General features: G+C 41.6%; 5 protein-coding genes, 1 long non-coding RNA gene, 2 other non-coding genes and 1 pseudogene across 23 annotated transcripts; 6 read left to right on the forward strand and 3 right to left on the reverse strand.

Annotated features, from left to right (window-relative positions):
* Positions 1 to 34,329: 34,329 nt before the first annotated feature.
* INO80D (INO80 complex subunit D) lies at positions 34,330 to 92,334 on the reverse strand. 5 transcript variants are annotated; one of them, XM_036318848.1, is made up of 11 exons: positions 92,074 to 92,334; positions 76,121 to 76,213; positions 75,769 to 76,015; positions 70,759 to 71,504; positions 62,074 to 62,182; positions 54,808 to 55,032; positions 52,679 to 52,788; positions 50,623 to 50,756; positions 48,464 to 48,681; positions 47,602 to 47,759; positions 34,330 to 45,963 (listed from the first exon to the last, which is right to left on the reverse strand). In XM_036318848.1, the coding sequence occupies exons 3-11, from the start codon at positions 75,984 to 75,986 to the stop codon at positions 44,798 to 44,800; spliced, it is 3,084 nt and encodes a 1,027-aa protein (XP_036174741.1). In that variant the 5' UTR covers positions 75,987 to 76,015; positions 76,121 to 76,213; positions 92,074 to 92,334; the 3' UTR covers positions 34,330 to 44,797. The 5 variants fall into 5 exon arrangements, with proteins under 5 accessions (XP_036174741.1, XP_036174742.1, XP_036174744.1 ...); XM_036318849.1 differs by lacking the exon at positions 92,074 to 92,334 and adding an exon at positions 91,256 to 91,433; XM_036318851.1 differs by lacking the exon at positions 92,074 to 92,334 and adding an exon at positions 77,554 to 79,475 and having other exon boundaries at positions 75,769 to 75,924.
* On the forward strand, positions 64,302 to 64,656 carry LOC118661174 (60S ribosomal protein L22-like). Its single transcript, XM_036318864.1, has one exon. It carries the CDS (start codon positions 64,302 to 64,304, stop codon positions 64,641 to 64,643), a length of 342 nt encoding a protein of 113 aa, XP_036174757.1. The 3' UTR covers positions 64,644 to 64,656.
* Positions 92,335 to 93,028: 694 nt separating the features above from the next.
* LOC118661175 lies at positions 93,029 to 144,334 on the forward strand. 2 transcript variants are annotated; one of them, XR_004969180.1, is made up of 3 exons: positions 93,029 to 93,132; positions 93,833 to 93,904; positions 143,886 to 144,334. It is a non-coding gene; the product is annotated as an uncharacterized LOC118661175 (long non-coding RNA). The 2 variants fall into 2 exon arrangements; XR_004969179.1 differs by lacking the exon at positions 143,886 to 144,334 and adding an exon at positions 141,047 to 141,162.
* On the reverse strand, positions 120,519 to 147,085 carry NDUFS1 (NADH:ubiquinone oxidoreductase core subunit S1). The gene is made up of 19 exons (XM_036318852.1): positions 146,882 to 147,085; positions 144,115 to 144,179; positions 143,509 to 143,600; positions 141,076 to 141,183; positions 140,309 to 140,385; positions 139,607 to 139,688; positions 139,385 to 139,515; positions 138,549 to 138,734; positions 136,741 to 136,875; positions 135,772 to 135,886; positions 134,863 to 135,008; positions 134,360 to 134,488; positions 132,781 to 132,910; positions 128,768 to 128,928; positions 126,713 to 126,867; positions 124,749 to 124,924; positions 123,753 to 123,887; positions 123,580 to 123,652; positions 120,519 to 121,955 (listed from the first exon to the last, which is right to left on the reverse strand). Exons 2-19 carry the CDS (start codon positions 144,173 to 144,175, stop codon positions 121,864 to 121,866), a joined length of 2,184 nt encoding a protein of 727 aa, XP_036174745.1. The 5' UTR covers positions 144,176 to 144,179; positions 146,882 to 147,085; the 3' UTR covers positions 120,519 to 121,863.
* A 357-nt stretch (positions 147,086 to 147,442) lies between these two features.
* EEF1B2 (eukaryotic translation elongation factor 1 beta 2) lies at positions 147,443 to 150,641 on the forward strand. The gene is made up of 6 exons (XM_036318863.1): positions 147,443 to 147,621; positions 148,068 to 148,190; positions 149,138 to 149,267; positions 149,549 to 149,615; positions 150,210 to 150,335; positions 150,442 to 150,641. The coding sequence occupies exons 1-6, from the start codon at positions 147,542 to 147,544 to the stop codon at positions 150,594 to 150,596; spliced, it is 681 nt and encodes a 226-aa protein (XP_036174756.1). The 5' UTR covers positions 147,443 to 147,541; the 3' UTR covers positions 150,597 to 150,641.
* LOC118662327 lies at positions 149,383 to 149,468 on the forward strand. Its single transcript, XR_004969710.1, has one exon. It is a non-coding gene; the product is annotated as a small nucleolar RNA SNORD51 (small nucleolar RNA).
* Positions 149,596 to 204,471, reverse strand: GPR1 (G protein-coupled receptor 1). 11 transcript variants are annotated; one of them, XM_036318860.1, is made up of 8 exons: positions 204,252 to 204,471; positions 198,993 to 199,115; positions 196,840 to 196,992; positions 195,229 to 195,275; positions 184,038 to 184,129; positions 169,488 to 169,698; positions 168,801 to 168,884; positions 155,321 to 160,611 (listed from the first exon to the last, which is right to left on the reverse strand). In XM_036318860.1, exon 8 carries the CDS (start codon positions 160,606 to 160,608, stop codon positions 159,544 to 159,546), a length of 1,065 nt encoding a protein of 354 aa, XP_036174753.1. In that variant the 5' UTR covers positions 160,609 to 160,611; positions 168,801 to 168,884; positions 169,488 to 169,698; positions 184,038 to 184,129; positions 195,229 to 195,275; positions 196,840 to 196,992; positions 198,993 to 199,115; positions 204,252 to 204,471; the 3' UTR covers positions 155,321 to 159,543. The 11 variants fall into 11 exon arrangements, 10 of the variants coding, with proteins under 10 accessions (XP_036174753.1, XP_036174750.1, XP_036174749.1 ...); XM_036318857.1 differs by lacking the exon at positions 195,229 to 195,275 and having other exon boundaries at positions 169,574 to 169,698; XM_036318856.1 differs by lacking the exon at positions 169,488 to 169,698.
* On the forward strand, positions 149,742 to 149,874 carry LOC118662333. The gene has a single exon (XR_004969715.1). It is a non-coding gene; the product is annotated as a small nucleolar RNA SNORA41 (small nucleolar RNA).
* Positions 204,472 to 231,486: 27,015 nt separating the features above from the next.
* Positions 231,487 to 234,466, forward strand: LOC118661475 (annotated as a pseudogene).
* The last annotated feature ends 16,155 nt before the right edge of the window (positions 234,467 to 250,621 follow it).

Raw genomic sequence — 250,621 nt, forward strand, 5'->3', positions numbered from 1 at the left:
AGAATTCAACAAAGAATAATAATAAACTGCTAGCCATCCCTTTTTCTTTTCTGGTTTTCACACTTTGATCATCTGAAACCTTGGGAGCAAAATCTGAACTAGCCCTCAAGGCTGTGGTCACAATGCATAGTTCTTTATCCTCAATTCCACTTACCACACTTTATATGGTTTAAATTACATGTATATAAAATTTACATTAGGTATAATTATATCTATTCAAAATTATCCTATATAATAAAAGGGTAATATGCAAATTGACCCTAACAACAGAACAACTGGGAATGACTGGTCACTATGACACACACTGACCACCAGGGGGCAGACACTCAATGCAGGAGCTGCCCCCTGGTGGTCAGTGCACTCCCACAGGGGGAGCTCTGCTCAGCCACAAGCCAGGCTGACAGCTGCCAATACAGCAGGGGTGGCGGGAGACTTTCCCTCCTCCTCAGCAGTGCTAAGGATGTCCGACTGCAGTTTAGGCCTGCTCCCGCTGGCAAGTGGACATCTCTTGACGGCTCCCGGGCTGCCAGAGAGATGTCTGACTGCCATCTTAGGCCCAATCCCCCAGGGAGCGGGCCTGAGCCAGCAGGTGGACATCCCCCGAGGGGTCCCAGACTGCGAGAGGGCACAGGCCGGGCTGAGGGACCCCCCAAGTGCACAAATTTTTGTGCACCAGGCCTCTAGTATATTATAATTTAATATGTAATATATTAAAACATATAGTTTATATATTAAATGTATATTTCTAAACAAGAATGTATACATCTTCTTGTTTAGAATTTATCATTTAAAATCTATACTAATAAAAGGGTAATATACTAATTAGACCAGACATCTTCCGGACGTCCTTCTGAATGTCCTTCCAGACAAAGCCACGGTGGCGGAGCTGAGGCAGAGGTGGTTAGGGGCAATCAGGCTGACAGGGGAGAGCAGTTAGGGGTGATCAGGATGGCAGGGGAGAGCAATTAGGGGCATCAGGCAGGCAGGCATGCAGAGGGGTTAGGGTTGATCAGGCAGGTAGGCAGGTGAGTGGTTAGGAGCCAGTGGTCCCGAATTGGGAGAGGGATGTCCAACTGCCAGTTTAGGCACAGGGATCCGGCCTAAACCAGCAGTCGGACATCCCCCGAGGGGTCCTGAATTGGAGAGGGTGCAGGCCGGGACCCACTGCCCCACCCCACTCCTGTGCACGAATTTCATGCACCAGGCCTCTAGTATAATGAATAATGAAACAAATATAATTATTGTATAGTTCCATAATAGTACACATTCATATACCTAATCTGAATAGTACAATGTGGAATTTTATTTTTTAATCTGGGTTATAAATACGATTCATATATTTTTTAGTTCTATAGTGGACCTCTTTACCTGAACTCAGACTGGGGCCTTATCTTCTCTTTCCTTTTTATGAATCCTACACCTAGTGAACACTGAAAATAATATGAAGCCTGGAGTTTAAAGTTAGCTTTCCAGGAAGTCCTTCACTCCAATATTAATTTTAGTTATGTTTACATAGAAGCTTTACTGCCCCCCGACCCCGCCCTCCAAAAAAAAAAAAAAGTATATCTATTTATTGGAGAAAGAAACCAGAAAACACTGTGACTATGTCTCCCTCTCCCTTTTCCTATCAGGTTGTCATTTGACATGGGCAAAGGAAAGGACAAGATAGTTCTGAATTGCAGCAGCTTAGGAGGCTAATTCCACCGGCAGTGAGCAGGATCGTGGGAAGGCAGGAGCCCATCCTCTGAGCAGGGGCCCTGGCCTGTGTGCACCCTCAGCCCAGCGCCCACGCACAAGAAGAGGGCACCAGTGAAGAAGCTGGAAGGAGAAGGGAAGCAAGAACTCCAAACCTTCCTACACGCACCCATAAAAAGGAGTGGAGGGGGCAGCAGGAAATGCGGAAAGAGCTCCGGACTCAGTGAAGTTGCCTCGGACCCCAGCTCCACTCTCCCACGGCACAGGTGTCCTACTACTGCCTGTCCTAGTTGGCCCGGACTGCCGTAACAAAATGCCACCAGGTGACATAGACAGCAGACATGTGTTTTCTCCCATTCTGGAGGCCGGGAGTCCAGGGTCAGGGTGCTGGTGTGGTTGGTTGCTGAGGAGAGCTTTCTTCCTGGGTTGTAGGTGGCCGCCTTCTCTGTGTCCTCATATGGCCTCTCCGTGGTGTGTGAAAGGGGAGGGAGAACAGGTAAGAGGGAGAGGGGAAGAGAGAGAGAAGGGCTTTAGTGTTTTTCTTAAAAGGGCAGGAATTCCATTAGACCAGGGCCCCACCCTGATGACCTCATCTAACCTTAATTATCTCCCAAATGCTCTGTCTCCAAAGTTCATCACATTAGGGACTAGGGCTTCAACAAATGAGCTTGAGGAGGGGACACCAACGTTCAGTTTCTTACAGGACTACGCACCATAAGACAGCTAACCACAGAGCCTCAGCACCACGCAACAAGTGTTTCTTTCTCAGGCATCTGTGAGATGCGCTGACTTCATCTGGACTCCCTTACGTATCTGGGGTCCCGCTGGGATTGGCTGATCTAGACTGGATCTCTGGGCACACTCTGTGGCCACATCTCTCCTCCACAGCCTGGCCTGGCCATGTGCTCATGGTGGCAGCTGAGGAGCAAGAGAGAGAACAAGCCTTTTCCATCACCTTGTTATGTCACAGTTGTTAACACACATTGGCCAAAGCCAGATGACATGGCTGAGCCCGGAGGCAGCTTGGAGGGCACTGTTAAGTTACGCTCCTTGTGGGGTGCAGAGACGGGGGAAGACCTGGGGCCACCTTTCAATCTCCCACAGCCCCTCGATAGTTGTTCAGATTCCCTTCCTTCTACTTTTTAACTGAATTTATCAGGGTAACATATATAATTATATAGGTGCCAGGTGTACAATTCTAGGATCCATCATCTGTATAGTATATTGTATTGTGTGTCCACCAAGTACCTTACTTCTCTGCATGCGTTTCCATTTCCCTTCTGAGGGGACCAGAACATGTAGGACCCTTTCCGTTCTGTTATTCCATGATGTTCATCTCAATGTAATATTTCAGGTGTAATTTCATCCTACTGAAGATGAGAGAGTGAAACAGTAGTTTAAGCAATATTTTGACACATTGTGGGGGCGGAGGGATGATGAGTTTAGGTTGATAGTGCTCAAATCAAAACTCGTTGAAAGAGTTGGCCAGAAAGCTCTACTTCGTGGGCTGTGTCTGTCTCCTTGGCCACCCCTTGCAAAGCTTTGTTTCCCCAGGAGAACTGGGGCGGGGGGGGGGGGGGGGAGGCTGGCTTAGGCAAAGGGCAGTATCCAGTGGGGCCTATTCATAGCAAACTCCAAGTTGTGTGAGAAAGATAGCACCACGTCCTGAAAAGTTACAAGGTGCAGGGAAAGAAAAAGACAAAAGAGGTATTGTACAGACATCCCAACGAATTAAAATTTAAAAAAAAAAAAAACTAGATGGAGATTGAAACAGAAAATCTAAGCCTGTGAGCTAGCGATTGTCAGGATAATTGAGAACAGTCAATTTCCTAAGTGATAATGAACTAATGTCGAAGAAATGTCTTTTTTCAGCACTGGAAACAGGTTGTACCAAAATACCCAATTTAGGGAGATCCCAGAGAGAGGGTTCGCCGTGTGAGTTCTGGGAGTGAGAACCAGGCAGACTGCAGAGCAAGCACACGAAGGCCTCTGGTGTCTGCGGTCCCCTCCCCAAGGGAGGTGGGAGCCCACAGCCTGTCCAGTTGTCACTACCAGCCACCCTTTCTGCAGGGGAGGCTGGAGTCAGCCCAGAAGGGACCCAGTGGCATAGGGAAGGCCAGCCCTCGTCCAGAGCAGCTGAAGGTGTGCAGCTCTGTACCTGCCTACTCCTTGCCAGGTCTCATGAGGTGTGGCTCCCCTGAGGCAGCCAGCAGAGGACCTATGACCTCCTCTCTCCATCTGCAAACAGAGCCGTTCAGGTCAGCCCCGCTGTTTGGAGCAGACACCCTGTCTACCCTGCATCCTCCCAGGTCAGGCGCTGTGAGTCACCAGCTCTCCCAACTCAGAACAACAGCTGGGGGCGCTCACAGGGCAGACGCCTGGCCAAAGAGAAGGGGGTGAGGGAGTAATAAAGATGGGATGTGACCAGCAGGCAGTTTGGGGCTGTCTCGGAGGGATTGGGTGCCCTGCCGAGTCCTGGTCCCCGAGGCAAGGCGGGTGATCCTCGCCCATTCCCGCCAGCTCTGTCAGGAGAGGCGCAGGGACCTGCGTGGACGAGGACCTCCACCCTCAGCCCATGGAGTGGGCAGAGCTGTCGCCGTCACTAACACTGAGTGACTGGGGAGTTCCTCCGGCCTCATAACCGTGGCTGTGACCGCCGTGCACAGGGCTTGGGAGGAGGACGGCGAGAGACTCGAGGAGGCCCAGGGCTAGGAGGAAAGCAGCCGCTGTGAAATCCTTTCCCCTCCAACTAGGACACGAAGGGAAACTTCGAGTAAGTCATCAGCTGACACGCAGTTGGTCCACACCTGGGTTTCTGAGCACAACAATGAGGAAATGAGGGTTCGGTCCAGAAAGAAGGAAATAAAGCTGCTTGGTGTTTTGTCCAATCTGTGCCATTTTCATCATCTATTTGTAAACACAGGAAATTTTTTGTCATCTATTAGTAAACACAGATTTCTTTTTTTTTTTTTAAGATGGAATTTAAGGGGAAAAAGGAAAAAAAAGGAATTTCAAGAACAACCTTCAACCGAATCAGAAAATCACCCAAGCCTATGGAAAGATACAAACACAGAAAGGAAATAAAATAGGACATGAAACCCTGGCCGGGGAGTTCAGTTGGTTAGAGCATCATCCAAGGTTGTGGGTTCCATCTTCAGTCAGGGCACATACAAGAAGCAACCAATGAATGCATAAATACGTGGAACAACAAATCAATGTCTCTCTCTCTCTCTCTCTCTCTCTCTCTCTCTCTCTCTCTCACACACACACACACACACACACACACACACACACAAATCAATAAATATTTTTTAAAATAGGACATGAGAGATGCAGGGGCAGCCCTCGCTCAGAATGTCATGTCTGCCCTTCCTCCCACTCTGCGTCTTCCCCCTTCTGCCTCTGCCTCTCAGCTCTCACTCAGTACTTTCTATCTGTAGATGGACATTGAACAGAATGCTACAAAATAGGCTACTTTTATACTAAAAGGAATTCAATAAAAGTGAGATACATAAAGCCAGCTCTTATAGATTTTTATTATGATTCTTTTCAGCCAGGCTAAAAAATGCTCTGAAATTGAGAGAAGTCTAACCAATGTTTCTTGCAGGAGGAGACAAGATGTCAAAAGAAAGCCAGCATGTTTATCACGCACGTCCTAGCCAAATACAAAGCCCCGCCTGTCACAGGCACCAAGTTCAAGCTCCTCCCTCCTCATTCCCACGCGCTTTGGGACAACTTTTTTGCATTGCTCTTCTTGACGATCTCAGGTACCAAGGGGTGGTCCCCACAAATTGCATTTTTCTATGAATCTTTCATGAAAGCACTTTCTCCCCCCATACACAGTGGTGAGCTGATGTTCATAGAGATTGATGAGGGGCCCTGGGTATCAGACAGATGGCAATTGCGACAATAAATAATTGTAATGCTTTTCACTCCCTTGACCTCAACAAACCCAGGGTCTCAAAACACAGCAGACACTTAGAATTATTGAGAAGGAAGAGCCCTCGGAGAAGGGTATCTCATTCATTCTTCTGTTCTCAGCCCAGATCTCAGACTAACCAGCCTGTGTCCTCGGCAGGGGGCCCCTGACCACAATGGAAACTGGTGTTCCTGGGGAAGCAAGTGCAGCCCTGAATTCGGGGAATCGAAGCCTCCAGACCCACGGGCAGCAATCACAACAAGCTCCAGGGCCCTCCTACAAGACGGAGATGCTAAAGAGCGGCTGGTGGCCAAGGGCTGGTCGGGGGGCACCGCAGGCAGCCATGGGCCCTCAGAGGAGCGATGGACTCAGCCACGACACAAACCGCACTGCCACAGACCCGTCGTGCCATGGAGAGCTTGGCCACCCTGTCCGTTCCTAACACACACATGCACAATGACATGCTTCTTGGAACCCAAGCCAGGGCTTCCCCCGTGTGGACCCCCCTCCATGGGCTGTTGATCAGATGCTAAGAAGATCCAGGGCATGAGATGGCAGATGCCACCCACCTCGCCTTCCCCTCCCCTGCCAGGACAGAACACACAAGGACGGGCAGTGGCTGCTATTTGCAGCTGCACATGGAGACACATTCTAGTTCCCAATCTTGCTGCTGGGCCCAGGACTGAGCAAGTGAAGAGAGTGACGTTTGCTTTCAGTTGCCCTCGTCCTTTCATTCCCACCCCCAAGAACAAGTCTGGGGTGAAAGCCTGGCAAACCAGTTGTAAACATGCCAATATCTCATGTTTCCACATTGCACAGGGTTCAAGGCCGCCTTCCTCGTCATGGGTTCCGTGATCCTAAGTCGCCAGCCCCACTGCTCAGGGGTCCGCCCTGTTTCTGTCCTGGGATCTCTCCCTTCCCTCTGGGGCCCCATCCCTCCTGAATCTTAGGTGTATCTTAATTCTCATCCCCTTTGAAAAAGACAATGTTGTCTTTGACTAGAAAAGGAGAAATATTCTGCGCCCATAAAATCCTATTATAATAAAAGGCTAATATGCAAATCGACCAAACAGCAAAATGACTGGTCGCTATGACGCACACTGACTACCAGGGGGCAGATGCTCAATGCAGGAGCTGCCCCCTGGTGGTCAGTGCAATCCCACAGGGGGAGCCCCACTCAGCCAGAAGCTGGGCTCACCGCTGGTGAGCGCAGTGGCAGTGGCGGCAGCCTCTCCCACCCACCTCGGCGGCAGCGCTAAGGATGTCTGGCTGCCAGCTTAGGGGAGCAGGCCTCAGCTATCAGTCAGACATCCCTTGAGGGCTCCCAGACTGCGAGAGGGCACAGGCCGGGCTGAAGGGACTCCCCCCCCCCCCCCCCCCCCCCCCCCCCCCCCAGTGCACAAATCTGGTGAACTGGGCCTCTAGTCTATAATAATGTCCTTGTTCCTAAGATCCAGATTAAAAAGAGAGAACTGTTTGGCTCGTTGTTGTTCACAATGTCCAAAGTGAGCAGCCTGAAGGGAAGGCGTTTGAAAATTGGACACATCTACTAATTTACTTTTCCCCAACTTTACAAAATGTGGTGGTTGTGCTATCAGAAAATTGTCCTTGAGACAGCAAATGCCAGCAAGTAAACAGTGACAGCTGACATCATTAAGAAAACATGAAGCACTTTTTATGAGGGTCCTGTTTATGGCTCAGTTATCTTGTCCTAAGTATCAACATCGTCAGCAATAAATCCAAGCGTCGTTAAGACAGGATGGAGTCTGATGCCCAGAGGAATCCGAAAAGACAGTCCTCACAGGCACACATCCACAGCCTGGCAGCGGCATAAACCTTCCTCAGAGAACATCAAGGCTCATAGCACGAGAGCGCTCTGCCATCTGGTGGCCAAAAGGGAAATGACGCCGAGTGCTGCTCTGCCAAGCCAGAAAATAGATGTCGCCTGCATTACAGTCATCGTGAGCAGAACGGTTTTCTCAAGGCCACCACCAGTAAGCAGTGAAAGTTAGATCCTAAAAGAATAATAGTACTATTATTCAAAGACTCTCTTTCTGTAGGCCTCACAAGTATGAACGAAAGCCTCTTAAATTGCTTGCTTAGATGTGCCTCGTTACCAAACCAATGTCTAGAAAAGCAGCCATTATTAAGTCAGCAAACCCCTTTGGTCGAATGCATCCACTGACCATCCATCCGGCCAGGAACGTCCCTGTTGGTGGTCCGGTGAAAATACGCAGCTCATTTTGGTGATACAACGACAGAAGGGCAAGGGGGCCTGGGACAGGCTGCGAGCCTCTGTGAATGTATTTAGATGGTTTGGGTCGTCATGATCACTTCCCACAGGCTGGTCTGTGAAACACCAGTCCCAGAGACAACTAAAAAAAAAACAGTCACAGCCCTAATCGGTTTGGCTCAGCGGCTAGAGCCTCGGCCTGTGGACTGAAGGGTCCCAGGTTCGATTCCAGTTAAGGGCACATGCCCGGTTGTGGGCTTGATCCCCAGTAGGCAGCCAATTCATAATTCTCTCTCATCATGGTTGTTTCTATCTCTCCCTCTCCCTCTCCCTTCCTCTCTGAAAAGAATGTGAGCCTAAGCTCTTCCGATCGAGAGTGAGGGACAGATCACATGCATCAGGAAGCATCAGGCATAAATTCAAGCGAACTGCCTGCTCAGCATGCGTGCAAAAAAAAAAAGCACTCACAGAACTGGGAGGACTGACACCACCCTCCCCTCCTTTTCTCTAGCACCCCTTCATCACTCCTCCTTGGAAATCCACAAAGTCTTGCAACGTATACAAGCTCAGAGCTGACCTGCAGCGAAGTCCTTTAACACTGCTTAACTCAGAACCTACTAAGCTTTTTTGGCTTCTGAATAGGGGTTTGTTTGTTAGTTAGGATTGGTCCTTGGGTCTTTTTTATAAATTGACTAGAGGCCCGGTGCATGAATTTGTGCACGGGTGGGATCCCTCAGCCTGGTCAGTAATCTGGGCCAATCAGGCTGCGGGGGGTTGGCTGTGGGAGCGCACTGACCACCAGGGGGCAGCTCCTGCATTGAGAGTCTGCCCCCTGGTGGTCAGTGCTCATCATAGCGACAGGTCATAGCAGTCACTTAGCCTTTTATATATACAGATGTTATTTTCACTATAACCCAGAGAATTTGAGGAACAATAGTCTAAGTGCAGGCTCCGCTCTGCTGCTAACAGCCATAATATGGAAAGTCACCTAAGCTCTGTGTACCTTCTTTTCCTCAGACGTAAACCAAGAGCAAAAAAGAGGGAGAGAAAAATACATTATTTCAGCCATCACTTAGCTCTGCCATAGTTTCCCCACACGCAATCAACTTTCAACGGTCTACAGTATGGATTATGTAAGGCCAGGCATCCGTGACACCCTCAAAATAGCCAGCTGACAACACGCTTTCATATCCTTCCCCTCCCCACACCCAGTAGGTTGGGAAGGAATAGTAAAGGTGTATTAATGTATAAGAAAACAAGAATAGAAGAGGGAATAGCCAGAGATTTGCAATTTCAAAAAAAAAATGAGAAATTGATTGGGAAATAGCAACTGGCTTAACAAAATGGACAAAGTCATTTTGCAGTAGATTGTACTTCCCAAAGATGGCCACTACCTCCCATCCTATATGTTCTTTTTCTTTAATTTCATTAAATTTATTGGAGCAACATTGGTTAATAAAATTATATAGGTTTCAGGCGAACATTTCTATAATGCATCATCTATATATTGCATTGTGTGTTCACCACCCAAAGTCAAGTCTCCTTCTGTCACCATATATCTGATCCCCTTTACCCTTTACCTCCCTTCCACCCCCCTTCCCCTCTGGTAAGCACCATACTGTTCTCTGTATCTATGAGTTTTTGTTTGTCTGTTTCTCATTTGTTGCTTTCAGTTTATATCCCACATGTGAGTGAAATCTTATGGTTCTTATTCTTCTTACCACCCTTCCATCAAGAAGTGTGGTCTGGCCTTGATGACTTCCCTGTAACGAAAGTCTTGAAGCTCTGCCTTGGTCTCTTGGAAAGCTCACTCTCAGAACATGCCTTCTTGGCCCTCAGCCGCCATGCTGTGAGGGAGCCGAAGCCACACGAGGTGTTTGTGTGCAGGGACTCTGCTCCACCAGCCCAGATGAGCCCCGCCTTTGAGGACAGGGGAGCAGACAGGGGAGTAAAGGAGCCTTAAACGGAGAAGGTTTCCATGGCAAGTCTATCTAAACCGACACTTTCATCCTGCTTTGTTTTATTCATAGCCATAACGTAATTCATTTGTCTAGTCTAATCTTCATAAGGTCAGGGGACTTTATCTTATTAATGACTATATCCCCAAGATCTAGAACAGGGGTCCTCAAACTTTTTAAACAGGGGGCCAGTTCACTGTCCCTCAGACCATTGGAGGGCCGGACTATAGTTTAAAAAAAAAAAAACTATGAACAAATTCCTATGCACACTGCACATATCTTATTTTGAAGTAAAAAAACGGGAACAAATACAATATTTGTATTTGCATGTGGCCCGCGGGCCGTAGTTTGAGGGCCCCTGATCTAGAACAATACCTGGCATATAAAAGACACTCAATAAATATTTCATGAATAAGTAAATTAATAGAACAGTCAGAAAAAAAGAAAAGAGGAAAAATGCAATCAATGCAATAAACAGAATAAAACTTCAAGGAGGTACTAATTAATATCTTCAGAGAGGTGTATAGCATCCACATTAAAAGAATTGGAAGCAGCTTCTGCACAGCAAAAGAAACCATCAACAAAACGACAAGAAAGCCCACTGCATGGGAGAACATATTCGCCAATGTTATCACCAATAAAGGTTTAATCTCCAACATTTACAGGGAACGCATACAACTTAACAAAAGGAAGATAAACAACCCAATCAAAAAATGGGCAACAGACCTAAATAGATACTTTTCGAAAGAGGACATACGGAAGGCCAAGAGACATATGAAAACATGCTCAAAGTCATTAATCATCCGAGAGATGCAAATCAAAACGACAATGAGGTACCATCTCACACCTGTCAGAATGGCTATCATCAACAAATCAACCAATGCCAAGTGCTGGAGAGGATGCGAAGAAAAAGGAACCCTCGTGCATTGCTGGTGGGAATGCAGACTGATGCAGCCACTGGGGAGAACACTATGGAGTTTCCTCAAAAAACTACAAATGGAACTCCCATTTGACCCAGTTACCCCACTTCTAGAAATATATCCCAATAAACTAGAAACACCAATCAGGAAGGCTATATGCACCCCTATGTTCATAGCAGCACAATTTACCATAGCTAAGATTTAGAAACAGCCTAAGTGCCCATCAGCAGATGAATGGATTAAAAAACTTTGGCACATCTATGCAATGGAATACTATGCTGCTGTAAAAAGGAAGGAACTCCGACCATTTGCAATAGCATGAATGGACCTGAAGAGCATTACACTAAGTGAAATAAGCCAGTCAGAGAAAGATAAATACCACATGATCTCACTCATTTATGGAATATAATTAACAACATAAACTGATGAACAAAAACAGATCCAGAGACAGAGAAGCATCGATCAGATATATCAAACCTCAGAGGGAAGGTAGGGGAGGGTGGGGGTAAAGGAGGGAGATCAACCAAAGGACTTATATGCATGCATATAAGCCTAACCAATGGACACAGACACCAGGGGCAGTGAGGGCATGAGTGGCATCGATCAGATATATCAAACCTCAGAGGGAAGGTAGGGGAGGGTGGGGGTAAAGGAGGGAGATCAACCAAAGGACTTATATGCATGCATATAAGCCTAACCAATGGACACAGACACCAGGGGCAGTGAGGGCATGAGTGGCGGGGGAGTGGGCAAGGGAGGCATGAGGACACATATGTAATTCCTTAATCCATAAAGAAAAAAAAGTAAAAGAAATTTAAAAAGAACTGGAAGCTATTGTGGTAGTGGGACAGAAAACAATAAATAGAGAATAAGAGAGAGCTTTCACAAAGTAAAAATATGGTAGTCGAAATGAAAAATTCAATAGAAGGCTTATCTGATAAAGCTAACAAGATCTTCCAGGAAGCTGAACCAAAAATAAAGTGAGATGAAAAATGGAGATGGGGGGATGAGGGGCACAACTGAGGAGGAATCACATCTAATACACGTTCCAGAAAATAAGAACAGAGAAAATGGAACGTGGCTGAACAGCAAAGGGAAACCACAGCAAGTCGTGCATGCGCGAAGCGAAACAAAGACCAGCCCCCCACCTGCAGCAGGTCACAGAGTGTGGGGGCTCCCAGGTCACATGCGACTGATGGATTGTGGGATTTGCTTGAGCATTGGGAAAAACCTTCATAAAGATTGTTGGAAAAACTTGGTTGGGAAGGTCTGCTGTGTTTAGGGGGGGAAAAACATATTTTGTATAGTATTTTATATTTTGTATAGATTCATAGAAACCTACAAAAATAGAAAATTAAGATAATTATTAGCTCCAGAAAAAGCAACATCAAGTAGGATTTAACCTGGCAGTAAAGAGACATGACCATTATTTAAGGCCCATTGGTGACATCACCGTGGTGGGACGATGGGGAAGAGAAAGGCAGACAGGAGCTGAGTAAGGGAGCGAAATGTGCAACTACCAGGATGCCAAGCGGTCCTGTCCAAATTGGTCATGAATAGCTAACGACATAAGCGTACGTCTCAGAACTGAGGAGCAGATGCAGAAGACAGCAGCCGTAGAATTCTAAATGGGGCCTCCAGGAAGCAGAGTGGAAAGGAGAGCGAAGTGGAGTAGGAAGGTAATGTTTGCCTTTAAGAGCCCTTTGATATTCATTGATTTTTCCACGAGGTGCACATATGTCTTTGGTTTTAGAAAATAATAATAAATGTAAAAAGAAAAGGAAATAGGCCGGAATGAGAAGGTGTGGTGGCAGTCTTCGACGGTGAGATCCTGGGCATTGTTTTGCCTTCTTTCTCCTTTTTCATATTTTCCAAATTTTCTGGAATAAGAATGTAATAAGTTTGTCATGGAAAAGCTTCAGTAAGCATTTAAAAAAAAATACTTACAACTATTTGTGTCAAAGTGATGGTTTCAAGCTGTTGAAATGAATAAAAATGACTTGAGGGGGCCTTGGCCAGTGTTTCCCAATGGTTAGAGTGTTGACCTGGGCGCCGAAAGGTCACAGATTCTATTCCTGGTCAAGGGCGCGTACTTGGGTTGTGGGTTTCTCTCTTTCTCTCTCCCTCCCCGGGGGAAGGCCACAGAGGGCTTCCCACAGCCAGGAGTGGCTGGACCTTCAGATTCTTCATAACCCTACAGGGGTGGTTGCCTGGAGCAATTTTGTCCTCCTCCACACCCACCTTCACCCCTGCACCCCACTGCCACTCCCACCTCACCCCACCCCCAGGGACATTTAACAATGTTTAGAGACATTTCTGTTTGTTAGAGCTGGGCACTAGGGAGTGTTATGCCCCTGGCACCTAGTGGGTAGAAACCAGGGAGGCTGCTAAAAATCCTACAACACACAGGACAGCTTCCCCCCATACACACACTCCAATAAAGTATTACCTGACCCAAAATGTTGATGGTGCCCGTACCTACAAACTACCCTCCAGAGCCTGTGATCCAACCATTCGACTGAGATCAAAAGATTAGCTGTCCTCTTCTTTTCCCACAATAAAGTGCTATCATCTCTAAATACTCAGCTTGATAGAATGTGTTGCAAGCCTCTTGCAGAATTTGGGACCGACCATTTATAGACAGGTGCATCGGCAAGAACACCAGTCACCCCTTCCCCAATAAGATCAAAACACACGCTGTTGCCCCCTCTCCGTAGCAGGCACAGATGTCATGTCATAAAAGATGCTTTGCACGATATGCTTTTTTTTTTTCAAGTCTTTCCCACGGGGAAGCTGGAGGTGGTAAAAAATAAAACCTGAATACAAAGCTAGTGGGGAAAACAATTTAATGAGTGATGCCCGATGCTAAAAATAAAGCCAGAGGTGTTAGTTTCCTGGTGTGGGAGAGCGTGTAAGAGGCTGTGAGGCAAGTTCACAATATCAGCCTGGCATTGGTGGGATGAATAACGGATGTTGTGTACAATGGTGACATCACAGCAGAAAGAAAAGATCCGGCGATGCGCTGGGGGAAGGTGTTCTGTTCGGTTTTATTCCTGGGCAGGTCTGGGCGAGGCCAACAGAGGAGGAGACGACAGCCATTGGGAAGAGAGCGTGCTACTCAGTGTTCTCAGGAGGAAGCGGTGCGCCACGCCACACCGGCCACGTGGGGAAGCGCCGGGGCCACCTAGGGCGCAGAGGGGCGTGGGCAAGGGCCATTATTTCCATTTCCATGGGAAGGAAGGCGAGGCAGGGTGAGCAGGCTAAGCAGGGTTGGGATTGGCTAGCTGGCAGAGTCTGGGCAGACTCGGGACATAGGTGTCCCTAGGTGTCCGTGCCTGGCCCCAGGGTGATTAGGGCATGTGGATAGTCGTCCAGAGTGTGAGAGCCCAGTATAGGAGGTGGTGTGGTTGGGGCTCTGGATTGGCTGGTTTGCATTTGAAAAACATGCTAGACCAGCGGTTCTCAACCCGTGGGTCACGACCCCTTTGGGGGTCGAACGACCCTTTCACAGGGGTCGCCTAAGACCATCGGAAAACACATATATAATTACATACTGTTTTTGTGATTAATCACTATGCTTTCATTATGTTCAATTTGTAACAATGAAAATACCTCCTGCATATTAGATATTTACATTATGATTCATAACAGTAGCAACATTACAGTTATGAAGTAGCAATGAAAATAATTTATGGTTGGGGGTCACCACAGCATGAGGAACTGTATTAAAGGGTCGCGGCATGAGGAAGTTTGAGAACCACTGCCCTAAACAATGAGCTGTTTACTGTCTCTAGGAACTGGCTAACCCTGAGAGGGTTAGCAAGGCCCCAGATGACAAAGCATCAGAATCCAGAAAATAGAACTCATGATTAATACACAACAAAGTGCCAGATGAGTAACGAAATAGGTGAACTAGTAAACGAGTAAACTCGTTCTTGCTGAGTGTGCGGGAATCCATGAGAAGGAGCTACGCATCCAAGAAGAGCGAATTGAGCCTGACAGAGCAGTGTCTTATTCAAACAGCTGGGTCATATGATGGGTGAACAAAACCAAACATACACTCAAAGCCCCTCAGTAGACGAATGGATAAACAACATGTGCCATACCCACAGAATGGAATACTATCTCTATATCTAAAAGGTTAATATGCAAAGTGCCCCCTCAGGAGTTCAACCAGGAGTTTGATCGCTCGCTATGACATGTGGCGACCACCAGGGGGAAGCACAGAACATGGCAGGCAACCAGCAGTGACGGCAGAGTGCTGAGGAGTGAGGGAAGAAGGAGGCAAGGAGGCGGGGAGGCGGGGAGGTGGGGAATCTGATCACTGGGCAGGCCTAGGGACCCTACCTGTGCACAAACGCCATGCACTGGGCCTCTAGTTAATTAATAAAAAGGAATAAAGGACTGATCCAGGCTACACCACAGAGGCACCTTGAAAACAGCATGTTATATGAAAGAAGCCAGACACAAAGGGTCACAGCTGTACGAGTCCAGTTACAGAAAATGTCTAGAATCAGCAAATCTATAGAGACGGAAAGTAAATTGGTGGTTGCCAGGGGCTGCAGGGAAGGGGAGAGGGGGAGTGGTGGCTGATGGGTACAAAGTTTCTTTGGGGCAATGAAATGTTCAACTAGGTAATGGTGGTGGTTGGACAAGTCTATAGACTTGTACTAAAAGAAATAATTGAGCTATATATTTATTGATTTCAGAGAGGAAGGGGGAGGGAGAGAGAGATAGAAACATCAATGAGAAAGAGTCATTGATCAGCTGCCTCCTGCACGCCCCCTACTGGGGATTGTGCCCACAGTCCGGGCATGTGCCCTTGACTGGAATTGAACCTCCTCCGCTCAGCCCTGCGTGCACACGTGTGTGGTGTGTGTGTGTGTGCATGGGAGGGAGGATGTGGGATGTGCCCGACTCTAAACAGGCCGAGCGCAGGTGAGAGCAGGTGAAGGATGAAGGAAGTCCCACCCGGACAGAGGGAGAGGACGTGGAGGAGGAGCACAGTGAACAAGGGCTTTTCAGTGAGACCCTGGAGGTGAAGGTAGAGGGTGCAGAGACGCTTGCACACCCCGCGCTGACATCCCAGCCTCTCGGCACCACAGGGCACTCTCTGAGCAGGCACCCGCATGAGGATGGAAGTGGGGTAGAGATTGGAAAGCATCTCAAGTAGGTACACAATAGGGCAGGACAGGGTGTGAGATAAATCAGCAGGCACAGCATCGCAAGCCAGAGGTATGGCAGGGCCCAGGCAGCCTCCCACGGGTAGAGGAGGGCACTGAGGACAGGCCTGGGCCATGAGCAGCTCGAGTCCCCCTGCCCCCCCACCCCCACTCCACCCGCTCAGGTAACTGATTGTGGTTCGATTCTGCACAAAATGGACACAAATGACGGGAATACTTGGCCAGCCCTCACCTGTGAGTGATCAATGGATTGCCATTCCTGCCCAGTGTCAATAAACATTACTGAGGGTTGTAGGGGAGGAAAAATAATTTTCCCTCTACCTGTCTAGGTTCTTGGCTGAGACCACCCCCAACTCCTTAGTAAAAGGCAGATTGACAAGAGAAAAACAAACAGAAGTTTAATAACATGTCGACCTCTTGTATGCATGGGAGAGACCCAGAAAACTGAGTAACTCCCCAGAGGGCCCAAACCATCGCCTTAATTACCAGCTCCAGCTAAAGACAAAAGCAGATGCTGGGACAAGGGGGAGGCCAGTTATGGGAGGGGACCAGGAAAAGCACAGCAGACAAGGGTAGGGTCTGTGATGTGGATTGAAGGCTGTGCCTTCTCCATGGAAGGGTCCTGGACTGTTGGGCATCCTCCTCTTGCAGGTAGAGAGTGTGAGATGCCCTTCCCCACAAAGGGAGCTTTCCCTTGTGCATGGAAACTTCTCTTACAAAAGGGTAACTTCCACTCCGTTTTCAGAGCTTTTCCTGTGTCTGCTGTTTCTTTTTTTTTCTTTTTTTTTTTTAACATTACTTTTTTAAAAAAAATATATTTTATTGATTTTTTACAGAGGAAGGGAGAGAGATAGAGTTAGAAACATCGATGAGAGAGAAACATCAATCAGCTGCCTTCTGCACATCTCCTACTGGGGACGTGCCCGCAACCCAGGTACATGCCCTTGACCGGAATCGAACCTGGGACCTTTCAGTCCACAAGCCGACGCTCTATCCACTGAGCCAAACCGGTTTTGGTTCTGCTGTTTCTTTAAAATAACCCTATGTATGCCAAAGAGACACATTTTAGGGTGGCAGAGTCTGCTCCCCGCCAGGGTCTGCCTGCCACAGGCTCTGAGCGCCTGGAGAGATTGGGACGTGGGCCCTGAACAGAGCGGGGAGATAGTTACATCCACGGTGGAAAGAAAGCAGAGGAACCTCCTCCTCTGGTCCCTGCCAGAGAAAGATATTCTCCTTTTACACTCAGTGGGGCAGCCTGAATTCAGAGCACCAGGCTGGGGACTGGGGCATACGCAGTGTCACCGCCTCCTCCTTTGGGAGCAGCTCCTGTTTTCCAACAGGCCTGGAGAAACGGCCTGCAAGAGGGGGAGAAGGAAGGCCTGTCCAGAAGCTGCTGTTTGGAGAAAGAGGAAAGCCATCCTGCACCTGTGGCTCTCCACCTTGAGTCAGCCCAGAATCACCTGTAGCAGATCGCTGGGTCCCATCCCCCCCAACCCTCCCACCCCCCCTCCACTTCTGCTGCAATGAGTCTGGGGTGGAGCCTCAGCTTCCGCATTTCTAACCAGGCCCCAGGGGTACTGACGCAGGTGCTGCCAAGCCCACAGCCAGATTTTTTAAGAGCCACCGTCCTAGATCAACTATCTCACCTGTTTCCCCAGCTCACCTGAGCAGAGGGGTGACATGAAGATAAACATGGGCAGAGATTCCATTGAAAAACACAAATAGTAGGATGATAGTAGCAGCTAACATTGGTTTATTGTGCTTTTCCTATACTCTAAGTGCTTTATGATTTATCTCACCTACACCGCACAACAACGCTTTTGAGGTGTTGCTATTAGTCTCCCCTATCTGAATGGAAGATAAGTTAACTAGCTAGTGCCAAGGTTCAAATCCAGCTCAAGTGCCCACACCCTGAACCGCTGTGCCCGCTGCTGGCAAAGGAAGCCAAAGCAACGGCAGACACAGAGAAGCGAGAACCTTCTTTCCCTCGTGGATCTGCCTGCCGGGGCTTCAGGAGAACATCTCAACTTTGCAAGCGAGTCTTCTGAGGAGAGAAGGAGATAAAAAGGAAATTACATTCCTTTGCTGGAGCTACCAAAACAAAGCACCACAAACTGGGCGGCTTAAGCAAGAGCAATGAATTGTTTCCCAGTTCTGGAGGCGACAAGTCCAAGGTCGGGGTGTGGGCAGGGCTTGTTTCTTCCGTTGGCCTTTAGAAAGACTGTTCCACGGGTCTTGCCTGGCTTCTGCGGGTGGATGGCATGTCACCTGGTCTCTGCCTTCTTGTTCACATGATGGTCTCATGGTGTGTGTCTGTCTCCACATTTCCCCTTTTTATAAGGAAATGGTCATATTGGATTAGAGAGTCTCATCTCAACTAATGCCATTTTCTATGACCCTAATTCCAAACAAGGCCACACTGTTGAAACCTTTGAATTTGATGGGAGACCCAATTCAACCCAGAAGAGACGCAAAAATCTTCTGGGAACGAAATCCAAATTCCTAGACCCTAAAGACATCAAAATACTTCCCTCGGCTGGCCAACCTGCCATACTGTATACACAAAATAAAAAGCTCCACTTTCCCTTTTAAGAAAGATATGTTCTATTGGTTTTTGAGAGAGAGAGGAAAGGAGAGGGAAAGAGAGAGAAATATGGATGTGAGAGAGAAGCACTGATCAGTTACCTCCTATAGGTGCCCCTACTGGGGATCAAACCCACAACCTGGGAATGTACCCTGACTGGTGACCAAACCGGTGACCTTTCGTTGCTTGGGACAATGCTCACCCAACTGAGCCACACCGGCCAGACCAGGAAGCTCCACTTTTATCCGGGACTTTAAAAGCTGTCACCTACGATGCAGAACGAGGAAAAAGTAGGAGTATGTTAAAAGAATGTTATAATGAGAATTCACTTTTTCCTTACACTTCAACTTTAATGCTTCTCTTTCAGACACATCTACCATCCAAGTATAAGGCAGAAACGCAGCCAGTCAGGTGAAAATGATCTTTTGGCACCTGCCACTTGCCACTGTGTGAACTGCTCTTCTTTGAAGAGCATTTGAACGAAAGCTGCACTCATTTTTGGACAGCAAGGTGGAATTAGAGAAGATGGATGTGCAGATTTCTCTGAACAAAGGTCTAAGAAGTGAAGCAAAGAGAGAGCTGCTGTTCTGTATCAAACTGCCTGGGAAAGACATAGTCATCTACTGATTTCATTATTAGAGATTTTCCCACTTCCTTCCACCACTCAGTGTGCGATGGCTCAAACGTAGAAAAACGCAGTATCTGGATCCTATGAGCAGGTCCTATGACCAGAGGTGGGAAGGACACCCTTCCTTTGGATATGGGATGCAACGTCTTAGTGACTTGCAGAGAACAGCAGGGACGCTCTTGAGAATGCCACTTCACACCCAGCACAGAATGCAGTTTGGTTGACTGTACCTCGTCCTTGTTTAGAGAGGGGAAGACAAAAGGACTTGGGTTCCAGCCTTTGCTATGAATACCCCATCCATTCTTTCCCCTAGTCTCTGTTTATTGGGCTCCTATGATGTGCCCGGCATTGTGAAAGCAATGTGTTAGAAAGTCACATTGAACCAGCGCCTCCTCTCATGGAGCTCAGCAATCGCCAACAAGTACTTTTCTTCATGCACTAGTTTCTCGAGTAGTAAGATACAAATAGAAAATTGAATTTCCTAAGGAATTCAGCTCCATTTAACAAACATCTACCCAGACCTTCGTTTGGCGCCAGACAGTGTGGTCAGGGACAGAAGCCTAGAGCCCAAGAAGGGGATGGTGTCTGTGCGGAGCTAGCTGGGACCCCTGCCTTGGAGAAATGGAAATAAGCCAGGAAAGGCTCCCATGTAAATGCCTGAGATCAGTGCTCCACAGAGGCGTGGACTGCAAGCGAAGAAGGGACTTGGTCTGAGTGCTGAGGGAGAGCAGGAAAAGTCCCCAAGAAAATGACAGGGACCCTTTATGCTGGGCCTTGCAGGAAGGATGACTTCTCTGGTAAAGAACTGAGGAAGGCCCTGGTCAGTGTTGCTAAGTGGTTAGAGCACCGGCCCAGGCACGAAAGGGTCAAGGGCATGTACTTGGGTTGTAGGTTCAATCCCAGGCAGGAGGCAACCAATCGCTGTGTCTCTCTCACATTGATGTTTTCCTCTCTCTCCTCCCCCGCTTCCTTCCACTCTCCCTAAAGAATCAATGGAAAAAAATATCCTTGCGTGAGGATTAACAAAATAAATAAAAAAATTTTTTAAAAAAAATAAAAATAAGGAAGGACAGTCCTACCCCCAGCTGGTGAGAAAGGCCCACACAAAGGCTGTGCTCCCCAATAACACGGCTTCTATCTCCTGGCCTTCCCATCCTACACCCAGGAACACAGAAACGCAGTTCAGAAGGGAGTCAGAAACAGCTGGGCTCCAAGAGAAATTCAGATAAGTCAATACTTGGAAATTAATAGTGGCATGGGTCAGGGGAGGTGACAAAGAGCATGCCATCTACAGGGGACAGCCACTATCCAGCTCAGCCCAACTGTTGCTACTCAGGAAAGTTGGAGCAGCCGGGTTTGGGGATCTTTCAGAGAAGCTAAATATACACATGTTACAGGGGAGCTGAACAGGCCGCACCAAAATGTGCCTCTTCGGCATGTGAGTTATTTTGAGCTGAAGGCAATCAAGACCCAGCAGACTCAAGAAAAACTTTTACCTCTCCCTTCTTTGCCTAAAAGAATTTAGAAGGCGATATCTTCTTATCCGAAAAACTTGCCTGTATGGCAGGGCAAACATCTAATTACCCCACATCTGCTCTTCAATGTTCGTCTTGTCCTTGAATGACTCTGCCCACCTTGAAGGCCCAGGCCCCTATCCCATTCCTTAGCCCAGGATCGCCTCTAAGCCTCAATTGCCTGACTGCCCTTGAGTATCATATCTTTAGGGCTCCCATACATAAGACATCAAATTTGTTTTTCTTCTGTTAATCTAGCCTACATCAAATTTAATTATTAGATCGGCCAAGGAAACCTAGAAGGGAAGAAGAGAACATTTTCCACCTCTATAAATACACACAAACACACACACACTATCCTATATAATAAAAGGGTAATATGCAAATTGACCCTAACAGCAGAACAACTGGGAATGACAGGTCTCTATGACACACACTGACCACCAGGGGCAGACGCTCAATGCAGGAGCTGCCCCTGGTGGTCAGTGTGCTCTCACAGGGGGAGCTCTGCTCAACCACAAGCCAGGCTGATGGCTGCCAGTACAGCGGTGGTGGTGGGAGCCTCTCCCACCTCCTCAGCAGCATTAAAGATGTCCGACTGCAGCTTAGGCCTGCTCCCTGCTGGCAAGTGGACATCCCCCCAAGGGCTCCCGAGCTGCCAGAGGGATGTCTGACTGCCAGCTTAGGCCTGATCCTCCGGGAAGCGGGCCTAAGCCAGCAGGTGGTCATCCCCTGAGGGGTCCCAGACTGCAAGAGGGCACAGGCCGGGCTGAAGGACCCCCCGAATGCACAAATTTTTGTGCACCGGGCCTGATATATATATATCTCCTCACCCAAGGATATTTTTCCATTGATTTTTAGTGAGAGTGGAAGGGAGGGGGAGAGACAGAGAGAAACATCAATGTGAGAGAGACACCTTGATTATAAATTTTTTTCTTAATGTTAAACATCCTTAACACATTATCACATTATGCAGGGCGAATAAAAGGCATCTGTGTCTGTGGGCCAAATTCAGACCCACAGGCCACCTTGGGATATGTCAAGGGGAAGCTGAGGTTCTGAGAGGACAAATAACTTGCAGAGGCCACAACTAGTAAGTGCATAGACTGGGGTTCAAATCTTGGGCTATTGGACCCCAGAGTCAAGCTTGTGGAAGGGCTAGGTGAAGAAGGGGAAATCATGCCAGGTGTGGAGCTGGGAGTTGTGGAGGGAAGAGGAAAGACGCTGTGAAGGCACCAACAAGGAAAGGAGTTGGTCATCTTGGGGCCTGGCAGTCTAGCAGAAGAATATTTCAGATGCACTCACATGGGAAGGGCGCCCAGAGGAAGTGGCAAGATTGAAACTACTACATCTTTGCTATTGGAAGAGACCAGTAAGTGACCAGGAAAAGGAATACTTGGAAATCATCAGCTGTGGGTACTAAATTCCAGGGGGCCAGGACTCGAGTGGCTTCAAATATTAAAATGAAACTGTTTTACCAGTGAAAGAAAAACACCAATCTGACCAAAATAAACCTAAACAAACAAACAAACAAAAAAACAACCCCTGAATCCTGGACCTCCACTCCCAGCCCTTCCTTCAAGCCACAATTTATTTCCATTAATAATTAAAACAACATCCCCCAGGCATATTCATGACCCACAATCTAGCTCTGTCCTGTGGGGTTCCACAGTGAACATTTGCATGTGTCAGAGTAAGAGCATGTCCCTCGACCTCTCCATTCTCCAGAGAGAACCCAGGGCCTTGCAAAGGTGAGACCACAAACACCTGCACACCTCCACTGTGTGTGTGTGTGCATGTGTGTGCACGCGCATGTGTGCGCATGCGAACTGATGGGTTTATGATGCTGGCAGTGAAGCAAGGTTGGGGAGGAGAGAAAAGTATTGAGAAAAAAGTAGAACAGATATTTAGATCTAATGTTCTCTTCCAGTTACTTCCCTTTTGCTAAAGCCATTCCCATTCAACTACAGAATGACGCAGTGATTCTGGGATTACACACGAAGAGGACATTTTGATGGAAAATGTGTATCCTTTTCGGGAATGAGGGGAAAGCCACCTACTTAGATGCCTGGCACAGAGCCATGAGGGCTGAAGACCCGGCAGGGTGTGCCTTGCGGGTGAGAATGAAAGCCGGTCCTTACCAAGCCTTCGCCTCGGTGCTGCACTGGGCACCCTTAGTGACTTCGGTGGAAATGAGGCTCTGAGGGGCTCTTGGGGGAAGAGTCACAAAAGCCACAAAGCAACTCTCTTTGCCACAGACGGATAAAGCTCAGGTGTCAGGGGCAGCCTCGGCTGACTCATGGGAAATAGGAGAATCGATCTTCAGCATTTGTGAAAGGTGAGGCCTAAAGGTCTTCAAAGGCTCCACAGGCAATGCCCAACCTCTCTTCCAGGTCTCTCTGGTCTACAGATGGTCGGCTCCAAGGACTCCGCAGGCTGCCGTGTGAAGTAAAGAAGCAGCAACCCTCCCTCAGAGCAGCTCTGGGGGAGGGGGAGCAGGAATGGTGCTCTGGACCACAGGGCAAAATAAAGCCAGGATGGTGGGTGGCCCGCTCCCCCGGGCTTTCCCACCCAGCCCAGGCCACCATATCGAGTTCTCCCTTACGATTTCAGAGGGGTGTCCTTTCCTCCCACTTTTGTGATTTTTTTTCTACTTGATACCTACTTTTAAAGCTCCCCCCTGCCCCCGACAATACATGCCCAGGTCCAAAAGTTCATTCAGTTCTCTTTCAAAATGCCTCCATGGCACACCTGGTTGAGTTCCTGACACAGGTGCCGGGCAGGCTCCAGGCGTGGGAAGGGAAAGCACCGACTTCCCACCAGAGAAGGACAGGATGTCCGAGGGCCGGGAACTGGTCCCTCATGCACCGCTAGTCCCAACAGCCCATGCGGGAGCCTAGCCCAGTGCAGACTTGATCCACCCGGAGTCACTGGAGGCTGGGCATCACTAACCTTGCATTTTCTCTTCTCTTTCTGCCTTTTGGCTTGAAAGAGAGAAACACTCATGAAAAGTTCTATCAAAAAACAACGGGAAGGCAGCTCGGCCGGTGTGGCTCAGTGGTTGAGTGTCACACAAGCACCAAAAGGTCTCCGGTTTGATTCCCGGCCAGGGCACATGCCCAGGTTTCAGGCTTGATCCCCAGCAGGGGCGTGGACTGGTGTTTCTCTCTCTCTCTCCCTCTCCCTTCCTCCCTTTCTAACATCAATTGAAACATTTTTTTTTTAAATGAAGAGCAGAACAAGACACTTTTTTCTAACCAAGAAAAGAGCTCACACAGACATATAGGCATGAAGTGGGTGCTTATATCCTTCAAACATGCATTTCTACATGGAGGAAGGAGAGGGCTGGCCCCCCTCCCTGCTCTCTGCTCTCTGCCCTGTGAGTTTACAAGGAGAAGGTGGTCGCCTACAGGAGGGCCTTCCCCTGAACTGAGACTCGACCATGCTGGCACCCTGAAGAGAAATTTATCTTCTAAAGAAGGTGAGGGTGGGAGATATGGCGCTAATATTCGCATTTCATTTTCAGCCTGAGACCTCACTGGGCGTGAACAAGGCTGGGTCTGCTACTCACGCCTCCATCACATCTCTGCTTTCCATTACATGTGTATTTATTTTCTTTATGAAAACCATAATTTCTTTCACAGCAAACTACCCATGTTTAGTTCTCCCTCAGGTCTCTTCATTCTTTTTTATAAATATTGAAAAATATCTTTATCAGAAAAGTTGATTAGATTTGTGTATTGAAGGAAACAAATCTGTTTTCCAAGTGTAAAATGAAGCATCCTATGAAATGAGTTATTTGGAAAAAACAGGATTATCAAATCTAGATCTGAGGGACATATCTTCTCCTGCAGCTTACTTCCAAGAAAGATGTGAAATATGCAATGACATCATGCTAGCTGAACATTTCTCTGGAAAATATTTTCATGTTCTGAAAGAATTTTGACAAACAGCCTTTCAAAGGTAAACTTGAACCACATTATATATATGTCAGAAACAATTAAACATCCACAATTTCATGACTAAATCTAATACAAGAGAATGAGGAAAGTGCCATTACTTTTCTACTTAGTTATTTAAAAATCCTTCTCAAATTGCACACTTAAATGGGTGAATTTTAGGGCATGTAAATTATATCCCAGTCTTATGAACTAAATATCTAACTCCAAAGTTCACATGTTGAAATCCTACCCCTCAATCCAGTAATAGGATTAGATGAGGCCAGGAGGGTGGAGTCCTTACCAATGGGATTAGTGCCCTAATGGAGGAAAGAGAGGGCTGGCCCCCCTCCCTGCTCTCTGCTCTCTGCCCTGTGAGTGTACAAGGGGAAGGTGGTCGCCTACAGGAGGGCCTTCCCCAGAACTGAGACTCGACCATGCTGGCACCCTGATCTCGAACCTCTAGCCTCCAGAACTGTGAGAAAATCTTTTGATTAGAAACCATCCAACCTATGGCGCTCTGCTGAATGGGCTAAAACGCTCAATAAAGCTGTTATAGATTCTACTTGTGTCATTTACTCATGACTATTTTCAAAACACTAATCCATAATTTATAGGTGGGAGATCTTACTGAGGTTTCCTGAAGCTGAATGACTTTTCTGACTTATCCAGAGAAGGGCAGAAACCAGGCCACAATGAAAAGCTGAACATGCTCTTCTTGGCTCAATCCCCTAGCTCACAAGACGTGGGTATAAAAGGGCCCAATCCATGCCCAGGGTTTTCAGCTCTCCAAGATGGGAAGATAACTGAACCAAGGCCACAGAAGTTTGTAGAAAAGGAGCCAGAAACTAAAGTCCATGGTCCCCACGGCTTCTTTCCCCATGGTAAGTTAACCATTAACCTGAGGCCAAACAAGGACTTTGTCTTTTTCTCTGATGCTTCCCTCTTCTACTGTGACACAGCAGCTCCTCCCACCCCACCTCCTAGCCCACCCTGTTAACAATCAGACAACAGTCCCCCCCACCCCCCCCACCCCCCCCACCCCCCCCCCCCGCCAATCCAGCTCAATCCAAACAGTGCCTATGGGGAGAAAAACAATAAACCAGCACTGAGAGCAACGTGATGAAAGCCTTCTACTCCTGGTCCACCACAGCAGCAGGCAGAGGCCTGCTGAATGCATTCCTGGAAGCAGGTGATTCACCAAACCCACTGGGAACCCTCTAAGAGGCTTCTCAAACTTGAACTCTCACCCAGAACTCTTTAGGTCTGGGTGGGCTAGTGCAGGAACCACACTTGAAGTAGCAAGGTTTTAGAACAGCACTCGCTGTTCAATAGATATGTAAGGCAAGGCAGAAATGAGAGATACACATACTTTTAAGTTTGCTGGTGGCTATATTAAAAAAGTCAAAAGGAGCCGAAACCAGTTTGGCTCAGTGGATAGAGCGTCGGCCTGCGGACTGAGGGGTCCCAGGTTCGATTCCGGTCAAGGGCATGTACCTGGGTTGCGGGCATATCCCCAGTGGGGGATGTGCAGGAGGCAGCTGATCGATATTTCTCTCTCATCGATGTTTCTGGCTCTCTATCTCTCTCCCTTCCTCTCTGTAAAAAAATCAATAAAATATATTTAAAAAAAAAAAAAAGTCAAAAGGAACTTTTGTAAAGGAATGTGAATAATACATTCTTATTTAACCCAATAGTTCAAACGATCATTTGAGCCTTGGCCAGTGTGGCCCAGTTAGTCGGAGCATCATCCTGTACACCGAAAGGTCGCCGGTTCAATTCCAGGTCAGCACACACCCAGGTTGCAGGTTTGATCCCTGGTCATGGCATGTATGGGAGGCAACTGATCAATGTTTCTCTCTCTCTCTCTCTCTCTCTCTCTCTCTCTCTCTCTCTCTCTCTCTCTTCTCTCCCTAAAATCAATAAAAACATATCCTAGGGTAAGGATTTTTAAAAAAGGACTGACTGCTTCAATCATATGTTCTACAGCTTCCAGGTGCCCTGCTCCAATTACTACATGCAGGTCACCTTTTGACCAAGGAACTCCAAGCAGCTCACAAACAGTCGTTCTCATAACACTTTTCCAGGGGGAATAAAATCATATCAATATGTAACTCATGTAAGATTTTATTTACAAGGTGTTTTACATTATTTTTTTCATACTAGGTATTTGAATCTGGTATGTATTTTACACTTATGCACATCTCAGTTCCAACCAGCCATGTTTCAAGGGCTTGGCGGCCCCATGTGACCAGTAGTTGCTGTTCAAGACAGCCCAGCTCTAGCGGCCTCCCCAGGTGGCTGAAATGCCTAGCCAGGCACAGCACAAGCAACAACACTAAGAGGAGTTATTCTCCTTCTAATTTGTTCTTTCTTTTAAAAATATTTTTATTGATTTCAGAAAGGAAGGGAGATATAGAAACATCAATGATGAGAGAGAATCATTGATCGATTGGCTGCCTCCAGCACGCCTCACACTGGGGATTGAGCCTGCAACCCGGGCATGTGCCCTGACAGGAAATGGAATCGGGACCTCCTGGATCATACATAGGTCAATGCTCAATCACTGAGCCACACCGGCCAGGCATACTCTGTTCTTTCCTAGTGAGAGGTCTGCTAAGAGGTCATGGGTACTCAGAAAAGGAGAAATAAATGTCTTGTACTTTAAGGTCTACTTATCAACAGGGAGGGGCATGAATCCAATAGAGGAAGAAGGGCATTTGCAATTGGGAGCCTGACAGGGAGTCTAGCAAGCACACTGGGAAGTTAGGGCGTCATGCCGAGTCCATGGGTAGCAGGCAGAGCATGGAAGAGGCCCCAGAGCTCTGCCGCTGCTGCCATGCCTCACCCCTGACCCCTAGCCCCTCACCCCTCAATACCACCCCCCAGCCAGCGCTGCGTGGGTCCCTGCCCCACACCCTTATATCACAGCCAAACCCATCACTCCGGTGGCTTGAATTTAGAATAAAAAATGAAGTTAAAGATGGAAAGAAATAAATTAAATTTTAAAAAAAAGAAGAAAGTGAGACAAGTGGGACATGAGAGTACCTCAAAAAGAAAAAAAACCTCTTTTAAATACTTAACCTCTATTTTCTTCCTCACTTCCTCACTCTGAGTTCCCAGACTACACAAGAGAAGATACATTTTGGAGACAGTTTTCCTGCCTCAGCTGAAGACAGGAGGAGACTGGGAGCCACAACATGAAGCCGGCGTGATTGGGTCACTCCTGGCTCTTCGACACGGACGTCATAGAACTGTAGGGCTGAGACTTCAAACACCCTTCAAGGCAGGAATCCTTTCAGAAACAAAGACAGCAATCAAGCCACACCAGCCAGGCATTTCAAGATTTCCTTGAACTCTTCCAGAGAGTTCACTACTTCAGTAAGACATCTTTTTCCATGTTTAAGAAACATCACAGAGTTGAACTTATTTCTGTGAAGTTGAACTTTACCTTCGTTCAAAGTCCATCCACTCATCCAAGTCCTCTTTTCCAGAACTACATGAAATACAGGCCATCCCTGTTCTTTAAATAACTGAAGAGAGCTGTCCGGCATGGCTGTCCCAGAACTCTTCCCGTTTAAATCTGCCAACACCTGTACATCAATTAGAGACTAATATAGAGGGTATTATAATTGTCCAGAAAGAGGAGTACTTCTATAAATTATAGCACATCCATGCCATAGGTTATTATGCACCCATTGAAAAAATGATGGACATGTAGATTTATTGACATTGAAAGATTTTTACCATATGTTAAATAAATAAAAGCAGGCTAGAAAAAAAAACACCTATGTATATAATAGGATCCCCTTTTTCAAAAATATGTAAGTATAGATATCTAGTGAAAAAAGTCTAAATGTACACTAAAATGTCACAGAGGTTATTTATGGATGAAAGCATTAATAATATTTTAGCATTTTTGCTTAATTGCATTTTCTAATGCTTTTATAAGGACATGTTGTGCTAGTATAATACAGTTAAATAATGGTTTACCTAAATAAATCATAACCAGTCTTCATAGTAGATAAAGTCCAATGAATCATTCATTCAATGAGTAAGTGCCTGTTATATGCCAGGCACTGTTCTAGGTGTTGGGGTACAGTTGTGAGTAGGCAATGGTCCTACAGCATCTCCTCACAAGCCTCTCATGTTCAGAGACAATCCCAGGGCCTAAGTGGAGACATGCCCAGATTACCAGGGTGCCAGGAGAGAGCCATTCCCTTACACACGGGGGGCTTAAAGAGTCTCTTGGGAAAGATTATGAAAGAGAGAGGGGAATGACATACAGAAATCAGTAAAAACAGCCAAAAAGGCTCTAATCAGTAAGCGGAATCACTGATTAGGAAACTGAATCACTGATTTTAGCAAAGGAAAGGAGTCACACAAGCAATACTGGTTCATCAAGGTGGGATCTACCATGGACGAGTAGCTAATGGAAAACCGATGGGCACAACTTAATGGGAGAGTCCACAGCATCCCCAAAGCATGGATCTCCAAATGCTGCATTAGGTCAGCAAAACCAAAACCAGAAGGATTTCAGCTTTTCAGAACAAAGAATATTTCAAATCTAACAAACAAAACAACCAAATACTCTGAGAAAACTGTTATGTTACTTGAATATGCATTTGAGGAGTTTCTGTACGATGGTGGCACAGGTAAGTGTAATACGCTAATTCTCCCACAACCATGTCAAAACTACCACTAAATACAGAACACCCATCATTCAGAACCGCCTGATTTCTAGCCAAACAGAGATCCTACAACTAAGGATACAAAAAAGAAACCACACCAAGACTGGTAAGAGGGGTGAGATGCAAAATGGGCTGGTCCCACACCCATGTTTGGTAGATAAAAATTGAGAGGGATATCTAGGCTGTAGAGGTTCCCCTTGAGGAGTGAGGGGTCCCAGCCCCTCACCAGGCCACCCAGCCCAGGGTTCCAGTGTCAGGAAGAAACGACCCCATAACATCTGGCTGTAAAAACCAGCAAGGATTGAGGCTGAGGGAGACAGAGGGCAGTTGGAGTCCTAGGCGTTCCTCTTCAATATATATATATTAGAGGCCTGGTGCATGGATTGGGGTCCCTCGGCCTGGCCTGCGCCCTCTCGCAATCCAGGACCCCTCAGGGGATGTTGGACTGCTGGTTTCAGCCCAATCTCCGTAGGCCAGGCTGAGGGACCTCACCAGTGCACAAATCCATGCACCGGGCCTCTAGTATGCATATAAGATCTTCGGTTAATCTCTTCCCACCCTCTCCCCACCCCCTTCCCTCTGAGATTTATCAGTCTGTTTCATGTTTCCATGCCTGTGCATTGAGCGTCTGCCCCCTGATGGTCATCATAGCTACCGGTCGAACAAATGGTCAAATGGTCACTTAGGCTTTTATATATATAGGTTATTGCTTTCAGGGAGGAAAGAAGAGAGATAAAAAAAAAAAGCAATGATGAGAATCATTGATCACCTGCCTCCTGCACACCCCCCACTGGGGATTGAGCCCACAACCAGGGCATGTGCCCTGACAGGAAATTCAAACTGTGACCTATTAGTTCATAGGTCCATGCTCAACCACTGAGCCATGCCAGCAAGGCCTAGCTATTCCTCTTGAAGGGCCTGCACATGAACTTACTCGGACTCACTCCCTCTGAGCTAACCGGGAATCAAACCGGCAACCTTTTGGTGCATGACAGGACACTCAACCAACTGACCCACACCAGCCAGGGTTCCTAAGCACTTCTTCAAATCACAGTACTGCTTCTAGTAAACTACTAATTTTTAAACCGCTACACATGTTTTGGTTTACCAAAACAAACAAAAAATTGCACCAGTAAGAAATTGTTCAAAGCAAAACTGAGACTTTTAGAATTCTACTGTTCTGAGAATTAGCTAATTAATTTAATTAGCATAATTAATAATTAAGCTTTTAAAAATCACATATTTTTTCTCTCTACTGGATTAGTTCCATGGCATCAAAGAAAAGTTTACATTCTCAGTAATTTAAGCATTATTTTATCAGAACTTTAAGAATATGTGATTTTTTACCACATGATCTCACTCATTCATGGATAATAGAGACCATTATAAACTTTTGAACAATAATAGATACAGAGGCAGAGCTGCCTCAAACAGATTGTCAAACTGCAGCGGGAAGGCCGGGGAGGGTTGGGGGGCAGGAGGTAGGGGGGTAAGAGATCAACTAAAGGACTTGTATGCATGCATATAAGCATAACCAGTGGACATAAGACATTGGGGGATAGGGGAGGCTAGGGGACTGTCTAGGGCGGGGGGATAAAATGGACACATATGTAATACCCTTTGTAATACTTTAAGCAATAAATTTAAAAAAATAAAATAAAATAAAATAAATAAATAAAAAGAAGTAAAAAAAAAAAAAAGAATATGTGATTTTAATGTTCACTGCATTTTCTAGTAAGGTTTTTATTTAGTCTTAGACCCAAACTACTTCCCAAAGGAGAGCATCTCCAACTTAGTAATTTATGTCAACAAGAAAATATGACTAATTAATATAAATCAGATTTACTGCCAACTTTTCAGGAATACATTTATTTTGTCAAATAGCCTGTTAAACAGGACTATGATAAGAGAAACAAATGATAATAATACAAATAAATTAGATTCCTCAAGTTTCTCATTATTTTCAGAGAGTAATGTTGTAACCATGAACAGAAAAACACGTTATGCTTTCAATACCAAAATTCAAATACAATTTTGGCACTGCTACTCCATCAGTACTTAGAATGTAAGTAAAACAAAAAAGGCACTGGATACACATTCTTAATAATTACTATTCTGCACATATGTTGAGTGAGACAAGACATGGATAAATGAAATGCTGACAAGTCAGCATATGCTGTGACAAATGAGTGTTGTCGCAAGATCACCAATTTTGGATATCAAGATATATTTGAAGGTTCCTTGTCTTCCCCCTACCCAAAAAATCAGATATATTATTTGGCTTCTCCTAGCATTTTAAGGGGCAATAACTTATTAAGGTTCTGCTATATGCATTGGGCCATCCTCTCAAGCAAGGATTTTAAAGACAGGTCCTTATCCCATTGTGGCTTGGTTTTCTTGAGGAGGTACAGGACATAGAAAGATAAATCAAAGTCAGGGAAGAATATTCTTCATCCAAGTAGTGTTACAGGCAATGAGTGCTGCCAAGGACAAGTGACTAAGGATTTCTCTGGAGAGGGAGTCTTCTTGAGGATAGGCTGGCTGGACAGCAGGCTTGAAAGAAGATATGGTGACAGGAGATTTGACCTTGAATGGTGGGCACGCAATGCAATATACTGATCTTGTAACATAGAAACCCACACCTGAAATGTGTATGTTCATGTTGACCAACGTCACACGAGTAAATTTAATAAGTAAATAAATGTAGAAAGGAAGGAAAGGAGGGAGGGGGGGGGGAAGGAAAGAAGGAAGGAAGAAAGGTAGTTCTTAGATAAGCAAAGGTCTTCACAGTACACGGAAGGAAGGAAGGAAGGAAGGAAGGAAGGAAGGAAGGAAGGAAGGAAGGAAGGAAGGAAGGAAGGAAGGAAGGAAGGAAGGAAAGTAGGTAGTTCTTAGTTAAGCAAAAGGTCTTCACAGTACACACCATCACAGGTCCAGACAGGATTATGCGTGTCTGCACAGAAGTATGTAGAGGGCAGGTAAATTTGTCTGGAAGAGAGGGACTATGAAGGAAAGAACTTGTGCTGTTTGTTGATCATGATCAGACAATGATATTTAGTTCAAACAGGTTGTAAGAGCCTTGAAAACCAAACTGTGTTGGGACCTTCCAATGGGGAATGGAAGGAAATTGGAGATTCAGATTCAAAATTGTAAATGACTCTTATTTAGTTTGAGAGTGTTTTGGGAAGATTTGTGGGGCAGAAGAGAATGTACAGCATTGATCTGAGGGAGGAGAGATTATAAGCAGGGACACTAGTCATGAAATGCTGGGAGACCGGGAGAAGTCAAGGTGACTAAGATTCCAGTGGCTGAGTGAATGTGTGAACAAATAAACAAGGACAAAAGCTCCAAGAACTGGTTTAAAATGAAAGATGAGAAGTGTGGACTTTGATAAACTGAATGTACAGTCACCGTCAAAGATGATAGTAGAGGAAGCAGCAGCAGATGGAGACCCAAGTCTGAGAGCTATCAGAGCAGCAGACACAGGCATGGAGTTCTCCTCCTGGGAGGTCCATGGTTGAACCATGGCAGTGTAAGGGTCCTCCATGGGAGCTCAAGTACAGTCAGAACAACAGAGAAGGCTGAAGAATTAGTTTGAGACAGGTTCAAATTGAGAGAGAAGAAAGTTGAATTGGAACAAAGAATGGAGAAAAGACATAACCAAAGAATTAAGTGGAGAAAGAGGACAATGCAATGTCTTCGATGCTGACTGACTGAGGTTAAAGAGAATGACAGCACAGTCACCACTGGCCTTGGGAAGAATAGCTTCAGGAAAATAACAAGGTGAAAGCTGAATTGCAATGGCTTAAGGAGTAATAGTGGAAAGAGCAAGTACAATGTTTAACAATATGAAAACAACAAAAACCAAACAGCAATTGAAAGGAAAAGAGAGGGGAAATTTTAGTCTTAAAGAATCACCCCTGGTACAGAAGGTAAGTACTGTGGGGCCCCATATTTGGCCTCGATGGACTGTGGAGGTAGTTCATGGTCTGGCTCTTTAAATTTGACTTCTACTTTTCTGTTTAGGTGACATGCACATCTTTTAATAAAGAACACTCACACCCTGGCTGCTGTGGCTGTTGGTTGGAGCATCGTCCCACTCACCCAAGGGTCCTGGGTTCAATTACCTGTGTGGTGTGTGCAGGAGCAGAAACCAATCAATGTTTCTCTTCTCTCCCTCTCCCTCTAAAACAATAAACAGATAAAGTACAATAAAAATTAAAAGTAAACATGCCTGGATTAAAGACCAAGGAAAACAAGTCCAAATGCCCACAAAAATAAAAGTAGTGAATCTTTACAAATGTATTGTGTGATTAGATTACTGATTTTTCTTTGAAAATTGTGTCCTAGCCTTACCACTACATCCTTCAGCAACAAAAATTGCACAGGAAATGAAAAGTTCTATCTACATATTTTTTTAAAGTAACAATTCAATTCTAAGGAGACACAGGCGGGCACTTGGCAATGCCTTTAAGTAGGGGTGGGGAACCTTTTCTCTGCCAAGGGCTATTTGGATATTTATAACATTATTTGGGGGACATCCAAAATTATCAACTTAAAATTAGCCTGCTATATTTGGTCAAACATTTAATTAATTCACCCCTAATGCCTTGGCAGGGCCAGACCAAATGATTACGTGGGGCGGATGTTTCCTGCCCCTGCCTTAAAGGAAAAGTTTGGTTATACAGCATGAGATTGTTCTTATACTTGTGACGCTATGAAAATGGAGAGAAGGGTTTCTGATTAAATGAAATAGACATTGCTTTGTAAAACCTCCACCGTAGCATTTAACAATTTCAAATGCAACTTCTGGTTGGATTTCAAGGTTGGATAGACAGCAAAGTCACCTTAGATAGCGTTTAATTGATCCACAGCTGTTACAAATATTAATCATTGTCAGTCTAACCATAGAGAACCATAAATATATTTCCCTAGAGTTCTTGATAAAATATAAGATATAAGGAAAAATTTACCCTATTTAAATAACAAAGTGGGGAGAAACACTGACCCTGGGTTAGAACCTTCCATCAATATTCAGGCAAAGGAAAGTATACCAAATACAAGGATACTTCACAGCAAGATTTATTAATACATCCAAAAGAAAGAAAGAAAAATCATTTTGTCACACTATATACAGATAATACATACAATGTTTTATACACATATTACATCAGTTTTTACACAAGAAAAATATACATAAAAATGTAAACTTTTGTATACAAAAACCCTTAAACAAATTAAACAAGGACCAGATAACAAAAGGAGACCAATCCATTATTATTTCATCAAATTTTTAAAACAGTAATACAGTACATTCATTGAGAGATATATGGAAAATGTGAACCATCTCTTCTTGTTTAAAGGGAAATTACAAACCAAAAGCCCATTCCCTCCCAAAGTGTGGTCTCCCCCAGTAACATCACACCCAATGCCTTTCCTTCAGAACTGGGGGGCTCGCACCAAACCTGCCAATCTCCTCATCTCGCTCTACAGTCTGTGCAGAACCCGGTGGCTCCTAGCTTTTGTGCATATAACTAAGCTTCCAGCCACTATTATCACAAATGCAGAGAAGATTCTCAGTTTGTAAGTTCCCTTTAAGCAACTTTCCTTTTTGTAAATATTTTTAATGTATGGACTATTAAACATACTTGTGTGCCAAGGTGACTGAGAACACTGAAAAACATAGGCTTCGAGGATCGCTAGTCCTTGCTACCGTGCAGTTACATTAAGAGATTTTAAAACTGTGCAACTTGTCATTTATTGGTTTCAAACAAGCCACCTCACCTTTGATTTCCCACTGCAACTTGGTTTCAGCTTACACTTTCAGTACTCTAGTTAGTACCATGCAATCGCCAAGAGGCTTTTTGTTAAAGGCTGTTTCTGATATCAAGTTCCAGCTAAGCTGCTCTGAAGTCACTCGCCCCCAACCTCTCTATTTTAGTTCTCAGGGGTACTCTTACTCCACTGTTTTTCGTAACATCTTACATTTAGATTGTCCGCCTACATTCCTCTCTGTAACACCTTAAAACCTAATCAGCTGCCAACTCATCACAAAATAAAATATTTAACAGTTCTTCTTAATACCATTTCATTAGGTGTGTCAAACTGATATGCTAATGAAAAATACTTGAAGCTGTGGGGAATAAGAATTAAACCTATGTCAAGTGCATGCAGACTTGGGAGTTCTTTTTTTTGGGGGGGGGGGGAGGGGGTAAAGGGAAGACCTTTAACTAAATAAATGCAAAACATGCTTAAGACAGCTTCATGAGAGTGCCGCCTTCCCTCAGAGTTGACTTTTGAACAAGGCAGAATAACAATTAGGTGATATAGTTCCCTGCAGCAAGAGTAGTTAACTTCCCCCAGGCAAAATGATCTGGACGATCATTATTTATTAATGAAAGGAAGAGGCAAATTGGTGAATTAAGTTGATCTAGGAGATGGTGGATGACATACACTAATGGAAATATTAGGACTGCTTTATAACTGAAATAAACAGGCTGGTTTGTGGTACATCAGAGAGCGGAAAAACACACACGGTCCCTCAAGTGAATTTCCAGCTCTCCTCCTGTGAGACAGATGGCATTTTAAAAATGACAGCCTCCCTTTTGATTAAAAAAATAAAATAAAAAAAGGAAAAGGAAGATAAATAAATAATGTGTGGATATCTTTAGATGAGAATTTTAAATGTTCTTTAAATAATTTTTGATAATGTATTTTAAATCATTACATACAACTGCCATTGCAGTGACAATATTCCAGTAGGGGCAGCATTTTGCTAAATGTAAAAGATTGCCATTTAAAACTCATACATATACATGTGTATATACAGTATATCAACACTATTTATATACATATATATCTAGAGAGCAACATTTCATTGCCTTGGAATATCTATATATCCACTCCCACAATATACACTAAAGACATACTGTGTGAGTATATAGGAAAGTATATGTACACATGCTCCAACATGTATAAATATACTTTTGTCTGTGTGTGCATAAGAGCTTGAAAGGCACAATATATAGGGATGCAAGTTTTCTAGAGAGCTGCAGCAAAGTTAAAACAATGCCACCGATGTGAGACAAGTCAAAAGGAAATATAGCAGAATGCATTCCACAAGAATTCATTAAAACAGTTTCATCATGAGTAAAATGAGTTGGTTATAGAATTCAAGAGGCTAACATGTGAGTCTGTGCGCTTTCCATTAAAATTAAAATGGTAAATTTTTTATCAAAGTCAAATTAAATGTTAAATGACAATAAAGGAGGAAATGAACCTAGCACTAATATCAATCATAAAATCAAATTCTTTTTTCAATTTAAGTAAAATGTTCCAAAATTATCTAGGTAAAATTTTTCAGTTTTGTTTGAATGCTGATTTTTGTCTGTGTGTTTCTGAAACAAAGATGAACACCTGGTTCTCAAAATTACTATAGAAAATATTCCCAAAACTTGTACCCTCTGGGAAATTTCAGAGATAAAAATCTTTAAAAGAAACAACCAAGATGTTAATGTAATACACTTAAGACAATGCTTCTGAAAGGACACAATAAAGGAGGAAAAGCACAATGAAGTGTTGTAAATGTTGAAAGATGGACTTAGAAGATGAAGAACAGCGGAACTGGTAAGAACGGCTCTAAAAGAAGTTCAGTTATAATCACCATAAACGAGACTATAATCCAAAGGACTTCCTCCGTCTTAGTCTGCTCTGATGATGGACTCGACTGTCACCTCCTCCCGCTTATAGCAGAATCCAGAATTTTCCATAGATGTATAATCTTGCTTAACAAAGGCTGTTTCTCTATTATACACACACATTTTTAGGGAAACATATGTATATAGCTTTATCTATACACACACATATACATACGTGTATATATAGATTTATACAAATGTATAAATAAACATAATACTTCTCAATCTTTCCATTGACAAGGCAAGTTCACATTCAGCAAAGTGCCGCCACATTCCATATACACATCTCTATACAGATATACACAAAGGGTCGATTTTCACCCTTCAATTAGGGGGACTTTACTCTAGGGAATCCCATTAATCAGTAACTGAAGGGAGAAATGGCACCAATACAAACTCCCTTCTTTCAGTTGCATGCATATGTACAAGAAATATGCAGGTTTCTTTAAATCTATAAAGCAAGAGTGAATGGAACTGGGAGATGCTGCAAAAATACCACTGTAAAAAGAACATATAAAGCTTTCGGTCTTGACTATATATAAGAAGAACAAGGCTTCAAACAGAACTACAAATTCAGGTGTACTTTCAGAAGCTGTTTTGACATATTTCAAAGTACATGATTTTTTAATATTAAAAATAAATGTGGCTGGAGCATTTAATAACAACTCTAGTTTTGACTACTTTAGACCACCAGATAATCCAGTAATGAATGTATAACAGCAAAATGGCAAACCTCAAAATATAGGAATGTTTAATTCCATATGGATCAAGTCAAGGGTAGCATATTTCCCCTATAGCCAAAATATAGGTGGAGGAGGGCAGGCTAACTTCATAAATAATAGCACAAGTAAGTAATTTTTTTCTTCATTTTTGAAAATAACTGAAATCATCTGTTTTGAAATATACACGGTGAAATGATCCCACCAATTCATTAAACAAAGCAGCCCCTTGAAAAATTGGCATTTTTTTTTTTATCAAAGGCCTATAATTTTCTTAACTTCACCAAGAAAAGATGATCAACAATATTTTCTAACTCAGTATATAAAGAAATCGTAAAAAAAAATAATAATAATAAATAAAATAAAATAAAAAAGAAGAAGAAGGCGGCTCAATTGATCTCTGGTCCCAGCACCCCAACAGATAAACACAGCCCTGTCGTCTCTCTCCTATCTTTATGCTCAGAAGCCAGAGGCTGGTCTTAGAACCTGCTGTTTCTCATGTCACTTTAAAAACATAGCATAATATAAGTTAAAACATTAGAATAAAATGCACATGATATCAGAGTTAGCCTTTTAACATAACATGATGAACAATTTGGTGTATTTATACAACAGAGACACTGAGAAAGCAATTCCAATACCCTCAACTAAATGAATCATATTTCTATAATACATTGCTACCTTTCTCTATTTTTACTGAAGCTCACACTCATCTCTCTCACACGTGCCCCCAATGGATATTTTTGCATGTGTGTAAAAACAGACATATACATGCACACAAGTAATTTAATTCTATTTTAAAGTCACAGTGGGAATTCCTTAGTGAGGAGGGATAAAAAGGTTCCTGAATAAGACACTGAGAACATCTAGATTTATTTTCTCTATTTTATTTCCCAACTTACAAAATCAACTGTAAATTAAAGAATAAATCCATAGGAAATAAAGGAGGTCTTAAAAACTTTGTTTACAAATTCCAGCTACAGTAGTTGGGAATTTTACTTGATCTATGTATTTCTATTTACCCTGTTACTAAGCTTCTAGCCATCTTAAGTGTAAACCACAGATCACTGACTGAAGAAACATGATTCTCAACAGTTCTATGAGCGTAATTAATGGTCTAAAGGTGTTCTACATTTTGAGGCCCCAGGATATCCTTTTATTTTATATATCTGCAAGGTAGCAAAGGACAGCTATACACCTTGACACAGCGGAGATCCAGTGTAAAAAGGTGCTTCACTAGTTTGTTTTATATAAAAAAAAAAAAAAAAAAAAAAAAGCTCTTATATAATTTTTTAGCTATTAAACACATAGGCAACATAACTCATTACACTCAATACAGCTTTAGTATAAAACTTATAATTTATGAGGTGATGTTAATAGCATAAATTAATATACCTTTTCTCTTAAAATCTACAATAAGTATTCTGAAAGCTCATCGGGGAAGGAGATTTTTAAATAAAAGTTTTAAAGCTGTGCATGATGGGAAAAGATTCTGTATGCTGAAGCTGAGATGAGAGGCTGAAGGAGAAAGGAAAAGTCCTATGCAAGACACTGTGGGCTATGAAACCAAATGTTTTCTCTTTCTTGCACTCTCTTCAATGATGAGTCACCTTTAGTTTTTTGAAAACTATTTTCTTATTTTAAAATCTGCCCTAATTTCCACAAGGAATCCCTGAGACATACTCAACACTGTACAGTGAAAAAGAACTATCACTGTTGAGAGGAACTGATTCAACCCTTGCAAGCAGATGAAGACAACGCCTATCACTTCCACACTCATCTGCTGGAGCCTATGGGATCTTAAGAGGTGAAGTCACTTCAGGGCCAATCAGTCTATCCCCAACTAAAAGCAATGGTGTGGCATTTCGCTGCACTGGAGCCTTCTGCACTGCATGTTGAAAAATTTTCCAAGGGGAACTTTGGGTGCATACAGAGCTTACGTCAGTGGTCCCCAGCTTAAAAAAATAAACAAACAAAAACAAAACAAGTGAAAGATGAGGGTCCTGTTACTCTTAGGCCAGGATCAGCATCAGTACAGACCGTGTGTGTATGCGTGCGTGTGTGCGTGTGTGTGCATGTGTGTGCGCGCATGTGTGTGTGTACACTGCAGGACTGGGGTGGGCTGAGCAAGCAGGCAGAAAGGGAAAGGAAGGAAGGCTGTGCTGTGCTGCCCTACAGAGGTCACTAAGGGTTAGACAGGTTTTCTCTTACAAAACTAAACTTCAGGTCACCAAAAACTCTGCCATTGAAAGGAGCCGAACATTCCCAGGACTCAGGGATGTAGGTAAAGAAAGTCATGCCAAAGTGGCTCGCCTGCCCTGACTCCACATTCCCTTTGATTAGCTCTGTGCCCCAGTGCAGAGAGGAAAGCTAACAAACAGTAAGAGCTGGAGTGGAAGGAGAATTTTTGCCATTTGGAAATAAGGCTCTAAATCTGACCACAATCTTAGCATTAATGATACTGGTTATTAGGAGAAATGTAGTCATTCATTTATATTTTATGTTTTCTTTCCCAACTCGCTGGTCAGGGGAAAATGAATATGTTCTTCACTGGTATTTTATTATGAATCTTTTGAATGATAGTGTTTAAAATGTCAATCTCCTAAACGTGGATTCAGGATCCCTCCCCAATATACGGGGAAACTTGTAAAGTTCATTAAATTGTTTTACCTTTCTGTAGAATGCCAGTGAAGATTCAATTATTTTCAATGTATTGAGAGAGTGAAAAAAATCTATGTTCTATCATATATATATTCCCACCCCCCACCCCAAGAAACATACATTTTTGTCAGGAAAAAATCCTTGGCACAACATAGGCGTTGGTGATGAAAGAGATAGAAATGAAGACGGTTTGGGAGGGCTTACATTTTCTTTCTGAAATTCTCAACAGGGAGTTCTGCTGACCATTTAGACCATTAAACATTAAACTACTCTATATGTGCCAGGCTAAAAACAGAATTTAATTGAATGTTAAAAGAAGTTTAAAAAGAAAGAGGATGAAGAAAATGCAAACTAGACACCTGAAAGTTTTTGAATGAATTTCAAACCTATTAAATAGTTTAGTGTTATTAATAGCATTATCTTTTTACAATTCTAATCCACAACCTTTTGAACTAGCCTGGAGTAAGGGTGATGCCTCACAAGGACGTTGCTGATGAAGCTATCAACAATCACCACCCACAATGCACTGCACAGGAGGGACTGCAGGCAAGTGGGCGAACTGACCGCATGGGACCCCCTGCGCATGCTCAAGCTCTAGTGCCAATTGGTGAAAACTGAAAGGAACAGGTCAACAGAAATATAAATTCTTTCACATAAGAAGAGAACTGTACCGATAGGGTATTTGTGTGTATCATAGATAACCTTTCTTTCCAAATCGAAGAACTATCTTTGCTTCTCTGGGCTGTGATCACGGATTGAGAACACTAAGAAATTACTTTAGTGTTAGTCACAGAAAAATGGGATTTCTAACTTGCAGTTGAGAGATTGGGCTTATTTAAGAAATGATTCTTGAATACTTATGTGGCAAAGATAAAGTATTAGCTTTCTTTAGCCTAAAGCCACTCAAGATGCAACTACAATTTGAAGGGCGGAATTCCAACTTTACTTCCATACTTACTATTTGCTTCTCATTAAATTACAGTCTTCTCGTGGAGGGACACCGGACTCACCACACTGCCCACCAGCATGACACTGCTCAGGAAGTCATTTGCAAAGAGTCATCTCTCACATGGCAGGTTATCAGAGAAAATAACCCTCCACAGTATAAGCTATGTGACGAGAATTAGAAAATTTTTTCATTGCATAGTCCGTCACTTGGTGGGTCAAGTGTAATTGCTATTAACTATTATGAATTGTTTACTAGATATATAACCTACCCAGCTGTGCAAATTGCTAAGTATTTTTAATAGAGAGAAAAATCAATGTCTTAAGCACTTTAATTAAAATAATATTAACAATTATGTAGAGAGAGTAAAGGAGAGAAAACACATCTTTTCTTCGGACACTAGATCACAGCCAATGAGTATCATACATTAGAATGGAATCCTGGTTTTCAGAACACAGAATGTATCTATTAACTGCAGCAACTTTGTAAATAAAATCACATTAACACAATCTAACTGGCCTTTATAAATGGTCCCGAAGAACTGCAGAAACAGAGTGAACTGAACCTTCTTTGCCACTCCTTCTCGAGTTTAACACCAGAATAAAAGCTAGCTTCCACCTAATTAGGACCTTAAATAAAATTTGTTTTTGATTCCAGTATTGCCTTATTATATATAGCATAAGTGCTACTTCAAAAGACACTAATTTTCATATTTCTGGAGTAAAAGACACTTCATTCCTTTCTTTACATATTAATAGCAAGCCTACTACTAATAGACTAGAATTGCTCCATTAGCTACCAGAAAAACATAACGGATATCTCTGGGTTCACAGATGTTCTTCTCTCTTCCAAAAGGGGACTCAAGAAACAGCAAGAGAAAAGCAAACCACAAGCTCCGGTATTTGTTTTGAAGTAGATGAAATGAGAGGAAAAATCTGTTTGTTTTTGACTAAGTCCTCACGCCTGCACTGGGTACTTTCTACATGTCCTTTCTTCAGCTATCACCGTGGGCATCTAAACAAAAATGAATTTTCTCCAAGTTTTTGGTGTGAAGCTGTAACTGGCAACATTCCTGATCATTTCCTGCCTCCTTCCAGGAAGCAGAAAAGGGCTTTTAAATGCACATAAAACAGAAAATTGCAAACAATAAAATGTGCAACTTACTGCAAACTCAGTTTTGATAACTGAAGAATTTTAAGCAGCTACCACGAGGGACAAATAGCCAGAAAAGTTCCAATGGACTCCCCGTGACTTTCCCTTTGCTGTCAGAGAAGGGCTGATAAGAACACAAGCTGCTCCCTGCAACCTTTCATTAGCACACAATGCAGACTAAGCCCAGTCGCTGGGAAGGGACAGTTATTGTAATGGGGTGTGAGAACAGTTCAGCAAACTAAATGACACTTTTGAGTAGAGGTAACTACTCATAATCATTTCATTACAGTACATTAACATAAAAAAGTTTACTCACATAGGTCCACAGGTGAGACATAGTCAAATGATCTGTTCTCACCATTCAGAATAGAAATTTATGGTGATACCGAATATAACTTTGCTTTGTGACATAATTTATAATTTAGAAATTTCTCAATCTGCAAAAAAGGCAAAGCTATTAAAAATAAATCTTCTAATCAATTATCATGATTTTAAAAAGAAACTAAATATATTACAAATGTATTTTTGGCCCATAAAAAGAAACTTCAATAAATATAAAATAGGGCATATAATGATTTCTTACAGTCATGTGACTTCCCCTCCGTAATCTCAGTCACATGGCACCTGCATAATGCCTGCTGATCACCATCATTCCTTTAAAAGGCAGAGAAAGAAAAGCTTTCAAAAGAAGGGACTGGTTACAAGTAGCATGGCATAAAGAGAATACATATTGGAAGTAGGAAAATACATCCCAATCTTTACCTATTGAAAAGAAATTAAGATCAAATATTCCCTGACAAATGAAGCATTATATCACATCATTAATAGATATGCTCTCTCTACTCATCTTTTAAAATATATATATGTTAAATTAGACTAGACTCAGGTATAAATAGCCAATGGTACCTCAGGGGACAGTAAAACGTCTCAGCAAAAGCAGAGGACAGATGCCTTTAAAACCTAGTTCCGCCCTTGGGGGGAGGGGCGAGGGCAGGGGAGAAGGCAGGTAAAAAGAAAACTCACATAGTCGTTTCATAGTCACCAATTTACTAACCTACCCAATATGATTTTTAAGTGTAAAATCCTGGTACTTGCAGACAACTTCCCAAAACTTAAACCTAAGCACTTAAATTATTTTAAAAGTACCAAAGAGTGGGTAAAATTTATGTCTCATTTCCATAATCTGCTTTGAAACTTTAAAATGTGTATCCTTCAGATATTACATATCACTTCACCACTGGTACACTGATTCTACAAGTGTCTTCAACATTTTACAAACCTTACCAAAGAATCACTACTGTAAACATGAAAAATTCAAAAGCAAAAGACGGACCAAGAAGTTTACAGATGCCATCTTCCCACATCTACCTGACCTACCCCGCTTTCCACATCGAAATATCTCCTTTAATTACATCTCGCGAATGCGTTGGGGCAGAGGGACCTAGGAACAAATGCATGTCCAACACGGCGACATGACCAGCAGACAGGCTCTCAGCAACCCGGCAGCATCAGGCGAGCGTCTCACCACTTCCCACGGCACCGATGGGAATTCAGCTTTGGGTTTCAGGCTAACTTAGCAGAAAGGGTTGTGCCATTCACGTGACCAGACCACCACCCTCTCTATTGAGGGAACTTTGTTAACTCAGTGGGAGAGAATGACCAACATGAGTAGGGGTGTGAGGTGTGGGGAAGAAGTCAGAGTCTTATATGCTCATTAGGAACAAAAGAGAACAACAATAGGACAGCTGCTCCGGCCCTGCACAGAAACACACGTGTGGGCGCACACATACACACAGGCAGTCCAAAGACTACTCTTTTTCTTTTTAATTAAATGTGATCACGATTAGGAATGGAATCCTGGCCTCACTGGTTTTTAGCAGTTGCTGTTACGTCAGAGTCTTGATCGGCCTCCACACACCATTTGCTATGTCTTACACACGGGGACTTGACGAATGGGACCATTCTATCTAGAACCACCTATGTAAAGACCTGGTAATAAAATGGAAAGCATTGATCTGAATACTAGGAAATAGTAAAGGGCACTGGTAATCTGAGGTATCTTCCACTTCTAGGACTTGCTGCTGAGTCAATTCTATCCAGTCACTGTGCTGAGCCACTAAGGGAACCACGGGGGGAGTGAACCTGCCAGGAGGGAATGAGCACCAGTGCGAAGGAGCACGCGTGAACACTGCAGCACGGTCCACCGCAGGGGAACTTGTCTAACCGGAAAAGGGAGTTCCCCCTGCCCCCATCTGTTATTTTTTAAATCTTCTTTAGGAAAAGGGGAAGGGGTGATAAAAGAGGAAACACAGATAGAAAACACCAGGCTCCCCACCTGCCTGCAGACACACAGACACGCTCAGTTAGGGGAGGTAAAAGGAGAAGATGCATTATTGGTACTTGTAGCTGTGGCACCTGTTACTGTGAAGCCTGTAGGAGGCGCTATAGAGCTGTGGCTGGGCTGCAGGTCCTTGGGAATGCCACTGTGAGAACTCAGCTGGTGGCCGAAGGCTGCGCTGAACTGAGGGAGCTGCTGCTTGGGAGAGGTGGAGGCCATTAGCTCAGCGGAGGGCCCCATGCCACTGAAGCTGGTCTGCGGCAGCCCCGGAAGCACGCTGGAGCTGCTGGGGGTCGCGGTGGCGAAGGCAGGCTGTGTGGTCTCTGAGTTCGAAGTGGTGGGTGGCGTGGACAGGGAAGTGGAAAGAAGATGTCCATCTGCGTCGAGAAGGTTGCTAAATGGAGAGTGATCCCCAAGGTTGACAGGGAGATTGCCCCAGTGAGTTCTGGGGTTCACGACTCCTCCAAGTGGCACCTCAAGTTGGGTTGGGAGCAAGTGCTGTGCCATGATGGGCATCTCTGCTGAAAAGGTAGCTGCCATATTATCACCAGAGAAAGATGTTGTGTGGGGAGAGGTGATATGGTCACTGTAGGGAGACGGCACGTGCTCACTGTCATAATGGCTTCCGTGGGGCGAGGAGTGTGAATGATCACTGCTGTATTGCTGTCGTGAGGTGATTAGGTCATCTGCCTTGCTCAGCAGCTGGGCAGGGTGTGGCCTCTGGGAGGCATGGCTGCCATCGTGAAGTCCATGAAACTGTCCTGGGAAGGCTCTCTCCCCAAGTGCACTCTGGCTGATCAGAGTGGCAGAAGTAAGGCCAACGCTGGCTGGGGCAGAGAACTGCCCCTGGATCTGCCCTGCCAGGGGTGTAGGTGGGTTAGACAAGGTAGCAGAGCGGAGCAGGTTCTCATCCAGCTCTAGACTAGAAAAATTATCATGGACTATGCGCCCATTCAACAGCTCCCCCAGGTCCGTGTTCACTTCTCGGCTCAAGGACTGAATTCCTGGCGCTCCAGTACCTGCGGCGAACACCCCTATTCCTCTATCCGACAACTCCTGGCCTGGCACACCGTCTGACTGGGTGAGCACCCCAATGGTACTCAGGCACTCGAGAGAAGTTACAGCCTGCAAGGCCCGTTCAAGCTCCTCGGCCTCTTCGGTCGTTGGGAGGAGGTCTCCATTCTTTCCTAAGCAAACAAAAGTCATGGTGCATCAGCAGAGCTTTCACAGGTCCCACATTTCAAACACCATCCATCTGAAGTATCCCTGACAGTGGCTCTCCAAGAGAGGCCCTGCTGAGAAGAGAAATTTGCAAGGACTAGGCTAGAAGGAAAAATGAAATTTCAAGCTCTCCTGGGGCTGGTAGCGCGCCTTCAGTTTATTTATAAATAAACCCTCTTATCAGAGTGTTAGGAAGGAGCTCTACTGTGGACTCTTCCTGCTGGAGGGGCAGCTGTGCAAGACCAGGACGTAGAAATTCCCTGCGAGGTCTAGCACAGCACTGGGCACTCGACTCATTTCACAAGCTATCTTTTATAAGGCTTCTGCACTGCTTTCTACTACTTCCCTCTCATTCTTCATTCTTTTTCCATTTGTAACTAATGTTTGTAATATGGAAGCTGATGGGCCTACCCTGATTTTATTATCAATATTTTTAAAAAATCTATGGTTAGAAGCTTGATTAATTCACCACAAAAATATCCAGCTTTTAATAGTGAAAGAAACAGTCGAAGTGTAAAAGATTCCCCATGAAAACACCAGATAATTGGTGGGATTAAGCCAGTGGTTTTCAAGCTTCTGGCCCTTTAAATACAGTTCCTCATGTTGTGACCCAACCATAAAATTATTTTTGTTGCTATTTCATAACTGTAATGTTGCTACTGTTATGAATTGTAATGTAAATATCTGATATGCAGGGTGGTCTTAGGCGACCCCTGTGAAAGGGTCGTTCAACCGCTAAAGGGGTCGCAACCCACAGGTTGAGAACCACTGGATTAAGCAAACTGCTTTGGAAAAGTATATTTCAACTAAAGTACAGGGTAGAGTATTAAAATCAGAACAAGAACTAAATGCCTTCAATAAACTCAAGTTTGAAATGTCTTTGCTCAAAAGTAAACTCAAGTCTGGCCAGTGCGGCTCAGTGGTTGAGTGTATGAACCAGGTTACAGTTCAATTCCTGGTCAGGGCACATGCCTGTGTTGCAGGGTCAATCCCCAGCGGGGGGGCAGGCAAGTGGCATCTGATCAATGATTCTCTTTCATCATTGATGTTTCTATCTCTCTCTCCCCCTCCCTTCCACTCTCTGAAATCAATAAAAACATATTTAAAATAAATTAACTCGAGTAAAATTACTTCATTTTAAAGGAGTGAAGTTTTAACATGGCTATTGAACTATCCACCTACTAAGTCTATATGGGGTTGAACAAATTGCATAATCCTTACTTTCTGAAAAGGAGAAACTGGCTTATGCAGCTTCATATTCTCTATCTACAGTGGAAGGCATTCTATGTTGAGAATGAATATTTCAAACACATCTCAAAAAACTATTTCCCTTTTTACAAACTCATTTTTTAAAATATATTTTTTATTGATTTTAGAGAAGAAGGGAGAGGGGGAGAGAGATAGAAACATCAATGATGAGAGAGAATCATTGATCGGCTGCCTCCTGCACGCCCCCTACTGGGAATCAAGCCTGCAACCCAGGCATGGGCCCTTGACCGGAATCGAACCTGGGACCCTTCAGTGCACAGGCTGACGCTCTATCCCCTGAGCCAAACCAGCTAGGGCTAAAACTCACTTTTCTTGACTAACAATATTGACAATACCTTCAAAAAAATCAAAATCCTGTAAGTCATCAGGCAGCCGTGGCAGGACGTCCGAGAAGTCCTCCTGGTTCAATTCCAAGTCGTGTGGAATGTCAGTGATCTCATTGGCAATGTCATCCGGCAACTCATCAGCACTCAGCTCTGGCGTGGACGGGCTCCTGGGGAAGAGGACATGGTTGCCCCACCACTCCCCTTGGCCTTCACACCATGCCCCCCAGACAGGGTCCTCAAGCAAGAAATCGGGAAAACCTAACTCAAAATGCCTCCTTTCTACTTTAAAAGAAGGAAATTTGAAAGCAAACAGACCTCACCACATATAGTCACATATTTCTACAACCTTTACTCATGTATTGAGACAACCATTTCAAAATAATATTTTTTACTTCAAATTAGAATAAATTACAGTTTGGTATATCAAGTGTGTCAATACTTTTTATAGGATTTCAAGTCTGGTCAATATAATAATATTTAAAAGTGAAATAAACAGATAAAACTAAAATGCTTAGCTGAAACAGAAGCCTCATTCATATGGTCAAATGCTTACCCCTGCCAAAACTAATAATGCATCAAATTTCTGATGGAATACTTCTGCTGGGACAGATATGGAATTTCTGTAGAACAGAAAAGTCTAAGAGTAGACAATTAAATCCTCAATTTCAACATCTGCTCTCTTTGTTTTAAACAAAAGCTTTATTTCAGATATATCCCAATCAGATATTTGGTAAAAATTGTGCTGAAAACTAAAAAGTTTAGGCTGATGCACCAAATGGTGTATTGTAGCCTAGCTCCAGCACTAGAGAAGTGAATGAACCGAGGTGTCCTGAGAACAATTGGAACCCGTGAACTCGGGCACGACACTGACCGGATCTGAGAGGCCTCCACTGGCAGTGAGACGCTGGTGGGCATGCTGAGGTTCCCTTGGGGTACTGCAGGGGGAATGGGCTTTTGGGGTCGACGAGGTCCACGCCTTCGCTTCTTCTTGTGTTTTTTGGTAAGTGCAGGAGGCTTGGTTTTTTTCCTGGGTTTCCTCTGCTGCTGGTGCTGAACTTTCCGGGAGCTATCTCCTCTCAAGAAATTATCCTTTGAAATGAATAAAGGGGTATTTTTAAACTGAGATTATTTGGGGAAAATCTAACAGCTACCTAAAAAAAAATACTTATATCTTTTAATATTTTACATAATGCCTAAATACACTAAATACCTAAAATTACGTATAATAAACAAATGAATTAAAAACCCCATTTTTTATATAATGCAAATCAATTCAATATATACATATCATTCTCCCACATTTAAAGACATTGTGATGGGTGCTGTGGCATAAAATATTTTAAAATTTAATTTGCAGTTTCAAAGGACTTACTCTGTCATGGCAAAAACATGAATACATACATAAATACAGTAGAGAAAATTGGGTAATAGTGACATAAACACCTCTGGGAAAACGAAAGAAAAATCAATTACTTTTAGTTTTGTGGGATTAAAAGACAAGTAAAATTTTTAAGTCCTTGGGGTTGAGGGGAAGACCTTTCTAGGCTAAAGAAAATAGCAGAAACCAGTCAAAAAGAACAGTAAATAATTGTGTTTGACTGGTACTTGGGGCAGAATGGAGGATGAAGTACAGAAGTAAGCTATAAAGAAGTTTGATACCAGATCATGTATGACTTTGAATACCCTACTAAAGATTTTAAACTTATTTTATAGGCAAAGGGGAATGATTTTTGATGAGAGGAGTAGCACACATGTGCAAAGTTGGTCACAGCTTTTTGTATCGTCACTGTTTGAATTAACGTAAATGCACTGCTGGTTTTACATGTAGAGGAAAAACTATTGTGTATGCAGAAAAACACAAAGAGCAGCAGGGTATAAATTATTATTAGTGAAGCAAAAACATTCAGTATTGAAGAACTGACCACAATGCCTTTTTTTTTGCAAAGCAAAATCCCAATGAGAAGGGAAAACAACCACCAAGGAGAGGAAGCTGGATTACAGCTAATGTCAGTAGAAAATACTACCTTCCACAGGTCAAATAATCCAGCTGAAAGCAAGAACGATACAGAATCCATGTCTAACAAACCGTAAGTGTAAGAAACGCACTGTGTAGAACCTTTTCTTCCTTGGTGGTACATACAAAAAGTGGTTTTTACAACCACTGTCACCTTCGATTGGATGAGTTCAGCAATAACACAACTAAATAAATAAACAAAGAATAGACAATAGTATTGAAAGAATAGTAACTGCGTTGGCCGGTGTGGCTCAGTTGGTTCAGCAGCGTCCCAAGCACCAAAAGATCACTGGCTCTGTTCTCAATCAGGGAGCCCTGAAACTGTAGCGTGCTTACAGTGGGCAAGAACTGTTCCCTCAGCATTGTAGTACATATGTTTTAACAATACCTTGCACATAGCAGAAGAACTCATTAAGTGTCTGATGGGTGAAAACAATAAAAGTGCATGTATTTGAAATGATTGCATAATCAGATAGGTCACTAATTCAGACTCATCTTTCCTCTAAACTATTCTTAATTACTTAAGACTTATAACACTACCATTAACAAAAATAATGACTGTTCAATACAAACACAGCAAGGTTTGGCTTTTGGCCAAAATTTTAACAAAGAGCCAAAACATTCAGAGAACTGTATCTAAAACAACAAAAACCTAGAGAAATAGGACAAAAAGGAGCATGGGAAATCTGCTAGGTAGAAGAAAATATAACTTAAGGAGAAGAGAGGTATAGAATAGGAATAGATAGTAAATAAAATACCCATATTTAAGAAACTGCTAAAACATTGTTGCTGTTTATAAAGGAGAGTATGAAATTAATTCAATGAGTCAAGACCAATAATTGTTTTTAGTAAAATAGAACAGCCTAGCAAATATCAGGTACTAAAAGTATTGTTTCATAAAACTTATTTCAGTGATTCATATACATAGTTTGTACTAAGTCACAAAATACTTCCTTTTATGGAAAGCTATCAAAAGTTTGAAAGCCTCTGCTGCAGAAAATAAAATCTGGACTTACCATTTTTTTGGCATGTTCTTCACACAGGGGTGTCTGGTGTGTGATGTCAAAGACAGGCACAGAGCACTGCTGTCCATCTGCAAACTTGGCCGTGCAGCTTGAGAAGAGCTGCTGAGAGCGGTTCAAGAGGATGTCTGGGGTTTTTAAGTTAGGAATCCAACACATTGCAACTCTACTTAACTTTTCAATTTTTATGTAAAACTTTCTTCTTTCCTCACTTGTGCTTAGTAAGTATAAATTTTAGTATTTATAAAAGCTAAAGAACCAACCCAACTCCTGAGAGGGAAAACAATGATAGTTTTATCATTATTTATCAGGAGATACGCCTGAAGGAGTCTATTTTGCAACGGGCATCTAAATACTCGTCTCCTTTATGGTCATTCTGATTTCTGTTATTGGGGAAGCAAGGTCATTTCCTTCTTAGCATGCAACCTCCCAGAAGTTCCACTATAATGGTTAAAAATAACAATACTTTCTTATAAGGAAAACTTCCTCAAATATGATACTTACCAAGAAGAATAAAAACATCTGAAACTAATACAAAATATTTAATATATACTGATATTGAAAAAATAAAGAATACAACATAATTAGTTAGCTATAGATATAATTCTAAAAAAAATCTCATCTACCCAAATTTGGATTTTTCACCTCATATTTCCAACACTAAACTCAAACTTACAACTTAAAAAAAACTCCTTTTAAATCAAAACTATACTACTAAAATTGGAACATCAGCTCTATAGCACCAACATTTTTTTAAAATTTTTTAAAAAGCATATTTTATTGATTTTTTACAGAGAGGAGGGGAGAGGGATATAGAGTTAGAAACATCGATGAAAGAGAAGCATCGATCAGTTGCCTCCTGCACACCCCACACAGGGGATGTGCCCGCAACCAAGGTACATGCCCTTGACTGGAATCAAACCTGGGACCCTTCAGTCCGCAGGCTGATTGTCTATCCACTGAGCCAAACCAGTCAGGGCCAACATTTTTAAGAATCCATACTTTTAGCCACTAACTACATTTCCCCGAAATTTAGTTTATATCTATTAAGAAAGTATCTTATTTCCCTTATGCTTTTATAGTTAAGACCCTTCATAAGCCTTTACTGCACAGAAACTGCTGCTAAAAAGTTGTGAAAATACAACCCCAAGAATAGAACGGAGGGCAAAAGTCAGGTAGTACATTAAGTAACTGTTACCATATAAATTTTTTAAGTGCTACTCTTTTTAAATGTTTAACAAAAGTGAGAGCAATAAGATTTCATAACCAGCCTGAAGCCCTTACTGTAAGTTTTCTTCAAGTATTTTCTGTCTGAAGGTATTTTCTTTCTTAGTGATGTTTACATTTTATTCATTTCAAATCAGCGCTGTACTCAGTACAATTAGCAAACTAAAACCACAGCAAAAGGCACACTGTAAAACTGTATGTTTCTTAGAAGATTAAAAACAGTTTCTTAATAATATGATTTGATTTTTCCATCAATCAATGTTACAGCTACTTGTTACAAATTATCTAGAACCATTGGAAGGATTGAAATTCTGTTAACAAAATTTAATCAAGTGACAGCCACTGGAAGAACCCGCTAGTTGCTGTCAATTTTGCTTATTGCAATGTGATTCTAGAATGAACAACTGCAATGATATAAGCAGAAAAAATTACCCAGAGGACATCATGGAAATTAGAAGTTATATAAAAATTATTTTAAATATTAAATAGAGATGTTTACAAAAGTCATTCACTTGGCTTAAGAAACACTCAGCCCTAGCCAGTTTGGCTCAGTGGATAGAGCATCGGCCTTCAGACTGAAGGGTCCCAGGTTCCGTTCTGGTCAAGGGCACATGCCCGGGTTGCAGGCTCGATCCCCAGGAGGGGATGTGTAGGAGGAGCTGATCAATGATTCCCTCTCATCAATGATGTTTCTATCTCTCTCTCCCTCTCCCTTCCTCTCTGAAATCAATAATATATTTTTTTTAAGAAAGAAAAAGAATGAAACACTCAGCCCTGAAGGAGTCAAGACTTAAATGCACACTCAATTTAGTTTGTAGGATACGTTGGAAACAATGTCTGGTGAATGGAAGGGCCTTGTTAGTGCACTGTTCACCCTTCACCATGCCACTGCATGCTGCTGGTTCCACCTCCCTCAACTTGGTCCGGCTTATGCTAAGGAAGGGAAAAAAAATTAATTTTTAAAAAATGCTTTAAGAATGCAGGACAATTTTTCAACACTATGTTACTATAAAGTAATACCAACATTTTACCTCTTTACATTCACGAAATAAATGTAAATATGGGTTACAATGACCAGTTCCACAGTTTCCCTAATCTACTAACAAAAGAAAAAATCAGTTTTAACTATGCCTATCTGTTTTCTTCTTATTAAAGTGATATTTTGATTCCTTTTACTTCAGAAAGAAGATTGTAGAGAAAAGTGATGAAGAACATGAGACTAGATGAATCAGACCTGGTTCTGAAAATCAGCTCTCCCTCTTACTAGCTGTGTGACTGTGTCAAGTTACTTAGCCTTACATAAGTCTCAACTGCCTCACCTGTAAAGTAGAGATAAGAAAAGATAACACATCTAAAATACCATCAAATACAGTATGATACCTAATAAGCAGTCAAGCCTACTATCTGGAGACAACCACTACTAAAATTTAGATATAAATTCCTAAAATGTTACATACTATATATATTCAAGGTTATCTGAAAATGTAATAACTAAAAAGTGTGAAATAATACTCAATACAGAACGAAGCCTTCTAAATGTGAAAATTATTTCGCTAGTTAAATAAGATGTTTTTATCAATAAAATATTATATAAACATTATAAATCATATTTTCAAAACAATCTAAGGACATTGGGGAATGGCTATATTTTTAAGGGGAAAAATGGACACATAACTCTTAAGACAATATAGATCTAATTTTGCTTAATTACATACATAAAAATGAAAAAATGTAAAGACTGACATTCATATTATGAAACCATTAAAAGTCATGTTTTAAAGTAAAAAGGAGGTCATAATTCAGTGGAAAAAAAGCAAAGAATAAAATACATATAGCATGATCTCAATTTTGCTTTTTAATACAAATAATACATGGCTCACTGGAGATTCACACACACGCGTGCACACACACACACACACAGAGAAAGAGAGAGGGGGGGGGGGGAGAGACTAGAAGGAAATAGAATAAAAATGTTCATAGTGCTCGTTCTGTTTTGTGAATGATGATATTATTATTTATGGAGATTCCCCGCTTAAAAATATTTACTTTATTTTTAAATATATTTTTACTGATTTCAGAGAGGAAGGGAGAGGGAGAGAGATAGAAACATCAATGATGAGAGAGAATCATTGACTGGTTGCCTCCTTTATGGCCACTACTGGGGATTGAGCCCACAAACCAGATATGTGCCCTGACCTGGAATCTAACTGGTGACCCCTTGGTTCATGGATTGACACTCAACCAACTGAGTCACACTGGCCAGGCACTGCCCTTTTTATATATTTTTCACAGTAACACAAGTATCTGCACTATAAACAGTGACTCCCCCCGCCAAAACATCCAGTGTTAATAAAATATTTAAACATACAATGTAGATATTAACAGAAACACATTTCAAATAAAAAATTTTTTAAAATAAAAAATGTAAAATGCCACTTTCATAGTAAAAACTATGAATATTACTTTTAAATAACATACAAAATTTCTAGGCACTGTATTTTTTTTAAAGATAGGTAACATTCTCTTATCCTTTACTGAATAAATTCTAATCAAACTCTAGAAAAATACAGCAATGCTTTAATTTTTTTTAATTCTCACAGGAGAGCATGCTTAGAGAGAGGAAGGGGGAGAGAGAGGAGAGAGACAGAAAGAGACAGACAGGCACCAAAGTGAGAGAGACAGCGATCGGCTGCCTTCTGGTCTGGGCCCTGACAGGGTTCGATTGAACCTACAGCCCCCAGCTGGGCAGTAATGCTTTAATTTTAATGTCGGCTCATGCAGTATTATTTTGCCATCCATGTAGAACCTTATTTGAGCAACAAAACCAAAATACAATGCATAAATATTTCAGACTTAAGTGCCCACAGCCCATCGTGTCTCAGCTATCTTCTCACAAAGTACAAAAAAGAGAGGACAGGTTCCTTAGAAGTGGGCGCCGCGCACGGCTCTGACCTGGTTCGGTGGCACGCAGCTCTCTGCAGTTCTTGGATTAACTGGCCAGCGCACTCTGGTTCTCGACTGGCCGCCTGCAGCAAGGCTTTCCTAAACGTGTGCCGGCATTTCTTTTGACGGGATTCTGCCCGCTCCAGGCGGCAGAGGTGCTTATATTTCTGCTGAAAGTAAGTGCAAAGTTGGGTCACCCTGGAGCTCCTACTCTCCGTGTCATCGTCATCTGACCTGGAAGGTGCCAAGAGAGAAGTGAAAACCTGATTACCTGTGAGGCTCCTTTTAGAAAAGGGAAACACGGGGAGGAAGGATAGCTGGATGCACAGGGTTAAAATTTGTGCCCTGTGAACACATACTTAACAAAATTAGTGGAAGAGAATTCCAGCAGAGCTGAAAATAAGCACAATATTTCAACAATAAGGCAGGCAACAGAGGCAACCCAATGCTTTAAGCTTAACCTTCTCAGCATATCAGAATTAGACAGTGCTCTGGGTCTTCTAAACTCTTAGGAAGAATATATTACTTACCTTTACTTAATAAAAAGTCTCAGTAAGTGGCATGACAGCTATGAGGAAACAGCATAATTTCGTAAGATAGGTCATACCAGAAATAGAGCCGTGAATTCTAACAGCACATTATCAAAGAGCTGCCCCTTTAGACACACTGGCTTTTCTTGCTAAACACACAAAAAAATTTATTGTAGGGATCACAATCATTCTATCTCACTTTTTACTGTTAGAAATAAGGCACACTAGGCTTGGAAATGGACCATGTTAATTATTTTCTCTTTTTCTATTCAATTGTAACATAAATAAATAGCACCCATGTGACCCTACAAACAAAATGCTATCTTACTCATCTTCTGTAAATCATTGCTTGGTTTCTCTTCTCGAGCGGCATCCCTCCCTTTTCCTTCAGAATAGCCCATTAACAGGCTGTCGGCCAAATTCCATTTAGTGTATGTCCTAAGAAACATGTTCCCTTCAGTGTACACTCTCTACAGGTATACTAATTGAAGGCTTTTACTTCAACCTTTTCATTTATTCAACATTCAACAGTTACTGTATGTCTACTACGCTAAATACCATAGAGAAACAAAACATTGTGGAGTCTGCAATGTAATTTAGACAAGATAAATGCATCCCAAAAGTTAAACAATTCAAGAGGATAGACTCAGTACCTGAAACTGTGGGGCAGTCAGACCAATGATTCAAACATCTGACCTCAAATTTGAAAAGTCTAACTGTTCTTTAAAATGTCAGATTCCCACGACCTTCCTGAGACCTAAACCAGAGTTTCCATGGGATGGGGCCCAGGAATCTTTATTATGAACTAGAGGCCTGATGCATGAAAATTCATGCACTGGAGGGGGATCCCTCAGCCCAGCCTGCCCCACCTCACAGTCTGGGAGCCCTCAGGATAAGGGAAGGCGATGCCCCCATCACACCTCTGCTGCTGCCACTGCCAGCAGCACAAGCCTTGGCCAGCCCTGGTTACCTAAGCCTTGGGCAGCCCTGGCGGCTGGGGGGCTGAGGAGACTGGGGGACTCTGGAAGCAGGCACGTGGCAGGGCTGAGGGGACTGGGCACCGCCATCTGTGAGGGTGGGGAAGTAAATTAGCATATTCCCTCCTTATTGGCTGTGGGTGCCACCATCTTTGAGGGCGGGACAGTCAATTAGCATATTTCTTCATTGGCTGTGGGTGCCACCATCTTTGAGGGCGGGGCAGTCAATTAGCATATTCCCTCCTTATTGGCTGTGGGCATCACCATCTTTTGCAATGGTGTGAGGGTCAATTAGCATATCCTTCTTTATTAGATAGACTAGAGGCCCGGTGCACAAAAATTTGTGCACTCAGGGGGGTCCCTCAGCCTGGCCTGTGCCCTCTCGCAGTCTGGGACCCCTTGGGAGATAACAACCTGCTGGCTTAGGCCTGCTCCCGGGTGGCAGAGGGCAGGCCCAATCCCTAGGTGCAGCCCCTGGTCGGGCTCAGAGCAGGGCCGATTGGGGAGTTGGGGCGCCGCCCCCTGTCATGCACAGAGCAGGGCGATCGGAAGGTTGTGATGCCACCCTCAGTCACGTTCAGGGTAGGGCCGATTGGGGGGTTGGGGCACTGTCCCCTGTCACACTCAAGGCAGGGTCGATGGGGAGGTTGCGGTGCCACCCCGTCACGCACAGAGCAGGGCCAATCAGGAGGCTGGGGCACTGCCCCCTGTCACTCACAGAGCAGGGCCCATCAGGGGGGTTGGGGCTCTGTACCCTGTCATGCACAGAGCAGGGCCCATCAGGGCGGTTGGGGCTCTGTACCCTGTCACGCACAGAGCAGGGCCAATCAGGGGGTTGGGGCGCTGCCCCCTGTCACGCACAGAGCAGGGCCCATCAGGGGGTTGGGGCACCGCCCTCTATCACCCACAGAGCAGGGCCGAGCAGGGGGTTGGGGTGCCGCTACTCTCACACTCAGGGCAGGGCCGATGGGGAAGTTATGGCTCTACTCCGTCACACACAGAGCAGGGCCCGTGGGGGGTGGGGAGGGAGGGGTTTGGGGTGCCGCACCCTGTCACACACAGAGCCGCAGGGCGATCAGGGGGTTGGGGAGCTCCCCCCTATCAGGCACAGAGCAGGGCTGATCAGGGGGTTGGGGCGCCTTCCCCTGTCACGAACAGAGAAGGGTGGATAGGGAGGTTGTGCCCCCCCCCCCCCCCCCCCCCCCCCGTCACACACAGAGCCACAGGGCGATCAGGGGGTTTGGGCGCTGCCCCCTGTCATGCTGATCCCGGTGCCGGGAGGCCTCGCGGCTCCGATGATCCCAGTGCTGGGAGGCATATTACCCTTTTACTATATAGCATAGAGGCCTGGTGCACGGGTGGGGGCCGGCTGGTTTGCCCTGAAGGGTGTCCTGGATCAGGGTGGGGGTCCCCACTGGGGTGCCTGTCCAGCCTGGGTGAGGGGATGATGGCTGTTTGTAGCTGGTCACACACCCTTCAGGGTGGGGGTCCCCAATGGGGTGCCTGGCCAGTCTGGGTGAGGGGCTGAGGGCTGTTTTCAGGCTGGGGGTGACTGAAGCTCCCAACCGCTCCTTTTTTCTTTTTTCTTTTTTTTATTCTGGGCCAGCTTTAGCTTTGAGGCTTGGCTCCAGCTCTTAGGCCTCCGCTGCTGAAAGTAGGTTTCTGGCCTTTGCTTACAATGTTGCGATCCTGCTGGCTGAAGCATGGAGGACTAAAGCAGGTTTCTGGGGTTTTGTTTAGCTTCTATATTTGTTACATAGTTGCTTAGAGTTGCAGCTCAGAGGCCTGCAGCAGCAGGCGGGGAACGTTGGAGTCCTCCATCACTGAAGCAAGCAAGCCTCATGTTAGCTTCAAGCTGCCTGGCTGCCGGCCGCCATCTTGGCTGGCAGTTAATTTGCATATCACCCTGATTAGCCAATGGGAACGGTAGCGGTCATACGCCAATTACCATGTTTCTGTTTTATTAGATAGGATTGTTGCCCCAAGTCCCACAGCAAGTGTCAATTTGGGAGTTGTATCAGAGCCCTAAGGGCTGTATTGTTAATGCAAAGTCACAACATTAAGTAACATAAGAGAGGCATAGATAAAGTGCTATTAGTGTTCACTAGAAGGTTTGCTGCATAAAAGAAAGGCTTTGCAGAGAAGATGACAACAGAACCGAAGCTTGAAGAAAAGGCAGAATTTGAAGATAAGACACAAAAGGTACCTCACAAGGATAAAACAATATAGGCCAAGATACAGAGATGGACAGGATGGAGAACAGCAAGTAGCTTGGTTTGGCTAAAGTGTGGGGTTTGTAGGAGAGTGATGGTAGGTAAGGTAAACTTTCTACACCTGAACAACAGATTAAAGAGTTGAACCTTTTATTCCAAGGCAGTGAAGAACCATGTAGATTTTTAAGAAAATAGGTCACAGTAAGAGCTGTGCATGAGCAGGATTACACCATCAGCAGATGTGAGCGGAGGAACAGACAGAAGAAGAGAACAGTGAGGAAATTGTTATAAAACTCCAGGTAAGAGATAATAGGGAGCCACACCATAGTGGCAACAGCAGAACTGGAGAGGATGAGGGGTAACAACGGGGCAAGGAAATGGAAGGGACAATAATCACTCAGCAGTTTCCACCAGCAACGACCAGGGAACAGGAGCAAGAGCAGATTTGGGACAAAAAATAAATTCCGTTTCAGACCCAGCGAATTTCAAGTAGAGCTGAGAGGTATGAGAGGGAGCGGTGGCAAAACCGTTGGAAATGATAAACTGGAGCGCACTTAGGGATGAGATACAGATTTCAGAGTCAACAACTAACAACTGAAAGGCATGGGAGTGACTAAAGTAAAAAGCCAGAGATAACAGAATGAAAAAGACATATAAGGGCCATTATCATCAAAGAATTAACTCAATTTGGTGACTGGATATGAAGGATAAGAAAGTCACTAAGGACTCAGTGACTCTGAATCTGTATAACTAGAAGGATGGATGTGCCATTAATAGAAAAAGAAAAGAGAGGAGAAACAGCAAGTCCTAGAGAAAGTAAAGCCAGTGGGTAAGCACTTGCCAAAACTGTTGTTTGAAAAGACTATTACTGCAGGGAGGACTGGCCTAGATCAGTGGTTCTCAGGTGATGGCGGAAAGATGCATCGGCTGCCACATCTTCACAGACGTGTTCAGAGCTTACTCATGATTCCCACACTGCCCTTGCTGTGGACCAGTAACAAGTTTGTAGACCAGAGTAGGTCCACAGATCATCCCTAAAATGGTCCTAAACGAGAAAATCTCCAACTTGCTTCCCACTTCTAAGATGCTACGACATTAATATCACACACTTGGGTTTGCTAATGAAGAGTAGCAAACTGGGAAGGGAAGGGCCAGTTCCCATCCTTTACCAGCAGTGGAAAGGCCTGGCACCTAGAGGATTCTCAAGGTGTGTTACTTTCCTTCCTTCAAGGAAATGAGAGATATAGCTGGCTGGCTTGCCTATCCCTGAGGTTAAAAGGATGAAAAGAAATGACATATGTAAGATCACAATGTAAGTACAGGCATTACAATTATTTAAATGCTAATAACTCCAAATACAGAGCAGTAAATTCCAAACCTGGTTTCCTAAGACTTCCGGCTTATCTATAATCTCAAGGCATGGCATGAAATTCCCCAAGTAAAATTCTTTTTACTTTACTTTTTAAAAACAACAAAAGAGCAAAAAGGTAACATCTGATAAAAATAGGGGAGTCAAAAAAAGGTACTACATATTGAGGAAAATAATGAGTTTAATTTTAGAAATACTGAATGTAGGGTATGGCAGAATATTTAATAAGAAATATCTGATCAGCAGTTCTAACTCAAAAGAAAGGTCAGACCTGAGAAAAAAATCTGGGAGTTGTTCACATACAGGTAACAGTTGAAACAAAAAAAGGAGTAAAAGACTTATGGCAATATGGCAACTGAGATATTCTAAGGGACCCAAAGCAACTACATACAGGATAAGATAGGCTTATGGATGCATTTTTGGTCTCAAAGGAAGTAGACGAAATCTCTTTCTGAACTGCCTGGTCAAAAAACAAACCTGAAGACAGCAATAGAAACTTTCTAAAATGAAACAGAGAGAGGAAAAAATACTGGGGGAGAATGAGCAGGACATCAGTAAGTTAGGGATAATTTCCAGCAGCCTAAAATATGTGTAACTAGAGTTTCTCAAATAGAAGGGGGAAGAAAAATAATTGAAGAAAACTTGGCCAAAATTTTTCCAAATCTGATAAGACTTCTAAAACTACAGATCCAAAAGCTCAGTTGTACTTCTATCTGAAAGAATTGCTAATGGTAAGGAAACAGTTTTGAATGACATCTAAAATGGAACATCAGGAGAGGGAGAAGAAACACAGCATTTTCCAATAGTGTGTAGGCGATAGGGAGGGCAAGGACAAATAAGTGGGAAATAAGTCCCAGGGCTGCAAAGGGATGCCTCAGACTCTAGGTTAAGGACACTGACCATTAATAAACCTAACGAACTCCTTTTGCTCTAATTCCATGCCCAAGTAAGCATCTGATTGCATTTTGCTTCTCATGTAGTTCTGCTTAGAGAACATCTGTACTACTTACAGATTATATGTCTCACTGTAAACTGGTTATTTTGGTTTAGACGTCAGTGTCTAGTGAATCAGTTCCCTAAGCTTCATCTCCTCTGGGTGTACTTACAAATCACATTTTGAAGTCTATATGTATGTCCACTCAATGAAACTGCAAAATTCTACGAGTTGACCTGAGGCAGATAGCTGCTTTCCTCTCCATCTCGCTGAATATCTAGTCAAACCACAGTACTCTTCAAAAAAAATAATTAGCTGAGCTTGTGAGTTATCCTTTGGCCCTATAAATAAGGATGTATCTCAGTACCAGCACACTGCACCAGGTGGATTCCTCTGACTCTAAGGCAGTCCCCTAGAAAACAACAACACTGGCTTCCTCACTATCACTGAAGGAGCTGTGCATTAATCTACAGCTTCCCAGTAAGGTAGATACCAAGAACCTTTCATGAGATTATCTTGAAAAACATGTTGGCATATTAGAAATATTCAGTGCATTAAATATCAAAGAATAGGTAAATCGTGCAGAAAACAGAGGTGACGTCAAAAACACTATTTCCAGCCTTGCCAGTGTTGCTCAGTGGTTGAGCATTGACTCAGGAACCAAGAAGTCACTGGTTAGATTCCCAGTAAAGGCACATGCCTGGGTTGCAGGCTTGATCCCCAGTAAGGGGTGTCCAGGAGGCAGCTGATTGAGGTTTTTCTCTCAATGTTTCTATCTCTCCCTCTCAAAAAAAAAAAAATAAATAAATAAATAAAAACTTTCTTTTTTTAAAGCACTATTTCCAGATACTATGGGGATAGGGCCAACAAAGATAAGGAGAACTCAAAGAATGGGACTTCCAAGTAGCCTTGGGACCACAGGCAAGTTCCTTAACCTAGCTGGGTCCTGATTTCCTCTTCTGTAAAATGAGGAAATGGGCTCAGATAAATCATTAAGGTCCCTTTCAATTCAAAATTCTATTACAATTATTTCCCTCAGTGATAACTGGGAAAGGTACAGAAACAAGTTAACTAAGAAAACTTAAGAGTAACTTTCCTCAAACAATATAGTATATTTCTCTCCAGGTAGAATCTATTTTATCTCTCTTACAATAAAACTAAATCCAGTAAGTTTTTCAAAAATTGCACACATAGGAAAGAATCGATCGGCTACAGTGGTCACTGAAGAATAAAAACGAAAAGGAAGACTTACGTGTGTCTTTCATATCTGAGGGTTTCTCGGATGGACCATGCAACCTGGTATGGCGAGGCCTGCTCCGAGTCCTCCAGTTCCTCTCCACTCTCTTCAGACCAGTCCAACCCTGGACAGGAAAGATTATTACAAGTGAGAAAAAATTTACTTTTATTTAAAATTTAGATAAAAAGAAACCTGAAATATGTGACCTAACATCAATAGCAAGTGCTACCACAGTCTGAATAAGTGCCTCCTGGTGAGTGTCATCGCTACCTGACAAAGACAGTAATAATGAATGTATGACATACATTCAGGCCTAAAATAATGACGTTATTGCAAAAAGGCTATAGTCCAAGGATGGACTTTTTTTGTTTTTGTGTCCCCCCCCCCCCCCCCCCAATTTGTTTACATTCAATATTATTTTGTATTAGTTTCAGGTGTATAGCATAGCGGTTAGATAATCATATACTTTACAAAGTGTTTCCTTCAGTATTTCCTGTACCCACATGACACCATATATTATTATTAATTACATTATTAGCTATCTTCCCTATGCTGTATTTATATCCCTGTGACTATTCTGTAACTACCAATTTGTATTTCTTAATTCCTTCACTCAGTCCCCCAACCACCCTCCCCTCTGCCTACCATCAGTCTCTTGTCTGTGTTTATGAGTCTGTTTCAATTTTGTTCTTTAGATTCCACCTATAAGTGAAATCATATGGTATTTGTCTTTCTCTGGCTGACTTATTTCACTTAGCATAATAACCTCTAAGTCTACCCATACTGTTAGATTTCATTATTTTTTACGGATGAACTTCTTTTATCAGACATTTCACAAATGGAGCAGAAACAACACAAGCAAAGAAAGTTCAAGTAAAAAAAAAGGGTAGACTTTCATAAGTATCAAAATATTATACACCTAAAATGTCAGAAAAGCAAAACATATTCAAAACGGTGAGAAAAGAAGTTCAGGCAAGAAAAAAGTCAGAAGGTGCCAGTGAAGTCACTCTGACATCAACAAGGACCCTAGAAAGAATTGTCAAAAGTAAAGACATTCCATCGCCTTCCCAACATGAGTGGAGGAAAGGATTCATCGAGCAGGCGGGGCCATTCCCTGGCTCCTGCCTTCCATAGGAAGAGGAAAGAGCAGGGTGGCTTGGGTTTCTTTGAATTTTTTAAACAACAGCTGCCCCATTTAGTGTTCTATTTTGAAAAACAAATTTATAGGGAAAAAGTACAGAAATATAGTATGAACAATGCTTACTTATTTTGTTAAATGCTATTGTTTTTAATGATTGGATAATTGTTAGCTTCCAACAGAAAGGTTTTACTTGTTTAAAAGTTGTATAAATACTGACAATGATGAGCCTAAAATATGCCAGCATGTGAGACTACATTACTTTAATATACTCATGCTGCTGTTAGACTTTAATTAGATAACCAGTATTCTACATCTTCCTTCTTGAGACTGTCAAAAATCATTAAAGTTATATTTAAAAGGACTTCACAGATTTCTTCCATAATTTAAATCTTTTTTTAAAATTGATTTAGAGAGAGAAAGGTGAAGGGAGAAGAGAGAGAGAAAAACATAGATCGGCTGCCTCCTGCATACCCACTACTGGGGTTTGAGCGTGCAACCCAGGAATATGCCTTGACCAGGAATTGAATCAGCAATCCTTAGGTGCATAGGACCACACTCAGTCAACTGAGCCACACCAGTCAGGGCTTCTTACATAATTTAAATAAGTTTATATGTGATAAGTAGAGAAATTAAGATAAAGTTAACGGAAATGCAAACTTTAAATCAGTGGTTCTCATCAACCTTCCAAATGCCGAGACCCTTTAATACAGTTCCTCATGTTGTGGTAACCCCCAGCCATAAAATTATTTTCGTTGTTACTTCATTAACTGTAATGTTGCTACTATTATGAATCATAATGTAAATATCTGATATGCAGGATGGTCTTAGGCGACCCCTGTGAAAGGGTCGTTCGACCGCCAAAGGGGTCGCGACCCACAGGTTGAGAACCACTGCTCTAGAGTAAATAATAAAAGGACTAAAAAAATATATATATATAGGTGAAATACTGATGGGATGAAGAGCACCCAAAGATTGGCGGGAGGGGAGGGGAGAAGCGGGGGGGGAGGGGACACGACGACTGACTAAAAAGGAAGAAATCCTTAAAAAAAGAGAATACATTAAAAATTTTAACTTTTCCTTTTTATCTGCCTCCGTGGCCGCCATGGCTCCCATGAAAAAGCTCCTGGCGAAGGGGAGCAAAAAAAGAGAAGCAGGTTCTGAAGCTCCCCTTGACTGCACCACCCAGAAGATAAAACTATGGACGCTGCCAACTTTTGAGCAGTTTCTTCAGGAGAGAATCAAAGTGAATGGAAAAGCTGGGAATCTTGACAGAGGGGTTGTAACCATTGAAAGAAGCAAGATGTCTGAGGTGCCTTTTTCCAAAAGGTATTTGAAATATCTCACCAAAATATATTTGAAGAAGAATACTCTACGTGACTGGTTGTGTGTAGTTGCTAACAGCAAAGAGTTACGAATTGTGTTACTTCCAGATAAACCAGGATGAAGAGGAGGAGGAAGATGAGGATTAAAACTAATTTATCTGGCACATTTTGTATGAGTTCTTGAATAAAACTTAGGAACCAAAAAAAAAAAATTTAACTTTTCCATTCCAAAATCATAATAGATATTTAAAAGCAAATAACAAATGGGAGGGAGGAGAAGTATTGTAACAAACACGAAGTATGCATAAAAAGCTCTTACTAATAAAGAAACCCAGAAACACATCATTAAAAATGAATGAAAAATTGAAAAGGCGAAATAAGAAATACAAATGTCCAAAAAAACCCATACGGACAAATATTCACAATATTAATAATCTGAAATAACAGTTCTCACTCAAAGTGTGGTCCAAAGATTCCCAGGGGTCCCTGAAACTCACAAGGGAGTTCCTTAAGTCAACCCTGTCTTTAAAATAAAACTAAGAAATTACTTGTCTTTTTCACTGTGCTGACAGTTACACTGATGATACAACTATGATGGGTAAAACTGCTGGCGTAAGTCAAAGCAGTGGCTACAAACTGTACTAGAAGTCAGTATATGTTTCACACCAGGACTTACAGTTAAATAAAAGCAATAAAGTTTTAAGGATGTTCTTGATAAAGCACTTGTTTATTAAAAATTGTTTATTTCATTAAATCTCAATTCCTTAGTATATGTCAGTGATGGCAAACCTATGACACTCATTTTTTTGGTTGATTTTTCTTTGTTAAATGGCATTTAAATATATAAAATAAATATCAAAAATATAAGTCTCGAAGAATTGCCTGAGGTCAAAGGGTTAGAACCAAGATGGCGGCATAGGTTAACGCCGGAGTTTGCTGCTTTGAACAACTACTTCAGAAGTGAAACCAAAAAACGGAAGGGACATCACCCAGAACCACAGGAACGCTGGCTGAGTGGAAGTCCTACAACTAGGAGGAAAGAGAAACGCATACGGACACTCAGAGGAGGCGCAGTGCTGAAGTCAAGTTCTGAGGTGCGGAGTGCGCGGAGCGGGCTGGCGGCGGAGGGCGTGGTTGGCGTTTTCAATCGGGAGGGAGTCGCAGACTCTGAGCTCCAGATCCGGGCGAGTCTTTAGGGACCCAGACTCAAACGGGAGAAGCAGGACTGTCTGGCTTCGGTCAGAGCGAGTGCAGCTTTCTCTCTGAGCTTTGCAGCGGGTGCTGGGACTCAGAGAGGCAGAGCCCCTGGGGACAGGACTGAGAGCCGCCATAACTGCTCTCTCTGGCCCACCCTGTTGATCCTGTGCGACCCGCCCTGCCCAAGCCCTGCACACAGGCATTTGCCTGATAGCCTCAGGCAAAGGCTAGATTAGCACCTCCCTAGAGGACAGAAGTTCTCTCACTGCTGACACAGCTGATTCTCATAGCCACTTGGCCTGGAGGTCAAACCCTCCCTGGAATTAGCTACAACAATTAAGATTTAACTATAAGACTGCGAACAAAGACCACTAGGAAGCATAACAAAATGCGGAGACAAAGAAACCGGACAAAATTGTCAATGGAAGATATAGAGTTCAGAACCACACTTTTAAGGTCTCTCAAGAACTGTTTAGAAGCCGCCGATAAACTTAATGAGATCTACAAGAAAACTAATGAGACCCTCGATCTTATATTGGGGAACCAACTAGAAATTAAGCATACACGGACTGAAATAACGAATATTATACAGACTCCCGACAGCAGACCAGAGGAGCGCAAGAATCAAGTCAATGATTTGAAATGCGAGGAAGCAAAAAACACCCAACCGGAAAAGCAAAATGAAAAAAGAATCCAAAAATGCGAGGATAGTATAAGGAGCCTCTGGGACAGCTTCAAGCGTACCAACATCAGAATTATAGGGGTGCCAGAAGATGAGAGAGAGCAAGATATTGAAAACCTATTTGAAGAAATAATGACAGAAAACTTCCCCCACCTGGTGAAAGAAATGGACTTACAGGTCCAAGAAGCGCGGAGAACCCCAAACAAAAGGAATCCAAAGAGGACCACACCAAGACACATCATCATTAAAATGCCAAGAGCAAAAGATAAAGAGAGAATCTTAAAAACAGCAAGAGAAAGAAACTCAGTTACCTACAAGGGAATACCCATACGACTGTCAGCTGATTTCTCAACAGAAACTTTGCAGGCCAGAAGGGAGTGGCAAGAAATATTCAAAGTGATGAATACCAAGAACCTACAACCAAGATTACTTTATCCAGCAAAGCTATCATTCAGAATTGAAGGTCAGATAAAGAGCTTCACAGATAAGGAAAAGCTAAAGGAGTTCATCACCACCAAACCAGCATTATATGAAATGCTGAAAGGTATCCTTTAAGAAGAGGAAGAGGAAGAAAAAGGTAAAGATACAAATTATGAACAACAAATATGCATCTATCAACAAGTGAATCTAAGAATCAAGTGAATAAATAATCTGATGAACAGAATGAACTGTTGATTATAATAGAATCAGGGACATAGAAAGGGAATGGACTGACTATTCCTGGGGGGGGAAGGGGTGTGGGAGATTCGGGAAGAGACTGGACAAAAATCGTACACCTATGGATGAGGACAGTGGGTGGGGAGTGAGGGCGGAGGGTGGGGCGGGAACTGGGAGGAGGGGAGTTATGGGGGGAAAAAAAAAGAGGAACAAATGTAATAATCTGAACAATAAAAATTTAATTAAAAAATAAAAAAAAATAAAAAAATAATAAAAAAATATATATAAGTCTCTGTTTTACTATGGTTGCAAATATCAAAAAATTTCTATATGTGACACGGCACCAGAGTTTAAGTGAGGGTTTTTCAAAATGCTGACACGCCGAGCTCAAAAAGTTCGCCATCACTGGTGTATGTCTTTATAACATTCTGTGTGACTAAATGTGAAGTATATATAAAGCACCTCTGTTGCATACAAAAAAAGTATGATGGCTGTCTTGAGGAAAAGTACTTGCATGACTGTTTTAACTGTAACCTAAACTTGCTTTTTTTCCCCCCTTCAATACCATTTTTATTTGAAAGAGTAATGACAATGGACATTATTTGTTGCCAATGTCTTTCAAAGTTTTACCTGAGAGCTTGATTTTTTTTTTTTTTGAAAATTTGAATTCATCACTGAGAGCAGAGGTCCTCAAACTTTTTAAACTGGGGGCCAGTTCACTGTCCCTCAGACATTCCACACGTGCGCACTGCAGGCCCGGGACGAGTCGGCTGCTAAGGACAGGCAGCGGCGGCAAAAACACCCGGCGGGCCGGATAAATGTTTTCGGCTGCATGTGGCCCGTGGGCCGTAGTTTGAGGACCCCTGACTGAGAGTATGACAACTTCCTAACAGACTTTTCTGATGAAATTGGTGGTAATTTTAAATCTATAATAATAAAAGGATAAAATGCTATTTAGACCAGATGTCCTTCCAGATGAAGCTGGGGCTGCGAGGGAAGCCCGGGTCCTGCGTGCCAGAGGGAAGCTGGTGCCAGCAGCCAGGGGAAGGAAGGTCTACTTTTGCATGGATTTTGTGCATCAGGCCTCTAGTTTTTACATAATGAGCTGGGTAGAGCATGGTACCCATACCCAAGGTTTTGGATTCAATCCCTAGTCAGAGCACAACAAGAATCTACCAATGGGTGCTCGGATAAGTGGAGCAACAAATCAATATTTTTCTCTCTTCTCCTCCCTCTCTCTCTCTTAAATCAATCAATAAATAAAAAATATATTTTTTTAAAATGATCCATTCAAGTACAAGGAAAATCAATGGATTTTAATGTAACGGTATGTAAAATTCCTTGATCTGATAGCAGATTCCACATTATAACTACTTTTAAAGAAATTAACACTTACCAAGTTTTGGTGTAGAATCAAATAAGAATATGCACAATTATTTGAGAAAAAAAAAACAAAAACTATTAAAGTATTCCTCCCTTTTCCAAACGTGTAAGGACACACTTTCATCTACTAACCAAAACTGCATATAACGACAGACTAAATACAGAAGGAAATACGAGAATCTGTCTTCTAGTAGATCAGATATTCGGATTTGTAAAACAATGCTGTTCCTTCACATGATATTTGTTTTGGAAACCATAGTTATTTTTCATAAAAAGAACATGTTAACATGTGGTGAGCTTATTTTTAAATGAGTTATTTTTAAACTTCTGTATCAACTTCTAATTCAGTAAATATCAATAGCTATAACTCACACAAAGCTCTGTGTTGTCCGCAATAATTTTTAAGAGGATAAAGGGATCCTAAGGCCCAACATTTGAGAAACACTGATCTAAGTTATGCAAATTAAAGTAAAATTTCTATAAAAATTGCAAACATAAAATAATTATAATAGTATTAATAATAATATTATCTAATACCCATGCCTATAAAGATATAGAGAAGGTGTCATTCTCATTCACCGCCAAATGGGTAAACTGACAAAATAATTCTGAAGGAAAATTTGGCAGCACCTATCACAAACCTCTTTAAGAATGCAAAAGCTTGGAATCAGCAATTCTGCTCCTAGGAACTTATTTGAAGGAAAAATTAAAGATATGACTAATTGTTTTACTGCAAGGCTATACAGCTACAACAATTTATAATGGATGTTACTTAAATTAGAAAAGGTATTCAGCTGTGACAAATTATGTTGTGTATGAAAAATTACTAATTGGTAATACATTACTAAAATTTTTAAAAATTACAAAACTGTGCATATAGCAGGAACTCAACTTAATGATATTTGGAGCATTTTATTATTTTTGTTTATATATTTTAAGTTTTGTTTGTTTTTTTAATAAACAAAAGTCATACATGGTTTAGTAATAGGAGAAACAACTCCCAGCTACTTAAAAACACACCCTGTCCACTCCATCTGCTTGTGGCAGCCAATGTTAACAGCTCAGCAGTGTATATCCACTCGCACTTGACCTATACTCACACCTAATAGGCAAACATCTATCCATATACTCAAGCAACAGATATATTGATGTCCCTTGTTTATTTATTTTTACAAAAATAAGATACTATACAATGCCTCTTGATTTTTTTCTACTTGTTAATACATATCATGGGCACAGCCAGGTAAAAATATAGATTTCATTCATTCTTTCTATGAGCTGCATAATACTTCAAAAACATAGATGCATCATAATTTACTCAAGGTTTCCTATTGGTTATAAAGATTGTTTGCAGATTTTTAATATGACAAGCAATGCTGTAATAAACGTCTTTGAACACAGATCCCTACATTCTGATTATTGTGATCCATAAGACAGAATCCCTAAAGCGAGTTTGCTGGCTGTACATATACTTTGATTTAGCAAATACTGTAATACTACTTACCAGCAATGTCTGAGATCCCATATCCTCATCAACACTGGGTATAATTTTTGCCAATCTGATGAGAATTCATTATTACTTTAATTTGCATTTCCTGCCTGCTTTGGGGTTTGAGATTTATTTGTTTATTGACCACTTATATTTCTTCTTCCTCTATTCCCATCCTTTCCCCATTTTTCTATTGCTGTCATCTCATGCAAATAATTTTTCCGCCAGTCAGAATCTCAGCTCATACCACATTCAAAAATAAATTCCAAATGAGTTAAAGATTTAAATGATCTAAAATAATCAAACTATTAATATAAAATATAGAATATCTTTATAAACTTGGGATCAAAGAGATTTTCTTAAGCATAAACACTAATTGCTTTGGGAATTTTTTCAAGTTCTCTTTTAAACTGTTGGCAGTTTGGAATAATGCTCTCATTATTCCAAAGTCCTACGATAACACATGTAGAGAACTTCACTGGACACACAGGTACTGAGACCACAGAGGCATGCAATCAAACACAACTGCCTTTTACTATTGCTGCTGCTGCTGCTGCTGCTGCTGCTGCCCCTGCTACTATTACAAGCTATGACTGGGATTCTAAACTCCCAACTCCTTTCTCTGTATCCTGTTCACCAAGTATTACCCTCTCCAGCAGCATATTTCCTTGACGGTGGTCTACCTAAATACAGAATCTTCCACGGGACACTCTATCCAAATGTTCTTCTCCCCCATCACGTATGTGGTAGTTATAAAGATAAAGCCTCATGCAAAAGTGCACATTTTGTTGTCTTACACATATATGATACGGTAAAACAGATAACTCACCCAAATGGGGAAACAGATCAGTGTCCAACTGATGCTTCTGAGTGCACAGTTTCACCAGTCTCTGCAGTCGACTTATACAAGAGAAGTGTGGAGAGAAGGCTGTGGCTTTCATAAGGACCCGGTCAGTCCTGGGCGGGTCCACGACAGGAGCCCTACTGGATGGCAGGAGGGGCAGAGGCCTCTTGTGAGACCACTGCCTCGCTTGTGCTATAGTGTGTGTGGTGGGGGCCACTCCCTGCAGTGGTAGGCTGGTGTTCGGAGGCTGAGGTGACTTGCAGACTAAGCCCTGCGGTGGCGCTGGAGGTTTGACAGGCGCGGGTAAAGGTGACAGGCTGGAGTGCTGCTGCGGAGGCTGCTGCTGGGAAGGTGCAGGAGGGGGACTAAAGTGCTCTTGCCGAACTTTTAAAATCTCTGTCTCTCTCTGGCGCTGACGATTCTGGGCCAACTTGCTCTGCAACTTCTTTCTCACAGTTGCCCCTTTCTTTAGGTCATCATCTTCCTCGTTGAAAGCGAACGGGTCTTCCAACTCGGTTTCCAGGTAGTGGAGAGGGACCCTTGCCCCCGGTGGAGAGAGGGACATGCCGTCCAGTCCGTTGGGCATCTTCAAGGCCAACGTGGGCACCGCCAGGCTAAAGGCCATGGTATCCATCTGGTGCCTGCCCTTTACCTCATCTATAGGATCATTCTTTTTCTTCCTCTCTTTTTTCGGGATAAAGCCAAGTACCTGCAAGTGGCTGTTGCAGTACCTTTAAAAACAGAAACATACATGGGAAAATGTTCATGATATATATTAAGAAAAGCAAAATATAAAACTACATTTTATAAAATATGAATCCTAATATGTTAAAAATGCATGATTAGAGTAACTCTTGACATTGATGAATTTCATACATGCCACTTCCACTCCTCTGAAGCAATCCTCAAAGTCTGGCAATTTTGCTGAAGCAAATATGTGACTGTACACATGCAGAGGCCGCCAGACAGAAGTCACTCAAATACTGAGTGGCCCAGCTATTGCTTCTCAGACCGCTTTGTTATCCTTTATTCATAGCAAACAGAGTAACTCGTAAGAGTCACTTAAAATTCTCTTACGGAGAAAAAAATATGTGTTCTAAAGCCATTCAAGTATTTAGAAATTCATAAAGATCTTATGGGCCCCAGCCCATAAGTTGGTTAGAGAGTCCTCCTGATACTCCAAGGTTTCGGGTTTGATTCCTGGTCAGGGCACATACATGAATCAGCCAGTGAAAGCATAAGTAAGTGGAACAACAAATTTCTCTCTCTCTCAAATAAATGAATCAATTTTTTCAACAAATTTCTGTCTCTCAAATTAACAAATCAATTTTTTAAAAAAGATCTTATGATGTAATCCTTAAGAATGTCAAGTAGCCACTATATGTTCTACACACACAGAGAACAGATTCATAAAGCTGGCCAACAAGAGGAAGGGCTTCAGGGATAACTGTAGTAACTGTAGACACTTCCCAATCTCTCTATATAAAAGCCTAATATGCAAATTGTCTCCTCAGGAGTTCACGCTTCCCAATCTCTCTATATAAAAGCACAATATGCAAATTGTCTCCTCAGGAGTTCGACCGAGAGACTGTGAGTTCACTCGCTCACTACGACATGCACTGACCACCAGGTGATGGTGTGGAACGAAGGAAGGCCCCAATCAGCCCTGATCACCAGCCAGGCCTAGGGACCTTACCTGTGCATGAATTTCATGCACTAGGCCTCTAGTATAGAATAAAGGTTTTGTTGTTTTCAACTCACTTTCAAATTGACAAATGGATTAGTTTTTTTAGCGAAGAAAAATAGATGGGTTGTTTTTTTAATTTACAAATCAGACTTTCCTGGTCATTGACATGTGGGCAGCCTGAACTGGTAAATGAGGCCACTATGTGCTTCATCATGTAACACAGCAGAGGCTGATGCATGAATAGTACTCCCTCAGCCTCGCTCTGCACGCACTGCAGCCACACTGGCGGCACTATCACAACAGTCAGAACTCCTAAACCTCCACCTCTTCACACCTCGAACAGCTTACTAGCATTTAAAATAAGTGTGCAAACGTGAATTTCTAGTCTAAAAGAATTAGTAACTGCTAATGGGGTTCTGGGGGGAAGAAAATGTAAAATTAGACTGTGGTGACCACAGTTGCACAACCCAGTGAATATACTAAAAAATACTGAGTTATATACTTTAAATGGGTAAACATATGGGATGTGAATTTTATCTTAAACTGTTTTAGAAAATAAACATATAGATGACGAGTTTTCCTGGCTAATATATACATACTAGTAAAATAGATATATATATATATATACACACACACACACACACACATCTATATATATATATATATAAATTATAGCAAAGTTAAATTTAAAATATTATATAAAATAACCAACTTAATATAACCATGATCTCTGAAAAAAAGGGTACAATAATGAGCCCTAGCTTAGAAAATGATTTTTACCTTTTAATTATACCATTACTTCTACTGAGCATATAACACTATTCTATTTCAAAGAGCTGGAACTCATAAGTTAGCATTTATAATGCACACCAGATAAGCTAGCACTGATATCAAGAAGCTTCCTCTAGCTGACCACCAACCAGATAATTTTGTCCATTAAAAATCCTTGAGCCCGGCTGGATTGGTTCAGTGGATAGAGCATCAGCCTGCTGACTGAAAGGTTCGGCGTTCGATTCCGGTCAAGGGCACATACCTCGACTGCAGGCTCAATCCCCAGCCCCTGCTGGGGTATGTGTGGGAGGCAACTAATAGATATGTCTCTCTCACATCGATATTTCTGTCTCTCCTCCCTTCCACTCTCTCTAAAAATATCAATGGGAAAAAAATCCTTAAATTTTTTTCTTCTCTAAAACAATATATAAACCATCTCAAATACCTAGGTGTCCAAGTAGTAATTGCATCAATAATAATGAAAGTACATTTTCAAAATATTAATCTTTTCTTAAAAAAAAAAAATATTAATCTTTTCTACAGTAGTATAGTTACAACTATCAATATTTATACACCGGTCAAGATATTATTACATAAATTCAGCTTGGAATTCTTGAGGTAACATAAGAATATTACCTGTGTTAAAGTCTACTTTAATTCTATTTTCAAACAACCCTACAAACAAAAATACCAATACCCAAAAAATTATAGCCCTGACCAGTTTTTCTCAGTGGTTAGAGCATTGGCCTATGGATTGAAGGGTCATTGGTTTGATTCCCGGTCAAGGGCACGTACCTGGGTTGCAGATTCGATTCCTGGCCCTAGTGGAGGCAAGTACAAGTGCGGGAGGTAACCAATCAATGTGTCTCTCTCCCTTTCTCCACTTCCCTCCACTCTCTCTAAAAAAAAATCAATGGAAAAAATATCCTTGGGTAAATATATATATATATATATATATATATGTATATATATATATATATATATTCATATGTTCTTGGACCAACTTTGAAAAAAGAAGTAGCTTCTCTTGACAGAGCAACACAAAAATCCTTTCCCTTATCTTGTTCTAAAAAGAGGAAATTTCTTAGTATATAAAGGTGAAGGCATATGCTTCACAGAATACTTTGGACAAATTCGAAGTGACTCACTTTACTACTTGCTGTAAGCTATAACACTTGCTTCAGCTGAATTTTTAAAAAAATCCAAGGTTAACAATCACAACTGTGAAAAATGGAATTTAAGACAAAATTATAGAAATGTATTTATAATGGAGCTCGAAGTAAAAAATTAATCCAAGTTCTTGCATTCTTTAAGTTTAAAAGGGGCAGGGGTAAGAAATTATCATTTTTAGTCTGCTAAAACCAAATGGACAGATATGTTTACCCTAATACAGTGGTCCCTTTCTCACCTGAGATTAAAATTTTATTCCTTGCCTCACTAAGCAGCTGTTTCTAACTTTCGGGTATTGTAATTTGACGCCTTAAGTGCTCATTAGAAATTCTAACAGAGTATTCCCAAATCACCACATTATACTATACTCATTTTGGTGGGATCTCTATCAACACAAATTATTTATTTCACCCTAAAAGGGTAAAAATTGCTCACTCTGAATATAAAATACATATTCCTTTTCAACCCTTTTATGCAGGTGACATCTGCTTATGTATGGAACAAGGATGAACTTTTTACCTCTAAAAGAAAAGTAAAAAGTTCAAAGTTTCTACCTAAAGATAACAAATATTTGAAACTTTCTTATAAAATAAGCATGCACCCCTCATTGTAATAACCTACAATGATCAACACTGTTTCTGTAGAACTGAAGAAAAAGAGATCATATGTGAAATCTAGTGTGAATTTTCCTAAAAATATGAAAGATGAATAACCAGCATAAGACTTCTTTAAAACACCTTCCTGTATTATTATTTTTAATTCAGCAAAGCATAAATTCATAATTCTAGTGATAACAGCCACTCATACTACGAAAATACAGTTTCTAATTTATAGTAAACATACTCTATATGGAATTCTTTTTAACCAAAAAGAAGTCTGATAAAAAGTACATCTGAGTGATTCAAGTAATCATTCTTTTGAATAACTCTTTTTCAATAAATACTTACCCTTTTCTACCTTTCAAGCACAGATTTTAAAGTTCCAAAATTACTATCATTACTTACAACACCTAAGTAGTTCCTATAATTTTTCTCATTTAGGCAGATGACAAGTCAGAAACACTTTATAAGGCTGCAAACTAAATACATCAGTACTAAGACTTTAAGCAACAGTTTCATAATCCTAGCAAGTCTATTAAATCCATATAAAAAGAAAATACTGAAACATACTTTTCAAATGATTCCCCAAATTTACTATTCCCTTTTTTTAAATTACCAATCTCTCATCTTTAGAAGCATTTTAAAGTTTAGTTAGAATACTCCAGGAAAGCATCCTTTACATTCACTGTATCAAAAGAAAAAAGGAGAAGAAAAAGAAAAATCCCAGCCTAACTAAATCAAAGGTTGAGTCCCATTACCAGATCTTACCTACGATCCTCTGATTTGGGGATGGGGTTGGTGCAGCGTTGGCTGTTATACTTGGCCACATATTCACATTGCTTGAAGGGAGCAGTCTTGTCCTCCAGAACGTGTCTGATACAGAAAGCGTAGCCGTTGAGTCGCCGCTGCTTGCACAGTTTGGGGCTATATGAGCACAAGGGCTTATTGTCAACCTCAGAGAAGTGTATATGTTTCCCTTCATACATCACGTGACTCTATTCCTTGTGAACATCAGCTAAAAGACCACCACAAAAAAAGAAACCCAAATGATAAATCAGAGAGTGTAAGGCAGATTTAAGTTGAGAATTTCATTGAGCGACTTCTGGCCCCATAGCCATACCTGATTTTAAATCTTCTGCACCATAGCAATGTTAAGAGAACCCAAAGGATACCACACTTTGGAATGCTGCAGAATCAAGATGAAGCAGATTGTCTATAAAAATATCAAAAGGCCTAGTTAACAAAAGTGGAATAAGCGAAGTTTGCTCACCTCAGAAGTAAAATACTATATCACCCTTCTAATGGGATGGATTCTTCATTGTAATCCAACGTCCCAATACTGAATTAAAGTAATAAGAGGCATAAAATATTAAGTTACCTTACCCCTCCAAACTGAACTAAATAACTTCTCCTCTGGTTAAGTTTTGGAAATACCTCAAAACAGGTAGGGGTTTTCCACCAAACAAATGCCATAAGGTCTTTTCATCTCATTACTGCTGCTTACAGGCTATACCTATTTTCAGAACCCGAATCTCTTTACAATGCCGATGGACCACAAACTTCCCTCAGAAAGTCTACATTTTTGGATAGGTTGACAAGTGTTTGGCAATTTGTAACAAATGTTTTTATGAAATTTAAAAAAGAGCAAATTCCTGTTTTTAAAAAAGTAATTTTCCCTCTAATCTTCCCCCTCATTTAGCCCATCTAAACTATAAACTTCTTGAGCCCAAAGACTAGTCACCCAACCACACTTCCGCCACTCAGTTCAGTTCTTGGTACTACATGGCACTCCCAATTAAAATAAATAGAATAATAATCATGGTTTATGAGTCTTTGGAGGTTTAGTAAGAAATGGAAGAAAGGACACAATACTCATACCTCTCTAAACACAAAGTTCCAGCAGTAGAATTTATATATTACTAGAGGCCTGGTGCATGAAATTCGTGCACTGGGGGTTGGGGGTCCCTTAGCCCAGCCTGTTCCCTCTCGCAGTTGGGGAGCCCTCAGGGTATGTCCGACTGATGACCCCTGGGGAGTGGGCCTAAGCCGTCAGTCGAACATCCTTAGTGCTGCTGTGGAGGTGGGAGAGGCTCCCACCACCACCACTGCACTCGCCAGCTGTGAGCCTGGCTTCTGGCTGAGCGGCACTCCCCTTGTGGGAGCGCACTGACCACCAGGGGGCAGCTCCTGCATTGAGCGTCTGCCCCCTGGTGGTCAGTGCATGTCATAGCGACCGGTCGTTCTGTGGTTCGATTTGCATATTAGCCTTTTATTATATAGGATAAGACCACATAGTCTACAATGAAATTGAATCAACTAATCTGTCAAGTATGATTGCAGTGGGCTGATGTGGTCTAACACCCTTCCTCTACACTCTGAAAGTCACCCACATAGCTGATAGAGCAGCTTAGATACCAGCTACAGAAAGCCTCAAAAAATACTCTCTCCTTTACTAAACTCAATATGAAATTCCTTATACGAGTGAATGGCAAGACACACAAATGCTTCAGGAGTCGGAAGATATATTTGCTCAAGTTCAGAATCTGGACTTACTTTGTTATCCTGAACAAGTCATTTAACCTCAGTTTTCTCATCTGTAAAATAGGGATAATAACAGTAGCTATGTTATCATCAAGCTGCTCCAAGGATCAAATGATAGAGCATGCAACACACCAAGTACTGTGCCTCATACATGTTAAACAATGAACAAATGAAAATTACAGATTTTGAGAGAGAAGGGAGAGAGAAAAAGATCAAGAGCAAAACATAATCAGCTGCCTCCCCCACACCCCCTATCAGGGATCTAGCCCACAACCTGAGCATGTGCCCCAACTGGGTACTGAACCGGCAACCTTACGGTGTACTGCATGACACTCAACCAACTGAACCACACCGCCAAGGTAATAATGTTGACTTTTAACATGATTTCCTATTATGTAAAGAAAGTTATCAATTAATTCCTATTTTAGTAAGTTGTCCTATTTTTTAAAAAACCTCATAATGATTAATGTTACCAAATTCTTTTTCAGCTTCTGGGAAAGATGATCATTTTTCTCTTTCATACTTTAAAAAATATGGTGTTTATTATTTTCTGACACTGAACTCTTCTTACAGTCCTGGGATGAAAGCAACTTGGTCATTATGTATTATTATCTTAATGTGTTGTTGAATTATACTTGCTAATATTTAAGATTTCTGTAGTAGGAGAAAGGTCTAAATTTTCTGTTTGTGTGCTTTGCCAGAATTTGGTATCAATAAATATTTCAAAAAATAATTTAGAAAATCTTTCTCTTTTTCTATGTTCTTGAGCAAGTTAAAAAGCACTGCAGTTATGATGTTCCTTAGAACTGCTGGGCTTAGTACTGCTTTTTCATAGTGAATCAGGTTTTCACATTTATTCCCATACTTTTTAGCAATATGACCTCTTACATTTAATTTCCTAAATATATATGATTTTTTCTCATATTCAGTGTATTCATTAACTTGCATATGTGATATTTGTGATTTCTCCCTTTGTTCATGACAGGTTCAATAGGAGGCTGTTTCATGTTTTTTGGTTTTTTTCCCCAGTATCCTCTAAAATAAAAACACAAAGAATACAAATCTCTTGGAGTTATTAGTATCTCCATGTATGTTTTCTAATTCATCAATTGCTACTTTTATCTTTGATAATACGTTCTCTTATTGATTTTTAGAAAGAGAGAAAGGGAGGAGGGAGAGAAAAACATCGATGTTTGAGCAAACTATCGATCAGCTGCCTCCTGCACACCCCCTACCAGGGGTAAAGCTGAAACCTGGGCATGGAATCAATCTGGCAACCTTCTGGTGCGTGGGATGACACCCAACCAAGCCACAATGGCCAGAGCTGATAAACTTTCTGTTTGCTTTTCATTTATTATTTTTTGGTAACTTCTTTGGGCTGAATTATTCTATTTTCATTTTTTCTTGCTTAGTAATTTATGAATCTTCCAGAGTACTGCTTTAGCCATGTCCCAAAGGTACTATTACACAGAATTTTGAATATCAGCAGTTTTTAGTTGATTTGGATTTGATATTTTAATTTCTCCTTTGACCCAAGAGTTATTTAGTTTTAGACGGTAGAGTTTTATGTTTTCCTTGTTTCAGTTGTAGTTAAGAATAAGGAACATACCTGCATATATTTGGGGGTTTTTTTGTTTGACTGAGGTTGTCTTTGGGGCCTCATAAGGATTCTTGAAGAAGCACATTCATTGTACCTAGGGTATGTTGTCTGTTATACCATATATCATGGTATTAACATCCACTATATTATTACACATTTTGTCTGGTTGCTCTATCAAGAGCTCAAAGAGATCAGTCAAAACCCCCTACTATGAACTGATTTGTCTGTTTCTCTGTATATTCTTTGTTTTATAAATTTTAAAGCTGTATTATCCTACCTAATAAAAGAGAAACATGGTAATTAGCGTACGACCGCTACCCTTCCCATTGGCTAATCAGGGCGATATGCAAATTAACTGCCAGCCAAGATGGCGGCCGGCAGCCAGGCAGCTGGAAGCTAACATGAGGCTTGCTTGCTTCAGTGACGGAGGAAACCAACGTTCCCCGCCTGCCACTGCCGGCCTCTGAGCTGCAACTCTAAGCAACTATGTTACAAATATAGAAGTTAAACAAACCCCCAGAAACCTGCTTTAGTCACTGGGCTTCAGCCAGCAGGATCGCAACATTGTTTCAAATACAGAAGGTAAACAAAGGCCAGAAACCTGCTTTCAGCAGAGAGGCCTAAGAGCTGGAGCCTCAGAGCTAAAGCTGGCCCAGAATAAAAAAAGAAAAGAAAAAAAGGAGCGGTTGGGAGCTTCAGTCACCCCCAGCCTGAAAACAGCCCTCAGCCCCTCACCCAGACTGGCCAGGCACCCCATTGGGGACCCCCACCCTGAAGGGTGTGTGACCAGCTGCAAACAGCCATCATCCCCTCACCCAGGCTGGCCAGGCACCCCAGGGGGGACCCCCTCCCTGATCCAGGACACCCTTCAGGGCAAACCAGCCGGCCCCCACCCGTGCACCAGGCCTCTATTCTATATAGTAAAAGGGTAATATGCCTCCCAGCACTGGGATCAGCGGAGCCGCGAGGCCTCCTGGCACCGGGATCAGCGTGACAGGGGGCAGCGCCCAAACCCCCTGATCGCCCTGCGGCTCTGTGTGTGACAGGCTGTGGTGCCCCAACCCCCTGATCGGCCCTGCTCTGTGACAGGGTGCAGCACCCCAACCCCCCCCCCCCCCACGGGCCCTGCTCTGTGTGTGACGGGGTAGAGCCATAACCTCCCCATCAGCCCTGCCCTGAGAGTGAGAGTGGCGGCGCCCCAAACCCCTAATCGGCCCTGCTCTGTGGGTGATAGAGGGCGACGCCCCAACCACACCCCACGGGCCCTGCTCTGTGTGTGACGGGGTAGAGCCATAACCTCCCCATCGGCCCTGCTCTGTGACAGGGTGCGGCACCCCAACCCCCTGATGGGCCCTGCTCTGTGTGTGACAGGGGGCGGTGCCCCAACTCCCCTATTGGCCCTGCTCTGTGAGTGACAGGGGGCAGCAACCCAACCCCCTGATTGGCCCTGCTCTGTGCGTGACAGGGGGCAGTGCCCTAACCCCCTGATTGGCCCTGCTCTGTGCATGACAGGGTACAGAGCCCCAACCCCCCTGATGGGCCCTGCTCTGTGCGTGACAGGGGGTGGCGCCGCAACCTCCCCATTGACCCTGCCTTGAGTGTGACGGGGTGGTGCCCCAACCCCCCAATCGGCCCTACCCTGAGCGTGACTGAGGGTGGCATCGAAACCTCCCGATCCACCCTGCTCTGTGCATGACAGGGGACGGTGCTCCAACTCCCCAATCGGCCCTGCTCTGAGCCCGACCAGGGGCTGCACGTAGGGACTGGGCCTGCCCTCTGCCACCCGGGAGCAGGCCTAAGCCAGCAGGTCGTTATCTCCCAAGGGGTCGCAGACTGCGAGAGGGCACAGGCCAGGCTGAAGGGACCCCCTCTTCCCCCCAAGTGCACAAATTTTTGTGCACCGGGCCTCTAGTTTGATATATAAAATTCATAACCACTAGATTATCATTCTTTATCATTAGGAAATGCAACTCAAGTGATGAATTTTGTCTTAAATTCAACCTTGTCTGACAAAAATATTTGAACTCTCATTTTTGTTGTTGTTTCAATTTGCCAGTTAAGTATTTACCCATCCTTCTACTCTAAAGTTTGGTGAGGCACTGTTTTTAAATCATGGGTCAGAAAACTCTGGCTTACAGGACAAATCTGGCCCAATGACTATTTTTTTAAATATAGTTTTACTGGAACACTATCCTGTTAATTCATTTACATGTTGTCTATAGCTGCTTTCATGCTATAACAGTAGAACTGAACAGTTGCAACAGAGATTGTATGACTGAAAAGCCTAAACTATGTACTAAAATATTATCTGCTGGTCCCATTTAGATGACATCTCTTAATTGGTTTGACTTTTTTGCTCTAATATGAGTGTCATTTTCTTTTAATAAATGGGTTTATCCAATTTATAATTTTATATTTATTTATTTGGAAAATATTTCATCTTAATTTTATTATTTTACTAGAGGCCCAGTGCACGAAATTGTGCACAGGTAAGGTCCGTAGGCCTGGCCAGTGATCAGGGCCAATCGGGGCCTTCCTTCATTCCACGCTGCCCCCTGGTGGTCAGCACACATCACAGCGAGCGGTCAAACTCCCAGTTGGTCAAACTCCCGAGGGGACAATTTGCATATTAGCCTTTTATCATGCAAGGATTTTTTGCATTGCTTTTAGCTCTTGATTCTTTTTATTACATGTTTCATTATATAGCCTATTTTCTTGGAAGATTTAGTCTTTGTCCTTAAGATAACATTTTTTTTACTGCAGACTAAGAAAATTAGTCTACTTAGCATTATCATGATTGACCTCATGTTATGAGAAAAATTTCCTAAACCACACATCCCAAAGCAGTATTTTTTCCTTGTATTATGATTTCTACATTGCCATAGTTTATAACTTTTTTTCTTTTTTTCAATATATCCTTTATTGATTTCAGAGAGGAAGGAAGAGGGAGAGATAGAAAGAAACCTCAATGATGAGAGAGAATCATTGATCAGCTGCCTCCTGCACACCCCAACTGGGGATCGAGCTTGAAAGCCAAACCCACAACCTGGGCATGTGCCCTGACCAGGAATCAAACCATGACCTCCTGGTTCATAGGTTCATGCTCAACCACTGAGCAACACCAGCCAGGAAGTTTATAACATTTTAATGTTGGTTCTACATTTAAATTTATTCCATGCTACTCACTAATCCATTTAATTTTTAATTCATCTCTGATTCAATGGTTTAAACATAGTCAACTCTCTTCTCTATCTCCCCTTCCCCTCCACCCCCACCCCCACCCAAAGCTGATTTATGGAATCTCAGCCATGGTTTTTCTGTCTGGAAATATACGTCAATTAAACAATATACTTAAACTATAGCTTACCTGGACATAAAATTCTGGGGTCAGATACTTTTTTGTCTACGAAATTTGTATATTTTTTTCCATATCTTCTAGAATGAAAATGCCTAAGGCCAGCCTCTTTATTTTATACAGGGCTTGATTCCCTCCCCCCACCCCCCCACCCCCCATTTTGACCTAATAATGTCTTTATATTTAAGGACTAGAAACTACTTTAGAGGCCAGCCAGCATGGCTCAGGGGTTGAGTGTTGACCTATGAACCAGAAGGTCACAGTTCAATTCCAGTCAGGGCACATGCCTGGGGTGGGGACTTGATCTCCAATAGGGGGCGTGCAGGAGGCAGCCAATCAATGATTCTCTCTCATCATTGATGTTTCTAGCTCTCTCTCCCTTTCCCTTCCTCTAAATTAAATGAAAACATATTTTAAAATGTATTTTTAAAACAAAAATATATATAAGAATGTATTAAAATCTGCCAAGTCAATGTCCTTCTAATGCTAAGAATTCAGTAATCTATCCAATTGCCCCTTTTCAGCATTTGCCACTAGGTGGGAAGGAAGCTCCGCTAATCATCCCCATGCCATTACAAAAAGGTGTTTAATTTCACCTCTTATAAACAACTCCTCTGCCATCTTAATATTTTTACATCTGTGATTAATTTTTCTTCCTATGTGTTTCATTTTTAATGTTTTTAATTTCTTTTAATTTTTTCTCTGATTTTTAATGTTTTAAAGTCCTACTAAAAGCCAACTTTATATCATTCTTTGCATCTTACTTTTGAACAATCATCTGGTTTCTCTATTTTCAAATCCCTCTTTTAAAAGCTCAACTTAATCTTTATACTTAAACTTTCAATTCCCTCATGAACTCACTCACTTTAAATACCATAAAACGAAAGAATGTTTGGGGAAAATGGCCCTCTGCTTGGAAATCTAACTTTTCTAAGTGAGTATTATTTAATATCAAAATCACTTTGTCTATAAACTGGAAACAACTATTCCTCTAATAGGTTTTTCCTTTTTTAATTAAAGAAGACATTATGACAAAATCAGTAAGGCAGCTCTCAGGAAAAAGACCCTACATTTTTTTCATTCTTTATATCCAGCTTCCCACAACTCAAGTTCTTTACCATTACTCCACCAAAGGTGAAGTTCACATGGCCTTCACTCTTTGACACACCTTGTAAAATATAAAGAGAGGAGAAACATTATAAATGATCTTAATCAAATGTCTTATAGACCCTAATATTTAAATACTACCATATCTCTAATCCATAAAGAAATGCTATAGCTAAGCTCTACCTTTTAACACATGCTAACTATCTTAAAAGAGGAGGGAAAAATATCCTAACCAGACAACTATAAGTAGATATTTTCTCCAACCATGGAAATAATTTGCTTAGAATATAACAGATTTATGCTCCCTTAAGGAGAAGAATGCAGATAATTAAGCACTTTAGAGTGGCAGCAGAATAGAAACCCTTATTAAATTATTATCAAAAGCAAAAACAACTATATTGAGAATAGTCTCACAGAAAGAATACCTCCATGTTAAACATACCCTAATGTTTAACTGGTGCGTGTACATTTGCATATGAGAATGGAAATGTTACCAAAATTCAAGAGTAGAAAATATGGTTAGGTGTTAAATATTAAAAACAAACAAACAAACAAAAAAACCCACAATCCTCCTTGATATTATATGCTGAGTTTAACTGGAAAATGAAACAATTCATTTCTATAATTTCTTTCATCTTGCAAATACAGAGACATTAGCAGGGGACAAAAGTAAGAAATGTAAGCTTATAACAAAAGCACCTATAGCCCTTTCAGTCTTCCAACAGCAACCATAAACCAATTTGACAAAAAATATGAACATTACTCTCTTTGGGACTGCTGCTGCACCACCTCCATGTGGGATCTCTATACGTCATGACTGTTCTTTTGAGTCTCAGGTTTCAGAAGCATGTTCATTTCACCGCCACAGCATTTTCCCCTAATTGCCATCTGTAATTTTATATTCTACCCCTTTTAACAGCCTAGACCTCCAACACACCTTACCATTTTCTTAATCCAGCATGGACCTAAATTCTCAGAATGTTAGGTTTTTTTTAAAATATATTTAATAGAAATGAATAGTTACTTACCCCAGAGTCACTTTCAAGTCTTTAAAAAAGCTTCCCTACCTCCCACATTTTAAGCTTTTTATAAAGACTTTTAATTCAACTTTATAGAGCAAAAAATGTAATAAAATACTAAACAGATAAGTATATTAATTTTTTAAAAAAACTAACATCCCACATACTAATGTGAAAAGCAGTAAAATTAGAAATAATGAAAATCAACTGATGGGAAGAAAAACATCCTATCACCCAAAAATATGAACAATATTCAGTATAAAGTTCAAACTAAATATTTTTAAATAAATCAAATAAATGCTTATTGAACGTCTATTATATGCCAAACTGCACTGGACAAATAAGTTTGCATTATGAACTTGAATTTAAATGGCCTTTACAAGTAGTTGAGTTCCTTACCTGATTTATCAGAAAGGTAAAGGAGAGTTTTTGCAGATGTTGAGAGCACTTATTGGCTCTAGTGGGTATCAGAGATGGCACTCAGTTCTGGTTCTCCTAATTACTAGGTCTATGACTTTGGGCAAGTAATTTAGGTTTCAGTTTTCTCGTATGTAAAGCGTGATTACAATAGTCATTGAGTTGTTTAGAATTAAATTAGGCATTTCATGAACCATACTTAGCATGGTACCAAGCACACAGTAATCACTTAATGTTAACTATTAGAAGCTGTAAACAGTAGTTTATTAGTATTATCATTTTAATCTACAATCTGCAGAGCTAAAATGCCTTCTCCAGCTGCTAGTGGTTTTCTGAATGGTACAGTGTAACTCTCCATTAAGTCAGGCCCTCCCACCCTTTCGGGGCTATGCTAACAGAATCCACTGAGAATTCTTCCCTATAATCCATATTAAAAATCTAATACTAAAAATAATGTCTATCTTCTATACAGCATCTATCTACTGTTCTTGTGATGGAAATAACTAGTAGAGCAGTGCTTGACTTGGCTACAGCATTATTAGTTCCAGTAAATAAATCATCCTTTACAACAAATGCCTTCTGAGTTCCTGTCCATGCCAGTCACTCTCAATTGTTATGGAAACCCTATATTGCAGGACAAGAAGAAAAAAGTTGTAGCTATAATCCTCAAAGTTCTCTTGTTCTACGAATCTGAAACTAACGGCCTCTTTGTTGCTACACTCCACATACACAGTTCCATCCTCTCACTTGACCTCTCTGTAGCATCTGACTCTGCTGACCACTTTCTCTTTCTTGAAAATCTTTCTGGCTGCTCAGTCAGTGACTTAGTTTCTCTTGCCCCCACACTCAAGCGTCAATGTTCCCCAAGATCCTCTCTGCCTTGTTTTGTACAGGGATGCAGGATGAAATACCTTACATGGGCCACCAGGGTGGGCCAGGGGCAGACGGTGGCAAACTTTGCTCATCTCCAGGGGACGGACTCAAACCAGTTCCAGTAAACTGATGCAATAAAAAGTAAAAAAAATAAAAAGCAGACCCAGAGTTTCTAGATCTTCCAATTTCCAAAAGAAGATAAAATTCCAAATAGTCCCACAAAATATTCTAATCGTTTTCATGTCAGCAGCTCATTAAAGCCGTTAAAATACAAGATGTACTGTGGTAGGCAGTTAGACCTGATGCAGAGCAAGGACCATGGCCATGTCACCAGGGTGGACAGCCCTGGGTGCCTCGCAAAGGACAAACTGTAGGGTGGGACCTTGCCCTCAGGATGACCTTTCCTCCCCTAGCAAATTGCTGGTCATGCGGTTTGGACCCCTGACCTTTCCTCCCTATTAAAGATAACATCTAGGCCTCAGTTGTATTTCAGCTCCAGGCCCAGAAAAGCAACAAAACCAGCCACAGCTGATATCAGGACCAGCTGCACTGACTGACCCCCTGCCCAGGTGCCGTGGAGACCGCATCCCTGAAAGGACACACCTGGAAAGCTGCAGAATATTCTATTGAGATCTCCTCCTGGGACTTCCCCTAAAATCTCCACCCTTAAGCTCCAAGGGCCCTTCCTTTACCTCTATAACTTGTTTCCTAAGCCCATTTCTTCTAGGAATCACTTTTTCTACATCTGTGATGTCTTGGCTTTTTGTTGCTAAGAACTCGAGTACCAAGGTTGCTGAACCCAGGTCCAGTCTGACCCCATAGGTCAACACCCTGTGCCATTCCTGCCACCTACAACAGTATTACCTTGAGAAATTTATTTTATAAATCTGTCCCCTCATCTATGAAATGGCAGTGATAAAGTCACACACAAACACACAAGAAGTGTGAGTCAAGACACTTGTACAAGCTTTCATTTTCATTTCTACTCTACATCTACCAAGGTTAGGTTATTATCCCAGATTTCAAACCAAATGTACAAACTGTTAATGCGAATAAATGCATTTTTCTGGACAGGAGTCCGTAAAGTTCGTCAGATTTTCAAAAAAGACTATGAACCACTGACTAAGCCAAATTTTTCTACTTCTACCCTCCAGCTGTTATCTATACAAGGATGATTCCCAAATCTACATCCGGTTCAACCTAGGCAGCCACTTTACCTTGGTAACCTCGCCACTTCTCTCCATCTCTGGCGCCATTGCCACCGCCATAGTTCAAACCTTCAATCTCTTCTCAGCAGCGCTGGATCTAATTCCAGTCTTGCCCTCATTTATTCCACCCTTTGTACAACTCAAATTCTCTAAAACTCGAATAACTTATTAAGCCAAAGGCTTCAAGGTCTGCTTATAATTGTAAAAGGAATTCAAACATCCACTCCTTAGGATCCGGCCAGGCTGACTTCTCCCTCTTGCACTATTTATTGCTCTTCCTACAATTTGCAACACAGGATACTTTCGTGTCCTCCGGCATTTATTCATACCTTCAGGTCCCACCCTCAGAAGTGCCTTCCTAAAACTTCCCATTTGCTTAGCACAGAAACACCCCTGGAAAGTCCTTACTTTAAGGGTTGCCCCAGGGCAGCCAGAATAAATAGCTTTCCTGCCTCCAGGCCTCCGGGAGAACCTATCCCTTATCATCCACGGTTGTATAAGTCAGCGGTTTTTCCTTCTCCACTAGACTAAAAACTCCTCAAGGGCAGAGAGTGTGTCTTTGTATTACAGGGCCCACTGTTACAGTTAAATGAATGAAACAGCGGGGGCTCCAACAACCCCTACCACCACCTCAACACCCCACCCTCCCAAGGTGAGGTCACACACACCCAGAGGGCAGGCAGATAACTGCAAGAGTTTTGGAGGAAGAGCTGGAAGTAAAAGTAAACCCACCTTTTTGGCAACTCTCAGAATTCAAAAGCAGACTACCTAACATCAAGCTGCGGAAAGTTTCTATGAATATACTGCTAATTTTCTCCTGGCACAAAAATATTTATTTGCCCCATGAAGGTAATGATAACATTCTATTTGCACTCAATACGCACTAGTATTATTAGTATATATACTGAATCAAGAACTCATTCAGACTGAAAAAAAAATCACATGGAAAGTATTGAAACTCTTTAGAGGAAAACGCTAGCTAAAGGTCCTGCACCAGGCACCACTCGAAGGGCTTTCTGTGCAATTCCTCATTTAATCATCACAGCAACCCTATGAAGAAGGTATTATCATCACCTTCTCTCACAGATGAAAAAACTGAGAATGAGATTAAGTAATTTGTCCAAATCACAAAGGTAGGATTCAAGGCCAGTTTAACTCCAGAGCCCAAGCTTTAACCAACAAAAAACTACACAACACTGTTAAATGGAAAATCCTAAGATTATGTTTATGTTGTATGCACACACAATCACACAAAACAAAACACAACATGTTAACAATGGTTATCTCCTGGGGTAAATCTGAGTGGAATGAATATGAGAATTTATTACTTTTAGCCAGAAAAAAAGCAAACAAATAAGAGAAACGGTTTTTAGATGGCGCTAACAGAAAGGTAAGGTGGGCTCAGGAATTAATATTTAAAGAGCACCAGCTAAGAGCCAAGCACATGGGCTATCTCATCTAATCCTTACCTCAAAAAAAGGTATTTCTATTTTACAGATGAACAAACCCAACCACTGGAAGCGCTGCGATGAGAACCCAAAGCCCAGTCCAAATTTCTGTCTGACTGTGGGATGTCATGCTACACATAAAAATGAACTGAAGAAAAATTTTTTGAACTGAAGAGCTGTCTTAAAAACCATCAGAACCTAGTAGCCTGGCATCTTTAGTGCAAGGAGGGAAAAGAGAGGCTGTAGATTTTAATTTGAAGTTTTAGTGCAGAGTATCTTTACACGTGTCTCAAAATAGCCAGAAGTATTGTCTAAAATCAGCATTACAGTCAGAGCTCTGGGACAAACAGAGTTACATTAGCATAAATTAAATGGGCTTGGATGTGACTCCATTGTATACGCAGTGGAGTATCTGCTTTTGGGGACAATTTGCTGCTTCCAACCCATTCTCACCTATCTACCTATTGCTTACAAGTTTCTAAGTGTGTGTGGAGGGGAGCCTGGGCTACAAGACCAAGGGACTGTTGATTGTATCCAGAAATAAATGGCCTCTCAATATCCATAACTATTGTTCCCAACCTGGATAGTGAGAGCTGCTCACCCTGGGGGAACATCTCAGATAAGAATGAATGGATCAGCTTTTTTTTTTTTAATGACTTAATGACTTACAAGTTTTAAAATCCATCAAAATCAAAATTTCATTTCTCTAAGAACAGCAGTGACATGATTTGCTGAGAAAAATAGTTGGGGGTGTGGTATTCAAATTTCCTTCTACAATCTTCCAGAGGAAAGAAAAATTGATCCTTTCAGATTTATAAATCAAAATAAATATTTATTTTTGGAAATATTTAAGAGTAAAAAAGTATCTCACCTTAGCAATTTAAAATTAATTCCGTATTTGCCCTGAAGTCTCTTATTCGTTTCAAATAAAATGTAGCTTTTGAAAATAAACCCCACCATTTCTTCAGGAATAAAGTAGTCCTTGAGGCAATTAAGAAATTAACATATTTTGGAACAGGGTAGAAAAAGTACAAAACTTTTGGGATTTGTCCATATAGTTTTTTAAAGCTTAGGAATGTGAAGTTAAACCTATATCTTTCAAATATTGGATTATGAGGCAAAGGGGCTTTTTTTTAAAACCTTAAAATGTTGTGCTAAGAGGCTCATTGAGTGATTTCTTCCAACCAATATGCTCTGAAAAGGCCAAACTACAACAGAAGTAACCATTTTGGGTACACAAGTACATAAAAACGTCCAAGTCAATAAGCAATTTCAATTAATCAATAAAGTTAAACAACCATTAAATGTAATTTGCATGTCTTGTACGCAATCCATATCATCTCGAATATCACGCCTTTCTTAAGAACAATGCTAAATGGCTGGATGTGTATCGCTGTGGAAAAAACAGAAGTAGTTTTATTCTAGGCAGACAAAAGGAAAGGACACGGTAGGACTCACAGGAGAGCCTCACACTTCCATCCTGACAGAAGTCCGCCTGCCCAGGTCCTGGGCCATCCATCCCCTGCTCTGCGCGGCCCCTTCTCCCGGGTACCAGTGCTCTGGGGGCGGGTGGTCAGAAGGTGGCACCCCCCTGCCAGCCAACTCCAGCCCGACACCCGGCAGGACGCACACGCGCACCCACCCACCCAGCATCCTGCCCTGGGTCCACCACAAAGGGCAGGAGGTGGGGATGGGGGGTGGGGGGAGGGAGGAACAAACGAAAAGAGGAAAAAGCACCTCTCCCCACCTGCCCATCCCGGAGGCGGGCCGAGGGGGGCAGGGGGCATTAGCATCCCAACTTCCATACCAAAGAACCCCCAGAAGGCGGCTAAGTGCAGCACAGGAAGCATCCCATCCCAGAAAACCAGGACATCTAGATTTGGGAATGTAAGTTTTCAACTAAAAGACAAACAAACAAACAACAACTAAACCCTTTCAAAGCCCAGGGCACCAAAATACAGCTAACACTGAACCCGTTTAAACGGAAAGAAAGAGGAGAAAGCCCGGTATCGGCGAGGCTGCGTTCCCCGAGGGCTCTCCCGCAGACCCCTGCGAGCTGCAGCGATCGCAAATGCCCTTAAAACCCCCACTTTCCTATCGCTGGGGTCAGACAGGAGGGATCCCCTGAATGCAAACAGTTCTCCGAATAAACCCCTGCGGATCCCCGCGCCGGGTTGCAGAGGTGCCCTGCCCACCTCCCCTACCTCCCCGTTTCTCCTGCTCCCACGCGTGCTGACAACCAGCCCCCCCCCCCCGGCTGTTCACGTGTTCGGCTCCCCGGACAGTGACCACACAGGACGGGAAACTCCCACCTCCGGGGGCGGCGGCAGAAACCCAGCCCCGCTCCTCGACGGGGTCCTCGCCGCCCACGCCCTCCCGCGGGGCCGCAGACCCGAAGGAATCCGGGGTGCAAGGGGGTGTGTGTGCGGGGGGGGGGGGCTGCCAGATCGCCAAGTACCCGCCCGGGTGTCCGGGGTCCCGCCCGCGCCCACAGCAAGCCCACCTGAACTCACCGCCTCCCGCCCCGGCGCCCCGGCCCCGGCGCTCACGACGGAGCCGGGAAAATCCTCGGGAAACTTTTCCGAACGGGGCGGCGAGGCCCTCACGCGCCGGGCGCCCGGGGCTGGGCTGGAGGCGGCCGCCCGGCGGGGCGCGCGGGGCGCGGGGTGGGGCGCGGGGCGCAGTACCTTCGCCGACGGGAACTGGCCCAGAGTTTCCAAATCGCCGCGAGCTCTCCCCGCTCCCGCGGGGGTCGCGAGCGCTAGCGTCAGGGCTCCCCGCGAGGAGGGCCGCCCCCCATTCGGGCCTAAAAGGAAACTTTCCGGGCCGCGGCTGCACCTGACTCCTCGCCGCCCCGCCACCCCACCCCACGCCCGCCAGGCCGCCCGCCCCGCCCCGCCAGGCCGCGGGCGCGGAGGAGGGGGCCGAGCACACCGCGCGCTCCCCGGGTGGGGGCGGGGGCGGGGGCGCCGGCGGGGGGCCGGGGGAGGGGGGCGCCGCTCCCCACTCCTAGGCCCCAGCGCCCCGTCCCGGCCGCCCGGGCCTAGCCGCCCACGGGGGGCTCCGGCCGGCGCCGGTCCCGGCCCCACAGCGCCGCCGTCCCGCCCGGAGGCCGCGGGGACCCGCCGGGGCGCGGGGAGCCCGGGTGCGGGGCAGGGCGCGGTCGCCGCGGGGCCCGCCGGCCCGAGGCCTAGCCGGCACCCCCGCCCCGCACCCCACCCCGGCCCGCAGGCCGCGCCGCTCGCTCCGCTCCGGCCCCGCGGGACCCGGTCCGCCCCCCGCCGTCCCCGCCCGCGGGCACCCCCCCAGACCCCCCGGCCCCCTGCCCCGCCGCCCCGGCGCCGGCCCCCCTCACCCTTTCATTCTCCGTCCCGGGCCCGGCGCGGGCCGGCCAAGCCCCGGCCTCACGTACGCGCGCTCGCCGCCCGCCCTGCCCGCGCGGCCCAGCCCGCCGCCCTACGGGAGCCCGGGGATGTGGGCCGGGCCTGGGGCCGCCTCTGCTTACCTTTCAGCTGCTTTTTTCCCCCCTCCTTCCCCCCCGTTTCCTCGGCCCGGCTGACGGATGCGAGTGCGAGGCGCTGGCGATGGACGCGGAAGCTCGGCGGCGCTGCTGCCGCTCCCCCCTGGGCTCCGGCGCGAGCCTGTCCCTGTCAGGCGAGAGGGGCGAGGATCATATTTTTATTTTGGAAACTGAAAAGTGCTCCCGGGGCCGGCGATCATGAAGGGGAAATCCCTGAATGTCCTCTCCAGCCAGGAGGCAGGGCTGCCGGCTGCGCTACGAGAGGCGGCAGCCTCCTACAGCACCACTATCGGCACCGCGAGGACATAGCACCAGACCGCGCTCCCGGCCCCCGAAACGACAACTTTCCTACCATCTTGGCGGCCGGGGAAGGGGGGCCGGGGGGACGAGCGCACCCGCGCCCGAGAGAGCACCGATTCCGACTTCTCATCTCGGGGGGAAGGCGCCCCCCGGCCGTCCACGCCGGCGCCCGGGGGCAGAGCGGGCCCGCGACGGGGGGAGCTGCTGCTCGAGAGACGCGCTCCTGGGCACCCGGGGGGCAGTGCGCCTGCATCTTCTGGTGGAGAGAGATCTTGACAGGACCCCGGGTTCCCGGTGGTGATTGTGTTCTGTTTTCCGTGTCGGTGACGGTGGTAGGTTACATTTTTTTATTTTTATTTTATTTTTTTCAGGCTCATCATGGTTTTTTTTTTTTTTTCTTCCCCTCCGTTACAGATCTGAGGTCAGTGTCTGGTGGTCCGTCGATACATGGGTACTTCAAGGGACTTCGAGGCCACCTGGTCTCTATTTGTCAGTCTGTGTATTTATATGTTTTTATGGAGAGAGTTGTTTCTCTGTGTGATATGGAAAATGTTGTGTTGTCTATCGCTCCCTCCAAAACTGGGATTGCCGAAAGGCGATTGATTGCAAAGGGGTGTTTTGTCTCCTTTTCCCAAAGCCACGTAAGTAGAACCTGACGGACGGTCCAGGAAGGCAGGATGCAGATGTGCAAACCCCACGTGCGCACCAAGGCAGAGATCACCAGCGGTCAGGTGCAGCTGTGGTGTAAGTGACCACGTTCCTGGAAACCTCATTCTGTTATGGCCTTGCCAGGAAGAAAGGTTACTGTAAAACTGGAAATAGATTCTGATGACCAGCTTTAGGTTTTAAGTAGAATGACTTATGAAGAATTCATTATCGCTAGGCATTTAAAAAAAATGTTTAATTTATTTAGATTTATTTATTTATTTATTTATTTTTGGTAAGGCGTAAATCTTGGGTGCATGACACATGTTGCTGTCCACTTTCTGTTGTGTCACAGAAGCGAGCGGTGTCTTTTTGTTGGAGTTGAAATGTCTGCTCAGGACTTCCAGTGTGCTGCCGGGCTGTATAAATTACTTTTAATGTGTTTCGGTGGATGGTGGATGTCATCAATCTTTTTTTTAATTAGCAAAGCTTAGATGAATAGCATCCGAGTTCCCGGGAGCCGAGGTATAGCTAGCGCAGTGGTGAGAGAGGAAGGTGATGCCCACTTGCAACACTTCCCATAGAACTCTGACGGGGGAGAGTGAATTGCAGAGATACTTTCCTATGTTTGTGAGAAAGAGGAGAATCTTAGAAAATAACCAGAGGATCATTTGGTTTGTTCTACAGGTCATGGGGAGTCTTATACTTAGTTATTTTTCTGACACATGTTGACTAACCTAATGGGAATTGATTTGTAATCTGACTGCCTTGAATCTCTTGCATTTTAAATTTATTACAGTGCATTAAGAAATAACTGATGACTCCACTTCAACATGTTTATGTTTTGAGCTCACAAATTTAGAATTTTAAAGTAAGTTCAAGTAATGCATGTATCGTGGTATTTTCATGTTGACCCCCATCTTTATCATCTAAGTTTTCCCCCCTAATGCCAGTGTAGCTGAATAGTTGAGGTGTTCTTTTGTGGGGTTTTTTTTCTTTCTCTGGTAGGAAAATCTAAAGTAATTAAAATTAACTGAGTTTTATCATCTTGGAAACTTGGGTTGTGAAGTTCTGTTCAACTTACAAATCTTTTAAGCATTTGGAGATCAAACATATTTGTCATAACAAGGAAATTACTTCTCCTAACGTAGAACTCTAAGGGTCTTGAAAAACGTGTTTTGAACAACTTGTTCCTTGAACATGACGTGACTTTATAGATAATGCTTTGAATTTTTTTAGGAAATTTACATGTGTTTGTGCTGGCTGCACCCATTTATGCAATCTATCTAGTGACCAATAAACTTGTTTATATGATGTGTATCGGGGATAGGGATATCGTACATAATCTTAGCGTTTCAATGTCTTTCTCTTTATAAAGCTTGACTTGTACATGGTTGTGGTCCATAATGTTTATCCACCATCTGAGCTAAGTAGCCAAGACTTAAGGAATTATAACCCAACCGAGAAAGAAATCCCACTTCATTTGCAATACTAGAGGACTGATGCAGGAAATTCGTGCAAGGGGCTCAGCCCTCCTAGCAGCTCCAGCTGCTGCAGGCCCCTCCTCCCCACACTGGTCAGAAGGTCCGTTCATCTACCGGTCTAATTAGCATATTAGCTCTTTATTATATAGGATTGGTGAATTTGATTGGTCAGTGTGTATTTCAGTTGGTAATTGAACTCATTGCAGGTACGATGTCTCTATAATTCCTAGAAGCTGCAGGTGCTAACAAAACTACTGACATAATTGAGCTTAAATAATCCTGTTTGCCCAATAAAATTCCCAGTACTCAAATTTGGCTAACGTTATTGAGGAGCTAATGCATCTTGGTAACCTCACTGGGCACTTTTATGCATGTGCTCTCATTTGATTCCCCCAAGAGTATTATTTTTTCTTTCTTTCCTCCTCCTTTCTCTTTCTCCTTTTAAACACAGTTGAGATAACTGTCTTCACTTTCAAGTAGTGTAGACCTACTTGGCTCTAAAGCTTTCCAGTAAGATTTCAAAACTTCCTCCCGCTCTAGGCTCTCCAAGGTGCCTGGAAATGCTAAATTCCTGCCGTGTGTTCTTTGCCAAGAACAAACTGAGCACCCAGCAGCTGGAACCCTCTTCGTTCGTTAGTCCCAACCAGTGGCCTATTTCATCTTGATGAAGTCTAATATCTAAGTCTATCCATTGTTTTGAGGATGCAAAAAAAAAAAAAAATGTATTTTTCAATTGAAATGCACTGTCTTTATGGCAAATGTTTACTGACACATCACCAAGTGTTTAAAAAAGACACTGACAGCAGACATGGCTGTACAAATTCAGTGGGGGTTTTGCTTGTCTTTTGGAGGACTAGGGTTGTAAATATAAACCTTCGCTAGTTATACAAATGCTTTTTCTGACATTTCTAAAGGCAGACTCAAAAGTCATGCAAAGAATCCCTCGCTAGTGTAAAAAAATTCCCAACGAGGTAAAAAAGTTAGAAGTGAAATGTGTGTAGAAGCTAAAGTTTTTAAAAACCACACTGCTATGATGGCCATAGACAAATTTTTTTTCACTTTAAGTATTTCTGCTTTGGAAACATTTGCTGGTAATGTTTCTATCTAAAACAAAGGTTTTGGTTTTATTGTGGTTACTGTGCCCTGCAAGGAAATGCTTCTGAGACAAGCGTATTTGGCAGATATCCACATCGTAGCTTCAGATTATTTAAGTGTGAATTTTCTGTAATATGGATTCAACTATAGTCAAAACACACATGATCGGGTAATCCCCCAAGTTCTAACATGGGGCAGGCACTAAAACCTGGGGACTATTACCTGATGCCAAGTTAGAAACCAAGAAAGTCTTTTATTTTTAAATCCCCACATAGGCCAAAAGATACCCCTAGGTACCAGATGGTCACGGGCAGCAGCAGGGGCAAGACATGTCCCTGGTGCCATTTCACTGCCTTCTCCTCCTGGTGCAGGCAGAGAAGGTGATGTCATAGCCTACCCAGTGGTTGGCAAACTGCGGCTCGCGAGCCACATGCGGCTCTTTGGCCCCTTGAGTGTGGCTCTTCCACAAAATATCGACTTCTGCACATGGGCCACGAAGTTTCAATCGCACTGTACATGTGCGCCCGCACGTGGTATTTTGTGGAAGAACCACACTCAGGGTGCCAAAGAGCCGCACGTGGCTCGCGAGCCGCAGTTTGCCAACCACTGGGTAGGCTATGAGCATTCTTGGGCCACTCTTCTGACTCCTGATTGTCGGCTAAGGAAAACAACTTTCCACCTGAAGTCATGTTTTAAGTAATGATTAGTGGAAAGAAACACCCTGAAGCAGTATTAAAGATTGGATCTGGGTAGAATTATAAGTGATAGCTTTTTCCATAATTTATAATGAAAAAATCTGTGTCCCAAGAGGTGGTTAGCTAACACATTGTAGTAAGAAGAGAAATCCATAGAGCCCCAGAATAATAGGCAGAGTGCAACACAAAGGTGACAGCGTTCATTTCTGTCACATTCCTGGTGAAGCAAGCTTTTATAGGTCCTCCGGGAACTTAGCCACTATTTCCATGGGAAAATAAATTCCAGTTTCCAAACAACTAATTTACTGGAACACAGCCCATTAATAAGTTTGGGCTTCCTGTACTATAACGTATTTGCCATATATTCATTACAGACTTCCAGAAGTCAATAGTAAGGTTGGGAAAAGAAGAAAATCTTCTCATTCAATCAAAATAAGGAATAACTATTAACACAATTCAAACAGTTTGATTTAAATTCAGGTAAGGAAAATTATCAGATATAAAATGGGGAGGCCAGTTATAGTACACCAGGAAGGAGAAAAAGACCTCAGTCAGTAACTAAAAATTGTATTATTTACCTTAATTGAATACATTGGTGTTTCTATTTTATGCATATCTGGTTGCTATATTATGTTACAGTTGGTATTTGCATTTTGTTTAATCTTTTTAAAAAATATATTTTTATTGATTTCGGAGAAGAGGGAAGAGAAAGAGAGATAGAAACATCAGTGATGAGAAAGAATCATTAATTGGCTGCCTCCTGCACCCCCCCTACTGGGGATGGAGCCCACAACCTCGGCCTTTGTCCTGACTGGGAATTGAACCGTGACCTCCTGGTTCATAGGTCGATGCTCAACCACTGAGCCACACTGGCCAGGCTGTTTTATTCTTAAGAAAAACCAGAAGGAAATGAGGAGACTGAAGTAGATAAGAATCTATTAAAAATTACCCACCCTTGTCCATTAGGCTGATGCTGTTTCTTTTTTTTCTTTTTTTTTTCTTTTTAAAATATATTTTATTGATTTTTTACAGAGAGGAAGGGAGAGAGACAGAGAGTTAGAAACATCGATCAGCTGCCTCCTGCACATCTCCCACTGGGGATGTGCCCACAACCCAGGCACATGCCCCCGACCGGAATCGAACCCGGGACCCTTCAGTCCGCAGGCCGACGCTCTATCCTCTGAGCCAAACCGGTTTCGGCGTGATGCTGTTTCTTACCCACTCAACAAGCCCTGGCCATTCTTGTCTATCATGATGCCCCAGCTTTCAGCTGGGCCAATTAAATCCCACCCTGCTTTGATGCCTTGCTCAAAATCTTGTCCCTGAAGTGTTCTGATGCCAACCTGATTCTAGTGACCTTATTCTTACTTTAATACCTTGCGTTGTTTTGTAGGGCCGGGGGCATTGCTTCCCTGTGTTCCTCTTATGCAAGAGAGGCACAGTGGTTAAGAGCTCAATCTCCAGTCAAAGCCATCTGGTTTAGAAACTTGGCTCCACCATTTTTCTTGGTACCATGACCCTGGGCCAGCTACTTAACCTCTTAGTTTCCTCATTTGTAAAAACAGGAATAATAATAGTACAGATCTCATTGTGTTGTTGTGAGGATTAAACAGCATAGTGCATGTAAGGCACAAGGCAGGATCTCCAGCTGCTCTCTTTGGTTGACTGCCAATGAATACCTTACAGGCAGTATGGCTCAAGGTCAGGGAGTATTGTTTTGTTTTGTTTTTAAACAGTACCAAGACAGTGAACTAAGTATTAGTCACAAGTTGAATTCAACATAGAAAAAGGTGAAAGAAGACTATGATTATGGCATAACAACTATTTTCATTAAAACAGAAACAGGCTACTGATTTTCCCCCCAGATATTTTTTAATATCCAGATAATTGAAAATCTGCAACAAAGAATTTTAAGTGTAGCTGAGCTTTTGATATCCTGATTCAGATTCAATCACAGTCTTAAAAATTATAAAGTGAAGGTACAGGAAGAGTATATATAGAACACACAACAGGAGAATATTGGGACCAGTTAAGGCCTCCTTCATTGGCCATTCTAAAGAAGGAAATGCATTTAAATTTCAATATGAGGTATTGAAGAAGGCTTTTTTTGACCAGGCATATAAAGAGTTATCAAAAATCTCCAAAAAGAGTCGTCCCACAAAGGGAATAGTAGATTACTGACATGTGTAATACTTCCAACTAACATTATAGGACAGGTACTAGTTTATTGTTTTAAAATGCAGTGTCAGGCAGTAAACAAAGTGTGGGGCGTAAATCAGGAAACCACGTGTATATCTCAGAGCTAATATTTATTTACTAGCTGTACAGACGGGCAAGTTCCCCAGCCTTCTCAAACCTCATTGCCCCCGTTCTTAATACAATTGCTTGAATAAGATGATTTGTAGGACCATATGTAGTATAATATCTGATATATAACAGTCACTCCATAACTGTCAATTTCTATTTCTGTCTTCACTGAATTCAAAGAATGCTTTTGATCAAAGTAGGACTTTAATTAGAAAACTGAAAAGGGCCTTGCTATAGGATCAATTATTAAAGTATTGAAGAACAAATATCAAATTAATTAGAAATCTACCTTCATATTTACTATTTTCTTGCATGATTTATGTGATATTTCTCTTTTTGATTAAAGTTATTGGTGCTCTTGAGTACATGAAAACGTAACTTTTAAAAATACAATCGAACTACATATTTTCACAGTAAGAACAGGCTCAGCTAACAAAACCACAAGCATTTATTCACTGACATGTGTGCCAGACTGCTAGGCATTTCCCTAGCACTTGGCTCTAACAAAATGATTACAGGTGTCTTCTTATCCAGGGTACTTGGTGATACAATAGCAAAAGACCTTACCTGAACTCTGTGGCATAGTGTGTTTGAAACAGGGAACTTAAGAAATCAATTTAGCAGCTTATGACCTAGTAAAAAGAATAGGGCCCTGGCCAGGTAGTTCAGTTGGTTGGAGCATAGTCCCAACAGCCAAGGTTGCAGGTTTGATCCCTGGCCAGAGCGCATACAAGAATCAACCATTGAATGCATAAATAAGTGGAACAACAAATCAGTGTTTCCCTCAAATCAATCAATAAAAAATTTAAAAGAATAGAATGATGTAGAATAGAAAATATCCAAAGTTGTGGTCAAAGCATTATTTCATGAAACAGCTCTTCCCAGTTCCGTATGTGTATATGTCTATTTTGGTGGGTTGGGACAAAAAATGTGAATACTTCACTATATGTTATAAGGCTGAAATTTGTAGCATCTTGTGGTGGTTAAGTAGTCAGTAAGACATTCCCTGTCCTCATTGGATTTCCAGTGTAGGCATAAGATAAAGGTCTGAACTGGCCTGGCTGATGACCATAAAAATGATGGGGGGAGAGAGGAACTTGAGAGCATTGGGCTTAAAAATATTGTTTCCTTTTTTTCTTTTCTTTTTTTTAACTGCTGGCCAAACTAAACATGTCTGTAGCAGATTTGTTGGCTGATGAGAACATGTGACACTGGATAGGTAATCTCATCAAAATGCAGCTTGTCCATGCAATTTAGCTTGCCAGATCTCAGAGACACGAAGGAGCCATTGTGTGGTCAAAAGAATGAAAGAAAACATAGGACTTCTCTGCTTGGAAAAATAAAATCAACAGGGTTGTGATTAAAGTCAACTAAGGAAGTAGACCAGCTGAACATGAATTAAATTGACCTGTAAGTCAAAGATAACTTGAATCTCAAGTGAGGTATTTAAGATTAAAAGAAAGTATTTTTTCACACAACAAGTTCGGACCATATAGAACTTAATTCAAAGACAGAATTATGTTGCAAAGTTGAAAATAGGAGACTCGGCCCAAAGTGGCTAGCCTTCTCTCAGTGAAGTATTTCTTGAGTGCTCCCTGGGCACAGTATTGAGTTAGGCTCTGTGGGGTAGGGAAGTAAAAATATATACATATAATACACAGTTGTGCACAGGGAGCTTACCATCTAGTTCAGCGGTTCTCAACCTGTGGGTCGCGACCCCTTTGGCGGTCAAATGACCCTTTCACAGGGGTCGCCTAAGACCATCCTGCATATCAGATATTTACATTACGATTCATAACAGTAGCAAAATTAAAGTTATGAAGTAGCAACGAAAATCATTTTATGGTTGGGGATCACCACAACATGAGGAACTGTATTAAAGGGTCGCAGCATTAGGAAGGTTGAGAACCACTGATCTAGTTGCAAAGATAAATAACATCAGGAAGCCCTCAAAGAACAAGCAAGGGATCATAGAAGGGAAAAGAAGGGCAGAGAGAGGGAAGGTTGCTGTGGGTTGGAGGAGACCAAGGCCCCAACTTGTTAAGCAAATGACTATGGGTTGCTCTCAGAGCTCTGAGTTTCTTTTGCTCCTAAAAACCAGTGAGAGTGCTTGTGTACATTCAAGAAAATGCATGACAATCTCTAGTATAGTCTTGGCACATAGGAGATACTATGTCAGTATTTGTTGAATCTAAATGGGGAGGACTTTTATTTATCTGGGTAGAGGATATACCATAAGGTAAAGCAGGAGTAAGCATGCCTTCTCTACAGTACAACAGGGGTTGTTTGTTGAGAAATGGTAGGAACTAAGGAAGTAGGGTAAGGACCAATTAAGAGGACTTTGAAAGCCAAGCCTAAAAGTTCAAACAGATATAACAGCAATAAAGAACCATTATTTGTACTTAAGCAAAAAGGATCTTCTGCTATTTAATTATTCAAAAAGCATCCTCTCCTATTTAATTATCCCCCCCATTTTGTTGGACATGATCAATTATACCATCGGCTCTTCAAGGTAACTTGGCAGCTGTTAATTGACTAACATTGTTCCCTGAGTTTTGCTGTCATTGTAGATGGTTCTAGAACATAGAACAAAAGATGTGCAGGAATAGCTTTCATAGTACAAGTTCTTTCAGTTATAGAGGTGGGGGGAGGGAGAATCAATATTGACCAACTGGGAAGAACTAAAGTATTTAAATAGTCATCAATCATTTCTGTTTTCTCAGAGATTACTACAATGGTGTTTTATATATTTAAATGTTTAAATGTATAAAGCAAGAGCAATTAAGTAATTTAATACCAACAGAATTTCTACTTTAAATGGGGAAAGAATGGACCATCTCGGTTTGTGGTAAGCTACACAGATGCTTCCTGTTGCTCTGTCCAGAATGATGTTAACATTAACCTCAAAGGAGGCCGTTATGCCAGCCTTGAGCTGGATGGCAAGCGCTGTGTTTCTCTATGGTACAAGGAGAGAAGAATTGTTACCCAAATGTACGAGTAGCAAGTCAGAGTATTTCATACAATAATCACTGATGATGTGATATATTATTATTCAATCCCAATGGTATGTGTCTATTTCTCTGAAATGAAACTAAGAAAAAAATTATAGTGAAAGAGACTTAGGATACCACTAGAGGCCAGGTGCACGAATTCGTGTACAGGTGGGATCACTCGTGGTGGCCTGCGATGATTGGGCCCCAGCTTGTGCCCCCAGGTTCGCAGCCCCAGCTCATGCCCCAGCCTTGCAGCCCCGCAGCCCTGCCTGGCACCCCGCTGTGGCCTGGCACTGCCCGCTCACCTGCTCAACCATCCTGCTGTGGTCCCGCTCTCATCAGGGCCCATCAGGGCCAGCGGTGCCTCCACTGCCTCCCGCTGCCAGCGCCACATTGCGGATGCCCGTCATGTTCCACACCGCCCCCTGGTGATCAGCACATGTCATAGCAAGCAGTTGAACTCCTGGTCAAATGACCACCTGAGGGGACAGTTTGCATATTAGGCTTTTATTATATAGGAGTCTTAGCTCATGTAAATCCAGGCAGGCCCTTTATCCTTTTTACCTAATGGAAGGGAGTTTGTCTTGTCTGAATCAATCTGTTCAAATAGTGTGTTACTGAGTTCGTTTTTGCTTCTATCTTGACTTCGGTTCAGAAAACTTCTGAAATGTTTATTCTTTCAAGCTGTTGATTTTGTATATTTATAGTTTCACACGCTAACTCCTTAATCCTATATAATAAAAGCCTAATATGCAAATTGTCCCCTCAACCAAGAGTTCGACTAGGAGTTTGACCAGGGCATGGGGCTGGCCGGCCAACCACCCATAGCCTCTCCCCCACCGACCCTGCCCCCAATTGGTCCCCCCAACCCCGATCTGGGGCAGAGCCGGCCAACTTCCCTCATCCCCTCCCCTCAGCTGGCCTGGACTGATTGGCCCTGATTGGGGCAGGCTGGCCGGACCCCACCCATGCACGAATTCGTGCACTGGGCCTCTAGTTTTAAATAAAAGTAAAAAGCAAACATCTGCACTGGCTGGGTGGTTCAGTTGGTTGAAGCATCATCCTGTACACCAGAAAGTTTCAGGTTTTATTCCCAGTCAGGGCACATACCTGGGTTTCGGATTCCATCTGCGATCAGGGTGCGTACCAAAGGCAAACAATCCATGTTTCTCTCTCACACTGATCTTTCTCTCTCCCTTCCCTCTCTCTAAAAATCAATAAAACACATCCTCGAATGGGATTTTTTTTTTTTTAATGCAAACATCAAAGCAACAACCACAAAAAGTTCCCACAATGTAGTAAATTGTCCAAATTTTCATTTTTGGATTGCATCCATCAATAGTATTTATTTTCATTAATTTATACTATTGCATCAAAATGCTTACAATTGTGAAGCAACCAAGTCTTCTAAAATACTCCACCTCTTCCAAAATTAAGCTATCTTAAAGGGAAAAAAAATTGGAATTAAAAGAAAAACAGTAAGCAGCGTAACTTACTATTTCAGCAGACTCTTAAAACACATTACATACTTTTCGTGTTACCTAACAATTGGAAAAACAAGTTCTAGCAAGTGAATTGCTCAAGATTACATAGACGAGCCCAATTTTAGAGAGAAGTAACTTGAGGTGTGTTTTGTTGTAATTTTTGTTCTTGTTAACTCAACTACAGACTCGGGTTTCACCAGCTTACCACTAATGTCCCTTTTCTGCTCCAGGCACTGTCTTTCCTATCTTTATGACCTCCGTCCCTTTGAAGAGTTCTGGTCAGTTATTTTATAGACTGTCTCTCAATTCAGATTTGACTGATATCTTCTCATGATTAGGTGAGGTACTGTATTTTTGGCAAGGAAATTTTAGATGTGATGTGTCCTTTTCAGAGCACCCTATCAGGGAGGACGTGATGTAGATGTGTTATGATGAGTTGAGTAGTTTTCTACTTCTGCCGTAACAAACCACTACAGACCCGGCACCATAAATACCCACTTACAGTTTCTGGAGGTGTGAAGTCCAGGCAAAGTATGGCTGGGCTCTCTTCAGGGTCTCACAAGGCCAAAATCAAGGTGTCGGACGGCTGCACCTTATCTGGTCTTCCTCTCCCCAGCTCGTTCAGGTTGTTGGCAAAGTGCAGTTTCTTGGTTATAAGACTGAACAGTTTTGCTGGTTGCAGCTGGAGATCACTCTCAGTTCCTAGAGCCACTCTCCAGGTCAGGGGTCCTCAAACTTTTTAAACAGGGGGCCAGTTCACTGTCCCTCAGACCGTTGGAGGGCCTGACTATAGTTTAAAAAAAAAACTGAACAAATTCCTATGCACACTGCACATATCTTATTTTAAAGTGAAAAAACAAAATGGGAACAAATACAATATTTGTATTTGCATGTGGCCCGCGGGCCGTAGTTTGAGGACCCCTGCTCCAGGTCTTGCCCTGTGGCCCCTTCATCTCCAAGGGCAGCAGGAGAATTGCCCTCCTGTATGATCCCTCTCACAGTTTTAATCTCTGACTTCTAGACCCAGATTTTAAAAGGCTCATACGATTAGGTCAGCCCAAACCAGTTATCTTTCTCAAAGTCAGCTGTGTCACCTAATGTACCTAATCTCAGGCTTGAAATCAATCATGCTCACTGATTATGAAAGGCACATATAGCAAAGGTGGGGACAAAAGGGGGAGGGAGCAGTCATCATGGAGCTCTGCCTTCCACACTAGTGATACTAACCTGATTGATTAAGCTGGTGTCTTCTGGGTTTACCCTCAGTAAAGTTGTGATTTTCCATTTATAATTTTAAAATATATCGGGGCAGAGCCCTGGCTGGTGTGTCTCGGTTGGAGCATTATCCTGTGCACCAAAAGGTGGCAGGTTCGATTCCCAGTCAGGGCACGTACCCAGGTTTTGGGTTTGATCCCCAGTTGGGGTCCAAGACAAACAGTCAATGTTTCTCTCTCATATATTTTTCTCTCTCTCCTTCCCTCTCTCCCTTTTTCTTCCGTTCTCAAAAAAACAAACAAAAAAGAGTACATATATGGAGAGATACATATGTGGAGATAATTTGAACTATGCAAATGTTCTATTTCTCCTCAAACTTTCACTTACTAATTTTAACTTTCATCAATGGAACTGTCCACTGCCCACTTATTTATTTTTGATTAATTCATTGCAAACTCATAGGTATACAGTATATTTTATTTGGGAAGTTACAATCCAATGCTATCATTAGCTCTGGCCAGTGTGAGTTCTTTCAGGTTAGCTTCTGTGCCCTTTTGACATGCCCCATCCTTTTTGAGAACTTCACTTTCTGACATCATAAGATGCTCTCGATTCATTCGTGTGTTGTTTGTTTTCAGAGGTATAAGGTTCATGCTTTCTGTTCCTTAGGTTAAATTGTACTTCCCCAGTTGAGCTCATGCTGCTTTTTACTTTGTGTGTTTACGTGATTTACAAACCCAGCCCTTGCATTTATTTCCCTTTTCCTATTCCTCAAATCTTTTCCTTCCCGTTGGTTTCCATTATTGTTGTGGCACCTGAGCTCTCTTTAATCTGCCTCTAAGTATAGTTCTTCCCAAGTACCCTTTTCCCCTTTTTTTTTGTTCTTGCATGCATTCTTTGACCATCTCAGCAGTTCCATCATGTTGAACCTCCCTCACGCTTGTGCTCCAGGTGCCATCCTCATGCCTGGACATTAATGACCTGTGAGTACACTACATGCCTTTTCCCAAACTGAACTGTTGTAGGTGGTGGAACAGCACTGGGTGTTAGAATTAGGACAAATGGTCTGGGTGGAAGGAAAAAGTTTTCGTTCTTAAAAATTCCAAGTCAAAGGACGGGAGAAAAATGAAACATTAGTTTGGAGGGTTGTAGCCAAATATTTAAGAAAAGTAGATAAATTCAGGATCCAGTTCAATGTATAGGTGAAAAGTAAAACTTTGAAGACAATTAATTAGAGTCTAATATTCACAGTTGTGTATTATAGAGTCTATTGAAACACAATTACCCCCCTAAAATCACCCTCAAGTTTTATTAAAGAGCCAAATTAAGGTCAATTTATTTGCTGTATTAAGTCCAGTTTCAGTTTGGCCTGGTTATTTGCATTGCTCTAGAGCAGTGGTTCTCAACCTTGGCTGCACATTAGAATCACCTGGAAATCTTTTTAAAGTCCTGATTTCTGGGCCTCATCCTCCGGAAATTCTGTTTCTTTGTTACTAATGTTGTGGCCCCACCCCATAACAAAGAAACATTTTCCAGAGGATGAGGCCCAGAAATCAGGATTTTAAAAAGATTCCCAGGTGATTCTAATGTGCAGCCAAGGTTGAGAACCACTGCTCTAGAGTCATTTGTATTTTTTCCTGACCCAAACCCAAACTAAATCACTTTTCCAAGGATAACTCATTTTAATCCCAGAAAACTAGAAGTAAATTTCAGTTTGTATTGGCTACAAATTCGTGTCTCTGTAGGTTAGGTACAGATTAATGAATGTATTCATTTCGACTTGTTGTCCTACAAAGTACCACAAATTTAGTGGCCTAAAACACAAATTTATTATCTTATAGTTCTGCAGATAAGTCTGAAATGGGTTTTGCTGGGCAAATAATTAAGGTATCAGCAGGTCTGCTTTCCTACTGGAGGCTCCAGGACATAATCTGTTTCTAGTATTTTCCAGCTTTTAGAAGTTACCTGCCTTTTTGACTCATGATCCCTTCCTACTCTCTTTAAAGCAAGCAGCTAATTTCCTCTGACTCTTGTCCTGACTCGGTCTTATTAGAATCTTCCTGATTACATTGTACCACACAGATAATCCAGAATAATCTCCTTATCTCAAGATCATTAACTTAATTGTGTCTACAAAATCCTTTTGCCATGTGAAGTAACATATTCACAGGTTCAAGGGATTAGGACATGGACATGTTTCGGGGCCATTATTCTACCTACCATGTGAATATATTTGGAAATATTCCTTTAATAGTGGGTCTCTTTACTTTTTCTTAGCCCAGTAAGTCACTTTTTAAAAAATTGCAATCTATTTGCACATTTGTCTAAATCCTTCATAAAAGTAAATGTCAGTAATCATGTCTTAGTAGAACATTGATTTTGATTGTCCTCCAGAAACAGTGAAGAACTTCTGTTGATCCATCTGTCTGTCCTCCTCCTTCATTTTGTTTGTCACCAACAGCACATATTTCACAGGATCATGCCCAGTTGTAAAAGCAATGATTGTAATTTCCCATGATGCATTACTTTGCTGTCCAAACAGCTCAGTTTATATAACCTGTATTCACTTTGCTGGTTGGGAATTACATTGCCAAAGCCAATATATATAAAATGTTCTTTCTCTTGGCTATAATTGTACATGTACTTTTTATTCATTTATTTATTGAGCAAATGTTTATTGAGTATCTGTGCAAGACACTGCAATAGGTAGTGGTGACCAGTAAGATATATAATAAGTCATGATTCAAAATATGGGAATATTGCTTTTAGTAGCTTAACTTCAGGGAGTAATTCAAGTATCTAATATTAAATACTTTTCTGTCTGGGAGGCTGTTTCTAAAACCAAGGTCTCCCCATTCTTATTACTTTTAGCTAACTAGAAATAAAATTGGGATGTAAAGTATTAAAAGCTAATGCTTTCTATTCTAGTACTAACCTATAGATTGGTTGCATCGTAAATAATGGGCTCCTAAGTCTGTATTTTCACTCTTTCTTTTTGAAGGATGAAATAACAACACAAATTAAGCAGTTACTACATGCCCAGTGCTTTACACAAGTTAATTTACTCTACTAGGGATCCAGTGCACAAATTCGTGCACCTTGAAAGGAACCATGGGCCACGAGGCTGCAGTGGCACAGGGGTGGATCTCAGCCCATCCTCTGCGCCCCTGCCCAGTCCCTTCTGCAGTGGGCCCCAGTCCCCTCTCTGCCAGCAGCCCCGCTCCCACTGCTGCCGCTCCTACGTGCTGACGGTGCCAGCCCCACTTGCACCCACTGACAGTGCGGAGCAATTGGGGCCGGCACCATCAGCGGGTGCAAGTGGGGCCAGCGCCGTAAGCAGGTGCGAGTGGCAGCTGCTGCCCCGATTGCCCCACAGGAGCAGGGGGAAGCAGAGAAGCCCTCAGGGGTGATCAGGGCCGGCAGCCTCTGCTCGCACCCGCTGATGGTGCCGAGTGATCGGGACTGGCGCCGGGTGCCAGCAGTGGGTAGGAGCAGCGGCTCTGGCGCTGGCTGCGGGTGCAAGCACGGCCGGCGCTGGCAGTGGGTGCGAGCAGCGGCTCTGGCACCAGCAGGGCCAGTACCGACAGCAGATGCGAGCACCAGGTGAGACTGCAGTGCACAGGAACAGAGAATATTCAGTAACCACCAGAGGCTCGCCCCAATGACAGCGACTGGCGCCCCGCCTTGGTCTGGCGCCCCCGCTCACCTGCTCCACCATACCGCTGCACCTAACACCTGCCATGTTCCGCTCACGCCCCTTGGTGGTCAGAGCATGTCATAGCAATTGGTTGTTTGGGTTGTTCCACTGTTAGGTCTATTTGCATATTAGCCTTTTATTATATAGGATGAGGAAGGTGTTACTATCATCATCATCCCCATTTCAATAGGTAACAGTAATAGAGATGATATAGTTGGTAATTGGTAGTTAGGATTTAAGTCTGGAGAACTGATTCCAGAGCTTTCTCCCTTAACACACAAATCAGTGTGTACAATGTCACACAGTGTTGACACTCAGTAAATAGTGTGGGATATAATGATTGCCCCAAATTTTTCCCAACTTTGGAATATAGCTGAAAAACTACAGTCTCAATGGATTGATACATACAGTGAACTGAACTTTTACAAACAGCTTAAATACTGCACAGATTAGTAAATAAAAGTCCTTTTTAAAAAAATTCTCACCCAAGGATAAGTTTTTATTGATTTTCTTTTTTAAAGAGAGGAAGAGAGATAGTGAGAAACATCCATTGGTTGCCTTCCGTATGCACCTTAATTGGAGATCAAACCTGCAACCTAGGTATGTGCCATGACAGGGAATTGAACCTGCCACCATGTGGTGTACAGGACAACAATCCAACCATCTGAGCCATCTAGCCACGGTTCAAAGTCCTTTTGATTGCACATAACAATAACTAGAGCCCAAGACATTGCAGTCTCAAGTTCACCACTGCCATTGTTGAAATCATCTCTTTAATTTTGATGGCACAACTTGGCGAATGTAGCTCTCAGCAAAATTACTCAGAACAAGGTTGAACTATTTTACTTGTATCTGTTTTGCCATGGACAATTATTTTCTCATAATTGAAGACTGCTGTCAATTTAGGTATTTGCTATGATTTGAAAGTTTGTGTCCTGTCAAAATTCATACATTGAAGTCCTAATGTCCAATGTGATTGTATTAAGAGGTAGGATCTCTGGGAGATGCGTAAGTCATGAGGCTGGAGCTGTCATGAATGGGATTAGTATTTTTATGAAAGAGATCCTAGAGATCCCTGGTCCTTCCACCAAGTGAAGACACACAAAAAGATGGCCATCTACAATCCAGAAGAGGGCCTTCACCAGAACTGGACTATGCTGGCACCACGAGCTTGAAATCCCATAACTGTGAAAATAGAATTTTTTTAAAAAAGGATTTTTATTTACTAATCTGTGCAGTATTTAGGCTGTTTGTAAAAGTTTTGTTCACTGTATGTATAAATTTCTGCAGTTTATAAGCCACCTGGCATTTTGTTATAGCAGCCCAAACAGACTAAAACGGTATTATTTTTCCAGTTCTTAGAAAAATCCTGGAAAGAAACTCTTGGGTAAATAAATTTAGGCTGCCTGGTGACAGATTCTTGAAAATACATTTACTCATAACTAATCACAAAAAATGTTTTTTATGTTTGCTTTATTTGTACATTTGAGTGCTTACATGTTTCATTCATGTAAATGAGTAAGTTGCCTGGCTGGTGTTGCTCCGTGAACCAGGAGGTCAGGGTTTGATTCCCGGTCCAGGCACATGCTTGGGTTGCAGGCTCAATCCACAGTAGGGGGCATGCAGGAGGCAGCCAGTTATTGATTCACTCTCATCTTTGATGCTTCCATCTCTCCCTCTCCCTTCCTCTCTGAAATCAATAAAAAAATATATTTTAAAAAAAGGAAAAGTAACTTTTTCTATTCTAGGACACTCAAGTCTAAGTTATTTTCATGTTGAAGTTCGTAGATATTTCCCAATTCAGTTTAAAAAATTTATGAATCTAGATAAGTTAGAAAGAGGAAAAATGAATTCAATTTATGTCCACATTTGTACAAGTCTGAAATATGGCCGTCAACAAGAAGGAGCATTATTCAAGGTAATTGAAAGTTGGGGATAAAATAGAAATGTGATTGATATAGTCCAATAAAATATAAGTATATTCAAAATAAGTTTATATTATAATTTGAAAGTAAGTTTTGTCAGCACACATATGACTACATGTGACTGATTTCTACTGAATTGTTCATCACTTAGAAATTATTTTCATAAATAAGGCTGTTTATCAATAGCTTTAAAGAAATAGGAGATAATGTCCTGAATGACCAATAAATTATATAGGATTTGGCAAAAGTTGGTTTGCAGTTATGAGTATGGGAAACAGTTAATAAAACTATTATAATAATCATAACCTGCATGACTTTTTCTATATGAACTGTAAACCTACTTTTGCCAAGTCCCTATAGTATTAGAAAAGGTTTTCTAGTCAATAAATATATTATTTTTCTACATTTCTGTATTTTCCAAATTTATAGGGAAACAGTTACTCAACATTTGACAAACTAAATAACCTTACATTCTTTGCTCTGGATGATTTAGTTACTAACTTGTCTGAGATCAAATTTCAAGACCTTTATACTGTGATATAAACATAGTTCTAAAGATGATACACTAATAAATATCCTATCTAATAAAAGAGAATCATGGTAATTAGCTGTACATCCGCTACCCTTCCCATTGGCTAATTAGGGCAATATGCAAATTAACTGCCAGCCAAGATGGCGGCAGGCAGCCAGGCAGCTTGAAGCTAACATGAGGCTTGCTTGCTTCAGTGATGGAGGACTCCAACGTTCCCCGCCTGCCGCTGCGGGCCTCTGAGCTTGCAGTTTGAAACATTGTTACAAATATAGAAGCTAAACAAAACCCCAGAAACCTGCTTTCAGCCAGCCGGGATCTCAGAGCTGGAGTTGATACAGTGTTTCGATTATAGAACCGAAACAAACCAGATACCTGCTTTCAGCAGCTGAGCCTCAGAGCTAAAGCTGGCCCAGAAGAAAAAAAGAAAAAAAAGAGCGGTTGGGAGCTTCAGTCACCCGCCAACCTGAAAACAGCCCTCAGCCCCTCACCCAGACTGGCCAGGCACCCCAGTGGGGACCCCCACCCTGATCCAGGACACCCTTCAGGGCAAACCAGCCGGCCCCCACCCATGCACCAGGCCTCTATCCTATATAGTAAAAGGGTAATATGCCTCCCAGCATCGGGATCAACGTGACAGGGGGCAGCGCCCAAACCCCCTGATCGCCCTGTGGCTCTGTGTGTGACAGGGTGTGGCGCCCCCCCCCCCCCCCCCACGGGCCCTGCTCTGTGTGTGACAGGGTAGAGCCATAACCTCCCCATTGGCCCTGCCCTGAGTGTGAGAGTGGCGGCACCCCAACCCCCTGATCGGCCCTGGTCTGTGGGTGATAGAGGGCGGTGCCCCAACCCCCTGATCCGCCCTGCTCTGTGTGTGATGGGGCGGTGCCCCAACTCCCCTATCGGCCCTGCTCTGTGCGTGACAGGGGGCAGCTCCCCAACCCCGATTGGCCTTGGTCTGTGCGTGACGGGGTACGGAGCCCCAACCCCCCTGATGGGCCCTGCTCTGTGTGTGAATGGGCAGCGCCCCAACCCCCTGATTGGCCCTGCTCTGTGTGACGGGGGGTGGCGCCGCAACCTCCCCATTGACCCTGCCTTGAGTGTGACGGGGTGGTGCCCCAACCCCCCAATCGGCCCTACCCTGAGCGTGACTGAGGGTGGCATCACAACCTCCCGATCAACCTGCTCTATGCATGACAGGGGCCGGCGCCCCAACTCCCCAGCCAGCCCTGCTCTGATCCCGACCTGGGGCTGCACCTAGGGATTGGGCCTGCCCTCTGCCACCCGGGAGCAGGCCTAAGCCAGCAGGTCGTTATCTCCCAAGGGGTCCCAGACTGCGAGAGGGCACAGGCCAGGCTGAGGGACCGCCCCTCCCCCCCGAGTGCACAAATTTTTGTGCACTGGGCCTCTAGTCCTATATAATAAAAGGCTAATATGCAAATAGACCGAACGGCAGAACAACTGGTCACTATGATGTGCACTGACCACCAGGGGGCATGCGCCAATCATGGCGGGCATTGGCAGCAGGCGGAAGAGCACAGAACATGGCGGGCTCACAGTTCCTTTCTAGTTGCATGAATTCGTGCACTGGGCCCCTAGTATAAATAATAAATATTTAGGGATAAGACAAAGTGCTAAAAATTATTTTCCTTTTTTCAGAGAGGACAATAGTCTTAGCTTTGTAAAATTAATGAGTGGCCTTGAAATCTTTGTTCATTAATTTATTCATAAAATATTTACTATAATGAGCCTACCTGCTGAAAGTGCACTAAGACTAGAGAGAGAGGGAAAGAGAGAAACATTGATGTGAGAAACATTGATTGGTTGCCTCCTATTCACACCCCAACTGGGAATCAAACCTACAACCTGGTTATGTGCCCTGACCAGTAATTGAACCTACAACCTTTTGGTGCATGGAGTAACACTCAACCACTGTGCCACACCAGCCAGGGCCATGTAAGTGTTCTTAATGATACATATGAACAATGTATACATTCATATTTGTGCCTATAAAGCCACTGGTGGTAAATAAAGTAGATAGTATTTAAAATCTGTACTTTGCTGATGAAAAAAACACACACAATTATTTAAATCAATCACTGGACTATCATGACCCAGGTCCCTTTTGCATCCAGTTTACCTGTCTACTCCTAATCAAATAACAAATGATATGAGGAAAGGACACTTAGATAATTATTCATCTGGTAAAGGACTCAGATGGCTTTCTAGTCGTTTTGCTAGTAACATTTTAAATATGTCAAAATACAGTTTGTTGTCTCTGATAAAATGCTACCTCCTCAAAACAAATGATAAATTAGAAGAAACTTTTCTGTCCCAAGAAAAATGTGCTGCTCTCTGACCCTACAATGTCATTTCAAGGAATTTGTCCTTACAGATATACTTAGAAAAATATGCAAATATTTATGTATGAAAGGGCGAGGACTACGCCCTCCATCTTACCCTGGATCCTCCATTTTTGGGCAGCCATGTGCTCGGCAAGGCTTCTTCCCAGAAGCCCAAGCCTCTGCTAGCCACACCCAGGATTTCTTTAAACTAACCAATGACAATCAAGGGACGTGCGCGCCATAGATATGACCACATCCTGTGTAACAAGACCCGACTTGCACCTGGCCAATCGGCAGGGCCCACAGTCATCTCTCCTCCCCTCACTCCAACCCCCTTATTAAACCCCTTTTTCCCACGGGGCTGGCACTCTCGTCTCGCTGCTGTGTCGGTAGAGGCTGGGAGCCAGACCCGGGTTTGTAATAATAAAGACTCTCTGCTTTTGCATCGGACTCGGTTGGCTCCTTGTTGGTCTTTTGGGGATCCTGACATCTGGTCATAACAATGTATAAGGATATTTATTATTGCATTATCTGTAAGAGTAAAAAAAATCTAGAGAAAGCCCTAAATATCCCATCAATAGGGAAGCGGTATAGCATAGTGGTTAAGAATTGCCTGGATTAAAATCCCATCTCCACAGTTCACTAGATGTGTGATTATGGACAAATTATCCCTCTGTGCTTTTAGCTACCCATCTGTAAAGAGTTAAAAACAGGGTCTACTTCATTGGCTTGTGATAGTATTTTGAACAGTGCCTAATCCATTGTATATGTTCAATACATTTTGGTAATCATTATTTTTTAGGGGGATTAGGACACATTTTGGTAGAGGCACACAATAGAATACTAGGCAACTATTTTAAAAAGAGAGCTCTATGTACTCAACCAGATGCTACCTCAGTTTGTCTCTCTCCAATGCCCAAGAAAAAACTTAGCTAGAGAGGAGCTAAATTTAAATTTAAATACACACACACTGGAGCTCTGGAGCAACATAAACTGTGAGGAGAGAAAAGAGTAGCCAATACTTTTGATGTATGTTTGGTGGTGGGTTCAGGAGAGAAAAGGGACCAGGGAAAGAATTATGAGCCTGATAGGAAATTGAGATCTGGCATCTTTTTGGTCACTAACTGCATAGATATGCCTTACTACACCAGAAACTCTAGCAGAGACTAATTTCTCCACCGCTTATTGTATGCAATCATGCTGAGTCAGAGGGTGAGTCAGCCCTGCTCTCTGGGAGGGAAAAGGAATGACCTCTTCCTGGGCAGCCAGGCCAATTTAGGAAAATTCCTTGCCCAGTGCCCTAATCAGTAGGTTGGTGCCTGAGAAAAATTAACTTATTCCCAGGGTGAGCAGTTGGCTTGCTCTACTCAACCTTGAGGATCAGGCCTAATTCCAGTTAATATCAGAATGTTCAAATTTAAGAGCATGTTGGGCACTGCCCAGGGAGAATAGAAGAGGCACAGCCCTCAATTTGTAGCCTTAATTGTAAAGCGTTAAGGAAAATAACAGGTCACTGTATTGGAAGCATAGAAGCTCCTAATAGTCTGTTTGGTGGCTCGCTTAGCAGAAAGTTTTCTGCCCCCTTTAGGGTGGTTTTTCATTTTCCTTCTGAAAATTGCTTTTCTTGCATAGGGACTTAATGAATTAAACCACAAAACATGAACAGAAGAAACAATTCCAATAAAAAAGATCACAGTGGAATAAGATATGGACTCTCAAGACTCAAATATATTATTAAAAATGATTAGGTATCTTTTCTGGCAATCAATAGATTTCTACAGGGTAGCACACTTTCCTAAAATCACTCCCTTTCAAGTTACTTGTCCTAATATTCTAGATTTGGATGAAAATAACTCCAGTTTTATCAAAGGGCAATATATTTTATAAACTGAGTCACAATGAAGGAGAGATGCAGAATATGAGATGACAATGACAAACTTGAACCTGTTGAGAATGTACCTTATGTATACATGGGAATGATGTGAAAGGAAAATGACAGAACATTAGAGGCAAACCATAGAGATATAGAGCGGAAGGAGTAAGGAACACATCCCATCAAAAGGAACAAAAGGTTTGAAGACATAGACACACACAGGTGGCTAGTGAAATGTAGGATAAACAAGGAGAGGTTATAGGTCAGAGTATGGCTACACACAGGAGTTTTGCGAATAATTCTAATTTCCCAAGGGAATGCTATTGCCCAGGGATACACCTCCTCACTCTCTCCGGGTTTGCAAGTGCAAAACAAGACCCATCCCATGAAAGGGTGTGGCTGTTTGGTTCCTTCTACTAAGCAAACAGTAAACATCCACTTCATGCTTTATGGGAATTGAAGTTTGGGTTTTGGGAACTACGGGGAGGCATCTATTCTATTATTAACTTTACACCTGCAACACTACACCTCAGATAAAAACCTGGTTGCGCCCTAGCCAGTTTGACTCAGTGGACAGAGCATGGGCCTGCAGCCGAAGGTTCCCGGATTTGATTCCGGTCAAGGGCATGTACTTCGGTTGCAGGCTCCTGGTCAGGGCACATGCAGGAGGCAACCAATTGATGTGTTTCTCTCACACTAATATTTCTGCCTATCTTTCCCTCTCTTCCACTCTCTCTGAAAATCAATGAAAAAATATCCTTGGGTGAGGATTAAAAAAATAATAAAATAAATTAAAAAACCTGGTTGTTTCCAGTCTTAGAAGAAAAAAAAAAGGCAAAAAAAATGTTGGCCTTTATTCTTCTTGGCAGGGGAAGTTGAGGTTAATGGAATTTAGTCATGCTTTACTGCTCCTTTTAGACTTCCAAAGTTATCCCAGGATTTCCCAGCAGCAAAGTAGATGCTTCTGTTCTAGAACAATGGGCCAAGGTCACCTTACCCCTAGGAACATGAGGAAAACCCGAGTCTTGGAAGAATGTAAAGACCTCAGTAGGTTCAGTTTCCTGTCCTACTTTGATCTTGTGGCTTATCACAATCTTTTTTTAATTTAGAAAATAATTTATATTAATAATGTATAGTACACTCTGGCAGGGAGGTCATTTGTCCTGCTGAAGATGGTAAATCCTGTAAAGTGGAAGTGGAATAGAAGACATTGGGCTCCACTACTGTAATCAAACTGATACTAAATGTGTTACATGAAGAAGACTACTTCATTTGGACCTGGTATGTAACCCACCTACAACAACCTAAGATGGATAATCTATAAGCAACCTAACAAAGACTAAGTTAATTTTCTCCTATATATAGCCTTAATACCATGAAGAGCATTTCAGTTCCAATGTGCCAAGGTTCTTGAGCTATATTTAGAAGCTTAAAGAATTTGAGACAAAGTAAAGGGCCTCAAAGCATGTTTTTTGTTTGTTTGTTTGTTTTTTTTTTGTTTTTTTTCAAGAGAGCAGAAAGGAGAGAAACATCAATTTGTTGTTCCACTTATTTATGTGTTCATTGGTTCATTTTGTATTAGCCCTGACTGGGGATTGAGTCCATAAGCTTGGTGTATTGGACGATGGTCTAACTGAACTACCTAGCCAGGGCCTAGCTCTATCTATATATGATAGGGGAGTTACCAACTCTATATTGGATATAAAAGCAAGAGAGTTGGGTTATGTGGTAAGTAAATCACAAAATAGTTATAGATTATTAATTTCATTTTATAATTATGGTGTATTTTTTTCTCTGTATCTTCCTCTTCATTACTGCAGTACATATCACACAGGGCCTCTGGCAGGAAGTAATTGTCCCCCGATATCTACCTTTGTAGTGGTTTAATTCTTTGGCCCTCTTCCCATCAAAAGATGGGATGTGTGTTTCCTCCCCTTGAATATGGGTGGGCTCTGACCAATAAAGTACAGAGGAAGTGATGCTATTTATGTAACTTCTGAGGTTCAGTCGTAAGAAGCCTTTAGCATTCTCCTAGGTCTCTAGGAATCTCTTGTTCCTGAAGCCCTAAACCACCCTGTCAGTCAACTACCCTGAGGTCACGAGTAAATGCTCTAGAAGATAATCCCATCTGAACCTGTCTTCCCAACATTCTGCCCAGGAGCCAAACATGGGAGTGAAGATGCCATCTGGAGACTGAGTCCTCCACCCACAGTTGCTCCAGTCCTCAGCTATTACTCATCCCCAAACATCTCTGCTGTGCTTTCTGTATTTTGAACCCAGGGAACCTCATGAATATAAGACGACGGTTGTTGTTTTACACCACTAAGTTTTGGGGTGGTTTGTTACACAGCAAAAGATAACTAAAACCCCTTTAGAATCTCTGTGTGTTTTAGGTAGATGGCTGGCTAGTTAGAGGCTGTTTCCTAACCTCCTCTCGTGCAGGGGAATGTGGTTATAAGTCTTGCCTGTGGGATGTGAGTGGAAATGATGCAATAAAGTCAATAAAACATTAAATGGCACACTTCCTCTCCCTCTTCCACTCCTTTCGGCTGAGACGGTGATAACTGGAGCAGCTACCTGGGATCCACAGACATTGCGTTTGGCTGTCACAGATTAGCTTCCCCAGGCAGCGGACTCAGCAGAGTTTAGAGTTCAGAATATTTAAAAGGAGTTTCCCAGGGATCAACACCTAAAGGGAGGGGAAGAAAGCAGGAGTGGCAAAGTTAAAAGCTGGATTGCAATGCAGACCCAGTGACAGCCTCAGCCAACCCCCCAGAGAGCTCAGGAGCTAAAACAGCCCTTCAGAATTGTCCCCCATTGGGTCTAAATGGCCTTTATACTCCCACATGTTATCAGTCATTGGATATGGGTCATCCTGTCCTATGCTTTTGTTAAGTTATAACATATTAGTTGTCTATTAGTGAATAACTAACCCAAAACATAGTGGCTAAACCCAACATTTATCATCTTACAGTTTCTGTGTGTAAAGAATTCAGAAATGTACAGGGTTGCAGTTAAGCTGTTGGCTGAGGCTTCAGTCATCTCAACTCAACTGGGGACCAAAGGACTCAGTCCACTCACTTGGTTGCTGACAGGGCTCTTCCTTACCATGGCCTTCCTCCTCAGGCTGCCTAAGTGTTCTCACAACATGCAGGTGGTGATCTGGGAGGAGAGAATCAGAGAGAGTCCAAGACAGAAGCCACAGTCAGACCAGCCCGTACTCAAGGAGAGGGGTTACATAAGGATGGAATCCCAGCCGCCAGGGACACGGGGGCAGGCTCAGAGGCTGCCTGCCACGCACAGCACACACACAATTTTGTATCCTGCCTTTTTCAGTTTTCATCAACTTAAATGTTTTGCTACATGTTCTTCATTAAAAAAATGTTTTTAAAAATTATGAAAGCAACATTTAATCCCCCTCCCTGCTGAAAGCAATATTCTTGTAAAAACTTTCAAATGTGTAAATGATACATCTGTAAAACTTTTTTTTTATGCTTTCCTATTAGTTGAAGAACCCAGAGGTATCCACAATTAAGTTTTATTAATCTGCTGAGAAACTTTACATATATATACACACAGTACTGTGCATTTAGTACTGTGCATTTAAAGTTCTTAATATATCTTGGAGCTTTTTTCATATCACCATGTAAAGATCTGGTTCATTCTTTTTGGGGGGGGGGTCATTCTTTTTAACATTGGAATATTTTATTTCATGATTATATTAAAAATATGTTAAGCAGTCTCCTATTGCTAGACATTTAAATTTTTTATTCATCTAGCAAAAAGATGTAAATGTACATTCTTACCCATGTGTCTTTGCAAACTCATGCTGATATAACTTTAGGATTAATTCCTGGGAAGTAGAATTCCTGGGTCTAAGAAATGCACATTTAAAATTCTTTTTAAAATATATTTTATTGATTTTTTACAGAGAGGAGGGGAGAGGGATAGAGAGTTAGAAACATCGATGAGAAAGAAACATCGATCAGCTGCCTCCTGCACACTCCCTATTGGGGATGTGCCTGTAACTAAGGTATATGCCTTTGACCAGAATCAAACCTGGGACCCTTTAGTCTGCAGGCCAACGCCCTATCCACTGAGCCAAACCAGTTAGGGCTGCACATTTAAAATTTTGATGGATACACAGTGTATGACTGTGTCTCTAAATAATGGCTAACACTGAGTATCAGTAAATTTAAAAATTTTGTCAGGTCCAGCCATGGCCAACACTGAATTATGTACATACCTGTATTAGACTGTTATGACATTAGTGTAATTGATGTTTACATACCTTTTATTACAGGGTTAGCTCCTTGAGGCACAAACTTAACTGCATTTCTTTTTGTAGTCCTAGTACTTACTATCATACTTGCCACACAGTAGATACTCTGCAAATGTTTAATAAATGTCAGAGTTGAATTTAAGGCTTTGAGAAATCACAAAACCACAAAACCTGCCTCCAATTTGACCCTTATTCTCTTTGGCCTTCATTTTCACAATTACAAAATGCATGTATAAGACTAGATTTTTCTAGTCCTTTTTAGATCCAACATTATATGCTTCTGAGAAGTAAATTAATGTTATCTTCTGATCTCTTTACATACCAATTTAAAATTAAATATTATAATCTAATCCTAGACCATACATTTGCCATATTTTTCTTTTTGTTTTTGGGTTTTATTGCCATATTTTTCAATACCAATGTATTGCTTTTCCATTTAAGTTATTTTGACAAATCAGTCATAGGTAGGTCTCTATCTTTAATCTTCAAAATTTTTCAGTGGTATAAAACCACAAGAAAACACATTAAGCAATGAGTATTTGGTTCTGAGATCCTTGTTTTCTTAAAATATGGACCCTAAGTATAGTCACAGTTTTCTAACATTTTTGTCTCTTGGGCTAAATTAAATAAGCAAACTGATTAGAGTACTATGCAATTGTTAAGGTAGTTTGAAATACTGGTTATTAAAAATTATTAGGGAATTATCAGCTATCTTCATATTTTCATAAAATGTCACTATATATGTATATACACAATTTTTTGTTCCAACAGATCCTTATATCTTTTTCATGTCTACTTGTTTCCAAAAGTTGTCAATCACAAACATAAGGTCTAGGCATGCTAAAAGAAGCCTTATAAAGTGACCTAAAAAATAGTGTGTCATATTTATGTATAGCATTAACTTCTGCATGAATCATAATTTTTAGCCACACCATTGGTAATGGGTGACTTTGCTAATGACATTTTAACAGTAGTCATGAATGACAATGTTAACATTTACATATTAACTTTAGTTCCTCTGTCCTTGGGAGCCTCACTAGTGGTGGGGTAATTTGTTTGGGTAGCAGTAAGGCTGACAGTTTATATCAGCCAAAGCTTTACGTTGGCAAAAGAATCCACGCATCCACTTCCATGCACATCAACAGCTCTAACTCCCCTTCACTGCCTTTCCTATCACGAGCACACAGTCTCCCCTCTTCTGACAGCACCATTTTATGCTTTGCTCTTTTTTAAGGGTTAGAATCCAACAAACAGTGAGTTTTACAATGACTGGTAAAAATTCCATCCATTATTAAAAATAAGCAGAATTCTGTACAATTAATTTTCACAACCCTGGGTGAGATATTGTAATAGCAGTATTTCACTGACTGGGTTGACCTTGACCAAGTTACTTAATTACTCTGAGCTTTAGTGAAGAAATGTTTTTCTTTTAAAAGATACAATCTGGAGCTTACATTAGACATGACTTTCCCTTACAATCAATGGAATTGAGTTTATATCAGAAAAGCAGAAAGGAATAATCAGGAAAGCAGAAAGGGATAATAAAACAAAAGGATTCTGAACGTGAATTTTGAAAAAATTTAATATAGCTTTAGATTACCTCCAAGATTAACTGTAAAATTTTTCCTTTGTGTTTTGACAATTAAAAATTATGAAAGCTATTAGTTTATTTTCTATTACTGGAAATTTATCTGACTTAATACTATACATGGTACTAATATAATGAATATGAAACATCAATGAAGACCTACATTATAGATCTCTTCAGACCTCCCTCATTCCCGGTGGGTGTATGTATGTGTAATCTATTATCCAAAGAAAAATGTCACATAACCACCATGACATTATATAAACAGGTACAAGAGAATACAGAAAAATGTGTTACCCATTAAGCTCCTCAATACCAATTCTTAGAATATGCATCAATGGCAGGGAATTATGTGTAGCAGTTAAGAACAATACATTTTGGAGTCGGACCTCAGCTTGAGTCTGACTTTTTTGTTGTGGCCTTGAGCAAGCTACCTAATATTACCTGGGCTTCAGTTTCTTCACCTGTAAAATGAGATACTACTACCTTATAGGGTCAGAGCAAGGACAAAACAAGATAATACATGTAAGCTTAGTGGTTACTTCGCACACAGAACAAGTTGAATAACCATTAGCTATCGTTATTATAATTTTCCAGGATACATACAGTATATGATTATGTATTTTTTCTATGTACCCACTCTGACAGAATGCTTAAATCTTTATTTTAACAATAAAAAAGGGGGTCCTGCCCTCGCCAGTGTGCTCAGTGGTTAGAGTGTCAGCCTGCACACTGAAGGGTTACGAGTTTCATTCTCGGTCAAGGGCACAAACCTGGGTTACAAGTTCGATTCTGGCCCCAGGTGGGGCTCGTGCAAAGGCAACCAATTGATGTGTCTCGCTTACATCAATATTTCTCCCTCCCTTCCTCCCTCCCTCCCTTCCTCCCTCCTTCTCTCCCACTCTCTCTAAAAATAAATGGAAAAAACAGGTGAGGATTAACAAAAAAACAAAACAAATTAAAAAAGGGGTCCTAATGGAAGCTTTGCTTCTTTAACCCATTTACAAACATAAATGACCTATAAAGATAAACAAAAATTCATATTTTAAGGATTTTCTTTGTATTCATCACAAAGACTATTAATGCTTTTACATGAAAAAGCATGTGTACATGTTTATTAAGCTATTTAATGTTTACACACAATACATAAACATTCTTGGAAGCTCCAAGTTCTTTGATGATTGCAATATTGTTTTTCAAATAAGCATGATAGAACCTTAAATATTACATCATTCAGATTATTTTTTAAAGAGAGAAACCTCTAAGAGATCACTCCAACATAGTTGTCCATTAAGTATCTGTAGCAAAACTGGTAGATGTTTCAGCATATGGATGGTTCCTCTACTGCCTGGGCACCCTCTGTGACAGCTTTAACACATTTGGCCATGGTCTGTGAGGCTCTGCTAATTGAATCTGAAAGAGATTTTAAAAAGTTGGACTTTGATAATACAACTTTAAAAAAGCACATAGTAAAACTCTGTTTCACATATTCAGGAACAACAAAAAAAAGGCTATATAAAATTATGCAACTATGTGTAAATTTTGTGAGATCAACCAACAAATTCAGAGAATAAGCCCCTTATTAGCTAAATGCTTTTAATAAGTATTCCTAGGTATGATTAAATAATTACATATAGCAAACAATGTGCCAGTATGCAACAATTAAACATATTATAGAAAAGCATTAAAGACTCTGGAAAAATACGTGAATATATACTGTAATTGGAAAAAAGGTCACACAACAATGTGTATTAAAACGCATTCAATTGTACACTTTATGGGTAAATTTCATGGCCTATGAATTACATTTCAACAGCTATAAAAAGCAAACAAAAAACCCATAGTAACCAAATAATCTGTTTTTGTTAGAATAATATATGTATATATCCCCGAGTGATTGGCCAAAATGTTAAAAATAAGTATAGTTGCCAAAACCGGTTTGGCTCAGTGGATAGAGCGTCGGCCTGCGGACTGAAAGGTCCCAGGTTCGATTCCGGTCAGGGGCATGTGCCTGGGTTGCGGGCACATCCCCAGAAGGAGATGTGCAGGAGGCAGCTGATCGATGTTTCTCTCTCATCGATGTTTCTAACTCTCTATGTCTCTCCCTTCCTCTCTGTAAAAAATCAATAAAATATATTAAAAAAAAAAATAAATATAGTTATTTCTGAGTAGTGGGGTCATAGTGAGTTTTTCTTGCTATTTTTAGCTTAGGCATATATTCTACAATGAATACAACTTTTTTTTTTTTAATATATTTTATTGATTTTTTACAGAGAGGAAGGGAGAGACATAGAGAGTTAGAAACATCGATGAGAGAGAAACATCGATCAGCTGCCTCCTGCACATCTCCTACTGGGGATATGCCTGCAACCCAGGTACATGCCCTTGACCAGAATCGAACCTGGGACCTTTTAGTCCGCAGGCCGACGCTCTATCCACTGAGCCAAACCGGTTTCGGCTACAATGAATACAACTTTTATAACATTACTAAACATCCTATTAAAAATAATCTTAAATATAAATTGTACCAAAAAAATTAAAATATACTCCTACCTGCTTTTAGATATAAAAAAATGTTTAAATCATCTATCAAGTACCTCATAAGCTAGATGTTATATCAAGTGTTGTAAGATGTGCAGTAAACAAGTTTCAGTTAGTCTGCATTCCTTAAAAACATTCCTAACCCCTTCCATCAGAAGCACCATTTAACACGTTTCACCACTGAAGTATTTTGATTCTTCTGTAATTCTCAGGAAAACTTTCACAGAAAAACTCTCCCTAAATTGCTACATAGTGATACTAAATACAACAGTAAAATTTTATATTTAAAATCTGTTAACTTTTCCTGCATTTTCAAACTCTGCTTACATTTTAGAAAAGGGAATTACAGTAAAATCAGAAAATATGAATTATACCAGTTCTGATGTTTTAAAATCTTCAAAAATTAAAAATATTAAATACTAACAGGTTGTAATCACAATGCTGAATTATTCCTTACCACCTTTCATACTTGCCAGTTATGTTGACAATTGCATACCTGTCATATAGAAGTCTTTTATTGTTAGCTGAGGTGGAACAAGAGGATCAGCAAGTAGTTGCTGGTTCACTAGCTGCAAAAGAGGAGTAAGAGATTAATAATAGTATTAAAAAGTACTACTGTTACACTGAAGGATACACTATTATGAAAACTGCATATAAGTAAGTTTTTACCTTGGAGAGCTCACTTGCTTGCTGGAAATAATTAGCTCCTTCAACATCATCATATCGAACAAGATTAGGAGAGACTTCTTCCAATCTGTTCCTTACTTGATCCAGAGTATCATATGGAAGAGTTATGCCTGCTATCTATAACATATCAGGACCCAAAAATTGACATAAAGCTTTAATACTTAAAATTTTCAAATACTATATGGGTGGGCAAAAGTAGGTTCACAACTGTTTATATGAAAAATACAATAATGAATAAATAATAATCTCTCTCTCTATATAAGGCTAATATGCAAAGTGTCCCCTCCGGAGTTTGACTGGGAGTTCTATTGCTCACTATGACGTGTGCTGACCACCAGGGGGCGGCATGGAACAAAGGAAGGCCTCACAGGCAGCTGGAAGGCCCCAATCAGCCCTGATCTCCGGCCAGGCCTAGAGACCCTACCCGTTCACGAATTTCATGCCCCGGGCCTAGAATAAATGCTGTGTTGCACATACAACTGTAAACCTATTTTTGCTCATCCCTGATTGTAACTGTGACTATGGTGAAATACACAGTACTACTGAAAATCTACTGGTGTCCATTAGTGTGTATATTAAGCAAGGGGGTAAGAGGGGAACACAATTGTAAAAAACACTGGTAATCCATAAATAGCTGTCAGTACACTAGTAATTTATCTTTAGAAAATAGACTGATTATGAAATAAATGATTGAAGAGATAATGCTATGCTAAAGGTGACTGACTGCTTGTTATTGATTATATACAGCTTATAAACAACTACATTATTTTAAATCTCATGATTCTTTTTATAGTAAAAAGAGTTAAAAGAAATATAAGACAAGTCAAAAATTAAAATACCAATTTCAAATTTCCATTTTTTAAACACATTTTCCCTGTAGAGATAATTCAAATCATCTTTGCATTACAGACTTGGGTCTTCCTTGACTTTGAAAACCATTCTGACAAACTAACATGTCAAGCAACCAAGAATAAATACCTCCGAGAGGGCTCTTAAAATTTTCCTGTCTTCTCTCGCCAAGCCAGGAGGGGTCACTGCTACTTTAGTCTGCTGAGCTCGGCCCTCAGTATTGACATAAGTAGCAGACTTCTCTGTGTAAGCTGCGCCTGGGAGAATAACATCAGCTATAGGAGCTCCAACATCACCGTGATGTCCTGTGAAAAGATGGATAATGGCAAACAACATTTTAAAAAACTGATTAGGTACTATTACATGAACACAGTAAACATTTTTAAAATTATAAAAGTGTTTTAAAAATAAAAACAATACAATACTGAAACACTGGAATAAAGATTAAAACCGACCTTGCCCACAATTCAACTTCCTTCCCAAAAAAAATTACTGTTAAAGTACTTGATATTGTATCTTTCCAGATTATTGTTTGCAAATACACAAATATGTATCTCATACACATATATAGTGACAACTAGGTAAATTATTTCTCTTGATGATTATAAAGTGAAAATGCTCATATGAATGTTAGTGAAATTTGGTAAAGTAGACTGAAATGGTGGAGAAACAAAAAGTGTACAACAAGAATAAGACAGTAGTAACACTGAAAAGGGTATATACAGAGAATTATAAAAAATAGTATAATGAATCACTAATAGTTTAACAAACTGTTGGGGGGGAAGAAATTAAATGAAGAATTATAGCACAACATATAAACTTTTTCATTTGTGTACATGCTTGTATATGCATAGGAAAATGTATGAAGCATGCATATCAAAACCACAATCACCCTGGCCGGGTAGCTCAGTTGGTTGGGGCGTCATTCCCATATGCCAAGGTTGTGGGTTTGAGCCTGGTCAGGGCACATACAAGCATCAGCCAATGAATGCATAAATAAGTAGAGCAGCAAATCTCTCTCTCAAAATAATAAAAGTTAAAAAATAAATTACTTAACAAACAACAACAAACCATAATCAATAATTATCTCTGGATAAAACTATAGAATTTGAGTTTATGCATTTCGGTTTAACTTTATCAAACTAAAGATACAAACTACTTCCATGAAAAGCCTATTATAAATTTACGGTGTTTATGTGTAAAATGAAGTGGAAAATTATGTAATACTTTTCTTTGTAAAATATCGAGAAAACTCTGGACTCTATTTATTCCAGGGAAATTTGATTTCATTTCATACAATGAATGAGAGTTCAAGAAAATGAGTCAAATATTTAAAAAAAAGCCCAAGGAGCACTATTAAATATGATGCATTAAAGTCCTGTAATACAGGACTCATGATTTTTAACGTTTTTACATGGTTTCTTTGAAAAGCTGAATTTTAATGTTATATAATATCTCATTGTATAAATAAACCAGAATTTAACCATTCCTATTACTAGGAGCATTTAGGTTTAATTCTGTTATTAAATCACATCAAGTAATAATTCTTAATAGCAGTACCAACTATCTATACTAATAGAGGAATATGCAAATTTTCCAGGACGCCTTCACGTAACAACCAATCAGGACGGGGGTAGGGGCAGGGGCAGGGGCACGGCGGAGAGCTCTCAGTAGCCTGCGCCGGGGTTCTGAAGGGTGTGGAGAGGAAGGGAGAGCAGATAGGCAGTTAGGGGGATCAGGCCAGGAGGGGAGAGCAGTTAGGGGGAATCAGGCTGACAGGGGTGAGCAGTTAGGGGCAATAGGCAAGCAAGCAGGTGAGCAGTCAGGAGCCAGTGGTTCTGGATTGCAAGAGGGATCCAGGATTGGAGAGGGTGCAGGCTGGGCTGAGGGACACCCCCCCCCCGTGCACGAATTTTGTGCACCGGGCCTCTTAACAAATAAAACCTTTAACTTGGTTTTAAAAATATTGGGAGGGTGTGTGGGGGAAACTCCTGAATGGAAAATATTCAATCCACTGAATATATTGCCATACAGTTTCTACAATACACAGTGTACTATTCTCTTCCGTTTCTGGTGTCACAGATGCTACTTACCTTGATAAATAATGAAACAATCCTTTGGCAAATCCTGTCGAGTGATACAACCTCCATCTGCTCCGAGGAGAAATAACACTTTGGGAGGGTTCTTTCGAATTGCTTCCACCCCAGGCTTATACCCAAGGTCTAAAGCAGCTACTTGGCTTGCAATCCTGTAGAATTAGGAATTTTCAGCATAAGTACCATGTTTCACTATAAAAAATTAAATGAGTCCTGGCCGGTGTGGCTCAGCTGGTAGGAGCATTGTTCCATACACCGAAAGGTCAAAGGTCAAGGCTTCCATTCCTAGGTTGCCGTTTCTATCCTCAGCTGGTCAGGGTGTTAATGGAAGACAACTGATCAATATTTCTTTCTCACATTGATGCTTTGCACTCTCTCTCCCACTTTCTCTCTCTCTGAAAATCAATGAAAATATCCTCAGGTTTAAAAAAAAATTTAATGTGATACCTAAACCATCCCTCACCTTTTTAATCCATTTAAAACAGATGTCAAAAGCAGAAACAATAATCTTTTACTTTTAAGAATGGCTAAAAAACAAACAAACAAACAAGATGTCTAGGACACTGTGTTTCTTCCTTAGCTAATATTTAATGAAATAATTTTGGAAGCTTTCTGCCAATTGCAATTGTTTTAAGTTGATTCTTATTCAATATAGTTAAGCCATAAAACACATAAGCCAAACACAGTAAATTAGAGAAAAATGGGTGATTTTGAAAGCCAAAAGGGATAAATTTAAACACACTCATAAAACTGTAATTCAGAGAAAACATAATGAATACAATGGTGTATGTCTTTATGGAATTTTTTTTTTTTAATATATTTTATTGATTTTTTACAGAGAGGAAGGGAGAGAGAGAGACAGATAGTCAGAAACATCGATGAGAGAGAAACATCGATCAGCTGCCTCCTGTACATCTCCTACTGGGGATGTGCCCGCAACCCAGGCACATGCCCTCAACCGGAATCGAACCTGGGACCTTTCAGTCCGCAAGCCGACGCTCTGTCCACTGAGCCAAACCGGTTTCGGCGGAATTTTTTTCTGTGAACATATATAACTCTTATAAGCAGAAAATAATCTTTTAAAAAAGATAGATGTTTCTCTCTCACATTGATGTTTCTCTTTCTCCCTCTCCCAATTCTCTCTCTCTCCAATCTATGGAAACATATTCTCTGGTGAGGATTAAAAAAAATTCATAGCTGAATCCTTTGCAGAAACTGACCAACTGATCCTAAAATTCATAAGGACTGCAAAAGACCCAGAATAGCCAAACCTATCTTAAAAATGCAAGTTGTGCCCAGCTAGTGTGGCTCAGTGGTTGAGTGTTGACCTATGACCCAGGAGGTCACAGTTTGATTACTGATCAGGACACATGCCCAGGTGTGGGCTCAAACCCCAGTGTGAAGTGTGGAGGCAGTCAATCAATGATTCTCTCTAATCATTGATGTTTCTCTCTCTCTCTTCCTCTCTGAAATCAATAAAAATATATTCTTTAAATTATTTCTAATAACAGGAAGAAATTTTTATTTGGTAATAAGAATCAAAATGAGGACACAAAATTGTATGCATAGTATGATTTCAACTATATTATTTTACACGGAAAATAAAAGACCAGAGAAGAGTACATCAAAATAGCAATAGTAATTATCTACAGATAGTGAAATAAAGAAAACTTTTATTTCATACACTTTTTTCTCTTTCGAAACTGTCTTAAACTTGCATTGTTAATATACTCACCAAAAAACTTCAGATATATTCTCAGTAAGTTAGCTCACATTTTCATCATTTAATCAAAGACATTGTAATTTTTGAAACAAGTTATACTGATTCAGATTTTCAAGATTTCTCAGCACTTAACTGAAAATTTGGATATTTTAAAATACTTTTTATTATCTTGGGTTTTTCTCACAAAGAAAATAAAGGTTTCTATTTCATACCAGCTAAGATAATGTTGTTCAATATTAAGTTGTTTGTAAATCTAAATGTGACAATGTAACACCCTTATACACAAAATTACTTGAATTTTATATTATGTAAAACAATACTCAACATACCTATGTAGGATATTCATAACTTTCCAATCACCAGCAACACCACTGCTCATCCGAATCTTTTGAGCAATGCTGGAAACAGCTGCAAGAATCGCTGCCCCATCATTTCTTTGGAGCGCAGAACTACCTAAAACCACCATAGGTTTTTTAGCTTCCTTTAAGACCTATTAAAAAAAAATTTTGTAACTTTTATGAAAAACACATGAAAACTAAACTTAACCAAATTTGAATCTACAATATGCTGTCCCCAAGTTTAGTCAACATACATATAGCCACAATTAATCACATTGCCAATGCTATGTGAAATGATTAAACAAGTACCACGAGATAAAACAGATTTTCTAAAAGTAAACATTGGGAGTCAAAATCCAACCCAAACAACTTTGGTCAGGAACACTGAGTCAGAGGAATTGGGGAATGTTCCCGACTGAGATTCCGATGGTACTGTGTAACAGGAGAAACCATGCTAAGGTATCATGTCTACTGTCTTCTGTCTACTCACCAGGTCCCAGACAGGGAGGAGGTGGTAGGGAAAGCAATGATCCCTAGATCCCAATGCAGTTTGCTTTCAAACATAGCAACTTCCTGAATGCCAAAGACTAAGGGGGGAGTGCATGCCAAGAGCAAAGGAAACTCCATCTTTGGTAGAAGATGAAAAAATTTAGAAGTAAAGCTGTAGACTACATAGCTCACTCTCCTGCCCATCCCTGTTTCATTCTTCAACAGACAGCTAGCCCTAATCAAAGAATCAGCATGAGAATTATACCTAGATACTACAAAGAGGAGGATATTGCAAGAGGAATTTCCCAAGGAAATGTGAAGAGTTCGGAGAAAGTTTCAATAGCTCAAAAAATTAAAAACACACTTTTATCGCACTTTAAAAAAATAAGATTTCAGCCTGGCCTGTGGTGTGTGGCTCAGTGGTTGAGCATCGATTGACCCATGCACCAAGAGGTCACTGGTTCCATTCTCAGTCAGGGTACATGCCCTGGTTTCTGGATCAATCCTCAGCGGAGACCATGCAGAAAGCAGTCAATCAATGTTGATGTTTCTCTCTCATCAATGTTTCTATCTCTCCCTTTCCCTTCATATCCCCCCTTTACCCTCCAAAAAAAATCAGTAAAAACAAACAAAAAAAGAGTTCAAATAAGTGACATAATAGAGGGTATAATACAATAGATTTTCATATCAGAACTAAGGAGAGAACTGGAAGAGAAATTAGATATGAACACCATTCCAGAAACAATAAAAAACAAAATAAAACATGACTGTAAATACAGGAACAAGAAAGGCTATAAATTATATAAAACAAACTGAAAAAGAACAAAAGAACTACGGAAAAAATGGCAGAAAAGATAGAAAAGGAGATCCAATATCTGCATGGTTAAGAGTTCTTGATGAAGAAAATAGAATTGCCCAGCTGGTGTGGCAGGCTTGATTCCCAGTAAGGGGCATGCAGAGGCATCTGATCAGTAATTCTCATCATTGATGTTTCTTTTTTTTAAAAAAAGTGTGTATATATATATATATATATATATATATATATATATACACACATATGTATATATTTTTTTAATTGATTTCAAAGAGGAAGGGAGAGGGAGAAAGATCTACACTAATAAAAGACAAAGATGCTAATTGACCATACCTTTGCTACACTCATCAAGCCAATCAGAAGAGTATGCAAATTAACCCAACAAAGATGGCCATTAAATTTGCATACTGCAGGCAGATCCCGCTGCGCTGCCCTGCGCAGACGGCAGTGCGATCCCCAGCCACTGCCAGCCCCAGCACAGGATCCGGGCCTGCCGTGTGCGACCAGGGAAGACAGGGCAGGCACCACGGGACTGGGCGTACCATCTGCCACCAGGGGAGCGGGTCTAAGCCAGCAGGTGGTTATCTCCCAAGGGGTCCCAGACTGTGAGAGGGCACAGGTTGGGCTGAGAGAGACCCCCTCCACTGCCAGTGCACAAATTTTTGTGCACCGGGCTTCTAGTAGAAACATAAATGACAAGAAAGAATCATTGATTGGCTGCCTCCTGCACACCCGCTACTGGGGATCGAGCCCACAACCCCGGCATGTGTCCTTGACTGGAATAGAACCCGAGACCCTTCAGTCTTCAGGCCAACACTCTATCCACTGAGCCAAATCAGCTAGGGCTCATCACTGATGTTCCTATCACTTCCTTTCCCTTCCTCTCTGAAACCAATAAAAAAATATATTTTTAAAAGGCACACGTTTAAAAAGAGAGAGAGAAAATAACTAATCCTACATAATAAAAGCCCAGAGACCGAATGGCGGAACGACCAGAATGACTGGTCGACCAGTTGCTATGACGTGTACTGACCACCAGGGGCAGACACTCAACGCCGGAGCTGACCCTGGTGGTCAGTGCACTATCACAGTGGGAACACTGCTTGGCTGACCAGGACGAGCAGCTGCTCCCACAGTGGGCCAATCCCTGCAGGCCACGCCCCCCCACCAGTGCACAAATTTTGTGCACCAGGCCTCTAGTTATATAATGGAAAACATACATTGAAATCTATTATAAGCAAATTTTCCTGAAGAACACTGAATCATCTCCTGGGGCATGAGGATGAGAACTAGAGATAAAAGAGGACTACTTAATATTTTTTAGTATTTTTGATCATTGTAATCATGGTAATGTTTTTCCTCTTTAAACAAGTAGGGCTTGGCTGCTTTGTCCCTTTGACCCAACTGTCTTCTTATTTACATTTGAGGCTATAAATGAAGCAATCATCTTGGAACCATGAGAGGAGGCTCACACAAACACATGAGTGAGCAAATGCAGCGAGGATAGCAAAGCAAGAAGGCAGGCCCCTTCCTTGATGACATCTTGGGAAACCTGTATCATCTGTTAAACTACCTACCTCTAGAACCATTATGAGAAATAAAAACCCCTCCCACTTTTAAAATAATCACACACACACACACAAATTCTAAAATAAAGAGAACCTTGAGTCTTCAGACTGAAAGGCACACCTCCTCAGATAAAAAGTGATAGAGAACCACCATTAAGACACTTTCTGGTGAAATTCTTAACTTTCAAGAAAAAAGTATCTAGACAGGGAAAAAAAAAATAGGACAGGGCTGGGAGAAAAGAGCTGATATCAGACTTCTCCACAGTAACAAGAGTGTTTATGAAAGTTTAGAGAAGAAAAAAAGTGTGACCCTAGAACTTTCTATCTGCTAAGGCTCTCTTCAGGAATACTAGACATTCTCAAGCAAGCAAGAACTCAAGGGATAGTGCACCTATGAGACTCTCTTTAAAAAATAAGAAATGAACAACTATAATCTACAGACAGCAAGGAAATGAATATTTATGAAGAATCCAGTAATGAAAAAGGTCATGTAAAAGAAGTGGTGAAATTTCTTTTAGGAATAATAACTTGCAATAAAGACTTCATTGCCCTAGCCAGTTTGCTCAATAGTTAGAGCATCAGCCTGCAGACCATGGGTTTGATTCCTGGTCAAGGGCACATACCTCCAGTCAGGGCGCATGTGGGAGGCAACCAGTCAATGTAGCTCTCTTACATGGAAGTTTCTCTCTCTCCCCCCTCCCCCTTTCCCTTCCAATTTCTCTCTCTAAAGATCAATGGAAAGATATCTTAGGGTAAAGATTAAAACAAAAAAAGAATAAGAAAAAATTCATTGAAGGTTAAGGTTTAATCCTTTCAGTTTCACTTCAATGTCTTTTCTGATAATTTTAAATAAAATTAAACTCCAGTAAATAAAAACAGCACGTATGGTATCACTTCATTTTTGTTTGTTTGCCTGTTATTCATCTATTTTGCTCTATATATGAACAGAGAGATGATTATAATGTATTACCAATACTTGTTTGGGGTGGTAGGATTTTGAATTTTTTACTTTCTTCCATGATCTTGTCTATATCGCTGTAATTTTTAACAGTAACCACATAATATTACAAAAACAAGAAATTTTAACAATACTTAAAAATCAGTAAGTGTAAATACATATAATTTGAGAGTACCTGGCTGAATGGATGGGTACCTGAAGCAATGTCTTGAAGAATTTTGGGAGAATCTCCCAGATGGTCATATCTGTAAGTGAGATCCACTTGGCTGCCTATAAGGGCCACTTTTAAGTCATTATGAAGCCAGCTGAAATAAAAACAGCAAAGTTTTTAGAGCTAAATTACTGAGCTATTGGTCTCATTAATGCTAGTGTTACATGTTATTTATATTACAAAATGTTAAAAGCACAAAAACACCAGCAGAACATTTAACCTTAACAGATATAATTTACTGTGTACCTTTCAAAATAAAGTGTTGTAAAAATACACACAAAGGTAGTCAATTAATTTTCTGTGTAAGAGTGCTAACTGTATAAACCAGCTATAAACAAAGACTAATTTTAGAATAAATGATCTGTAGTTTTGTTTTTGCCATATTTACACAACAGAATTATCTCCTAATTATCCACTAAAGCCATTTAAATATAGTTCATGAAAGCCCTGCCGGGTGGCATCATCTGGTATACCTAAAAGGTTGCATGCTCAATTCCCAGTCAGGGCATATACCTAGGTTGCAGGTTTGATCCCCAGTTGGGACACATATGGGAGGCAACCAATCCATGTTTCTCTCTCACACCACTATTTCTCTCTCACTCTCTCTTCCTTTCTCTCTCTAAAAATCAATAAACATATCCTTGAGTGAGGATTAATATATATATATATATATATATATATATATATATATGTATATGTATATGTATTTCATGAAAACAAACTACCTCATTCATATTTACTCTCTCTGACATGAAAGTATGGATCTAGTTCCTCCAAAAATAGTTATAAACACGGTGAACACATATTTTGATTTGTCTGAGACAGTGCTGGCTGAAACCTGTTATCCTGGAGTAATTAACACCTCCCCATTTCACTCTCAACAGTGTCCCAGTTTAGAAAATAAATTATATGATTGACCTATCCACAGATCTCTAAGATACAAAAAGATGGAGAGGCATTCTACAAAATAACTGCCCTGTGTTCTTCAAAAAAATGCCCCAAAAAAGGGACTGAGGAGTCATGACACTAATTACAATGTGTGACTCTAGACTAGATTCTGGCAGGAAAAAAATTACTCTAAAACAATTATGGGAAAATTGGTAAAATCTGAACATAAACTGTGGAATAAATAATACTGTATCAATACTAAATACTTCATTATTTAAGAGAATGTCCCTTGTTCTTAGGAAACCCACATAGAAGTATTTAGGAGTAAAAATTCAGAAAATTACATTCACACATATCTACATGGAACAAGAATAATAAACATGACAAAATGTTAACACTGGTTAATCTGGGTGAACAGTACTACAAAACAGTGTATACAAAGATCATTTCAAGCATCTTAAATTATTTAAAAATAAGACAAATAAAAGATCATTGGGAGGAGACCCCGGGGGGTAGACCTGTTAGAAACTATCCTCCAATAGTATTTTGAAGTTTCCCTCCTACTAATACTTAGAAGTCAGCTAAAATAATAATTTTTCATATATAAAACGAATTATCACATAAATATATTTAAAACCTGAATACTATTACTAACCTCTTTCGAATTCTAGCATTAAATAGTGGTGCCTCAAAACGTGGATTTGTACCAACCAGAAGGACAACATCTGCCTCTTCCACACCAGCAATTGTAGTATTAAGAAGATAATTGGATCGCAAATCTGTGCTAGAAATACAAAATTAAAAATACAAGTTTACTTTAAAACTAACATACACTGACAATCCATGGAATATCTTCGTGTCAACAAACCCATGGCAATCCCAGACAAAACATTTTTATGAAGTATTCCTAAATTACATCAAAGTTTCAGAAACTTATTTATAATTGGATTCTGCAATACCTCCTGATTTAATGCTGGTCTATATGTGAAAATAAATTGGTGGGCATGTTAGAGAATCCAAGTTGTCTCATTTCAGTCATAGATACTACAGATGTGTTGACTTATACACAGGAAGGAAAGGAGGAAGGTAGGGAGGGAGGTGGAGAGGGAAGGCAGGAATGAAGGAAGGAAACCTAGATCCTAGCTTTATAATTCTCACCCAGCTCCTGCAGTGGGGAAGACCTCTTCAGTGCATAGGGTGTCAGAGTCCACTCTATTAAGCAAATCTTTGAGAGCTACAAGGGCTTCAGCATCCACCAAGCCACCTGCAATTGCTGCCACATCTTTGCCTTGAAAACTCTGCAACTGGAAATGAACGTAAAAGGTATCACAAAGGAGTTTTCATTCAGCAAAGACCACAATGAACAGTTCAGAGAACAAAATAATCATTTTCAATTGTAACTAAAAAATAAAATTTAAAAAAAAATCATTTTCAAGTAGAAAAAAAGCAACAAACTTCTAATAAAAAGTTTCACACCAATGATTAATTAATCTGTGAGAGGTATATGTGGGGCCAACCCTAGTAACACCAGCTTGGAAGGAAGCTGTTTGTTTTAAATTAGGAACAAAAGGGCCTCAAAATGAGGTCTGGAGGATGAAGACTAGGAGTTACAGTTAAATACAACTTTTTCTCAAGTATCTGTCATTCCCTCAAGCCCTGCATGTTGAAAGGCATTCCCTTTATTTTTGCTTTGGCAAACTAGTATTCATTATTCTTAAATTTTGCCTAAGGAGTCACCTTATCCAGGAAGGCAGCCTTGATATGCTAGCCCTGGTTAGGCACCACTCATATATCACTTATATGTCACATATCATTTCCTGCACAACTACCCATAGCAGCATATGATAATTGCCTAATTAGGTATCTTTCTTTCCCTACAAGACTGTGAGAGATGTGTTAGTGATTTCTATATCCCTGCATCTAGCATTACATCTGGCATACAGTTCTCAATGTTTGTTAATAATCTTTGCAAAGGGAAAGAAATGAAGAAATATATATCTCTTCTTCACTACAAAGATGTCACTGAAAAATCACAAATACTATTTATTTTATATGTCCATGTTTTACCATTCCAGCTACACGAGAGAGTGCATCCTCCCAGGAGGTATAGGTTAAAAGCCCTTTTTCATTTCTGACCATCGGCTCGGTAAGTCTTTGGCGTTTTAGCCCATCATAGGCAAATCTAGATTAAACAGAAATTACACCATTTGTGGAATCTTGATAAAGAGGCAACTATAATTTCCAAATTTAAAATCTAAAAAAAATGTTAAATTCATTATCAAGTAAGTTAATAAATACCTGACAAGTAATTATTCTAGGTTTTCTTAGAGGTAAACTAATAAATATTTTACAAATATCAGGTAAAAACTAAAACACCACCTATAAAGCTTGAATTCTTATAACTTATTTTCAGCTACCTGAATAATCTTAAAATTACACAAACAATATGACAGCTGAAAAAGCTAAATCATTTTTATTTATAAAACCTGAGTGCCTCTAGATATTTTATCAAAAAATTATGTTGCATAAACTCTAACTGATATTTTGCTTATTTTCTCCAATAAACAAACTGACATATCTTCATCTACTTCAATTTCTCCATTTAGAACAGTGGTTCTCAACCTTCTGGCCCTTTAAATACAGTTCCTCATGTTGTGACCCAACCATAAAATTATTTTCGTTGATACTTCATAACTGTAATGTTGCTACTGCTATGAATCGTAATGTAAATATCTGATATGCAGGATGGTCTTAGGCGACCCCTGTGAAAGGATCGTTCGACCACCAAAGGGGTTGCGATCCACAGGTTGAGAACCGCTGGTTTAGAAGGAAAAAAGATGTATCTCAAAGTTAATATGAAAACCAGTGACATATCTAAAACTATTGTTAGTTTTGTCCAATTCTCTATATTAATAGTACAGAATTTAATAGCCTATATTCATTAGTTAATTTGCAACTATACAAAAGATAGTTCTTTAAAATTATTATAAAATTTCCTTTAAATCAATTGCAAAAGGAGAGCAATATGGCATATACCTGGTTTTATCAGAGATCCACTCTTCATTAATGTCCTCATGCATTCTTGGCAAAATCCTCATCACCTCTCCAGTTCTTGTGCTTACCACAATATTACTTCCAACTGCATCCATTACATCAATGGATTCTGTCTTTCTGAGAAAATACATACATATATTTGCAATGTTGATTTTATGAATAAGAATAAAGTTTCTGCTATCTGGTTTACCCCAAACAAAAAACTGTGTAATTACTTTCCTTTATGAATTTCTAAAAATAATGGAACTCAGAGAAAATGCTTTAAAAAATTTTTAAAAACCCTCATATTTGAACACATCACATAAATTCCTAATGCAAAAAATGAAGACTTTAAAATTGTTCTGATATAGAAGCCAACTGGAAGGGCTCTAAATGGGCAAATCTGAAACAATTTGAGTATCAAAATAACAAAAAGGGAGAGATTTCTGGCTTGGTATTTAAGAGCTTGACAATTCCTTCCCCCAAAAAAACAAAAATAACATTGAACAAAATTAAAAACAACCAATTCAACACTCTGGAACTCTACCGAAGGGAAATTCATAGAAACTCTTATGCCTGGGAAAACAGCTTAACTTTAAGAACAGTGGAAATCAGCGGTATTCTGGTTTAGGGCAGTTCTTAGCCCTCCTCCCACCACCTTGAACTAGAGGTTTTGCCAGGATAGGGCAGGCTGTGAAGATGGGAGCTTCTTTCCTGCAGATGAACAATCACTCAATATGGAGCAATGAGGAAAGTTGCCTGGGGAAGTGATATCATGGAGATCCTTGAGTGAGGAGAGCCAAACGTACTAGAGGCTGTAGGCATAGTTGGGGCAAGCACTCCTAGCAAAGGCTGTTCATATATGTGCAGCTGAGACCAGAGAGGGCCCCAAGCTATTCACACTCCGAGATGACACTGAGATTCAAAGTATCCAGTGGAAACACATTGGGCCAACTTGAAAACAGCCTGAACTTTGAATGTGCTCCTCTATTCACACACAGATCTACTGGCTGAGTATGGAAGCCTTATTGGCTGAGGAGAAGGGAACAAACTCTCTAATTAAACATCTGTTTTGTACTGTTCTCCACCCCCCAGTCCTTTTGCACACATAAATACAATGTTTGATACCTGGAATTTTAAGAAACTCCATAAACTCTGGTGGAAGTTTAAAAGTGGAGGGGAATTTGATTATATGTTTCTAAAACCTTAAAAATATTCATATTTGTTGTACTACCAACTCCATTTCTTGGTTTAATCAGAAGAACCAGAGATATACAAGAAAATTTATGAATGTTTATCATAGATTTGTAATTATAAAAAATAGAAACAAAATGTCTAATCATAGGAATTGGTTAAAGTACAATATATTCACATAGTTAAAAACTTAATATACAATGAAAACAGACCATAAATTTTAAATTTGCAGTTGCATTCTATCCTACAATCTATAACTATTTATTTTCCAGCAAAAGGATTTTATTTGCCCAGCTGGCATGGCTCAGTGGTTGAACGTCAACCAATGAACCAGGAGGTCATGGTTTGATTCCCAGTCAGGGCATATGCCTGGGTTGTGGGCTCGATCCCCAATGTGGGGTGTGCTGGAGGCAGTCAATCAAAGATTCTCTCTCATCACTGATATTTATATCTCCCTCTCCCATCCTCTCTGAAATCAAAATATAAGATGATTTTACTTAATGCAAACAAATAATAACTTAGCAGACCAAAGCACTTAGGACTCAGAAAGAAGCTTCTTTATAAAGTTTTTAATAGTAGCAAAGGGCAGAAATTATCTAAAAAATACATATGAGTACCTTGTTTCCCAAGGCCGGGCAGTGAAGGCATAGGGCTTAGAGGTCAGGGCACCTACAGGACAGATATCAATGATATTCCCAGACAGTTCAGACATAAACATCTTTTCAATGTATGTGCCAACTTGCATATCATTTCCTCTGCCTGTTGTTCCCAAATCATCTACTCCTGCAATCTCACTTGCAAACCTGCAAGACAAAAATATACCATAAAATCGTCAAATCCAGCAAAATTAATCTCCTTTCCTACTATCATTTTCAAGCACTGAAAAAGATGTGAGTATATTTTCAATGGTGAGCATACTCCCTAGATAAAAAGTAATTCTATAGCTCAGCCAATGTGGCTCAATGGTTGACTGTCGACCTGTAAACCAGGAAGTCACAGTTCGATTCCTGGTCAGGGCACATGCCTGGGTTGCAAGCTCAATCCCCAGTTCATGCAGAAGGGAAGTGATCAATGATTCTCTCTCATCATTGAGGTTTCTATATCTGACCTCTCCTTTCCTCTCAGAAATCAATAAAAAAATATTTTTTTAAAAAACAAAAATTCAATGTTTGCATTTGAGGCATAGCACACATACATAAAATTGCACAAATTACATGTATATAGCTCAGCAAATTACCACAGAGTTAATGCTTATAGATTTGGTTTTTAAATCCAACTGACATTGATATTAACCAAAAGTGACCAACTTACTCATTTTATTGGCTGATGCAAAAAAAAACGTTAAAAACATTCCTCTTCTCCCACCAAATGAAAGTGTTGTTATTCCACCAAATTTTATGAATATTAAATAAGTATACAAATGATATTCCAGAAAGGGGGGGTGGGGAATTACCTGATGCAGCGAGTACACTGTATACATCTAGTCATAATGGTCTTTACCAACGGCCCAATATTCTTGTCCTCCACAGCACGTTTCCCCTCTAAAAACCGGCTCCTATCACTTCCAAACATCATGGACTGGTCCTTAAATAGATCACAAGAGAGTTAATCTAATGCTGGTAATAAAATTAAAACTTGAGACTACCAAATAGATTCATAAGATTACCCTACATACCTGCAGATCACATTCGCCTCCCTGATCACAAATAGGGCAGTCCAATGGGTGATTTGCTAATAAGAACTCCATCACACCTTCCCTGTACGAAAAGTTAATATATAAAATGGTTTTCATATACTATTTAAATAACCTTCATAGATGTATGCTATCATATAGTATTAATTTTAGTTATCAGAAATGTCAATGTAACCATTATCCAAGTAGTATTAAAAACAACCTAAAAAATGCTTACAGAAGCCTAGAATAAAGTATCATTAGAGGCCGAAACCGGTTTGGCTCAGTGGATAGAGTGTCGGCTTGCGGAATGAAAGGTCCCAGGTTCGATTCCAGTCAAGAGCATGTACCTGGGTTGCGGGCACATCCCCAGTGGGAGATGTGCAGGAGGCAGCTGATCGATGTTTCTCTCTCATCGATGTTTCTAACTCTCTATCTCTCTCCCTTCCTCTCTGTAAAAAATCAATAAAATATATTTTTTAAAAAAAAAGTATCATTAGAGAATCTAAAAAATTGTGACTTATAACAACACAAAATTACCGGAAGCTGAACTGTCCTCAAAAAATATTCATATTAATTGAAACAAAAACAAACACACAAATGCAAAGCAAATCAGGACCAGTAAAGTAATATATCACTGCAATAATCTCAGTTCAATAATTTTCTGGTCTAAGAAAAGTTACTAAGCCAAGTAACAGTAAGTACCTGGCTTTCTTAGATTTCTCTGAGTTTGTCAAGATATTCCAACCTTTCATTACTGGCATGGCACAAGCAGCTACAACCTGAAATTTCAATAGAAACATCTGTAAGTATTTGTATTTATTTGTAATTATAAGTAACCCAACATATAAAAACATTATACTTCTGAAAATAAGAAAAAAAGAGAGTATTTTTGAAGACTGAATTTTTTAACTTTCATATTCATAATATGATAATCTGACACTTTACATTTCTTTTAGAAACAAATAAGACATCCTAGATCTTCATTTTATTCTACCAATGCGATTTTCTATAAGGGTCTGAAATAGAACATCACAAAGCTGCTTTTTGATTAGCAGGCACTACTGAATTAAAACTGCATAGGCCAAAATGAAATTAAACTCAAAGTGAACCTCTTCACTGCTATCCTTTTCTCTACTGAAAACGGCACAGCATAAGCACTTCTGATGTACTGCTTAGCAACTCCACCTCCCAGTTGTGTGTCATATAGCCATTTGGAAATACTGACAGCTGTAAAAAGACACCTTTAATTTCTGAATTTGTTAGAATTTTATAGCCCTTGTGTTTACAAAGCACTTTCATCAATGTGTTTCCACTTTTGAAGAGAATCAATCATCCACAAAATTAATTTATAGAAAGAAGTAAAAAGGGCTAGATTCTCCACTATAATAGTGATTCTAAATACAGTTTGCTGTGAGATTTAAAGTTTTCTACCTTCCACAGCATGGAGTGGAATTTTAGGCATCAAGTACCTTAGGAGCTTTCTCAATTTCAACAAGGCACATCCTGCAGTTTCCAGCAATTGACAGCCTTTCATGGTAACAGAATCGAGGGATCTGCATGCCAACCTTCTCACAAGCCTAGAAGACAACAAGTAAGAAAGCTTTGCATTAGAATAGCCTGACCTCATTCTAGTTGTGCCTAAAACACGGGAGGGAGGGTGAGGCCATCCTCCTACCTATCTTATTAGTCCTATTTACAAATATCTGTATTTTCATTCATTCTTTCTTCATCCTCGAAGAGATTTCCTTTCTTTGCTCTTGATTCCAACCTCAGTCTGCTCTGAAGCTGCCTCTTTAAGGATCCACAGCCATGTCTACACTTTACATGGAAGAAACTAAATGAAGCAGCTTCAGACTGAAGGCTTGATTCCCCATTTCTATTCTGAACCACTGTTCACGACTCCCATTCAAACTCTAGCCCAGTGGTTTCATACATGGGCATCTTCTTTGCCTCCTCCTTTAGATCAGAGACTCCACTTCACACAGCCTCGCTGGCTATGATCTGGTTCTAGCTTTGACTCCAAATAGCCAACCCAGGACTGACACCCCCACTGTGACTGAAGCTCTTCCCAGTTCCTGTTTGCCTAGTAAGAGGGATTAGTTCTATCTACCAATTAGCACTCCTCCTTCTCTGAGCCTGCAATAAGTATATTCAGATTTCCTCTAGAGTTAGCCCTCACTCTAAAGCAGTGGTTCTCAACCTTCCTAATGCCGCGACCCTTTAATACAGTTCCTCATGTTGTGGTGACCCCCAATTTCACTGTTACAAATTGAACATAATTAAAGCATAGTGATTAATCACAAAAATATGTAATTATATATGTGTTTTCCAATGGTCTTAGGCGACCCCTGTGAAAGGGTTGTTTGAACCCCAAAGGGGTCGCGACCCACAGGTTGAGAACCGCTGCTCTAAAGCAATGTTCAATGTTTTAACTACCTAGCAAAATGTATAGTCTTCCTACTTGCTAGATGCAGTAAATGATATTATCGCAGCCTTTGTAATATCTCACATTCTTCATCTGCAGCCCAGAGTTCTCTCTTCTACAAGCTTTAGACTTAAAAAGGCATTTATGCAAGTGTATGCTCCAAAGAGTTAAAATTCAACCTATTTCTGTCCCTACTAATTCACCCCAAATAAGCCAACAAAGAATCCACAAAAATCCCTCTGCTCTTCATCATTCCGAAAGGCCTATCTACCTCTCACTCTCCTTTAACTCGATCTTGTTTTCATTCCCATTGCTCCATCTATTTTAGGCCTTTTCATTTCCTGCTCCACTAATGCAAGACACTCTCTCCTTATCTCTCAGTCCAGTCTTGTTTTTCTCACAAGCCATCATCCTACTGTCACTGACATATTGCTCAATAGCCACAAAAACTCCTGATGGGTGAAACTACAAGCTCTTTAACATGGCTTATATCTTCTTTCATGACTGGACCTTCCCTACAGAATAACTTGATTTCCTGTTATCTCATCTTCTACATATACCTTATGTTCCATCAATGCAAACCTTGTCTATATCCTTTCAAATCTCCTCAGGAATCACCCGACATGCTCCTCACATCTCTTTCTACCACCTCCTATACCTGCCAAAATACTCTGCACTGTACCTTGAACATATTTTTGTTATGTATTTATTGTTTACATGTCTATACCTGGCAGACAGTCCAGAAATGGTGGCTAAAATGAATACATAGCATTTGGCTCTGTGAGAACTTGCAGATGCAACAATGCATCACTTCTGCATGAACAATTTTCTTAGTTCTGGAGAAATTTGGAGAAACTAAATATTCAAGAATGTATTGGCCTTCACTTACCTGTTTTGTAGGTTATATTCCTAGAAATATACTGAAAATAGAAAGGTTACATGAAAGTCAAAGCATCAAGCAGGCTCACAACAAACAGAGGTTACTTTCCCCCCAAACTTACCTATATTAACTAATAATTTTAAGTAACTTCAAATTTCTTAATGAGCATTTATTTGGAAGGCAGAAGTGAAACAAAAGAATTGCCATCGTTCACTAAGAAAGTGAGAATCAGCCCTGGCTGGGAAGCTCAGTTAGTTAGTGTCGATCTGATATGCCAAGGTTTCAGGTTCGATCCCCAGTCAGGGCACGTAAAAGAAATGAATGCATAAGTAAGTGGAACAACCAATCTATGTTTACCTCTTTAATCAATAAAATAAATTTTAAATAAAAGAAAGTCAGAAACATAAATGACAGCTCACTTTGGAAGATTTCAAAGATTTCAAATTACTTATTTTCATGTGCCTATAGTGCTTTTATGAGTATTTATCAAGGAATCTTAAAAATTTTAGAGATAAACAAACAGTATAAAGAAATAAACTGGTATTTTTCTAAAAAGCAGAACATGCACAAAAGTAGAGAATTAGGACATATGCCTACTTGGAGGACAGTAGTTCCCGGTTCCACCATGACAGACTGGCCGTCAACAAATACTTCAATTAAGTTGCTTGCTGCTGTGGCTGTTGTTCGAACTGACCATCAAAAATATTGAAGTGAAAAACAGATTAATATGGTTGAATTCATTATAGCAGATGATAATGGATTACTTAACTCTAACATACAAGCCTAAAATTTCTACAGATTCAAACTTTTAAATTAGTGTATTACCAAAAAAGCTTTTTAATCTTGAATACCAAACAGAATATAGTTGTCTACTTTTAATAGCAATTTAAGTTAAAATTTTTTATACCACTAAAAATATGTTCATGGGAAAACCACTTTTCAAAAGCAGAATGACTGTTTCTTTTCATTTGCAGCAATGATGGGCAGTTCCAGTTACTTTACATTCCATGATGATTTCTATAAACTGTTTAAGGTAAAGTTATAATTCCCAAATTATCCTACTTGACTTGGGTCATTTGTTTCTATTTTTATTTCAAACAAATTAAGAGTTTAGGGTCTTGCAATAAACATTCCACAGATCTATGAATTTATAAAAATAGAAAGTTGAGTACAAACAAATGCAAATTAAAAAAAACAACTCACCATATTCTTTAGGAGACTTAGAAAGGCCTATTAAGGCCCTTCTCACAGGTATCCTTAACATATTGCTAAGAATGAAACAAAGAAGAGTTATATTATTGTAGGAAGAACCCTAATTATAAACTTTTTGGTAATATTTTATGATTTTAAAACATTCCACATACATTATTTCTTTGAACACTGACAAATCCTGATATTTTCCCTCAAATTCTATATATGAGAATATTCAGTCTCAAAAAGATTACTGACTTACACCATGTCAAGGAGCTAAGAAGCAGCAGCTGGTATGTAAATTTGGGCCTTCTAATTCTATGTAAAGGGCAGATTTGTTGTTTTTAACTATTAACAAATTATCACACTTAAAATACTATTATACAGTAAAACAAATTTCAAGAATAACAGTTTATCATTAATATCTATGTAAAGTAAAACCTACCTTTCTACCTTCATTTCCTAACAATATGCCTTCTAATATTCTTAGCAATTACATACTAAATGCTCCTGAGATATTCTGAGCTAGCTCACAAGCCCAACCCTTTGAAGTGTCTGGAGTGCCATTTTTTGTGCTGAGTACATTGAACTTACAGATTTGCAATTATCTGTTCTACTCTCACTGCATTATGAACTTATCTTCAATGCCTACCCCCAAGGCTGACACAGTAGGATCTAAAACACTGGTTCTCAACCAGGAAGAATTTTGCTTCCCAGAGAACATTTGGCAATGCCTGGACACACTGCTGTCACAACTGGGGACGGCTACAGGTATTGAGGGGCAAGGCCAGGGCACGCTACACATCCTGCAATGCACAGGGCAGTCCCCCTAAGAGTTACCCCAAGTGTCGAGTGCTGCAAGTTGAAAAACTCTGCTCTAAAAGGTTTGCTGAATTACTGAAATACATAGAAGTGGATTATGTAAACGATTAAAGGCATATACATGAGCAAAGAGAAAAGTTAGCTGAACTTTTAGAGGTTTTGGTCCATTTACTTGATCAGATGGGCTAAGCATCCAAATTACAATTTTTCACTTTGGAATTTTTAAAAATGCAAGTTATGTGATCAGAATATATCAACATAAAGAATTTCAAAGGTAAAGAGAGTGGAAAATAATGTACAGAGCATCCCCAAAAATGTATACACACTTTGAATATAATTTTAAAGGCAGTTTACTAAGATACATTTCATTTTCATTTAACAGCTTCTTGCTGTTCAAGCGTGTAGACGTATTTTGGGGCACCCTGTGTACCTCGTATACCTAAGTTTTAAGCATCAAGCTTCACACGCCTGTTACAGATGATATATAACAGGGAATTTCAGTACGTCAGATCTCAATAATTCATAAAATTCATCAGTTCTGAACCTGTGATACTGGATTTGCAGACATCAGGTCTGTCGCCTACAAGCGAGTGGCTTTTGGTGCATGAGTTTCTGCTGATCTAAAGAGCAGAAAACAGTGCTTCCGAGGCTGTGCTATAGGTTGGAGCCGAATAAATGTCAGTTCAAGCGGAAGTGCATTTAGGCAGGATTGGCCACTTAGGAGCGGTTTTTAAAAGTGCTCTTTCGTGCTCCTGCTCACACTCTCGGCGCACACTGCACACACATCTTTATTCCACCCAGCAAACTGCAGGCTAGCCACCAACCTCAGTACCGACTACATTGCAGGCTCCTGCACAAGAAATAATGCCCTTTGGTCACTTCCTTCTTCTAAAGACTTAACACCAGGTCCCTGGGGTTAAAAAACCATCAAATAGAGCTAATCACCCACTTCCAGAATGAGTAGCATCTGTCCCATTAAAACCTACGGATGTCGAGGAAAACCTGAATTGGCTGAATTCGAGTAATGACAGATTCAAAAATCACACAGCAACGACGCACACACACATTGGGGGGGGGGGGGGGAGAGAAGAACATTAAACAAAAAAAACTCTAGATGTGGAGTCATCAGAAACAGTTCACTACACTGTCTACACTGTACTCTCACAGTGGTTCCCAACCTTCCTAATGCCGCGACCCTTGAATAGAGTTCCTCGTGTTGTGGTGACCCCCAACCACAAAATTATTTTTGTTGCTACTTCATCACTGTAATGTTGCTTCTGTTATGAATCGTCATGTCAATATCTGATATGCAGGGTGTGTTTTTCGCTTCGGAGCAGGGCTGTGTCCGACCCACCACCTTGCAGTCAGGCTCGGGAGCCCAAGGCCTTCCAACAGGGCGGCTTTGCTGCTCGCAGCGCGACCTTGGGCTCTAACTTTTCATGTCTTCTCCTCCAGCTTCCCCGACCGGCGAAAGGACCAAAAAGCGCTACCCAACGCGCACAATGGACAAAACCGAAAACAAACCAACAGTCAGACGCGCGGACGGTTGCTAAGGCAACACCGTACGCACTGGACCAGCGAAGTACTGACTGGGGAGAAAATGCTCCGTCCGTCGGCTGAAGTCCCTTGACACAAGTCCCCGTCCAGGGAACAAAACGGCCTCCCCTCCAGAAAGGGGCACGTCCTGCATTGCCCCTGCGGAGCGAAGGTCACCCTAAGCCTGCGTTCGGGCCAGTGCTCCCCAGGGCCTGCTTCTTTCCTGCTCCAGCAGACCAGAGACCAGGGCCGGCAGACCTCCCCGGCCGGCCCTCGGGGGCTCCCGGGGAGGCGGGGTGGGACGCAGCGCCCAGTCAAGGACAAGGGGGAAATGAGTCTCCTGGGCCAAAGCAAAGTTTTCTCAAGAAATAACCTCCTGAGGCCATGGCACCTCAACCTTCGCACCCAAACACGTCCTCACCTTCTGTCTGGAGCCGCCGAGGGCACTCGGCAGAACTGTCTGCACCGCACCGACCCCCTTAGACGCCCGGTTGCTTATTCAATATGGCGGCCTCGGCGACCTCCGTCAGCCGGGCCTGGAGAACGGGAAGCCAGGAGGGACTAGAAACCTCAGCTGCGCCAATTTCCCCCCGGCTCAGGTTCAGTTCGGCAATTTCCGTCAATTTGACAGAAAGCAGGGAGAAGGGCGTGGCTTGCCAGGTGGAGGCGGGGATTGGAGGCCTGGACCTGCAGTTCCGCCGGAAGTGCCCGGGAGGCTGAGGCCGATCCTCTTCGGTCATCTCCGGTGCTTCAAGGGGCGGTTCCTGTGATCTTCAGGGAGGGGGGCGCGCCGAGGGACTCATTTAAGAAATGCCCTTTCTATTAGTTTATATCCCAACACAAAGAAAGACCCCCGGAAAATCTGTGGGCCGGTTAAGCCAGAGCCCCGGTTTTTATGTTGAGGAACGAGAAGGTTAACGTACTTTGACCTTTAACCTTGGCGGCGGAGGGAAACGCCTCCGTCTCTATATAAGGAGTTTTCCGGCTTTTGGCGGCCCTTTTTCCCCTCTTAGCGCTCGCTGGCCGTAGCCCGCGTCCCGCTTCCCTCTGCTGCCGCCCAGCTCCCGGGTCAGCCGACGCCATGGGCTTTGGAGACCTCAGAAGCCCGTCCGGCCTCCAGGTGCTCAACAACTACCTGGCGGACAAGAGCTACATCGAGGGGTGAGCGGAGCGCGGGGCGGGCCGGGTGCGCCCGGGACCACGTGGCGCGGCCTCCCCGCCGCCGGGGACAGGCAGCCGGGCCGCGGCCCTCCTCGGGGAGGGGCTCAGGGGGAAGAGGGTCCAAAAGCTGCTTTTATTTTTTTTTTATTTCCTAGCCCTTGCTGGATGTCACCCAGCTTTTTCCGCGTCTTTGCTCAGTGAATGCAAGCCCGTCGGTCTATATTCATAAAGACCGCAGCCTCTGAGGTCTAGCAAGTGTCAGGCATTGCCCAGGCTCCGCAGAACAGGTGGTTCCTTCCCTTAAGGAGCCCGTTTGCCTACAACTCGGACGCCGCCCAGGCGGCCCGGTGCCGGGGGGAGATGCCCCCGATGAGCTGACGGGCCGGCGCCTGTCCCCGCCGCGGCTGGGCCCCGGGAGCTGTGTGTCATGCCCTCTGCCCTCGCAGGTACGTGCCGTCCCAGGCAGACGTGGCCGTGTTCGAAGCCGTGTCCGGCCCGCCGCCCGCCGACCTGTGCCATGCGCTGCGCTGGTACAATCACATCAAGTCCTACGAGAAGGAGAAGGCCAGGTAAAGCCGCCGGTGTGTGCGCCTGGAGCGTTAGGTGTTCACGGGGCGGGGCGGACCGGACCCAGGCGCCTGGCCTTACGCTGGGGCCTGGTAAGCTCACTTCCTCGGTGACTTGGGGAAGAGGCTGCAGCCCTCCGTGCGCCCGGGTAGCCCGTGGACGGCAGCAGTTCAGCTTCTCCCCACGCTGCCCTGCCCAGGTGCCCGGGAGGAGGGAGGGGGGGGGACCCTCTCTGGGGTGAGAGGGTGGCTCCTGGGGTCGGGCCTGGGCCATTCTTGTGAATTCTCCCATTCTCCCTTCCTGTCTGAATTCTAGAGGTTACATCCGAACCTCCGCCGGCCAGGGTGGAAGTTTGGGGGCGTGGGCTCCAGTGTGAACTGAGCACACTTAATGGAACCTCAAAACAGAAACACTTGTCCTGAGAGGGGAAACCAGCGGTTCTCAACCTGTGGGTCGCGACCCCCTTGGGGGTGGAACGACCCTTTCACAGGGGTCGCCTGAGACCATCGGAAAACACATATATAATTACATATTGTTTCTGTGATTAGTCACTATGCTTTAATTATGTTCCATTTGTAACAATGAAAATACATCCTGCATATCAGATATTTACATGACGATTCATAACAGTAGCAAAATTACAGTTATGAAGTAGCAACGAAAATAATTTTATGGTTGGGGGTCACCACAACACGAGGAACTGTATTAAAGGGTCGCGGCATTAGGAAGGTTGAGAACCGCTGGGTAAACGCTGGTGAGTATGGGATGTGCGGCCTCACACGCGACCAGCGTTTGTTGGGAGAGGAGTTGCAGCTCAGGAAGCACTTAGCCTGGGAGCGTTCAGTGGGTCCTGCTGGTAAATAATGATGAAAGCAAGGCCTCCTGTGTTTTCTGAAAAAGAAGTTGTATCCCTCATATAGTTACACTCAATTATTATTATTATTTTAAGCCTGCCTGGAGTGAAGAAAGCTTTGGGCAAGTACGGCCCTGCTAACGTGGAAGACACCACGGGAAGCGGAGCTGCCGACAGCAAAGACGACGATGACGACATTGACCTCTTCGGGTCTGACGACGAGGAGGTATGGCACCGGTGGGTGTGAGCGCATCCTCGTGCTGAAGCACAGGCTCTGTAGCCTCCTTGCCTGGATTTGAATCCTGGCTTCACTGTATCGCCGTCTTTTAACAAAATTCTCACTGGTTACGTGATGAATAAAATCAAATCACCATCTTTCGGCTGAACGTAAGCTCATGATGGATTTGCTTTTTTTCTGATAAAGCTGGTATTTGTTGTGATGGCCTCCCTATCTCTAACCTGAGGAACAACCAACTTTGTGAAATATATTAAATATTTTCTTTACAGGAAAGCGAAGAAGCAAAGAGGCTAAGAGAAGAACGCCTTGCACAGTATGAATCAAAGAAAGCCAAAAGTAGGTCATTTTATAATTGTTTGTCTTCATTTCATAATAGTGTGAATACACTTCTTCAGAGATTAATCCCCAAAGTAATTTCCTCGTTTACTGACTAGGTCAGTATTTCAGAACTTTCTGTAGAACTTCCACAGCTACTGGTCTGCAGCTGTTCTCATGGTGGCAGTTGTGGCATTCCTCTGTGGGAAAGAAATTGTTACACGATTAAACACCTCTTTCTTAGCAAAACAGAAAGGGGGCATATGTGTGACAAACAGATGTATCCCATAGTTTTGTGTGGCTAAGGAGATGATTTTGAAAATCAAGATTTATTATGGTCCAGCTGGCGTGGCTCCGTGGTTGAGCATTGACCTATGAACCAGGAGGTCATGATTTGATTCCCAGTCAGGGCATATGCCCAGGTTGCAGGCTCAATCCCCACTATGGGACGTGCAGGAGGCAGCCGATCAATGGTTCTCTCTCATTATGGATGTTTCTACCTCTCTCTCCCTCTCCCTTCCTCTCTGAAATAAATAAAAACATATTTAAAAAAGAGATATGTGTCTGGACTAGGGTAAAAAAGACATAATTAATGCTGTTTCTTATTTTTTTTAGAACCTGCACTTGTTGCCAAGTCTTCCATCTTATTAGATGTGAAACCTTGGGATGATGAGACGGACATGGCAAAACTAGAGGAGTGTGTCAGGAGCATTCAGGCAGACGGCCTTGTCTGGGGCTCTTGTGAGTTCAGCCTTTCTTAATTGAAATTGGCATCTGAAATTTACATAATTTCAACCTTTGCCGATGAACAGAACTTCTCTAAGATTTTTCTTAATGTTCTTTTCAGCTAAACTGGTTCCAGTGGGGTATGGAATTAAAAAGCTTCAAATACAGTGTGTAGTGGAAGACGATAAAGTTGGAACAGACATGCTGGAGGAGCAGATCACTGCTTTTGAGGACTATGTGCAGTCCATGGACGTGGCTGCTTTCAACAAGATCTAAAATCCATCCTGAATCCGTGCCCTTAAATAAAAGCTTGAAAGAGAACCCTTGGTCTTGACTCTAATAGGAGGGTGGTACGGTTGTCCCTTATGAGGCTGGGGTGCTGAGCCCCCATGCCGCCCGAAGTTTGTGTTTAACTTGGTTCTCTCGCTCTTTTTTTTTTTTTTTTTCATTTTTATATGTATATATATATGATTTTAGAGAAACATCAACATGAAAGAGAAACATTGATCAGCTGCCCCACACTCTGATGGGATGGATCCCACGATCCAGGTATGTGGCCTGACCTGGAGTCAAAATGCTCAACTCACTAAGCCACACTGGCCAGGGCTAATGTTCTTAATACTTAAGTTCCTAGTATTCCTAGGGGATTGGTCCCAGGGCTTCCTTGGATACTTAAGTTCCTTATAAAATGGTGTAAGACAAGGCATGCCTTTGGCCTCCTGTATCCACAGATGCAAAACCCAGAGGTACAGAAGACTCTTTTAGATTCTGCATGTAAGTGGACCCACACAGTTCAAGCTCATGTTTATGGTTCACTATATTCATTCCATTTTGAGAAATTCAGTGACTATAATTCATAATATAAATTTGGATCAACATTAGTCCAAAAAAAAAAGAGAAACTACCTGTTACATACACTATATAGGTAGGTGTTTAGATTTTTATAAACTGATTTAAACGGACTTAATTTCAGTATAATTTCTGTACTCATTAGTGATGGCTTAAATTTTCATATTTGCTTTATTTTTAAGAGAAATCGGGAGCTAAAAATTTCAGTTGTGGAAATTTTGGGTTAAGAAATTAGCCTCAGCCAGGTCGGCATGGCTCAGTTCAGCTATGACAAATGAACCAGGAGGTCCTGGTTAGATAACCGTCAGGTCACATGCCCAGGTTGCAGGCTCAATCCCCAGATGGGCGTGCAGGAGGCAGCCAATGAATGATTTTCTCTCATCATTAATCTCCCTTCCTCTCTGAATTAAATATTAAAAAAAAAAAAATTAGCCCCAGCCCTAGCCAGTTTGGCTCGGTGAGAATGTCGGCCCTTGTGTAGAGTCTGATTCTGGTCAAGGGCACGAACCTCAGTTATAGGCTAGATCCCCTTACCTCCAGGGTGAGTTCATTGAATCGATGTTTCTCTCTCCCCAGACTTGTTCAAAAGTCTGGCTTGGGGGTTGCGGTGGGTAGTGACTAAGGACGTTGATTTTTTGGAAATCTGATTGAACCTATTGGGCTAGGACTTCATACTCAGGTTAGTGCTGCAGGGAATGTACTGAGATGAAGGCATTATGTTAGGTGATTGTCCAATTCTGGTAACAGTTCCATCTTAGTTAATTTGGGATGTATGTAACATTTGATTTTTTTTTTTTTACAGTTTTTGAAAGTAGAGCTTGGAATTGCTGACCTCTAAAGTCTGTAGACCAGTGGTTCTCAACCTTGGCTGCACATTAGAATCACCTGGGAATCTTTTTAAAATCCTGATTTCTGGGCCTCATCCTCCGGAAATTCTGTTTCTTTGTTACCAATGTTGTGGCCCCACCCCATAACAAAGAAACAGATTTTCCGGAGGATGAAGCCCAGAAATCAGGATTTTAAAAAGATTCCCAGGTGATTCTAATGTGCAGCCAAGGTTGAGAACCACTGTAGACCAAAGAGATTAAATGATTTGAAGTCAAAAGTTTCCTAGCAGACCCAGACAATGCTGTTCTTTTCCTCCCTCTCAATCTGGTTTTATGTGTGACTAACTTGAGTATGGAAAATTGTTTAAGTTCTAGAGAAAAATTATTTAATTGGCCATGTACATACTGATGATTGAAATCATCTTCACTAAGCAATTAAGTCCAACAGACCCACTCTAAAATCACGGGGCAGGCAAGGGGACGGGAAGAGATTGAAACCATGGACACAGTGAAGGCTTGGGGGGAGTAGGGGAGGGCATTAATGGGAGCGGAAGGGGACATCTGTAATACTTTAAACAATAAAGATAAGAAGCTGAAGCCTAGATTGTATTCTCCTTTCACCCTTCCATTTTTTTTTTTGCCCCAGTCCTCTTCCCTGCCTACCTCCCGTGCTCAAGAGTGAACTGCTTGTACCATTTTCTGGGGAATCTGATCATACCTGAGACGGTGTTTGGGCTGGAGAATGGCACTGGGGTTTAGTTTAGTTTAATCTTGTGCTCTATTCTGCAGGTGTGGTGAGAGGTGCCTTTAATGCAGTGATAAGCTATCTTCAAGGAGGTGGTGTGTGTGGAAAATTCCCAAGGCTGCAATTGCACAGAGCCCCAGGCTCCTGGGGGAGCCCGTTGGAGTTAGAACTGATGGAGAAGTGGGAGGGAGGATCATTTGGGGTCTATTTTGCACCTTTGGTGATGGGATTAGGAATCTATTTGGTGTAAGGAACTTAAACTTCCTTGCACATCTCCCTTCATCTAAGTTGGCAAAACCACACCCTGGTTAAATCCACTTTTCTGTCTCCTGCATATGTGCACTTATACAGCTGAACTTGGGGAAGCACAGCCACGTACGCCACCGGAATCGCTCTCAATTCGTGAATTAAATTCCAAGTGGGCTTCAGTGCTGGCGGGGATCAAACCACCTCACATTCCCTGAGGCTTTGTCTTCAAACCTCCTCCACAGGCACCCTGAGTTTCCCCACAAATCAGCTCTTGCCTAGTCAATATTCGCACCCCTTTACCCAAGACAACCACTGGGTGAAGACAGACACATACTTCGTGCTCTGTGTGAGCGGAATCAACCAGTATGCACGCGAGTCGGCTTCTTTTGTTCAACATAATGAACCTAATCCATAGTCCTGTATGTGTTCATAGTTTATTACTTTTTCTGTCTGAGTAGTAGTTCCTGTGTGACCATGTCACATGTATGTAACTTGCCTGTTAATGGACATTCAGATTATTTCCAATTGGGGGCTTATGTTTGTATAGATTTAAAAAAATAAAATCACTGGACACATTTTCAGGTTGTCAGTATCATGAGAGCCAGCAGAGGGCAGTCTTTCATTTTCTGGAGACACATCCTATGGATCCTGGAAATGCTGCTATGGAGATATGTATTAGTAACTAGTGAATAGCAGCTAAAAAACAATTTAGTCATTGACATATTCAGGGGATTGGTACTAAATAGCTTGACCAAAACATTAAGTTTTAACAAATAGTAATGGTAAACTAATGATCGAAAATTTGGTTAAAAATAAAAGGAATTTAAAAATTTAGTGAGTTGAAGCCACAGCTGTCTTGTAAATCTTAAAAAGGTAACAGATGAAATGTGACCAAAGTCTGACTCCACAGCCTTGAATGAGAAATATATTTAATAGTATCTTTTAATTTCATATTTTGCAAAATAGATAATACATTAACATAGTTCAAAATTCAAGAGGTTATATATGAAATCGCCCATCTTCTAGGCCTCCCGTTCACTTCCAAAAAAGCAACCAACATTACCAGGTTCTTAGGTCTTTCCAGAGCTAGGCGAGGCAAACTCGTTTGGACTAACTGCAGCATACAACCCAAACCGTGTGTATTTTGCATTTTGTCCATAGAAATAGGTATCTTGGAGTTCATCTGTATCTTGGATATTCATGTCAGTACATAAAAATCATCTCCGTTTTTAAGTTACATAACCCATTGTTTCATATCTTATGTAACCAGGCTATTTATTAGATTTTTAAATTGCTTTCAATTTTTTTGATATTTATGAGCAATGCTCACATTTGCATGTGAGCCAGGATACTGAATGAACTGTTTTTGAACCCATTATTTCAGAGGGCCTAAGTATATGTAGACAAAGATTTTTTTTTCCTGTTTGTCTTTGGAGTGGAAGACAGGAAAAATTAGAGGTCATCTCTTTTTGCATGCCCCATAGGTGATTACAATAACAAATCGTGTTATTGTGATCAGCATCCCCAGCGCAGGGCTGGGTAGAGTGTGGGAGGGAATTAAACATGATTCACTCAGCATCACTGTTAAGCTGCTATAAAAATACAAAGAATTGAAGAAAATTACTATGGGGAGGTGGTTCAAACACATAACAATTTTAAAAAGTATAAAAGTCATTTTGTGATTAAGCAAGCAATCCAAAAGTTCAGAAAGTCAGGGAAAGCTAGAATTAAGAAAACGTTTTTAGAGAAATTGGGGCTTAAACTGGATAGACTTTGATCAGTTTGTGAAAAAAGAGAAAGAATGTTTGAGAGAGAGAGAATGTTCCAGGAGGGTGTGAAAGGCAGAATGATAGATAGACATCTGGGAGGCAATTCAACCAGTTTGGCTGTGTTTTGCAGTGTGTGGAATTTTATAGGGTGGGGCCAGGTTGTAGAGGCATTTGTATTAGACGCTGGCTCATTCACGGGGAGCCAGAGAATGACAAAATAAAGACAGAGCTCTGATCCGGACATGGTGTGGATGGAAGCAGATACATAAAAGGACTGTTATAATCCTAAAGTAAATGGGAATGACTGCATGTGGCATATATACTCAGTGAAATATTCTATAAGCTTAATAGAATTACTTTTAAAAATAATGGACACTATAGCAACATGGAAAATGCTGGATTTTTCATTGACTATTTTTATCAAAGATAAGCTTATAGACAAAGACCCAAATACAAAAAGAATTGCATTTGTGTTTTGAGACATATGTATAATCTCCCCCGCACGCGCCCCCCCCCCCCGCCCCCGCAAAAAAAAAAAAAAAAAAAAAAAAAAAAGACAAATACAATTTGGCAATGGCAATTATTGTCCTTAGGATAAAAAGGTTAAAAAAAATACACGCCTCATATACATTGTCTAATTTGAACTTCATAATAACCCAAGGAGATAAACAAGGCAGACACTGTTATCACCATTTATAGATTAGAGGGAGTACTGAAAGACGACTTGCCTGATTACTCTAGTGAGAGGTCTTCAGAGTCCACTAATGTGTTGGTAATAGAATGGGGAAAGTTCTTCATCCCTGCTTTTATACAATTTAATCCCATTTCATCAGTGTAACCCTTGCTTCATACCCTCAGGGAGAGTGAGAAGGTATCACTTAAGGGTAAACTTAAATTGGAAATGGAGACTGGTAAACAGACATCCTCTCATTGCATGCCCTGTGTGATAATAGTTGCATTCAGGAAATATCCCAAATGAGTCTATCGTTTGGAATTTCATTGGCCTGAATAGTTTTCAGGAAAGTAAAAATCAAAGGAAGTGTCCATAGACTTATAAATATTCATTGCCCATATGTAAGCGTAGTGAAGAACTATGGATTGCTCTTCACGCCTGACATCAATTCCGAATCTCCCATCTTCACTTTGTCCCTATAAAATGGGACTATTGTCTTTTCTGAACACAGCCCCGTGTTTTCCAATCTCTGCACATTTGCTCTTGCTGTGCCATCCATCTAAAATAGCCTCTTTCCTCACCGCACTTTGTCAAATGGTAGTCATTTTTCAAAATGCACTTCAACTACCTCTTGCAAGAGGTCTTTTTTAAAAAAAATTCTGTTCCTTCCTGCCCCTTGCAGCCTCCCAGCACATTATTCTTTTGCAGTACTTATAAACTGTCTTGTTTTAAAGTTGTCTGTGTAGTTACCTGATTCTTCCTATGAAATTTTGATGTTCATTCAAGAGGAGAGGAGGAAGGAATCTAACATTTCCTAAGCAAGTTCCAATGTCAGAACATGCCAGGAATCTCACTGAGTAAGGATAACACTAGCTAATCTAGCTAATTTTTATCGGGAATTTATAGGGCTAAGTACCACTTTAAGTGCTTTTAGATGAAGCCCTGTAAATACCTGCATCAACTCATTTAATTTTCCCAATAGCCTTATGTGGCAGATACTATTGTTATACCCATTTCACAGATAAGGAAAACTGAGGTCTAGAAATATGAATTACTTTAGCCAAGCTCCCAGTGCTAGGATGTGTTGGAGCCATAATCCAAATCTAGATATTCAGCCTCCGGAGGCCTTGGGACTTGCCCTAGAGCTATTCCTAAGAGCTTCCTATCACTGAGGAGGAGGCAGGTCTGTCTCAATAAGTCTGTGCTCAAGTCCCTGAGCTTCCTGGGATTCTTTACCCTCCTGCCAACTCGGCACTGAGCTCCCTCGCTTCCTCTCCAAATTGCTGCAATGCCTGTCCAGCCTCCCACTTCTGTCTTTTTAGTCATTCATCCTACTCTTGGCTATTAGACCCCTAGTAAGCCTCATTGACCAGATTCCAACCACCGGGGAGGAGGTTTGGAGTACCCAGTCCTCGGTCTAAGTGTGGGTCCTTCTATTTTCCTCCTTGGATCTTCCCTCAGACTGAGAACAAAAAATTATTCTGCTGGAAAGTACCTGTACTGGTTACTGCTTTCTCCTAGTGAGTCCCAATCAACATTCCCACTGGCAGCTATTTTAAAAGCTACTAAACAGGGGAATTCTTAGCCTGGGGCCTAAGGCCTCCCTGATATTTTATTTAAAAGCATTTTTCTGTAGAAAGAACTCATAACTTTCATTAGATTCTTAAATGAATTCCTCTAAGACCTTTGTAAACCTTCCTTAAAGCATTTTTCTTTTTGGAAGCTCCACTCCTCACATCAGATATTGAAACATATTGAAATCCATGTTAAATACATTTTTAGATAATTATTAAATACTTCCTTTGACCAAGTGACATGAAGGTATATTTTATAGACATGTAATTAAGTATTTGTTTTTACTTTTTCAGTCTTCTTGTTGTATTCTAGATCCAATAATGTTTTTTAAGATCTCAAATATCGTCATAGGCCCTTGCAGAGCTCACAAGCCTGCAACACTGTACCCACTGAACCAAATTCAATAAATGGCTCTGCGTGGGCTCCTAACCCACTAAGGTTAGAAAGCCTTGAAATGTAACTTCCAGAAAGCCACCTGCTCCACTGATTTCCTCCTGCTCTTGGCTGCTTAATCCCTTTCCTGCTCCTCAACTCTTTCTCCCATATCCCTGAGTCTCCATTTGCTCAAAAAAGGATGAGACTAAGAAATTCTTTTTTTTCTTGGATCCTCCAGCTTCTCTCCTGATCCTGGGAACCCAGGACCTGTCCCTCAAGGGTCAAAGGGAACCCAGAGTGGAAAATCTCAAACCCTGGTGGTGGAGGGTCAAGGGTAAAGGCTGCACAAAGAGCCTTTCTCTCCCGGCCTTTCCTTAACCTACACTGCACAGGGCAGAAACCATGAGTTTGGGAATGATCAGGTTGAGGACAGGCTGAGCTATGCCACACATTTTGGTGGGATAATTTCCAAAGCCAGACCTGATTGTTCCATGGGGCTAACAATAAAGAACACAGCCAATAAATGACCTGATATTAGCATTTCCAAAACGAAGAGATGAAATAAAAAAGGATGTGAAGGGGGATAAGGACACGTAAGTAATACCTTAATAAAGAGTTTAAAAGGGTGTTAAATCAAGAAATAACATAGCCCCCCTAATAACTTTCAAAATAAAATTGAGAAATTATATATAATTAAGCCTATTTTTAAATTTGCAGTGAATAGCAGATTTTATACTCATAAAAGATGAGGATATCAGCAGGGACAAAAGATAGGAGCAGAATCTTTAGGGAACCTCAAAGGCAAGGACATAGAATTCCAATGTTTCTTTACCTAGATGCCATTTCTTTTCCTGGCTCTCCTATGGCCCTTATTACTATCTGCCTTGTTCTGTGATTGTTTTTATGCAACTTAAATCTCACTCTCTAAACTGTAAGTACCTTATGATTCTTGGCATTCTCAATGTCTATATACCATGGTTCTGGTATCTCTTCAATACCCACCGATTTGCTAAAGGAATAAATGAAAACAGGGCAGAATATTATTACAGTCTATAAGGCAACAGATTTTCATCTGACTTAAAGGTTGCTTTATTGGTGCTTATATAAAGATCATTATAGAAATAAAAGGCTTATATCTGCTTTAACCAATAAAATACTAGTACAAGGGAAGTGATACTGTGTTTGTGCAGGGCACAGCTTTTAGGAAGACTGGAAATGTCCACCTTGGTTTCTCAGAGCTCTAAATTGCCATTTAAGAAGTCTGGCTACCCTGAGGTGCCATGTGGGAGCAGCTGTGTGAAGAAGGGAGAGGGAGAAAAGAGAGGCGAGAGAGGGGGTAGGAGGGGAGAGAGGTTGAAGGGAGGGCAGGGATGGGGAGAGAAGAGGGAAGGGAAGAGAGCTGCTCAGCCAGCCACCAGCTGTTGGAAACCTCAGCCATTTGGGTATTCCCAGTCCAGCTGAGGCTCCAGACACTGTGAAGCAGAGAGGACCCTCTCTTCTGTGCTTTGTTTGAATTCCTGGCTCTGAATTGTGAGATGTAATACTACTAAATTGTTGTTTTAAGCAACTAGATTTGGGGGCAGTTTACGAAGCATTAATAACCAACTGGCTGGGTGGGGAGGGGACATCTGTAATACTTTCAACAATAAAGATAATTTATTAATAGCCAACTGGAAGAATGTTTTAAACTACTATAACCAACTATTAGTTTAATTCATAAATGTATATACAAAGGTTACATGAAATAAAGAAGTACACGTTGCATTTTAAGAATTTGTCTAATAGGTTAAATTAAAGTGAACTTAAGCAAATTTAATTTTCCATTTTTCAAATGAGTTGATCACATATTTAATATTAAGATTTAGGACTTAGAGAAAGTTATTAAGATTTTTAAAATAATAACTGATCTCACCTCCACAGTGGTCATTAATCCACTATGGTATAATTAGCAAGAATGACACATAATATAAGTGGCAGGCGAAAAAAAAATGGAGATCCTTCCTTAATTTTATATCCACACAAAAATGTGATGCTAACAAACTGACCAAAAACAACAACAAAAAGCTATGGTCAGCTCGGTATCTTGGAACCAAATAATCTGAAAGCATCTGTCAGGGGACCCACACGAAAGCCTTATGCTGATTTGTGGGAGAGAAGGATTTCACTGAGCTGTTTCCTGGAGACCCGACTTCTTGGTTTCAGAGCTCCTAAGCTGCTCGCCCACCGTGCCAGAGCAGCTGACTTCCCACAGCGTGTACTTTAGTATCTCAGCAACCGAGGCTCGAAAGCGCGCTTGGAACTTCTTACTAATTAGAACATAAAGGATGGGATTCAAGCAGCTATTGAGGAATGCCAAAGCGGTGGAGACGGGGAGGCCAGCTCGCAGCACCTGCTGGTAGTAGCCACCGTGGTGTATCGCGAGCTCCCAAATGTTAAACATGTGATAAGGAGTCCAGCAAATCAAAAAGGCCAGGACCAAAGCTAGGATGGTCAAGGAATACCTATTAGAGACCAGGATGCTTTGCTTCTTCACCTTTAAGATGAGACACAAATAGCAAATGCTCATTGTAAGTAAAGGGGTAAGGTACCCATTCACAAATTTCACCCAGGTCAGAACATGGTGCCTCTTCAAAGCGAGGTCAGAATCATGCTCGTGGAAATTGTGGTAGCAAACAATGTGGTCATTCACCTCCATGGTCTCCCGGAAGTATAGGGAAGGACCACCGATTAGAGAAGCCGAAAGCCACACGAGCACAGTAACAATCTGGGAGTTCCTTAGCGTGCGGTGCCGATGAGCTACGACAGGATGGACCAACTGGATGTAGCGGTCCAGGCTGATCACCGTCAGGAAAAAAACACTGGCAAACATGTTCAACTGGGCGATGAAGGAATTGGCCTTGCACAACCAGAGGCCAAAGGGCCAGTGGAAATTCATGGCCACATAGGCGATATAGAGGGGCAGGAAGAGAAGGAAAATGAAATCCGCCACGGCCAGATTGAGGAACCAGAAAGTGGTGACTGTCTTCTTCCACTTGAAACCCGTGAACCAAATGACAGTGGCATTTCCTGGAATGCCCAGAACAAATGCTAAACAGTACAACACCAGGGAGACCCAGTGAGCAACTTCCAGGGGGGCTTTCTCTTCCAAAGGAGACTCTGGGGAGGAATAGTCCAAGGAATACGAGTAGTTCTCAAGTTCTTCAAATGTTTCCTCTAGATCTTCCATCACCTCGAGAAGTGGAGAATGAGGAAATCAATAGCAGCAAATTAAATCACACACACACAAAAACAATTTTTAAAAGAACAAGACATGTTCAGTGAATAGGAACATAAGGATAAAAATATTTCATCTATGAACTGGAGAGAGTGTATTTCTTAGCAGTATTTGTGATTATACTCTAGATGTCCAAGTGTTGGTGGACCTCAGCTTCACTCTGATTATTCTCAAAGCTGTGAGAGTTCGTTTTTTTATAAAGTATTCAGTAAGGGCTAAGTTAAAATGACTGTACAGGTGCAAATCCTCTGTTCATAATGCTTTGCGGGGCTGCATTCAAGACATTTATTAGGTTACTAGAGGCCCGGTGCATGAAATTCATGCACTGGGGGACAGGGGGTCCTTCAGCCTGGCCTGTGCCCTCCCGCAGTCTGGGAACCCCATGATTGATCGCCCCACAGAGGGAGGCCCCGCCCACCGCCGCCACCTGGGTAGCCTGGGCCTCCCTCTGCAGGGCAATGGTGCTCCCCCACCACCACCACCACCAATCGCATCGCGCCTGCGTTAGCAGCAGCAGTCAGTGCTTAGTTGCCGTGGTGCCTGCAGTGGTGGTAGTCAGTGCTGGATCGCCGCGGTGCCGGGACCCAGGACTGACTTCCGCTGCACGCACAACCTGGCATTCAGTCATCCGTTTGGTCGTTTTGGACGTTACAGACCCTGGCTCTTTATATATTACGATTCCTAGGCACGTATTATTTATGGAAGATGCAAAAAAAAAAAAAAAAAAAATCCCCACCAAAAACTAGGTTAATACTTATGTGGTGATGACTTCAAAATCCCTGTTAGTAACATGACTTCTTAAGTTCTAGACAGAGTTTCAACTGCTTTCTCAACCCATCCATCCAGATGCATAAACAAGCACTAGGGACTTTTAACCACTATGTTGCACCCATGGATCTTATGTTTGTGGACGCAAACATGTTCATCAGTATCATATCAATATGGAAAGCTTTTCAACCAAAAGGAGTCTTTTGGAGTAAACTTGTCTCTGGACATTTAATTTCTCCATTAATTGCCTATAGAGTACAATTAAGCTTTACTAAATTTTTATTTTACTAAAATTCCTTTGAATGAATTTCAATTAATTCCTTTCTACCTTTACAACAAAGATTTGATTTATTAATTGGTCGTATTTTGTTTCTTTTTGTCCATACCAAATTTTATCTATTGTAATTTTGCCCAAAGTAAAGGTGTTTTGTTTTTGTTTTTTCCTTGCAAGGCCCATTTTCCTGGGTTGAGACTTAAATGTCAATATTTCAATCAAAACAAAGTTTACTGGGTACAATTTTAGCATTATCCATTTTATTTTGTGTTATTTCTATTAGCATTCAAAATCAAATAGAAAAACAATTAATAGCTGTATTCATTTCATGGAGCTACCATCATTAATGAGGCAAATATGTAAGATTACAGCAGGGTTAGAAATGAAGAGTGAAAACATCTTGTGTTGCTTGCGCACTGGCATCTCACTCTCAATGACTAACTCTGGATTCATCATCCTACCTAAAATCATTCGAGGAACTTAGCAGGGCATAATTAAAAAACTAATGCAATTCGTTAGCGTCTTCCCAAACCAAGACCCAGCCAACTTCTCTTTTATTTCTCAATATTCAGCTCACATGCCACCTTTTCTTGGGAACATTTCTGATAGTAGCTTCCCCCTGATAATTATAACTTTTACTACAAATAATAGTCAATGTTATTGTGAATTTACTAAGCACCAGGCAAAAAAAATTTGATCATCCAAAGACTCTTATACAGTAGGTAAGTACTATTATTATTTGTGTTTATGCGAAAGGATACTGAAGCTAGGAGAAGCACAGTGACTTGCCCAGGATCATGCAACCTATAATTGGAGAATCGGCATCTAAACTCAGATCTGTTGAACCCAGAGCCCAAGCTCTTAACCACTACAACATTCCCTTCCCTGTCATCCTATTCTTAACATATTTGATACACTATTATCATTTATTTAACTTTAATTTTTGCCCTACCAAACTGTGAACCCCTTGGAAACAACATCATCTGTATACCCCCACAGTGCCTAATAAAAGTCTTCTCATATCACAGGTGCTTAACATGTGCTTAAGACATAATTGGCTCTCTATAAATCCTGTTTAGAACCAATGGAATTTTAAAGACTTGGGTTAGAGTTTGTGAGTTCACCTCACAACGTTGCTGCCAGAATCTCTCTGGCTGTGATCCACAGCTCTATCCCCAGGATCTCAGCTGTTCCTTAACATTAAGTTCTTTCCTTCACGTGTCCTACCTACTCCCGTGAGCAAGACTTGGCGTCTTTCTTGCTGCCCTATTCTTTCAGGCCTGAGGTCTTACTCCACTCTCCCTGCTCCTTCTGATGGCTGGCCCCCTCCAGTGTCAAATCATTTCTAGCCTAGTCTCCAAGTACATGTCCTGTTTTTCTGCCTGTATATTAGGACACCCTTACCTTCCTGGTGCTTAGGACCTGTATTTAGGCTATTAGCAATTCTACACCAAATGGCCCCGGTGGTGGACTAAACCACCTTATCAAACCCCAAGCATTGAGTAGAAGAAACCTCATTCCCCAAGCATGGACAAGCCCGTGGGAAACCCCTAATTGCACACAACCACTATTCTCACCATAAGCCAGGAGCCTTCCACCTCCAATGTCATTACTGACCCAAATGATCACAGGGTCTGTTGAAGGACACCACCACCCCTCTTCACAATTCTCTTGGGGTGAGGCAGTACCTTGAGGATGAGGGATCTATCTGAACAGAATCTCTTCAAATAGAAAACTGTGTGAGAAAGGTTCTTAATCTTCTGGAAGGCAGATATGCTGACTAGGTGCCAAGCCCAGTTCAGACGAGGGGAAAGGCCTTCAAGAGGAGCTGGAGGCTGCCCAGCTGAATTGTTCGTGGGAAATATAAGCTTGGCGCTCCCCCACCACTTAGAGCAGATGTTTTTGTGTGGAGGTGATGCTAAAGGTAGGGGTGAGATGGAGAAAAGTGCAAAGTAAGGCAGAATTTAACACCTGTCCCACCCAGGTGAGGGAGCTAGTCATGTGGATATTTTCAGGCAAGTTTTCAAGGCAGAGGAAACAGCCAGTGCATTTCAGGAACACTCTTTTTTAACCAATGAGACAGAATATGGGAGTTTTTGCAATTGACTATGGTTGGCTGGTATGTCGCCTGCTTTATAAGAAAAGGAGGGGCAGATCTTGAGTTGTGATGATACTGGAGCTATCCTGTGTTGGCAGAGTTAAGGTCCTCTGCCCTTTATTTCATTATCTAAATGCCCCAGGAGCAGGTGGTGGCTGTAATGGGCGCAGTAGTCCAGATCCGGAGATAATGGGGTTTGGGTGAACCGAAGAGCAGTGGACTTGCTTTCAGCGAACGGCAGATTCTCAGTTCTAGCCAACTGTTTCCATGTGGAAAATGAGCACTTAGTGTTGCCAGAGTTTTTGAAGACTCGCTGAATATTTATATTTTTAATGTGAAAAGTTTCCAAATTCTAAATTACTGTTTTAAACAAAATAGCTATGGGCCACATTCAGTCCAGCTGCAAGTTTGTGACCCTTGGGGCAGGCAAATTTGTAAAAGTTCTGAGCTTTGTAAAGGGGAAATCTACACATTAAAACAGAAATAGCCCCACCGAGTAGCTCAGTTGGTTAGAGTGTCACTCTGATACACCAAGGTTACAGTTCGATGCCCGGTCAGGGCACAGAAGAATCAACCAGTGATTGCATAAATAAATGTGACAGCAAATCAATGTTTCTCTCTCTCTCTCTCATAAAAATATCCTCTGGTGCCCTGACCGGTTTGGCTCAGTGGATAGAGCATCAGCCTGCGGATTGAAGGGTCCCAGGCTCAATTCCAGTCAAGGGCATGTATCTTGGTTGCAGGCACATCCCCAGTGGAGGGTGTGCAGGAGGCAACTGGTCGATGTTTCTCTCTCATCGATGTTTCTAACTCTATCCCTCTCCCTTCCTCTCTGTAAAAAATCAATAAAATATATTTTTAAAAACTAATATCCTCTGGTGATTAAAAAAGTAACACAATACATATGAGAATGCAAATGGTGTGAAAATGCAATCTCAAAATAATATCTGCAACCTCAAAGTAAAAATATGATCTACAAAAGAACTTACCACCTTGTGCATTCCTGCCAATTTAAATTTAAGGCCTAAACTTAAAGAGATTTGTTTTCAAACTTTTAAAAATTGATATTTTGCTGTATCATTAATCATGTCATGTTATACTTACCTGTTCATTCTTAGTGAGATAAGAAAGGGCAAAAAGAGGTTCAGAAAGAAAATATAGGGGAGATCTACTCAGTTTAACCATGTGGCACATGCAATGTGTTTTGGAGAAGTGATGGGGGGATGGGAGTGCAGACTCAGGTGAAACTGGGGGGGTTTCTGGGCAATGGAAAGGAGCCTTGTTGGGTAGTAACTGGAAGGAGGATGGATAGCAGCCAAAGTAGGTAGGTCTTTAAATGCAGACTCGAAGGAAACACTGTCATTTATTTATTTAAGATATTTACTTAAAATACGTTTTTAAAAGATTTTAGAAAGAGAGGGAGAGGAATAGAGAGAGAGATCAATTAGCTGCTTCCTGCATGCCCCCTTCCGGGATTGAGCCTGCAATCCGGGCATAGGTCCTAACCGGGAATTGAACCTGCAAACTCTTGGCTCATTGGTCGACATTCAACCACTGACCCACACCGGCTAGGCCCATTGTCATTTATTAAACAGTCAAACCGTGTTGGCTGGCAGTGACTTTCCATTGAGATATTGTATGGTTTTATCAATTTGGAAGCACTTGGAGAAACACAGTAACAATGCCAGGATGCAGTTTTTAGACTTGACTAAAGAGAAAATAGCTACTGTATTTGTCTTAAACCATATGTGCTGCTGAAAGGCAAATAAATAATTCTGACTGAAATAAAGACTAATAAAGTCTACATGATCATAAAATCTTTTGAGTGGCCACTTCAGTAAGTGGCAGGCTGCAATGTGGACATGAATATATGCAGATCCGCCCAAGACTGTTAGGAATGTGTAAGACATGCTTGGGGTGGAGCAAAGTTCAGAGAAGCATCCCTGAAATCTGTAGTTTTGGCTTCTAAAGAATGTGAAGAGGCATATTTACTGCAGGGATTCGGCTGCAGTGAGGACCCAAGTTTTCACTTTCCTGGGCAGCATTTACCCAGATGCTCAAGTGGCAAATGTCTAGTTCTGGAGCACAGAATTGCTTATTGAATTAAACAAATTGGTTTCGGATCCATTCTGGTTTACTGGATGGTAAAGCTGAAACTCTTTTCTGAGTAAATAGATTTCAGTGCAAGAGTTCTGGCAGAAAGTGTAGTGATAAATAGTCTAAGAAATCCAGATGACTTGGGGAAAGGACATCTGGTAGAAATGTGTATCATTAAACTTTTCAATGTGGTTTTAAACGAGGCTTGGCTTTAGAGGGAGGCATTTTGTTTATCTACCTTGACGAACACAAAGATGCCTTCTGGCAGAACATTTGGTGAGTGCAGAGAGGTTTAATTTAGTTCCATAATGTTGAGTCAGATAGGTTTCCAGGGACCACTGCTAAAATGTATACCTAACAGAATCTTAAGAAAACTTAGGCTTTAATCTACTTTGAACAGAGAAGGAGTCAATGTGATTGACCTTTGGGTATGTGGATTGCCTGTGCAAGGTTCCCCCCAGACACACTGGTAAAAAAAAAAAAAAAAAAAAAGACTCAAGAGCTGAATGTGTTTCCTGTGAAAACCATAAGGGTCCTTGAGGGAACATGTATTTTGCTTCTGATTGATGACAGGAATGAGTTGAATGAATCAGTGGACATGAGAGAGAAACTCTCTGGTGAAAACCACAGATCCATGACCCAGAAAACATATGTGGTGAGCAAACTTAATTTCTCAAGGGCTGTCTTCTTAGGGAAGAGACAGTTTTTGAAAAGTATGTGTGTGTGTGTGTGTGTGTGTGTGTGTGTGTGTGTGTGTGTATATATATATATATATATATATATATATATATATGGCATAAGGATTATTTTTGAGGCATTGTTCAGTGTTTTCCACTAGCTATCAAATATAAACTGTATACCACACTCCAGATTGCACTCAGTATGTTTGGCACCAGTAGAAGGTTTGTCGGTCCTCTGGGTGAACAATCTCAGCTTGGAAGGTGTTGAGGCATAGCAGTGTTTTATAAAGATGCCAAGGGAAGCCAAGGAGGTTTAAATGGAAACTGGAGGTTGGGTGTGATACTGACAGCTATTGCTGGTTCGTAAGAGGTAGAGAACAGTGATTATAGATTGTACCCTCTAACCCCAACCCAAGGCATAGCCTATTCTTTAATAGAGGAGTATGTTGCCTAACTGTAGCTCCCATGTCCTTTATTGCTTAATGTCAGACATTAAAACAAATGACAATATTCCTTGGCATATTAGGATGAATGGAAACTTTTTGGTTTGGCTGGAAAAGAGACAACAAGAAAGGGGAGTGTTCTGGTAATGAATCCTTTGAATATCATGCTTCAGCATTTGGATTTTACTCCATTGCCAGTTGGGAGCAAATAAAAAGGTTTGTAGGAGGGAGTGACATCATCAATCTTTGTTTTTGTAAATATCATCTGGTGGCAGTTTGGGAGGATGTTGTCACAACTGAAGTCAAAGATGGAAGGGCCCTAGGCAGTGAGAGTGAGAATGGAAATGAGGGATATTTGAGAGACATTCACTTAGGAAATTAACAGAAGTTTTCAGGAAGCTTAGCTGAACGAAGTATATCCTTCACAATAACTTCTTTATTGGGTTGGCATTGAAAATCAACCTCAAATAGAAAAGCTAATTAATTTTAGACATACAATTGTCTTATTCACTTTTAAAGGCAGCGAGGTTGGGAGTTTTTCCTTTACGAACAAAAAGTGAGAACAACTGAATCCAGTGGAAATGAAATGATACCTATTTTCACTCTACTGGGATCAAGGTCTTTTCATAAAAGGCACTTGAAGGCTGACCATGCTTCACTTGGACAGTTTAAGAAGACACAGCACGTATCTGAAGAGTCCACGCCTAGTTAAGCTCCAGCTGTACTAATGCTCCACCCAGCTATTAGTGTCCCCACTTGTACAATTGGGGTGACTGTTGATTGCTGGGAGAAAACAGAGTGAATGATTAACCTTGGGCCAGGGAGAAACTTTTAGGCTTTATTCCTTTTCAAGACTGTAAGATAATAAACACAGGTATACTTTAAGTATCAGGGAAGAAAGTGGTGTATGGACTCTGGAATCAGAATGCTTGCCTTCAAATCCCAGTCTTCTGCTCTTCCTGGCTGTGGAATCTTAGACAAACCACTTACTACCTCAAAATCTCTGTTTCCTAAAAATAGTAATAGTACTATTACTACTGTAATATGGGAATAGTAGTAGTACGAAGTCATAGAGTTACTGTGATGATCACATAAGGAAATCCTCAAAAAGTGGTGGTCAGCTCAATAATTGCAGCTACCGCCCTAGTTGGTGTGGCTCAGTTGGTTAAGCATTGTCCCATGCACTGAGAGGTCACGGGTTCTCACGGATTCGGTTCCCAGTCAGGGCACAGGCTGATTTGATCCCCAGAAGGGGTGTGCAGGAGGCAGCTAATTGATGTTTCTCTCAGATTGATGTTTCTCTTCCTCTCTCCTCCTCCCTCTCTCTAAAATCAATTAAAAAAAATATGCCTGCCTTCTGAAGGTGTTTGAGTTGGGGGACCCCTGTGCCCAGCCCCCAAATGCCATTATTATTCCCATATCTGGCCAAGGCTGGTGAGAAAATAGAATACTGCATTATATTTCTCTTACTTCTCTCTTTTATTTATTCTCCCTCCCCCCCCCCGCCCCCCGCCCCCGGAAATCTACAGCATCTTCCTATTTTTAAAAAATATATTTTTTATTGATTTCAGAGAGGAAAGGAGAGGGAAAGACATCAATGATGAGAAAGAACCATTAATTGGCTGCCTTCTGCATGCTCTCCACTGGGGATCAAGCCCACAACCCAGGCATGTCCCCTTAGACTGGAATTGAACCGGGACCCTTCAGTCCACAGGCTGATGCTCTATCCACTGAGCCAAACTGGCTAGGACTACTTCTCTCTTTTAAAAGAGCAATTTACTCACCTTTGAAGGATATAGTCTAACCTTGTCCAGGTAGTTCAGTTGGTTGGAGCGTTGTCCCAATACACCAAGGTTGCGGGTTCAATCCTAGGTCAGGGCACATACAAGAATCAACCAATGAATGCATAAATAAGTGAAACAACAAATTCATCTCTCTCTCTCTCTCAAATCAATAAATGAAATAGTAATTTCATCTTTAAAAAAATAAAGGATATAATCTAGGTCATTATCTCACTCCTCTCCAAAGTCTGGGGAAGAACCACCATCATTGACGATATATTTCAAAGCCTTGCTTATCGCAACAAGAAACCCCCAAATCAGTATTTCCTTGAAAAAGGATTTCTATGTGATGGGTAATTTTTTAGCAGGAGGAATGTGGGCACTGAATTTGAAAACCTTGATGGCACAGGACTTCTGGAACTTTATTTTTATGGGGAATGACTTGATAGCTACTGGAGATCTCAATTTATATTTTTGATCTTTTCATTCCAACAATCAAAATTAAAGAGTTAATCCTTTTCAATGGCCTCTGGGCAGTGTTATGACTCCTAAAGAACTGACTTTGGAAGCAGCAGACACAACAGGGTCCCTAACAGTTCACAAAACATCTCATAGATAGATACCACCGTGGCTTAAATATTGTTTTAAAAGTTGACCATGACTATGTTTGTGTAAGTCTAGAATCCTTACCATGACCTGAAATCTCTGCAGTCAGAGATATGCTTCAGAAAAGTCAGGGGCACAGAGTGGAAGTTTGTGCCTCTATCACAATATACCTTTGTTTTCTATTTCATCATTACTTGGCACTAAAGATGTTTTGGTTCTCAATCACACATTGTCAGTGACATTTACAGAAGTCTCGGGGCAAGGTATTTCCTTTCTTAAAGAGAAGGCTCTTGTTCTAAAGGAAAAGGAACAATAGTCAAGGAACTTACAGATCATATTGAAGTTATAGGCACCTCACAAAACAATACTGTTCATCATTCAAAGAAGTAGTAAGTGAACTTGGTGAGGGGGCAGATGGGAAACTTGTTTTGATAGCAACAGTAATGTTTATTCAACAGGACAGCAAAAAAAAAAAAAAAAAAGTAGAGGGAGGCGGGAAAAGCAACATTTCTAAAACTTCCTCCCATTCATACAAGATTGTGCCTGAAAATATCGTTGCCTTTTTTCTCCCCTAGGAGGAGATAGGAGGGAGTACAGGATGAAATGTAGAAGTGAAAAATAAAGTTAAACCAAGTTGAAAGGTAATAATCAAACAATTGGGCCCCAGAATTATCACTGTGATAGTTTAGAAGACAGACATCATTAACACTTTTAGTTATTTTATGGTAATGAAAACAAAGGGAGCCACCTCAGCCCTCCACTTTGTCGTGGTCAGTCTATATTTGGACTAGCTTGTTGAGGTCTGCAAAACTGATTTTGAGAAGACCACTGGAAAACTAAAGCAGTGAAAAAGACAGGAGTAAAGAGACTGCAGGAACTTGAGATGATGGCTTTGTTGGAATGGTTAAAGAAATCAGTGAAAAAGGAAGACTTAAGGAGTCTGATAGCCATTTTCAGACACTTGAAGATAAGGAAAAAGTAAGGTGTTTATTCTGTGTTTTTCCAGTGTTGGAGCTAGGGCCAAAAATGTTGGCCTAATACCCAGGAAAATGTTGGCTTATTAGAAGCAAGAACTGATCAAATTAGAGAATGTTAAAAACCTACAGCACAACAAACCAAACAGACAGATTGCATTGCGTGGGCTCTATGGGGGTTCAGGCACTGAATGGTTGCTGAATGGGGATACTACAGAAGGCAGTGATGCATGTGTGAACGGGACCTTTAACGTCATCCTTTAGGGACAAGAATCTGTGACAACAGATATTATTTTTGAGTCCTTATTCTCTACTGATTAGAAAACTGAAGGTGAGGAAAATTAAAGAACTTGCAAAGGCCACTTAGTTGGCAAGTTGACATGGTTAGAATTCTTATCCAAATTTCTAAACACTCAGGTTCTTAACTGCTTTAAGCACCCAAAGCACAGAAATCCTCTCTGATGCTGATGTAGAGAATACTTCTACTGTGTGTTTCCCCCCTAGAGCTGTCCCTGTGGCTTAATGAAGAAAAACCTGAAACAAAAACAATGAACCACTCTTCCCTGCAAATGAGGGTGACTAGATAGGAGAGAGCTGAGAATCGTCTAGGAAAGAAAGCTACTTGGTTCTTTCTTTGACTCTTCCTCACCACTCCTCACCTCCAGGCCTAGGGGAGCCAGCATTTGAGAACAGTTTTGGACGTTGTGCTCCTGTCACACCTGTGTCAGAGGCCCACACTCACCCGAATCTCTGCTACCCCTGGGGCTGGCTCTGACTCTCCTGCTAAAGTCACGGCAAAATGTGGGAAAGTGAAGAACCACATTGCCAGGCCAGGAACCTGAACCAGCTTCCATCTTGCCCACAGCAGCTGGATGCTGAAGATGTTCAGGCGCATGAATAGCCTTTACTGCCCCACAGCAGGTTAAACCCCAAGTCTCCTTTTGGTCTCTCGTGATGAACTCGACCGAATATGAGCCTACAGGCCTGCATTTGACCAAGCACCTCTCCTTTCCTCCCGGAACCCACTGTGGCTTCTTGGCCTTCGAAGGGCAAGGGTAGTTTCAAATAGTGTATATCCAGGTCCTGGCTTAACCCTTCAGGCACAGGACACGGATGAGACTGAAGAAAATAAAAGAAGTGAAAGAAAACTTGTAACTCAGTTTCTAGTTTCGGTCAAAGCCCTTCAATCAAACCCCACTGTGAGGCCCTCAGGACTCTGGGTTCATTATGGGGAAAGTGTCCTTTAGTGGTTGGCATGACCCACTGTCACATCTTGAGATTTCCCCCATGCTTTTCAGTGTCAGTTTCTTATTAAAATAAAATAAATGAGCCCTGGCCAGGTAGCCCAATTGGTTAGAGCATCGTCCCAATGTGCCAAGGTTGTGGGTTCAATCCCAGGTCAGGGCACATACAGGAGGCACCAAAAGTGCATAAATGGGTGGAACAACAAATCGATGCTTCTCTCTCTCTCTCTCTCTCTCTCTCTCTCTCTCTCTCTCTCCTTTTCTCTCTCTCAAATCAATAAATAAAAATTTAAGAACAAAACAAAATGAGCTATTTTATCTCAGGATACTACTGTGGGCAGTTTGTGGCCCATCTCTGAAAATCTGAACACCTCACTCTACACATTCAGGAATTCCTTTACAATTTTCCCAGCCGTGGGAATATTTTCTTGTTAGTTTCCCCCTTGGTCCACCCAAAAGTTCAGATCGCATGACATAGGACCAAGATTAGGGTGAGGCAAGTGAGGTTGGGTCATGCAAATAGTCTGATCCTGACTTCATTGAAGATTTTGATCTATTGTTCAGCATGGATTTCTTTTGCATTAAGTGTGATTTCTAAGCGTTTGGGCACCTGTGAAAATTTTGCCTTGATCACCTCACCCTAGTTCTCCACCTGCCATGACACTTGACCCATTTAAGTCCATGGGTACTAGGTAGCCTGGTATGTTGAGAGCTTGTTTGGAGGTTCTAGCAGGGGAGCACAGCTACTCGTATACTCTTGACTGAAGACCGGTGCTCTCCTGGGAGGGGGGGGGAGGAAGGTCGTCCTCTTCTACCGAGCACGCAGCTTCAGGAGGGACGCACATGGATTGGTGAGGGAGGAGGGGGACACCTGCCTAGCCAGCCAGATCAGCCAAATCAACCCTGGTGATCAATGGGGTGACAGATGTCGCAGCCAGATCGCCCTCACATTCTAGCCTGGTATGTTGAAAGGAAATTGGACCTCAGGAGAGGTGGTTCTAAGTTTTAGCTCTGAATGTCATTAGCTGCATGACTTTGGATGAGTCACCTTCCCACGTGGGACCCCAGGTGCCTCATCTGGAAAAGACAGATTGACGTGCAGTTTTGCATTTATGAGAAGCTCAAGTGTGACAGGTCAATGTATTCTAGCTCTTTTACTACTCTCTGTGCCTCCGAGTAGCACTAAATCCAGTACTTTGCACAGAGTGGGCATTCAAAAAATGTCTTCTAGTAGTATTATTACTTTTTGCACATTGGACCCAAAATATGGACCAAGGTCCAAAACAAAAGGTCTACACAGATTAAAAACATTCTGCAAATGAAAACAAAACCTCCCCAAACAAGAATATTGTCCCTCCCTCATTCCTCCCTGAAAAAAGAATGAATTTTAGGTCATTGCTCTATCTAATTCATTTAAGTATGGCTGCTCCCCCCCCGCCCCCGCCACCCCCCAAATATATTCTATTCAAATAGTTCAGGTTATGAGCGAACCGGACTTGTGTAATCACTCAGTCCTCTGGGATTTCTTTTCATTTAAAGATACCAGTACCACCCTAATGAGTCACATTTCATAAAATGTAACATCTGTGAGAAAAGGTTATAAACATGCAGCAGTGCCCAAAAAACAGCTGTAGAGCTGCAGAAGCAACAGGATCTCCACTTCTTAACTAGTTCTTCTTATTGAAGTCTGCGTAACTAGAAAGTAGGGGGAGAGAACATTTGTGCATATAGCTCAAACCCCTCTTATTTTCTCCTCTTCCTTCCTTGACTATCAAAGAAAGGGAGGGAGGGAGGAAGAGAGTAAGAGGAGGGAGAAAGACAAGGAAGAAGGAAGGGGGGAGCAAAAGATACTAGTTCCATGGTGAAACACATGACTATATTTTGAGAGCTCTTTTCTTTATACTGTAAGCTCATTTTCACTTTTGCCATCTTTTCCATTTACTTACTCTCTGACCAGAGGTAAAAATTCAAGGAAAGAACCACTTCTGAGACCCCTTAACTATATTATTTTGCAAATTGGTTCTGGGCACAGTATGTTTGCAGTAAATAATGTTAATTTATTTAATATCTCTGTTTCATATTTGATACCATGCAACCTTGTCTCAGAAATGGAGGTCTGGTACTTGAGGAAAAGAAAAGTGACTTCTAAAGGTCACTAAAGTACGGTGGTTTATAAGAAAGAATGGATGTAGGCATGTGTCTGTACTGTCCCGATGGTCCCAGTATTTTGAATAAGTCAAAGCCAAGGGTTTCTCCAGGTATTCAAGTCCAAGAAAGTAATCAGAAAATATCTTGGCACCTGTACAAGTAATACAATATTCCTTCACTGAAGCACAGTTGCAAGCAGTTTCGTTCCTGATAGGACACTTGGAAGGAACTCAGTGACAATCCACTTGATACAATAAAATTTCTTTTTTAAAAATTCTACTTTTAAAGTTCCTATAGCTTTTCTGCTTTTCACAGAGTTTTCTCTAACAAGGCAAAGTCAGACAAACCATTTTGATCTAAAGTCTGATTCCCCGAAACGGTGTTCAATAACTTCTGACTAGTTATTAAAAAGCAAAAAAGCTTGGCAATTCTAAGCTCATCTTTAAAACCACCTAAGAAGAGTCAGATTAATAGTAAACACAGACATCTTGAATTGAAGACACTTTAGTTTAGCTTGCTTTCAAGATAATGTTTTGAAGGTTCTGAAAAGAGAAATTCACAATAGCCAGTCTAAGACTTCTAAAAAAAATCCAATTTTCCCGTACTGACCTGGAGAATGGGATGGGAAGGCAGTGTCCAGAGGATTCTTCAGAAATTACCTGTCTTCGGCCACTTCAAAAGTCACTTGTTAAGCAACACTTGCACTGAACTCTATGCCAGTTACAGTACTAAGCACATCATCTTCTCCGACAGGTTTTCCTAGCTGATGATATGCTTAAGCAACAGTTACAGGCCCTGAATTATTTTGCTAAAATGGATTTGGTAGGCCTATATTAAAGAGATTCGTAATAAGGACTAACGGCTTATTCAGTGCCCTTTAACCATCCATGCATGAGAAGAAAGTCAATGTGATTTGCCCGGGAAGCATGCCAATCAACCGCCTTCACTTGCATTTCCATGGGATGTACACTACTAGTCATGGAAGGCAAAGATTAGTGTCTTTGGTGACCTGTTCTGCCATAAGACATGCTAAATTTCTGCCCAAATACAAGCCTTCTCCTTGACCATGAATGAGTTCAATGTGAGTCAAGAAAGAGATGTGACAGCTTAAATCATAATCATAATCAAAAGTAAATTTAGCCCCGGCTGGTTTTTCTCGGCCCGAGGATCGAAGGGTGGAGGGTTTGATTCCTGGTTAAGGGCAGGTACCCTGGGTGCAGGTTCGATCCCCAACCCAGCCAGGGTGCATATGAGAGGCAATCAATCAATCGATGTGTTTCTCACTTGAATGCTTCTCTCTCTCTCCCCCTCCTCCCTCCATTCCACTCTCTCTAAAAATCAATGGGAAAAATATCCTCAGGTGAGGATTTAAAGAAAAAAGTAAAGTTTTCTTGAGCTTTTTAATAGAAATGGGGGAGTATTTCTCCAACTCTACTGGAACTGGTAAGGCTGCACCTGGGGGTATTGTATTCTTTTCTGGGAATTATAATGTGAGAGGAACAATGATAAACTGGAGCATGTCCAGAAGAGAGGGAACATGATGGAGAGAAAACTTTAAACTATGTCATGTGGGGAGCATTGAATGAACTGGTGGAAGCTATTTATCTTGGAAAAGAAATGGCAGGGTCACTTCTTCAAATGTTTCAAGGGCTAGCATAGAGAAGAGGGTTTTATCTGCCAGAATGTAAAACTAAAGAAACCTTTAGCTCAATATAAGGCAAAACTTTCTAAAGATTATAGTCGTTTTAAATGGGCATTTATTCATTTAATAAATATTTACTGAGCATCTACTTCGTGTTCTAGGCCCTAGAGATACAGTAGTGAATAGCAGTGGAAAGAACCCATAGAATTTTCATTCTCAGACAAAACTGTGTCAGCTAATGGCACATTTCTTATAACTGGAGATGTTTAAAGAGGCAACTAGAAATTGAGGATTTTGTAACAGGAAATGAGGAATTAAACATGACTGGACTTGATGATGTCTAAAGTTCTGCCAACTCTGAAATTATGTTGTGGTTACTCTAATGTTATAGTGATAAAGTTTGATGGCTCTCCTGGCTATTGGTCAGGATGTACAGTTCTATTATGTGGCTTAGCCAGTCTTCTATCAATCAATGCATATACACAGTGATGCCTCTGCTAAGTTTCTTAGAGAGATTGGGTGGCATGGAGGGTAAAGAGAGGGACACTAGAAAATTTCTTCCATATGTAATGAACAGAGAAGGAAAACAATTTTCCTCATGTCCAATATTTATCCCCAAAGAGCTGGTTGCCATTTCTGTTACTGTTATTCTTTTTCTTTTCTCTGTAATTCTTTTTTTAAAAATTTTATTTACTGATTTCTAGAAAGACAGAGGAAGAGAGAGAGCGAGAGCGAGCGAGAGAGAGAAACATCAATTTGTTGTTACACCTATTTATACATTCACTGGTTACTTCTTGCATGTGCCCTGACTGGTGGTCAACCCTTCAACCTTGGTACATTGGGATGACACTCCAACCAACTGAGCCACCTGGCCAGGGTTGCTTTTATTCTTTTTCTTCAACTTGCCATTATTAGTTGGGGAATGTGAGTTCTCTCTTTGAAAGAGGGTGGACTCAGAATAGCTAAAGATCATAGATTCAGAGTCTGTTTAACTGGATGAGATGTTGGAGATACATGAGAAAACAGAAAGGCAGCAAACACTTTAAAAGACCTGAATACTAAAGATAGAAGCACTAATAACAACTGTTATTTTAGGCAGAATATCTACTTTGGAACAGCAAACTTTTATACAGAATGAAGTAGAACTTTTAGAAATTGCAAAGTTAATATTGAAATTTAATTTAATGGATGTACAAAATAGTAGCTTAGACCCAGATGAAGAGAAAATGTATGCTGTGCCAGCACAGCCAAGGGTTCAGTGAGCCTGAGGAAGGGTGGTGACGGATAAAAGAAAAGATGGACAAACGGAATATAGCTGGGGCTCGGTGGATCTCCTGTGCCTAGATGAGGCCACAGAGAAGGATCCAGCTAGCAAGCTGAGGCTTTATTTTATAGTTAGAGAAAAACAAGGTAGTGGTCAACATAGTTATGATGTTCTTGTGAGTTTCACTTGTTTTGGCAGCACTTGCTGCACCTCCCACAGCCCATTAGTTACCTAGGAAGGAACTAGAGGGCAGCCATAAGGTCAAGCTTAATTATGCTAAGAGGGCTCTGCCCTCTAAGCTGGGTCTTGTTTATGACTCTGCCACAGGTCAGTCTGAGGCTTAACTCCAGAGCCGCTCCCTACAAGAATGTAAACTAGAAGATTTATCTGAAGAAGTTACCCAAAGTGTAACACAGAGAGACAATGATATAGAAAATATGAAAGAAAGAAAAAGCTAAAAATTGAGGAGTAGAAAATAAGAAAGTCTAACATATCAAATCAAATCAAAACTTCAAAAGGGGATAAAGCCTTGGTTACCAGGTGGTTAAAATGAGTCCACAATCAGAAGCTGGGCCTCTAGTTATAAAACAATGCCCATAATATTCCTGATCAAGACGGAGGATGATTGATTTGGGTTTCATTCAATCTGGTAATTCTCAGATGTGTCAAAATGTCCTCTGGAGTTCAGAAGGGCACACTTATGTCTCAATAGCACCCAGAGGCTTGGTCACATCTTTGGACTGGGAAGAATGGTCATCTTGAAAACAGGGTCTCTCTGATTTGCACCTAAATATGGAGCAACTAACACCATAAGAGAATAAAATTGGAAGACAGAACTCATCTTAGAATGAAATCATGACCATGATGATGAGACCTTGTGCAGAATTATGAAATGCTTGTAAATGTCTCATATTGATCATGTTTCTATTATTGACTCTTCCCTAATGATTTATAGTAAAGTCCTTAAGATAAAAATAAATATTTGTGGAGCAAAGAATATGGACGTTGGACACTAGCTTGTTTGGCTAAGTGGATAGAGTGTCAACTGTGGACTGAAGGGTCCCGGGTTCAATTCTGGTCAAGGGCATATACCTTAGTTGCAGGTTCCCAGCCCTGGTCGGGCCGTGCAGCAGGCAACCAATCGATTTGTCTCTCTCACGTCGGTGTTTCTCTCTGTCTCTCCCTCTCCCTCCCACTCTCTCTGAAAATCAATGGAAAAAATATCCTCAGGTAAGGACTAAAAAAGAAAAAAAAGAATATGGAAGTCGGAGAGATTTGTGACCAGAGAAGTGGGTAGGAGAGTCAGCTTCTGAGAGACAGGGAAGTGTCTTGAGTACCTGGGTCCCCTCCAGGATAAGAAGACAATGGAAGCTGGTTGAAGCCTGTTCTGACTGCATAGAAAGAGACAAGTGGGATCCTCCAACTAAACAGCCACTGCAGTCTGCACAACTCTGCTCCTTACTATATTCAGGTAGCAAATGAGCGTACAGGTAGATCCTTCCTAAAGACTAGGATAGGAAAGTAGTAGCTCAAAAGCTGGGTGGAGTTACATTTCTTACAATATGGTTAGCTAGATATTCTCTAAAATCTCTAATAGCAGTGGAAAAGAGGTGCAAATCATCTTTTTAAATGTATACGTGACCTAGCAAGAAAGGAAGGAAAATCCTTAATGGCCTGAACTGAAATGGGAGCAAGAATCCAGAGAAATATCAAAGCCGTTGGCTGTCCTATGGCCCATGTGGCCTTTCCTTTGTTGTTACCACCATGTAAAGTGCAGAAGGTAAAATGTTGGACCTGGAAATTTCCTGAAATGCTTCGAACCAATAACTCTCCAAGTGTTTGGTGAAGGGCTCGTGTGCATGTTAGGGTCCCAATTTCAACTCGGCCTTCGCCATCACTTTCTACTTGCACAGAGTCACAAGTTATCCAGAGATGAGAGGTTAGGGCCTTTTCGGGTCTTAGCAATGCGCACACCCCTATACATGAATGTGGCCTTCTTGATTCCAGGGTATATATCAGAGCTTTTCAAAGCCCCTCTGTATGTCTCATTCTCCAATTTCTCTTTCAAAGCTTTTGGTTAGTTTAATGCCTTGCCCCAACTGGTATCCGTCACCTCAGGCAGCTGCAAAGTTAAGTAATTGCCTGTAATTATTTTTGACAAATGCTTATGGCTAAAAAGCTTTTCACACTGGTTAAGCTCTGAGTTAGGTCAAATATAGACAGCTTGCAAGTGAGGTTTTTCAGGGAGCCACCAGACAGGTCATATAATAATTCTCTGGAAATGAAGCTCTGATGGAGCGCTAGCCCCTTTCTGTTGTTTTCAGTGGCTGCCAGGCTGCTGGTTGTCACCCAGAATGCAGGCTGTTAGTTTTAACGAATATCCAAAAGCAGCCCGGCCAGCGTGGCTCAGTGCTTGACTGCTGGCCCATGAACCAGGAGGTCACGGTTCGATTCCCGGTCAGGGCACATGCCTGGGTTGCAGGCTCGAACCCCATTGTGGGGCATGCAGGAGGCCCCACATCTCTCATCATTGATGTTTCTATCTCTCTCTATTTCCTCTCTGAAATATATATATTTTCTCCCTTCCTTCCTTCCTTCCTTCCTTCCTTCCTTCCTTCCTCCTTCCTTCCTCCCTTCCTCCCTCCCTCCCTCCCTCCCTCCCTCCCTCCCTCCCTCCCTCCCTCCCTTCCTTCCTTCCTTCCCTCGCTTTTTAAATTAACACTCCTCAATTGTTCCTAGCCTGTGGGTAATTTCCAGAGTTTTAAAAAAGCTGATTCTGATTGTTTTGCCAGTTTCTTATTGCTTTTGTGGAGGAAAGAATTTTTTGAGGTCCTTACTTTGCTATTTTCACTAATGTCACCTCAATAGGGAGTTTGAATAGGCATACTTGATGCATCTGGAAACCACTCGGCCCAAATAGCATGGTGCTTTTTTATTTTTAAATATTTTTATTGATTTCAGAGGGGAAGGGAGAGGGAAAGAGAGATAAAAACATCAATGATGAGAGAGAATCATTGATCGGCTTACCTCCTGCATGCCCCACACTGAGGACCAAGCATGTGCCCTTGATCAGAATCGAACCTGGGACCCTTCAGTCTGCAGGCCAATGCTCTATCCACTGAGACAGACCTCCTAGGGCAGCATGGTATTCTTTAAAAAAATTAGGCTTATGAAATTTAAGAAGAGGAATAGTTAAACTCCTGTGGAAAATGTACATTGTTCTACCACTTCCTTCTCCTTCCTAAACTTGCTTTAAGTCTAGAGACTATAAAAATGAATGAATGAATGAACGAATGAATGCATGGGCCAATAAATCAACTGCATTTCTGGGTCACTAAAACGTCCAGTACAGGGATTTGCAGAGAAAGGGCACTCAAGGAATGGTGCTGAATCAAAATAGATTGGCTCAAAATAGGCAAAAATTTTTTCTTCTCTATTATATCTTTTCCTGCTCATAACATTAAATCTCCAGTTTTATATTTATCCCATATAAAATTGTGTAATCTTTTATCATGAATGCTTCCCACTTAATTTTTATGCGGTATATCTTAGTTTGGGTAGAAAATGAGTCCTGTCATATAGTTTTAACAGTAAATTTTTTCCATACAAGAAAGGAACAAAGGAACCAGGAGGGACAGAAGAAAGGAGGAAGGAAAGAAGATATTCTTGCCAGTTGTCAAGGTGTTGGCCACTGGCAAATTGCAAAAGTATTTTGACTAATATGCAGCAGAGATATAATTATTTTCCATCAGAAAACTCTTAACTAGCTCAATTGAAGGACAGTAGTTAAAGAAGCCTATTTGGAAAGGATCCAAAAAGATTGTTGTGTCTTTCTTAATTTGTTATAATGAATGAGTCATAATATTTTAAGAGGATTAAAGCTGCTTATAATGAGAGTGCTACATTTAAAGGACTAAGGAAGCTTTAGGAACAATATAATATGATTGTAATACAATATAATATGATGGGCTAAGATAACGTGATTCTTCCATTTCTTGTTCTTACAAGCAAATTACAAAACAAAATACTAAGTGGCTTTTAATTTTGTTTCATTCTTTGTCAGAAGATGTGAAGATGAAATAGAACCTGGTTACACACACACACACACACACACACACACACTGAGTTAACTCAATTTTATGCCATAAATTGTTATAATAAATCATTTTATATCCTTTCTTCTCTAATGATTCTATTTAATTAATAATGAATATAAAAGCAGGACTTCAATTAGTACTCCAGCAAACATAGCCCACATCTTTTAAAATTGGTTTATCTTCATTAAGTACTTAACATCATCTAAGAAAAGGCAAATGGTATTTTTCTCAGTTCTTATGACATCATCGTATGACTTTCCAATTTGGAAAACACTCGGAAAAGTAGGAAGGGTCTTCAAGACATAAGGCCTGGTCTCTTTAGAAAATCTTTGTCACAGAAAAACAAATAGAGGGGTTATTCCGGATTAAAAGAGAAAAGATACAAAAACGGAATGTAATATGTAACCACTGATCAGGGGTGGGCAAACTTTTTGACTCGAGGGCCACAATGGGTTCTTAAACTGGACCGGAGGGCCGGAACAAAAGCATGGATGGAGTGTTTGTGTGAACTAATATAAATTCAAAGTAAACATCATTACATAAGAGGGTACGGTCTTTTTTTTTTTTTAGTTTTATTCATTTCAAACGGGCCGGATCCGGCCAGCGGGCCGTAGTTTGCCCACGGCTGGATTAGACACTAATTTTTAAAAGCTATGAAAGATATTTCGAGAATAATTGTGGAAATTTGATATGAGTTGGATATAGTTAAGAACATATTTTTCAGCCCTAGCCAGGTGGCTCTGTTGGTTGGAGTGCTGTCCCCTACACCAAAAGGTTGCAGGTTTGATTCCTGGTCAGGGCACATACCTATGTTGCAGGTTCAATCACAGTCAGGGAGCATACAGGAGGCAACTGATCGATAAGTTTCTCTCTCACATCAATGTTTCTCTCTCACATCAATGTTTCTCTCTCTCTAAGAAAAAATGTATTTTTCAACTCTGGCTAGGTAGCTCAGTTAAGAGTCTGATCTCTGGTTGTACATACAAGAAGAAAGCAATGAGTGGGACAAGAAAATTGGTGTTTCTCCCTTCCTCTCTCTCTGTTTCTCTCTCTCTCTCTCTCTCTCTCTCTTTCTCTCTCTCTCTCCCTCCCTCTCTCAAAAATCACTAAACAAAAAAATTTTTAAGTATTTTCTTAGGAGTGTTAATGATATTGTTTTGTAGAACATTCTTTTTTGGGAAGTGCATGCTGAAGTTTTTAGGGCTGGGTCTACAACTTGCTTTCAAAAGATTCAGAAAAAATATACATATCATAGTTGTCAAGCTGGGAATGTATAACCTGATTTTTATCATGAAATGTGGTGAATAGCAATATATTTCCTCCTTCAAGGAAAAACTTACTGCCCTAGGCCCTGAGAGAGCAGTCAAGAGCAGCCTCCAGCTAGCAGCTCTCATGGGACTGCTGCTACTACATATAGTGCCCCGCCTTTGTCCCTTCAATGATTATTGAAATGGAAGTACAAAGGCTCGGCCATTTTGGCCCAATGGGAGACAATTCTGAAGGGTCAATTTTAGCTTTAGAATTGGCTATGGCTGTCAATCCTACCCTGCAGCTCAATTTCTCCCCCTGCCCAGTTGTCCCCCACCCACCCACCTTCCTTTCACACGTAGATATAGACCCTAAGGGCACAATCTAATAAATATTTGACCATTAAACTCTGTCCCAGAGTCTTCTAGGATAACTCAACCTGTAACACGGATGGGCATCAAATAACCTCCAAATGAAGAATTTGTTTTTTAAAGTTTTGTTTCCCTAAAAAATGGCAATGTCACAAAGAAAGGCTGGGGAAATGTTCCAGATTAAAATAAACTAAAGAGACATGACAACTAAATGCAACATATGATGCTGGACTGCATCCTGTACTGGAGACAAATTAAATGGCCAAAGAGCATTATTGGATCAGTTGACAAAATTGGAATATGGATTGTAGTTTAGATAAAAAATATTGAATCAATTTTAAATTTCCTGTAATTGATAAGTGTACAGTGGTTATGTAAAAGAATGTCCTTCTTTTAACAAATAGACACTGAAATATATAGGGGAAAGGAGCGTGATATTTTCAACTTCCTCTGAAATGGTTCTGAGAAACTACATACAGAGAGAATATAAAAAAGCAAATGGGGCAAAATTTTAACAATTGGTGAGTCTAAGTAGAGGGGATATGAGAGAATTCTTTGTATTTTACTTGCAACTTTTCTGTCATCTTGAAATTATTTTCAAATAAGAAATATATATTTATATATTACATATAAAGAATTACCGATTAACCAGATATAGCAAAATGTTAACAACTGATCTAGATGATAGGGATATGGTTGTTCTCTGCACTATTCTTTCAACTTCTATGAATGTTTGAATTTGTTCATAAGAAAAGTTGCGGGGGGGGGGGGGGGGGAGGGAAGGGGGGCGGGGGGAGGGGAATAGGGGCCAGGATGTTTGTTATGCAAGACTATACCTTCTGGAGCACTATGTCTTTATTTCAAGTTGCTGCCCCATGTTTAATGGTTACTCTGTCTGTGATTAACTGAGAGAACATAGATTAGCATATCAATTAGACTCTTAAAGTTTTCCCCTCTATAAAGTAGCCCTCTTTTAAGTCATTAGTTATTTACTTCCTCATTATAAGAAACCCAATTAGATGTACAGTGTAAACTCTTAAGTGCCAAAACTTTCTCTCTTTTTTATTTTCTGCTGTATCCTTAGTTGCTAGAACAATTCCTAAACCATGGAATGTGCTCAATAAATATCTATTAAAACAACAAGTGAGAAAATAAAATAAATAACACGTGAGAAAGAGCTAAAATAAATATGATTTGGGTATAAGTTAATAATTTTACCTACTAAACATCAACGCCTACCATTAAGACCAAAATTAAATTTGATTTGACTTTTTGCTTGCTCTCTCTTTCTTTCCGCAAATTGGGAGAATATGAATTCTAGAATTATTTTAGCAATCAAGTTGTTAATTTGGATGGACCTGAGCCAGGAAGTAGTTGGAGATAGCACTGCTGGGCTCCAGGAGGGAGCGGCAGAGAGCTTTTGAATGCTAGCCCTTCAGGGCCCTTAGGTATAGAGTGACCTTGAGGAAAGAAGTGCAGCTGCAGCTGAGGGCCTGGGAGGGGAGGTCTCACCACACAGGACCAAGCTAACTTGAAACCAGCAGAACCCAGGCTCTACCACACTTGAAGAAAAGAGATCGTAAGGCTATATGAAGCCATGTGTCAGAAAGCATCGCGTAATTTATTAGCCACGTGTCAATACTCACTCAAGGGGCCTGGAAATGAGTCCAGCTGCAGGAGACGATGAGCCAGGAGTCAGAATGCAGAAATCAGAATTGGAGCAAGAACCGAGAGGAACCTAAATAGATGTGGAAATAGGGTGCATTAGTTTTGACCTAATAATGGATGTGTGTGTTAACCACAAAACAGCAGCCTTCCCAGGATCGTGACCTCCTGGCAAACACTGGGGGCTTGCTGATGGTGCTGGTGGCTGACAGGTCTCAGTCCTAATGGCAAGTGTCATCCTAAGACACACTCTGCTGTCATTTCAGGCCATCCTTTATATTCTACCTTTCCACTCATTACTTCCACTTCCAGCTCAGAATCAGAGGAAGCTGAACAAAGCATAGCCAAGAGGCCTTCAATTTTTTAAATATATATTTATTCATTTCAGAGAGGAAGAGGGAGAGATAGAAACATTAATGATGAGAGAGCTGCCTCCTGCATGCCCCCGCCCTCACCAACACACACACACACACACACACACACACACACACACACACACACACACACACACTGGGGGATTGAGCCTGCAACCTGAGCATGTGCCCTAGACAGGAATCAAACCCAGAACCTTCAGGCCAATGCTCTATCCACTGAGCCAAACCGGCCAGGGCATGAGGCCTTCAATTTTTCATGTTTATCCTCTTGTCTGGCCCTCACCTCATTTTTTTTAAAAAAATATATTTTTATTGATTTCAGACAGAAAGAGAGGGAGATAGAAACACCAATGAGAGAGAAACATTGATCAGCTGCCTCCTGCACACCCCACACTGGGGATTGAGCCCACAACCTGGACATGTGCCCTTGACCAGAATCGAACCCGAGACCCTTCAGTCTACCTGCTGAAGCCCTATCCACTGAGCCAAACCGGCTAGGGCTCACCTCATTTTCAAATCTAGAGAGCTGCTTGCTCCCTAGGCAACTGTTATTTAAAATAATTTGTTTAGATTTATAATTAGCTATTTTGCATGGAATAATAACAATTATCTCTTTAACTAACACACCCAGCAAACATCTGAAGTGTTTTTAAGGTGGCATCTTAAACTGCTTAAAAAGGACCACATTGCCCAACTTTTGGACACATTGTAGTGAAACATTAGAACTAAAATCAGTACCATGGTCTTACACTGTAAGACATGATTTATGATATGCAGGTGCTCTGAGAAATATGATTAATGGTTGGGTTTTATTTCAGATATTTTCCCCATTTATAGTGAGAGTACTATATAATGTTTCTCCATTTTCTTCTTAGAATTATTTCATTAATACTCAGCTGTTGGCCTGTACTAAGGTTTGGCCTATAAGAGAACTTTATTACAGATGTTACTAGTGTGGCCAATAGCTAAGTTGACGGGTGGGGAGTAGTATTATTCCAAAAGTTAGTACAGTAAAGCAGAAGCAGTTAAACATTAGCTTCCATGGATTCATCTAAAAGTATGCAATAAGAAATTCTGGAAAGGAGCTATTTTTACTTTCATTATGAAATTTGTGAGTTTTGGTTTAGTATTTTTTTATACTGAATTACATATGCAGAACGATAACTGTTTTTCCAGTATATTTAGGGTCTGTCAGTAAATATTGTAAAGGGCTTCACAATGTGCAAAAGCTCCCTGGACACCCTAGCTGGGGTGCCTTTTCAGGTTCTCTCTGCCTGTCATTGTCTCTGAGACATTTTATAGTTGTATGAGTTGATATTTCTGCAAATGATCTTTGTCCACAGAAATACAAATGAATTGTATCTAGTGGAACGCAATTGATTATTGCCTTGTGAGTACTGGCCAGTTTTGCAACTGTTTATAAACTCACTTCAACATTCTTGATGGCCTATGTATGTGTGATACTTTGAATGCTCCTTTTAATCCATGTAATATTTTTACTGATTCTCTCATTTACTAATGAGTTAATTAAAACCTTTGAAATGTATTAATTTCATATTTGTATGAGTCATGATTTACCTGTTTAAAATTATCTTTTGTCACTGGGGAAAAAACTGAGGACCCATAAGCAAGATTAATGTAGTTGTTTTGCATAGTTAGAATATTTAACACAGCACTCAAATATATTCAGCTTTCCTTCTGTCTCTCTCTCTCTCTCTCTCTCTCTCTCTCTCTCTCCAGTTAGACCGAGGCCACTTTAATCCCTGCTGCAGCTTCTCAAACAGAGGAAGGGAGCTAAACCAATGTTCCAGCCAGCACCAAACAACAAAATAATTGGTTAGATGTGCTGCTTTGCCTGAGTGCAATCTGAGAACACAGAATGCCTCCCTGGCCTGAGGATACTATCTGCCTCAGCACCGTGGGATAAAGAGAATTCACAGCCGCCCCAAAGAACGTGCAGTTATATCTAATCTGTGACCGTCCTGGCCTCATCTCTCCCTCGGGGTATCTAAATATTTCCAGGGTGTTTATGTAGACTTGAGGCTTATTTCTACATAGCTCTCTGCAGTCGGTCTTCTTTCTCTTCTGCCGCCTGGTCTCTCCAGTTGTTCGGCCTCCCTCTCTCCCACCAGTCCCTTCTCACCCAAGTGTTTGGATGTGAGCGATCACAAGCATTTCCGGGCAGTGTTTTACAGCAGTTAGGAGCTAGGGCCCTGCAGTCACACAGACCTTGCTTTCTAATTGCAGTGCCATTTTTTTCACCTGTGTGGCCTCGGGAAATGAGTTAAAAGCTCCAAGCGTCAATTTCTCCATCTGTAAAATAGGGATAATACTATCTACTTTATTGGGCAGCTGCGAGGATGAAATGAGGCAATTAAGTGAAGCTCCCGGCTTGATGCAGTCATCTGTTACGACTGCAATTTCCATCTCTGTCTCCTATTTCCTGTTTGACTTCTATTTGTAGTGTTCTTCTACTTCCCATTTTCTTCTTACTTGTAGGTTCACAGCTTTCCCCTCCATCCGACATAGATACTACTGGGTTTCAGGTGCCCAAAATAAGGCACCTTGGCCTGGTAAGTATTTTACGCTGACGGAATCTGAGAAAACAGTGGGTCAAGAGAGGCCTTCTGGATTTCCCCTGAAGCAGGTCATAAAACCCACATGTGAGAGGTGCCTCTCCCATAGCCAGAGGAAAGGAGTGTCCTCATCTCAGAAGCCGAGGGACCAGGAATCTGAAAAAACAGGCCTTGCTACATTTCCCCCATCCCCCGCCCTCCCCCCATACTACCCTCAGCTCATAACCCTTTGGTCCCACCACATTTTTCCATGACTCTCCACTTTTCATCAAACACTCATGAAAACACTCACCTTTAACCGTTTCTTCGGGCCTTCATTATAAAGCCTTCTTTTGGAAGGCTCTCAGGTCATTTACCACTAATATTAATTGTGTATGCTTTTGTGTCTTTTATGTAAAAATTAATATAAACTTTATATAGAATTATATTTGTCTTATGTAATTTGTATGCAGTTAATTGTTTATAGTTAATATAAATAAATAAACATTAAATCTGTTAATTTGTCTTTTGTTACAGGAGCTCTGGCTGAGAATTCAGAAGGAAAGGAGGAAAAGATGTTCAATAAATCAAAGGCAGGGGTCACATGTACTGCATCATTTTTTAAAAATGTATTTTATTGCCGAAACCGGTTTGGCTCAGTGGATAGAGCATCGGCCTGCAGACTGAAGGGTCCCAGGTTCGATTCCGGTCAAGGGCATGTACCTGGGTTGCGGGCACATCCCCAGTGGGAGATGTGCAGGAGGCAGCTGATCGATGTTTCTCTCTCATCGATGTTTCTAGCTTTCTGTCTCTCTCCCTTCCTCTCTGTGAAAAATCAATAAAATATATTAAAAAAATGTATTTTATTGACTTTTTAGAGGAAGGGAGAGGGATAGAGAGTTAGGAACATCGATGAGAGAGAAACATCGATCAGCTGCCTCCTGCACACCCCCTACTGGGGATTTGACCGCAACTCAGGCAAATGCCCTTGACCGGAATCCAACCCGGGACCCTTCAGTCCATAGGCCGACACTCTATCCACTGAGCCAAAATGGCTAGGGCCTTTTAAAAATTATTATTACAATCGATTTAGTTTTTTCATCAATGATCTGGGGAGAAAATCCATCAGCAAACCATTGACAGTGCCCGGCTCAGACTAAGGCCTGAAGAAGTGTGAGATGCTGTTGCTGTTACCTCACTTTATCAGTCTTTTTGTTAGGGTGGATTGTGAAATAACTCACATAACTAACATATGACTTTGTTGAAAGGTAGCAAATTCTTGGGTTTCTAGCTAATTTAATGACCAATGGCTCTAGTCAGAGAGTTCGTTTGATGATATTATTTGTGATTACTTCAGATAACATTTTGGATTTATGTTTCATCCTAAGAGAAAACATCAGCTGAAAAGACACCACTGTGAGCAGCAAACTAGTGGTTTCCTGCTGTTACGGTAAAGCTGAACTGTGCTCATTGCTTCCTGTCCAAACGTAGGACATTCTGATCCTGTGATAATGTTCTACTAAAGGAGTTTATTTGTTTTTGCATCAAATGATTTGTGTTGATGAGTTCATTTCTTATGAGGAAGATCAGTACAACATGGCTGGGCTCCTTGCTGTAATCTCCCTGCCGGCTAACCCAGCTAGCCAGAGAACACATCAATTGTCTGCCTTAGCAAGAAAAACATCAGCTCTTCCAAAAAATTTTTCCGTTGGGGCATTCTCTTAAATTTGATAAATAAATTATTTACCGATGGCTTGAGAAAAACATAAAAAGAGGAAAATGGTCATTTTTAAAGAAATCACTGAACGGCAGCCAGAGGTTTCAAGCAGGTTCCATTTGCCATGGCTAGAAAAGAGCTGATTTGTTTTAAACCAAACTTCTGTTTATTTAAGGTTGAAACAAATGACTGAATGTTTCTATAAAAATCCCAATGTAAAATTAAAATGGAGAAATACTCTCTACAGTTGTTTTTCCCCCTTTCTGTATTCTGGGAGATGTAATCCATTTCTGAGAAAATCCGAAAATACCACTTTCATAGAGTGGTGCATTATAACCTCTCAGACAAGCAATTTCATGTGTGTGCTGACATACCCCTTCCCCATGCAGTCTCTCAAAACAAAAGGCAAACAATAGAGAAATGCCATATTTATACATGAAATATCGTTCCAGGGCTAGGCATCCCTCCCTGACAAGGTAGGAAGAGCTTAGCCATTTTACTACATTTCCCCCATCTTCTTGGTCAGAGCATGTAAGCAACTGTAATTAAGTATATGTTTGGTGTGTTGATTATGTAAAATCATTCCAGAGGCGACTGGTTTTATTTTGAATAGAGTTAATGAAATGAAAGCTCGTAGGAGGGAGAATGACAATCAAGCAGAAGAGTCTTGTTTAATATTATCTTTGCACCTGGGCAACATAATGCATAATTTATATCAACTTAGTATTTTCCATAAGGTAACCAAACAACTGATTTGACTAAGCTTTAATTTTCTGAATTTGCTAGTGGTTTTGGAATTAAGGAGAAAATCACCAACAATTCTAAAGGGTAAGCTGTGTTTTTACATGTTACTTTCCTAACCTCCACAAGCCTATCCCACATTTTAAATCTGGATCCCTATTACTCTTCACTTATAATTTTTAGTTATATACTTAAATGCTTATTTGCTAAATGTCTCTCCCCCACAGATCCCACTGCAATGAGCTAGTTATTAATAAAAGGAAAGGAGCAACAGGAAGGCCAGACATGATAGGCATGTCATTTGGGCAGCTCCACCAGGAAGCTGCAATTTCACACTCCCAGGAGATCCTGGCCCATTTCCAGCAGATCATGGGAGGATGGGGGAGAAGGGATCCAACAAAGGGAAGATAGACACATGCCCAGTAAAGTTGGGGTGACACAGGAAAGGCACTTGCTTGCAAATCACACCTGGGGTCAGGGATGGTTGGCCAGAATGGGTGTAGCCACTGCAAGTGCTCAAACATTTGGGAATACAGAATCCCCTAAACAAAGAAGTTGGGCTCTTGTTGCACTTTACTCTTGGTTGGTGGGGTCCTTTTGCTCCTGCTTCTTTGCATTCACTCCTATGGCCCATAGCCCTGTGGACCCCACATGCAATGGACTAATGGACTACAAATGGGAAACACAAGCTAAGCTAGCCTGGTGCTGGACTGGACCTGGGTCCAACATGGAAAGGAAACCCTGGATATTAGCTCTGATTTTAGCTCTACTGAAGCCCTAGCTACATTTCTTCTATGACTGGACTAAGGGAAATGGGACTTGGAAACCGGGGGCATAATTCCATGAAATAAAGCTTTCTACCATATCTCATCCTCCCGTGGGGGCCTCCAGAAATGCTTATCCAACGGTACCCCAATTACCCCACTTCCACATGCAACCAGGGAAGATGAGCCCCTCTTATGTCCTGTAACACCACCAGGCTGCAGTTTAGCTTACTTCTATAGTCCAGAGCCTACCACAGTTTCTGGGCAAAGAGCAGACCTCAATAATATCCACTGACTGGTGGAAAGACAGTACAGTGGGTTTTGATAAAAGGCATTCATGCTGATGGGCATCTCAACAATAACCAATATTTCATTTTGTCTGAGAAGGCAAAGGTGAGTTTGAGAAGTTCGTAATTATCATCAACTCCATTCATTCCTGTGCTCAGAGCCTCTTCTTATGAAAGGTGTTAGAAGAATGCTGATTACCTAGCAAAGCTAGTCTCACTCCTGAGAGGTGTTAAATTTGTTCAGCCACTTCATTAGACCAGGATTTTTGATTGACAGGGAAAATGATGGAGAATTTTCTTCAAATTGCTATTAAGGGCAAACTAGTTTCCTGTAAACCACATGGTTGTCTAATCATGTATTGCTTATAATTAAAACCAGTTCACCTATCTACGTTAAAAAGGAAGCAAATACCAAGCACACCTAATTACATAATATCATTTAACACATTATGGTAACGCCTAACATTTCCTGAGGACTTGTTAAGTGTCTAAGCAACTTTACATGCATTTTTCACAGTTAATTCTCAAAACAATCCTGTGAGGTACTATTATTTACTATTATATTTCTATGAGGGTAAGAGTGGTTGGGCAATTAGCAAAAGTGGTAAAGTCCAGACATGGCTTCTGGGGCTGTCTGACTTCAAACACTTCTTTCTTAACCCTTGTTCACAACCTCTCTGTTAATGTGTTTATCTCCCTTGCTAAACTGTGAAAGCCTCAAAGGCAGGGGCTATGTTTCACGCACCCTCATATCTCAACTACAGAGTCGAGTACAGGAAATGCAATAGATGCTCAATAAAATTGTAGTGCATGAAGGAGGAAGTGTTTTCTCAATATCAAAACTATATGCTTGCTATAGTTTAATGTTCAATATAGTTAATTATACAATGTGTACAAACAAAATACACATATCAAACAAATATTTATATAATAAAACAATTATATATGAACATATCTCACTACTTTTATTAAATTGGTAATCTATGTTTTATGTTAAAGCATAAGAAATTCTCATTCTATTAGGTCAAAAATGGTGAAGGTCAAATAATATCCGTTTTATATGGTACAAGCTAGTGAAAAAAAAATTTATGTCAACTCTTAGTGGTATAATCAGGCAGGATGTTCAACTACCAGATTTTTCCTACTCAAATAGAGGTATGTCATTATAAACCACCAAAGAAAACTTCTTTGTGAGAATTAAAGATGTCATATCTATAAGAACTTTCTTCCAGATCCAATGGCCTAACTTTATATATGAATTATTTTCCATGTATTTATCACAGTGAGGATAATTTGGTCCTATGAAAATTCAACCTCACACATATTAGCCTTGGCTTGGATTCTCTTTTTCAGGCTGACAAGTTGCATACACCTCCTTTCAAAGTCCTTCTCCATGAAGCCCTCCCTCCCACAACCCCACCCCGCCCCGCCCGGTTAAAAAAATATATGTTCAGTAAAAAGTATTTCTGGAGCCTCTAGGACAGTGGTTCTCAACCTTCCTAATGCTGCGACCCTTTAATACAGTTCCTCATGTTGTGGTGACGCCCAATTTCATTGTTACAAATTGAACATAATTAAAGCATAGTGATTAATCACAAAAACAATATGTAACTATATATGTGTTTTCCAATGGTCTTAGGCGACCCCTGTGAAAGGGTCATTCGACACCCCCAAAGGGGTCTTGACCCACAGGTTGAGAACCGCTGCTCTAGGAGGTGAAGGTGAACTATAAGTTTGCTCCTCTTGGGCACCAAGACCATACGGTGTATGCCAGAGCACTGGCCACTTGCCTTGAAGCTGGGTAGAACTTTGGGATGAAGTGAGGATAGTGGGCTGGAGAACTCTCTTATTATGATTTTCTTTGTTATGGAAGACCCAAAATAAAGGGCTGTTTTTGCCCTGATGTTTTAGGGAAAGCAATGGTTTACATTTGCACTTGCATGCTGTTCTCACACCCTCTCTCCTAGCAGAGGTCAAAGGCTGTTCTGGGCTCCTCAGGCCACGAAGGACTTCTCCTGGGTACACCCTATCGGTTGCTCAGTCAAGTCCAGATCTTTTCATCTCACTTGACTTCTGATGGGACACCAACACCCACCTCTCTCACTGTCTCACCTCCTCCAGGAACTGTTAACTTACACACTTCTGTCCTCCCTTTTCTGAACTCCATATCCTGTAGGAAATGCACACTCTTAAATCTTTTTAGTGTAATAGCTTAATTCTGTCTTCCACACAGCACAACTCTAAGCTCACGTAGGGCAAGAATCTCCCGTTAAAGCCCTCACGTCTTCTTCCACCACACTGGCTGAGGGTTCAGTCAATATTTGCCTGGCTGAATGTGACACATAGAGATGGCTTCTCTTAGTTAATGAGAAACAACCTCTCTTCCCTCCAAACATGGAAAAGAACAGACTTCCAAACAAGGAACCACATATCCCAGCGTCCCTCTTCCTTTGCTTAAACATGGAGGTGAACACAGATATTTGTAAAACAGAACAAATCGAAATGTCACCCATACAAAAGCTCTAATATGCCTTATTTATTTGATTGCAGGAACCCCTTTACCACAAACCAAGTCTTTAGGTGCATTCGTCCTGCAGAAAATCGCTGGGCGAATGCAGGGTTTCTCACACGCAGGTTTACATGGGCCAGTTGATTGTGTTTGCTGAACAAGGGGCCACTGTGACCAAGGCTGGATGTTGGCTCCCCCCGGGGTCAGTTTGCTTCACACAACAAGAAACCCTTCCACAGGCAAAGCCAGGCCTCATTTAACCCCTGCCCTTCCACCCTCAAATTAATCATTGACCAGTAATATTCTCTTGCCTGAAAGGAAGACTGAATAATTTCCAGTAAAATGTGGTGCCCGAATCATGTGCAGTTTGCTCCTACTGCACCATGTTCTTTAACAATGAAGAGATTTTTTTTTTCAGTAGCAGTGGCATAATCAGAGCATACTATGATAATTGGATATAAAAAATAAAGTCTGAATAAAAGTGTATCTCACTAAACATGCATTAGGTACCCACTGTATTTGCTAAGTGCCCATTATGTATTTCACATTGAGCAATGACTTAATAAGCAGCGATTAAAAAGGTGGTAGCGCCGAGGCCGGTTTGGCTCAGTGGATGGAGCGTCGGCCTGCGGACTGGGGGGTCCCGGGTTCGGTTCCGGTCAGGGGCATGTACCTGGGTTGCGGGCACATCCCCAGTGGGAGATGTGCAGGAGGCAGCTGATCGATGTTTCTCTCTCATCGATGTTTCTAACTCTCTATCTCTCTCCCTTCCTCTCTGTAAAAAATCAATAAAGTATGTTTTGAAAAAAATAAAAAAATAAAAATAAAAAGGTGGTAGGGGGGATGAAAAGCTGGAAGAAACCTAACCTATTGGATTTCTTTTAGAGGAAAGGAAACCGAGGTCCCAAGATTTTTTTCTTCCTTGAGGCACGAAACAAGTTAGAGACAGAGTTGCATCAGAGCTCTGGAGACAGATACAATCAAAACAGCAACTCTAAAATATTGTGCAACCTAGATTTGAGACATAGTTGGAAACTGTCCAGTATCAAAGAATGTGATGTTAGTAATCTTCATTTAACTAGTCTGTATTTTTAACCTTTAAAATTTTTATACTATCAGCTTTTATTGTTGTCTTGGCTTTTATTAATTTCATTAGAAGTTTTATTTGAGGTAGAAGCCTTTACTAAAGTTAACATCACCAAAGAAACCAGGTGAATTAGAACTGGAGTCCAGACCAGATTGAAAGATTTAACTTTATGTGGTATATATGAAAACTGAGACCTGAAGAAAAATAATAGAAATTTTTAATATTAGAAAGTTTCTAATTTATAAAAGTAATGGACTATTAGAGAAAGTTTGGAGCGGGGGGCGGGGGGGGATGTATCACCTGAAGGGGTCCAGCATATACCGCTGTGGCACTAAAATTATTTTGAGCAGGAAGCATTTGAGGTCCCAGAGGAACTCAACTGTCATAAATCTCTTCCCTGGGAGTAACCAGGGAAGAAGATTGGCTCTGATCACCAGAGATAAGGCATACCTCACCTAAACAGACATGTCACAAAAACTTGCCCACCTATTCCCCTAAGGATTCATTTAACTTTCATTAAAAAGTCAAAGCTCTGGAGTTGTGTTTCCCCATAAATACTCTTTCTCCCCCTCCCCTTTTCTTTTTAAGAAGTCACTTGTATTCCTGAAAGTGCCTTTTCCCCTTTCTTTTCTGCTATTAAGATGGTTTATAAGCCCCACATTCTAACCCTCCCGTTATAGTCACATTTTTCTGTGAACTCATCTATGTACATTAATAAAACTATGCACCCCTATGTTCATAGCAGCACATTTTACCAATAGCTAAGATTTGGAAACAGACTGAGTGCCCATCAGCGGATGAGTGGATTAAAAATCTTTGGCACATTTACACAATGGAATACTATGCTGCTATAAAAAAGAAGGAACTTTTACTATTTGCAACAGCATGGATGGAACTGGAGAGCATTATGCTAAGCGAAATAAGCCAGTCGGAGAAAGATAAATATGACATGATCTCACTCATATGTGGGATATAATGGTGAATATAATTTGATGAACAAGAATAGATCCAGAGACAAATGGCAGGGGAGGAGGGGGTCAGTTGGGGAAAAAGGAGACTTATGTAAAACTTTAGACAAAAATAAAATAAAATAAATAAAAATATAAAACTATGGGATTAAATTTGTGTTTTCTCTTACGAATCTGTCTTTTGTCAGTTTAATTCACAGGACCTCAGGAACTGCACCTAAGAGGATAGAGGGAAAGTTTTCCTTCCTGACACAACATTAGTCCAACACAACTATTTTCAATTTTGCTTATTTCCTACAATTGTTTCAACTGTGTTTACTTTTTACATCATTATAATCATCGTTAACATTACAATATAAGCACCCATCCACAATGCCACATAACCCTTCAAATTATGATTTCCTAATGACTGCAACATACTTCATTGAGATTATACATAAAAAGTTCCTTAACTAGCCTTCTACTGTTGGATATTTAGGTTGCTTCTAATTTTTTAAAGTTATAAACAACTTGGGGAAAAAATTTTGAACATAAAGCTTTCCATTATTCTATAAGTTAGCTCCCAGTGCTGTGGCCTTTGAAAAGGGAATGTTGGGTTAAGTATATATATCTCAGGAAAATGGCAATTAGCGGTAAAGTAACAAAGGAAATGTAGGACATTCTTTTATAAACTAAATACGTCTCAGATAAACTCATAAAGAAAGGCCACGGAAAAAACAAAAACCATTTTGTGTCTGGAAGATGTGCAAACATGACAAGAATTATCCAGTAAAAGGCATTACTTGGACTAGGTAATTTGAAACCCAGAAAAAGGTCCCTTGGCCATTGTTCCCACAAAACAAACAAAAAATTATAATAGTGGATTAATTTAGCAACAAGTTTATGGAAGATTGGGTGAATGAGTTTGTTTTAAGCGAAAAGGGCCAATTTAAGAGTTATTGCTGATGAAAGTTCCATTATCAAACCTTCATTTGGTTTTCATTAGCTTTCATTTGAAGAAAATGATAAACCATTAGACAGAAAGCAATTGCTGCTCGCAGTTATCTGACCACCATAGGAACAATCGAGTTAGCCGAACCTTTCCCCCCAGCTACTTCTCTGCATTTAGCCATTAGTCCTCCATTAGGAGGGCCCAGGTACCAGCCATTCGAACAGGCAATCGATTAGGAGATTTCAAGTAGCAACAACAACAAAAAGTTTGTTGTGAAGAACCACAAGCTATTCACCTCTGAAAAGAGAGGGGGAAACACACACACAGCCAAACTACATTACAACTCAATTTAGAACTTTTTCTTACCTTGTGATCTAAGGAGGGAAAATCAATTTTCATCTCAGAGCCTCATTTTCTCCTATTAGATTTCTCTACAGTGGGCTTTCCAGAAATGATGCTTGATTATTTCTGAGTCACAACTACTTAAAATCCACATTTATGAACCATTTCCTAGGTAAAAGCTGAGGAAATTACAGCAAGTTCTCTGTGCCCTTATGTTCTCTCTCTTTCAGGAGTTGAGATCTAATCAGCAGCTGTAGCAATGCCTGTTATGATCTTCCCTCAACACTTTTATCAGGACCAAGAATATGAACCTTCATCTAAAGTGTTTCATAAACTATCAGGCGTCCCTTTTTCGTCCTTTCTTTTCTTTTCTTTCTTTTTTTTTATTTTATTTTTATTGCCAGCTGGTAGTTAATCCAAATACTGCTTTAGACATACATTGTCTGCAGGAATCCTCATCTGGTCAGCTGCAAACGCATCCCTTGAAAAACAAACAAGAAGCACTTACCAGTTAATTTTCTGAAAGCAGAGGAGCTATTGTGATGCCTGGGTGTGACCTCCCTGCTGCAGCCTGGAACGCAGGGTGGTTTTCAGAACTGCTACGTGGTGTACTGTTTCCCTGCTTCCTCCTTTGGCTTTTATCTGGCTGTTTGAAATGACACTGGAGAGGAGAATGATGCTGGGTTTCCTCTGAATGTGGCTCTTCCCTTCCTCCTCCACCCTCCATAAAAATTCACCCTGCTTTCCTGGAGGAAAGTAAGCAAGGAGCATACTGCCCCAATTAATTCTTTTGCTCGGCCTGTGTGTGTGTGTGTGTGTGTGTGTGTGTAACTGAGATTTGTTTTTTGAATGGAAATCATCGCCATTGGCTGCAGTGCCGCAGGCTGAGGAACTAGGGGTGGGGGAGGCACCCTTGCCTCCTTTGTTTGGGTGGGCTTGAGCCTAGGAAAAGTCAAATTAAATCTCATTTCAACAATGGAATGAAAAGAACCTTAGACATGTCAAAGGAGAGCTCTTCAAATGCCCTGGGTTTCAGTGTATTTCTCAGAGGGAAGAAAATTGGAATCACATTGTCAGTTGGGCGAGCATTTTAGCTGTGTGTAGTTTGTGTGTGGGGTGTGTGTGTGTGTGTGTGTGTGTGTTTTACTGAGGCAGGTTGAGAGACAGCTTGCCAGGCTCTGAGGAAATTAAAGGTTGGATTTTTATCTCTCATCTCCCTCGTGGGCCTGGCAGATACGGGCTCGTCTGTGTATCTGAAACAGGACTCATAATTCAGAAATTCGCAGGGCGAGCTTGGGGGGCGGGGGCGGGGGGGGGGCGGGGGGTGAAGGTGAGCAGGCCTTGATGTGGTTAGCTTCCCTCTGCAGGGCTAACGTGATTATTTGGGGAAGGTCTAACATCAGCTTGACCATGTGATATTGGAAATCGAATGTTATTAGGTCCTGAAACATGGGTGGGCCACCTAATTGGACATGGTTTGAGGAGCACACGGCTTTGTGTCTGACTGCTGTGCGAGGCTGCCGGGAGCACCGGGTGCCACCCCAAGTGTGCCTCTTTAGCATGAGGCTTATTTTGAGCTGATTATTTTTGAAGAGACTGCAGACCCGGAAGAAGCTTGGAAAGCAGGCAGGAGTTACCCTTTTGTGAGGGGAAATCTACATTTATAAGAGACATTTACATTAGAAAGGGGGCCTGTATCAGGAAGAGAGCTACTACTGGCGATCATTTTTTCATCCCAGAGGCTTATCTGCCTGTCAGGGCAACCTTTGTTTCCCAAACATTTCCTCTTCTCACCTTCCTGTGAATTGCCTTCCCCTCCTTTAAATCCCAGACCCCTATCCCTTTCCTTAGCTCAGGATCCTCTATAATCCTCAATCTTCTGGCCACCATTTGAGGCTGGTATCTTTGTGGGTCTCCTGAATGCACGTAATTAAAGTTGTTTTGTGTTTGTCCCCTCCCTCCTGTTCGTGTCTTTTTACACGGGGTCTTAGCCACGAACAATGAAAGGTAGAGGGAAAATGCTCTTTCCTCCCCTCCAAGACCAAGTCTAGAAAATTTAAAGCAGGATCCTCTGAGTAGTGGGTAAGGGTGGAGTGGGAGCAAATGGGAATAACCCTGGGGGATGCTTTCTCAAACTACACATTTCCCCCTGCCTGTGAGGATGTGCTCCCTCACATTTTCCCTCGGGTCCCAATCCCTTGATTCCACAGAAGTAGCCACCAGTAATAATCCTGGTCTCTTTTCAGTATGACCCCAGCACAGACGTGCCGGCTGAAGGAGTAGCAAGTAGTAGAGCACTCTGCTGGAGACTTCTGCTTACGCACCAGCTCCCACTGCTTTGCTTCAGCAACGTTAGTATTTACTACTAGTTAGATGCTACCTTCTGTAGCCACACAAAAGCACAATTTCACCCACAAAAGACATTTTTGAGAAGAATTTTAAGTGTTGGTTACTTTACACGGTTTCGAGTTTATTTTTTGGTGGTAGAACGGCAAGCATTGAGGAGCAGAGGATAGAGAAGGATGAGAAATGACATTTGGCAAACAGTTACTAGGTGCCAAGCATAGTTTAAGCACAGTACACACCGAAACTCAGGAAAGTGTACACATTTTTATGTTTCGCTACCACCTAAAACAATAGAGTTGAAACATGATTACTTACCTTTAAAATTGGTCCAAAATGCCCTAACCGGTGTGGCTCAGTGGATAGAGCGTCGGCCTGCAGACTGAAGGGTCCCAGGTTCGATTCCGGTCAAGGGCATGTATCTTGGTTGCGGGCACATCCCTAGTAGGGGATGTGCAGGAGGCAGCTGATCAATGTTTCTCTCTCATTGATGTTTCTAACTCTCTGTCCCCCTCCCTTCCTCTCTATAAAAACAAAAATCAATAAAAATAAACAAATAAATAAATAAAATAAAAAATAAAAATTGGTCCAAAAAACTCAGGAACAGTAAATCAAATGTCTCAGCTGTACATTTGAGGCGCTCCCTTAAGATGTGTATATATATATATATATATATATATACACACACACACATATATATATATATATTCCTTACAGTTGGTCCATTATTCAAAAATAGTTGAAGCTGAAGTGCCACCCTTCATGCAGTGAGTGCAGTGGACATCAGCCAGGCTGTTGGGTGGTGCATTGGTTAAGCTGGTGAGTCAGTTCACTGGAGATCTAGTAAGATGGCCTCTACTGCCTGTTGCAGAGTTGGAGTTCAGTCCCAGGCACTGACTGTACACACCACATTTATAGCACATAGAGATGCTATTCAGGGAACAAGATAACAAAAAGGGGTCCTGGGTGATCTTGTGCTCTGGTGCAGTGGGTGTGCCCCGAGGGGTCCAGTAAAGGAGATTACTCTGACATTTCAAATGTGATGTTATCTTGGATACAAAAAAAGGCAATAGACAGGCTCCCTTAAGGTAGAGATTGACCTTTGTCAAGGTCTGGGATGAGACTTTATTATTGCCATAACTCACTTTTAGTTAAAAATTATGTTCGGCTTGGCTGGTGTGGCTCAGAGGTTGAGCATTGACTTATAAACCAGGTAGTTATGGTTTGATTCCTGATTAGGGGTTGTGGGGTCGATGACCTCCAGTAGGAGGCATACAGGAGGCAGACAATCAATGATTCTCTCTTATCATTGATGTTTCTATCTCTCTCCTTCTCCCTTCCTCTCTGAAATCAATTTTTAAAAAAGATACAGTATCTGTATAATAATAATAATAATAATAATAATAATAATAATAATAATTGTGTTCAGATGCTCCTGTGTGGTTGGTTACTTTCAGTCTCTGCATTTGTGTGGCCCACCATACTGGCTTCCCCTGAACTTGTCAGATTTAGTATGTGGCCCCTTTTCATCCCCACTGCCCCCTTTTGGTCATAAATCAATCCAAAGGATGCATTAACATCCTCTTGATTGGATAATGTGGTCCCACAGTACCAGGAAGGCTTATTCTAGGGAAGTTTCTCTCCCCCCCCCCCCGCGCCCCCCCCTCCCGCCCCCTGCCTTCATTAGTTGTTTGTTCCTTCCATTGTTTCACCATTTCCCCAAACAGGCCCAAAATTTTAATAAAAAACGATCCTACCCATTTCCCTTCCTGTCCACCTCATCCCTCCCACACCCAAATGATATGCCAGTAATAGCCCAAAAGTACACACTTGCTATGTTGCAGAAATGCAGTTAACTCTGTTGGGAAGGAGATGCTCGCTGAAGATCTATAGCAAGCATGTCAAATTGTGGCCCGTGGGCCGCATGCGGCCCAGCCAATATAGCGGTATATAAGAAACGTTTTGATAAAAATTCCATAACTTAATTTTTACAATATTCTGTTATACATAATTATTTTTTATATACATAATTATTAATAACGAACTACAATGTTCACTAATGACTGATTACTATAATCCTGTTGCATTCATTTCCCTTACACCAGCGGTTCTCAACCTGTGGGTCGCGACCCCTTTGGGGGTCGAACGACCCTTTCACAGGGGTCGCCTAAAACCATTGGAAAACACATATATAATTACATATTGTTTTGTGATTAATCACTATGCTTTAATTATGTTCAATTTGTAACAATGAAATTGGGGGTCACCACAACATGAGGAACTGTATTAAAGGGTCGCAGCATTAGGAAGGTTGAGAACCATTGCCTTACATGCTTTACACAGTTACGCACAGGCGCACCATTTCTCTCCACTAATACTAGCAGCGAATATTTTAGTAGCCAATTGCCACATCATTAGTCTTGGACTGACTTGTTTGGTGTGCGCAACAGAAAATATTTCACTTTCAGAGAACAAGAAAAATAGGTTTATTTGCGTTATGCTTATTAATTTGTGCAGTTGTTCAGTGTCTGATAAGTTAATGTTCAAGAAAAATATTAATGTTTATTAAAATGTTCCGTTATTTTATGTTAACGATGACTCATTTATTTCAGCCCTTTGTATTCAGCATGTGTCTATCGAAATAAACCTACGTTTCTATGAAAATTGAAGCTTTTGTTTGTTTGCGGCCCACATAAACTTAAACCTTCTTTATTTGGCCTGTGTTAGCCTTTGAGTTTGACTTGCTTGATCAACAGTGTCTTCTTGCTCTCCCACACATCTACTCTGCAAGTTGTGTTCCTCATAGAAGGCCCTTTGCTTTTCTCAGCAAAGTACAGAATGGTTTGCCTTGAAACATACCTCCCCCACCCCTGGGATTGGTGTGCAAACTGTACAACATGGAAAGGCTTTAAAGCACAGGGCCTGCTGTAGGGCACAGAAACTATACTGGCTTTTTAAAGGACATCTTCTCAAGCCACCTCTTTGTGTCAAGTAGAACTCCCTTCTCCTCCCCACTTGAAACCCACAGTCAGATGTGACAGGGGCAGGTACTCAGGACAATTAATTCTTGTCACATCCTCTGAGGGGTAGGAACGCCACATCACCCTTTCCCCGTAGAAAGATATGACAACCTAGGGGCACCTGACATTGGCTTCCTTTGCAGGGCCTAGGCCAGTGATGGCGAACCTTTTGAGCTCGGCGTGTCAGCATTTTGAAAAGCCCTAACTTAACTCTGGTGCCGTGTCACATATAGAAATTTTTTGATATTTGCAACCATAGTAAAACAAAGACTTCTATTTTTGATATTTATTTTATATATTTAAATGCCATTTAATAAAGAAGAATCAACCAAAAAAATGAGTTCACGTGTCAGAGGTGACACAGGTTCGCCATCACTGGCCTAGGTCAACCTCCTTAGAGTTTTTCCATTTCATCAGGAACATGAGTTCTCCAATGGAGCCAGTCTCTCCAGTAATCTGCTCCACTCCAAACCCCGGGGAAAGCCTCCTGGCTGTAATGACACTTCTTTTTTCTTCTTTGATTTGCTCTCCTCTCCCTTAGCTTCAGAATCAGGTGATTGTGTGTGTGTGTGTGTGTGTGTGTGTGTGTGTGTGTGTGTGTGCGCGCGCGCGCGCGCCCTCATGCACTTCTGATTTATCTGTCTCATGTGTGGTTTTCTGTGACTGTAGAAACTCAGCAATAAGGTCAGGGAATTCAGGTTGCATTCCTGGAAGTCTTAGTGTCATCATTTGTCTTGCTGAAATGGTGGACCACTGGGATGGGGTAAGAGCATAACCTTAGAGGGAAAAGTCAAACCTGTCTGTTGTCTTTTTGCATCTAAGATAACAGACCTTTGAAATGTCAGAGTAATCTCATTTCCCAGAATCTCAGGGCACACCCACTGCACCAGAGCCTGAGATCACACACAACCCCTCACTGTCACCTTGCTCCCCGAATACCACCTCCCTGTGCTGTACATTATTACCTACTCTGTACCCACCAAGTAAAATAAGTACGTGTCTCTTTGTGTCACTTTGTGTCCAGTCCTAGAGACCCTACCCTTTGCTTTCTCCTGCCCCTTTAATCTGCTGAGGAGACAGAAGGAAACGAGGTAGACAGGGACGAGCCATGGGGGAGAGGAAGTAGAACCCAGGAACCAACTGGGGAGAGTTACTAAGGCAACCCAGCTGGGCAGGGAAAGAAGGGCACACAGGAGACATAAACTTTAAAATGTCTGGATGTTGCTAAAACAAGCAGCTTACGGAGATAACTAATCACAAGGCAGTGAGGCGTATAACCAATCCCAAGAATGTTACTAAGGCAAAATTCTTAGAAAGAAAGAACCAATCAGGAGCTAGCAAGGCATGTGTCTGCCCCTAGACAAAAAAGTGCGCTCGCGCTCGCTCTCTCTCTCTCTCTCTCTCTCTCTCTCTCTCTCTCTCTCCCTCTCTCTCTCCCCCCCCCCCCCCCCCCCCCCCCAATCCAGGCTGCAACATAAAATGAAAGCTCTGGACACGGATCTGCTTTGGGAATCCCAGCTGCACCTTTTCCAGGACTGGCTTCTCTCAATAAACTTTGCTTCTGCTAACTGTTTTTGTCTACAAATTCATTCACTGATTTTGCGAGACAAAGAACTCAGACCTAAACCCCACATTTTGGTTTCACTGCCACCAATGGACTTCATGTAACCCTCCTTAGGTCTCCTCTTTTTATTCTAATGTATAAAATAAGCTGCAAAACTGACATTCTCTGATGCATTTTCTCAATCCACTGAGAATTTGCCTCTGAGGTTTGGATGTGTCTTGCGTCAACATATTTATTTTTGTTAATGGTCATTTCTAATCCTTTTGTTGTTTGTCCAAAAAAGAAAAAAAAATCATCCCAGAACATAACCACTGGAAAAGAGATAGTATACACATGAACAGTTTTTAAATAAAAGAGACCGATTTGTGAAAAGTAGAAACACTTCCCTGCTTTCCATGTGTTTCCTCTTGTCATGCAAGGAGGTGACTGTCTCCTTGCGTACGTGCCTTTCTCAGGCCTGATTCTTCGGGGTAAGCAGGGATGGAGATTAGACTTTGGGGCCTTGATTGGGTTGAACAGCGAGGCTGGACCCAAGCAAAGCTTTTCCTCGGCACTGAAACAGGACGCCCAAGCGCAGACTCAGTGGCCCTGGGAGGTCACATGGAGGAGCCATGCCAACCTGGCCATAAAGGGCAGCATTCATGCCTTTTAAACCAGAGACTTCTTAAAGGCCACTGAGGACAAAGCCTTTTGCACATTCTTGCTTTTAATTCTGTATGGCCCCTGCAGGAACTGAGCCTTGAGGATGCTGAGTAAATATGCTAGGGGATTTAGCTCTACATCTTTTTAATTAAGATACACAAAGCTCTAATTACCTGCAGAAATGTCGGGAACAGCTTCTATTGTTATCTCTAATTTGAATAAACCTTCCCTTTTAATATGCCAAATGCCAAATCAAATGAGGTCCAAATAGGAGGATTTAGCCTGGTTTTCTTAACTAAATCTCAGATGCTCAAGGCCCGGAAGCTTTTGGAAGGCAAAGAAAACACTCACCTCTGGAAAGGTGCCTGTGGCGGCAGCCACCGGGAGGGTCGTGGGCAGAAGCCTCGAGCTCTGTTCTCTGAATCTTGGTGGTTAATAATTTCTCTGGGAGAACTGGTTGCGGCTACCCTGAGTCTTGGAAAAATTGTTTCCTCTTTTTGTAACCAAGGGAGGCCAATAATCTCTTAATTTACTGCTCTCGAAAAAAAAATGCAGTTTGCCAGTGGTTAAATAAATCTGGTGTGTATCACTTAGTCGACAGGCATCTGGGTGACACCACCCTTGCCCTGACTCAAGAGAAAGGATTGCTCTGGGAGTTCAGGCCGCTCCCAACTATTTACTCTAATTATGCTACTTTTCTTGTTAAACTGCACATTATGGTTATGATGTAAGTGTATCTGGATCTTCCTAAAATGTCACATTTTGGGCTAGAAAAAGGTTTGGAGAAGAAAGCGCATTTGCTTGACTTCTTTAACTGGTTCAAGCACGGCTTGCATTTTTCATTAGGAAAGTGGTTGCCTGGGGCATCCTGCAGCTGCTGATGTGTTCTGTTTGTGCTGTGCAGTGTTTTTTAGTGTTTGAATTAATTCCCATCATTTAAAAATCAGGAGATCCAGATTATCAGCTCCTGAAAAAAAACCACAAAACACGGCCAGATCTGGTAACCACAGGCCTGCATCCCACAAGGAGACAGCTGGAGGAGGCTGAGTACTGGCGGCTCCCAGTGCTGCCTGACCACCTCTGGCAGGTGTGACCTCCAGTTCCTCACCTCCCTCCCCTGCCCCCGTCACTCACCCACAACATCCATCTGGACCCTCCGGGATCCTGCACCTTCAACCCTTGTGCCCCTTTTTAATTATTTTCCTGTTGAGTTTTTCTCAATTTAGGAAAATTGAGCACACAGAAAGCTAAGTCATCAAGCACTCATTTTTAATGCATAAGGAATTTTATGTTTGCTCATTTAAAAAATATGAATCCCCTAGTAAAATCTGAATGCATTATACAATATGAGGAAATTGACAAAACCAACTTAACCAGCTTAACTGTGGAACAGCAGTGTGCCAGTGCAGGTGCCATGGGCAGCGGTCTGCCCACTGCCAGCAATAAAGGAGTGTCCCGCCTGCAGGGAATTTAAAAACAGTAATAAAAAGCAGGGCCCTTCTGCTTTTATGTGTCAACAATTCTAAACAAGGTCAGTGATGAAATACTCCTCCCCTCCAAAAGTCTTCTGTTGGCAGGTGCTTCAGCTGATTAGAGTATTGTCCTCATACACCAAGGTTGTGGGTTCGATCCCTAGTCAAGGCACATACAGTGGGGCCTTGACTTTCGAGTTTAATTCGTTCTGACACCGAGCTCGTTAAGGAGCTTGTTAACTCAAATTACTCTATCAACTCAATGCAAAAATTTAGCCGGGAGACAGCTGGTATCTCAAAAAAACTCGTTAGTCAGGACACTCGTAAGTCAAGGCCCCACTGTATAGTAATCAACCAGTGAATGCATAAATAAGTGGAACAACAGGTTGATGTTTCTCTCTCTAATATACATACATATATATATATATTTTTGTTGTTGTTGGCTTAAATTCTAAAAATATTGCTGTGCCTGGCCGGTGTCATTCAGTGATTGAGTGTCGAATTATCCACCAGGAGGTCAAGATTTGATTCCCAGTCAGGGCCTGTGCTCTAGCTGCGGGCTTGATCCCCAGTGTGGGGCATGGAAGAGGCAACCGCCAATGGATGATTCTCTCATCATTGATGTTTCTCTCTCTCTCTTTCTCTCTCTCTCTCTCTCTCTCTCCCTCCCTCTTCCTTCCTCTCTGAAATCAATAAAAATATATTTTAAAAAATAATAAGATAAAAATATTGCCATGATAATGATGCATTTTAATCATATATATACTTATATATGTAAATTTTATTTTTAATAGGCAATGTGGATTACATAAATGTTAATTCCTTATTCTTATTTTAATGTTTTAATAAACAATATTTTTAAATAAACAATGTGTTTTACATGGAAGGTCACTGAAAAAAAAAACTACCATTTATAGAGCCACCCCCATGCCTCACATGGACTCAGTTAATCTTTCTTTTGAGATTAAGTTGGTAATGGCTCCAAGTTATTGGTGCAGTTTGTGTTGCCCTACATTTAAATGATACATTTGAAAAACAGACTGATAGCACGATCATGGTAGAGATGAAAACACAGAACTGACCCTAGCCAGTTTTGCTCAATGGTTAGAGTATCACCCTATGGACTGAAGGGTTGAGGGTTAATTTCAGTCAAGGGCATGTACTTTGGTTGCAGGCTCAACCCCTGCCTGTGTGGGAGGCAACCAGTCGATGTTTCTCTCTCTGTCTCTCCCTCTCCCTTCCATTCTCTTTAAAAAAATCAATGGAAAAAAATATCCTTGGACCCTAGCCAGTTTGGTTCAGTGGATAGAGCTTTGGCCTGTGGACCAAAGGATCCTGGGTTCGATTCCGGCCAAGGGTACCTACCTTGGTTGCAGGCTCCTCCCCAGCCTGGGCCCTGGTCAGGGCTCGTTCAGGAGGCAACCAATTGATGTGTTTCTCTCACATCGATGTTTCTCTGTCTTTCCCTCTCTCTTCCACAGTACCTAAAAAATCAATGGAAAAATAAGTAAATAAATAAAAATAAAGTAAAAAAGAATGTTTAAAGTATATATATATATATATTTCTCAGGTGAGGATTAACAAAACACACACCCACACACAAAACAAACAAAAGAAACGAACTTAAGGTCTTTCAACCTCTTTATACTTAAAATGTAAAATGGTGAAACCAAGGGGGAGCTGCAAGGTGCACTGTCCTTGGCTTGGCAAATGTACAGTTAGTCCACAAACTTTTAAAAACTGAATGTGGATAATATTTTAAAAAATTACACTTCATTTAAAAATTGTTTTACAATGAAAGACGAATTCAAGAAGTAAAAGCATTGTAGCAACGATGTGTTCTAAGAGTTGCCTACATTGTATATTCTACAGACATATCAGTTTTTTTTTTGTTTGTTTGTTTGTTTTTAAATATATTTTATTGATTTTTTACAGAGAGGAAGGGAGAGAGATAGAGAGTTAGAAACATCGATGAGAGAGAAACATCGATCAGCTGCCTCCTGCACATCTCCTACTGGGGATGTGCCCGCAACCCAGGTACATGCCCTTGACCGGAATCGAACCTGGGACCCTTCAGTCCGCAGGCCGACGCTCCACCCACTGAGCCAAACCGGTTTCGGCGAGACATATCAGTTTTAATGAAAATTCAGTTATTGATTTCTGATGTAGAAGGGGAACAGGATCTCTTCCCCAGTCCATCTAAGCAGGAGCCCTATAACAAAAACACAGATGAACAAGGGAGCAGCATACAAATTTACTTAATGTACATTTTACATGGCACAGGAGCCTTCCTAAGGAAATGAAGACCCCAGGAAAGAGCTAAAGCTGAGTGTCGCTATGCTGGGTTTGATGGTGTGTGGCAAGTCATGAAAAGCTGTGATAGGACAAAAAAGGAGTTGAGCTCAGGATAGTAAACTGGGGGAAACAGGAAGGCCTGTTCATTCAAATTCCTCTTGGTGTCTTGGAGATAAAGACGGTCCTTGCCTCGGCATAGGTAGGGCGCCTCTCACATGACAGCAAGGCATCTGCTTCAGGAGAAGGGCAGCAGGTTCCGCCTGCACCTGCTGCTTCTCAGATTCCTTCGGCTTAAAATACTCAATATGCCAAGGTGCCATATTTTGGGGTAGTGTGTCTTGAGCCCTGTCCCTGGACACTTATATTTGCATAAAATATTATATCAGACTGCAAACAAGGGATCGACAGTCAAACTGTTTGATATAAAAATTGTTGAAAAAATAGTTGTTCATGTTCCTCTTTCTGTGCTATATTATTTAGTTCTTTTTCATTTTGTTTCCTGGTGTAATTATATAGACAAAGGCTCAGTCACTTAAAAAAAAAGCTCACCAACCGCATTTCTTTTTGTTTCATTTCATGATAGTACTGAAAATAATTGGGTCACATTAAGGAGGGGAGATACTAAAAGTTGATCTGTTCCACAGGTCAATATACAGGTGTACCACTGCCAGGGCACACAGGGACCATCAAGGTAATGTAGGGGAAGAAAAACTTTCCCTCCACCTTCTTAGATTCTGTTGCTGGGACCGGCGAAAAGGGTAAACAGGAGGAAAGGTTTATTTCTCATGTACACAGCAATTTCACAAAAAAGAAGTTAAAATCCAAAGAAGCAGTTAGGCCTGGGAGCTTACAAACAATGTTGACAAAGGACAATAAATCGTGGAGAAGTGACTAGACAAAAGAAAGTGGCAGTTGTGCTTCTAGGGGTGATATATTGTGGGAAGCAAACAACTAGGAAATGCATGGCACATACAAATTTTTAGTAGGTGATATGGTTGCAAGAGAAATCAATGGGTCCCCTTTCTCTGACATCAGTGGGAATGGGGTGGCTCTTGGGATATCGTGAGAAAATGAATTTTCTAAGACTCGCTTGGGAGAGTGAATGGTTTCTATTGGCTTGGAATTACGTGGATTTCTTGGGTTGTAAAGTCCCATGCCTCTTAACCCAGTCCTGCAAAAAGTGTAGCTGGGGCTCCAGTAGAGCTAAGAGGAGGGCCAGGGTCCTGAGTGCCTGTGCCATGGTGGAACTGAATACAGTACAACATTAGCTAATCACAGCCCATTAGGCCATTGTGTTGCGTCCACATGGCCATGAGCCACGTGAGCTCAGGGGAGTGCGCCCCCTGCAACAGGAATCAGGTAGGAGCAGCAAGAAAGAGAGAGGCTCCTTTGTTCAAGAGGCATCTTAGATCTATGTAGTGGTCACACCTATTCTGGCCAATGACTCGCCCCCAGATGTGACTGACAAGTAAGCACCTTCCCACATCACGCAGACCTTACTGGACATGCGTCTATTGTCCAGTCCCATCTCACAGCGATTTGTGGGGGACAGACTTGGAGAATTTTTTTTTTTAAATATATTGTATTGATTTTTTTTACAGAGAGGAAGGGAGAAGGATAAAGAGAAACATCCATGAGAGAGAAACATCGATCAGCTGCCTCTTGCACACCCCCTACTGGGGATATGCCCGCAACCAAGGTACATGCCCTTGACCAGAATCGAACCTGGGACCCTTCAGTCCGCAGGCTGAGGCTCTATCCCAGGGGTGGGCAAACTTTTTGACTCGAGGGCCACAATGGGTTCTTAAACTGGACCGGAGGGCCGGAACAAAAGCATGGATGGAGTGTTTGTGTGAACTAATATAAATTCAAAGTAAACATCATTACATAAAAGGGTACAGTCTTTTTTTTTTTTTAGTTTTATTAATTTCAAACGGGCCGTAGTTTGCCCACGGCTGCTCTATCCACTGAGCCAAACCGGTTAGAGCTTGGAGAATGTTAACTGCAGCTTTCTGGCAAAGCTGTATAAATGGCCTACTATTTAGTCTTCCCTTTATTTGTTTCCTGTTATTTAGTAATCAGGTTGTTATTACAGTTCCACTGTGGTCTGAATGTGTGTGTTCCTTCCTAATTCCTATGTTATATCCTAACCCCCAAAAAGGAGGGCAGAGAGTTCCTCCTATGTCTGCCTTTTCTTTAAATTACCTTCAGCTCAAAATAATCCTTATGCCAAATACGCATCTTTTGGGTGGCACATTCTGATTCCCTTGAGTAAACCTCCTGAACTCAGCAAGATATGTTTATGTCCACTGGGCTTCTTCTGCTGGGTTGGAGCCCTCTGTATTGAATTCTTAAATTTTTTTCTTTCTTTTTTCTAAATTGTGATAAAAACAACAACAATCACATGTAAAATTTATCACGTTCACCATTTTTAAGTATATAGTTCAGTAGTTCAATATTTATATTGTCATAAAATAGATTTCCAGAACTTTTTAATCTTCTAAATGTGCAAATTTACACCCATTAAACAAGAACTCCCACTCTTGTACCGAATTTTTAAAAGGAATGTCAGTTGGCAGGTTAGTCGAGGGAGGACACTAAGCTAAGTATCCAGCATGAAGAAGGGCAGCGTGAGGAGTAAGGGGACCAACTGCACGGTGGGTAGAAAGGACAGTACCAGCTGGGCCTGACAGGGACAGCCCGACTTGCCAGGATGGCACAAGTCCAGGTGGAGTTCCTGCAGAGGCTAGAGAGGGGCCCAGGCCACTATTTTTACCAGTCCTCAAAGACGCTTGGCATCCTAGCACTGAAACTCTCTGTGGAATGAGGCGTCAGCTGTTTGTTTAGGCTTTGTTGCTCCCAAGTCAATGTCATGCCATCATATCTTCCACCCACACATTCAAAGTAACTTTAAAATAACTTTTTTTCCAATTAAAAATATGATTTTGATCCTAGAATATTCAGAAAATACCAAGCGCATAAGATGAGAATTAAAATCACCCCGAACTCGGCCATATTGAGCAACCAAATCCTTTGGCTTTTTGGCATATTTCTATATTTTAAGAATATCTGTGCAAGATTCAGTTGTAGTCGCAATTTCGTAACTTGCCTGTTGTGCTTAAACCATGAGCAATTTTCCATGTCATTATATATTATTCAAAAACATGTTTTTAATGACTGCATAAAATCACAATCTCCAGCTGTTCTTTGAGGCATTTTAAGAAGCAGCAACCTTATTGCTATCCTAGAACACAAAAGTGCAGTGCGGTCACACCTGTTTTCAAAAACAATTCCTGGAACATCTTCTACAGAAATAAAGCATTATCATACTGGATCCCAAAGATAAGCACATTTTTAAGAAATGTTAAAGTGAACTATAAAACCCTAGCACAGGCTGCCATTTAGGCAAATAGAACAAGAACGTGGCAGTATCTGTCAACAAACAACTTAGAAAGCTTTTCCATAAAATTAAGTAATGATATGATGTGTTATCCACTACATTTGTAGCAGCATAATTACAATAATGAGACATATTTAAAATAATGAGACTCTGTATTTTAAAAATGTCAAGTCATGCCAAGCATGCTATTTGGTGTTGCTCAGCTATTAAGCCATTTTATATTTTCCATTTCCATTTTATGAGGCCCAGGAAGCAAAGTGAGGAGAAATGTTTGTTGCATGATAAACATATTGAAATGGGGAAACGAAAGCTTCCCTTGCATCCCCCAGATCAGTTAGCAACAGAGTTGCGAGTTTATAGCTTCGGTTATAGTCCACCAGCCCTCTCCAAGGGACACAAATTTATGGCATTTTAAGGCATAATAAAAAGAGCATACTTAATATTTTATTTTCTTTCCTGTAATTTCAGCTATCAAAACATTGTAATAAATGTCACACTTGGAAATTTACCTGAAACACACACACACACACACACACACACACACACACACAACACCCAAGTCATTATGGTACCAGTGCTCATAAGGATGATAAATGCAAACAACAGAAAATGGAAATGGCGCTGAAGAAATTACTCATTGGGAGGGAAAGCAGAGACAGACTGATTAGCATCGCGCTTGCACATACGGTAAAGGGCCCGGGCCTGAGAAAGGCTCTGACCACACATCTTTCCAGGAGCGGTCTTCCGTCTCTAGAACAGAGACCCGCAATGTTGTGACTAGTCAGTTGTTTCAGAAGGGAAATCACACATTCTGACGGCAAAGTCTTGGCTTTAGGAGAACCGGGACTCTGATTTCAGCGGCTCCCCCACTGATTTTCTGAACGACTTTAAATACATTTCTGAAATGCTCCAAGCCCAGGTTTTCTTATCTGGAGAATGGGGATAATAATTTTACCTACAGCATAGTGTTGTTGTGAGGCATCAGTAAGACAGTATAAAAACAAAAAGAAAAAAGACAGTATATGTAAAGCACATAAAGAGTGAGGTCTCAATCAATAATTACGTTATGATTACTTGCCATGGTTCACCCAGGTGCTTTCCAGTTGTCCTATCTATTAATGAAGAACTCGTGTTGCTATTGTCATGATTAGCTAGTTAATATTCATAAAGGGAAGAGAGCAAAGGGAACTCAGACGTTGTAAGCATGGTCATCTGGGAAGCCTCACCAGGAAGCTACAGCCTCACACAGTATTGCTCCTCCAAGGGGATTAGCACCCTCCCTTCCCCCATCTGGTGCTGGATTGTTGGGGGAGAAGAGGGAGATTGGCACATGCACAGTAAGTAGAAGTCAGGGTGATGCAGGGGAGGTGCTTGCCTGTCAGACTAGCCTGGGGAACAATGGATTCGCTAGGCGGTAGACCCCATCAGAAACCTTGGGAGGTTAATTGGTCAGTTTGAAGAAGCGCCTGGTTAAAATCCCCAGACAAAGAGATCCCTCTCTTATTTTCTTTTGCTCTGTGGCCCACACTCGCCCCTGTGTTTGCGCATCCACATGGCCTTACGGCCACATGGCTCAAGGCCACATGGCTCACGGCCATGAAGACTCCACCTGCACGATGCTGGTCGGGGCTGGACTGAACTTTAGTATGGAGCAGAAGCTATGGGCAGTGGCCTTTACTCTGGCCCTGCTGAAGACAAGATTGGAATTCTCAGGCATTCATTATCTCCACACTAGTAAACATTCCTCATCTTACCATGTGAGTCTCAGGAAATTCTTTTCCTCACGACATTGCAAGAACTTCACTTCCACCAACCACAGTATTACCTTTTCACTTTGCCGCAGGGACAGCAATTGCCTCCTTAGAATCTATTCCTTTCTTCTTTCACATCATCAGAACCACACTTCAAGGAAAGCTGGCTATGCCTGGGTGGTATGCCTTGGAGGGTGACATGACAAGAAATTTCAGCAGCTCTTTTGGAAGTACATGGAGAAGTTACAAAACAGAATCCTAGTGACCTCAGCCTTGAAATTCTTGTCACTGAAGTAATGTCAACAACCTTCTACCTCTAATTTACTGTTTCTTTTTTTTTTTTTTAAATCCTCGCCTGAGGATATGTTGTTATTGATTTGAAAGAGAAAGGAAGGAGAGCGAAACATCGATCGGTTGCCTCCCTTATGTGCCCCCACCAGGTATGGAACCTATAACCTAGGCATGTGCCCTGATGGGGAATTGAACCTGCAACCTTTTGGTGCACAGGACAATGCTCTAACCAACTGAGCAACCCAGCCAGGGTCCTCTAACATACTGTTTCTTGAGAGAGATAGGCCTTTCTGTGTTTAGATTGCTATTACTTTGAGTCTGTTGTTATCGTACGTTGCCCAACCAAATTATAGCTCACATACACCACACCATATTAACATCCTTGAAAAATAATGACAACTTCATTATTCAATGTATAATTATAATACTGTCTCATTATGTGTGGCAACCTGGGTAAATTTATTTTGAAACAAACAAAAAAACTGACTGAGAATCTACCTCACAGTGTTGCTATGAGGATGGAATGAAAAGAGAGAAAGCACAGATCCAACTTGCCTAATACAGTCCCCAGCATGTAATGATTTTTTGCTTTACAATGACTAACATTATGAGACTATCACAAAGAGAATCAAGCTGGAGAAAGCCTTGTCTTGTCCTTGGAGTAGAAACCAGGGACAATCATTTTTATAGCTTACCATTGACATTCTGTATTATTATTTTCCTAAACTCACTGATGAATGCATTACTCAGGAGGATGTCAGCTCAAAAGTGCTTGAGAAGGCAAGGCATAAAGGAAAGTCAATAAACCTCACGAAACTGGAAGCACAAAAGGAGTGGCCTTCAACTCAAAGAGAGAATGGCAGGCAACAATTTGCAATCTCCCGATGTGGTGTTTCTGGGATATGAAAGAACTCTGAGTTCCAAGTTCAAGGTGCAGGTGAAATGTACTAGTACACTCAGAAAAATGCAGCTGGACCTGGTCGGTTTGGCTCAGTGGATAGAGCATCCACCTGCAGACTGAAGGGTCCCGGGTTCCATTCCGGTCAAGGGCACATGCCCGGGTGGCAGGTTCGATCCCCAGTGGGGGGCGTGCAGGAGACAGCCGATCAGTGATTCTCTCTCATCATTAATGTTTCTATCTCTCCTTCTCCCTTCTTCTCTGAAATCAATAAAAATATATTAAAACAAAAAAGAAGAAGAAAAAGTGCAGCTGTCCCTAATCCTGAGAGCTCAACTCATGATTTCCTGACTCGCTACTCTTATTTGCCGGTGATAAACCAATATACCACAACCTGGAATAGGAATGAACTCAGTGGCTCTACGTGAAGTTTTTAAGTGATGGAAACATCTACAAGGAACTTCATCCCAACCTGTGGTGATCCATGTGACAAATGGGCGGCTCTGAAACTGTCACATGGACAGTCATTGCCAAATGTCCTGAGTGAAGTCACAATTCACATGCTGAGGATAATTTTTTTTTATTGGCTTAGTCTGTTTTAGCATCACACTGCTTTTAATTAAGCTGTAAAAGAGCAATAAAATGTCAGGGACAGCTCTCAGGCAACGTATGTTTATCTCATCTTAAATTTATTCTCACTGGATTTAAGGGAGAGGCTAATCTCAAAATTGTTGGCAGTATCTTGCGACATCTTACTGTACAGCTACAGTGTCCAAAATGATGTGCAAAACACATAAAAGATAAGATGACTGTTTTCCCAGTATTCCTCCCTGCTTATCCAAACTATGACTTAATTTAAACGGAAGAAAACATTTTTCTATGGAAGCCATTTATAAATGTCCTACATATATAGTGTAGAATTGGTAACTACATTCTAAAATTATAAATCATTTTATGACATGAAAAAATAAGCTAACTAGATTTTATGATATATATATAAGAGACACACCTAAATCAAACAAATTATGGTACCTCCATATAATGGAGTCTTCTGCAGATGAAAAAGGAATAAACATTATATCTATATACTGATGTGGAGTGTTCAACAAGATATATTTTAGTAAAAAAAATTTGGGTCCAGCACCCTAGCTGGTTTGGCTCAGTGGATAGAGCATTGGCCCATGGACTGAGGGGCCCTGGCTTCAATTCTGATCAAGGGCATGCACTTCGGTTGTAGGCTTATTCCTGACCCAGTTGGGGTATGTGTGGGAGGCAGCCAATCGATGTTTCTCTCTACATTCATGTTTCTCTCTGTGTGTGTCTCCCCCTCCCTTCCATTCTCTCTAAAAATCAATGGAAAAATATCCACAGGCAAGGATTAACAAAGTATGTGTGTGTATATATATACACACACATACTTTGTTAATCTATATATACTAGAGGCCTGTTGCACGAAGAGATTCGTACAGTAGGCCTTCCCTTCCCCTGGCTTCCGGCACCGGTTTTTCCTCCGGCACCCGGGACCCAGGCCTTCGCTGCAGACGGAGCCTTCAGTCTTCGCTCCGCCGCTTCGCCCCTACATATGCAAATTAACCGCCATCTTTGTTGGGTTAATTTGCATACTCTCCTGATTGGCTGGTGAGCATAGTGGAGGGACAGTTAATTTACATGTTTGTCTATTATTAGGTAAGATACCCAGCTGTGTTACAGTATACTACCTTTTGAGGGGATGTGTGTATGTACGTTTGTATATGTGTTTATGTTGACAAAGATTTTTTGCTTGACCAAACTTTGCTCATGCTCCCCTGAGCCCTCTCCTCAACAAGGACGTTTCCTTGCGGAATCTAGCTTTAGCAAGAATCCTGCTAAGTCATTTAGAAGAATTCCCCATAGTGATCACTAGCTGATAAATTTGCTAAAGTGGCAATCTCTTCCCCAACCACTCAAGAAATCCAAGCAGTTTCCTTGGGACTATGCCACTTGGTCCCACCCGATCCCTTAGACCCCTCGTGGGTTTATGTACCCTCCCTTGACAAAGAGACCTTCTTTGGGCTAGCATCTCAGGAAATCATAAGAGAACTGCATGGTCCAATAACAGCTTCAGACTCAGGAAGAGTTGGATTTTGGGGGAAAAGCTGGAAGTTTAATCCAGGTAGATGGACTCTGGAAACACCAGGATGGCTGCTTGATGGCTCCTATGTCTCTCTCTCCAGTCATTGTGTATGGTTTACACAGCATGACGCCCCATGGAAAGGATGAATTGAGGGAAATATTAGACAAGTGGAGGTTTGGACCCTTCCCATGGAGGATGGGGGACTCTAGCTAAATTGACTTAGCAGGGTTTTTGCTAATATCAGATTTTTGTGGCTGTGCATAGATGGGCCTAGATCAGGTTCAGAAGCCTGACTAAAGTGGTCAAAGACTCTTTGTCGGTAACCATATTTGTTTCATTTTATTTTTATAAATGTTATGTATATGGTTGCATTGTTTTTTATATATTTTTATTTATTTATTTTTTATGTTAAATATATTTATATTGATTTCAGAGAGGAAGGGAGAGGGAGAGACAGATAGAAACATCAATGATGAGAGGAGTCTCGCAGGCCGATGCTCTATCCACTGAGCCAAACCAGCTAGGGCAACCATATTTGTTTTAAATATTTAAAAGAACACAGCATAATCAAGTGAAGAGAAAATAAAGGGAAGACAAATTCTCCTCTGTTCTGTTTGGCTCCCCAGCTGGGCCTAAAATGTAAACTGATGTAATCGTGACAGATTAACACGGGAAAAGCATACAATTTTATTAAATGTTTACATGTTCAAGGGAGCCTTCACAAGAGAATGAAGATTCAAAGAAGTGACCAGAGCAGGAAGCTATTGTACCTTTAGACAAAGTAACAAGAAATTTGTGAAAAATTGGCAAAGCCTCAGAGGCGTTTGGATTCCGGGTAGTAATGATGAAGTAACTAGGAAGATAAGGGTTAGTTTAACAAGGTTTTTCTGGACAGATTTCGAGGCTCCAAATTTCTTGTCTCTGGTGATAAGACTGTCTTGCCTCCTCCTGCCATGGGGAAGGCACTTTGCACATGGGAGGTTTATCTTTTGCTTTTTGGACAGAGGGTCAGAGTGTCCTTCTTGTCCCAGCTGTTTCTTACATGCCTTTAATCTAAGTAATCAACATGTCAAAGTGGCATATTTTGGGGTGGCATACTCTGGTTTCCTTCAAGAACAATCCTTAAGAATTGAAAACAAACTGAAGCTAAAGAACCTAACTACATATCAAGTTGGTAGCATATCCATACAAGGAAAAAAAAGTACTTCAAAAGACTTTAAAATACAATATTTTGCCTGCACATCCCCGTGGGATGTAATTTAAGGAAAAAGAGCTGCAAAGAAGTTTTAAATTGCAGTTGATAGTTACTGTTAGTAGAGATATTGGTACAGCCTCACATACGGAATATTCTTTCTTAAAATAAATTGAACTGAACCTAATCACATCTCTAGAGCTATCATTTTAAAGGAAATGTTAGAAGATGGAGAAAATTTAGATGACATTATGAAAAAGCAATCAGCCACATTCAAAATGTGGAACATTCTAAAAGATAAATGATTCTCCAACAAATATATGGTGTGGGAAGAAAGAGTTAAAGAGAGGTAGTATAAAATAAGAGGTTTAAAGGATAAGATAAGCAAATAAATGTGTCGACTTTATTTGAATCCTGATTTCCTTTGTGACAATCAGATAAATTTTATTATGCATTGGGTAGTAGATGAGACAAGTGAAGAAATCATTAATTTTATCAGGTATGGCAATGGAAAGGTGGTCATGCTAAAAAAATGTATTAGCTAACAATGCATCCAGAAATATTTATGGATTCCATCATATGACATATGGGTTTTTATTTTTTTTTATTTTTTTATAAAGAGTTTATGGGTTTTTGGTTTTTTTGTTTTTATTTTTTTTTAATATATTTTATTGATTTTTTACAGAGAGAAAGGGAGAGAGATAGAGAGTTAGAAACATCGATGAGAGAGAAACATCGATCAGCTGCCTCCTGCACATCTCCTACTGGGGATGTGCCCGTAACCCAGGTACATGCCCTTGACCGGAATCGAACCCGGGACCTTTCAGTCCGCAGGCCGACGCTCTATCCACTGAGCCAAACCGGTTTCGGCGACATATGGGTTTTTAAAATACTCTAGTGTCTTCGCCTGGCTGGTGTGGCTTAATGGATTGAGCATCGTCCCATCCACCAAGAGGTCGCTGGTTTGATTCCCAGTCAGGTTTTGGGCTCATTCCCCAGTGGGGGTTATGTGAGAGGCAGCTGATCCATGTTTCTTGCTCATCAGTGTTTCTATCTCTCCCTCTCTCTCTCCTTTTTCCCTTCCTCTTTCTCTCAAATCAACATAAACATATTTTTTAAAAAATACTCTAGTGTCCTAACATTAAACAAACAGATTAAAAGAAGAGTATGGCCATTAGATGGAAATGCTTCAGAGATGACTAGTAGAGCAGAATGGGAAAAGTGTTTTTGGTTTAAGCAAAAGGAAGTCATTAGCAACTTTAAGAAGAGGTAGACCAAATAATTTTTTTAAAAAAATATATTTTTATTGATTCCAGAGAGGAAGGAGAGGGAGATAGAAATATCAATGATGAGAAAGAATCCTTCTCTAACCAGGAATTGAACCGTCACCACTGGTTCATAGGAGAGTTAGACAGAATGATTTGGTGTTTAGAGAGGGAGGGGTTTGCGAGTGGACAGTGAGATTTTAGTTTTAAAGGGCTAGAGAAATACTAGTAGAAATAATAATAATAGCAATTGTAATAGTAATAGTAACTAGAGGGGTTTGAGAAATGTTGGTTTGCTGACTTTTTTCTTTTTTTTAATGTGGTGATTCTGCATCGCTGGCGGATTTGGCTCAGTGGATAGAGCATCGACCTGCAGACTAAAGGGTCCCAGGTTCAATTCCAGTCACGGCCACATGCCCAGGTTGTGAGCTTGGTCCCCAATGGGGGGCGTGCAGGAGGCAGCCGATCAATGATTCTCTCTCATCATTGATGTTTCTGTCTCTCTGTCCCTCTCCCTTCCTCTCTAAAATCAATAAAAATAAATTAAAATAAATAAATAAATAAAGGTGGTGATTCTGTAGGGAGGTAAATGAGATTCCTCTTTCTTTTACTTTCTTTCACAATTCAGGCCATAACAGCATGCTCTCTCTTTTCCTCTGACTGAGAGGCAATCCAGAGAGTGCATGCTCCTTCCCCTGGGTCCTGGAATGAGGAAACTTGGAGCAAAGCTTCCAGCCATAGTATAATGGCTGTACAGTGAAAGCAAGAATAAACCCTTGTTGTTTTAAGCCACTGACATTTTGGGGTTGTTTGTTATTATAGTATACTTCAGCCCATCTGACTTAAGGATACTTTTTTAAAAAGTATTTTTTTTATTTATCATCTTCCCCCCCTCTCCCCCCATTTCCCTACCCCCTCTCCTTTGGCAACCATCAGCTTGTTTTCTGTATTTATAGGTCTGTTTCTGTTTTGCTTTCATTCATTTGGTTTGTTTTTTATTCCACATGTAAGTGAAATCAAATGGTATTTGTCTTTCTCTATCTGACTTATTTCACTTAACAAATATCCTCTATATCCATCCATGTTGTTCCAAATGGCAAGATTTCATTCTTTTTTATTGCTGAGTAATATTCCATTTGTGTGTATGTGTGTGTGTGTGTGTGTGTGTGTGTGTGTGTGTGTGTGTGTGTTGTCAACATAAGAGATGTTTAAACCTGTAGAGAATTTTTGTGGGTTTTATTTGAACCAAACTGATGACAATTGCTGGGAAGCAAAATCTCAACAGATTGAGAAAATGCTCCAGAGAATGGTAGTTTTGCACCTTAGTTTATGTATTACGATCAAAAGAGGTGAAAGTGGATTACATGATATCCATTGGTGATACATTAGGGAGGTGGGAGGAAGCAAAGTGGAGAAATCTCTGGGATTGGATAAAAAGTAAAAGAAATGGAAACATACTTCTTTTACATAGGTGGGTACAGGATAATTAACAGTTAACAATGAACAGGATTGCAATAACAATGAGAGGTTTTGTGGTCTCTCCTCTGGTGTAGTGAGAGGTCTGGAAAAAAAGAAAATGACCCTGACATTCCAAAGGTGTGTTTACCATAGATGCAAAAAAGACAACATACAGGCTCAGTTCAGGTAAAGGCTGACTTTTGTCAGGGAAGATATCGGCCTAGGATATGACTCCACACCATGACTCATTTTTAGTTAGGAAGTTTTCATTTCAGATCATCCTTTGTGGTTACTTTAGGTCTTTAAGTTTGTAAGTTTGCTCAGGCCTCCCCTGAGCTTGTCAGGTTTAGTATGTGGCCCCTTTTTTGATATATGTATAGATTCATGTCTTCGTTATATATTCATCTATGGCTGACACCTAGGTCCATATCTTGACTATTGTAAATAATGCTGCAATAAACATAGGGGTGCACATATCTTTTTGCATGAGTGTTTTGTTTTTCTTTGGATAAATACTCAGAAGTGGAATTGCTGGGTCATATAACAACGTTTTAATTTTTTGAGGAATTTCCACATTGTTTTCCATAGTGGCTGTACCAATTTAAAATTCCACCAATAGTGCATGAGTGTTACCTTTTCTCCATTTTGCCCATCCTTGTTATTTGTTGATTTTTTATGACAGCCAAGAGATACTTTTTAATATAATGAAATATAAAGGATGTGTAACGGATTCTGATAGTAGCTTCCACTCAGCGAGACATTGATGATAACACCTTCCCAATGTGACTAAGGGAGAAATACGTCATCAGTGTGACTTCTATATCTGTGTCCCACAGTTCTCTGTGTCTCCTGTGGCAGGAAGGGTTGAAAGTAATTGCTGACTTTTGTTTGCTAACTCCAGGAATAGCTGCATTTGTTCAGTACCTGCACCTCTGTTCTTCTGTGTTTTCAGAGAAAGCTTTTTTTTTAAAAAAAGTATTTTTATTGACTTCAGAGAGAAAGAGATAGAAACATCAATGAGCAGAGAATCATTGATTGGCTGCCTCCTGCACACCCCCCACAGAGGATCGCGCCCACAACCCAGGCATGTTTCCTGACCAGGAATCAAACTGGTGACCTCTTGCTTCATAGGTTCAATGTTCAACCACTGAGCCAAGCCAGCTGGGCTCAGAGAAGGCTTTTTGTGTATATTTTCACAGGAATAGAAGCAATTGCAGGGTGAGACACTCCAACATGGTTGGAAAATCCGACCAAATCCAGGCCTGAAAACTCTGAGAACCCAGCATGATGGAATATTAGGAACTGCTTCCGCATCTTCAGGCAATTCCTGGAATTTGTTACCTGCCTTAATCTTGAAACCATCACTGAGGCACTGCAGTGGTAACTTAGCAACTCTCCTTTTTTTTTTTTTTTTTTTTTTTTTTGTCTGTGGAGCCCCACTGAGCAGGAATGTGATTAATTTGCCTAAGGCATCAAATCCTAGCTAATGCTTCGGAGGACCAGGCTTTGTCTTAGAAATATTTTCCAGTGGATAGAAAAACAGCTCTTTCTGGCTCACTGCAGGGCCTGTCCCTCAGCGTGCTGATGAAACTGCTGATAGAGCGGTTTGTTTCAGCGAGGCAGCACTGGCTAGCTGCTGTGAAGCCTGAACCCATTTACCCTTCAGGCAGGTTTGCTAATGTAGCCAGGTTCCCTCCTCAACAGCCTCAGTTGGGTTCATCCAGGATTCAGACTTGCCGTAGCAAGATCTGGAAGGCTGATGGGTGACAAGGGACTGGTCTCTTTTGCATAAGGAGCCTCATGGAAAAGAAATCATCTTAAGGGGAGAAAAAGTTGAAATCCACTTCCTTTGATTTGGTTCAAAGACAGTGAGAGGGTTAAGTAGTGGGGGGCGGGGGATGCTGAGGACAGCATGGTGGCTGTCTGTCACTCAGATTGCCTGCTGCCTGGCTGAGTCCTGGGAGAAGGAAAAGGAGCTGTAATAAACAAGTGAAAATGGAAAAAGCTATTCCACTTATAACCTGAGAAGGGCTAGACCTTCCTCTGAAGCCTCATCAGAGAGCACACGGCTCTTCCCATGTCCTGTGGGCTGTTCCCATGGTCACCTCTGGCTCCTGCTCCCCTTGCACTCTGCCCTCTGCCCCCTGCCCCCCTCCACTCGCTTCTCCACGGACCCAGGTTTGGAACTCAGAGACTTTCTCATGATTCTTTCTCTGGTCTTTTCCCAAAGATGCCCTTATGTAAGGTGTTTATATATGTGGCAGATTTGACTGAATGATCAGAGCCCAGAAATTATATCACATCAACATATTGCTTAACTCCCCTCCACCCCCCCCCCCCCCCCCCCCCCCCGCAACCCCCAAGAGAGCTTTTTCCCACCTCGCTGCAGACAAACCTGCCCACTCTGAGGCCGCCTGCCACTTGGGTGGCGAGCAATCAAGCATGCTGACACTCCTCACCCAGAGGCCTCACATGGTCACTGCCTAATGGCTTTGTCAGGCAGCGGGGAGCCTCCTCAGGCCCAGGGCTAATGCACCACTGCCACCCTCAACTGATGCGACTTAGGCAGAGAGATAAACACCCCAGCTTTCCAATCCTGCAGTGAAACGCTGGGGGCATGTTCCTCACGGGGTCCACCTGTAATCCCCTCATTAACATATCTTTCCCAGGCTTTGGTCTCTCCCCTGTGACTCACTTTATTCACTCCTATACGTTAGCTTCCTTCCGGGTAACACCTTCCAAACAGCCTGCTTGCACCCACGCCCCTCCTCAGGGGCTGCTTTTTGGGAAAATCTAAACCAAGACCAGTCTCTATCCCCTGCCTTGCCACCAATTTAAATTCTCTACCCTCTCTTCGTTCTTCAGGCCTTTCTTCTTATAGCTGACATCTCATTAATATCTCTGCTGAAACAATGGACCATCTACTTTTCAATACACAGGCTAGCAACACAGAGGAGCTGTGTCTTTAACATTCCAGTCTTCTCTCCCCACCCCCCCCCCCCTTCAACCAGCATCTGTATGTAAAAGAGGCAGTGAGGACCCTCTGGGTCCAGGCAACCATTATTCTACTTTCTGTTGCTATGGGTTTGGCTTTAAAATACATATTCTACATAGAAGTGAGATCATACAGTATTTGTTCTCTGTCTGACTTATTTCACTTAGAATAATGCCCTTAAGGTCCATCCATGCTGTTACAAATGACAGGATTTATGGCTGAATTGTTTTCCACATTTTTGTTTTTTATCGAGAAAGCAAAATCTCAATGGATTGAAATAATGCTCCAGAGAAAGGAAGTTTTGCACCTTATTTTATACATTACAGTGAAAAGAGAAGACATAAGTGGGTTACATGAAACCCATTGGTGATAGATTAGGGAGGTGGGAGAAAGCAAGGGAGGGGGAACCTTTGGGATTGGATAAACAGTGAAATGATAGACACATATTTATTTTACATAGGTGAGTATAGGATACTTAATAGTCAACAGTTAACTCAATAACAATGAGGGGACTTGTGGCCTCTGCAGAGTAGTGTCTGGAAAAAGAAATTTACTTTGACATTCCAAAGGCATGTTATCGTAGATGCAGAAGGACAACAAACAGGCGTAGTTAAGGTGAAAATTGACCTTTGTCAGGGAATATTTCTGGCGTAGGACATGACTACCAACTGTAAACTGCTTTTAGTTAAAAAGTTTTGATTTCAGACCATCCTTTGTGGTTATTTTAGGTCTCTGAGTTTGAAAGGCCTCCTCCCAGGCCCCCCCCCCCCCCCCCAACTTGTCAGGTTTAGTATGTGGCTCCTTTTGTGTCCACACATGTTTTGGCTGTTGTGAATAATGCTGCCATGAACATGCAGACAGATACAGATAACTCTTCAAGAGAATGATTTCATAGCCTACATATTTAGATCCAGAAGTGGGGTTACTGGATCATACAGTATTTTTTAAAGATATATTTTCATTGATTTTTCTACAGAGAGGAAGGGAGAAAGTTAGAAACATCAATGAGTGAGAAATATTGATCAGCTGCCTCCTGCACACCCCCTACTGGGGATGTGCCTGCAACCAAGGTGCATACCCTTGACTGGAATCGAACCTGAGACCCTTCAGTCTGCAGGCCGATGCTCTATCCACTGAGCCAAACCAGTTAGGGCTATTTTGCATTTTTTGAGGAACCTCTATACCAGTGGTTCTCAACCTGTGGGTCACGACCCCTTTGGGGGTCGAATGACCCTTTCACAGGAGTTGCCTAAGACCATCAGAAAACACATATCTAATTACATATTGTTTTGTGATTAATCACTATGCTTTAATTATGTTCAATTTGTAACAATGAAATTGGGGGGCACCACAACATGAGGAACTGTATTAAAGGGTCGCGGCATTAGGAAGGTTGAGAACCACTGCTCTATGCTGTTTTCTGTAGTGGTTGTATTAATTTACATTCTTACCAACAGTGCACTCCTAGTACACTTCCCTTCTCAATACATCCTCACTGACACTTATGTCTTCTCTCTCTCTCTCTCTCTCTCTCTCTCTCTTAGAAAAGCAAGTAAGAATTTATTGACGGGAGCAAAAGCACTCTTATATCTTGTCTTTTTTATAACAGCTATTCTCATAGGGGTGAGGTGTACCTCAATGTGGTTTTGATTTGCTTTCCCTGAGGATTAGTGATATTGGACATCTTTTCATATGTCTGTTGGCTATTTGTGTCTTCTTTGGAAAAATGACTATTTGGAACCTCTGTCCATTTTTAAATTGGATTATTTGGGGGTTTTTTGCACTTCAGTTATATAAGTTCCTATATATTTTGGATATAAATTCATTATCTAATATATGCTTTGCAAATATTTTCTCCTATTCAATGGGTTGCCATTTCATTCTGTTGATTTCTTCTTTGCTGTGCAGAAGGTTTCAGTTTGATATAGTCCCACTTGTTCATTTTTTAAAATTTGTTGCTTGTGCTTTTATTATCATATCCAAAAAATTGTTGCCAAGTCCAATGTCAAAGAACTTTCCCCCATTTTCCTTCAGGAGTTTTGGTTTCAGGTCTTACATTTCAAGTCTTTAATCCATTTTGAGTTAATTTTTACAAATGGTGTTAAGATAGGAGTGCAATTTTATTCTTTTGCATGTGAACATCCAGTTTTCCCAGCACCATTTATTGAAAAGACTATCTTTTCCCCATTCAGTGTTCTTGGCTTCCTTATCAAATATTAGTCAATGATATGTGTCTAGGTTTATTTCAGGGCTGTCTTCAGACTCTTGCTGCTCTCTTGGTTTGTGGCTTGTGCTTGGCTCTCTTACATTCATCCCGATGGCCTGTGACCATGCAGACTCCACACTCTATGTCCTAATGGAGTGAGTGGAAAACACAAGCTAAGCTAGCCTGATGCTAGACTGGACTCGGCTCCAACATGGAAAGGAAATTCTGGACACTGGCTCTGATTTTAGCTTTGCTGAACCCCCAGCTACACTTCTTCTATGACTAAGTATGGGACTTTGGAAATCCAGGGGTAATTCCACAGAAATAAGGCTTTCTATTATATCTCTTCCTCCCATTAGCGCTTCTGGAAATTCTTATTCCAGCAGGATCCCAAGAATCCCACTTCCACAAGCAACTGGGGGAGATGAGTCCCTTTCCTGTCCTGTAACATTTTGATTACTACAGCTTTGTGGTATAGTTTGAAATCAGGAAGTATGGTGCCTCCAGCTTTGTTTTTCTTTCTCAATATTGTTTTGGCTCTTCCTGTTTGTTTTGCTTAGTTTTTGTGGTTCCATACAAATTTTTTTAAAATATTTTCTATTGATCTTTCACAGAGAAGAAGGGAGAGAGATAGAGAGTTAGAAACATCCATGAGAGAGAAACATCTATCAGCTGCCTCCTGCACCCCCCCACCCCCCCTGCACTGGGGATGTGCCCACAACCAAGGCACATGCCCTTGACCAGAATCAAACCTGGGACTCTTCAGTCCACAGGCCAACGCTCTAGCCACTGAGCCAAACCTGTCAGGGATCCATACAAATTTTAAGATTTTTTTTTTAATATTCTTTGAAAAATGACATTGGAATTTTGGTAGGAATTGCATTGAATCTATAAATGACTTTGGGTATTATGGGCATTTTAACAATATTACTTCTCATCCACGAACATGGGATATCTTTCCACTTATGTTCATCTTCCTCAATTTCTTTCATTCATATCTTACTATTTTCAGTGTACAGATTTTCATCTCCTAGGTTAAATTTATTTGTGTTTTATTATTAGTTTTTATTCTGTGTAATGGAATTGTTTTCTTTATTTTTCATTCAGAAACAAAACTGTACCCTGCCGTTTTACTTAATTTGTTGATTAGTTCTTACAGGGTTTTGGTGGTACTTTAGGGTTTTTTTTTATATATAAGATCATATATGTCATCTGTAAACAAAGTCAATTTTATGTCTTCCTTTCTTTTTGCCTAATTGCTCTGGTTAGGACTTCCAGTACTGTGTTGAATAGGACAAAGCTCATCATCTCTGCTTCTTTCTCCATTAGGATCAATTTTCTCCCAGGAGCCTCTTCATTGACTCATGCTTACATTTTTTGGCAAGAAGTACCCTATGGTTTTCCAGATGTGCACAGGCATGTATGAATCAGGCCAGAAGTGCACTGATGAGTCTCAGAAGGTAGTTTCTGCTGTGTTAGTAAAGCATCTAGCCTTCAAAATTGACGACAACCACAAGTCCTGAACTTGACCTCCTTAATTGAGATACACAAAGTAGGGCGGTTTCAAAGACATTTACACCTGGATTTGGACTCCAACTCTACTGATTATCTGTTTACAATTTTATTGATTTTTGTTGTTGTTGTTGTTGCTCTAATTCTTATTTCTTTTTTCTGCTTACTTTGGATTTAGTTTGCACTTTTTTTCTAATTTCCTAAGGTGGAAACTCAGATTGCTGATTTCAGATCTTTCTCTTTTTTCTAATATATGCATTCAATAGTATAAATTTCCCTCTAAAAATTGCTCTTACTGCATTCCTCACATTTTGGTAAGTTGTGTTTTCATTCTCACTTAGTTAAAAATATTTTTAAATTTCTCTTGAGATTTCTTCTTTTACCCATGTGTTATTTAGTAATGCGGCTCTCTCTCTCTCTCTCTCTCTCTCTCTCTCTCTCTCTCTCTCTCTCTCATTCTCTCCCCTTTCCTTTCCTTCCCTTCCCCTTCCCTTCCTTCCTTCCCCTTCCCCTTCCCCTTCCCCTTCCCCTTCCCCTTCCCTTCCCCTTCCCCTTCCCCTTCCCCTTCCCTTCCCCTTCCCCTTCCCCTTCCCCTTCCCCTTCCCCTTCCCCTTCCCCTTCCCTTCCTTCCCTTTTCTCTTCTTTCTTCTTTCTTTCTTTTCTTTCTTCTTTCTTTCTTTCTTTCTTTCTTTCTTTCTTTCTTCTTCCTTCCTTCCTTCCTTCCTTCCTTCCTTCCTTCCTTCCTTCCTTCCTTCTTCTTTCTTTCTTTCTTTCTTTCCTTCCTTCCTTCTTTCTTTTGAGATACTATTTATTTCCCATCAACCTTATTTCCATTTTCTGTTTAAGAGTCTGTGGAAGAATGGCTTCAGACCACTCAGTGGTTGTCCCTACCCCTTCAGTGGCCTGCGTGGTGGGGGCTGCAGGCCGGTCTTCTGTGGCAGGCTGAGCTCCAGGCTTCAGTGGGAAACGGCTGAACAGGCACAGAGGGCACCTGAGCCTCCAGACAAGTCTGCAACGTTGGGCTGAGCAGCAGTGAACTTGGGAGGTGGAGCAGTCCATTCACCTTGAAATTTCTCTTTGGCCACAGCCTTTTTTTTTTTTTTTTTTTTTTTTTTTTTTTTTTTTTTTTTTTTTAGCAGTGGCCTGCTTGTCCTTTTTCGTCTCTACAGGATATCTGTGTAAATAGAGATCCGGCATGACCTCCTGCAGAGAGATGGTGCCAAGCATGCACAGAACTTCCCTGACCAGTGTCCGTCACATTAGAGTCACCGAGTCCTTTGTTGTACCTGATGGCAATGGTCACACAGTGTAGAGGAGGGTGTGTGTTGCACCGGGCACTGGTCGATGGGTTAACATAAGACACCTCAGTGAAAGGCTGGCCTTCAACCCTGGGATCAATAACCACCAGAAGTTGTGGCTTCTAGAAGGCTGTCTAGACCTGCTCAGCAAAGATTCCAGTAGTAAAGTGCCAGCAAAAGAAGTGGCTCCAAAGGCAGCAGCAAACTTCAGCACAGCCTGTTGGCCATTATCCCTGAAGCATATGACACTGACACCAGACAGTATTTCAATGGCATGAAATGTCAGGAGAAACTTCTCTCAGGGCCTCTTCAGATTTATGGTGAAGATGCCATCACTTTTCCTTCTGTAGATGCATGTTCCGTTTGGAAGACCAGGTTGGTGCCACCTAAGTGGGTTCCTGCTGCAAGGAATTGGAGGACATCCTCCTCCTTCATCTGTGGAACATCAAAGACTCCAAACATGGTGGAAGTTCCCCTTTATATTATGATAGGAACACACAACAACCCCACTTGGACACCACTCTGGGTAGCACAGAAAGGCTACATGTGTATAACTGTAATTTTTCCAGCTATCTTTCTGTTATTGATTTCTAGTTTAATTCCACTGTGATCTGAGAGCGGACATCAAATGATTTCTATTTTTAAAAATTTGTAAAGGTGTGTTTCACAGCCCAGAATGTGTTCTCTCTTGGTCAGAACTCCATGTGAGCTGGAGGAGAATGTGTATGCTGCTGTGGCTGGATGAAGCAGTCTATCGACGTCAGTTACATCCAGTTGATAGATGGTGTTGTTGAGTTCAATTATGTCTCTATTGATTTTCTGCCTGCTGGATCTGTCCATTTGTGATAGAGGGGTGTTGAAGTCTACACTTATGATAGTGGATTCATCTGTTTCTCCTTGCAGTTCTATTAGTTTTTGCTTCACATAGTTTGACAGTCTGTTATTATGTGCATACATGTTAAGGGTTGTTATGTCTTCTTGGAGAATTGACCCCTAATGCCATTCTTTATTCCTGATACATTTTATTGCTTTGAAGTCTGCCCTGTCTAAAATAAATATAGTTATACTTGTTTTCTTTTGATTAGTGTTAGCTGGTATATTTTCATCATCCATTCGCTTTTTATTTTGTTTTATCTTTATATTGAGGTATAATTGACACCCATTATATTCGTTTCAGGTGTACAATATGATTCCATATTTGTATATATTACAGAATGATCACCCAATAAGTCTCATTATCATCCATCACCATATGTAGTAACAGAATTTGGTTCCTCGTGATGAGAACTTTTAAGATCTACTCTCAGCAATTTTCAAGTATGCAACACAATATTGTTAACTATAGTTGTCATGCTGTACATCACATCTTCATGACTTACTTATTTTGTAACTGGAAGTTTGTACCTTGTGACTCCCTTCACCAATATTGCCCTCTCCTTCCTCTGGCAACCACTAATTGATTCTCTGTATCTCTGAGTGTGTGTGTGTGTGTGTGTGTGTGTATTTCAAAGATCCCACATATAAGAGAGATCAGATAGTATTTTTTTCTCTATCTGACTCATTTCACTGAGCATGATTCTCTCTAGATCCATCATGTTGTCACAACTGGCAAGATTCCATCTCTTTTTATGACTGAATAGTATGCCATTGTGTATATACCAGTATACATCATATTTTCTTTATTCATCTGTTGGTGGACTCGTAGGCTGTTTCCATATCTTGGGTATTATAAATAATGCTGCAGTGAACATGGGGGTGCATATCTTTTTTTTTTTTGAGTTAGTGCTTTTGTTTTCTTTGGATAACTACCTAGAAGTGGAATTGCTAGATCACACAGCAGCTCTATTTTTAATTTTTTGAGGAACCCTTATACTGTTTTCCATAGTGGCAGCACCAATTTGCATTGCCACCAACAGTGCACAAGGGCTCCTTTTTCTTTACATCCTCACCGCTGCTTGCTGTTTCTGGTCTTTTTGGTAATAACCATTTTAACATGTGTGAAATGATTTTTTTATTGTGTTTTTGATTTGCCTTTCTTTGATGATTAGTGATGTCGAGCATCTTTTCATGTATCTGTTGGTCATTTGTATGTCTTCTTGGGAAAAATGTTCATTTGGTGCTCTGCCCATTTTTAAGTTGGATTGTTTGTTTTGCTATTGAGTTAAGTTATTTATGTATTTTGGATATTAACTCCTTATTAGATATATAATTTGCAAATATTTTCTCCCATTATCAAAATGTCTTTTCATTTTTATAATGGTTTTTCTTTGCTGTGCAGAAATTTTTTGGTTTGCTTAGTGCCACTTGTTTATTTTGCCTTTGTTTTTGGTGTAAAATCTAAAAAATCCCTGCCAAGACCAATGTCAAAAAGCTTACCATATATATTTTCTTCTAGAAGTTTCATGTCTTATTCAAGTCATTAATCCATTTTGAGCTAATTTCATATATGTTGCATGATAGTAGTTTAGTTTCATTCTTTTGCATGTGGCTGTAACAGTTCTTCCAACACCATTTACTGAAGAGACTATCCTTTTCCTATTGTAGATTCTTGGCTCTTTTCTTGTCAGTTAATTGACCGTATAAGCATGGATTTATTTCTTGGTTCTCTATTCTGCTCCACTGTTATGTGTCTGTTTGTATGCCATTATCATACTGGCTTGATTACTATAGCTTTGTAATATAGTTGGAAATCAGGGAGTGTGATGGCTCTAACTTTTCTTGTAGTTCCATACACATTTTAGGATTATTTGCTCTATTTCTAAGGGAAAAAAACCAAACCATTGGAATTTTGATAGGAATTGAATGTGTAGATTGTTTTGGTAGTTAATATTAATTCTTTCCATCCATGAGCATGGTATACTAGTACACTTTCATTTATTTGTGTCTCCTTTAATTTTTTTTTACCCATGTCTTAGAGTTGTCAGTGTACAGGTTTTTCACTTTGTTAAATTTTTCCCTAGGTATTCTATTCTTTTTGGTGCAATTGTACATGGAATTGTTTTCTTAATTTCTCTTTCAGATATTTTATTTTTAGTGTATAGAAATACAACAGATTTCTGTATATTGATTTTGTATCCTGAATCTTTACTGAATTCATGTATTAACTGTAACTTTTTTTTGGTAGAGTTTTTTAGGGTTTTCTATATGTAACATCATGTCATCTGTAAATGGTGACAGTTTTACTTCTTCCATTCCAATTTGGAAGCCTTTCCATCCAGTCACTTGTAATATATACCTGTCTTTATATTTAAAGTGAGTTTCTTGAGCTTCTGGGCTGGTGAACACCTGGGGATTTGGGGATTGTGGTGCGCCTAGAGAAGGCATGGAAGCTTCTTACTACCCTTCCCCCATACCTAACTCTATGCAACAATTCCATCTGACTGTTCTTGAGTTATATCCTTTTATAATTAACTGGTGATCTAGTTGGCTATCAGAGAGACATGGAACAAGAAGATGCAGTAGAAACAGTCAAAACTAGGGAGAATAAGTCATCTGTCATCCTGACAAGATCTTTCCATGTCTTCATGATCAGTAACATTGACCTTGACATTGATGATTCCTTAAACCTATTGGTGAAAACTGCACTTAATTTGCCTTGCTTTAGTCTGATAATAGTGGTGACTAGAGTGTACTGTGACAGAGACCCTAGATCCTGACATGAGCTATAGAAACTCATGGGACTACATGTGGTGCACAAATAGGAGGTTGGAGTGGAAGGACTATTACTTGTCAATCAGGTTTCCCTTTGATTTTTATAAATGGGGAGGACAGTTCTTGGTCCAGTAAAACTATGCAGGTTACATGTAAATATTTTTGTAAGCAAAGTTTATTTCCATCAAATGTTATTTTTTATTTCTTTAATATGTTAGAATTTGATTTTTTAAAAATCTGATGACTCTAAGTGTTTGTCATCCATTTGTTAAGTAAGTGGTCTCTAGCAGATCTGTTTCAAATGCAAGTACAGAAACCGAATGAAAAGTTTGCTTAAGTCACTGAGTCTGGTGTTTTTCATTTTCTCTTCGGCTGACCATTCAAATTGACAAACCAGCAGGAGATAGGAAAAAATACTTATGTGTTCCATTTTAGGATAAGTACACAAAAATTTTCTCAAAAATTATTGTATGATTGCATAGCAAAATAGCAAAATTTGCCAATATGCTATTCTATGTGCATCCCTAAGTAAGTTACTGGGGTAGAGAAGAAGCCATTTACATTAGTGCAGGGTAAATAGAAAGTCTAAATGAATGTAAGTACTATTATTCTTCATCAAATTCAATGTTATTCAGGTGCAAATACAGGAAATGCATTTTTAATAACAAAAGATAGTTTAAAGTAACAAAAAATATGATCACTAAAAACTGCAGACACTGGCCTTCTGTTAAGAACGCTAACTTGAAAATAAAATAAATATGGTACATAGCTTTCCCATTTCCCCATCTACTGCTAAAACAGATACTGACTTGGGCCCAAGGTTCTAGTCTAATTGCAAATAATTTTGAGAGCACTGAAAATTTGTTATGCAAATAATTATGCACACATACACTCTGTGGATGTAAATGGGTCCAGTGTAAGAAATACATTTTGGTCCCAGAATTAGCACCACATCAGAGGCGTTGCGCATGTACCTGAGGGAGGCCAGGGAGCTCTTGCTGAAGGTTCTGCTGTCACTGGTGCACTGCACTGACCCCTCCTGAAGCTCCTGACTCGGCAGGGCCCATCTCCTGAAGATACTCAAGAGTGACAGCAGTCCCTCAGTGGAACTTCATGCCCACTTGAATGGATCCATTAGTTCTATACCATGAAGATATTAAAAGCTAAGAAACCAGGTCTTAACATTCATGATCTGATGACTATGATTGATAGTCATATTCCTGCCATATTCCTCTTAGTAAACCGTCCACCACTCCCTTTGAAGAATAGCAGCCAAGTAGCATGGACTTCATCACCAATAACTTACTCACGATGACTTCCCTGTAAATATGTCTTAAATTTTAAAAAATGTAAATTTCTTGAAGTTCCATGTATCACATACCACTTATAAAGTCTTACTATTAAAAAAATAATAATTTGATTTAAAAAAAAATTAAGTGTGGAAACATGGCCTCCGAATAGGGGTTCAAGCTAGTCTAAGCAGCCATACGCTGCTTGAGAGGTGATTCACGTTTGCTATTTTGAGGAGTCAAGTTGAAATTAAGTGATCCTTGATAGTTGTTGGAAAGTGAGGTGAAAGTATTCTACTTGATAATATCTTACAGAAATTCCAACAAATATGAGAATGTGCCAGAAAAGAACTTTAGAAGAATGTTTCCAGATGTTTCAGATTATTTATCAGCCTACTACCAGCCCTGAAGATATTCTAATGGTCACAAAAGATGTCATTAAAGAATTTGCAGCCAAAACCGGTTTGGCTCAGTGGATAGAGCGTCGGCCTGCGGACTGAAGGGTCCCGGGTTTGATTCCGGTCAAGGGCATGTACCTGGGTTGCGGGCACATCCCCAGTGGGAGGTGTGCAGGGGGCAGCTGATCGATATTTCTCTCTCATCGATGTTTCTAGCTCTCTATCTCTCTCCCTTCTTCTCTGTAAAAAATCAATAAAAAAAATAAAAATAAAAAAAGAATTTGCAGATGATGGTGTCAAGTACCTGGAACTAAGGGGTACATCCAGATCTGAAAATGCTACAGGAATAACTAAAAGGACTTATGTGGAATCTGTACTTGAAAGTATGAAACAGTCTAAAGAAGAAAACTTAGACATTGAAGTTAGGTATTTGATATCAATTGACAGAAGAGGTGGCCCTTCAGTGGCTAAGGAGACTAGTAAATTTTCTGAAGAATTCTTCATTTCTACTGAAGTTACAGTTTTTGGCCTTGCCCTCAGTGCAGACCCTATAGCTGGGCAAGCAAAGATTTCTTGGAAATTCTTTTAGAAGAAGGCAGCGGCAGGGCGGGGGGTGGGGGTAGGGGGAGAATCAGTTCTGAAGTTGGCCTTGCATCTTCCAGAGATTCCAACCCCCTCAAAAGAAACACAAATAGTCCTGGATCTGCTTCCCAACAGATCGAGCATGGGACGTTTCTCCACTCCTCTGAGGGGGATGGGGGTGGGGTGGGGTTCCTGGGTCTGCTGGACTTTATGAGGAAATACCAGATACTGCTGGAACTCTGTTTGACCTCAAGTATCAAAAGTCAGACAGTTCCCTCTTATCACTAGCATCGTTTCGGATTCCTACAGCATTGCTCATCCTCCTGTGAACTGTACCGATGATAGGGGTGTTTTTTTGCTATAGACCTTTCCCAAGAGTACTAGCTGGCAGTTGAAAACTTAATTGGACCCAATCTCAGGTATGGGATCTGTCTTGTGAACCCATCAACTACATCTTTGCTTCTGAAAGCACCAGGTCTGAACTGAAGCCCAAAGTGTGACACTTTTAAAGCTGGAACAAGGTGAATTGCTTCTGAATGTGTTGCAACCAAAATCTTCCAGCCATATTCCTCTTAGTAAACCATCTACTGCTCCCTTAGAAAAACAGCAGCCAAGTAGCACGGGCTCCATCGCCAATACCTTACTCATGGTGACTGCTCAGTAAATATTTCTTAAATTGGAAAAAAAAGAGAAATATTTTATTTTTTTTATTTTTCAAAGTTCCATGCATCACATACCACTGATAAAATTTTGCCAACTAGTAAAATAAAGAGGACCTCTTGATAATTTGAGTTTTAAAAAATTGAGCTGTGGAAACATGGCCTCAGCACAGGGGTTCAGCTAGTCTAACCAGCCATACACTGCTTGAGAGGTGGTCCACATTTGTTATTTTGAGGAGTTATGTTGAGACTAAGTGGTTCTAGAAGTTGTTGGAAAGTGAGGTGAAAGTTTTCTACTTGATGATATCTTACAGACACGCCAACAAATATGACAATGTGCCAGATTTTGCATTGTAAGAAGATGCCCAAAGGGATAGTTACTGCAAAGCCATATGCCAAATAGACCCTGGAGACACTGCAGTTTTACAGGTGATGTTATATGAGATCAAAAAGTAGTTTTCCCTTTTCTGAAATCTAGGCCTGTTGATTATAATTGCATTGTTAACAGCAAGCAAAAGAAGCAACATTGAGCTCAGACTGGGCTCTAGGGGTTAATCCCTATAGAATCAGAGAAGGGATTCAAGTTTCTGTCCTGAACATCCTAAAACATTGGTTTCAGAGCCACAGTGTAACTATTTATGTTGGTTATTCATGCTCTTTGGGGGGAATTATGCCCAAGACAACCCTAAACAAACAAGAAGTGATTTAAAGAGTATGCTAGTTAACAGACTCTTATAGTAAATTACTACAGATGGTGACTATTGAAGCGTATAAATAGTAACAACCAGTTGGCCTTCCCTGAGCACCTGCTTTGGAGTGGGAGAGGCTGGACTTTGCACACAGAGGGACACTAACTGTTTAGTGGGCTAATTATGCGCTTTCCCGAGTAACGTATGGCTCGTAGGAGCAAATTGTGCATCTGAAAAAAATGCAGCAAAAATATTAAAGAATAGGCATTAATTTTTACTTCATATTTGATGAATCAAACCATTTTCTTCATTTTCTATGGCGTTTTATAGTAGAGTTAGTGAAAGACTTTAAGTATTAAGTTATTACCGACACTCATGAAACAGTCCAATAAAATATAATGTCAATATATGGCAAATTAAAATTAAATAATATTTCCAACATATCTAACAGAAATTTATATATAGAATGTCTGATGTTGCACTCTTACAGGAATCAGAGATAATGGATGGTTTTATTCAACATGCACAGAATATGTATTTTTTGTATCATAAATCTATTTAAATAAAACAAGTTTTAAATGTTTACATATTTATGTATTCCATACTTGTTACTTTGAGAAAGCAAAATAGCATTCCTGATCAAGGTACATTATTATTATTATTTTTTTAAATATATTTTATTGATTTTTTACAGAGAGGAAGGGAGAGAGAGATAGAGAGTTAGAAACATCGATGGGAGAGAAACATCAATCAGCCACCTCCTGCACATCTCCCACTGGGGATGTGCCCGCAACCCAGGTACATGCCCTTGACCGGAATCGAACCCGGGACCTTTCAGTCCGCAGGCCGACGCTCTATCCACTGAGCCAAACCGGTTTCGGCAAGGTACATTATTTTTTAACTGCAGAACTGAGTGAGTTTTTCTTTTTCTTTTTTAAAAAATATATTTTTATTGATTTCAGAGAGGAAGGAAGAGAGAGAGAGATAGAAACATCATTGATGAGAGAGAATCATTGATTGGCTGCCTCTGGCAGGCTCCACATTGGGGATCGAGCCCGCAACCCGGGCATGTGCCCTTAACTGGAATTGAACCTGGGACCTTTTAGTCTGCAGACCGACACTCTATTCACTGAGCCAAACCAGCTAGGGCCTGAGTGAGTTTATCTTGGGCGGGATAGCATCCTCACAGTCTTAAATCACTAGAGAGACTGTATTTTTGAGTAATGCCAATTGAACTATAAAGAAAAAACACTCCTCATAATTAAAAATTTCCTGAAAGTGAATGTTTTGCCTACCCAAATGAAGGTATTGTGGACCCCATGTCAAACCATTGAATATATTGTATACAGTCGGTATACTACATATCAGGGGTCCTCAAACTACGGCCCACGCGCCACATGCAAATACAAATATTGTATTTGTTTCCATTTTGTATTTTTTACTTCAAAATAAGATATGTGCAGTGTGCATAGGACTTTGTTCATAGTTTTTTTTTAAACTATAGTCCGGCCCTCCAATGGTCTGAGGGACAGTGAATTGGCCCCTGTCTAAAAAGTTTGAGGACCCCTGCTACGTATAATGGTATATATCATGTGGAAGGCATAGTCAGATTATAGTTCTGTGTACTGTTCTCATAACAGATCTTTTAAATAAAGACTTCTCTTTTTATTGCTTTAAACATTTCTTTAAAAGTGAGTTTCTCGTAGATAGTATACATTTGGGTCTTAATTTTTTATCTACTCTGACAATCTCTGTCTTAAAATGGTGTATTTAAACCATTGATATTCAAAGTGATTATTAATGTAATGAATTAATATCTACCATATTTATTACTGTTTTTATTTTATTATGTCACTATTATTTGTTCCTATGTTTGTCTTCCACTCTTTCCCTTCCTTTTTGTGGTTTTAATTGAGCTTTTTTTTTTTTTTTAAATATATTTTATTGATTTTTTACAGAGAGAAAGGGAGAGAGATAGAGAGTTAGAAACATCGATGAGAGAGAAATATCGATCAGCCGTCTCCTGCACATCTCCCACTGGGGATGTGCCCGCAACCCAGGTACATGCCCTTGACCGGAATCGAACCTGGGACCTTTCAGTCCGCAGGCCGACGCTCTATCCACTGAGCCAAACCGGTTTCAGCTAATTGAGCTTTTTATATGTTTCCATTTCCTTCCATTCTTGGCATACTTTTTTACTATTAAAATTTTAATTAATTGTCTAATTAATTATTTTTAGATCTTTTGGTGAAAAGTTTATTGATTATATTAGTTCTTTCCTAGAACATTCTATCTAATAATAGACACGCGCCTCCCATTGGCCAATCAGCGAGATATGCAAATTAACCACCAACAAAGATGGCGGTTAATTTGCATACATAGGGGCGAAGCGGCGGAGCGAAGACAGAAGGCGGCTCTGGCCAGAGCGAAAGCCTGGGTCCAGGTGCTGGAGGAGAACCGGTGCAGGCAGCCAGGGGAAGGGAAGGCCTATTGCATGAATCTTTTCATGCAACAGGCCTCTAGTTTAGATATAAGCAAGAAAACCCACCAGCCACCAAATTCACAGTAGAAACTAGTTTACTAAGCTGGGAAGGAAGGGGGAAGAGTTAAAATTATAACATATTTTAGAATAAGAATGTCAAATAATTATATAAAATTTTCGTTCATGCAGGTGATTATTTAAATACCTATGACTGGGTTTTTATTCATTCATAAAGTATTTAGGGTCTATTACCTGTATGTGCAGACACACATTTCTATTCTTAATGAGGCCTATAAAGACAGATACTCTTGCAAATTTAACATGTAATTTAATATCTTAAAAAAAATTTGGCCCTGGCCAGGTATCTCAGTTGGTTTGGATTTCCAGTGGGGCACATGCAGGAACCAAACAATGATTGAATAAATGAGTAGAACAACAAATCTCTCTCTGTCTCTCTCTCAGTAAGCTATTACATTTTTTAAAAAATTTAATGATTGTCCTAAACTTTGCAATACACAGTTACAACTAATGCAAGTGTACTTTCCAATAACAATAAGTCTATACAAGTTATAATAGCAAAATAATCCTACTTGCTCCCTCTTGTCCCTTGTATCATTGCTGTCATTCATTTCACTTAGACATATGCATACACAGGCATTTATACACACATAAAATAAATATGCACAAGCATGCATAGTTGAATACATTGTTGAGATTAACATTTTAAACGAACTGTTAGTTCAATTAAAAATAAAAAAAATAAAAGTTTTTATTTTACCTTCCCTTATTCCTTTGATGCTCTTCCTTTCTTTGAGTTTCTGACCTCTCTATTATTATTATTATTATTTTCTGTAAAAAACATCTTTTCACAATTCTCACAGGCAGGTCTACTGGCAATGAATTTGCTCAATTTTCTTAAAGAGTGTATTTCTCTGTGAATGGGATGCCCTAGATACCCCTGGGGAGGGGTGCACACTGTGACAGCAGCAAGGCCTGATCCCCGGAGGAGGGAGCCTACCCACTACCACAGCCATTGTCCGGCACACTTGGAGTGTTCCGGCAAAGCTCTCACCCACCCTCCGGCAGAGGTCATTTGATTCGGAAAAGCTCAGAGAGAAAGGGGAAAGTGGGTTATTAAGTGCTCATGGGTGTTATTAACAAACTATAGAAATGAACGCTGAAAGGATAGTCTTTTCATGGGGGTTATTAAGTGCCCTGACAGGAGATGGAACCCTCAGCCTTGGTTTATTTGGAAGATGCTCTATATAAGCAGCTGAGGGACCCGGCCAGGTCTTCCCTACCAGGGCACTCTTTTGTGATGCAGAGTCTTTGCTTCCTTATGCTTTTTAGTCAGGCTTGCTCCCTAACCTTCTCCTAGGCTCATCTGTGTAATTCCTTGTAAAATACAGTTTAAAAAAAATATATATATATATTTTATACAGTTTAAAATATAGTTTATGCAGTTTAAAATACAGTTTAAAAAAATATATATATTTCAGAGAGGAAAGGAGAGGGCGAGAGAGATATAGAAACATAAATGATGAGAGAGAATCATTGATCCGCTGCCTCCTGCACGCCTCACACTGGGGATCGAGCCCGCAACCACAGGCATTTACCCCCACCGGGAATCAAACCGACCTCCTGGTTCATAGCTCAACACTCAACTACTGAGCCATGCTGACCAGGCATAAAATCCAGTTTTAGGTAGAAAGTCAATTGCATCAGAACCTCCATACTGAACCACAGGTGGACCCTGGCATAGTACCAGGTGTACCCTAGAACCACAGAACAGCACCACACCCCAGATGAACTCGGCCTTGTACTTGAGAGCCACTCAACACTAACGCAGACGCACTTCCCTAACTGCAGTTGATCTCCTTCGTGCGCTTGCAGCTCAGAATGCAGGGGAACCTCGGCACTTACTGGCAGGTCTTACTGCGCCACTCTTTTTTTTTTTTTAAATAAATCTTTATTGTTCAGATTATTACAGTTGTTTTCCCTTCTTCCCCCAATATGCGCCACTCTTTTGTGATGAAGATCCTTTGCTTCATTATACTTTCCTGTCGGGTTTGCTCCCTAACCTTCTCCTGGGCTCATCTGGGCACTTGCTTGTAAAATCCAGTTTTAGCAAGAACTCTAAGTCAGTTTCATGAGAACTGTCCCCCCAGCAGCGCTCCCCATCAGATCACCCCAAATATCAGATCAGGACCCTCACCTTTCACCGTCCGCCAGGGGATATTTAATCAACCTGTCGCGTCTTCAGAGGGACTTGCGTTAGTTTGTTGGGCCAGAACACCCTTTCCCTGTGCGCACCTCCATGCACAGCATCTGACAGAGCACCGTTCTTTGGCTGCCTCTAGTGGTGCCATGGTCGGTACTGCAGCATGTGCCCTGGTACTGTGCCCGCAGATGCACCCCAAGGCAGGGGTACCTCGGCCCCTTACTTCCAGGTCTTACTGCGTCACCCTTTAGAGACCAAGATTCTTTGCTTCATTGTACTTTTTTAGTCGGGCTTACTCCCTAACCTCTAAGGCTGATGATCTGTGCATTTCCTTGTAAAATCCAGTTTTAGCAAGAATCATGCTAAGTCCGTTTCACCAGAACCTCCATACTGAACCACAGGCCCACCTTGGCGCCTATTGCGTGAACCCTGGAGCGGTACCGCGGATGTACCCCAGCACTGTGCCTCCCATGTACCTCGGCTTTCTACTGCAGGTGACTGTCAGCACTGAGTGGTCATACCTCGGAAACTTACGGCAGTTCTACCTCAGCCCCTGGCCCATGCACTTTGGCGCTTGCGACTGGTCTTCCTGTGGCACTCATGGGTAAGGAAGATTCTTTGCTTCCTTACACTTTTGGGTATGGTTCTCTCCCTAACCTCCTAGGCTCATCTGCTAAGTCAGGTTCACCAGAACCTCCCTGCCTGCCTCCATATGCAATCTCCCTGGATATCTGATCAGGACCCTCACCTTTCACCACCCCCCAGATGATATCTGATGACCCTATAGCATCTTCAGAGGCATTCATGTTAGTTTTGTTGAGCCAGAACCCCTTTTCCCTGTGTGCACCTCCATACACAGCATCCCATGTAGCACTGTCCTTTGGCTGCCCCTTGTGGTGCCACAGCTGGTACTGCAGCATGTGCCTTGGCACTGTACCCGCAGATGTGCACCAAGGAAGGTGCACCTGGACACTTACTTTCGAAGATTTTTTTTGCCTCATTATACTTTTTAGCCAGGCTTGCTCCCTAACCTTCTCCTAGACGGATCTGTAAAATCCAGTTTTAGCAAGAATTCTGCTAAGTCAGTTTCATCAGAACACCCCACCCTCACCCCGCCTGTCCTCCATGTCTGATTACCCTGAATATCCTATTGGATCTCATCCTTCACGATCACCCCGTTTATATTTGATCACCCTGTCCCGCCTTCAGCAAGAACTATGTTAGGTTTGTGTAGCCAGGATCCCCCCTGACCCCTGATGTTTTCTCTTAGTAATTTCTATCCATTGTCCCCCACCCTCTCCTTGGCTGGATAGTCTCAGCTGCTTGTGCTGTGTTGGAAGTTGAGCCCAGCCTCTCCCCTGCTGTGAAGTCTTAATTGCAGTGGTCCCTGTACCTATGCTATGGTCCTGAATAAAACCTGTCTTCCCATCTTTAATAAGTGTCATTGAACATCTTTTTCTTTAACAGTGGCACTGCGAGGCAGCACATCTCAACACACAGTTGGCAAAGAACTTCACCCTTTGCAAGTCTGCATTCACAGCATCCTTCGCCGGACCATTCTTCAGCTGCTACTGGTAGTGCTACCGTCAGCACAGCAGCATGTATCTCAGTGACGGAGGGCAGATGTACCTTGGCCTGTACCTGTGCATAACACTCAGCATCCTGCTAGGAGACCTTAACTGGCATTCTTCTATGACGAAGCGTCTTTGCTTCATCATACTGCAGTCAACTCTTGTACCTTCTCCTGAACTCCTCTGTGAATTTCCTTATAAAATCTAGTTTTAACGCCCTTGCAGGGTAACTCAACTAATGAGAGTATTGTGGGTTCGATCTCCTCTAAGGGGCACATACAAGAAGCAACCAATGAATACGTAAAAAAGTGGAACAACAAATGCTATTTCTCTCTCTTTCTAAAAATCAAGAAATAAAAGATATTTTTAAGAATCTAGTTCAGGGGTGGGCAAACTTTTTGACTCGAGGGCCACAATGGGTTCTTAAACTGGACTGGAGGGCCGGAACAAAAGCATGGATGGAGTGTTTGTGTGAACTCATATAAATTCAAAGTAAACATCATTACATAAAAGGGTACGGTCTTTTTGTTTTTTAGTTTTATTCATTTCAAGCGGGCCGGATCCGGCCCGCGGGCCGTAGTTTGCCCACGGCTGGTCTAGTTTCAGTCCTTGCAGGTGTGGCTCAGTTGGTTGGGCATCATCCCATGCACTGAATGGTCACTGGTTGGATTCCTGGTTGGGGGAGTTCCAGGTTCAGTCCCTGGTGGGGAGCATTCAGGAGGCAGCCGATGGATGGATCCATGTTTGTTTGTCTCTCACTGATGTTTTTCTTTCTCTGTCTCTTCCTTGCTCTCCAGAATAAATAAAAACATATTTTTTTAAAAATCTAGTTTTCATAAGAACGCAGCTAAGTCAGTTTTCCCCAAACCCCACAACCTCCATTTTTGCTGGGCTTGGCACTCCTTTTTCTAAAAAAAAAAATTTTCTTAAAAAATTGACTTCAGAGAGGAAGGGAGAGGGAGATAGAAACATCAATGATGAGAGAGAATCACTGATTGGCTGCCACACTGGGGATCTAGTGGCAACCTGGGCATGTGCCCTGGCCAGGAATCGAACCCTAACCTCCTAGTTCATAGGTCGAAGCTCAACCACGGAGCTACACTGGCCAGGCACTGGGCTTGGAACTCTTGACTGGCACTCTCAAGCACTGAATAATGCCCTTCTTGCCGTCCTAACATGCATCATTGCATGCTGCGCCCCTGTGCGGTGGCACTGTACTGTGTCCCAGGACCTCAACTTCACACATTGTTTGCGGGTAGTTTTTATCGCGCGCTAACAGGTGGCGCGGGCCATTTTTGCAGTTGAATAGATTGATTACCGTTATACCTGGAAGTACATACATAATTCACCATTGTATGTGTTAGAGACCCAAATTTTGTCCTTTGGAATTCGTATAGCTGCATGTTAGCATCCCTTTAGAGCAGCCGTGGGCAAACTACGGCCAGCGGGCCGGATCCGCCCGTTTGAAATGAATAAAACTAAAAAAAAAAAAAAAAAAGACTGTACCCTTTTATGTAATGATGTTTACTTTGAATTTATATTAGTTCACACAAACACTCCATCCATGCTTTTGTTCCGGCCCTCCGGTCCAGATTAAGAACCCATTGTGGCCCTCGAGTCAAAAAGTTTGCCCACCCCTGCTTTAGAGCAATAAAAAAGTATAAAAATAAACGTATTTATACGTTACCCGCATTCTACCGCTAGTCTATAAAAAACGTATTAATACGTGTCCCGCGCTCTACTACCAGTCAACGTAAAACGTATAAATACGTTTCCCGCATACAATGTGTTCATAAACTGCACCGCAGGCAGCATCCTGCGCAGGGCACAGGGCATGGCTCCGCAGGGAGTGGTGCTCTGCTCAGCCTCTTCCAGGCAGGGGAAGAGGGCTCAACTCAAAGAGCTCCCCCATAGAGTGTCCTTCCCACCTGGGGTGGTCCACTGGGCCGCAGTGCCAGTGGTTTTACAAACATGCCCTGGACTCGTTTTAAGCAGAAAGAGTAAGCTGCCCAGACACAGAAAGAGTGGCCGTGAAGGAAGATGTTTGCATTATACTCTCTGTCTCATAGAAACAGGAGGCCTGGCAGGCCACACAGGGCTCCTGGGAAAGTGGCCTGGAGGGTCAGCAGGCGGAGAGGAAGAGGGGAATTTATGGAGTTTTTCTCAGGAAGGAATAAACAGAGCAAGCAAGGCAAAGAAGAGGCGCAAACTTCTGATCGATCCCTTTCTTCTAGGTCAACCAGTTAGTTGGCATATCACTGTTTTAGTCGTTTCTTCATGGTTCTTTGTATTTCTCTGGTAAGAATGGTAATGTGTCCTCTTTCATTTCTGATTTTATTATTTGAGTCTTCCCCCTTTTTTGGTCTTGCTTATTCGAAAGAAAGGGTTTCAACATTGTTTATCTTTTTTTAAAAAGGCAACTTTTATTTGGTTGATTGTAGGGAGTGGCTATAGGGTTAAGCCTGGGACTGACCTGTTGACAAAGTCACAAACAAGTTCCAGCTTAGAGGGCACAGCCCTTTTAGCATAATTAGGCTAACCTTATGATGCTCCTTAGATCCTATCTGGGAAGCTAATGGGCTGAGGGAGATGCAGCAAGTGCTGCCAAAACAAGTGAAACTCACAAGAACATTGTAACTATGGTGACCACTACCTTGTTTACCTCTGGCTATAAAACAAAGGCTCAGCTGGCTGTCTGGGTCTCTCCCTGTGGCCTCAGCCAGGCACAGGAAGATCCACCTGACCCAGCTTATTCTCTCTGTCTATCTTTTCTATGTTCTTCGCTGCCCCCCATTCAGGCTCACGGAACCCTTGGCTGTGCTGGCCCGGCACAGTTGGTCTTTCCTATTGTCTTTCTACTCTTTATGTCATTGATTTCTGCTCTAGTTCCTTTCTTCTGCTAACTTTTAGCTTAGTGTGTTATTGTTTTGAGTGCTCCTTAAGGTTAATTAACGTTAGGTTACTTGAGATATTTTAGTATTCTGAATGGAGTGCTTGTCATTATAAACTTCCCTCTTGGACCTGCTCTTGCTGCATCTCATAAGCTTTGTTATGCTTGTGTTTTTCTTTTTGTTTGTGTCAAGATACTTTGTCGTTTTTCTTCTCATTGGGTCCAGAGCTGTCGTTTAATTTACACATGTTGGGAATTTTCCAATTTTTCTTCTGCTAGTAATTTCTGTTTTCACACCATGGTGGACAGGAAAGGTACTTCTGTGTCACTTCAGCCTGCCTTCCAGCCACTCCGCTGGAAGCACTCTATTTACAAGCGGCTCTCCGCGTGGCAGCTCAGGGTGCACTCGGCCTCAGAGCTCCTGAGTTGTAGGAGGGAAATCGGGCAATTCCCAATAGACACAACGCAGTAGCCATCAGGCAGCTTGTGTGACCAAAAGCAGTGGTTCCCTTTAGGCAATGGCTGCTCTGTTCGGTCCAGTGGTGAGCCAAAGCAGTCTAAAAATGTATCAGCCCCTGATGTGATCTCCTGGGCTGGTGGTGCCAGTTGTTCTAAAGACATGCCTTGATTTGGCTCAGTGGATAGAGAACAGCCTGTGGACAGAAGGGTCCCGGGTTCGATTCTGGTCAAGGACATGTATCTTGGTTGCAGGCTCCTCTCCAGTCTGGGCCTGATCAGGGCTAGTGCAGGAGGCCACCAATCGATGTGTTTCTCTGTCTTTCCCTCTCTCTTTCACTCTCTAAAAATCAATGGAGAAATATCCTCGGGGAGGATTAAAAAAAAAAGAAAAAAAGACATGCCCTGGATTTGTTTTAGCATAACCAGGGGGACACACAGACACCTAAATGATTGTGATGAAGGAAGGCGTTTTGTATACATTTCACAGTCCCCTAGACGCAGGAGGAATGGCATGCCACGCAGGACAACTAGGACAACCAGGGGATGCAAGGTCCAAGGTCAGCCGGCAGGGAGGAAGGAAGAAGGGAAATGGGCTGCGGGAGGATTTATGGGGTTTTTCTCAAGAAGGAACGTGCAAACCAGAGCAAGGCTGGCGTGTAAACTTATGGCCAAATAGTTTAAATAGTTTTGGTGGACTCTGACCCATATATGGCAATATCTCTGAAGTCTACTTGCAGAGAGCCTGAAGATCACTTAGAAAATCCTGAACGTCAGAATCTCATGCCATGGCAGCTGATTGCTGCTTTTCCCAGAAGGAGCCATGGCTCAGAGCCAGCGTAGGGACTCTTTGAGGTTTTCTTTCCTTCATTCTCTGTATTTGCTTCCTCCCCACATTGTATAAAACAATAGGTAACATTAAATGTACCATTTCAAGTATTTAGAAGTGTATAGTTACTGTTAAGCATTTCTGCAATGTTGTTCAACAGATCTCTAGAACATTTTTCTCTTGCATTCCTGATATTCTGTAAGTAGTAAAACACGAATATTGTCTCCTACCTCCCCAGACCTTGGTGATATCCATTCTACTATTCTTTTTTTTTAAAATTTGACTACTTTACATATTTATATGAGTGGGATCATACGTATTTGTCTTTATTGTGGCTGGTGTATTTTGCTTAGCATAATGTCCTCAATGTCTATTTATTAGGTAGCATGTGGCAGAATTTTTAAAGGAACAAAATATTTTTAAGGATTTTACAGAGAGAGGAATGGAGAGAGAGAAATGCCAATTTGTTGTTCCACTTATTTATGCATTCATTGGTTGATTCTTGTATCTGCCCTGATTGGGATCAAACCCGCAACCTTGGTGTATCTGGATGATGCTCTAACCAACTGAGCTACCTGGCCAGGGCAACAGGATTTTTTCTAAAGACTGCATAATGTGCCATTGTATGTGTATACCCCATTTTCTCTCTTCTTGGACCCATGCATGGTTATTTGGGTTGGTCTTTCCTGGATATGATGAATAATGTTTTGATGAACTTTTGGGGTCCAGATATCTCTTTGCGATTCTAATTTGAGTAGTTTTGGATAAACACCCAGAAGTAGCATGGCTGGACCATATGTTATTCTCTCTTTTTATATTTTTGAGGAATCTCCATACTGTTTTCTATCATGGGTACAGTATTTTACATTCACATGAAGTGTTCTTATATTCCAACTTTCTTTTCCCAGCAACAATTGTTATTTTCTGTTTTTTGTTTGTTTTTTTAAATAGTGGTCATCCTGATACATGTGAGATGATATATCATTGTTGAGCAACTTTTCATGTATTAGTTGGCCATTTATAAAGAAATGTCTATTCAAACCTCTGCCCATATTCTAATGGGGTTATTTGCTTTGTTTCCTTAAATATACTGGGTAAGACACCTTTTACTGAGTTCTATGATTTTCAGTTATTTTCTCCCATTGTGCAAGTTGCCTTTTACTTTGATGAGTTTTCTTTCATGTGTGGAAGTCTTAAAAGTTTGATGGCCATTTGCCTGTTATTTCAAAAATTTACAAGGACAATGTCTTTTGTGTATTTCTTGCACAGTAAATATAATAATTGAATCCACATTGACTATTGACTATTGTAACAGGTTCCTATTGCTGTTTAACAAATTGGCACAAACCTAATGGCTTAACCCAGTGATGGCGAACCTATGACACGTGTGTCAGAGGTGACACGCGAACTCATTTTTGGTTGATTTTTCTTTGTTAAATGGCATTTAAATATATAAAATAAATATCAAAAATATAAATCTTTGTTTTACTATGGTTGCAAAGATCAAAAAATTTCTATATGTGACACGGCACCAGAGTTAAGTTAGGGTTTTTCAAAATGCTGACACGCCGAGCTCAAAAGGTTCGCCATCACTGGCTTAACCTAAACCCACTTATTAGTCCACAGGGCTGTAGTCAGGATTGCCCATGCCGTATTCTGAGCTGAGCCCAGTCTCTCCCTCCCTCTAAAACCCCAATTGTGGAGGCCCCTACACCTACTGTATGGCCCTGAACAAAGCCTGTCTTACCATCTTACCAAGTGTCAATAAATACGTTTTCTTTATGTTGGTACGGTACCCCATATGGCACTCCTGCCCTGTACCTCAGCACATCACCTGGCACCATGCTTGGCTCCAGACTTAGCATGGACTGGGATCTACAAAACACTGAGTCTTGGCTCCCTAGGTGGGGAGCTACAGGCAGCACTGTATTTCGGCGCCACATACCGAGGCACTCTTCAGTGGCAAGTATTCTTCGGTTTGCCATACTTGATTCAGGCTGCTGAACCTTCTCCTCGACTCATGTGCACTTCTTTGTGAAATCCAGTTTTTGCAGGAATCCCGCAAAGTCATTTCCCTCAGAACCCCCACCTTCCATATCTGATCACTCTGGATATCTAATCAGGACCTTCACCCTTTACCATTCCCAGCTGATATGTAATTGTTCTCCCCCAGCTTCCGCAAGATTCCTGTTAGGCTCCTTTAGCTACAACCCCCATTATCCTGATGTTTTCTCGTAGTTGTTTTCATCCATTTCACCTGCTTACCTATGGGGTATACCTTGGAGATATTGTGGGTTTGGTCTAGACCTGTGGTCGGAAAACCACGGCTCGCGAGCCACATGCGGCTCTTTGGCCCCTTGAGTGTGGCTCTTCCACAAAATACCATGTGCGGGAGCGCACATACAGTGCGATTGAAACTTTGTGGCCCATGCGCAGAAGTCGGTATTTTGTGGAAGAGCCACACTCAAGGGGCCAAAGAGCCGCATGTGGCTCGCGAGCCGCGGTTTGTCGAGCCACAGTTTGCCTACCACTGGTCTAGACCACCTCAATAAATCAAGTATTGCTGTAAGCGAGTCTTCATCTCTTTGCTGGTGGAGGATCTTGACTTCAAGTTGCAAAAAAGGTGAAGGGAACTAAGAAGTACAAACTGCTAGTTATAAAATAAATAGGTCACAAAGAGGTGTTTTACAGCATAAGGAATAGAGCCAATAATACCAGAGTAACTGTGCATAGCGACAGATGGTTACTAGACTTCCTGTGGTCGTCACTTTGTAAGGTAAATCAACAAATCATCACTCTGTTATAAATCTGAAACTAAGATAATGTTGCATATCAACTATACTTAAAAAATAAATTTAAAAACTCCACACCCTCTGTTGAAAGAAATAAAGCTCAAGTGCAATAAAACAAGGTATGCTTGTGTATTTCCACCTGTTTGCGGCGTATTCAGAGTTGAGCTTAACCTCTCCCCTATACCTACGCTGTAGTCCAGAATAAATGCGTTATAGCACCTGTAACAACTGGCATTGAATATTCTTTTTCTTTCACAGCGGCACTGCCAGGCATCCTCAACGCAGCACCACAGGTGGCAGGGTAGGTCACCACCGGGCACCATCCCAGGCCACAGCATCCTCTGCCTGTCCTTTAGCTGCTCCTGGGTGTTACCATGGGCAGTACTGTCCCTGTGCGCTCTACCAAGGATGTACCTCCATATCAACTGCAGGTGGACCTTTGCCCTTTTCCAGGTGTACTCTGGTGCCAGACCACGGCTCTCCCCAGCACAGTAACAGGGTGTGCTCAGGCACGCTATGGTGGATGCACCTCATGCACCTTGAAACCTTACCATGGGCACTTACTTCCACGTCTTAATGTGGCACTCCTTTTTTTATTAAATTTTATTTGCCGATTTTCAGAGACAGAAACATTGATTTGGCCATTTATTTTTGCACCCATTGGTTGCTTCTTTTATTTATTTTAAAAGATAACGTGTTTTTTTAAAAATCCTCACTTTAGCAAATGTTTTTATTGATTTTAAAAAGGAGGGAAGGCCCTAGCCAGTTTGGCTCAGTGGATAGAGCGTCGGCCTGCAGACCGAAGGGTCCCAGGTTTGATTCCAGTCAAGGGCACATGCCTGGGTTGCAGGCTTGGTCCAACAAGCAGGAGGCAGCCAATCGGTGATTCCCTCTCATCATTGATGTTTCTATCTCTCTCTTCTTCTCCCTTCCTCTCTGAAATCAATACAAATATATTTTTTAAAAAAAAGGAGGGAAAGAGAAAGAAACTTTCATCTTTTGCCTCTTGTATGTTCCCCGACCAGATTGAACTCGCGACTCTTCAGTCCTCCTGGAAGACTCTCCAAGAAAGTGAGCCACACTGGCCAGGGCCATTGGCTGCTTCTTGTATGTGCCCTGACAGGAGATGGGGCCTGCCCTCTTGGCTTATCTGGGTGACGCTCTAACCAAAGGAGGTACCTGACCAGGTCTCACCTACAGCGACACTCTTTTGTGACGCAGAGTCTTTGCTTTGTCATGCTTTTTAGGCAGCCTCGCTCCATAACTTTCGCTTAGGCTCACCTGTGCACTTCCTGGTAAAATGCAGTTTTAGCAAGAACTCTAAGGCATTATCACCAGAACCTCCACACTGATCCACCGTAGACAGTACCTGGCACAGTACTGGTGTTTGCTGGAACCCTACCGCGGGTGCACAACAGCGCCGTACCGCGGGCGGACACAGCACTGTACTGCAGACCCACTCACTGTACCGCCGACGCACCTCGGCTCTATGCCCTGGACGCACTGGGGCACGAAGCTGTGCCAGTTCATCAGCGCCTTGGGGCATGAAGCAGCTCCGCGTGGTACCACGGCGAACCTGGCACTTCTAGGTCGTTCCGCGGCTCTCTTTTGTGACGCAGAGTGTTTTGCTTCGTTATACTTTTAGTCAGCCTGCTCCCTACCCTTCTCCTAGGCTGCCCTGTGCACTTCCTCATAAATTCTACTTTCAGAAGGAAATCTGCGAAGTCATTTTCACCAGAAACGTCATACTGAACCACGGGTGGACCTTGGCTCCGTACCCGGTGTTCCCTAGAACCGTACAGCCACACCGCGGGCGGACAGCAGCACCGTACCGCGGTGGACACGGCACTGTCCTTCAGACCCACTCACTGCGCCGCAGATACACGTCAGCTCCGTACGGTGGACGCAGTGGGGCACGTGACTGCGGTAGTTCGTCAGCGCCTTGGGGCGGGTGCACCTCGCACGGTAACGGTACCGCGGCCGAACCCGGCGCTTCCCGGTGGTACCGCGGCACTTTGTGTGGAAGAGCCTTTGCTTCCTTATACTGTTTAGTCAGGCTCGCTTCT

This window comes from Myotis myotis, unplaced genomic scaffold (genome assembly GCF_014108235.1).
Source record: "Myotis myotis isolate mMyoMyo1 unplaced genomic scaffold, mMyoMyo1.p scaffold_m19_p_8, whole genome shotgun sequence".
NCBI lineage: Eukaryota > Metazoa > Chordata > Mammalia > Chiroptera > Vespertilionidae > Myotis > Myotis myotis.

Coding starts and splice junctions, on each gene's coding strand:
- LOC118661174 (XM_036318864.1), top strand. CDS start 64,302: ATGGCTCCCATGAAAAAGCTCCTGGCGAAGGGGAGCAAAAAAAGAGAA.
- INO80D (XM_036318848.1), bottom strand. CDS start 75,986: ATGTATGAAGGGAAACATATACACTTCTCTGAGGTTGACAATAAGCCC. Junction 55,033..62,073: donor CTCAGATATGAAAGACACAC/GTAAGTCTTCCT, acceptor GGCACCTTCCAG/GTCAGATGACGATGACACGG. Junction 45,964..47,601: donor GGATTTTGATTTTTTTGAAG/GTATTGTCAATA, acceptor TTGTTTGCTTAG/GAAAGAATGGAGACCTCCTC.
- NDUFS1 (XM_036318852.1), bottom strand. CDS start 144,175: ATGTTAAGGATACCTGTGAGAAGGGCCTTAATAGGCCTTTCTAAGTCT. Junction 140,386..141,075: donor AAATTGAGAAAGCTCCTAAG/GTACTTGATGCC, acceptor TTGAAATTTCAG/GTTGTAGCTGCTTGTGCCAT. Junction 123,653..123,752: donor AAGCAAGTGAGCTCTCCAAG/GTAAAAACTTAC, acceptor CCTCTTTTGCAG/CTAGTGAACCAGCAACTACT.
- EEF1B2 (XM_036318863.1), top strand. CDS start 147,542: ATGGGCTTTGGAGACCTCAGAAGCCCGTCCGGCCTCCAGGTGCTCAAC. Junction 147,622..148,067: donor GACAAGAGCTACATCGAGGG/GTGAGCGGAGCG, acceptor CTGCCCTCGCAG/GTACGTGCCGTCCCAGGCAG. Junction 148,191..149,137: donor TACGAGAAGGAGAAGGCCAG/GTAAAGCCGCCG, acceptor TATTATTTTAAG/CCTGCCTGGAGTGAAGAAAG.
- GPR1 (XM_036318855.1), bottom strand. CDS start 160,608: ATGGAAGATCTAGAGGAAACATTTGAAGAACTTGAGAACTACTCGTAT.